Here is a 253,999-nt window from a genome sequence, read left to right as displayed (position 1 = left end):
GTTATGATGTGTGAAGCCTAGATAATTGTTGATCTAGAAGTAGGCCTACTAATTTTTGAGAATACATATGTTCACCCATAACAGACGCACTCTGTTAAATGAACCAAGCAAACAAATAAACCCTTGATGGGGTTTTAATGTTGAATGAAATGAAATTATAAAATGATGGTGCCATAATCAGTAAAGTGCCAATGTGACATAGAGACTAAGGGTAAAACTTTAAGTTCAATGCAACAATCCATGGAACTTTATGGATTTCCCTTGCTTAACAAATCAAACTTGACCTATATGGATTACAATTCATACTGGAAAAGCAAAAAAAAAAAGGTAGAAGAGAAAACAACTGATGTAGCTATGTCATCTTACCAAGCACTCCTGTCCCTGAGATACCAGCAAGTGTCCAGATTCCACAATTGTGAGGACAATTTCAGGTTTACCGTCATCTGCCTCAATCACCTAGTGAAAATAGTGGATAATATTAGATAGTGCAATGTTGTACAATATTAATTATCCTGGTCCACTCATTCAGAAGTTCTGGCTAGACATTTTTAGAAGGGTTTTTCTTTGAATTGGTGTGTGGATGTCATATGGCCCAACAATTAAGATCAATCTGGTAATTCATGAGCTTGAAATTATAAGGTTCTATCCAACCCTAAGCTTGTAAGAAAAAAAAAACATACCACCACTAGACACAGGCATGAAGTATCACACAGATCACTAATGTTTGGATACCTTAATTTTGATTAAAGAAATGAATAAAATGAAAAAAAACCCACACACTATCTACATTATCTACATTACTACAATAGCTACATTATCAGTATAAGTATCAGACTGAAGTACATTACGTGAAAATAGGGTTTTCAAGAAAACAGAGAAATTAATAGTATTCTGAAAATGCACATTTTTCTTAGTTTTTATAATGGTGGTTGTCCACTTTATGGTGATCACAAACTGGGGTGTAGCCTATAGTTTACCTACCGTTTCATTTTCCACTACATGTCTGTCTGGAACAAGTAGCTGATAATTTTAAGAATACCCTTGTCTTCCTTCTAGAAATTTGCATCAGTAGCTTTCCTCAAATCCCCCTTCAGAAGTTGGCTCCCTCACTCACCAGAAGCAGAGCTTACAAATTCCCAAAGCACATACTGACAGATACAAAAGGTCCGCTATTCATTTTCTTGCAGGCCTGATGAATGCAGAGCTCCAGGATCCTTTGTTGCTACTATTGATAGATGTTTATCCCTTTCATATTACTTTGGCTACTGTTGGATTTTGTAAATAGCTGCAGATGGAAATCTGGTTTTGTTCCTTTAAGTGACCTGTGAGTATTAAGCTTGAAGTTGAAATCAGTACGATTGTTTTGATTACATTAATGTTGGACTTTGTAAACACTTGAATTTTTAAACTGCCGTGAGTACTAAAAAATTATTTGAAGTAGGGCTGGGAATCATCAGAGAGTGATGGCAATATTTGCACATTTGCTTGGTAATTGTTAGCTCTGTAATGAAATTGGCCTAAAGCATATTTAGGTGTAAAAGCTCATACAAACATCCTATTATTCTACAAGAAACATCTACAATGTCTTGCCAATGCAACAGCTCCACATTTTGTTTTCTTGAGCCTTCGATCTCCCATTCTTGGATTTAGGCTGCATTTTTTGCGTTAATAAATATGGTTCAACTGTTAAGAAGATAATGGAAAGCTGATATGTGACATGCATATGAAGTTATATTTGATGTTGCATATGAAGGGTTCTGCTCACTTCATGTACTGGAATAGCTGCATCCTAAAACTTTTCACTTCTACTTATCACTCAACCCTAGCTAGGAAATAATTTGGAGTACACACAGAAATATAAAGGTGCGACCTAGAACTGAAACTGGTTCTTCAGAGTGATGCCTTCTTAGAAGAACCAATTCTGGTTCCACAAAGAAGAGAGAGAGAACCATCTCTGCACCATTTCTTACACACCTGCATTGTTTTTGTTTATCTGCCCTTGTATAGGCTCATTTGCAATTGCACAACATAGCCTATACTGTACTGTGGAGACGTTTGGTTATTTTCCACATTTATGCCATCACCCACATATGCCATCCAATAACTAAGAATTAAGAACCTTTTAATATCCCAATATGGTTCTTTGGGATATTAAAAGGTTCTTGAAAGGTTCTATATGGAACCACAAATGATTCTTCTATGGCATCACTCCAAAGAACGTTTTTATGTTCCAGCTGTCACCTTTATTTTTCTGTTTAGGCCTAATGTGTTATAAACACAGCTTTCTTTTTTATTTGATAGGATTAAAATACCACAAATGTGATTACTTTTACAGTAAACTAACTGAACATTTATTTATATATCAATAGATACCACTGTCAAATTTGTGTTGTTGTTTTTTATTCCATGAAGAGCCAGTTACATGTTATCTTAGAACATTTGGTCTATTCTATCCAACTGTATCAATAACATTCAACTTAGGATCTTGGTTGGAAAGATGACATAACTTTGAGCGGGGGAGATTGATTTCTGGACTGGGATACAACCAGTGTGTAAACAGTAATGCTGTAGCGGACTCTATGGACATTATTCACCATAATCTGTGATATGGACATTATTCACCATAATCTGTGGTTTGGGGTATGTTTAACACATGCAGTTATATTGTGTGCTTTTCAGGGTTAGGGAGACACGGTCCCTTTAAGGTCTGGGTTTACTGAGCAACGTCATCTCGACGTAGGGCTGTTGTGTTTTGGGCAGTGCCATGTAAATGAGTTAGTTCAACAAGTTCGAAATAAATTACTCACGAGTTGGTGTAACAGTTAGTCAACGAGAGAAGTTGTCCGTCTCTACATCCCTGCTACTTCTACAATGCTATGATTAATACTCATGCAATGATAGCAGCTATAGCTGTGTTGCCCAACTCAAGGTTAGCTACATTATGACTCAGGGCAAGGAACTAACTTTCACCAGCCAAATGTCAAACTTACGGAGCCCCTAAAGTCCCGAAAGGAGACAATAACTTGTGATAATAAGATAATTAACTTGTGCGCACAAGATAAAAAAAAAAAAAAAACACTTCTTGGGACTTCAGGGGCTCCGTACAAACTTACCAAGCACAGCTAACTGTCTGAGAGACTTCGTGAGTCCCCTGGGCTAATGTAACGCCAGGGGGAGTTAAACTAATATGAGCTAGCAAAATTAACCTCAGCAAGACCAGTTCAACTTACCTTCCACGGTTTTCCCCCTCCCTCTAAGGAGCCTGGAGCGAAACGTCCAAACCGTTTCAACTTCCACGTTAGACTGGTATCCATTTTCAGCAACCTGGTTATTTATCGATATCGTTTTGGTATACCAACATGGAGTATTGACACCAACGCCTTGGCCGATGTTCGCGTCTAGAGTAGACGAACGTGCCTGACGAATCTGCGCGAGAGGAGTGCGCGCTGGTATGTCATACAGTAAATATCTTAGCAACCATGGCAATCATTAGGTTACATACTCATACTCCACGCATGCTAACGCAAGAGTGTTGTGGATTTGGAGAAACGCTTTTATTCTGGAAAAAATATTCTCATTAAGGCAGGCAGAACCCAAACGTGGATTCAACAATGGCGCTTCAGAGCTTTCTTCTATAGACTACTTGAAAATAGAAGAGACACACTTGGAAATAGAAGGGCTAACTAGGTTCTTTGACTTTTTGGCTCTAGGTGGAACCCTTTTTGAAGAATAGACCCTCTCAGATTCATCTAGAACCCTTACTAAATTGTTCAATTTAGAACTCACAGTGGTTGATATTGGAGCCCTTGAAGGGTTCAGCAAAGAACCCTCACGTTCTTGAGGTTCTATCAAGAACCATCCCTCAGGGTTCATTACAGAACCCCAGGGGTCAGTTCTGCACAGAAGACTTGTTTCTGGAGTTCCACTTGGAACCTTTCAGGGAGATTTCAGCAAGGTTCTTTTCATATTCTCAAAGTTCCTCTTAGAACTGTTCCAGGGGTTCTACATATCCTTCTACATCCTATTTTTTTTTACGGGTTCCTCTTTGAACCTATATATTGGGTCCTATCAAGTTTTTACATAATCTATGAAGCAATTACCAATAATACAGTCAAAAACAATTTTATTGAGACATCTGTTTTATTATCAACTCTGAGCAATAAGAAAGAAGGTGGGGAGATTCTCTGAAGATGAGCCAACTGGATCAGATATGCAAATTCCCATCCACAATGACAGTAAACATCTGGTTTCATTTGTACTCCAGCTGTGAGTCTCATCCATATCCAACCGCTGGTAGAGATTTTTGCCTGTAGCATGACAGTGTTTGCTTCCTCAGCTCAGATCAAATCAAATCAAGACTGTGCACAATTTCTCCTGCCGGTTGGAGACATAATGCTTTGGGAGGAATGTAGATTATGTGGCTTGGAGAAACATTTGCATTTACACTTGGCCAACTTGCGGACACAATGAGTCTCAAACCACGTCCCAATGCATGCGTGCATTTACACCCAGATTTTTATGTGGATAAATGTAATTGGATTGCTGTCCGATCAGGACGCATTTTAATGCCAAGTGTACATGGAATCCAACTGTTCAGAGGCTTGGCACATCAGATTATCTTCATCAGGGAAGTTTATATCCTTCAGTGGCAAAGAGAGAAAAAGATAGTTAGTGGCTGCAGACGGTGGTCTCCTTAGCACACCAGGTAAAGTTTTAACTAAGCTCCTAACAGTATAAAGAAATAAAAAGAGGCTTAATGTGCATACTAAAAGAATGTGCACATTATGCTGCATAGTGACAGCAGACTAGACTCAAATCCTGGCATAGCTCATTTCTACCAAAAATGAATTAACTGCAGCAAAATTCCTATAAACCTGATTCATATTTGGATAGTCCAGCTAAACCCGACGCAAGTCCATCTACCTGACAAAGTATGAATTTGTGACTCGTGGGGGGCCATGCCCAGCTGCCAAATATGGTTGCTCTCAGACTTACAGTTTCTGAGCGCAAGACACTTTTAGCAGAAAGAAAGAAAGACAGAAAGAAAGAGAGAAAGAAAGAAAGAAAGAAAGAATTCCAGTAAATACTCTTCTGTCTAACAAAGAACCCTCGAGGAACCGTTTCAATAAAAAAGGATGCTTCAGAGTTAAATGGTTCTAGATCCTTACCCCTTCGCGATGAACCCTGATTTCTTAATTAACCTGAACAAACAGTTGTTTTGTGGCTTTGTTAGTTAAACCAACTAACCAGCAAGCTTATTTAGTGAAGTAACAAATGTTAACATGCTAATCGCCACGACTAGCTACTTGCTATGTAACATTAGCTACTCGACAAATCAGACGTGTTAACATCAGTACAAGAAGGATGGTTAGCTGATGCTCTGGTTAGCTAACTAACAAGCTGACATCTAAACACAAAATCAATGTTTTAGTGAAGACATGATTAATAGCACTGAAAAGCAGACAGTCAACAGCACAGAAATTAATATTCGACACTGTTGAGAGACAGCTGAGACGTAAGTTTAAAAATGCAAGCATCAGTTCTCAGCCACTGTGGCCCAAGAGCTGAGGACCTCCAATATGGCCTCCGCCAGCGGACGTGTTGCATCACCTGAAAGCCCTCTGTGTCACTGGATATGAATTAATTTGAACAATGTGACACAAAAGAAGGGGAAGGCAGACACCACAAAAAGACTCCCCATTCAGAAAAATCACATTTTCTGTCGCTTCCTACTGAAATATATTCCTATTCCTTATGTATTCAGACATCTTTGGCTTGTCCTTTGTCACATATGTTGTTGTTATTGTTAAGATGCATGACCATTAAAATCCACTCGTCATAAATCACTAAAATGCTAGCTGATGCATATTTTGACGTAAGCATAAAGTTTATTCCGTGTCAATTGTCATGCCGTATGCAACTCTTTTGCATTTCCAAATCTGATTGCACAAAGGAGACACAGACTCACAGAATTCTGTTATTGAATGTAATGGATTGCTAACCTTAGCTTGTTACGTTTTGTTTTGTCCTTTTGACATTACAACTATGCTATGTAATTCCTGGCTGCATGTTGTGTGAACTAAGTCATTTTTTATGGTCATGCAGTAATCTGAGCACAGAAACAGATATGTCACTAACAACTTGTATTTTGTTATAGGTTTCATTGAAACTCAGAAGAAGTGATCGCAGACTGAGTCAGATGATGGAAAGTCAGATAGCAATGGCAATGGTAAGAGCCTAGTCTTGCATCTGGGTTGCTAACCCACTCCATTTCTATCTATCCAGTGTCTCTTTTCACACACACAACTAATATAGTATAATATAATATCAACAACAGATGTGTTTTTATTTTGTGTTCAACGTGGCAGGTGACATGGACACTGAACTTTCACACTAACTGGGGATTAATAATTGGATTAATGGGGATTACAACATAGGCCTTCAGACATTCTGAGTTTATCTAATTGGTTTTGAAAAGGTTTTGTAAACCTAAGGATTGTAGTATTTCCTCAACCCATAGAGGAGCATGGAATCCTTCAGTTGAAGTTAACACATGAAAATCACCAGAATTGGAGTTAACATCAGCAAAAACTAGAGCATGAGTTGTAACTCCCACATCTGTTCCCACATCTGTTCAGAAAGTACACAATTACATCACAATTTCAGGCAGAGATGATGAACCACTAGGGAGCAACAATCTGTGATTTTCTACAAAAATATGAAATAAATTACTTAGGATTTTTAATTGATTGTGTTTGACTGTGGCATGGACAAAGACATTGATTTTCATCTGAAAAGATGGTTTCAGTGTGTACTGTGAAATTGTTGATTTAAAGTTTGTCTGTGTACCTATGGGGAACAGCTAACTGGCTAGCATTGCTACCACTCTCACTTTATGCTTGTTAGCAAATTATTTCTCACCATTTTCCAATATTTTGAAAGCAAAGCAAAACTATGTCAAATTAATTGCACAAATTGGTTACTTGGCTTTGGTTGACCTACAGCCTAAAAGTACATGGTTTGGATGTTAATTTCTGAGTGGGGGAAGAGTGTCTTGCAGGCGTGTTTTTCCCACTCACCCCTACTTCTCCTTGTATCTATGATATTTCTCCAAGCTAGTGTAGCCAGGTTAAATAATGGCCATTAGATCAAGCTAGAAAATATAGAATTTATTAGTGATTAATTAATAGATACCAACACAATCCATGACACCTACGTTAGACAAAAATATTTTTATTGAAGGAAAAGACATCAAACGTAAAATATAATAGGCAAATAGACAGCAGCAGACAGAGTAGTTACTGGTTGATGAAAAGGAGTCTAAGCAAATCAGATTAACTCTAGAACGCTGTCAACCAATGAGAATGATCAGACGTCCCTTGCTGACCCCTGACATCTCGTTCCCGCACTCCACCATTTCTTTTGAGCTCTCGCTCGAACGCAGCAAGAATACTTCGCCTGTCGGTAAGAAAAATATTATCTTAAACAAAGTTGATTAACTTAATGTGCTTGATACTGATTTATGGTTTAATATAACCTAGAGCACGACCCGAATCGAGGCTGAATTGAGCTCCGAGATCCAGTGGTGAGTTCATAAGCTAGCTAAATGGAAAAAAAAAGTCCGCTAGCCAAAATGCTAATGCTCATGCAAATTTCCATATGCCTATGCTAACATTGCTAGCGGGTGATAAATAAGAAGAAACGTGGCTCATAGAGCATTGCTATACATGCAGATCATATGGGAATTGAATAGAGCTCAACCCAATCGCTCAGTGTGACTGTGTATTAGCCACTATTTTGTGTTGTTTTGTGAGGCTGATTGTTAAAGCTAATTTTAGCATTTTCACATGCTTTGCATGCATTATAGGCTAATTAGGGCCTGAGCACCAACTTCGGTGCGAAGCCCTATTGTATTTCGTGGAAGTATTATTATTATTTTGTGATTTTATAGACGAACAAGAAAAGATCTTCCATATGTCTGTAATGAAACGGATATATACTTTCTTTTATACTTTTTGCATGTATGTAGCCTATGTTGGATATTAATTACTATTTCCTCCCTATAGCCTACTTTTCCTCCCTATAGCCTATGCTTAAGCAACCTCATTAAGCAGATCATCTGATTATAATATAATATTTTAAATACTAGTCATAGTGTTGTAACTGCATAACTGCAGCACTTCGCTTCATGTTTGGTAGGCGTAGTCCGACTCCTACCTTTTTGAAATTTCGGTTCCTAGGAGAGAACGGGAGAGTAGTCCGTTGTGTCTGTCCGTCTCTGTTCATTTCAATTCATTTTCAATGAGAGCTGTCCGTTGTCCGGGCAGCGCAACCCAGTTGAACGGATTCATCACCGCAAATCAGAGGCGTTTTTTTTAAAATAGCGTTTACGTTCCAAAACAACCCAACGGACAGAAATCTGTTCGTTAGTATTTCTGTCCGTTTTTTGACGGATCAGTGTGGCCGGAGTTCGCTCTGTAGGTAAGTTTGAATCCTCGGTTTTGAGATAGGCTACAAATAAAGACTCACCCCCTGATTTACTAAGGCCGGCGCAAACCAGGTAAATTTAAAAATAAATTTTATGTCTGGCCTAAATTAAAACATGCTTTCACTGGGCGGCAAATAGTGTGATTAAATAAGCTGTTTTTCCTTTAGTAAATCAGGTGCAAGGAGCTATTATAATAATTAGAATAAACCCATCCTTCATTTTTGCGCTCTCTGTCTGGGGGCTTTAAATCACGATGTTGCGATGTAGAGGGCTCAGTGGTCGATGACTGTTGGCCATCGGCGATAGACGATGCCATCGTCCATCGGACCAACCCTACGCTGAACTGAAAAAAACATACCTGGTGACTCTTTTAATTTGGTGTGTACACACATTTATTATTTTAGTTTGTTATTTTGGCCAATTACAGTGATACTATTGGAGTACTTACCTGCTTTAATTTCCAATACAATGCATTTTTTTCTATACAATTTGTGTTGTCTCTTTCATTACTGCTGTTCATCCTTTGGCTCCTGTCATCCCTAGCCCTTCTGATACTTGTCCATCTATGCTATTAGCTCTAATATCTACATATACCAACATATATGCTACACTAGTCTTCTGATTAAATTTCTTCAAGATAGTCTTTCTTTGAAGATCACTCGTAAAATTAGCACTGGCAAATTTCCTATTATGTTTTGGCTTCCTTGTTTGCTAAGGAACTAGACTTGGAGACTATCACTTAGCCAGACATGTAGCCATATGCCACATTGTGTCAGAATCCAGTACGGAAGAATTAAGCTCCTTGCTGAGACAGTATTGGAATTCTTTAGAGAAAATCTGCATAGCTAAATTTTAAACTCCTCCCAGCCATTGTGAATGACTGATCAACCCACATAGGAAGGTAATGATGTTGCTGAAATTACTGCTGAGATTTTAGTGAAACTGTAGTTCACTTTTCCCACAAAGGGTGAGGTGAATTCAGCAAAGTGGGACGTCATATAAAATGGGTTTTTGCATACTGTATATTTGTCTGGCAGCCTAAGTAAAAATCAACATTACTGTTACTGACCAATAGCAGTAAAACTAGGTTATATGATCAAAATCACATGACATCTTTGGTGTGACTGAAGGGGGTCGAGCAAACTTCAGAAAGAAAGCTGACCCTCCAAAGTGCAAAGTAAGATGTGACATAACTGTTTTCTGTTTTTATGTTAAGGCTATAAAACTGTCATGTAGCCATGTGTATAACTATAACATAAAAACATAACTGCCATGTGTCAAATTGTGTCATAAAAGTGCATAAAGTGGTGCATCAAAAAATAAATAAATAAAAAGGTTGTTGATATTATGTTTGATTTTTGTAATTCAATCTTTTTTAGATTGTCCCACTCAAATCTAGCTAGATAAAGTGGGACAGCATGTTAAAGTGAGACAGGAGCTAGGTTAGTCTAACTTAGCTAACAAAGGGGTTGTTGTTACATACTATTTTGGTCAGGCTGAAATATAAAATAAAATAAAATATATTGACCTTGGACATAATCAGAAATAATGAGGTGATATTAAGGTGAAATCGTTATTGAAATTAAATGTAATAAAATGGTGTTGAAGTGAAATGGGATGCTATTGAAGTGCAATCCTATTGAAAGTTAAATGAGATGTCACTGTAGTGAAATTGAATGAGATGTTGTACCTAATGTGTTCCTTCACCTAACTAACAAAAGTGAGTTGTAGTTGTTTTTATTAAATAGGCAATATTTATCAATTTGATATAGTTAATAGAGAAAAATAAAAGTGCGTTAAATTGTAATTGAGGTAGCTACTTGGTAATAATTATGGTGTCCACTTTATCTAACCTGCTGTCCCTCTTTACCAAAACACTGAAAGAAATCTGGCTTTGGGCACTGCACACAATTGGGTGTGTCATGCCTGCTGTGAATACGATAACATCATGGATCTTCTTATTTGGTTAGGAGGAAACATCTTGAGGAATTCAGAAATGCATCATATGTTGGGCTAGTACAGTAGAGGCTGATAGATGTCACAGATGTCAGAATTATGCAGTGTCCCACCTTCGCTGAATTCACCCTGCTAAATGTTTGATCACTTTTGAGTAGATGATGGAACGTTTGTCTTTTGTCTATACTATTGCATCATATTACATTATCATGCATTTATATTTAAAGTTATTTGATGATCAAATGTAACTATGATATGAAATTACAAGACAATAAAAACAATAGATTTGCATGCAGAGGGTTCACACACTTTCCTTTTCCACTGCATGACGAGTCCCAAATTCATCCATGATCTTCAAGTTTATATGCTCTAAATACATTTTGAGTGGCCAAAATATTTTTGAATATACTTGCATGTTACAACATACTTGTATGTTGCCAACAGCACATGGGAAGAAAATGTATTTCCTACAAATATATTTCTGGACAGTATTTAGCCTACGTATATTTTGAAACATGTCTCAAAACCTATATGTATATAAAAATGTGTTCTATATGGGTGATGTCTGTCTTCTAGCTCTAGCCTGTATCTCATAATTACACCATGCTTCATGTTTAATAATGCTATCGTGATAACACTTTATTTAAATATTTTATTCAAAGGACCAAAAATATCAAAGAAGCTGGGGATTCATGTATTTTTTTTTTTCACGCCATTTGAGAAGTAGCTAACTTACACTGTCCAGTAATTCTACATGGAAGCCTGTTTGATAGATTAATGGGAAAGCCACCTGACAAAATATATTGCAGTGCCTATTTTCCAGTGCGCAAATTACGCACTGGATCAGACTGACCGTCGGTTAGGCTAATAGGCTGCTTTATTTTTCCAAGAGGAGCCCAGAGCCAGGCTTGAACAATAGGCTAGTATTGCCTACCTGTAGCCTTAACTTAAAAGGACAGGGGAGTGTTTTAAGAATGGGAAGAGCATACCCCTTTAACCAAGGTGGGCTGAGCTTATTTGCAGTTCTCGCTCCTATGGCAACCCAATAGATCAGCATCATGAATATTCACAATTCACCAAAACGCACCCGGACTATGGATCAGTGATGTCAGCGATCCTTGGAATGCTATACTGTATTTTGCATGATTGTGTCGCCTTGTTTGTTACTGACAGCTGGCAAGACATCTGGTGAAAAGAGCATCCTTCGCCGTGCATGACCTTTCCCTCGTCTCCATATCACCGTCCGTCGGCACGTCCCTCACATGTCATGCTAAGGTGACTTTCAAGCAGTTTTTTCCACTTTTGCGCACAATGTCGGAACGGCACAAAGATGTACATCGGGGACGCAGTGGCCAACCGGACCGCCCAGGCTGTGCGTGAGGACATATGCAAACTGTCAGGTAGCCTAATTATGAAGAGGAGTATCTATCATCTATTTCAATAAACCACCACGCCACGGCGGTCCATGTCATGTGTATCAGGCTTTCAGGGTTTCAGATTAGCTCCAGACTGATCGCTCTCACAAACAGATAGGGAGCGCGGAGCTGGTGGCAATAACCGTTACAATACAGCCTAACAATCTGGATTCATTGAATTTTTTCCACTGTGTCTCAATGTCATAATGGACAGGTTGCACTCCTCCATGCGTAAAAGGCTCTACAGTTTGCCACAGCACATTGGACAGAAAGCATCTATAATGGGCGAAGGAGAAGACGGAGACAAGGACACCCGGAGGAAGAGTATTAGGATGAAGCCTCTACCGTCACCGTCGCCGACCTCTGGGGGAAGCTGCAAAGGCATCGGGGAGACCAAAAGTGGGGAGTCGGTAATCATGGAGACCGACATCGGGAGACCGATGAAGACCAGCTCAAATGGAGATTGTCGGAGATTTCGAGGCAGTCTCTCGTCCATCACAAGTCGGCATGTGCACGACTCGGACTCAGCGGAGGAGAGGCGCCTCATCACCGAGGGGGATGTCACCCCGAGCGAGGAGAGTCCCCCCGGAGCCATCGGTGATGGGCCGCCGGATCAAGGTGCGCAAGGAGCCAGCGGTGGCGGTGGTACCCAAAATGGTTCCCCAGATCAGCAATCAGGGTTTATAAAGTTGGATGGCATTGATCAAATTCTGCCGGACGACGAGAGATTATATCAGGCTGGGTTCATACACAGACAGTTTGGAGCAATGCTTCAACCGGGGGTCAACAAGTTCTCCCTGAGGATGTTTGGAAGTGAAAAGGCGGTTGAAAGGGAACAAGAGCGGGTTAAATCCGCTGGATTTTGGATAATTCACCCATACAGTGATTTCAGGTAAATTTAGACACTTTACACATGCGCTCCAAACAAACAAGCGTTTGGAATGAAGCGTCACCTCACTATCCACAGACGTTCACACAGGCCTAGGTGTTTTTATTATTTTTATTTTTATTTATTTATTTTAAAAAAAAATTTTGTGCTTTCACCATCACATGAACAGCCTATTGACTGTTTTATGTAGCTCTACAGCACTTTCACCATCCATCAGCTTATGCTTTAACATTAAAAAATACAATTTTGCAGAGCCTATAGCTTAATTGTAAAATCAATTAGCTGTACAAGTTTTAGAATATGCCTTACAACACTTTTACTAATCAGCCTATAACTTCATATCAAAAGACGGAATTTTGCAGAGCCTATAGCATAATTGTAAAAGCAATTAGATTCACTAGTTTTAGAATATGCCCATATTACTCACTGGCCTGTAACACACTGTGTTGTATGATGGAACAGCCCATATAGATAACACTAGGTTTGCTAATTATCTGGTTAACTTGGGCAAATTACATCGAAATACATACATAATTGAACCACTTTGGTGGTTTCTATCTTCTCCTTTTCATTTGAGAAAAATAGTGCTCTAGGGACGTCATTTATCATTGATCAATACTAGTGATGAGGCCTTCCTTGCATTAGCTTTTGAGGCCTGCATATTGATTTTCTTATTCTTTTCTGGTTTCATGCATGACATTTTGAATTGGAACAGCATTAAGACATTTTAAGACATGATACCTCGCTAGACTACATTGTGAGTTATGAGGCTACATTAACAGTTAAAGTTCTGAAGCAATTTTGACACGATGACCACATTTTATGTCTGCACTCTGCAGTGTTTTCTCTCTGTACTCCAGTGACAAACTGCATCCGCAAAACTGAATATTGCAAGTCCATTAGCACTCTTCTGTTGTCCTGCAGGTTCCTTTCTATTGTTATTAATTAAGTAGTGCCCTTGAGTGTGTCATTGGCCATATGCATCTGATTCACAGCCACAGAGGTGGCTCTGAGCTGCTAAGCAAGATGGGGTGTAAAGGCCTCCATCCTGCCTTTAGGATGTTAGAATGGCTTTGATGCAGTGCTTTGAGACAATAGGTGAAATTAAGTCTAACTGAAATGTATACTTACATGAGTAGCCTACTGTACAGAACTTTTCATTCTCAAAAATTGTGTAAGAAAAGTGACAGTGAGCTGTTTGCATTTCTTCCTATTTCCAGCCAAATACAGTAATCCTGTGGGGCTTGAAATATTATTATCATTATTTTTTATATTCTTATTAGATGATTTACATGATGCATCGGATATTGCACAATAACTATGCTAAGTGTGTTAAACATTTTAATAAGCATAATGCATACAGTAATTATTTTCATCATAAAGATATCTGATTGATATACATTAATGATCAAGGGAGGCACAAATGCTTTTGATCGATTGTTTTAAGGAACAGGAGTGCTCCAACTGCTCACAGAAGTTGCTCACTTCAACCTTGCCAGTCAAAGAAAATGTGAAAATTGAACTGTAGAATTCACTCGACCACTCCCTGGGTCCTTGTCTAATTCACACAATGAATTAGAGAATAATTAGGGCTATTATTATAAGTAGATAATGAACCTTACCTTTTTTAATTGAGGACATTTTCCTCTAGTTTAATAATTCAGGCAAAACCATTGCACTACAAGCTGTTTCAGCCATGGCATTTAGTTCAGCACTGAAATTGCTACTATCTTGTCCTTTAAATCATGTGGAGTCGTTGTTGTAAAATGATATAAAGCAGGATCCTCATTGTTACACAGATTTCTTCCTGTCCTTGACATCGAATGTTGTCTATCCTATCTGGCTTTTTATTGGCTGTCCTGGTGCAATGACATTATATAGAAACTATCACCTGCCACACAAGTGTGTTTTACTATAGCCTCAAGAACAAGGTGTCTGGCTTTGAGAGACAAATGAGTCCGGCACAGCGCTGGCAGCCGAGAGGCCCCGGGGTGTGAGTGGAGAAGGCTCAGCAAGAATCCTCCTTGAATAGAAAACAGACAAATTTATCTGTTTGTTTATCCAGTGGTCGAGTGAAGGGACAAATATACTGTGGTGCTTAACATCGCAGGATGTTTTATGTTGAGTTTTGTATTTTAGATTTGGTATTTCGGAGAGTCGCTATGTCACTTAGTTTAAGATGTCATGAAAGGTAATTACTTTCTTAATTTGAGTGTGTGAGTGTGTGTGTGTGTGTGCATGTGTGGATGCCTGATGATAAAGTGTGCATGTGTGTGTAGGAGAGAGATAGCAAGAGATAGTGAGAGAGTGCAAGAGAGACAGAGAGAGAGAGAGAGATGTTCATGTGAGAAGAGCAAGGATATCTGTGCAACAAAGATAGGTTTTCCTGTGGATAAATGGAAAATGATCTCTTATAACATCACATTTCACCCAGGCTCATGGGTCTGGGACCTAGATATCCCCTTGCACAACTGACTAAATTAACAAAGACTGACCTTACTTTTGATTCAGCTACTGCTGGACTGCAGGTGATCCAGTCTGTTATCTTTTATCTTTTATCATATCAGTGGCACACAAATGTCACACAGAAGACAACTGCATCCCCTTCTCTTGATCAGCATCATTTATTTAGTCTGCCTGGTCTGCATTTGCCTCCTAGATTTTGTGTAATGAAGTATTCGTCCTCTGTTCTCCATGAGGAAGCGAGACATGCACTGATTAGACATGCTATGTTTGAATTCTGTTCAGTACATACATAACCCTAACAGTATGACAGTGTAACAACAGTGCTGTATAGTGTATACTGCAACAAGCAACATGAAATAATCTCAATGCTACATGGCAATTTCAACATTCAAACCATACTGAAGCCCAGAGGCTGGTGCATGTCAAGCGTTGCGTTCTGTGATTGGTTAATTCAGCACTGAAAGTAGTTTATTTACTCTGCTCATTTCTGATTAGTATTTTGCCAATCAAAACCCGGAAAACAGCACAACCCTGTAATAAATGCCCTGGCGCTTCCAGCAAACTGGTGTTGGAGAAAGAAATTGCCTAATAAGCAAGTATGCTGAAACAGTTTACTGATCAGCCAATACTATTTGCCAGTACTCCACATAATTTGGGCAGGTCATCACGAGGAAGTGAGACGTGCATATATTAGACGGTCTGCCATTTCTGTTATGCTCCTCCCAACCGGTTGTATTCCATCTGACCCCTCTGCTCTCTTACTCATCATGTTAAATGTCATAAGGGAGGGCAGTTTGGGGGTTGGGGGACAATGTCCTGTAACCGAAAGGTCAGAGATTTGGCAACAGCCGTTCCTTTCGAAGCATCTTGGAGCAGGATGCTGAACCTCTATCTGCTCCTGTGGCCCTGCTCCTCAATGCACTCCTCGGACCCATCTGGTGAAATGCATACATGTATGACTGCCTAAGTGCTATATACTAAAAAAGTGAGTCCACTGAGTGTAAGATGGAGACAGAGTGCTCTAAAATCCCTTTAAAAAAAATGGGAATCAGGCTAGCCGCCCACTTGTTCTGGGTCTGAGGGAGGATATTACTGTATATTGCCATAATTAAACGTTTTGGTGATCTGAGAGCGATTCGCTTGTTGTACAAGCACTCGACTCGATGATTACATAATCACTCAACTCTACAATTAAAACCACTTTAGATCCTGAGTCACAGCTGAAAGATGTGGCACTCAGTCAGGACAGTCAAGTTTGAGTCTGTGCCTCGGCTTACACTGTATGGGAAATTACTCTCGTGCAGTTTCTCTGTGTCCAAGACCATGGCAATATAGTCATGGAATGCAGAAGACAAGACACACACACACTCATGCATGTATAAACACACACATTCAAGCATAGGGGTCCTGTTATTTCACTACCAGACTGACGAGGTCGACAGCCATGATATAATTTCATCAAAAAAATAAAAGCAATTTCAAACAGTATTTGAAAATCACCGCTGTGAATGTGAGATTGAGAAAAATAAACTTCATGTCACTGCATGTTGTCATGGGATACAGCCAGTATTTTGAAAGGAGAATCACGATACTGGGAGACGTTCCTTCAAAATCTGGATCGGAAACAGGACAAGATGGCTGTAATTAAAGTACACAAGGAGATGAGGGGGACCTTTTAATGGGCACGAGGAAGAGAAGGGTCTCTGTGACTAAAAGTTTTATTCCCATGTCTGCATCAAAGCCTTGGCACTATAAGCTCAAATTAGAGTGTCACAAGGAGTCACACAGTCATCGCTGCGGCGGAATTCAGCAATATCTCCTCTTGTCAAGTATTGTATAACGCTAAGAAGCAGGGGAGGAGCAATATCTTCCAAGGGAAAAGAAGGATTAAAAATGGCATCATAATCCAATCTACAGCCTCATTTCCAGATCCAAAGCTGAACGGCCTCCTTCGCTTCTGAACAAGCATCTTCCAGCGGAGAGATGTGGTCAGTTCGCTGGCCGGCCAGAGGGTGATGGGCCGGTGACCGAGATACCCCCCATTTGAAAACGGTGACACCTATTCTTACAAAATGACTGATTTGTGATCATATTTTGACCAAGGGTGACGATAAATCCACCATCCACTGACGATTGAATGATTACATGCCAGCTGCTGAGATTACTGGCTCTCAAAACTGCCCCTTTAAAAAAAATTATGACAAAAAATGATTATTATTACAGTATTTTGCTTCATGATATGGTGTTATCTCTTCACTAGATGCTTCTGTTGGATCTCTGCTCTAAATACCTGGCTTACTCATCTCTATTGTGAAAATGTGACTTCATTGTTTGTCAATCATCAACAGTTGAATGCCTGTTGATGTCGTTGTAATTCCTTGGTCGCAGATAGCCGTCGATAAAAGTCATGGCTTACTTAATGCCCCTTTAAAGGATAACAGAAAATTCTTTGATTGACAAAACGATAACCATCTCACAGACTGGTTCCTTTATATTTGAGAAATATTGAATGATGAAATTCACAGGATTTTTTTTTTTTTTTTTTTTTTTTTTCCCCGAAATGGATAGAGCCCTTTGAATGGAATGCATCAGCGGATAGATTGTGCAGAGTTCTAGACAAATGATGTGGGGTGATATTAGCATGCAGTCCTCTGATCATCAAGTGCCTTTTAATTATCTTGTGATTCGGTGCCCAAAGGACACATCTGTTGGAAAGTCCTCTGCATTTCCCTGGAGAGGTAGAAAGGAAGATGTCACGCATTAGAACTTTTGTTGTAGTGAAGGCTCTATTAAGCTGCCCGTTTCCCTTCAGAACAGCGCTACCAACACTATCAGAAGGAGAGGTCGGCTGTCCTGCAGTTTCTGTCAATCAGTCCAATCCCTCTGCAACAGTCAGCCGAATCCTTCCACCCTCTCTGCAAACTCCACTTTTTCACCAGCCTTTTATTCCTCCTGCACATCCAGTGCCGTTTCCCCAAAGACACTTACCTTGGCAGTGGGAAAAAATGAATCTTCTGAAAAGACATCTTACAATTTCATTTCGCTGTGTTACCTTTGCAGAGGAATACATTAAAGGAAAGTAGAGCAGATTTTGTCAGAGTGCACATTAAGGCTGTGATATAGTTTAAGGGAAAAGTAACACTCTTACGCAAATATGCACAAAATGTTGACTCCTGAATGCATTTATGGAACCTATTAATTTAGCTGGCTTCATTACTATGTTGCTGTACTCATTCTGTCGCTTAAGTGCATCATAGATTATGTTAAATTCTCTAGTAGTACAAATTGAAAAACCTTTTTTTTGGGTAGCTTGTCATTAAATTAGCCATGTTGACTTTTGCATATTTGTCTCCAGCGTCAAAAGACTGTAAGTGGTAATAAAAAGTGTATTATGCCTAATAAGAATAAAGAGAGAATGGTAGCAATGCCAGCCAGTTAGCTGTTCCCTACAAGTGCCTGGATTGCCTGTGTGCATCTACACATTTTAGGGAAAATGTGAGGGGAAACAACAATTCTTGCTGTATTGTTGTCCCCATGTGCAAGTTACATTGATATACTGTAAGCTTCATTAAGCGTTAGTGACATGAATATCATCCAGTGTGTAAACAGTTTTATTTTCTCACAGACACAGATAACAGCTACAGGCTTCTGTTGAAGATACTCTTGCTTTACTATACTTGGGGTGTGCATGCGCTCGTGTGTGTCTCTGTGTGTGTGTGCTTGTGAGAGTGCGGGGTCAGATTAAATGACAGCGTTCTCTATTTCAGTCAGGCTGATTACGGTTGATTTGCGGCTGCGTTTTGCTATTGATTTGTTTGGGTCTTGTGGGGCCTCTCGCTTGCCATTGGTGGATTTATTGAAAAACGAGATGGGGAAGCATAGGCGGCCGCAGCGATGGTGGTTCCCCCTTTGGTGGGAGGTGGCAGAAGTCATAGTCAGTGATAAATACACAAAGATGAAGGCGAGGTGCTGGACTGGGCAAGCTTCAGTAGAAAAGAGTAAAGCCTGGTCGGTCGGAGCTCCATTCCTACACTGTTTATTGACAGTTTTTCGGTTCAGTGAGTCTTGCTGACAAATGTAAACCTACCTAAAGGAGACCCATACTGGATCAAAATGTTTTCAATAAAAGGTGCATGAGCGTGTCTTCTCATCGTGCAGTGCATCTGCATAGGATGGTGGGGGAAAAAAATTGGAGGTATGACACTACATGGGATGAATGACACTCGATTCCTTTTGGTCTCTATTAAATAAGTCCTCCTTTAATTTAGTGAGGGTAAAACACGGGGATTACAGGCGGTTCTGGCTGGGCCTGAAAGTGGGGTAATCAAAATAGGCTGCTGTGCTCATCCACGAATATTAGGAGCCAAGAGATTATTACAGCACAATTTATTTAATGGAGGGAGCCCAGGGAGGATATGGGTGGCCGGTGGGGGGAAGGTTGCCTGTCATCGTGGCAGAGTGATTGAAATGTACCGCGTGACCTCGGCACACTTATGTGGGAGTGTGAAACCGGGACACGTGATCACACCCCTACGAGAATGGACACTCTTTTTTTTTTCTTTTTTTTTTTTTTTTGCATGTCCGTCTTTTTTTCCCCCCTCTCGATATGTCATTTAATTCAGCTGTACGTATTAGGCAGAGAGCCGAGTTTAACCTTGGCAAAGTGATGGTAATCTCAGGGTGAGATTATATTGATTGATTGGACATCATATACATTTTGAAAATGGGGACGGCTACAGGAACCATTTCCTGTTAAGTGCTGCATGTCACCCAGCTGGTATTTTTGATGTATTTTTGTCACCTGACAAATGCAGTGTTGTGTGTCCTTCCCGCTCCACCGTCCTCTGCACTGCAACATCAATTTATAATCTCTCCAGGTGGATACACAACCCCAGTTGGCCCAGATCCATTCTCAAGTTTTTCTCTTTTAACACTTTACAGCATCAAATGTATTTTTCTTGCCGCTAGACATCTGTGATTATTGTCCTGCTGACCAGTGGTAAATATGTCAGCTTCACTTATCTCAACGTTTCAGAGGGGGGTGATATATGAATATCCTGACCCTGATCCCTTATTGACAGGTTAAAGAAAGATTTTAAGCCTTGTGACACTTTAGATATGAACTGTGCAAAAGGGGATGCTATTCAGTATTAGGAAGGTGGTTCTCTGTGTAGGTAAACACTAAATTTGACAGTAGTAGATTGTAACGCCTCTTTTCCTGACCTGTGGCACAGAGAGAAATGTCCCCTCTTCCTCACACAGGACAGGATGAATGGCTGATTGTAAATCTCGCATTACACTTTAGTTCTCGTTTTAATGTGGCATTTGACTTGTAGTGCTAGTCAGTACTTGTCAACGAAGCAATCACCATCATCACAGGTTCTACAGGTGGAATCTAGCAATAACACCTGAGAGGGCATTCACAGTAAGGAATGCCCACTCCGGTACCATTGCTTTCATGCAGCAGTTACCAACACATGTGTAGTGACTGAAAAGTTTTCTTCAATGTACTGTACATACAAAAGAATAGAAAAAAAAATTGGAGAAAACAAGAACGATCACTAGCAAGCTCCCTGGTTGCCACAAAAGATGACATGGCAACCAAGAAAGCACAGAGAGGTGCACTTTATGGGAATTGTCAGCAGGGTTGGAACAAGTCTTTGACCAAAATGACTGCTTGGTTGAAACCTCCCCGTTGTATAGTTTGCTACTGCTTGTCTCTGACTGCTGTCTTCCGTTCTGGCACTCTATTCACAGGCAGACCGAGGTTAAAAAGTGTTTGCAACTGCTTTTCATGGTTTGTTTTAACCTACTTAGGTGCCAGATGGCTGGGGTTTGCTAATTAGAACAATACAACGAGCGCCCGGAAGCTCAGACAATCACATTGAAAGTCAACTCAGTGTAGCTCTCTCTGTTTGACCTGGCACTATCTTCGCTGTTCTGATATATTAAACCTCATCCATTTGCACTCCATGCAGGTTAAAATAAACACTTAGGATTAATTGCAAACAGTATTTTGACCCTGGTTTGTTCTTCAACTGGAGAAAAGTGCAATGCATTAGTGAGAGTTTGCTTGGTGTTGCTTGCAACTTTCCTAAGAAAAATTCAAATGTGTATGTTTTTTATGCATTATTAGTACAGTACATTAACCAAATCATGCCTTCCTTTGTAATACCTCTGCATGCACACTGTAGCCCCAACCCACTCAGTCCTCCCCACACAGCTTCTGCTGTATCTAGTACATACACACTGACCTCTTCGGCCCTGCCTGTGCCCCAGGTGCATTCTCACACCCCTCCTCTCACTGAAATTGGATTTCTTTTGTCCTCTCAGCCTGGATAGGAAATGGTCAAGATGTGAAACTGGTGTTGAAATGTTAATACAGGGGGTGGACAAAATAATGGAAAATGACATGAAAAAGGACTTTAACTGTGAAGTAAGTAGATCACAATTACAAAGGCAGCTACACAGACATATAAGTCATATTAAGTTGAATGCCAATTTGCAGTATGTGTCAGCTTTAAAAGAGCTCTGACAATCATCAATTTAGATTTTGAAGTTTTTGAAGCAATATAATGTTCCAAATAGTTGGTGCCTGAATTGCAGGTGCTTCAGTCTCAAAAACTGATGACCCCTGTGATATTATGTGATATCATGTTATCACATGTGAGGGCATTATGATCACAGGTCAACTACATGTGCTGGTATGTGACCCCATGAAAATTATGTGTAAGCACATGCTGCAATGCAATCATATAAGCAAAAAAAAAGTGAAAAAATGAAAACATCATACTCAGTAGTTTCAAAATGATTACAGTATCATGACACTGTATCTGACTGTAATAACCTATAGAAATCTAAATTATAATTTGAAAAGAAACACTTCCAGTTCCATCCTGGTGGCTCAGCTGGACAAGCCATGTGTAACGTCTAACAGCTGAAAATTGCTCTCGGGAATGGAGGCACAGTGCAGCAGTAATTCAGCAAGCATATAGTAAAAAGTGAGAGTTCTACTTTATCTTTATGTCATCTTTATGTCAATCCAACTAATGATTATTTGGACAGAATGCTCATAATTCACCTTTGCTTGTTATAATTCCATTAGTAATATCACTCTCACCTGCCATCTCTGCAAAAACAGACATGGCGGGAGGATGGTATCGGGTTAGAAGAGCTCTCCTCTGTTTACTCTGTCAGAATGTATAGAACGCTAAACCCTTTGGAAACAGCGGGGCTTCCACTTAGAGAGGACCGGGGTCCAGCACACAGAATAAAGAACTCTGTGTTCGTGGCTGCCTTGATTCACAGGGAATACTTCCCTGGATCAATGTGTTTGGCCTGGCCCCACCACACGCTGGGTGTCTAGAAGACTCAGACAAATGGCCGGATTATGAGACATGCAGTGGTGGGAGACGGATTGTTCCCTCTCCTCTGCTCTGGGGGAGTCCCTATTTATCTTCACCATCTCCAAAGACGATTGCGTGGTCCTCTTTTCCCCACCGGTATTGGCCGTACTCGTAAATGTCTACTGTGTGTTTGATTGTGAAGTGAACAGGGGGACAGCGGCAAGGGCAATGTGTTTAAATCACACGCCTGACACTGTTTAGCATGTACAATCGAGAAATTACAGAACTAACAAATAAACAAGATAAATCCTGCCCTATTTGGTTTAACAGTCAGATAAGCCTCCGCTTTTGCTTACTCACGCACCCCAGCAAAAACCAGATAAACTCTGCATCTCCTCCCCGATTTGATTTCATTTCATGCTTAAAATGTCTTCTTAGTGAGGGTTTTCCATCAACGCCGGCTTTTAAGCAGTATTAATTTTGGTTTTATTTTCCCCTACTTTTTATTTTTCCCTCGTGCCTTTTTTGGCAAGAGGATGGCGGTGCCGAAAAAATGCTAAGTTACTTTTTCGAGTAATGCAGCTCAGAAATACAGTATGGAAAGGAAAGAGGTTTACGGCTTCCTTATCCAGAAGACCACGCTGAGATGGATTTGTCCTTGCATGCTCCCTCTCTTGGTCTCTTTCCTCCCTTTAGCCTTTCTGTCCTAGTAATTTGTTGTGCACGGTCTCATTTTCTCTCACTGTATCCACTTTTTCTCGCCCCCCTCCTTTTTTTTTTGTTTTCTTTTCTCGCCCTTTCTCTCCCTCTCGCCCTCTGACCCCGGATCAACATTTTGGAGACGGATAGAAAAGCCTTTCATTCTGGCTGCTCCATTTGCTGATTACATCACCTGGTTGGTGAAGATAATGGCCTGTGCCGGTGCAGAGCACGGAGCGAGGGGACGAGGTGACAGTGTACAGTGTGACTAGGGCCCGCTATTACAGACAAAACGTTATCAATCTCTCTCTCTCTCTCTGTCTGTCTCTCTCTCTCTCTCTCTCTCTCTCTCTCCTGTCCAACAAGGGCAGGGGGGCAGGAGGAGGGGGAAGGCTTGCAGTCGGGGGGCACTGGCCAGTGTTTCCTCCACCACACTCTGTGGCTGGCTGACAGCGGACCCCTTGACATGACACCAAAGACCTTGTAGGAGATAACAAGGCATCATGATAAAAACAGAGATGCAATTAGTGCCACAATGACAGTCCAGAAAGCTGGAGTGCAGATACTGACGCATGTTAGTAGGATAAGTGCAAGCTGATGGGGAGCGGCTGGAGAGCTGCCTGCCCTGTCGCTGTGTGCTCTCTCTCTGGCAACCTCCGCCACTCACTCACCCCTCTGTTTTTTTTGTGTTTTTTTTAGTTAGTTGCTGACTGCAGAGTATCCTTGTGGAGTCTTCTATTCCCCCCGAGCAGATAGCTTGCAGGTTGTGCTCTGTGAAACTGTGAAGGACTCTGCGGGGCTACAGAGACAAGGACAGGGACACTCTGCCTCGCCGCTAGTGGCGCCAGGCAGTGCCTCTCCAGAAACAACCGAAAAAAAGAAAAGAAATCCCACTGATATGACAAGGGGATGGGAAACACTCTGCTCCTTCAGAGCATTCTCCACGGCAGACTGCCTGATTACCTCTGGTCAGTCTGCAAAGTGGTTTTGGTGATTTCATTATTTAGTCAGAGTGCTTAAGTGCACACTTCTAAGATAATCTAACGTCAGAGCGAGTTTAGGCCAGGCTTATTGCAATGAGTGGCTGTGGTGGTTTGGGAATGTTTGGGACTGACACAATGGCAGTCCAGAGATTAGCCATAAAGGTTGCCTAAGTATTGACGTTTACAAATTCCAAGCATTCATTAGATTTTAAATATTTGTTTTCCATTTTTACGTGGTCCTTTCTAACTGTTCAAGAAGAACCATCATAAAAGCAATACACTGTCTTTTTAAAAGGAGTGTCTGTCTCACTGTCTTTTTGTAAATATACTCTCTGATCAGTTGAGAAGATTGGTAGCAGCCTCACGTCTGTGTGTTCAGTGTTTTAGTTCTGTACGATCCAAAGCAAGTGGTGTTTATAAAGTGGATGGCACAACTTATCTCTAAGCACCATAGTGCACTAAATACTGAACTGCTACAACTGCTACAAGTGTTTTGGTTGCATTGCATTAAGTTTATCAAGGAGTGCATTTGCTAAAGAGCCAGTGCATTCCTTTAAGCGGTCGAAGCTGTTTTCTACTGCAGCAGATGTGACATTGTCTTTCGCATTGTCTTTCGTTTGCCTCTGTTGAATAACAGTCCTAGACAGGGCTTTTGGGGTGAATGAAAAATCACACCCTGTGCCCTCACCTTGATGTCCTACCTTAGGCCTACTTGTAATCTTATTTATGGTTCTTTTAGCAATGTTAGGTAAGGTTGACTCTTTTCAGTAGATTTTCTCTTTCCTCCCCACTGTGTATTTAGTAAATCCATCTGTTTTCCCTTAGCCTAAGGTTGGGGAGATTTGCTTTTCTCTCCGATGAAATCTTCTTAGCTTAGGTTTGATAAAACAGCGTGCCTCACCTAAATATAGCCACCTGCGACTGCGCAGCCCCAGTGTCAGTGATGTGCTCGCAGTGTGCCTGCTGGCTGTGCTTAGCAAAGACAGCGCCGTTATGACAGTTCATTGGAGCGGGTGACAACAAAAATAGGATTAACCCTTTTAACCTGATTTTTTTTTCTCCCAGACACTTCAATCTCGCTGTGTTTGCCAACTGGCTTGTTTAAGACCGGTGGGCTATTTTTACACGAGTTGTACAGTTCTTTTATGTTATAGATCTTGTTCTCCTGTTCAGTATAACAGTCTTTATCTTAAATTGCCTCTCTTTGGCTAAGTGTGGTTTATGGAAAATTAAGGGACGTTTGTTTGCTCATGTAAGAGACTTACATGCTTCATTCTCACTCATCCACCCTCTTGTCAAAAATGGCCGTGGGCTTAATGGATTCCCCCATCTGTGTACACCAACACATAAGCATAAACATAGCCACACACACATATGCACATACACAAACACACACACACACACACGCACACACACATTCAATACATGCATATAGAGATAGAGCAGATATACACACCCACATGCATACATGCATGCATGCTGTGCACAGCTGCTTGTGCACAGCATGCACACGGTACACACACACACGCACATGCAAACAGTGACTATGCAACGTTCTTTGTCCCACATGAGGGGAAGAACATGCAGTGGTCAAACTGAAATGGGGAGTTTGCGCAGCTAATATTTAACATGACATGAGGCAGAATTCTCAGGCAGATGGCAAATCCGCACTTCTGAACAAAACCAAATCTTCAGAGAGAAAATGGGAGAAAAAAAAACCACGCACAAAACAAGCAAATGAATTATTCAAAAGGGGAGCCGCTTTTTATATGCATAAGCAGATAAACTTCAATCATTCAATCAGCGCAAATCACATTTACAGTGCACACAGTGCTGCTGGTGCTCTCAGAGAAGTGTAGATTGGGAGCACCCACTGTTCTTGTGCTGTTCCCATTCAGTCAGTGCCACGCAGGATGAAGGGAGGCGCTGTTCAATGCTGTCTGCCACTTGTACCTGACATGACAGACGACCTACCTACATGCCATGCCGTCACTCTCCCAGCATGGTAGCCAACAGGTAGAAATAGCTCCCTGCCAGGGAAACACAGGCACACAAGCACACATACACGTTGTCCTGCAGCCCCATTTAGCCTACGCCTCCTCAATCTAAATGTGCTCTTAAAGGGTTAACATGTTTTTTGAGTGGCACCAGTGTGTGTCCATCTGAAGCCGTTGGCGGTAATGGAGGCTCAGAATGATGGAACACTTGGCTGGCTCTCACAATGGCCTTCAGGTAGCCGGCTAGAAGGGTGGGGAGCATGAGAGAGGCTTATCATGTAGTCAGACGCACTCTGAGGGTGAGAACATGTTTCCGCCGTCCCCGGTCACCCCACCGGAGAACAGAGTGGGCTGCGGCTCTGTCCCTCCAGACAGGAGAATGTCAGGACTCCCTTCATCAGCACAGTGAGCTCTGCTTCATAACAAGTTAGGTGTGAGCTTTTGCGAGTGTGGTCACTCCCGCTCTCTTTCGCACCATCTGTCTGCCTCTCTGGACCTCATTTATAGAAGTTTCTTACACCCGTCCTGCAAAGCGACCACCCTGCCAGCCATTCCTCTCTCTTCGTCTCCATTTTATTTTTCTTTGTCTGCTTTCCTGTAGTCTGTCTTTGCTTCCTTCTCCTGCGGACTGACCCGATCTTCCCCAGTGCTCTCATCACTATGATTGGTGTCCTTTGTTTTCTGAAAGCACTTTGTGATGTACCTATTTGTTAAAAATGTTCCGTAAATAAATCTGACTTGACTTGAGATCCACATCCAAGCCAAAAGTTTGATTTATATAAAAAAAGTCATGGCAAAATCAGCAGTTTAAATTTATTTTCTCTAATTTCCTCCATCTTTTATAGAACTAGACTTAATTTCTATAATCATCCAAGGTACAGCTGCAATAGACACGATTTTCACTTATTTTTAGGCTGGGCTATAGGCACAGCACTATACATTGGCCTAGGGTTTAACATATTGCCAGTTTAACATTTTGAAGAGTACATGCCTGGAGGCATGGTCAGAAGGGCCCAGCCATTACTAGGGTCAACTAGTCTTGTTTATCATAGTATTTGTAACAATTGGGCAATAAAACATAGGATAAAATCAAAGAACATTTCTACAAATGAGGCCCCATCTCTCTTTCTCTCTCCTCCTACACCAGAGAATATCACTGCTGTATCACCACTGCAAGGACACTGCATTTTGTTTTCGTCAAGACAAATAGCAGATCCATCTATAAGTGTGCGATTTGGGATGCACACAGAGATATGGGATTGTTTTATGCCTTTGCAATGTCCTCCTAGCATCCCACACTCGCTCAAGTGTATTTATAGAACAATGTTCTTCTATGTCAGGGTCCCAGTGCATAATAAAACACAGTAAATGGATCCCTGCTATGCTTAGGTGGGCTGACCTCCATTTGGAGGCAACCGCAAGAGTGAAAAGGAGAAGTCATGTACATGTACACATGCAAGCATGCACACACACACACACACACACACACACACACACACACACGCACGCATAAACCCACACAGTATACACACGCACGCGTGCGTGCATGCACTCACACACACACAAACAGTATGTCAAGGGATTCATAGGGGCCTCTTTGAAATTCTGCATACTGAGCGTCTTGTTTGTCCCACTATATTTTAGTGGGTCAATCAAAACAATCTTTCTATCTTGATGAGACTATGCGTCCTGATTATCTTTTTGTATTGGAGCGCATGCCATGCATTGCCCTTGATATTTGGAAAGAAGTGTTTGCACAATGAACGTTAAACGTACAGCAGCTGCTGTTGATCTTACCAATCCCCACGCTCCTATAACAAGTGAAGCTTGCTCAAACAGGTGCCAGCAGTAGCTGTGCTCTGCCAGAGTGAGGTGCAGAGGTGTTTAACAGCATCCTGTCTTGATGTGCCTTCTGCTAGGATGTGCAGGAGCTCTCCTCTGCCTCATGTTCTCTTTTCTGTTCTCTTTCACTCTCTCCCCTCACTCTGTCTTTCAAACAGCATCATCTAACTGCTGGCTGGGTCTTTTCTGCAAGGTATATATTTTTTTCCTTGTACACCAGACGTCTTTGTCAGGCTCCCAGCACTCTTGTCTTGTTTTTTCTGCTGCAGAAAGATATCCTGTGTTTTCAACTTGCATTCATATTACATTTAGTTGTACATGTTTTGTATTCATCTCGCCGTGCACACACTTGCTTACTAGCTAGCAGAAAAAAAAAAACACCAGGATGAAATGCATTATAAGTGTTGTTTGTGTCTAAAGGTAACCACCAGCATGGCTACTGCAGCAATTCATAAATAGGTGCATATTCTTATTTGTTTGGGGTGGCACAAGCCAGAATATGGAATGCTGCTTTTTGCATAACATTGACTTAGTGCTGAAAAGACCTATTATGTAGGGCTGGGTCCTCAGTGATGGCAATAGCAAAACAAAGGCAAAGATTTGCAGGTGTTACAGAAACTGAAAGACAGACATAGGCTAATCTTAGTTCATTGTGGTTGGACCCCATTATGGGCCATGAGCGCACCTCCATCCTGTTAGTATGCTATGTATTTAAATGCACAGGCTATCTGGCATTCGTAATGCTGGGGAATGTGGGATTGCGAGGAACAAATGTCATTACCTGTGCTTGTGTTACTTCCTTTGAAGTTTTTCTTGTCCTTGTGGGCTTTTAGTCTTAACATGAGCAAACACAGTGGCAGCAATGTCTTTCCAAATATAACTCCACTTGACAAGAAGCTGAAACAGTGGATACCCTTTTACTTTGAAGAATTCCAATTACTGTCACTGTTTCCTCAGTGTGTGTGTGTGTGCATGTGTGTGTGCATGTGTGTCAATGTGTGCAAGAGAGAAGAAACTGAGAGATGTGTGTCTCTGTGTATGTATAGATGTATGCATGTGTGTGTGTGTGTGTGTGTGTGTGTGTGTGTGTGTGTGTATGTGTGTGTGTGTGAGAAGTGCTTGTAAACCCTAATCCTGTCACACTGCAGCTTGAGTGTCTGCTAGATAGCAGGCTGTGTAATTTCCCAGCAACATTTTTCATTCAAAGGAATGTAAACTGTCCACAGACAGTTATGTGTTCTCAGAGGCAATGAAGACCTCTCGACACCTCTGTAAACAGTAAAACAGAATAGTCATGCTGTAATACAGAAATCAACTGAAAAGACAACAAAATTGTCTCATTTTGAGACATTTAATCACAATTTCTGCTGTGACCAACACATACATTATGTAAGGGATAATGCCCGACGAGGTGTCCATTATCAGGAATTAATGGACGACGGGGAGGCCAGAACCATCCGACGCGCAGCGGAGTCCATTAATTCCTGATTATGGACACCTCGCTTATACCATGGTCACTTGCCAAAGAAAAAAGAAAATAAGACCATTAATTTATATTTTCATGCGTTTTGTAATCAAAATCTAAAGTTTTTCACAAGCCATAACTCAGTGTCCCTGGTAACACCTGAGGGTTTGACTAATACCTGGAATAATCATTACCATCCCATAAGGTTCTTATGCAATGGAAACGTTGTTCACTACTCCAGTAAATAGGACACACCTTAGATACGACTTGGCAACGGGAGATATTTCTAGTCCGCTCAGCTCATAGAACCCTTAGAACCCTTTCTGGCTCAGCTATGATTATGCTAACGTTATGCTAGCAAGATTCAAAGTCAGTAACATTGCGTACGGTTGACAAACAGCAAATATAATTTTACAGTATGTTTAACAACAAGACTAGCTAGCTATCCAGCCATGTCATTGTCCCCAAATCAATATCAAGATTTTCACGAACAAATGAGATAGGCCATGTGTTACTGTCGGCCGCAGCCTGAAGTAGCGAGTTGAATAGCGAATGGGATGTGAGATGATCGCTTACCGTATGTGATGCAAAGTATCAGTCAGTTCAGAGGGGCAGTGTACTTCTTGCAGCTTGTGTGTTACAGTCGCCGTCCTGTGGCGTTCAGAGGATAAGGCACTATGCTATGGCTACTCTACGCTATGGCCAGTGATTACGGTAGCACCACTGGGAAGATATAGTGGCACAAGCCCTTATTTTTAATCTGTACTTTTTTGCTTCATAAAGCCATTAAATGCTTTTTTTTTTTTTTTGGAAAAAAAACAATTTAGAAGTACATTTGACTTGACCTGACTGGGACCAGAGTTCAACATCCGCAAGTTGGTCCATTGTAAACCCATGGGTTGTTTACTTCCGCACTCTGTGACACAACCATGTAATCAATAGACCTTGGCTGCAACAAGGAAGTGAAAGAGCAGCAATCAGTTTCTGTAGTCCACCTAGCTTGCAGTAAAAATGGATCTTCTGTCATGGCTATGTCTGTAGTATCCTTTCTTTCTTTTTTCTTATGGCCCTGCTCTTGAAATTGGTTTTGTTTGGAGACAGATGTTTATGGTGGGGCTAAAGTTGGGCGACTAAATCATCCGCGCTTACTGGACCAATCCACAATGCAAAAACCTGCCTCATGATCCAATCCATGGAGCACCCAGGATATATCATCCTTAACACAAAAGAACCAATCTGGATTCAATTACCAAGCCAGCAGAGAGTGCAATTTATATCCAAACTCTCTGGCTTGGAAGATGGACGAGGTCATGGTACACTTTGTAATTAACAGTTAACCCTCATTGACCTTTTGAATGGGAGCCTAGGTACCACAAGCAGGAGTTGTGATTTACAGTACAAACGCAAATAGCTTTCACATCAAGCTGCCTGCTGCCGGGGCGGGGAGGTTACATATATGTAGGTCATTACTCCATCATTACATCCTGTATACAGGCCTGCTGCCTGCACACATGCACAGCACACACAAGAGTCTCAAAGGTTAAAACAGGCTAGCGTGTCTGGGTAGTGTGTCTGGGTGGCTGGTAGTGGCTGTACATTGAAATCTTGGAAAAAGTCAAAAAACATTCCAAGGCATCATACTATAAAGCAAGGAATCTCTGTCTGCATGTGTGTCCTTATATATATCTTGAGAACTGTTCGTCCGATCTACTTCACACTTGGCGGGTGTATTGCTGGGGACCCAAGGACGTGCAGTGTCGAGTGTGAAGTTGTTTGGATGAGCGGTTCTCAAGAAAGCTGCAAGCAGCAATACCGGAGGCCAAGCAATCGGCCCGTTCCGAACAGGTATGTTTTGAATGGGCACTGCACTAGTTTCTATCAGTGAGGCCCCATCTCGCTCTCTCACTCTCTCCATGTCCCCGCACCCTGCAGCAAATAACTTCTGCGTTGATGCCACCATGAAGGACTTTGCCTTTTATGTCCAGAAAGAAAAACAGAATACAAATCCATAAATCCCAGTTAGGGATGCACACACAGATATAGGATTTGTATCCACACAGTGTGTGTGTGTGTGTGTGTGTGTGTGTGTGTGTGTGTGTGTGTATGTGTGTGTTGGGGCAGGGTGGGGAGTGTTTGGTGGCGGTGTGATAGCTGGTTATCAATAGTGTTGGGAAGGTAACTTTTATAAGATGAGATGAAACTTTATTGATTCCTGTTGGGAAGTTAGGTAAAAGAGTAATGAAACAATAATGCGTTAAAATATTTGTAAATGTCGGGATGTGGGGTTCTATAAATGTATGCTCGTGCTCAATATCAATATAAGTATGTATAAACATAATAAATAATTAAATAACCTAACATTTAAAGCTATCAGTATGTATACCATATGAAATAGTGGAACCATTATGAAAATACCACTGATACAGGCAGAATATAACAATGAGGGAGATATGAAGTGAGATATGAAGATGTGAATTTACAACAATGTACAGTACATCATGTGCAAATGTGCACTGTATTACTCTCTACTCTCTATATTACTCTGCGATTACTATAAAACTTACTTTTGAATTACTTTGCCTCTAAAATCAATAAAATGTAAACTTACAGTAGGACTTTTCTAATCCAAATGCCTCAGAATTGAGGTTATTTTGAACCAAAAACATGTTAAAATAACTGAAAAACCGTGAGAAAAACACCAAGGCAGCTCATTTTCAAAAATCCCAAAACTGGCTAACTGTAGCCCACTGGCTCAGCATACATGAGCAGTGAATGGATGTGTATGTGTGCAAATGTAGCCATTTTTATAGTCACACTCTTTACTGTATACTTGCTGAACTACTGCTGCACTTTGGCTTCATCCCAAGAGGAATTGTTCGGAAAAGTTTTGCTTTTTATCATAACTAATTGGTAGAGTTTTGGGTTCCAATGTACTAATTTGGTTCCACTGTGTAACATCAATAAAGAATCAATCAACAAAGAATTGTCTGCAGTATTGTATTAATGGGGGATCAGACAAATACAAAAAGCTTCAGTATCTCTGTGGCATCTACTGCAAAACAATATTATGTAAGACTGTGGGGCCCTTCACCATTGTATGCCCTCCTAAAGACATGTAATTACTGTCTAACCCACACAGACAAGCAGAAAACACACAGGCACATACACACATGGGCACACAAACGTGTAAATACATACACAGCATAGGGGATACATACAACGCAAACAGATACATACAGTATACTGTATGATTAGAGTACACATTAACATTAACATTAGACCTATGGTTATTTTGACCCATGAGCCTGTGTGTGTGTGTGTGTGTGTGTGTGTGTGTGTGTGTGTGTGTGTGTGTGTGTGTGTGTGTGTGCGCGCGCGCGCATGTGTACATGCGTGTGTTCATTGTGTAGTGTTTACTGTTTATTTTTTTCATTATGCCGGTTTGAATTTAACCAACCCTGTATGATCTGTAAATTATGTTTATGTTCATTTTATCACAATTAAAATGACCTTTCCTGCCTCAAACATGTTATTGAGTAATCCAGCAAGTAATCACATTTTTTTCGTATGTATCTGATTTCTGTGGGGATTTGAATAATTGTAACCAATTGCAAAATAAATGTTAACTGCAGTATGCTTTAGAGAAGGTGGATTGTACAGTATGGGGCACAGTTTATCTGTAAAGCCTGGGGAAAATGGCAACTCCCTTTCTTTAAGAATATGTTTTTTATACATATGATAATATGAGATGTATACATAGATGTGTCTTCTTAGTCCATGTGGGCCGGGTGCTTAGAGTGCATGATACTGAAATAAAAAAAAGTATTATGTACACAAAATTACTGTGAAAGTAGTTGATGAAAATCTCCCTAATACATAATGTCCTTACAACAGTGTAACAACACCATTTTAATTAATCCATTTGCATGGTGTGTTACACCGTTTAAGTACATTATGTGTTAAGGAGATTTTCATCATGTACCTACACAGTAATATTGTGTACTTGCAATTTCTTTTCCATAGGTTAATGCACAGGTTAATACACTGGAATAAGGCCCTTGTAAAGTAAAGTGTTACCAAATTATTCAACAATATCTGTTATTCCCTAACCATAATAGGCAAGGTGTGAAAAGCACCGGTACTTAGTAAACTGTTGTAGGGGGAATAATGTCTGACTACCTATAGACACTGCAGTTAGTTAGCTGGAGAAGTGTATTATGCTGTGACCATAGCCTTCTCTCCTCCACCCATCTCTCCCTCTCTCTCTTTCTCACTCTCTCTCTCCCCACAAGGTTCTACTGGGACTTGACCATGCTGCTGCTGATGGTGGGCAACCTGATCATCATCCCCGTGGGCATCACGTTCTTCAAGGACGAGCACACGCCCCCCTGGATCGTGTTCAACGTGGTCTCCGACACTTTCTTCCTCATGGACCTGGTCCTCAACTTCAGGACGGGCATCGTCAAGGAGGACAACACGGAGATCATCCTGGACCCGCAGCAGATCAAGATCAAGTATCTGCGCAGCTGGTTCGTGGTGGACTTCATCTCCTCCATACCCGTGGACTACATCTTCCTCATCGTGGAGACGCGCATCGACTCGGACTTCTACAAGACGGCGCGCGCTCTGCGGATCGTCCGCTTCACCAAGATCCTCAGCCTGCTGCGACTCCTGCGCCTCTCCCGGCTCATCCGCTACATCCACCAATGGGAAGAGGTAGGGGAGTGTGTGTGTGTGTTTACGTCTGTGTGTGAGAGAGAAACTGAGAACATATGAGTGCTGTGAACTTGTGCATGTGTCGTATGCGACCCAGTGTTATGCATGATGCAGTATGATGCGTGCTGTTTTCTGCGCCGGCCTTTGCAAACCGAATTTCATGGACGACAATAAACGGTATCACATTATATCACAGAAAGAGAAATCACATTGATTGACAATCATGAGAGTGTGCTGTAAGTGTGATGAAGCAAGTCAAACAAATAGGGCTTCACTTCCTAAAGCCAATTATAGTCCACATGGTATTTCCATCCTGGGGAGCTACTGTGAGTATGTTTGCAGAGCTCCGTACCTTCCCCTTTCCCCTGAGGGAGGAAATATGGATGGATGCCGCCTCTGATTATATCCACCCTTGAAGGAGAAGTGAAGAGGCTCTTCGCTGTACCCGAGCCACCAATAAGCTGATGAAGCTGGGATGTTGATTAGCATTTCTCTGTGTGTGCCCATCTAGCTAGCGGTGGGGCCACAGAGCCTAGAGAGGCATTGTTGCAATACAAGCATGATTATAATTGCGGTAATAATTAGAAATGTTCCCGTTGCCCTCGCTGGGTGGATCTTGTTGTTGAGTTTCAGAGGTAAAAGGTGCAGAGTGAAGCATCAGAGTGTCAGCGTGGAGCCAACAAGAAGACGCTCAGCCAGAGGATTAGATTGGTGGTTTAGATTAGTTATTCGTCGATTTACACAAGGTAACTGTGTAATTGGTAGTATGCAGAAATGTATGGCCAGGACAAGATCTTTTTCAAACGATGGTATCAATTTATTTGTGTTGGCTGGTCACAAAAAAAAGAATAATAATGTATTTAAATATGTATTAGAGAGAGCCCTCCCTCCAATTCAAACAGGCCTATCAGGTCAGTAATGACAACCAAAGCTCTTGCCTTAGTCATCGTTTGGCCTGACCACAAGTTTCTCCATACCTCCACTCACCCCAACCTATAACAGCAGTGGTATTGATAAGTGTTTGTGGAGTCAAAATGCAGATCAAATGTGAGGTGCAGAGTGTGGGCAAAAACAAAACCCTATATCAGAGGAAAAGTACAGGGGGAAAGTGCAGAAAGAACAATGAACTCGGAGCCAGCGCCTGAGAGAGCAACAGCAGCTGAAGGTGAGACAGAGCCGCCGGTAATACGGGCAAAAACGTTTACTATGAGCTCCTCAACTCAAGAACTCTCTGAACCAGACTTTATTGATGAAATGAGAGAATTGATGTAGCGCTCTAAAAAGACTGAGGCATTGCTTTTTGAACAGATCAAACAGATCAGAGATAACATGTAGCAGAAGACTAGACAGGACGGGTTATCAGAGGAACTTTCTATTCAACATTTTCCTCACCCTGCACCTACTGGCTCCCAAAGGCCACCCACTGGACCTCCCACATTTTTGCCTTCGGTTATCCAACTCAGAGACTCCATCCCACCACTTCCATTACTTATTATACAGTAGGTTGCAGTGAGTGGTAGTATGGAGAAGTGTGTGGTCAGGACAATGAGCAGGACAGGAGCTTTGTCAAACCAAGGTAGCAATTTATACACATTGTCAATAACAAGATAAAACAGGTAACACATTCCCTGCTCATTTCATACCTACTTTTTACAGAATATAGCTTAATAAAACTATACTGTGACATTCCCATTCTATTATTCATCCGTCTTAAAGGCCCAACCTACTCACACCTCCAGACAAAGGACACACTGACAGAAAACAGGTTACATTTTTGAGAATAACCTTGGATTAATTGGCACAATTATTAAAAATTATTATTATTTGTACATCACCATTGTCCTATTCTTTATTTGTTGAGAAAGTAAATTAACACTCTAAATAATTTCCATTCATTTGCAAACAAACTGTATGAGCAATCAGAATAAATTCAAAACATGACTAATGTTTCATGTTAGATGAAGGCTACATTACAAAGTGCTATTTTTTTTCCACATATCCTCCCTAAAAACACACATAGCCCCCTGGATGCATGCATTTCATCAGAGAGGTTGGACTGCAGGTTTGGGCATGGTGGAGCAGTTTATGGTTTATTGCCTTGGTCGAGAGCACTTTGACAGAATCTATGGGCATGGTTATGATAAAGATGTAATACCAGCAACCCTGCAATACACCCTGTTGTTGGTGTCAAGGATCAAAGAAACAGCTTTCAGTTACTAGTCAGCTTCTCTTCCTCTAGGCCAAGAAGCCATTTAAAAGATGAGTTTTACACTTACAGATGTAGCCAACACATACATCCTACTTGTTTGCTACACACACTACAAGCAGCAGTATGCTACATCTGCACTGCTTCATCCTTAAGAGGAATTAATTGGAACATTTTAAGTCCCATGACACATTGAACAGTAACTGGTCATCTCAGAGTTGAGATTTGTGTTACAGTGTTTTTGATAGTGGCAGGACAGATGCATGCTGGGTCAGTTGCTATTCTTGGTCTGGATATACGTATTCTATTTAAATGGGAAATTCAGTTGGACATAAAAATATCTTTTCCAAAACTAGAAACAAGACTAAGCTGTGCTGTCAATGGGCTGAAGACCAGAGCTGCTCCATGGTATTGAATGGGAAACTTTATGAACTGTTACAATTCCAAATGAGCTTCATTTCATACTAGCGTCAATACTACTGAAGTAAAAAAGTATTCCCAAGTACCCGTATCCTCAGCAAAACACCCAGAACAAAATCAGCGTGTCAAAAAAAATCAGTCTCTGGTTCGATGTCAATCTAGCAGCTCCAGGCGCTGTCTCTCTTGATGCCATCATTGATTAGAGTCCTGGGGCCTCATTAATGAAGGTTTGTGCGCACAATTTTTGTGCTTATGACCAAATCCAAGCAAAGTTGAATTGATCATACGATTGAATGGAGAACATTTTCATAAATTAGGTCCTTGGCTATGCAGTGCCGTGCTTTGGCTTTATTTTTAAAAATGTAGACCCGATTGTTCAAGGTCATAGGATCGATACATGTGAATTCTCTTTTAGTGTGGACTTTCTCCCTAATTTTACACTGGATTGACATTATAGCCATGAGAATACTGATTAACGACGCTGTATTAATCTCTGCCAGTGTGTTTTCACGGTGTTGTCAAAATGCAAAGCCGCTCAGTTATGTGGTGGGTGTGTTCACCTCAGTCCTTGACATTACATGGACAATTGGAGAGGTTTGAATAGCCGGCTGATTGCCAATCACACCGCAGCGTCCCTGGACCCGCCCAGGGGCATTCTGAAAAGTTGCTGCTTTTCAAATATTGAGATCCAGCGACAGACGGGCGGAGACAACCCTGGCACTCTGGGTAAAACAGTGTATATGAGTGTGGTGACATTAATCATGCAGGGCCTCTGTGATGCCATTTCAGAGAGAGGAAAAGTTCAAATGAATCACTGGAGGAAAATCCCCGTGCCACCCTCTGCCTCGACGCGTGCCTGCTGCTGTACTTCTGAGCCCGGAATGAAGGCAGGGATTCACTCAGCTCAGGCCCACCTTCATTTGAATAGAGGGGAAACACTGGCAATGAGATCGCACTGGTCTGCCCAGTGCAATGTGGCAGAAAAGGAAGGAAGAATGGAAGGGAGGGAGGGAGAAAGAAAGAAAGAATAATGTGAGGTATGGCCAAATCTGGGCATGAATGTTTTCAGACTGACCTAGCTTCACTAGACACCACAAGCCAAAGAAACTCTGAATCTTTTTACGTGCACATCTATAGTAAACGTGAATCAACAATCAACAACGGATTAAAGGTTACTGTACCTGCCTTATGTTCAGCATCTGGACTGAGCTAATCATTAGTTCATTAGATTGTTTTATCTGCCAGAGTTTAATCCACGGAAAATAACAATGACGTCACCTGCTGAAATATCCTATAGCCATGTGCTGTTGTAATTAACGTAATATGAATAACGATGAAACGTCATGATATATGAAATATCTGACAAATTCTGATGAATTAAGTATATTTGAAATGGTAGAATGAGATATGAAGAAAGACTGAATTTATTTGTTTAGGATTTATTTTTTGCATTTAATTTGTTTATTATGATTTTTCTATCCAATTCATTTCTGTGTGTTCTATTCATTGATTTAAAACATTTCCATTATTGAGACACATTTCTGTCAGTGTCTCTTTGCGGCACACCCACACTTGCCTGATTAATGAATAGCACTTCAGAGTGGCTGAAGAGGAATTCCTCTCGGTCTCCTCTATCCAAACAGGTCACCTGACTGTGACTATACCTGCTCACCATCACTTCCATTAATCCTAGAGTAGCACACTATTTCAGAGAGAGAGAAAGAAAGACAGTGGCAACCGCCGCATCTAAAAACCAGAGAGACAATACAAAAAAGGAGAGGGGACATTACAGTCATGGAGCCAGCTGCCATTTGCATGTTTTATGTGTGCCTGTGTGGGTGGTGTGTGTGTGTGTGTGTGTGTGTGTGTGTGTGTGTGTGTGTGTGTGTGTGTGAGGCATGCTGATGAACGCTGGTTAGGCAGACAGAGTGAAAGGCCAGCTCTGCCTCAGCGCCAGAGCGCTCCAGATGCAACCTCACAGAAATGTCATCTGTCACCGCAGAATAACTTGTCGCCGAGATCTCACCACCTGAGTGACTTTCTGACTTTTCCCATCGACAGCTACACTTCAGACCATGTGTATATATCGCTCATCGCCATTTGAATATTTTGGTAACACTTTACTTTATGCTGGCCTTATTCCAGTGTATTCACCTGCATATTAACCTGTGGAGGAGAATTGTAACTAGACAATAATGCTGTGGTATACTGAATGAAAATCTCCTTAATTGATAATACTTACTAAGGTGTAACAAAACAATATACATGCACAATTGCACACTGTACCTATATTGTGTTATGCTCTTTAAATGCATTATGTCTAAGGGAGATTTTCATGAAGTACTACCACAGTATTATTGTGTCCTTATATTACCTTTCCATAGTTAATACACTGGAATAAATTGCACTGCAAAGTGTTACTATTTTCCCCCAAATTTCACTGAATTGAGAGAGAATATGCCTGTGATGCACTGCGCTGTGTTATGTCTAGCACTTGTAGCTCCATTGAATTGCATTGTATTGCTTGCTTCTCCAAACGTAGTCCCACAGTGAGATGTATTTCCCTGACATGGCGGGAGCTGCAGGCCTGTGATGTCCTGAGCAGTTAAAGGGGCACAAAACAAAGCTGATTTATCTTGCTCATAAACTCACACCAAGCAGTAAATAGTCTTGCACACATTCATTTGGTTTGAGAGTTATTGAGAGTTTGATTTTGTCCTCAGAGTGATGTCATGCAAAGGACACTTCTTCCGGGAACTGGTGAATACAGTTACTCGATGACAGGGAAAGAAATATTAACATATACTGCATGGTTTAAAGCTTCATGAAGAAATACTGTTGGGAAACAAAAACAATTAGAAAGTTTTTTTTATGTTCTTAGTGCAGTGAATAAAGCTTTTTAGGAATTCAAGTCAAAACAAAGGAATATAACAAAATGCTGTATCTATCAAAATAGAACTCAAATGCATTATAGGTGAAATGCCTCTTTAAGTTGAAGTTACCTGCTCTCCCCTCTCAAGTGCAGTAGAAACGAAATGCTTTTCTCTGAGGCCACTGAAGTGACACTGTCAGCAGTACAGACCTGGCTATTACTCACCCTAATTGCCTAGATTATAATCAAACATGCACACATACACACACACACGCACACACATCCTAAAACCTAATACTAATCCTTATGTGTATTGCAATCCCATTTGTGTGCTTATCCATCATGTTGTTTGTGTGTGCGTGTTTGTGTGTGAGTGCACCTGTTGTTTGCATTTTGCTTTGTTTATGTGAGCTATAATTGCATGCCTTCCGGAGCAGACTGTGCTGGGAGGCGATGGTGGCAGCCTAAAGGTTAGAGATGTGGGCATGTGACCAGAAGGTTGTTGAAGTGTCCTTGAGAAAGATGCTTAACCTCCAGCTGCTCCAGTGGGGCTTCCCAGAGGCCACAATGCAGTAGTTGTACTGAGAAACTCCCAGACTGTGTGAGTGTGTGCAGCTGTGTTAGTGTGAAAAAAGGGGCCAAAGCGGGGCCTTTTGTGTTTCTGAATCATCAACTATCTGTGAACTAGGGTTCCATCTAGGGTTCACTGATATGGATTTTTCAAGGCCGATGCTGATGCCAATATACAGTATATAGATGATGTCTCTAAATTTGACTATTTTCATGCCCCCAAAAATTCCCAAAATGACAAGGCTTCAGTGTTTCCCCCACATAATGTAATTCTTGCCAGGGTGGAAAAGCCTTTGAAACACCATTGAGACCATGTGACACTGAAATCTTTGAAACCCAGACTAATGAAATTATTTTAGCAACCCCTTACGGCAGGCTGAGGCAGGTTTCATTGCAAATTTTACAGACTGCCACCTCTGAAATTGTTGAGTAAAATCATGTCCTCATCTCCATCATATCAGCAGGGAATGACACTGACAGGCTGATATCTGTATAACTGTAATACATACAGTACATGGTGGCTATCATAAGCATTATACCTACACAGATATTTCCTGATCAAATGTGCTGAGTAGTTCTAGCGTTGTCACCAAAGCTGTGACAAAAATGATTTGTCAATAACCCCTTTTATATGTTGGACTAGATAAAAATGATACTGTATGTCGCACAGTTGTTGATGACTCAGCCTGCACTCTGGGGTGTAACATTTTCACTGCTGTGTTAGCAAGCGTGAGGTTTGTTTACAAAATAAACCTATAAAAGGTTTTACCAGTTTGTCAACACCACAGCGTAGCATGCTTACAATCTGAAATAAAGCAAAACAAAAAGCAAACCAAAGCACAAAATGCTCCCAGTAAGTATTTCATCAAGTATGGTGATATCTGCTTAACTGCAATCATATTTTATCACTGCTTCTTTCTTTGCTAATTATCTTTGCCTCCTGAAAAACAACAATCCCGTCATCTGCTACTTGGCTAACCGATGCAATGCTCCTCTCCCACCGTCCAACTCACGAATCCCCCGCCTGTATCTCCTTTTTGTCAGAGCTACTTGTCATGAATGAGCTCTGATTGCTTCCATTTCCTCTCATAAGTAACGCTCCGGACTTAAGGGGCGTTGTTACGACCACCATGTTGTCAGAACGCTGTTTACAAACAAGGAGGTTGCGCTGAGGTGGCGTCTATATGGCGCTAACACTGTCTTGCATAATGCCGTTGAACACGGTGTGCAGATATCCATCACACACACGGGGGAGACTGCTGCTGTGTGCGTCTCCCCTGTCCCCCCTCCTGTTGTCACATTTCATCGGGATAAAAATAAGAGCGTGACCGGATATTCTCCTCATTGGAGTTGTCTCCTGTTGACAAACCAGTGACTTGGATGAGATTAGTCAGCCTGTTATTAAATCAGATTCGAAGCAATGCACTAATGACTAAGCTCCGAGGGCTCCCGCTCGTCGTACTCGATGCCTGCAACATCTCCGACCTAGTAAACGTTGCTTTTAGACTGGAGGGAGATGCATTTTTGGAGACAGGCACTGAGGCCTTTACTGAGGGGGGTTTAAAAGGCAAAGCAGCAAGATATTCATGGGAAGATGACTCAACCGTAGCTGTGTAGTAGAGTGATTTCAAGTGGTTATGGAGCCATACCACCTGTGTTTATTTATTGCAAGGTGGCAGGGAGTCTATCTCTATTAATATTGGCATCTGGGATTGTTAAGATTTATGGCTGAGGCTGCCTGAATGGCCGTGTGCTGCATAGTTAGGGAGAAACAATCCGATATGTCAGTAAAACCCTCAGGTGCTTTGATAGAAGTCAGCCACGTGGGGCCAGAAACGGAGAGCGGCGCCTTTCATTTTCGCCCAGTAAATCTGCACAAAATATATAAATAAGGTAAATCAACTAATCAGACCCCCACTCACTGACCCATTACCTTGGCCAAGGACTGCTCTTTCAGAGATAAGAAAGGCAGGAAGAATAGATTTAATGGGCTATTATGGAGTGCACAATGAGGCTTGCCAGTAACAGTGACAGGTCCTCAACGCTCTGAATGTGCCTTGTGTGATATGAATATCCACAGTGGGCTCGCTTAAAAAAACTATTACACAGAAATGTGTAATCCTGCACAAACCCAATGGCACGTCTCAATAGGGAGCAGAGCGGGAGCGGGGGTTTTGTGATCCGGGCCCTCCAGGCCTGTTTAGACAGATGATGGAAGGGTGTTCCCTGCGGTCCACTCCCAACCCTACTTCTCATTCTCCACATGTGCTTCGTCCACCATGACAGTGTGCATGAGCGTGACATTTTGGTCAAGGTATTTATAGTGAGAAATCTAACCCCCTGCACACAGTCTGCTCCCACAATCTGCCATCATGACGGATGATTGGAAAAAAAAAAAAACACTGACGGGTGTCGTGGAATGATGTGATTGATAAACTTTATTTGGGAAATTTTCAAAAACCGGAAGGCGCAGGATGTGACAATTAGCACAATATATGCAATTAAGACAATACAGAGAAATGAAAAATGAGTACTCTGAGATTTCCACAAGAAAAAGAAACAAAAAAACCCCTACCATAATCCACAGGTCAAAAATCTGTTGTTAGAAAATTATGTTTTTTCACAATATTTTGCACCTGTAAAATAACGTGTGTCAGATACATATTTTCATGAAAATAGACAGTTTTTTATATTTTTGATAGAGCAATTAAATCCAGTTCACGGTGTTTACATGTGATAGCATTTTCATTACAATAATGCAGTGGTAATGCAACCAACAACTGTGCAATAACAAAACAAAAGTAGCCAATTTGTTGCTTGACATAAAAAAAAAAAACTAAAAACAACAACTACCAGAAATATTACTAGAAATGTAGCTTTCAATGTTTAAAATGTATCAATAAATAAATAGTGCAAAAACAAATTCAAGTAAATCAAACAACTACATCACAAAGTGCATAACAGTGAAAGGATGAACTCAAACCCAAAAACAGAGGGGTTGGGGTTGGGGGTGGATGGGGTGTGTTGAGGTTCAGTCACCAAATTGGCATCAGCAAATCAGCAAAACAATATGAGTGAAGGATTTTTTATTTTTTTTTAGAATTGTTGCTGACGCCATCATGCCAAACATTCATCATCATTAGTGGTGCGGGCAGCAAACACCAGATGCCTCGGTATAGCGCTACATTGACTGTGTCTGGGCAGCTACCATCAGCACCCTGGGACATATGCAGATATTCTCTCACCTGGATCACGCTCTTCTCACTCCATCTGTTTGAGATGACTCGGCAGCTGCCTGCATCCACTTTCTGCCTGTCTGGACCTGATGGCTTCCCGGTACACTCACATGTCTCACAAGGATACAGATTAGTTCATGACTTTTGCATGTGACCCTGTTTTTGACTCACGCCTGCCATTTTTTTAGCGTTTGTTAACATTATTAGCTTTCATTTTTTCATTTTTCACATTAGTTTTATTGTCTGTAGTAGTAGTATTAGTATTATTGTTATTAGTATTAGTAATAGTAATATTAGTTGCAGCAGCAGCAGCAGCAGTAGTAGGCTAGTAGTAGTAGTAGTAGTAGTAGTAGCAGTATTGGTATTATCATTAGTAATAGTAGTAGTAGTAATAGTAGCAATAGTAGCAGTAGTAGTCGTAGTAATAGTAACAGTAACAGTAGCAGTAGCACTAGTAGTAGTAGTAGTAGTAATACTTGCAGTACTGGTAGCAATAGTAATAATAGTAGCAGTAGTAGTATTATAGTAGTATTATTAGTAGTAGTAGTATTCCATATCCATTCATCTATTTTTAATCAGCCACTTCCTTTGATCATTGCCTCGTAACACTGAGTGTGGCTAAGTGGCTTTGAGCTGCTCACATCATTACTGTGCATAGAAAACATTCATGTGATTGCTGATTCATTAGTTGCCGCTATGAAACCATTAGATTGACAGGCCACTTACTGTAGGTTACTTGATCTGACCCATGTTTTTGATGAGAAAAAAAGCAAGTAGACCCCAGCGCAGGCCTCTCACATGGAGCCCTGATGAGGTTAGTATGAGTAACAGTAAGCCTTTAAGATACCGTTGTGTTGTGTCTCTGTGCCCTCATCAATCAAAGCTCTCTTGTTTACGCTGATGTTAATACAGCCAAGCTTATTGTGTGTCCCTATCAATTAAAAGAAAGAGGCCAGCAATCCATCATCCTTAATGTAATACGCCGCGTTCTGTAATGCTGTGTGCGTGTGTGTGTGCGCATGTATGTTCGGTGTGCGTACGCATGCATGCGCATTTCTGTTTGATAGTGTGAAATATGTGTGCTTGTACATGTTGTACATGTTTGTTTGTTGCTTTACACTGAGCTTAGATGTCCTGCTGCATTTGGGCATTTCCAAATGTACAAGGAGCGACAGAGGGAGCGAGAGAAGAGCAGAGAGAGAGAGGGAGAGACCTCAATCCTTTGCTTCAAAATAATGATCCTCTAACAACCTTCTAAGAGAGCCGATCTTGGGAACAATTATTCGTAATTGAAAAGTCTGTTCTTGCTTGGCAGGGGTTTATTTGAATTGACTGTGGGCTGTGGGAGGAGATAAGAGGGGGATCACCTTCCTCCACTGACACAGAGTACAGTAGAGTATTTTAAAGCTTTTGGGGCACAAACTGGACATTTGTATGGTATTACTTGTGCCTGGTCTCATGGGCTTTATTCCCTGCACAAGTATACTGTAACTTTTAGAGGTCTTTTGAGGGCACATAGAACTTCAGTAAGCATATTAATTTCACCCACACCAACTACAACAGTGTTTCACCCACACATGGCTTCATCATGTATTATATGTTACTGTTCAAATTATGAGCCATTCAGGCATGTGCAGTGCCACAGGATATTGTATGGTCAGTCAGAATCAGAAGCAATTTAATCAAAAAAGTGCAATGAATGTTCAGGAATTTATCTTGGAGGAGAGATTTATTGACATTGTGGAGAGTTTCATAGTATATATTGACACATATATGGTACAAGGAAGACACACACAGCACAAAGGGACAGTGTAAGACACACTGAAGATAGTAGACCAAGCATATCATTTAACATACAGTATTGTTTCAAACTGAGCTAGTGCTGTCCACCATTTTTGGATGGGATGGGAAGTAACATCTATTCAAAATCAAAATAAATGATGGTAGTTTTTATAATGATAAGGATAATCGGTAATCTTTATCCTTTGTTGACACATACATGCTTTTACAAATATATATAGTGAATATATAGTAATTTGGAAAAAAAAACCTCATTAACATATACTTTAGCCAACTCCCCTTAACTTAAATATTCTGCTTGAATAATGTAGCAATATGCAGAAAGAGTTACATAGCTTCATTCAAAGTTTTAATTTGACAAAATATTCAGCTTTCTCCCGCAGATAGCCTGAGGGAAAATGTAATATTGGCATGTTAATTACGTGAGGATCTCAAATAACTAGTTTGAAAATGATAATTAATTCAAATTTTAAACGAGACACTGTAGGCTTGAGCGTTGTATGTTTTATATCTCTATCAATTCTTAATGTGCTAGAAATTGCTCTATTTGAATATATTACTTAGCAAGGTTTTATAGATTGATACGCAGCCTCTGTTTCATAAAGCTTCCCCTCCCCTGCCTGGAAATATGATTTCACAAATGAAAAATATATCTGGCTCAGTGTGGGAGACAGTAAGGGGTACCTCATGTTTTATTCATTAGCCACAGAGTGATTTTAACACTCTTTAATGTTATAGAATGCCATTACGGTTCCAGCTGGAAATTCAACATCACACAACATTGCATATTAGATAACATAACTTATGCATTAGTGCGCTTGAGAAGAAGAACAGGCTTCTTAAAAACAAATAATGCCTCACATTTGGAGTGCAGCTGTGAACAGAGGTGAAGAAAATTAGTGGATTTGGTGGATTGAGTGAGAAAGGTGCAGCAGGGCGAATGATTCAGCTTAGGTGATGTAAAAGCGCCCAAGCCCAAGGCTAAACGCTTTGAACAAGAGCCCAGAGAAAGAGGGAAAGGGACAGAGTGGGAGAGAGACACCTAGAATATGAGTGTGTGTGCGTGTGCGTGTGTGTGTGTGTGTGAGAGAGAGAGGGAGAGAGAGAGAGAAAGTGAGTTGGGATGTCTCCAGCCACTCAAGAGCCTGGCTCTGCTCCTTACCCAAGCACATTGTCGTGGGCATACCTCTGGCTTCATGCTAGCCTGTTGACGGAACTAAACTGATGTGACTTGATGGTGCAGCAGCACCCACACTGTCCCAGGCAAACAAGACGCTGGTCCCTGCCAGCCTCTTCTGTCTTTACACACACACACACACGTTTGCATGCATTCAGATGGAAACAACAAACCGAAAGATAAACAAGCCCAGTGCTTTCAGAACAAGTGCTAAGCTCAAACCGGGGTCAGGAAGTTACTGAATGATGGTGATGTGCGTGGCTCCCTCCTCGTCTTCCTCCTCCTCCTCCTCCTCCTGCTCTTCTTGCTGAACAACAAAGTGGAGATGGAATATCCCTCTCAGTCATAAGCCCTTAAACAGCACTGAGTGGATTTTAATAAGGAGAAGAGCAGTTAACAGTGCATACCATGGCCTTCAATGGGATTAAGAGGCTTTGAATGGTTGAGGCCATTAAAATCTACACCAGCCCAGACGTCCTGGAGCGCCTTATGAGTATATTTATCATTAGGATTAACAAACCCAGCCTGTGAACACTCTCACCGCAGGAGCACGGCCACCTCTACCCTTGTACCATTATTGCAGCTGGCTAAGTGGCTGATAAGAGTGATTCAGTGGCTGGGGAGGCAAAGCTCTGGTCCCAGGCTGCCGGCCCTGTGACCGTCCCCAGTGGACCGTTCCTGGAACAGCAGCATCTGCATCCACCAGCCCATCTCTGCGTTACGTAACAAGCGGTGGTTTTTCCAGGCGAGGCCCCTATAGGAGGCTGAGTGCATTGTGGTCTAGAAGCTGCAGGTCCAATACCACAAATCCACTGCACAACGTCTCCCTTGAGGTTGCGCAATTTCAGGGATTTGACCATCAGCATGTTGAGCATGATCTCGCCCTAACCCCAATTCCTGCTTCTTTCTTCTTCTTCTACCCTTCAGATCTTCCACATGACCTATGACCTGGCCAGCGCCATGGTGAGGATAGTCAACCTGATCGGCATGATGCTGCTGCTGTGCCACTGGGACGGCTGCCTGCAGTTCCTGGTGCCCATGCTGCAGGACTTCCCCGCCGACTGCTGGGTGTCCAAAAACAAGATGGTGGTAAGTGCTTCCCCTGCACCCAGCCTCCCTGCCTGTCTGTCTGAATCAGATTAGGCCCTGTCTTATCTCATCCATCAGCTTCTGTAATTACTGTACTAAAACCCTCAGCATCCTGGGAAAGATTGCCGTGCGTATCTGTCATTTCAAAGCCCAAATCGAATATTTTTTTATCTGCCTCATTCGCCCACATTTATTCAATTTGCTGAATTCTTTTTGTCCGTTCATGTGGAGCTCTCTAGCTCTGTCCATACTGTGAAAGGAGAGAGACACTGAGGCTTTGCATGAAATAATGATTTTCCCAGGAGGACGGACAGCCCTTATCCAATACTGGTCGAATATTGACAATTTTCCAGTGAGCACTCATGCTGCGCTTTAATTTTGCTGTATTGTTAGCGCAGCTGCTATAGTGAGGAGCTGGAGGAGAGTCTCTGTCAAGGCCTGACTCATAATGACCGCCTTCTCCTCTGAGTTGAATTGAGTTCTCTCTTTTGGTTACACAACGGACTGTGTGACACCTGAGGTGTGACCCTGTATCAGCCACAATCCATGGCCTCACGGTAACCTAGCATGTTACAAATAAGCGCGATTCTTGGGAAAGCTGATTTATTATCAGGATTTGTCGTGGGGCTCGCTGTAGCTTGCTGCCTTCAAGCGTGATTCATCTGACATTTTGTAATGCTCCTCTCCTGACTAAAACAGATAAAATTAAATTCTATTTAGACTTTAGAGACAGCAGCTAAGGGTAGTGGTTCCCTAGCTGATGGCTTATATGTGTCAAAATAAGTGTCAATAGGGCAACGCTTGGGCTTTTGTGTGGTGGGTAACTCATTACATTAAGCCATTTAGTATCTAGGTAATAACATGCAATAAAATTGGGAAATATTATTGCAGTTTTTCAAGTAACTTTTTCAAGTCACGCTGCAAAGTTACTTCAAATATCTACCAGAATTTTATATACCCATACCAAATTTGTACTAACCAAAGAATGATCGCAGCTATTCTTCATCACCATTGCCTTTTTCCTTGCAGAAATATATACAAACCTTATTATCTTAATTGAAATTTAATACATAATTTAATACATAATACTAAAACTACTCTTTGGAAGTAATTTCTTCAATTCAAATCACAAAGGGAAGGTTTTTCTTAACAGCAAGATGACACTTTAGGAACACCAAACAAACAGTTTTTAAAGTTGTGACATTTAAGCAAGCTAATTTTGCCAGAACAGATGTTGTATGAGTACACTCACATTGCTCAAGGTATGATACATTTTGTTCATCATGCCTCAGTGCCCCTCTAACATGCTCACTGGTTTCATAGAATATACCTCTCTTATATTTATATGTACAATTTAATTTTACAAGGACAGATATTGCAAACCACTGCCAATGCGATGTATCACAGTTTAGCAAGGAAAGGTATAAGGAGATAGGTCTGCCCCCAGATATCCCACCAACTGGAGCGATAGACCACGAGATGGATATTAGCCCCCCAAGTGGAAAGAGGTGCAAAATATAATAAGGCATGCAAGGGCTTCATCAGCCCCAGGGCCAAATGGAGTCTCCTACCAGTTATATAAAAGCACCAGATGTGTTGAGATTCTTGTCGAAACTCATTAAGTTAGCAGGGAAGAAACAGTTTATTCCTAGATCATGGCGTTGAGTGTGAGGGAGTTTCAATCCCAAAGAGAAAGATTTGGCAAATACCAGTCAATTTCGGCAATTTGCCTAGTTAATGTAGAAGGGAAGATTTTCTTTAGTGTAGTGGCGGAGAGGCTGTCAAGATACCTAGAAAGCAATAGCTTAATTGACACAGCAGTACAAAAAGCTGGAATATTTAGAGCATACAAGCATGAGTTGGCACCAAATTCAATCAGCCAAATAGGAGAAGAGAGATCTCCATGTCGTACTTTTGGACCTTGCTAATGCTGTTGGCTCTGTCACACATAACTTATTGTGGAAGGCTTTTGATTTTTCCAATAATTAAAATCTAGTCAGGGCACATTTTCAAGATATTCAGAGTTGCTTCACAACAGCAGAGTTTACTACAGCATGGCAGGATCTGGAGATAGGCATCTTGGCAGGGTGCACAATTTCCCCTCTAGCTTTCAACATGGCAATGGAGGTTATTATTATGGCATCAAAATGGGTGGTAGGTGGGGAAAGACTGCAGGGAGGGCTGAGCCTCCCACCCACCAGGGCATATGTGGATGATACGATTACAACAGCACCTTGTACCAAAAGGTTGCTGAACAAATTAAAACATAACCTAAACTGAGCTGGATAAATTAAGATGAGTAAGACTAGGAGCATCTCAATTGTTAAGGGGAAAGTGGCAAACAAAAGGTTCTACATAGATGAGGAAGCAATTTCAACAGTTTTAGAGAAGCCTATCAAAAGCCTACAATAGGAAGGTGGCATGATGCGACCCTAAGGAGACAAGGCAGGAGCTGGCATTGAGGGCATAGAGATGTCAGGACTACCAGGCAGGTTAAAGCTGTGGAGCCTAAAGTTTGGTGTGTCCCCTCGACTAATATGGCCCTTGACAGTATATGAGCTACCTATTTCAGAGTTAGAGCAGTTAGAGAAGCTAACTAGCTCATACGTTGGGAAATGGCTCAGGCGTAGGGATACTGTAGGGGAGGTGCAGTGAGGGTGGGTAGGACTAGGCTTAGGGCGACCTTTATGGGGTGAGGCAACTCAGGGAAAAGAAAGATAGTTGTAGCAACGCAATGCATATGCACTGATGCAGTAAGTGTGATCACGGCATTAGACATATCTTGTCAGGATTCAAGTTAGTCTGTCCCAAAGATGATACACCAGGCGAGGAGTGGGGTTGGAAGCCTAGACAACGCCCAGTGGAGGTTGGATGCTGAGGGTTCACTTTAAGGTTACTAGCTGAATTAGGCATTTGTGGGCGGAGCTTAAAGCAGACAGTGAAAAAAATGTCTGAAGCAGCAATGGCAGCCATTCAGTAGATCTGGCAAAGAAGGAATCACACTAACTGGGGGTACTCTTGAGTTTTGTAAGATTTGAACCATTTGTTTGATTGAAGCATGCTTGCTGGTGCCTTATGTTAGTGATGTGTTTATTGGTATATTGATTTCTTTGGAGGATGATGTGAAAAAGGGGCATTTTGGGCATCATGGCGCAGCATGTTAGCTGCCATATTGTTTTATTGTTAGGTAGCATGGTTGCTGGTATATTGATTCTTCAGAATGATGATATGTCAGCTTATTAGCTTTTGGTTGTCTGTAGCATGTTAGCTGCCATATTGTTTGCAGGTAGCATGGTTGCTCTGGCTGTTTGGTAGTAGCATGGTTGCTGGTATATTTATTCTTTAGAGTGTTGATATGTTGGCTTGCTGATACACTTTGGTTTCTGAACTGCTGAGTGTCCAGGAACCACCAGCGGCCGCAGGTGGTTCCTGGACATCAGAAATCACTGTTGAGCGTTCTGGAGGTGTCAACCCTGTAACATTTAAGTGGCTAGTGAATGGTGCTGCCTGTCTGATGGTCCTGTAGGTTTATGACTGCATAGCCTGATGTCCAGATAGTCCCCATTTGTGGGTTAGTTCATCATTCTTTTGACATCTGATTTGCTTCTGCATGAATGCCCACTTTGGATTATGGCACAAGTCAAAATCCTGTATTGGTAAATGCAATCTTTGGTGATACCATAAAAAACCTGAAAACTCTGTCTATACCTCAAATGTTTTAATACCAATCTCAGTGCCACTAGTAGGCTATATGGACTCATTTGCCAAACCTTGCCACAAGATGATAGATGATAGAAGATACAGTAGATGCAGGTTTGACTAGATTATATTTAGGCACCTCTTCTCACATTGTTACAGCAGAGTTTGTTTTCCTGACTTAGACAGCGGTTGCACTGGCTGTAATCTCACAAGTCAGATTTTAATATTACTGTATTATAATCCTGAATCGACTCTGGGGTACCAAGAATGCATTGGCTGCATCTTCTGCTTGCTGCACCCGAATAGCAGCCCAGTGCATCTAGTGCCGCATAGACCATGAGAAAACTACCATGTGAGGAAGAACTCACATACTGTAGTTGGTTTAAAATCCCATGTGAGGGATGCGGCCTCTCATTAACATCAAAATGGGGTTTGTTTTGTTTCACTCCATAAACACTGGCTAATTAATTGCATTACTTAGAAGAATGATCCTCAATGTCACACAATAACAAATATATCTTTCTGAATTAATTCAAGCCTTGGGGGCAGTGTGTCTCAGTGATGGACAGCTCCTCATGTTGGCCGGCTCCTACTGCCAGGTAGACAAAGAGGTTGTTAGTATTGATACACTCAGCCATGGTTGGTTTGGTCCTGATTAGGATCATTAGAGGACACTCTTGTCTTCCTTTACAGTAGCTGTCCCATTATCTTGCTGGGTCATCGCTCCTTACCTTTTTAGGAGGCACTAATAACATTGCTATCTCTCAGGTTTTCCTGCTGTGGAAATGAGTTTGAAAGCAATTTGGACATGTCACCCCCAGGAGAGAGTTGATATTGATTTGCCATGAACTACCAACGGGATCTAAAGGAAAAGGGCAATTTATCTACAAACGAGAAAACTCACAGAGAAATCACATTTTTCTAAATAGCTGACCTACTTTCTGCCTCGCAAGCCTCTAGTGTCTCACGCTCCATCCGCCCATTCTCAGGACTCTGTTTTAGGCTCCTGCCCAAATGTCTGCTTGCTCCAAATGTTTGCATATTGAAAAGTGTGTGTTACTCTGCCAGTTGCTCTGCCCGAAGTGAGACAATCTGAAGAGGACATCTGCCATTGGTTTTCTCTCAAGTGATTGTGTGTGTGTGTGTGTGTGTGCGTGCATGTATGTGTGTGTATTGTCCGAGTGCTCATTGACCTTTAATGTGCCACCAACACCCCTATCATGCTTGTGAGAGAGAGTGACAGATAGAGAGAGAGAGAGAAAGTGCCCCCATGTAACCGAGTCACCCCCTTCGGTCACTCTAACTCGCCCCCATCTCTCCTCTCTCTTCCCTCGTCCAGAATGACACATGGGGACAGCAGTACTCCTACGCCCTTTTCAAAGCTATGAGCCATATGCTGTGTATCGGGTATGGCATGTACCCACCGGTGGGCATGACGGACGTGTGGCTGACCATCCTCAGCATGATTGTGGGCGCTACGTGCTACGCCATGTTTGTGGGCCACGCCACCGCGCTAATCCAGTCTCTAGACTCCTCGCGACGGCAGTACCAGGAGAAGGTGAGTCAAGCTGACTAGTTGCTGACGGCTGTATATCTGGATTTACTTAGAGGAGAGGACAATAGTGGTAGGATAGGATACATGTACCCCTTGTATCATTTGTTTAGCTGCAAAGTTTAAAAGCTTCATCCTTATGTTTATCCCAAAATCAATCAAAGTCATTATCTACACATCAGTTGAAATTTGTATGACCACCAAACACAGCAAGTTAGCCATCACGGTTTAGTCATCCCATTTTAGCTTTCTCCTAAACTAAAGTTAACAGAGTCTGTTTGATTACAGTTCCAAAAAAAAGTTCTCTAAATAACCGCTGCAATATAATCCAAATGTTATGTGGCCAAACAATTGCACTGTGAGGCTAGAATGCCTGACAGACATTTTGGACTACCTCGTTACCTCATTATGTAGCATTATTCTAGGTAGATGAAACTAGAGGTAACTTCTTCTTGTGTAGTTTTGCAACCAAAACCAGGAGATGGGCTAATCGTGTTCACAACTGTCCAGCTAATAGAAGGGGATTGCATGCTAGCATAGATGGCACTATCCTCCAACACACGCTGAGTTTCAAGCCCTGAAAATGAGGGCAGATTGAGGCAGGTGTCCACCTCCTCTCACCTCCTGCATACTGAAATCCTGTGCTTGGCTGGGTTGTGCCCGGGCTGCTTTGCTGTGGGACCGTGCGTATGGGGACTGGAGCCGCAGCCTCCCCAGTTCAGGGAAAGGAAAGCCCTGGCAGCTGGCTGTAAAGGCCAAGCCCTGCTCCACAGTGCCTGGCCCTCAGTGGGCCCAGCGTGGGCAATAATGAGCCGAGCTGCTAGGCTGCCACATGGCCCACCGTCTGTACTGAGGGGGAGATAGGAGAGGAGGACCTCCAGGGAAGGGAGGCAGAGGCTCGGGAGACCCCGCCCGGGGGAGGTGGGGGGTGGGGGAGGTGGGGGGTGGGGGGGTGGGGGGGTGGGGGGCGACATACATAGAGGCAGAAGAGCAGATAAGCAAACAGCCAGAGTGTGAATTGTTACATAATGGGTGTGTGTTCTGCCTGTGTGTGTCTCTATGTGTCTGTGTCGGTACCACTTCATAAAGAGGAAGGGTGCACCGGAAAAATTAAGGTACACTTCACAATCCTGGGAGGGGGGTAACAGGGGGGTTAGACATCCACCAGATGTAGCCATTCTCAACAGCAAAAAAGTGAAAAATAATGAAAAAAGAAAACAGGACACCGTGCAAGTGGGTACATGACTAATGCTGCTGATCTGAGTAGCTGTTTAATGAGAGGGGAGCAGACCAACTCCCGGCTGAGTCTCGTCTGCTGCCCTGCTTTAAGAGACGCAGCGCTGCCAAGTAGGCTGAACAGCTGGCCTGCCTCAGCACCCGTCAGCATGCGGTACCGCAGCCATTTGCTGCCATCCCCGGGATCACCCCCCTAAGGCGCCTTAAGAATCCCCCAGCCAGCCAGAAAGGCTCCCCTGTTCTCCCCCAGCCTCCCTCAGTGCCTGCCTGAGGAAAGGTTATTACTGCAGATTGCAATTAATTTTTAAGAGTGCGGATTCTCTCATTTATCTTTCCGCATGCCTGAGTGATAAGACGCTCTCTGGGTGCATTGTCACTGCCGTGCTCATCTGGCTGTGGGAGCAAGATAGTAGTCATTTCCACCATACCACCCACTCCTCCCCTCCTCTATTGCTCTTATCAAGGTTAGTTCCCCTCAAAGACACAGACCTTTTGTCGTTAGCCCTCGCGTCAGTATTGTGTGACAGTGGGATCTGCCTCCTGGAGATTTCGCTCTGCTTTTCCGTGTTAGTCTAATACCATAATCCACACACACACACACACACACACACACACACAAGAAGTGGACAATCCATTGGTCAATCCCTGGAGCTTTGGGAAGGCAGGTGGCTGTTTTCAGCTGGCCAGTGGGCCGTCATGAAGGGGACAGCTGTTCCTATCTCCAGGGACCCAGCCTGGGGAGAAATCAGCTGACTGAGCCACCACGGCCGCTGCAGCCAATGGCCGACCTGCCAAGTCATCACACAGACCCGTCTGTCCTGCAGGGGCTAGGATTGGGGGATGAGAGTGATTCTATGATGTCTCATTAGAGAGAGTATGGTGTGATACTTTTCTATCTTAAAGAGTCGCATGTCTTTGAGGAAGCAGGCTAAGATGTGATGGATGGGCTGTACTATGCAGGCTTAATGTCAATAGACACTTGTTCAATGTGAGGAGTGTAAAATGACAGAAATGTGGTAAATTTAGGCTACCCTCCTGACTGCAAATAACAGGCTTTTTAAAAGGCTTTCTGCTGGCCTGTCAGTACGTTGTTATAATACTTTGTTCTCAAATCCAGAGTGGGACGGTAACTGGGTGGTAGTAAGGGAACCAAATCCTTAGACTACGGGTGTTCCGATCACACACCATGTCCTGTATCTCTCAATGCCGTGTGCTGAGAAAAATTAATGGTGCATTTAGGCTCTCAGCAGTAAAACATGATGTGGTGTTTCAGAGCACCAACAAGTGCTTTGAAAAATCAAATCAGAATACTTTTCAGGACTTAAAATCGGAGATGCTTTTCCTTCTTAGGTGTCTATATTATATTATATTATAGTTATGAACCAACATTGAACTCACAAACTCTCAGTCTCAGGGTGGGTACTTAAACCACATAAGGTTAGGGTTAGGGATACAGAAATGCACAAAATGGTAACTGTAATCCATTACAGTTAAAAAAAACAAAAAAAACAACAACATGTTACTCAGATAACAAATACTGTTGAAAAATGGGTCACTACTTGCTGAGTTATTAAAATAACATGCAAACAAATGGCATTTGAATTGTGACATTATACACACTAATATAATTTCACACATCTTGAAATAATGTTTGCAGATGATAATAATAACGCCATTCAGTTTCGAGCCTATAAATCAGCATGTATTGTTTAACTCCACAGTTCTTTGATTTGACAAACTAACTGAAAATAATCCTATTACTTTACTGATTGGGAGCATTCCGGTTGATTAAATGATAATTCTAGGCAGGTAATCTGTGCTGGATTAATTGTTGAAAGTAACCTACCCAGCACTGTGCACAGTTTATTTGCACATACAAATGATACAAACAATATGCTATAAATGATATACATATGTGTTAAAATTAAAAACGAGAGAAGAAATACAATCATCAGATGAATCAAAGAAACCCAAAGGAATATACAGCAGCTGAGTTGGGCAATATAAACCAAACTTCAAAACTCAACACATGGGAGAGTGGTGCTAAAAAACATGAAATGCATCAATTACATGGAAGAGAGAGAAAATAAGTAGTGGCATTGTTTGCTGCTTTTTAGGTCATACAATTCACTTGAGGCTTTTTTGATGAGATAAACAAGAAACAAAATGGAAAGATGTAACTAAATTCATGGGAAAGATTAATACCCATGGAAGAATTACTATATGAAAGTGCTAGACTGCAATAACCTTGGCACACCTCATTGTGAACCATTCAAGCAAAATCATATCTTTAGCCTTGTGTGAAGTTGTGACATTCACATTTTTCTCTAAATAAGACAACATACATTATTCAGATGGTATAACTGAACTCCTTGAAATGATGAATCAAAAAATGTCATTTTATGGAAACAATGTCTTTTGGTTTTTGTTTTGTTTTTAATTGTAGGTCCACTATAATAGCCTTTTGGATACACGAAAGTCTTGATTTATTCAGCAATTATTTATTCAGCATGTTTGATGCTTTGGAGAGCTGCAGTGTAGTTTTAAATAACTTTTAATGCATCAACACTCGTTAATGTGTTTACCCATAGCTCTGCCACAAACAGTAGCACTCAACTTGGTTGCACTGCCTTTGTTGGTTTCAAAACATCACCGCAGTGTTTGGGGACACTCTCTTTTAATACTTAATTTGCCATGCTGACTCAACACAAGCATAGCTGATGTTGCTGATTACAGACCGTGAAATATGAAGAATTAGACAATTTGGCCCGTTAGCAAATGCTGGAGATGCCACTAGTCTTTCTTAATGGCTGTTGGCAATCTGAAATGGCTTTTTGTAGTTTGCAGTTTGGAGTTTTTGGGTTTAGAAGTGGCAGCCAAATATGCCCGTGTTGATGTTCCAGAGATGCTGTCAGCAAGACAACAAAACTCTAACTCGATGTTTCATTTGCATACAGCACCAGTCTGTGAAGTAGCATGCCCAGTTACTTGTTTAACTGCATGCAGCCTCTATCCAGACCCACAAATCGCTCAGTTTTCTTTTCACAATCATTCTTGTTGCACAGTAATCACAAAAATCAAACGTGGTTAACAAGTGTGAAATTGTGAGACAGAGAAACAAGTGAGACATTAGTGAAAATGAATATTGGCAATCAAAAACAAAGCTGTATGGAAGTGGATGCAGGCTACCAGCTGTACTGTACTGTGTGTATCTACTGTATATGCGGTTGCATTATGTTTGACATGGGCCGGCCAGTAAGTAAACACCCAGTGGGGACAACACAAACTCTACAGACAGACCAGGGGTTCTCAGTTCAGCTAGTTAGTGAAAGGACAGAGGAGCAAAAGCAGATCAGATCGGTGCTGAGCCAAGCAGCAACACGCCACATTTATCTGCCTATTTAACCGCTCCATGCTGGTTTTGATGTGACACAGGCCCTGGCATCCATTCGCTGTAAATGAGCTGTAAAAGGTAGAGCCTGAGCTCTCATACACAGGGCTGCATGGGAGAGATGAGAGGCCATCTGTCCCATTGGCATGCCGACTGTGTGAAGGTGACGTCCAGGTGACAGTCGAATTTAGACGGGAAACAGTCAGTCATACCCCTCCGGGGGATGAAGACGGAGGGAACCGGTCTATGAAGAAAGCTCAGAACTGTGCCGACGGAGAAGAGGAAAGGGGAAAAAAACCAAAAAAAAACGTTTGCTCTGCTCTCAAAGACGGCGAAAATTACCATCAGAAAGCCTGGGTATAATCTGTTCTGAATAGAGAATTCTATTACAATGTGGCGCCATGTGATAAATGCCTGGGCTGTCAGAAGCTAGCAAGCAGACTTAAATGAGCTCTTAAATAGGAATCAGGCAGGCTGTTAACTGTTACACAAAGTAAAGATCCCGGCAATCACGCTAAATACCAGGGTTTGAACTGTGGCACCCACTGAGATGAAAGATAGCTTTAGATTCATTTTCACTCCACTAAAAACATATGCCCGTTGCCAGTCTTGTGCTCAGTTTAAACAGAGCCAGTGGAAGCAGAATAATAATGGCTTTGCACTCTTTTCTATCTGTTTTTCTGCCTGTAGCTATTAATTCTACTTCAAAAACATAAGTAATACTACAAAACAGAGTAAGAGTCAGTATCTCAGTTTCGTGGCACTGTGAATTTCTAGATTTGTGTCAGGCGTGTGATGCTCGTATCCCTGAAGGGGTCACGCTCTGCATCCCTCTCTCACTAACACTCCCTCACTGCAGAGGGACTCCGGTGCTTGAGATTGTGTCTGGGCCCTAGAGGCGGAGGGGAACTAGTTAATGAGTGATAATGATTTTTCAAGAAGTGCTACCTATTGGGTTATTGTTATTTTATCTCTGTACTTTAACTTCTAGTTGGGTCATTTTTGTTCTGAGTAGTGAGTACAATAAGATCTGGGATTTACAGTCAGATTTCCATAATTGATAATTAATAATAAGGAACCATTCTTAAACTTTGGAAGAATTTCTTTACAAGGGCCATGATTAAATGGGTAATCCATCAATGTAACATGCATTTATCAATGCACTTCATCCCCCATAATTTATCAGAATCATAGTTTACTATAAATCTCTAAACATGAGCAAAAAAGGAACCATTCTAAAGCCTTGGAAGAAATGATTTATAAGAACCATAATAACCAAAATTGGTAATCTATTAATGGAACATGCACAAAGTTTTAATGATTTCCATTTGAAAAGTGTCTTAGTACTGGAGCTATTTTTTCGTAATCTGCTCTTTTTCTTTTACTTCCATAATTTTTAATACCAGTGCTCTAACTGATATAGCAGGAGTAAAATACTTTCTGATACTAATCTGCTGGGGTCACAGCTCCCTGCACTGAACCCCCTGTATTACGGTGCAGGCGGCTCTGCTACACTACAGTATGAGAGCCTGTGAGCTGGAAAAGGGTTAGGCATCTGCCAATTTCCCCCAAGGATTCCTCCTTCTCGTCTCAGGCATGTTGAGGCCCATTATCACACAAAGAGAATTACATCTCTCCAGATTGGGGGCACAGGCTGGCTGCACATGTGACTGTGCATATGCCTGCCAGCCCAGCTCTCTGTAAGCCTCTGCTTATCTATTAGCATGGCCCTCTGCAGTGGAAATATATACATAGAGACAAGGACAGGGACAGCAAACAAAAGAGATAATCTCATAGAATTGTAGGTGACTTGTGATCCATTTTGTCTGAGCGGCCAGGTGGAAGCTCTCTGATCCACTGGAGAATTTTCGCTCTTCAGTTTTCTCAGCAGCCTATATTACTTTTCAAGCTGGGATAATTGAGGGATATCTATAATTCTGTTTGTTAAAATGGACGTTTGCTGAATAAAGTAAAGCATGAGAGCTCAGACTTACTCTGAGTTAAAATGAGGATAGCCCAACTGTCTTGACCACAAATGCTTCCCACTCTAAGAACGTGGATGTGGCATCATCCATGTAATTTGCTCTACCACACATTTTCTCACAGTCACTGATCTTTAAATGAGCTAAATGCCAAAATGGCGTTCACATGAATTTCCCCTCTTCACATATCTGCATTGCATTTTTGCAGCCCAGAGCCAAAGCATGGCTCTTAACTGGGCTCCATACCATAATCCCTGAATCAATTTGAGGAAACCGTTGTTCAGTAACAAGGCATACACACCACTGCACATATAGGACGCGGAAGCCAGGGGGCGGGGAGATGATCACAATGGCAATATGGCCACACCAACACCAGTTTTATGATGTGTGCTTGTTTTTTTCCTTGCTCTCTCCTCCTGAATGTTCCAGCAGGTAGTTGGTGATGAAAGCAGGGATGCCCAGGAGGGACTTATATATAAGTAGCGTGTTGTGACATGCCGGCCCCAAATGGCTTTAGAGGGAAATGGCAGCGGGGGTGCTGCTGCCCCTCCCCACTAAATCTCTAATTAACACTTGGCAATTAAACATGGCTCTTTGGGGTATAGTTAATGGGAGGCCCAAAGCTGATTATTCGTGGGTGAACAGGCTCCAGAGACCTTTTGTTCCCCCACTTGAATCCCCCAATCAAAACCTTCAGAATTAAATAGTCATCAGAGGGCGACTATGTTTGCACTCGATAGAGCGGTCCCTTTCTCTTTAAGACAGAGGGAGAGAGAATAACGCCACTGTCAAGAGAAAAACCACGCAACAGGCAGTTTTGGTGTTTAAATTTTTCTCATTTTAAGTGACTGTTTACCCAGTCGTCTATGTGTTGATTAACTTCTGTGACCCCTTGGGTTCTCACAACCTGTTAAAGCCCCTTGTATGAATTTAAGAAAACATGGGCTTCAGTGAGGATATAGGCATTCCTTTCTTCAATCCTGAAAAACACACTTTTTTGCAGATATGTGGTTTTCCTCCGACAGTAGCAATAACTTAGGGTGGCGCCGGGGTGAGGGTAAGTCAAGAGTTCCCAATACAATCAAGCCAAGGACACAGCTGTCGACAAGTTGAGGAGCTTAAGGCTGATTCTGCCGTACAGTGAGAGCCGTTCTCATTAGTCGGGGCCTGACTGATGGCGTTAATCTGAACCCTGTTAAATTCCCCTTTCCTCCCTCTCTGCCACACAACTTTTACTGCTGAGTCAAGGCTGTTGACGTGCCCCTAAGGTGCTCCTTGAAATACTCACTGTTTGATTGTACATTTTACACTCAGTGTGCAACCACAGTATGAAATAACATCATGGAAAAGAATATGATGCTATGTCACACAGTATATGAGTGACACTTACACTGTGAGGAGGACTTGGTTGACAGAATATCAACATACTAAGGAAGCAATTTTATGGAGTTTTTATGGAATTTTTAGGGAGTCATTTTATCCTGTTGGATAGGCTATCTCACTGTGACACTGCTTACTACAGTATAGAGTGTCAACGCACTTTAGACAAATGAACTAAATTATTTCAGCAGTGGATTGAGAGGTACTACTTTTTAATTAACTAGTCCTTTGGGTCATTCCCAAGAGTGTTGGAGTGCTTGGAATTTATAAGCACTCAAATGTTTAGTACTCTTCAGTATGGAAGAAGTTATTTCAGAGTTGTATGATGTAATGAAGAACTGGAGCCTGCACGTTTTACTCTATTTCCAGGCAGTATCCATTTATTAAGAAGGAATTAAATGAAAGTGATGTTGTTATGAACCTGCATTACGCTTGATATTGGGATGTATGTGCTTTTATGTTGTTCTACTTAAAAGGTAGAAAATAAGTGGCGGGGTGAGTGGTTAGAGAGACTGTTCCATCTCCTCAACAGCCAGTGTGTCTGTCAACATTAATGTATCTTGCTCTCTCATTGTAAGGTGCTCTCAAAAAAGTAAAAAAAAAAAGAAGATAAATGTAAGTATGTAAAATAGATAACTGCAGTGGATTGGAACGTATTTCACAAGCTATTCCCAAGCCTAGTCCCTCCCTAGTCACTCTCAAGCCAAACTGAAAATGTATTCACTGTATAGCTTTTCCAGACTTAAAGTGAAACCATGAAAAAAAGCCTGATGCTGTGTCACAGGGCTACAGTGGCCCTGCTACGGTGCGCAGGACTTACCCTCGGCTGGTGGAATGTGGAGACACTAAGACATGCAGGAGTCATTTTAGGAGAACCATTTATCCTGCTTCACAGGCTGCCTCACTGTGACACAATGCTTACTACAGTATACAGACTGCTGCCAGCGAGCGCCGCTGACAGTCCTGAATTCAATGGTATTCAGACCGACCGCTCCTGTGACAAAGGAGTGAATGTTCCCAATTGAAATTTCACACAAGACTGAAGTCGTCCCCTAACACATACAGACCAATCAGAACCAAAAAAGCGGAAAATACCCTATAATGTGGTTTGTTAATTTCTATGTTGCCCATTTGTGCACTCTGTGAATGGTTGTGTACTGTGGGTGCAAATATTCAAGGCTTCAATTAGCCTGGTATGTAACCCAAACCTTTTGCCCATGGAAAGCAATGTTGGAGAGAAGGAGAGACAGAAGAGTGGAGAAAAATAAATATTTAGAAAGTATAATTAAGTGGCTGACATCTCTTTTGGGAAATGAATTATTCATGTTTTATTTGGCAAAAATTTGCATCCGCTCCGAGAGCGAGAGAGTCGCGCGAGAGCGGAGGGAATTGGGGGAAAAATTAAAACGCGTGATAAAAGAGAAGGAGAGACGGAGAGAAAAGAAGGTAAAGGACGAATGGGAAACAGAGACAGACCACAGAATGGCCATATGGAGAAAAATCAAAAGTGAGAAGAGAGAGGGAGAGGATTTGTGAAATAAAATGGCATTAAGCGCTGTAGATGCGGTTCTGTCTAGCTTAGTGGGGAGAGCATGCCAAGATTGGGGGCTCAAACTAGGGCTACCCATAAAAAAAATGCCCTCATGGTGCTGTAATGGGCTTTGGATAAAAGTGTCCACCAAATGTTATGTTAAATCCAAGTGTGGAGAGAGTTGACTGATAGGACCAGTGGATCCAGCTCTTTAAATTGTAAAAGCACTTCAACAAACCTTTAAGGATTCTTCAGATTGCAACCTTAGGGGAACTCCAGAAGACTCCTTGAAGAACCTCTTCCTAAAAAAAAAAAACCCCTGACGGTAATCTCATTAATCTTTTCGTATGGGGGTTCTTCAAGGCACTCTTACAGATATTTTCTTTTATTGTGAAATCCCACGGTGCTTATTGGCTGCTCTTGGATCTCAGAAGAGCCACCTGCAGCCCGAACCCGCTAGTTTCTCAAGTGCAGCGAGAGAGGCCGGTGCTGCTCCGTGATAGAGGCATGATTACCTCCTTAATGCTGACTATGATTTGATTTAGCCAAGTAGCGTAGAAGCAGGAGAGCAGGGATCTTCCTGGTGGCAGTGTGATGGGGGGCTGTGCAGCTATAAGATAATTTCCTGTCACAGGGGGTGTTATCAGCCCATCACAGCGTCAGCAGAGCGCCCTCCCCCCGCGGTCTGTCTCTTCCCATCCCCGTCAGCTCCTCCTCCTGGGCTCAGCACTGATTAGTAAATGAGAAACGCTTTTGAGTGAAGCACTGGGCTGTGTGCTACAGTAGTATTCATCACAATGTAACAGCAATAGGACATTATCTCCTGTTTGTTCACTTGACTAATGCCCTTTCATGCCAGGAGAATCAAATTGTAATGCGCCACAAAGCCGAGGATAAATGGATGTATTCGACGATGACAGTTTTTTTTTTTTTATGAATGTGAAAAAAAAAGGTTCAGAGACATTCTGAAGGAGATGCAAATCCTTGTCTTTGAAACAGAGCGCCATGCTGTGGCATGTCTAATGCAGGAGACGTAAAGACATTAGAAGAGATGGGGAATGTGGGTTACACCTGTCATCTTCACCCTGGCATCACACACACAGACGAGCCATGCTCGCCGTATGACTCATCACACTCGCCAGCCAATGGGACTGCAGCTGGAGACGGCTGGGACTGTTTTCTGGAGTTCTCCGTCTCTTGGAGGAGAAGAACAATAGCTCTTCTCTGTGGAAGGATTCGGGTTCATCATCAGATCAGTAAATGCTCAATTTCATGCCAGGGGATTTCGTCTTGACAAGATCAAACCCTTGGCCCATGGCAGGACTCATAATTCTCCCCACAAGTGCACAGGGACTGGATATCTAAGAGTTTTCCCTCTCTCTTATACTTCCTTGAGCAATTATTTATTTTTGCACTGCACTTACAGAGCATCAATACATGTAATTTGTCAAATATTTCATTTGGCATCCCTGACAGCTTAACTGAATAATTTTGTTCAAAAGTTATCAAATAAACAGTTTCTTAAAAGTTTCACTTAAAAGTGAATGTAGCTGGGACAGACCTGCATGCAATAGTAAAGTGGAACAGAGAGCTTTCCACCGTGTGATGTACTGAATCCTGAAGCCAAGATCACACTTAATCTGTAAACTACTGTATACAAGGATATGGCTCAAACATGTTGAGGTGAAGCTGATGTGATAGACATGGTTAACGATTACAGAATTACAACATATAGTTTTTTCGTTGCACATTTGATTCACTGAGGAAATGTTTTCATCGCGATAAATCCAGAATTAGAAAGAAAAACGAGGAAAAACATTTGTTTTTAATGCATTTGTATAAAGCCAACGTATTAAATTGACCATTACATCATTTGAAAAATAGCAGGAGACCACAGTGGATCTCGTGATCAGAAAAATTATCTACACTAGTTTTCAATGTATCAATACAAATGAATCTTGTCTTTGCATTGTACCAGAGTTCTTGTGCTCAGTGCCTTATTTTTGTTTTTTGGCAAATCATTATAATTGAGTTGGTCTGCCCTTAAACTCAAGTACTTTGTAGGTGTGTGTGTGTGTGTGTGTGTGTGTGTGTTACGTCTTTGCTCTTGTAAAAATGTCAAATGTATACACACATTTGAGGACCAATCAATATTTGTGCATGCGTGCACGCATATGTTTGCCCACTCTTGCCTGTGTGCCTGTAATCACACAATGGAACGGCGCATTAAAAAGCAGCATCAGGAGCCGGGCCGGGGCATGCGACAGTTTGTAGGTGAGCGGTCACAGTCGAGGGAGCTGCATCATCGACATGCACAGACTGACACACTGACTCCAGACTGTTCCCTCTGCCTGTGAAGGAAGGCAAACAGGGTTGGACTCAGAGGGCTGCGCTCAAACACAGATGGACGGACAGCCGTTTAAATTTGCAGAAGAGGAGTGGAGGAGAGAAGAGAGAACACTGTAGACCTGCATTATCTCTCATAGAAGGGTGTGTCTTATTATGAGAGGGTGAAAGAGAGGGATTAAAGGAGGATTACAAACACAGCAGGGTGTGTGTTTGCATGTGTGTGTATATAGATGGGTTAGTGCACGGGTGGAAGAGAGAGAGAGAGGGAGAGAGTTGTTGCTCTTCCATGAGCAGCCGTTATTTGATTACCTCGCTGCCCCCCACCACCTCCACTAGCTTGGCGTGCGTCAGCAGCGACGGTCGCTCACGTTGAGTGACCTGCTCCAAGTGGTCTGGCCCTGCGATGTGGCTTGTATTTCTGCTCAGGCGCTGCTGTGGGCACCTCATCACAGGGGCCTGGTCCTTGGGGAGCTAGTCAGTTCCAAGTCTCATTAGCGCCGTCTCCCCGCAGGTAACAGGTACAGAGGACCAGGGGGAGGCAGATATTTAGGACCTGACCACAACATCGTTTCTACCTCTGATACTGATACCGATAACTGGGGAATGAAACAACTGATGCCCAATATATTTGTTGATAATTCCTTATTTTTATGGTATAATTGTTACTCAACATTGTTCATCATTTGAATCCCTCTCTAGAACAACTTATTGGCCAGAATCGAGATACATTTTGGGATTTTGGTTTTAGAACTCTTTCTCCTTCCAGGTTTAGCGTAAAGTATTGTTAAAATCTTATATTTTATAATGCTGTTTAAAATATTATACTAATAACTCTATATGTTCAGTTGTCAGTGTCCAGTGAAAACCTTGTATCTCCAAAATGTCAACTTTAGAGGAACTAAATGAAACGGCCTTGATTTTAGCTTGATGATGACGCATTTTTGAGTTTAAGCAAATGGTTTCTTAATCCCAAGAGGTCAGAGAATTTTCTCAACCCGTAGAGGAGCCATGTAATCCTTCCACTGAAATGAAAACATGAAAATGTGAAAATCACCAACATTGGAGTTGTTGTTAATAGTTATTCAAATACCCTTAAGCCAGTCTGCTAAAACCTTGTTTTTTTTGTTCTCATCTTATGGTGGAACAAATGTAGATGTATCTGTGAAAGGTCAATATCAGCTGGTAATAGTCCTGTGTGCTTAGTGGTTAGAGCATGTCATTGACCCTGCCAGCGTTAGTGCTTTGATTCCCACTTGGACCACCAGTGTTAAAAAATGCATGTACTCGTGACTGTAAGGCACTTGGGATGAAAGTGTCCACCACATACCAAATGCTATGTTGCTGCAACAGTGTATCTGTCAGATCCTTGGGTCTACTGCTCCTAATATCTGTCTGTCTCCCTAATATGCGTTTCTTTCCAACTCCGCTCACATCTCCTGATTTTCAGGAATCCTGACAGCTTTTCTGCTTTCAAAAAGACAAACGGACTTGCATGAGACAGCTGTCCTTATTTTCTGTACTATATTTCAAAAAGATTGGCCTTTTGATGATCTCCTCTAAGATTAGTGGTGACTAGGGTAGTAGAGTCAGATAACGAGGAGGGAGACATCTGAGGTCAGCCGTGTCGTGGAATAGTCTGTCGGCAGCGCAGCAGTGGCGATCAAAGACTACCTCCGGCTTTGTGTTATGAATGGTTAATTTCTTTTCAGTAAGGATGTAGTGTGTTGAATGTTCAAACGATCAGAGGCTGTTTACGTGTTAGTATTCCTGAGGCACTATCAGTGTGCTTTGATCTGCCTCTCGGGTTCCTATAGAATCAAGGCAGGGCCATCGTATTGTGTTCGCACACACACACGGCCACCCACACACACACACACACACACACACACACACACACACACAGTAGTAGTAGAAAGTGTTTGAGGAACCTTTTGTTAATGATTTTAACTGTGCGCTTACAGTATATACACAAATAAGACTTTTTGGTGGGGGTGGCAGTGAAATGATGGATGTTTAGAACAGATATTTGTATGTTTGAAACCGCTATTGTGTAATGAATTGTGCATTTTTTTTAAATATATATTTTCATGAAGTTTTTGGTTTGTGTTCAGTACAAATAGTCCAAAATTCTCCACCCAAAATTCATTCATTTTTACCCAGCACAAAAAAAATAAAAAAATAAATATATCTCACATTCCTGAACATTTCCATTTTATTTTTGTTGGTTTTACAAGTAGGCAAGATCATTTTACTTCAGTTTTATTTTTTACAGTCTAGTCTTAGTCTGGTTTTTATTTTTATTTCAGTTTACAGCACAGGTTTTTTTTACACCCTTCATCTTAGTTTTAGTTTTAGTGTACAATAATAACCTTGGATCACAGACACATTCATACACGAACACACACACACACACACACACACACACACACACACACACACGCACACACCATCAGCATCTCTTGCACTTTTTATTCACTTTTTTTTTTCTTTCATCTATGGTTGCCTTGTTTTCCCTGCTGTCTGTTTCTCTCCTCGCTCTCATCGCCTGTTTACAGGCAGTGGTTTTGAAAGCATGCTCAGAATTTGTGATCACATCACACCTTTCCCAGAAGAGTCTCTCATTAAGACTTTTCTGCAATCGATTTTCTCTCTCTCTCTGTCTCTCTTTGTGTCTCTCTCTTTTGCCCATTTTGTTCTTTCTATCCACCTTACCTTCCAAATACACACTCACTTCAAGATACTGTTGAATCCTACAGCCATTTATCCTCATGTAGTTGATTTATTATTAGATATACTGTATGTGGATTCAGGGGGCGGTGCAGTGACTCAGTTCTCAGCACTTTCACCTCACAGCAAGAAGGTCCTGGTCCTGCTCCTCCTGTAGAGTTTACATGTTCTCCTGGGTATGGAAAATGAATGAATATGGACTCAAAGTATTACAGTGCTATGAATGAATATTAATAATGAATTGTCACCACCTGTAGTGTGTGGCAGTACTCATCACACCTGTAATTAGCCCCACTACGACACACACATGCACACACACTGACACCAGTGGCTACTGAAATAGCCTAGTCTACAAAATAACATTAAACTTGTACCATAAGCAGGCTAAAGCAAATCATTAAAAATATTTAGTAATAATTTGACCCAGGTCTGCTGGCCATTGAGAGCAGCTAGTGTTTTTTGGTGCTACGGTAGGAATAAAAGGATCTTTTGGTGAACAGTGGGGTGCCACATTTACTTTCTTTAACACTTCTCAACATGAAGCACTGCAGATAGATGCATTCAAGTAAAGCCTATTGCCAGAGTTCACACTCCTGTTGTTTTCCCAATCCTTTTTTTGAAAGCCAGTAATACAGAATACAAATACAAATTATATAAATTTGCTTGTAAAATAGAGTCAGAATATTTTGTTGGATTGCGTTCTGCAATGTGGAAAATAATACTATGAACTGAAGCCCTCCACTGCTATGTGGGGTTTCTATTCATAGTATTCCCATAGTAGTGTCACATGCATTTCCTACCAATATGGTGCTTTACCATATACACAGCTCATTGGCTGTTTTTTCATTTGATCATAATCATGTTCATGTATAATCTGTTAATTTATTACATTCACCTGTTATTTTCCTACCAAGCCGGCCATGTTGTTATGTAACAGAATACTATGGATAGACAGTGTTTGTTAGTTTTGTTAGCTTTAGAGATTCATTTCACAGCAGCAAACGCTTATAAGGTCAAGTGAAACTGAATAGAAAGGAACTATGCTTTTGTTTACCCATGGAGGTGTTTGTGGCTTTATCTACATGTACAGTATATACTGTATGTATACCATACATCCCCCACTCATATCCTCATCTTTTTAGATAATCATGAAGCAAATGTAAAATCATTTTGCATTCTTGGACTGTGTCTCTAACGAATAAGCTATGCTGCCGCCATGTTTTGTTATTCTGGTGTGATGTTAGCCATGTTGACTTCTACATACTTGGCTGTCTGCACTTTCTGCAGCCGGTAAATGATCAGGCAAAGGGTTAGGGTTGCAAAGGTACAAGAACAAAGAGAGACTATAACAGGCACAGACAGAGACTGGAAGAGGGCTAGCCTGTTGGTTGTGCCCTGCAAGTACCTGGATGGCCTGTATGTATCTGTCTCCATTTCCTTGTGTGTCTGACCTCTGTGCCAGCTGTTCCCTGTGGCTGTGTATCTGTGCTACAGTACTATGGCCTTCGAGTGACCTTATTGTTGTGTGTGTCTGTGTCCCCGCAGTACAAACAGGTGGAGCAGTACATGTCCTTCCACAAGCTGCCGGCGGATATGAGGCAGAGAATCCACGACTACTACGAGCACCGCTACCAGGGCAAGATGTTCGACGAGGAGAGCATCCTGGGAGAGCTGAACGAGCCGCTCCGAGAGGTGGGATGAGTGTGTGTGTCTGTGTTTGTGGCTGTGGTCCATTCAAAAGCCTGTCTACTGTTTGACATTCAGTTCAGGTCAATTCGATTCAACTTCCCACCTTCCACAGTGAAATGAAACATACAAAAACAACAAAAACCTTTTCTTGCAGCTCAGAAAATACAAAACATAGTTGTACGGTGTCATGTATTGAGTAATCAGATTTGAGAAGTCAAGTATTGCAGTATTACCAGCAGTAGCATAAGTGTCAGATGCAAGTAATTCAAGTCAGACATGATCATACTGTTTATCTGGCTGCTACAGCTGCCAGAGAGGTGCTTATAGCACATGGTGGTAATTCATCCATACAACCACTGATGTATAATGGCAGATTGCTTTATGGTCACTCAAGGTATTTCTATCCTTATTCCTGACACTGCTGATGTTGTTTTTGCCAGTGAAGAGCAGAGAGAAGTGCTTCTCCTTGAGATAGGTTTACCCTTTATCCTTCTCCGATAAACTCATGTATCAGCCTTGAGCTGCACATATCACAGGTCTTGGGTTTGACAAATTCATTGTTAGAGGCTTACAAATTGCAGGCTTATCCAAAAAAGGGTCCCCAAAACTAGCAAGGTTTCTTCAGTCTCTGCAGTTACAGGTAGCTAGGAGATATCACTTCTATTCAATTCAAAGGTGTTTCATTGGTAAATAATACAAAAGTACTTATTGCCAAAGCAAAAACAAGAAATACAAACCAGAACAATGTGACATTAGCAACAACAATTTAAATCAGTCAAATCAATGAATTAATATTGGGACAAACAATCTGCACACCCAACATTTTTTTCCACTGTTAATATGCCTCTTGTCTGACATTGAGACAGGTTAATAAGTGTTTTTCAATCTCTCTGATTTACTGCTGTGTTCTATCTTTCTCTGTGTGCATGTACATAGGAAATCATCAACTTTAACTGTCGAAAGCTGGTGGCTTCCATGCCTCTGTTTGCCAACGCGGACCCCAACTTTGTAACCTCCATGCTCACCAAGCTGAGGTTCGAGGTGTTCCAGCCTGGGGACTACATCATCAGGGAGGGCACCATCGGCAAGAAGATGTACTTCATCCAGCATGGGGTGGTCAGCGTACTCACCAAAGGCAATAAGGAGACCAAGCTCTCGGACGGCTCCTACTTCGGAGGTGAGGCGAGCTGGTGCTGCACCAGAAACACAAACTCAAAGGTCACAGTGACACACATTTTTCTGTGTAGCTTAAACCTTTTCAGTTTTAATATTCATAATGGTGGCCTGGAAAAGCACAACGGCAGAAATTAGCCTCTTAAGAGGTCAGCCTGGGTTTGCATTTCGATTCGCGAGGCAACAGCAATTGGATGCACACATAATGTCATTCTGGCTCAGTTATTAGCTCGTTGTGAGCTTGCAGCGGTGTGTCATATGGTGCTCATCACCTCGCTTATAATTCAGCTTTATGGTTTATGCAGGATTGCGTACTTTTCCCTTAACTAACATCATGAGCTGAGTCTTAAATGTAGGGCAAACCCAAATTAAGTAAGCTGCACTTGATATATTACAAGTTAAATGTGCATGCAAAGGTCGAGGAGGCTAGAAAGCTTTGGACTAACATACTGTATGAATGTTGAAAACTTTCGTTATAACCTTAACGTGTTATGCACTTACTCGTGTTATGGTCTTAATCAGGGTCAGATAGTGTGAAGTCCTCTCATGGTCCCAGAGAGCGTGTGACACATGTAGGAGACAATGCCATACTGCCCTCACCAAATACCAATTAATTTGCCCAGTGACAGCGTATCATTTAGACTACACTGTTTAAGTAATGAGAAATGGTGGCAAAGCATTTAACAGCACATGACCTGCCTGTGGAAGTTTAATTACGCCTTGCCTACTCAAGTCCATCTCCATGCCCTCTCTCCGGGGGTTCCAGGGAAATAATGGAAAGATGGCAGGCAATCTATCTCCAACCATGCCAAAACTAATCAACATTTCAGACAACATGGCCCCAGCTTTCTCCAACACATCTTCCCATAACTTCCCTCCTTCTGTCCCTCATCGGCGAGGCATGATTTGGATTCAGCGAGTGGTTAAATGTGCTTATAAGCTTCTTTCTAGCATATGCATATTGGTTATGGAACAATCTCCCTAACTGCTACGGCATTCTGCCACCCAAATGACACTGAACTGAAGTTACTCTGGATGAGAGCGTCACCCAAATGCCTAAAATGTAAATGCATGGTGGCGGCCATTCTGCTTGGCTTTTTTTATTTTTTTATTTAAATATTAATTTGGACTTAAACACGAGTGGTATAACCCAAAGTGTAGCTCCAAATGCACCAGTTTTGGAACTGAAACTGGTTTGCTCGCTTTAATCTTAAGCCTTGGATCTGTAATTATTTTCCCCACCAATGCATTATAGGCGCAAGGCTTTGCGCTTTTGACTCCATTATCCTGCAACTATTCCTGGCAGTGCCACTCCTCTGGGGGTGTGGGGGTTGTGGGGGGGATGGGGTGGGTTAGTGAGGCAAACTTAAGCCTTGAGCCATGGGGAGTTTGTTACCAAACACGAGTTAGCCATTCATGAAATTAATTGGTACAGGATCAGCACATGGAGGATGTGGCACTCCTTGAGCAGGCATGTGGATCTCAGTGTGTCTCTCACTATCAGCAAGCAGGAAGTCAACCGCAATGAGTAGCTCATCGAAATATTATGTGCAGGGACACACAGACCTGCTTCACATGGATTGCAGTTTTCTATGTGTGTGTGTGTGTGTGAGAGGGTGTGCGTGTGAGCATGTGAATGGTGAGCAGAAGAGGACGTTGCAGAGGTCCACTTGTTGGAGAGCTTTCTTTTGTGTCACACACGCTCGTGTCAGCAGGTTCTGGGAGTTTACAGTACAGCGAATGACGTGCGTATGCTCATCAACATCTCTGCAAACTCGTGTACCGTAACTCATTCATTCGCAGACAGCCTGAATTATTCACACGAGTATACACTCAGCAGTCTGCTCCAGTTTGTTAGCTGTTGGATCAGCTCGAGCCCGAGAGCCTGAAGTCTAAAGTGGACGCGACGTGTCCTGGACGGGAGCGCCGGCTGGGCACACAGCGATCCGGTGGAGATGGGAAATGTAATGTGACTGCAGCGCTAACACCAAGGGACACGTGGCTTGCTGCCAAGCCTGCTCTCTGGACTCTCTTCTGGGCTCAGAACGAACATGTCTCCCCCCCTCCCTCCCGCCCGCCTCCACATCCCGAGCCCTCTCCTTATAGTTCTGTATTGAGCCACTTATATGAACAGCATCTCCGCTGCCCTCTCAGTGCCCAGATTGAGCAGGTTATTGTGTTGTTATAGTTCACCCTTTGTTGCCTGCAGTAATTGATGTGTGGCCAGTGCAGACTGCTGCTCTTTCTTGGTTAAAGTAAGATGGCTCACTTTGCCTCTGAGTGAGCAGCTTGTAGCCGCTAGAAAGTGTGGAAAAAAGAAAGGGTGACAGAGTCAGAGAGAGGGAGAAGAGGTGGGGTGAGGAGAGGAGTAAATTGACTGTGCATTTTGAAACCTCCTGTGTCATCCTTTTGGCTCTGACTCTGACTAGTTCTCTGTGAATGGGGTTCTCTTAATCCTTAGTCTTTTGAAGTCCCGGGTTAGGGAACTGATACCCTTCCTTCCCTCTCTCTCTCTCTCTTTCACTCTTTCTGCCTTTCTCCCTCTCTGAGCTCAGACTGTCTGTGCTGTAGAGCTGCCAAATGGCCACCCTGACTGAGTGAGTCAGTGAGAGGGGTTGGCAGCAGCGATGGCCCAGGTAATCCTCTCGGTCCTTAACCCAGTTAACACCTCAGCACCACTCCTTCTGGAGCAGCAGCACCCCAAGACCAAGGCTTTCCAACAGTTGACCAATTGCTTGAATAGGGAATACGATACGATACGATACGATACGATACGATACGATACGAAACAGTATGATGCAATACGGTACGATACGATGCAATGCGGTGCAATGCGGTACGTATGATACGATATGGTACAATACGATGTGATACACTACAATGTGATGTGATGCGATGCAATACCATACATTATTACCATACTACCATGCTTCCCATACTAAAGACCAAGGCACTGCAGCAGTTGACTGACTGGATAATGGATATGATGTGATGGTATATGATATGACATAATACAATATTATATGATACAATAGGATACAAAGTATGCTATAATATTAATAGGAGAGGATGGGATATGGTATGATACAATACAATATGATATGATATAATGCGATACAACACAATTAAATATTTGTCCATAATTTATCAGTTACTGGGCAACCCAATACTGAAGAAAAATACTTTAAAGGCTTCAGTACAAGCATCTTGAGCAAAAGAACGCTTTCTTACTATAGCCAATGTTGTCATAACACTGCCATACCAGAGAGGGTGAGAGACTCACACATCTTTGTGATTTTTTGGGTACCAAATTTGTGCATGTTGTCCCTATATCAGGCAACTATAAATCTGTTTAACGGGATGAAAGTCAATACATCTCCCACATAATTCTAACCCATTCTGGAGAGCCGTCATCACTGGAGACACGTGTGACATTTTGTAATGCTAAGCGTCAAATTGATAAAATCTCATTTCCCAAGTTCCCTCGTTTATGTAAGCCAGAATTACTCATAGAACATTGGAGATGTTGCCAGCAGTGATGAGTATCTCTGTTTTGTTTGTATTTTTGTTTGTTTGTTGTAATTTTGTAAAGTGAGGCATGCTTTTGTTTCAGGCTTATTACACCATATATGAGTTGACGTCATTTGTGGGTTTCAGAGAAGCGCCTGCTCATGCACACAAACACCTTCTGGTCCTTCATCGTGACTAAAGTGTCGAGGGTTTTTTTTCTCATTGGTCTGTTTTTCCTCCCACCAACATCCACACCGCCCAGCCCTGATTCAGGGGGAGAAAGAGAGACGATGAGATGTGACGCCGGCCATGGTGCCGAGCAACACCAGACATTCCCGGACCTGTCTGTGAATGCTAGCCAAACGGAGGGGTGTTTGCGCAGCTATGCTAATGCTGTGAGGGAGTGAGCACGGCGTGTCACGGGGAATCAGGCAACCCGTTGCCGATGCTTCAAAGGTTAGAGAGTGTCCTGTGCCCGGGCTGGGGGCGGTGTCTGGGAGGGAGATGGGAGCTGACAGCAGAGCTCAGAGTCCAGGTGAGCTTCACCAGACCGGGCTGCAGGACACAGATACTGCATCATGGAGGAAGCAGCCCTGCTCACACTCATTAATTCACACGCACGCACACTGGTGAGCAGGCAGCACGTACACAAGCAGCCAGACAGGAAGGCAGGCAGACATGCACGCCTGCACACACACAGGCAGGTACATGCACACATACATTTAAAGCTATTTGAAAGCACATGCAAAGGCCAGTATTTGCATGCATGGGGACTCATTGCACATGCGGCAACACACAGACTGGGCTGGGCACATATACACAGGCAGGCACACCCATACGCACATATGCACATATTTCTCTCTCTCTCTCTCTCTCTCTCTCTCTCTCTCTCTCTCTCTCTCTCTCTCTCTCTCTCTCCCTCTCTCTCACATACACAGAAACCCGACATATTTCACGACGTACAAACACACATACATAGTGCATGCAAGACACATACAGTACAGGCATACGGAGACAATTACGCACAGAAGGTGTCTCTCGCTCACTCTTTCTCTCTCTCTGACACACACACACAGTGACATATTGCTCAGCATGCAGCCTCCTCTCCACTCTGAGAGCTGGTGCTGGGACTCTGGGGAACCGTCTTTCCAGTAAGAGCCTCAGGACACGTGGGCCGCGGTATCTAAAGGAAGACCAGTCATGTGTGTCCAAGGTCATCACAGCACACAACATCCTAGTCCTCCTTTCCCAGAGCAACATCCAACTTTAATTGGCCTCATCCAAATTTGATGACCATATTGTCATTTAAGTGTGTGCATAAAATGAAACACAGCACGGCTAGGGCAAAGTAACATCTTCCACTTCAACAATTCAATCAATTTTCCGTCTGTAAATCGTGGCACCTTTGTATCCATATGAATAATTTGCCAAACAGAGTTGTGGGAGGAGTTATCACTTTTGGGAAATATAAAAAGAAAAAGAAAGGATAGAATAAATACATCCTTTGTTTTGCCCTACTCTCTACTCCTGTCTTCCATCAGATACAGATACACCACTAATCTTTAGAGGTGGAAAGTAACTAGTTACAACTACTCTAGTTACTGTTCATCAATAGATTCTCAGAGTAGCACTGTCTTTCAGGCAATTATGTTCTTTTAGTTCTACTTGACTATTTTACTAGTTCTACTCGAGTGAGTGCTATGGGTTTTTTTTTCCATTTACAGCCATCAGTCATCCTGGACTTTACCTCCCATAATCAGCTCTATAGTTTTGTTGATATGAGCTAAAAAAGATTGTCAAATGTTGGGCTGATTATGAGTCATCACGTTATTAGCAAGGACCACACTAAAATGGGTAATCGTAGAAGCAGCTGTCACTTTGAGGGGAAAACACACGCCCCTTACAGAATGCAGGCAGAGCTCCACCAACTAAGCCTGTTCTGTGATTTCATGCAGGATTTGGGGAGCATTGCGATGAGTCACAAGAGATGTGAGTAAGCAGTGGGATTAGAGCATTCATAAATACATTTAATGTAACTCATGAACTCTCAGCAAAAGGAGTCTGTAGTTGAGAGGCACATGAAGTGCAGAAGGTCACTGACTTTGGATACAGTATTCTAACTGTTAGATTACTGAAGGTAAAATGTAAATATGTTAGATTCTAACACAAAAAAAAAATATATATATATATTCACACTTTTGAAACAAATAACAAAATCCAACACTGTCATTGTCATTATATGGGGATTCCTATAGATCATGTGTCCATTTCTTTTCAGCAGAAAATACAGTAATTAACTGGAATAATTAAAAATAGAAAAGTCTGTCATACACCCACTATTGGCAGTGTTAAAATAACCAGCGTTTCGACAGCATATTTACCATGGCTATCAATTTAACATTTCCTCCTATTCAGGGCAGCGTTGAGCTGTCAGGCTTCAGGGCAACCGCCTCTATTTAGCCCCTCAGCACTCCGAGGTGTCTGCTAATCTCTTATTGTTTAGCTCTGAGCGAGCCGAACCGGATCGTCTGCACCAGGGTTTTATTTCTGCACCTGTAGTTCAGATGGCACCACTAAGTGTCTGGGCTTCACTTGCTTGCTGTAAAGACAGTTAGACGAGGCCAGAAGGCTCACTGCGGCTCAGCGCCTCATCTTGGCAGCGCTGGCTTCATCCAGAAAGCCACGGGACAAGAGGATTTAATACAGAGCCACGATGCTCCTCTCCAGAGGGGATTACTGGAGCACGGCCGCCAGAAATGGACCCCCAGCACGGCTACAGCCAGGGCTGCCCCCGCTAGCACACACTTACAGTACACACACACACTGCATATACACACATGCTGTAGGCATACACACACACACACAGACATGCACACATTGTAGACAAAAACACATCCACACGGCACATGCAGCCATAGTTTACACACACACTCACTCACACACACACACACACACACACACACACAAACTTGTACTCTTAAACTTCATATACATGCAGCTGCCTTGCTCACTCGGCCATTGCAGTCCACTCATGCATGCTCTCGCTCTTTCACTCACACAAACACACACACAAGAAGAAGCACACGCTACACATACTGAATGTTCTTATACTTTCTATACATACAGATCCCTCGCTCACTCTTCCTCCACTTCCTTCAGTCCACTTCTGCATTCTTCCTCTCTATCTCTTTCCCTCTCTCTCTTTTCCAAACACACACAAGCACATATTCTGAAAGTTCATACACACTAGCCTAGTGAGCTAAAGCTCCCATCCAGCTGTACCTGGAAGTTGACGGTCTAGAAACCTGAGACAGCGCTGAACACATGAACGGAATGCGCTCAACCATTGACTGTTTAATTGGTTGCCAGATATGGCACTCAAATCAGGGTAGGCAGTGCCATTAAACCTACAATAAGCCATATGATATCAGACCTTATAACCAATCCTGGAACTAATGTGTGCTATGTGGAGAGACATAATGATATAAACCAATATCCACACACGCGGGCCAGCTGTGTTGCTGTTTTCACCTCTTTTCTTAAGCTTATTGTCAAATTCTGGTCCAGAACGAAGCTCCTCCCGGCCCATTCAGTAGAAAAAAATTATCATAATGGCGAGAATTGCTCAAGTGAGTTAGTAAACTGGTTAAACTAGTAAACTTACTACCTTCCTCTTCACTTGTCATTGTGGGACATGTAACCTTCAGCGCGAGAAAGTTCTGGCAAAGTGAGACTGGTAACCGGCGACACTTTTCTGTAGGTACGTTTAGCTTAGCTATGTAACCTTTATGCATGGTGCTTTACTAGACTTGTCCTTAGGGGCCTCCTTTGCTGTGCTTTATTTATAAATGTGTTGCAGTTTGGTACACCCTCTAGTTGTCAGAAAATCACTTATTGTAGCATTCAGTTGAGCGCTCATAATTTGTACATGTACATGTTGTGACATGCAAAGCTAAATGTTAACGGACATCGTTTGGACCAAGCACTGGACGCAGCTGTAAGCGAGCTTGGTCTTGTTCTGAAAGCAGAGCAGGTCGCCTGTCACTTTTAAAAATATTTTTTACATGTTATAAAGTGCCTTTTTATTTTCAAGTTCTGTCAATATCATCTTTTTCAAATTGAATCAGCTGTAACATTCACATACGTTGACATTTTCTCTCTCTCGACAATGACAAGACAAATCAGAAGGAAAATGCTCCAATCACAACAACACCCGCCTCCTCAATAGTGACGCTATCGCTGTCGGCAACATCAAAGAAAGTCCCCAGACTCTTTGGGTCAAACAGTCAAAGTGTCTCGTTAGGACCAGGCAACATATAGGCTACATAGCCTCACTCAATCACTCACCCACATTATCTACAGTATATACAGAACACTGACATACAGTACACGCATACAAAGACATACACGAGCAGGCACGGCTGCACATGTTGTTTTCAATTAAGGCAGACATGGCTCGATGCTAGGAGGCTCTTGCTGCGTGTCTGGCTGCAGGAGAGAGAAATACACACACACACCAACATTTTATAGACCCAAAATATGTGAAAGGGTAAAACAGAGGCTGAGGAGGAGGGAGAGAGAGACGGTTATGGTGGAGAGTGAAATTAGGCGTGAGATTCCCAGCGATAGGGTGGATGAAGGATTCTTAGAAAATGTGAATTGATGTAGGCCAGGGGGAAAAGCAAGAAAGTGTATTCTGTGGGAGAATTGAGAGCATGTGTGTGGATGAGCTGGAAATGGGTTTCTGAGAAAGAGCGAGTGTGATAGTGAACACAGGAAGGGAGGGTGGAAGATGAGATGAAAGCTAAAGAGAGAGAAGACAATTGGGAATGCAAGTGCAAGTGAAGCACATGGCACAAAAACAACACATAGAAAGTCAAATCAACACACACACACACAAACACATATTTATAATATATGTATATGTACGTTCTATCTTTCTTCCCCTCACATGAATAAAACAAGTACACATGCACGCATGCATGTGTACTTGCTTTATTACACACACACACAAACACATATTCACCTTATCTTACTCCCTTACTCTCATGAATAAAACACATGCACACGCTTGCATGTGCACACATGCATGCACAGATGCACATATGCAATGCAGTGCACGCACACACACACACACACACACACACACACCCACCCACACACACAGATGCGTCTGACGTGAATAACGAATGCACACATCTACATACACACACCACTCGCGCGCGCACACACACACACACACACTGCCTCTATCTGTGCCAGAGCTCTACAGCAGTGCAGCTTGTTAAATGGAGCATTATTTTCCTGAGCAGGCATGGCAGATGAGGGCTGGCAGACCTCTAAGCTTTGAAAATGGCATTAAGTGCTCCAGCGATGGATTACAGAAAAGTTGTAGTTTTTAATGCTAAAAAGGAAAAAAAATACATCCCTGGAGTTCACACTTTTGTTAGAAAGTTTCCATTCTGTTTTACTTTAAGTGCCGGCTGAGATATTTTCTGAGGGAAATAAAATGCCATGTAATCCTGTGCTGTAGGTCAGGTTGACTGAAAGAAGTGATTTGCCAGGTGGTTACAGTCAATGGTGAAACAAAAGCCCTTAATATTTGTTACACTGTAAGTAAGTCCAGAAACCAGACGCTAGGAGGCAATTTAATTTCAGTGACTAGAGAGACATCGGCTGATCCTGACCACAGTAGCCTTGTCCTCATTTTTCAGTGCCTAAAACTTGGCTGCAGCTGAACTTTTGGGTGGCATCAGCAGTGATTCATGTGGGAGTGTTTCTGCAGTATATTTCACACTGATTGCTGCACCACCATTGGCGCTACTACTAGCAATCTGTCTTCTACAATGGTGTTTTTTTTTTTTACTTTTACTTGTCCTTTTTGTTTTACTCTGCACACAAGTTCTGTTACACCTGCTTTATACCTGCTATACTGTTTTACATTTATACAGGTACACATACATTCATGCCTGGGAGCTGCTCAGTGAAACCACTGTCTTCTACCATTGGCCAATGGTCATTGAGCAGCTCCATTGGAGCAGGTGGGGGTTAAATGCCTTGCTCATGGCACCTCAACTGAGGGTGTGAGGCCTGATAGCATTTTTTGACCCTGAGTCAAGTCACTTTTTATGGTGGTTGTTATCTGACAACAGAAACTGAAGAATATGCTAATCCCAATGGTATAAACGTCCTACAGCTCATTGAAACTCAAAATGATGTGTCAGTGATAGAAAGTGGGCTTCTTTCTGGGTTGGAACTCCACTAGGCTACATTTCTGTCTGTTAACTGCTGTGTGTTTGTTGCAGAGATCTGTTTGCTGACGCGGGGCAGAAGGACAGCCAGTGTCCGAGCCGACACCTACTGCCGTCTGTACTCGCTGTCTGTGGACAACTTCAATGAGGTGCTGGAGGAGTATCCCATGATGAGGAGGGCCTTCGAGACAGTGGCCTTGGACAGGCTGGACCGCATCGGTAAGAAAGCAACCCACATGTCATATTGCTAAAATGATATGATAGGCTGGACTGCATTGGTAAGAAATAAATCCCTAAAACTCTCATTAACAAAGTAAAATCTCGATCTTGGATAGGCTGGACCGCATTGCTGAGAAAAGAATCTAAGTAATGACTTATGATAATAAACTGTAAATACTTCTTATTCATATTTCATCACATTAAAAAAAATATGCTTTGAAAGCAAAGTGAACCAACAGTAAACCTAGAAGGAGATTCTTTGTACTGTAAGCATGATGGCACGGCTTCAAAGAGTGCTTCAGTTCAGTGTTTCAGTGTTTCATGCTTCTGTTCCAAGGATTAGCTTTCAATGGTTTTCCTTTTAGCAAAATGATTTAATTATCACTAAAGCTATATTATAAACCTTTTTTTTTTATTTCAAAGGTTCAAATTTCCTTTCTAAAGCTACACAGAGCAGCATTAAAGCTACTAAGATGTCATATTATTAAAAACTTCAGATGTGTCACATGTGTCACATTCACTCAGATTATACCTATGTCTATTCACCTTGCTGTACTGATGCTCTATATACCAATTCAGGTGTGTAACTGCTGCTGCACACACATCTCAGACAAGCCTCCAGGCAGATTCCAGGCCGAGTATTGAACCATAAACATGAATGAAGTCGGCGCACTCCAAGGCTCCCGCTGCAGTCAGTATATCACACCAAGCGAGATGACATAAATTGGCTGTAATGGGAGCCTTAAAGTGTGCAGACTTAACTTTATTGATGTACACCAACTCACCAAGGTACATTTTTAGTATTCGTAAATGAACCTGGCGATTAACCTGACTCTGACCGGCCCCCCGCAACACATCTGACCAAGCGGGCACATCAAACGAGTAGATTTCACCAGTGGGCATCCACAGAGAACAGCTCGCTATCTCTGCTTTTCTCTCCACTGTTATTTACTTATGGGCTTGTATGTCCACCGTTGGACACTGACACAGAAAACAAACACATCTAAAACCAGAGCCAGTTCTCATAGGCAAAACTTTGTGGCAGTAAAAATAAATCCTTTCCACACTGATAGTCAATGACTCAATTTATTTTCATAGTTATCAAGGAACAGCATGTCAGCCAACAGATAAGTGTTGCTTTGTCCCTGACTAACGTGTCCCTTATAAGTACGCAGATAGAGCACTGGATTTGAAAGCCCTGCGTGACTTCACTTGCACATACAATTGATATTCTCTCCATATCCATCACTGTTCCCAGGCTCAGCCCGGGCAAATGAAAAATTCACAAATAGAGGCACGCCTGTATCATCACTCAGCCATCTCTGCATGCTCTGTTTTATCCTCAGCTATGTTTAGAATGGAAGATAGAGAAATGGCTTCGGGGGGTCTCTTTGTAGAAAATGGCTGCTTTGAAACGATGCGGTGGGCTGATAGTGATGTTTCCATGAGATGGTCTCCTACCTACGTCCTCTCCCCTGGGCCCGATGCCGCCAGCCGGCTCTGTGTGCATGTGCGCCCGTAAAAGGACAACGCTCACCTTTCCTCCGCCTTCCTTGCTAATATAGTCGCTCACAAAGTGCTGATCCACTAATTAATTACTGTCTTAATGAACTTTGTGCAATCTGATCGGAGATGTGCAGGCAATAAAGGGTCAGGTGGCGACAGGGTCAGACCGGATTTAGAGACGGCACCTTGCAGCACCGCCTCTTCTAATCGCCCACCACTCATATCAGAAAATGGAGAGATTGATCTGGGCCTAATTGCATTTACAGTAACTATAAGATTTCACAGCCTTTTGTTAGCAGCAAATTGGAAAGTGGCAGTCATGTGAATTAACCCTGTCACTGCTAGTGCGACCATTCAATAATGATAGATGGAACTTGGGGTCAGAGTTGCGTACATTTCTCTGTGAGGTGGGGTCAGCAGTTACTAAGCCTGTCATAGTGACGCAATTCCAACCTTGTCTCTTCGACCTTGTGCGGGGTTCTGCAGTGACATTTCTCCAGGGAGTAGCCTACTGTACATGCATTCCTAGATTGAAAAATGAAGGAGCAAAGGAAAAACAATTGGCAGGATTTGTGAAAATAACTGAAAGTCCTTACAAATTGCACAACTGCTTTTTTTGTGGCATGAGTTATTTTTTAGTAGCATATCCTACTAAAATTACACACTGTACAGTAGAACCCTATTGTGTGAGGCTGACCCTTGACCTTTAAAGTACTCCCTTCTGAGGTCTAGCTAGCCAAAAACAGGAGAGAATATATAGCTGACACCAAAGAGATAGACGTAAGCTTGGCCCCTTACCTCAATGCAGCTCACATCCCTTGTCTGTAGCAAAGCTCTGGACCTTGCGGTACAATGTTTGTTTTGTGTTTCCTGTCCCTGTTACCTAGGGCTTCACAGTAAGAGCTAGTCAAACACACACACACACACACACACACACACACCGCCTACAGCTTAGGCTATCATGCCTTCTGAGCTTCTGTCCCTTGGCAGTTAATCTCCCACCTCTCATGCTTTGTCTCTCTCTCTTCTCTGCTCTCAGTTTTTTGTCTCACCCCCTCTGTTCTCTCTCTCTCACGCTTTTTTTTCCCTCTTAGTCCTCTCTCTTTTAATTTCTTGCAATCTCTCTCCCTCCTTCCTCCCTCAGTCCCTCCTGTGATTTTCAGCTACATATTTAATTTTTTTCTCCTCCTTTTCAAGCTATTCTTGTGCTAGCTCGTATTGGAGAGTGGGGTATAGAAAGTGCTGACCTTGTGAGAAAGGAATCAAAGGGGTGTCTGGGTGTCACCTGATCACAGTTACTCCCACTGTCTTTAATATTCAACATGCAGCCTCGGGGCTAACTCTCGTTGTACAATGTGGCGGTTATTCATTGTACCAAAAAGTCATGATCAGAACGGGGCTAACTGTCTGCAAGATAAATGTTCATTCTCCCCTCTCTCTTTCTCTCCCATCTCACTTTGTATGTGTGTCTGTTTTTGTATGTGTGTGTGTGTATGTATGTATGTATGTTTCTATGCTTATGTCTGTGTGCCTATGTGTGTGTATGCCTGCATGTCTGTCTGTTTTGTTTGTGTGTGTGTGTGTGTGTGTGTGTGTGTGTGTGTGTGTGTCTGTGTATGCAGGCAAGAAGAACTCCATCCTGCAGCACAAGGTACAACATGACCTGAGTTCCGGTGTGCTCAACTACCAAGAGAACGAGATCATCCAGCAGATCGTGCAGCACGACAGGGACATGGCCCACTGCGCCCACCTCATGCAGAACGCCCCGCCCCAGGCGCCTCCCTCGCCCACCCCTGTCATCTGGGCCCCCCTCATCCAGGCCCCTCTCCAGGCAGCGGCCGCCACCACCTCAGTAGCCATCGCACTGACACACCACCCCCACCTGCCCCCGACACTCTTCAGACCTCCGGTCTCTGTCCTGGGGTCACTGAAGGACCCGCCCAGCCGACTAAAGAAGTTCCACACATTTGTCCCGTCCTCCACAGCGCCTGGCTCTGCTGGGGACTCTCCCTCTAGTACACCCTCTAAACTGCGCACTGGGGTGGACATGCCATTGCTGGCCTCCTTCCGGGCGCAGCACATGACCTCAGGGTCAGGGTCAACCAGCGGAGGCCAACGTGGACCCAGTGGGGCTGGGGCTTCTGCTGGGGCTGGGGCTAGGGCTGGGGCTGGGGCTGGGGCTGGTTCTGGGTCTAGTGGAGCAGGGGCCTCCGCCTTCCCTTTTGGACCATACTCTTCCTCTGGTTCCCCCTCATCTAGTACGGCCCAGCTGCACCCACAACCACAGCATCAGCAGCCCTTCCGCTCCAGCACACCTCCTCTCTCAAACCTTTTCCATCAGGGAGCTACAGGTGGAAGCACAGGGTCAGGAATAAGTGGAGGGACAGGTGGGGCCTGTGGTGGTGCTACAGGGTGGTCTTCAGGTGGAGCAGTTGGAGGTTCTGTCGAAGGGGCCAGTGGTGGAGACACTGTTTGGGCTGACGACTTTATAGCTGGAGCGACAGGAGGGGCTCCCGGGGGGCCCTTTGGAAAGGGAGGGGCTATTGGTGGATCAATGGGAGGGGCTTCTTGCAAATCAATGGGAGGGTCCTCTGGGGGGATGATGGGAGGGGCTTCTAGCGTATCAATGGGAGGGGCAACTTGTGGGTCGATAAGTGCTATTTGTGGGTCAATGGGAGGTGCAACCAGGGGATCAATGGGAGGGGCCTCTGGTGAATCAGTGGTAGGGGCTACTGGAGGATCGTTAGGAAGGGCTTCTGGTGGATCAGTGGGAGGGGCTTCTGGTGGATCAGTAGGAGGGTCTTCTGGTGGATCAGTGGGAGGGGCTTCTGGTGGATCAACAACTAGCCATATAGGGGGAGCTTCTGGTGGTCCAATGGGAGGGGTGATTGGAGGACATCCTTGTGGAACAGCAGGAGGTGCTATAGGGAGCCATAGAGGAGGGCCTACAGCTTGTCATGTAGGAGTGGCTTCTGGTGGAATGACAGCTGGAGTTATGGGTTCCTCTGGTTGTCAGAGTAATATAAGCCCTATATCTACTGGCTCATCCAGCCCTATGCCCGGTCAGCTTCTCCATAGCCAGCCGCCCCCCAAGCCTCCTCAGGTGGGTTCTCTACAGCAGTTTGCTGGGGGAGGCAGGACTTCTAGTGGCTTGAACCTCTTCCACTCCCCTCCACATGGCTCCCCATCCTCGAGTAGAGGTCAGCACAGCCAACAGCCTGCTGAGGGCTCCCCGTCTTCCCTGGGCCACTTCAACCTGGCAGGCCTACAGTCTGGCTTCCTGCCTCAGCAGCTGTCCCTGGAGAGGTCTGCCCTGGCCTCCCTGGCCCAGTATGGCTCAGCAAACGCCTCCCCCTGCCTCACCCCACTGGCGCCTAGTCCCACCATCCAAAGCCCCGTGGCAGGCAGGACTTTCCACTATAGTGACCCCTCCAGTGCGGCGGGATCCCACAGCTCTCTGCTCATGCCTCAGTCTCCTCTCTCTTCGCAGCTTCCCAGCCAGCCGCACACAGTAGGAAGAGATTCTCCATTGGGCCGCTTCTCTGAGGACCTAAAACTATTGTCCAGCTCCCACCCATCTCTGCCCCAGGAGGTGGCCCAGGCCTTAGGCCACCCGACACCTCGCTCCTCTGTGGAGACTGGATATTACCCCTCGCCCTTCTCCTCACCCATCCTTGCGCCCAAACCCTGTAGCTCAGTGCCAGGGCACATGACTCCTCCGATCCAGATGTCTCCGGGGCACCTTCACCAGACTCAGTCCCCTGTGGCCTCCCCGGCCTTGCCTCTGCGGAGGGGCTCCGGTGCCTACTCATCGGAGCTAGAAGCTCAAACTGTCCGCTCCAAACTCCCCTCCAATTTGTGAGGTTTGATCACACCCTCCTGTGCTCCTCCAGACTGAGGCACAGACAATTTCCCTGTGTGGCGTTGTTTTCTTTCCGTCTTCAGCCTTCACTGTGTTCCACTTACCTGTCATTTTACCAAGATCTTAAATTTACTGTGATTCAAAAGAGAAACACTTAACCGGGTAACTCGGAGCTCTAGAATACTGTATATTTGTTTTATGCTTTGTCCTCTTTGCTCTTTTTTATTCATACAACTGTATATAGATAGAGATATATTTAAATGATATGTTAATCAAGGGACTAGGAGGGTGTGAAATGATATCCATTTAAAGGACAGTCATTTTCTTTATTTCTATAACTATGCCAAATTCATCTGATGAGGTTTGGGCAGACAGTTCAATGGACTACACAATAATACTTTTTCTGCAGGAACCTATGCACTAATACCTGCATGTATAAAGGCTTTTTGTGGGTTTCAAAAAAAGAATCTAAATTTTTAGCTAAACATGCTTCAATACAGGCAGACTCTTTTACCATCTCATACAGGATCACATATTGTTGATCCTTAAATGTATCTATTAGATTGTACTTATTTATCCTCTGTATAAACTTTGCAAAACCTTCTGGGAGATGGAGAAGAGATTTTAGGAAACCAAAAAGACTTTTCCTGTGGGGTAATCAATTCGCCTCCTCTTGGCCCGTCTATCCTTATTTTATACCACTGTATTGTAGTAATACTGTTTTTGAGGGGGAGGGGGTATTGTTGAGCGAGCTACCCTCCATCTCAATATTGAGGCATAACAGTGTGTTAGTGACTGGCTTTCTGCAGAGTCCTCAACCATGTCCTAACAAGCTCACTTTGTCTTCCAAGCTCATGCCGCTAACGTTTTTTGGATGTGAAGGATAATTGATCTGATGCGTGTTTTTTCCTGAGTGTGTGCAATTGTGAATGTGTGAGCGTTAGTGAGAGTGAGTGTGTGAATCACTGGAACAGTCTGATGCAACACTTTACTCAGACTGATCAAAAGGAGTTTTGCCTTTTCACAAAACATCTAGGACTTCCATGATCGCAGCTTGTGTGTGGCACTGTGTACCACTTGGACCCTTCAAATTCAAAGCTAGTAAAAAATATAATGGTCAGATCCTCAGAGTCCAATTATTTAGCAAATACATAAAAAACCGGACACAAGCTGAGATTTTAAACTTAATGGTATCCTCTGAAATACCTGATAACTGCTGGAAATGGAAATATGCCGCTCCATATTTAAGTTGTGCATTACTTCTTCTACTGTAGCTGCTATATGGTCAACACAGACATGTCCCATCACTGAATGCCAGTGCTGAGGTTGAGATGGTGAATGTATGTACATTTGTTGTTGTTAAAAGTGCAGTACTGTAGCTATTGTAGACGTGCCCTAGGGGGTTAGAGAGACTGTTCCATAAACAAAAAGGTCATAGGTTCAATATCTTCAACATCCAGTATGCCCATCAGCAGCCATGTGTCCTGCCAAAGTGTCCTTGAGCAAGACACAGAACCCCTACCCATTCACTTATTGTAAAGCACTCTGGATAAGCGAGTCAGCAGATTGCCTAAAATTACCCACACTTTACTGCAGGCAGTACATTACAACAGTGCAATACTGCTACAGTGTTGCTCTAACCCTGAATTGTTTGGAAACTGAAAATGGGAAGGTGCAGGGAATACTGTTACTATTAGATACACAAGTTTCCAGTTGTATCTCACAGCATTCAAAAAAGCATATTGGGTTGATATTGGAGAGATATTTACAATTCAAGGTCAAAGACGAGAAAAGGTTGGGCTCCAGATTTTAAAAGAAGAAAATATATATATGTGTTTTTTTATTCAAGATATGATAGTACTGTTAAGGAGGTTTATAGTGGTCAAAAAACCCGGCATAAATACACGGCAGAGGGAGGTATCGGTAAACTCCCAAAGGAGAGAAGCAGTGATGTGCTTCTGCACACGTTTGTCTGTAGCTCATCACCAAGAGAGACCCAGGTTCCACTCAGACAGCTGGGTCCCTACCTCAGTCACAGCACTCAGCCACAGCAGCCTAATTTAACAAGACATGCCTGTAACCCCTCGACCCTCACAGGCCATCATGGACTCACTGACAGAGGTGCACAGTGACCATGCTCTCCCCTCATTACGCTCCCGAGCAGTCCCTGTAACAAGGTATAACAATACACACACGTGATCACACACGGACACACACAGCTGCACGTATGCGCCCGCACACACGAACACACAGTGACTGCTCTTTTGATAAGACTAATCAATGATCCTATTTTTCATTCACTGTCTTTTATGTTGGTAAACATCCTTGATTTAAATTGGAGTAGGCAAAACTATGACCGATTGATTGGATTCTTCCCTTTTTCAAATCGTTCAGATCAGCCAGACTGGTTTATATTGACAGGTGGTTATTTCCCTATTAATAATTATAGATTTAACATAATGCACAAAACATGTTATGCAGACCTGGGTAAAAAAAACATTTATGTTTTTCTTTTCATCCTTTACATATACTGTCTGTATTTAGGATTTTATCTAAAGACTAAGTAGTCTAAAGTGCAAATAGTAGAATAAGTCAACACTCATGCATCACCATATTCATATGTAGCCTAAGAAAGAAGTGCAGTGAACAGGAGGGCAGACCTAAAAATAAGGATTAAGGGATAGGGTTTTTTTAGAGGGCAAAGAAGGAGAAAATTAAGAGCATGGCCAAATGAGATGGGTCTTCAGTATATAATGGTAGATGGGAGTGACTCAGTGGTCTGATATGAGTCCTATTCTAAAATGGTCTAAGACATTTGAGCTAGGTGAGTGGAGTTGATTAATCTTGTCAGACAGTAAAACAACCTCAGTTATGAACACGTTGAACATTTACATGTTAGACATTTGCAATAAAAGGTACAAAAAGTTCAAATTCCTGTATCACCAATATTGCATGAGACAATGCAACAGTCTCATTAAAGTATCAACATTCCCTTATTGTCCACTTAAAGGACTACACCGACTTTTTGGGAGTTCGGCCCATTGGTCAACTTACCCAATATCTGATGAGAGGATTGGTACCAAAATCATGTTTGTGTTTCTGGTTGATAGCTCTGTCCGGTGTGCATGTTACCATATACAGTATGTTAATCGTAGGCGCCTAGCAGTATCCAAAGTATGAAGATAGACCTTATATTAACAGCCATTTTTTAATGCAAATTTGGTATTGGTTTTCTACAGCCTGTAGATTTATAACATCTGAAAACAAAATCTCAGTCTTCATCAACAGTAAAGTCCATTACGAATCAAGAGCGCAAAAGTTATATTGTATCTGGGGTGTGACTTTTATCTTGACCCTCCCCGGAGCTACAAATATTTTTCCTTGAGCCTCCCTGAGTGACTGGGGGAAAATGCATGATCCTCCCTCCCACCATAAATAACCATATTTTATTATATTCACACCAAAGGTAGGTATTATTGGAGAAAATAAAAAGCAATGGCTGACCTTTTCCAACCATAGATATTGATTGTCAAATTATGAATTGATAAAATAAAATTAGACCTGATGACTTTTTAAATATTATTTTTTAGAAATACAATAGGCCCTGACGGTTCCCCCTCGCGGTGCGTTCACGTTCACTATGAACACACGCGCACCGCGTAGCCAACGTGCACTCTGGGTATGACAGCCACTGAGAATCAGAAACGCAATGAAAGATAAACGTGGAATTTGGAGGGGCAGGTGTCTTTCCTGTAGGGACAGTGAAGAATATGAGCCTGGACACGACGCAAACCCATATGGGTATTGTGGCTGTCCACCGGGAGCACATCTCCGTACTGCTGATGAGTCAGGCGTGAGGTCCAGTAAGGTTAAGGTAGGCGTGGGAGATACCAAGTTTAGTGAGTCCCGTCACCATACAGCGGTAAAACATGTATTTTGAAAAGAAAAAACGAATTTAAAATAAATACAAAATACAACCATTTACAGTTGTATGTCCCTCCACAGTGCTTAAAAAATTATTTGACGTGCCTCCCCCGTTTTGCACCACCCCCCCTCCTCTCATAAATCACGAACAGTCCCTTAGCATGCGCACCAGACAGAACTGTCTATTGGAGACGCAGAGATGATTTTGATGCCAGTCCTCTATATAGGGTGTGACATATTGGGTAAGGTGACCAACGGGTCAAACCTCCAAAAGGTTTGTGTTGTCCTTTCACAAAGAGACATATTTTACAAGCATACATATTTACATAGCATACCATACCTATACACATACTGTATGCTAAAACGAAGTATGCCCTTAATGTACTCAAAATGTATTTGAAAAATATGTCAATGAAAACACTTGTATTATAAGTTATACTACTTAGTACTTACTTAGTACTTGTGTTATAAGCTACAATGAAACATAAAATAAGCGATCACAGACAGAGGTGAGAGAAAGTTGGCTTCTTACTATTGCTGGCAATGGTGAGAACCAACCTATACCCAGCTAAGATGAAGAGGAAGTATGTCGGCTGTGTTTGGGAAAAGGGTCTAGTCTGCATATGTTTATACAACAGTCTGATGGCTAGATGTGTATGTTGCTCTGCTGTCACCTCAGCTCTTATGTCTGCAGTTCAGCAGCAGCTATCTCAAAGTGGAGGATGCTGCTATTTTTTCACCTTTATCAACACACTGACATGTTTTAACACCGCTCTCTCACGTCCTTGTCTCGCTCTCTCACCCTCTCTCTCATCCTCTCCCACCCCCTGTGCATTTGTTGTTGTAACACCTTGTCTTCATCTGCAGTAAGCAGCTATCTAAAAGGCTCTGAAATATTTATTTTGCAGCGCTGTGTGTTTGTGTGACACATGGAGCCTTGCGCCCTGTCAGGTCTGTGGTAGGAAGCCCGGGTCCCTTCAGACCACCATCCAGAGGGGGCGGAGGGTGGGAGGGTGAGAGCGCTGCGACAATATGATAGACAGTAAACACCAGGAAACATTTCACCTCTGGAATACTGATCGTTTGCACACGGTGTCGGTGTTTAAACCTTGGTCTTCCTGCACCTGTTAGCCTAGCAGCGCACCAATCAGATAGACTGCTGTGCCTCACACGTCAAGAAAAAGTCCTATACCCTTTTTCCTCGCAGTATGACCTTATTAAGTCGTGGAGTTGGAGAATAGTTTGGAGCCAGTCTCCGAGACAAAGGCGTAAATGTGAGGAGACGTTGATGTATTGAGGGAATGATGTAGTTGGACACACAGCTTGGGGGATGACAAGCAGACAGGCACCCCATGGGGTACTCAGGCTGACGAGGTACTTGTTTCTGGGGGACTTTGAAGGCATGTCGCCCCTGCCTTATGATTGTTCCTGAGTGCTGGCGAATGTTTGTCAGGGTGGTATTGATTGTGAGGATATGAGGAAAAGCTTTGAGCATTGCTATGTAGCTGGCAGCTGGTGTGTGTGTGTGTGTGTGTGTGTGTGTTTGTGCACCCAGCGCTGCGTGGTGGGGTCGATGGCTTGGGCTGGGCCGCTGTCGGAAGAGGGTGGGACAGGGAGGCACATGTCAGAGCTTACGAAGAGATAGACATTGGACAGGGATCGATTAGTTGGCCGAACTTGTGGTCTGGTCCATTATCACAGATAATAGGGGTGGTGGGGTGGTGTTGGGTGTGTGTATGTGTGTGTGTGTAGAGGAACGGGGTGCACAGTGTGTCAGTGGAATCCGTCACTATCACTAACAGAGCTGTCACAATCTGCATGAGTCCCTGTCCGTCTCATCTAGGCCCGCAACTTTGCAAATTCTCCAGCCTTGGACTTTTTATGCAGCAGAGTTTGCTGGGCGAAAACCTTGTAGGCTATCTCTAAAGTGTCAACCTTTAAGGAATTAAGAAAAGCAGCCTTAGTTTTTGATTGACGACCATGCATCTTTGAAATTATGTAATGGGTTTGGAAAGGGGTTTCATAAGCCCGAGGGTCATAAAATTTTCTCAACCCACAGAGCACCATGTAATCCTTCATTTCAAGTAAAGACATGAAAATCACCAAAATTGGAGTAACAAGATTTTCACCTGACAGCAATGTTTATTCTTCAAGGGGATTTGCTATTTCTATCCTCCCAGACTATTTGCTGCTGCTGCATCTGTAGCGTAGTGTAGTATAGAGACAGTTTTTTCGGGGACTCAGCTGGGAATTAGATAAGGAGGCTTTGAAACTTTGTGTCCTTTGAGAGAAGTGAATAAAGAAAACAACGGTGACTCACTCGCTCATGCGTGGAGCTATTTTCATTACGTTTCCCTATGTCATCCATCTAAACATGGGAAGAATACGCGGGCTGCTTCAGAGCAACAGAGAAAACGCAGCACATGAAGGGCAGTTGAAGGATCATGACTGCTGCCAGCGTTCTGTCCAAACGCTCTGAGCCAGTCTGTTCAGAAATCAGTTCAGAGGACCACTGTGGGGGGGAAAAGTGTCTGATTTTTCTGTGTTTTTATCCTCCAAGCTGATGTATTGTAGTTTCATCTTGGGCTTCTGTTCATCCCTGTACACAGTAGTATGAGTTGGTTGCTGTATTTTACCTGTCATCTGAATCTAATCTAGTTCAGGGCTAACTGGAACTGTTCCAGGATGTCATTGCGGTGTTTTGGTGAAAAAAGAGAGTTAATATAAATTCAGAATGTCGGACAGAAGTTATTCCTCTCCTCCTCTGCCTGGGGCCATACCTGGCTCTGGCCCTGCTATTGGCTCAATGCTAGCTAGAGCTGTAGGGAACCAGCCAATGGGATTGTGTGTTGCTGCAGTGCACAGTGCAAACCCCCCCATCACAGAGCCTTGGAGGAGCTCCACCTGGCATCTCTGTGCCATTTCCTATTCATGGTTGTCTCTGTAACACAACACACTCAGATTCTGTTTGGTGCGCTTCCAATTTCGCTGCCTAATCTTAGCCTCCCTCTTCCCTTTGTGCTGTCCTACTCGCCCATGAATATGGGTTGGTGAATCAGCGGTGCACACTGTAATGAAATCATCTGCGGTGATTGAGGATTAGATGTAGCGGCGGCGGAATCAAACCTGTAATTTCTCGGAGACTGGGGGAGTAAAGGCGTGTGTTTACCGAGACCCTCATTATTCATTCATACCCGCAAATTCATCCTTAACCTTCAACAAACAGTGTTTCTCTGGTACACAGGCAGCAGAATCAGGTGTACATATGACAGTGTACCTCAGAAGGATGGGATATAATATGGAAATTGCTATATGTGGTTAAAGCTACTGTTTATCGTAGCGTCTAATGCAACTGACCTATTTTACTGCTGTTCCAGTGAGATGGAATGTGACAATAATGTTGTTTTAAACACAAAGTGGGCTGCTGGGCAATGTGTGAGCATAACCTGGATATGACCTAATTTAGAGATACCATGTGGGGTGCATATACATGCAATTAAAGACCATATCACCTATAGATCCACAAGGGCCTTCAGGGTACTACCATGGTACAGCTAACTGGCTAGCATTGCTAGCATTCTCTTGTTGTAGCTGTTACAAAGTGATAAAGTTATTAATTCTTACCATTTTACAGCTTGTTGATAGTTGAGACAGCTTAATATGTAACATTTTACTTGGTTAGACAGACTAACAAATATACAAAATAGAATAGATTTGGTTCACAATCTAAAATATATGGTCCATATGTCTCTCTACTGGAAAGGTGAGGGGGGGTCGGAATGTCCTGTGTTGAAGCCAAATGCAAGATCGCTCTTCACTGGCGTAGTGTGGGGGAAATAGAAAGGGCATATACTATATCTGGAGAGATGAGGGTTTCCATAAAAACCCTGCCTCTCTAAGCTTTCTTTCATTTGGTGAAGTATGTACTATAACGTCACTTAATCTGATCTTAGGAACATGTGTCAACAAGGTACTTACTTATACAGATTTATATATTTCCATAGGACCTATTTATATTTCTGTATTTATTTTAGACTCTCTTAATAAGTGATGTCATCACCATAACGGATAATGATAAGCAATGTTCACCAAATTGTGTGTATGTACAGAATTCATAACATGTCTATGATTTTTAAAGAAAACATGTCATTTGCATTGTATAACCTCTCTACTTTGGTAAGGCGCAGGAGCGGGACATTTTCTTTACACACTACAGACCATGACTTTCTACCTGAAGGCTCTACCTTTCTGCTTTGTGAAGGCAGTGACGGGGTCCCACAGCTCTTACGAGGACACACGACCTTTTGGGGGAGGACAGTATTTTGACCGCTTTGCTATCGATCAATGGATATCAATCTATTTTTTCTGCATTTAAAACAGGAACCACGGGGAAAAAAGCAATAAGGGAACTGTACAGGTATGGTGTGACTGGCTGTGTGTCTACGGGATGTTGTGCTGACCCGCGCAGCCGGCACTTGCAGTAGCCGCGGTTTTGCTTTTCCGCGGCTCAGAGTTCAGGTGGCAGCGAAAGGAGCGAAGCAAAAACTGGATTGTCGATAAGCACACATACTGGATACTATTAAAAAAAAAAAAAGGTATAGAATAAAATATAAGGAACACTTGCCTGGAGTGTTATTTCCTCTGTGTTGTTTATATCACACATACAAGCCTGTTCAGGATTACACTTCACACATACGCTTAGACATAGTACAGGTCAATATGCACACCTCCTTAGGACATGCTGTCATGTTTTCTCTCTTTTTCTCTCTCTCACAGATTTTTGATGTATTCAGTTGTTGCTGGCGTGAGTTTGTGCTTGCATGTGTAGGAGTGTGTGTGTGTGTGTGTGTGTGTGCAGTGAGTTGGCGAGTTTGCGAGGTGTTTTTTATCCCCCTCCCCGTCTTGTTATGAGATGTGTCAATAAGGAACATCAAGAGTCTCTCTCTCGCGCGCGCGCACACACACACACACACACACACACGCAAAAGTGTGAGCAGTGAAGAGACAGGTGAAGCTCCTCAGAACGCTGGAAATGTTGGCAGACTGTAAAAAGGAGGACAGTCTGCGTCTGCCCCTGTGAGCACTCAGCCATCTGCTTCATTAGAATTCCCCCTTGAGGTAACCTTCCCTTCTCGGAGAGGGACTCATTGAAAGTGAAGGGCTTTGTTTTAGATTGTCTATTGTAATTACACAGTATTCTCCTCCTCTGACGCCTGCCTGCTGAGAGGAGAGGAAACTGGCTTACAGCTGCCAGCTCTGCATCTACACCGGTGAGCGAAAACACACACACACACACACACACACACTGGAGTCTGGTGTAAACGGTACATGGGTGCCGGTGACACGTGAGCCTCCCGTGTGCCAGTCTGTGCAGTTCTGTGCAGTGGGCCAGATCATCGAGGTCACGGTGACATCCCCCACGCCTCGTGGCTGCGCTGGCTGTCTCTCTCCTGCCATAGAGGGACGACCAGCGCTAATGCCTTCCTCTGCAGCATCTGGGATAATCTGCTCTAGGTCTCCTTGGGTCAAACTCAACAGTAATTAATCCTACCATTCCCCTGCAAGCCTCGGGGGTTAAAGGACCGTATATGCGTTTTTCCTCTTTCTCCGGATAACCCGTTTCAACTCACGCCGTCGCTGCTGGTGTTGGAGGAGGAGGGAGAAAACAGGCCTGGACTTTTACATAAATTAAAATGTTTTAATAGTGGCATTTGAGAGGGACATGGGGATTTGGGTGGATTTCAGTAGGCCAGAGGGATGAAACTCGAGTGTCCTGAAAGTCTAAGATCTGCACAGAGCAATACTGGGTCAAAAGTAGAGTCATTATATAAATTCAGATAAGTACATGGGGAAAAAAAATATGCCATCATGTGGTTTGAACATCATCTCTTTTTGCTTTTTGCCCATCAGAGGAACCTGTTTTTTGTTTTTTTTTAAGGAAAATGCTTTTACTTTTTCCATATCTTCTCACACTCGACGCATGCAGGTCCGGCCCTACATTTTTTGGCAGCCCTGGGCCCAGAGCACTCAGGAACACACACAGTAACTACAGCACATCCGTATTAGTGCTTTTTTCCCCTCTAAAACCCTGCCGTCAAAGCCTTTTGACATCTGCCAGCTTGTTCGCAAATATTGTCGAAATGCCAACTTTGCAATGCTCCAGCTTTTGATGCGCATGGCTGAAAGTTTTCTTTCTGTGTCAGTGTGTGTGTGTGTGTGCACACGCACGTAGGTGCTTCTCTGTGTGTGTGTGTGCACGTGTTAGTGTGCCTCCTGGGATTAAGTTCATGAAAGCATACGCATGGCTAACATCAGAAAGATGGCCACAGGTTGCCAACCTGATGTCCCCTCTCTGCCTCTTGCTCTGCCAACCCCCCCCCCCCCCCGCCCCCCTTCCCCCTTCCAAGCCCCCATCCTCTACTCGCTTCTTCCCTCCCTTGCCGAAAAACTATGATGGTCAGAAATGGGCTGTGTCGTGCCCTACTTAGAGGTAGGGAAAAGTGCTGACCAAACGACTGAAGTATGTGTGGGTTAGTATTAAAAAAAAAGGCTGTTAGGGTGATAATATGAGATCTGGGAATGAGCTAATAGTTGCCATCATCAGGAAAATGAAGATGTCCTGTAATACAGTATGAGCCCTATGGTTAATGTGTACATCCCATTATTTTGTTTACATATCATAAACTCTACTTTGATGACACTTTACATTCATATATAGTGCTGAAATCGTGTACAACATGAGCACACTCCTTAACAGACTCGGGTGTCATACATACAAAATATGCTTTTTTCCCCCTAAAGCACGACAAAGAAAAAAATATACCATAATCAGAAGATCCACCTTTTCGGAACCTTTTCTGGTCATTTCCAGGTCATGGGGTCAGTGTTAGTCGGGACTGAGACAAAGGGGCTGTTAATGTTCAAGGTCTAAATTCATCAGAGGCTTCAGCGACCGTAGTGCCGTCTCATGGACCATTACAGAGGCGATGATGTGCAGCCTTGAGCCGCGACCCCGCTGAGATATGTCAACGCAGGAACCAGCAGCTCAGATCGTTACCCTGCCGTCTGCTAACAGCCCGTCCTAAATGTCCGTTTCCGAGCACAGCCAATCCTCCCTCCGTGCCAATCCTCAAAGGCTAGTTGAATTGCAGAGATTCATTCCGAAATGATATCCACCATTTGAAAAGTGTGACATCTACTTGATGAAAGTAAAACTTACTATTGTGTAGTTTTAAAGTTATCAGCTATCTTGAGCCCTTGCACATTTTAGAGCAAGTTTTTAAATTATTGAACAATTAATATCAGCTGGTGGTTTTCTTTCCACATGGACGCATTTCATTTTGGAATGAAACCCTTCAATCATATTTCACTAATTAGCATTTTATATATTTGAGTGGGTTATTCCTGTATATTTCAAGACACCTCTCTCTCTTGTAATAAGACTATAAAAAGAAACCTAGAGAAACTGATTTGAAGGAGAAGAAAATACCATTTTCTTATTTTTAGCATTTATAATCCTCCATGACTGGTGATCCCTGCAGTGTCTTCCTCCTCCTCCTCCCCTCAGTGAGCCTTGATGGGGAGAAGGATCTCCCATCTTCACATCCCTCTCCCCCATGGCTCTGGAGATGCCGCATCCCTCGCTTGCTTCTTCAAGGGTAAGTGTAAACAGCAGTGAGCAGAAGCCCCAGCCCCCCAGCCTGCTGCCTCTGTTCCCTGTTTATCATATTAGCCCGTGCCCTTGAGCATTTGCAGCCAGACTCATCCTTTGAACTATAAGGAGAGAAAGCGGACCCAAGCGGCCATACCATAAATCATGTGGGTTTAAATTTTGACAAACAGTAAATGGCCTCGTACTAAACCATCGCCAGGCTTCAGAACGGAGCATCTTGATTGGCTGTTTAGGTAGGCTTGTGTTTCTGGCACGACTCCCTTTCCAGCTTTGAGAGAGATCAGAGAAATACAGCATCTCTTTTTTTTTTCCTCTTTAAAGGGCCAATCCCTCCTCCCACTTTGACTTAGTCCTAGTCTACAAAGTTTGATAAGCCAAATAAATCCCTGATTGTATCTTTAACATCTCACAACTCAAACAAGAACTGAGGGTAAGTGGACCAATCTTACAATACACATTTTAAGTCTCTCCATCCTTATCTGTACACTCTGAAAGAGCAAAAACACTGTGTGCATTCATCACAATCACCCAGGCGACACGCTGCGTTCACAGAGAAATGGAACGCGACAGACTTGTGCGAGTCTAGAGACAGGGGTCAAACTCACAAGAGAGCTCAGAAAGCTTTGAAACACACATTGGTATGCCTCATTGTATGTATGCACGTCTATTATTTGTGTGTGTGTGTGTGTGTGTGTGTGTGTGTGTGTGTGTCAGCTTCATATGCTACAATAAAGATGGATTTCATGCTAGCGTGATATTTGCTATTGTTGCAACGTGACAATCTTCACTCTATGTACTCATTATAGCAATTATGTAATATATTATGGGGAAATATCAAATCAAGATTTCAGATATTAATGACAATATATTTTGTGACAAAATTGATATCTCCAGCTTCTTTACATTGGTCTTTTCTTAATTAATCATTATATTTCCTTCCTAAATTTTATTTCATATCATTGTGAGAGTCGGCCAGGAAGAGCTGGGGAGGCCAGAATCAAATTATCACCCACCATGTGCATCTAGAAAGGCTTAATTACACATGTGCAGGGCTGGCCGTTGTGCAGAATAATTAAGATTGTTTGAAGTGCCATTATTGACTCCCATAATTATAGTTTCGCAGAAGAGCCAGTCTGTTGAGCTGGATCTCTTTTGGAGGAGAGGAGAGGAGAGGAGAGGAGAGGTGAGGTGAGGTGAGGTGAGGAGAGGAGAGGAGAGGTGAGGAGAGGAGAGGAGAGGAGAGGAGAGGAGCCATTTTGGAGTCAGCCTGCCAATGCACCGAGTGTCACACTGGCCCTCTTGACCCCCATGCTTCATCTCAGCCGCAAATGAATATCTCAGCCATTGGGAGGAGGGAAAAAAAGCTGCCTATTTATGTGGCGGATTGCAGGCCCATACCAAATGTGATTGGGTATTGAAAGAGCGAACCTAAAGGCCCCATTAACTTAATCCTCTGAGGTCAGAGACATCCAATTAAGTCCTTACCATTTGTCTTGTAAACAAACAAACAAGCAAACGGGCATTCCTCAGCCAGCCATTTTCTACTCAGATGCATACTCTAAACTCATGAACGTAATGCTTCCCATCAACCAGGTAACAGATGGAAAGCGCGTGGCATCGGAGTCAAAGCCAGCGTCGCAATTATCCTCCTTCTGTCAAATGGCGTGTAACGTTATGTCATATAGTCCAGGAGGGCTGCTTACGCATGCCAGCGCTTAGTGAAGTCAGTCGGAATCAGTTGGAATTGGCCGTTGTCAGGACAAGTTGGTACAATGGAAGGCAGAAAGCAAGGGGCCTCACCACTGAACGATTTTTTTCTCTTTATTACAGTCGCACACAAATTCTCCAAAGCTGACCACCACTGGTGCGCTTAAGAGTCAGAAATAGATCTCACCATGAGGCTTAAAGGACTGTTAAACAATCAGCAGTGCCTGCACAAAGAGAGGAGTGCCGAGGGAGGAGAGGGGGATGGGGAAGGACTGACAGGCTCGTAGAAAGAAAGAGGTAGAGGAGGAGGAAGAATGAGAGGTGGGCTTAGAAGGGGGGGAAGGAGAGAGACCTTGGGTGAAATGAATTAAGTATAACACAATGGCTACAGGGTCTAAATGATAGAATACTTGTGTATGGATTGACATTCTTTATTGACCGGGCCCGGTCCTCTATTGGCTCCTGTTGCAAAGGGCACTTTGAAATGATTTTTTGTGCCATTGTGCCAATATGAGGAGTACAGAGTGAAAGAATAAAGAAATAATCACATACAGCTGAGGAGGCATGCAGTCCGTTCAGGTACTTGCAGAGCATAGCTAACTAACTTGTGGTGTCGTTCTTTCTTTATGCCTATTAGCGTTGCAAAGTTTTTACCATTCATACCAGTCTGTTGACAGCAGCAGAGAGATCTAAATACATAAAAGATGACACGGCTTATGCTGTGACAGATTAACAAAAAAACAAAATAGAAGTTTAGATATGGTTCATTCATTAAATACAGTGATTTGGATGGGAGTCTGTTGAGTATGTAAGAGCCTTCTATCAAGAGGGGGTTCACTGTGACTATGGGGCTTCACTTTACATGTATTGAAGGAAACAACAATGCTAATTTGTGTAAAGGGTGACTCACTTTCATTAGCAGTAGTGGATTCTTCTGAGCTGCCTTTGATGTTGCCACCTTAAGTGTTTCAAAGGAAAGCCTTTTTTATTTGCAAAATGTGCAAGATATATATATATATATATATATAAGTACATAATTATGTATGAGTGTGTGTATGAGTGTTTAACCACATAGCTCAGAGCAGTGGATTTAACAGACAGTTACAGTACAGTGCCAAGTTCCCCAGAGCAAAACAGAAAAAACAACAAGAGGGAGGAGTGGGGAAAATCGTATTGTTTGCGTGTGCGTGTGCGCATGCTTGCATGTGTGACTGTCTTTTTGTGTGTGTGTGTGTGTGTGTGTGTGTGTGTATTTGTGTGCCAGGGCACGAACACTGTATGTATGTCAGTATGTGCAAACGCCTGTGAGTGAGTGTGCGTGTGTGCGTGTGTGTGATAAGAGGGTGGAGGAGGGGGAGAACGAGAGAACCCAGAGCAGAGAGAGAGAGAGATACTGTAGGGAGGAGGAGTGACAGGAGGATGTGAGAGGGACTGTGAGAAGGATGTGGAGGGGAGAGGAAAAGACTGGCGAGGCAACGAGAGAGCGATGGAGTGTGTCTGTGTACAGGGTGAGTGTAGGTGTGTGTGTGTGTGTGTGTGTGTGTGTGTGTGTGTGTGTGTGTGTGTCAGAAGAGAGAGAAGGAGAGAGAGAGAGAGAGAGAGAAAGAGGCGGTGTTTTTGAACATCCAGTTCTGCTTCTCATCTAATCCTGGCACAGCCGTTGGGATTAAAGGAGGCAGTTAAACTCTGAATATTTCATGATTTTTATGAGTCAACTGCACAGAAATTTTGATCATTAACGCGCACCTTTCTCTTGTGACGATTTCTTGAAAGAGTGAGCGATGTTTGTTGTTTTTCTTATCGGCCTTTGGAACACCCGCGGTTGGTTCCTTGCCCGTTTCCTGTTCATTCGCTTCTTATTTATAGTCATTTCAAAGGAACAATTTCTTCTGAAATGCAGTAGACCCCAATGCATTATACTGTTTGAATGATGACTGCCTTGAATGAGATTATGGCTCATTGTCCATTCAGGAAATAAGCCTATGGTCAAAAAAAAATAAAAAAAAATTCAAGCCTGAACAGGAAATATAGAGCAGATGCTTTGCTTAATTTATTCCATGGAAGAGCTACAATCATAGTTCGGCGTGTCACATTTACATATATCAATGGCGCGGCTACCCTATATTGGGAGGAATAGTGCTTGCTTTGTGACATAGTGTGACTAACTGGCTGTATCCAATCAGGGTGTGGAGCAACCATGGTGAAATTTCTTAGGCCGCACGGAGGCAGTTGGCGAACAATTTCAATAATTCCCACATAAAACAGAACTCGCACTTCCCGAGATCCTGGGGAGGTGGAATCCACTTCCTAATCCCCCACCAACAGCTCAGCTGGCAAAATGAGAGAATTGGTTTTTCCTGGTTTTATCTTGGTCGGCAGTTAGTGGGCTCAGGCGCTCCATTAAAGGATCCTATGTTCTCTCTCTCTCTCTCTCTCTCTCTGGCTCCGCTACTGACACTTCTTCCTCCCTCCACCTTCCTCCAAAGCCCTAAATCACTCTGACTGTGGACAAGCATACAGTTAATAAAACTAACAGCCGGCAGGGAAGTGTGAGCAGTGTGTGTGTGTGTGTGTGTGTGTGTGTGTGTGTGTGTGTGTGTGTGTGTAGGTGTGTGTGTGCGTGAGTGTGTGTGTGTGTGTGTGTGTGTGTGTGTGTGCGTGTGTGTGTGTGTGTGTGTGTGTGTGTGTAGGTGTGTGTGTGCGTGAGTGTGTGTGTGTGTGTGTGTGTGTGTGTGTGCATGTGTCTGTGAGAGAGTGCCAGTGTAGGCGTGTACCTGTGTATCTGTATAAAAAGTCCCTAGGCAGGAAAAGCCCCATATCTGATACTGATAGCAGCTTGGAGTGATAAATCCATCCACAATATTTTCCACAGCCATCTTTAAACCTCTATAATGTCACTACAACCACATGAAAACATACGCCTATCACCTGCCTGGAGCAACAATAATAATAATAATTATTATTATTATAATAATGATAACAATAATAATGATCATAACAGATCACTTAACAAAGCTACCAAGTGCTGAAGACCCTATTTATCACCTACTGTATAGCACCATGATAATGAGGCGCCTAAGCCAAAGCTGTACTTAGGTATGGATGTTCTGTGCTGTGCCACGGGTGAGAGGCTGGGTCACACAGTTTGATATGCAGGTGCACAGAAGCGCAGGGTTTCCTGCGGCAGGCAGGCAGCTCTCTTGTCAGGGGTGTACCGAGGCATGACACGCAAGACACACACACCCACCCACACACACACACACACACACACGTCTTCCCTCTCGGCAGCCATCCGCCACAGGACAGCTGATAAAAATATCACAAGCCCTATCAGGCAATTAAACAGGGAGACGCAGTGGAGTGTGTGGGCTGCTTAATGGCATCGTCCTCCCCACAGAGGAGCCAGGGTGACTGGGCAGCAGGGGGGATACAGACCAGTGATGGAGTGGTAAATTAAAAGGTGGGTAAACCAGTTACATTGGTTTCAATGAACAGTTTTACTGTCACGTGTCCCAAAGGGTGTTCCAGAGGCCTTTCCACCCGCCGAGGAAACATTTCTGTGGAGAAAACTAGCAGAAACTATGAACTCAGGTCAGTGGTTGCCATAAAGTGAACATCCACCAGTATAAACAAACAAACCAAATCTTACATTCAAAATAAATCACTTGTTTTATCCTTTTGGAAAGATCATATCCTCATTTAATGAACATCAGTCTCTTATTTCTTCCTATAGGCCATAGCCCTACTTTGAATTTAGATCACAAAGATTTGTATCAGCTGGAAAAGGTGGATGAATGGGGCAGCAGAGTGGCTCTGTATTTAGAGAGACCATCTTTCAAGAACCAGGACCCTTGTATGTCAGCATGCATCTGCCCTGCTTAAAGAACATTTTTGCACCTTTTTTTTTTTTACACCTTCTTTTAACTATCATACCATACACCTAATTGACAATTTATGCCAAAAAAAATGACCAAAATTTTAGCTTCTTGTATTTACAGTGTATTCAAAATCCCATTACTTCTACTTCCTGAAAAATGGAAATTCTTGTTGTGGTGACTTGTGCCACAAGACGCCCTTTCCATTAAACAGAACTGCATTTCTCTCCCTAACCTATTGGTTTGCACTTGAATGATCTCTCCTCACGTTATGTTCTGCCCCAGTATCCTGTTTCAACTGGAAATATGTCACATTAAGGAAGCAAGATGCTCTCAAAATGCTGTTTCACTGTGACTTTAAGTGTTCTTGAGCAAAACACTGAATCACCATCAGCTCCAAGGGTACGGCTCTGTATCCGACCCCACACTCTGACCTCCCTCGACAGGGGCAAGCAAAAAGACAATTTATTGATCCTTATACGGATCAATTACGCATCACATTCTTATGATTATTATCAAACCTTACTTCACAATAGAAAAAAAACGTGGGTTTGTGCCATTCCCGGTGCATGCCAACATCTCAACACCTCTGTACGTCTGGTCAAGCAGAACGTTGTGGAGGTGATGGTGATGGATACACTCCATAATGGACATTCCTCAAACTGAAATGGACATTATCAGCTGGGTGATAGAGGTTGGTATCTGCCCCGTGTCTTGGCTCCTGCCATGTCTGCCACTCTCACCTCAGCAGGGTCCCTGTGATGGACTCCGTATCGCCTCACACAATCTCAGCCGGCCGATACAAGGTGGCGCCATCGTGGCCTTGGATAGTGACACAGCTGTTGTTTTGTTTGTGTGTCTGAGAGATAGAGATAGAGAGAAAGAGAAATAGAGAGAGAGAGTGAGAATTCCCCATGTTCCCCAGATCCAGGCTCCAGTTAATGGAGACAGATAGTACTTACTCCAGTGGAACAACAGCACTGATAGTCTGACACCTTGTTTAGCAGTCAAACAGAAATAAACATCCACCATAGGCCAGAAGCCCTTCTCAAAGGGCTTATTTCTTGGCTGGAGAAAGCTTCTTTTCAGCTCTATTTGATGTAAACATTACATAATCTCTGGAAAAGGGAAGCTATTTCCTTGTATATTAGCACATACATTTGTTACTATGAAAACTCTCACATTAGGAAACCTGTCACCCTTGTTTTTATGCCTGCAACATTGCTCCAGAGAATTGATATGCTTTTATTTTTACAAATACAGATAAAACCACAGTGACATATTGCAAGTGAATTCCTGTTTAAAAGATGTGAGGGTGAGGTGACTCTGCTCAGAGGCATTTTGGCAGTAATGGGCACTGATGGTGTCAGTGATTGCCAGGGATGATTAGGTGCAACACTATTAAACACTATTTTACTACATTGTGCCATTAACAGGTTTAAAAAACTACTCTCACCATACAACACCACCTGAGACAAGCAATAAAGCTCTACAGTATATGATACTTTTTCTGGCTTTTCTTTCTATATTACACTTACCTTTTTGTGTTTCCTTTTTCTTTGTTGTTATCTTTTTAACTTAATGCCATTTTGCCTCTGTGTTGCCTCTGTGTACTGTTGATGTTCATTACTGCGTTGTATAATGTCATGTTTTTGTGTTTCATGTGGACCCCAGGAAGTGTAGCTGGAACATGCAGCTAATGGGGATCCTTACAAACCAATAAACCAATAACAATAGAACATATTGGTCAAACAGACCATCGTACAACCAAGGAACCGTAATGGGAATCAAACCAACCTGCCTATCCAACCTGCTGACCTGCCACCCAATGTCCCTTCTGTCTCCACATGTGAGCATTTTCAGCAGCAAGGGTTGTGGAGGTACAGCCACACCAGGAGGACTGATGCTGGCAGAACCCTCCCTGCCATGGCTAATGTGGATTTGACTGAGAAAACCATGGAAACTGGAGGAGAGTGGATCCAGATGAAGAGTGGTAAATGGATGTAATAGCTCTATGTCTGGCTGTACTGCCCCTATACCCCACCCCCCCACCCCCCACCCCCTCTATCACCAGTGCCACTAACGCCCAGATGAAGGGCCGCTAAGTCAGCTCTGGTCCAGCCTGCTCCTGCTCCACGGCTCAGCCTCCCAGTGTGTGCATGCTGCAGACAAAGATAGGACTCTCAAAGGGCTGGCACAATGCTGGGCTCAAAGGCTCCCATTTCTGCTTGCTCCTCTCAGTCTCCCTCTATCACACTTTTTCTAATGAAAAAAAAAAAGAAAAAAACGGCCCACACATCAGTACATTCTGTAGCATTGACAAAATGACTTATTACTCCCCGCTGCACACTTCCCTCTCACTCTCCCTGGATTCATCAAGCTCCCAACCTACTCTCAAACCAGCTGGCACCTCCTGGCGCTTGTCTAGCCTGTCACCCTTCCTCTGCAGTGACCTTGAGACAGAGATGAAGGAGTGATGGTGCGCTCCCATAACAGCAGCAATACAGTTCCTTCCCCCCAAAAAAATACAGAGCAGCAAGATGGCTCTCACTTACAGTGACAGCTGGTTCTAAGGAGAGGGAAAAAACCCTATGCATATCCGCATCAATCAAAATAGGATTAGGGTGTCTCTCTCTGGTCCTTTTTATTTCCCATTAAGTTGAAGTTGGTGATGAAATACAGAGCTGTTACGTGGTAAGATGAAGCTGCCTGGTGTTGCAGAGCCATATTGCAGCTATCAGGTGAAAACCTTGTATCTTCAAAAAATAAAAATAAAAAACTTTCAGGAATTTAGAAAATCAATGATCTTTTCCACAGCCATGCATTATAAAAATTCTTTGAATGGGTCTAATGGGGTTGTGACACTTGATCAACCTATAAAAGACCACGTAAAAAGCCTTGAATCAAATGAAACCATGAAAATCACCTAAATTTGAGATGCAAGGTTTTGCTGCAACAGTGGTGCATTGCTACAGTGATGACAAAGGGGGACAGAGTCATTCTGACAGCAGGATGCGGAGATGAAGTGATGTGACAACGTGTGAAACAAAAGTGTCCGCTGTGATCAACCACCTTCACAGGCAACGATCCACCCCCTCCATGGAAACTGTTGTGACCGGTCATGTGACGCATCGGATGCCATTTTTCCATGTCCTGGTGGAATAGGGACGCAGACAAGAGATGATGCATGAATTTTTAATCAAATAAAGACAGTGAGAAGTGATAGGAGTGGAAGGCAATCGTCCTGGCCATGCTGAATTAATGAGGTGCCAGCTTCCTTCCGCATGCCAAGTTCCTGAATGACTCGGCTCATCAGCATTCACTTTACGGAGCCATCTTTACTGTCCGCCTCCATCCCTGGCCCAGGCTCAGTGCAGAGACCCAGGGCCCCAAACTCCTCCACCCCCTGCCCGGCTCAACGGTAGCCGCTCTTCGTCAGATCTGATCAGTTGAGGCTTATCCTCCCCATGACCTTGAGCTTACACAGGGGAGGGAGGCTGATATCGGTGGCTTTGATCAGGAAAGTTTGAGTTTGGTAGACATCCGGTAGACTTCCATGGTGCAGCTGAGGGTGAGGGCAGTAGGGTCCCAGTGCATGGCTGTTGGGCGACCCTGTCCAAGTCCTGTCCAGAACTCCCCTCTCTGACCACCTGAGCCTCTGCGTCCGGAGCCACTTCAGTGTCTGCTGGCACTGAAATCAGGTGACACAGAACCAATTCATTGCTTCACACCACTTCAAAACCTAGTTGGACTTGCCCTGTCAGATTGCACCTCTTTCTCTCACACTTCTAGCTCTTTTTTTTTAACACCCGTGGTGATGTCACCATGTACTCCAGCGACATACTTCTGCATCCTTTGAAAAAAAAAAATACCCCAGGAGGAGTTGGGCATTCCCATGGTAACCAGGTCCTGTGGTATAGGCAGGGATATCAGGCCAAGCCCGATGCCATTTGCATACAAATTGCCCAGCTGGTACCTTGTCGTTATGACAACGGCACACAGCTCCCAGAATTCATTTGGAAGTGAAACACAAAAGCCAAGCAGCCAGCAAGCAGAGAGTCATTGATAAAATTCCTTTTCTTTTACAATGAGGATATTTTGCTGACACTGTGTTCTCAGGAGAATCCATACCTGCAGGAAATACTGTAGCATGAAATTAGAGAGAATAGAGGAAGGATCATACACTCAGAAATTAAATAACTGGACATAATAATGATTTTGACATCTATATCGATTTGATAGTGCTATTGAATGCAGGTGTTGTCTTAAAATATTTTTTTTTTTTAAAAGAAAAAGATATATGTATAATATATATAAAATATAAAATATTTATGTTAACCAAAAATCTAAAAACATTTGACGAATTGTTGTCATGCTGTCACTGTAAAATGCTGTCAACTACTAATATCTAAAACATGAAAAATCATTGTTTTTTTCTGTACCTATTGACTTCTGTATGACCTTTGGCAGACTGTTAACTCTCTAAAGTGTGTCTGCCTTCTGTTTTGATTCACACCAAATGTTACCTGATGCTGCAAACCATAATGTAATTCGTTACAACGATCCATGCCCAATCCTCAGAGCCTGAGTGAGAAAGTGAACTCTGCTTACAACACAGTGTCCTCTACTGGCAGCATGTGGCAGGGAGTTTACACAAGCGCCTGTCTGGATAAACAGGTAATATTTAGCTCAAGGGTAACAGAGCTGATGCTTTTCCATAGTCATCCTGGCTCAGCTTACTGACCAGTTAAATTGCCCTGCTGCGGGCTCCACTAGCATTCTGTGAAGCGAGCATATCTGTTTATCCCAGTGATCCCCAGTGAGACTCCAGTTTAATCATTGGCCTTTGTGCTGCCACTGCAGGCTAATCAATGCCTCTCTCAATGGGAAACAAAGCAGCTCCTGGCTCCATGACAGGACCTGTACTGCTCTGGGACAGTGCTGATCTATGAACAAGGTGAACCCTCACTCTGTATACATTAAACTGAGCACCTCCCCTCAGTGTGTTAATGATGGGTCATTGACACTTGTGTGTTACAGATTGTCAGAGACAACCAGCACAAACCACTTCAGCCTGGATTGAAAGACCTGTATCAGCAACTACACAACAGGATGTGTGTGAGCATGGTGGTGTGAGTGTGTATATGTATGTGTGTCTTACATCCTCTTCCCCGGGGTGGGAGCAGAGGGAAGGTGACATCTCCTGCCCTCCCCAGCATATAAATGCAGCAGCCTGCTCACTGAAGTGCTGCAGGCTCGACAGTTTACTACATTTCTACCTCTGAACGTGCAACCTCTCCCAAGGTCACAACTTGCCAGCAGCTCAGATCTTCACCAAGGCGCAGCCCCACTCATCTGTCACCTACCATCCTATTCAACATGGCAACCCGATGGGGACTGTGCGGCGCGGGGAAGATCAGCCATGACTTCAGCGTGGCCATGAAGACTCTGCCTCCTGGAGATCACCAGGTACTCTATCCAAACAAACACACTGTATCTTTATTGTCACAGAGGATGTCTCCCTTGCGGTGAACACAGTTGCCAGGACTGCCACTGCTGAGGCTGACGGAGCAGGTACGCCACTGTGATGAATGTGTGTGTGTGCATTTCTCTCTTGCGCACAGATAGCAGCTGTCGCAGCGAGGAGCCTGGAGCGTGCACAGGAGTTTTCCAAGAGGCACGGTGTGCCCAGGGCTTACGGCAGCTACGAGGAGCTGGCCAGCGACCCAGAGATTGGTGGGTTAACAGCTAGGGAGGGCCGGCTGCACAGGCAGAGATAATGGCCTAATGGCGTTACTGTGTGAAGTTGAGCCTGGAGCATCTGTGTCCCTACAGACGTTGTGTACCTGGGAGTGCTGCACACTGAGCACTGGCGCGTGGGCCTGCTGTTCCTCAAAGCAGGGAAGAATGTGCTGTGTGAAAAACCCTTCGCCATGAACTCCAGGCAGGTGAGGGACCTCATCGACGCCTCCAGGAAAAGCAATGTCTTCCTGATGGAGGTAAGGAAGCTGTGGCTATTCCCTCCATTGCTGAAACATAACCAACAGTTTTAAAGTCATATGACATTGCAATTTTGGTCAACACTTTTAACCAAATCGCCTTACAGTGCCATGAGCGCACATTTTCAGTATTGAAAGTGTTGGAATCAAATCCCTAAACATGTCAGAACCATGGTCTTCTCATGGTACAGGTCTAGTTTGACAGGCACTTTTGCAGCAATGTTCATCCAGGAAGGGGAGAGTTAAACGAGTGTTCAGGTGCAACTCCAGTATAAGAGTTGTGTTTCCACTTGGTGAGTCTGCTCTGTCCCTGTCAGGCCATCTGGTCCCGCTGTTTCCCTGTGCACGCCGAGGTGCGCAGGCTGCTGGCGGAACAGGCGGTAGGGGAGGTGAAGTTGGTAAAGGCCTACTTCGGCTCCCCTCAGCTCCACATTCCCCGCTCGGTGAAGAAGGAGCTGGGCGGCGGCGCTCTGCTGGATATCGGAATGTACTGCCTGCAGTTTGTGCTGATGGTGTTCAACGGAGAGAGGCCAGAGTCCATCCAGGCCACAGGAGTTCTGCTCGACTCAGGTATAATTCAACACACAGGTCATGCAGCAGAAGTGGTGTGGGGTGTTATGTTAAGACTGGGTACAATGTGAAGATCAGATTAGTATCATTAACCACATATATGGTTAGCAGGCATTTGTTGTACAGCAGATTCATAATGATTAACTTGGTTTTATTTGTTTTGTTTTGTTTTTTCTGCTGATGTTTGTAGGAGTGGATGAGTCCATGGTGGTGGTGATGAAGTTCTCCAGGAACAGAATGGCCTTCTGTGCCTTTTCTATTGCTGTTCCACTGCCAAATGATGCCACCATCAGTGGCACTAAGGGTACCATCAGGGTATGCCATACAACAAATCCTCCACGGGGGCATTTCACATTAATTCAGAAATGATTAAGACATGTGAAGACTGAGTTGAGAGTTAATTAATTTCACAATTCATCAAATAAATTGAAGCATTCAGACAAAGATCCATATCAGTCCATTTTTAGTTTTCAGATGACTGATGTTTCCAAATTTCATTATCTCAACATTGTATGGTAGGTTGCATTACCATGCTCATTCATAACTACAGAGAGGTTGTGCGTTCAGAATGTAATATTCACACACAAATTTCTACTCTTATGGTTGGTTCTTCATTTGAAGGCTTCAATTAACACAAAAGCTAAATGTCTTTTCTGTCCTCCAGGTACTTGGCCCCATGCACTGCCCGACCACACTGGTGGTGAAGGAAAAGGAGACACAGTACCCTTTGCCTGAACCCTGCTTGCCTCTGAATTTCACCAACAGCACTGGGCTTCGTTTTGAGGCAGAGGAAGTGAGGCAATGCCTTCTTAAAGGTAGGTCATGATGAAAGGCAAGTGGTGTATTTCTCTTCAAAGAGATGAAATTGTTTCAACAGCCACAAGCGGCCTTTCAAAGGCTGACTTTGAATGAAAGACACTACAATACAGTGAAGCAACGGCATTGCTTTCCTTGAGCTTCACACAGTTTGTAGGTATAGTTATAGTTACACTAGTATCTATTCAGTCACACACTGATGTACTCTGCAAAGGGCTGGTAAGAAACCAGGGGAAATTGCTGTTATCAGTCCTTGGAATGTCCCCTAACTTGCATTTTTATTATTATTATTTTAACTTCAAATACCGATTTGCATAATATTTGTCTCCCTGAATAGCCATAATTTATACTTCATTATGAATAGAAAATGACAGACTTAGTCCATGTGTGCATAATTATAGTCAAATGAATAGTCATGGCTTTCAGTCACTTTGACTGACTGGCACTGGTGGCTTATGTAAGCCTCGTCAAGGAAAAAATAGATCACATACTAGATATTTAAACTGACCATACTGTTTAACTGTTCCTCCTCATCCACAGGACTCAAGGAGAGCCCGCGGATGCCTCTGGCAGACTCTGTCCTGCTGACAGAGATCATGGATGAAGCCAGGAAACAGGTGGGAGTCGTCTTCAACCAGGACAGCCAATGACATCATTCAAAAACCAAGCCATTTGACCTGATCTAAAACTACTCGGATTGAACGGAGAGAGCTGCATGAGGGCAGTCTTTGGATCTTTGGTATAAGCAGATCCGTCATGGCACCGTGTGACGTAGCCTGCGCCCATGAGGAGAAATCTAATGAGACAACTGTGACTTGGTTGGCACTGTGAGCTGCTACTGATCCACAGAATTAAAGATACAATCAGCAATATATTTGACCATCTAAATCTTGGGTGTATTCACCACTGTTCTACTGAGAGTTTGATTTGAATTTAAGCTTTTTGGAACTTGAACTCAAAACACAGGTTTACTCCAGTGTTTACAGACATTGTAAATGTAAACAGCCTCAAAATACAATAAATAACAAATACTGTCAGTTTCTGTATTAAAAGCACAGACAATGAATTTCAGAGTGAGAACACTGACACTCTTACACTCGGTAAATCACTATGTAAACAAAGCTAGCAACTGTGTTTCAGCATGGGCCACCATACTGCAATCAAGCACTGGGCTTTTAAAGACAAACCAGCTGTCACTGTGAGGTGTATGATTGATGAATCCAATAAAGGGCTGATTGTGAAAGCCATGTTACATTTCATGAGTTGGCAAATATCATCCAATGCATATCAAAAGAGACTTAGAATAGCACATTTGAATCAAAGTGTCCTGTCATGTCTGACCCTGGCAGAGGTCTACAAATAGATTCATGTTCTCTGTACAAAAATAGGTTGCACTGTCTGCTTTTCAAGGTTAGGACAGAGAAAGGCCTTTATGAGTCAGCAAAGAGAACGGCTCATTTAGTACACTTGTTCTCAACCTTTTTGGCTCATATGACCCTTAAAAAGTGAAGGATGTCTACTCGCTACCCTCTGCTGTAGCCCACACATGCAGAATGACGAAATTCGATGCAAAAAAAGATTATCTCAAATTTCTCCTTTCCTGTTTCGCCTGATTAATGATTGAATGAAGCCTAGAGGTTGCAGATATTTTTGCATCTTGCTGTCTTGTAGGTTTCCTAATCTCAACGTTGAGAACCAACTACTGCCCCAGCTATATAACAATGCAATAGTGACATACTACAGTTAGCAATATTTCTGTGACCCTGACCTCTGACCTCCCTGTGGAGGAGGTCATATGAAATGAGAATTTACCTACGGGGATCAATAAAGCATCACCAGGGATGTAGTGGAGGGTAAACACATCTCAATTACCCACCTTTTATTTGCAGAATACAGTTAAGCCACTTTTTTAGGCTGACATAAAACTTTATGCAGAAATTACATAGCATCTTGATAATAATTAGTATCAAACTGAGGTAAGGATGTTGAAGGAGTCTTTGAAAAAAATAAAAAACATCTGGAAGAGTAATTGGTGTTGTTTAAATTGGTGGTTGTTTGCCTTATAAATGATTACCCACCTTTTTATTTAGCACTGCATCATCTGAATATCACATTATCGTCATTATCATTATCGTCATTATCATCATCATCATCATCATGTTGTTTTGTGCAAAGTCACACAGTCAAAATTAATACTCTATCTCCACCTTCTGGCAGGAGATTGCCACAGTTAAAGTGAACACGTTACACGCCGTCACTGCTTGCTGTCCAATATGGCAACCAGGTGGGGAATCTGTAGTGCCGGAAAAATCAGTAATGATTTCACAGTGGCCCTGAAAACACTTCCTCCCGAAGACCATCAGGTAGGCTATCAGTATTTAGATGCGTAGAAACAAATACAGCCTGTAGCTCAAGTGCATTACTATTCCTCATCACTCAGCGGGTCTTCTAGCTGTGCAGCCTGTCCTCCATTCTGCTGTTCGCCATGCTGTCCGTCACTAATTAAATGATAAGGGGATAAGTGTTCTTACTTTCGCTACATCACCTCTAACGAGCTAAATCCCGCTACTTTCAATGGTAATTGGGCGTATGTTATTAGATATTATACAGCGCACTAGAATGATCACTTTGTGGTTTACTTTTACAAAAAAAAAACGTGAAGTAAATGGCCATTTCTTCCCTGGAAAACATTTAGGGCTTTTTTCTTTTCTTTTCTTTTCTTTTCTTTCTTTTTTTTTTTATTGCGGCAAGAATGTACAATAGCCTAATTATATCAACAGGAGAAGAACTGAACAGGAAGCTTAATACACTGCGTGCACAATTATTAGGCAAGTTGTATTCCTGAGGATTAATTTTATTTTTGAACAAATACAGTGCTCTCAGTCAATCCAAAATGTTAATAAACCTCAAACCTGAGTATTTAACAAAGGAAAAGTGAGTTTTGGCTTTCTCAGGAGAATATCTATGTGTGCACAATTATTAGGCAACTATTAGTGTGCAGAATTATTATGCAACTAAATGAAAAACTAAAAATTTCCCATCTCACTTGTTTATTCTCATTTATTAGAGTAAGAATAACAAATAAACAACTCGAAATTTACAAATAAACACTTCTGACATTTCAACAAATATTCAGTGACCAATATAGCCACCCTTCTTTTCAATAACTGTCATGAGCCTTCCATCCATGGAGTTTCTTGATCTGTTGATGATCAACTTTTCGTGCAGCAGCAACCACAGCCTCCCAAATGCTGTTCAAAGAGGTGTATTATCTTCCCTCACTGTAAATCTCACGTTTAAGAAGGGCCCACAAGTTCTCAATAGGGTTTAGGTCAGGTGAGGAAGGGGGCCATGTCATTATTCTGTCATCTTTAAGGCCTTTGCTGGCTAGCCACGCAGTGGAGTACTTGGATGCATGTGATGGAGCATTGTCCTGCATAAAAATCATGGCCTTCTTGAATGATGCAGATTTTTCAAAGGTTTTATGGATGGATGAAATGAGAGTGACTCTTGACGGACCAGATGGATGGGCCCGTGGCTGGATCACTAATGGGCACAGAGCTCCACTTCGAGTCAGACGGCAGCAAGGTGGAGGTGGGGTACTGGTATGGGCTGCTATTATTAAGGATGAGCTAGTTGGACCTTTTCGGGTTGAAGATGGACTTAAAATCAACTCCCAAACCTACTGACAGTTTTTAGAAGATACTTTCTTCAAGCAGTGGTACAGGAAAAAGTCTACATCATTCAAGAAGGCCATGATTTTTATGCAGGACAATGCTCCATCATATGCATCCAAGTACTCCACTGCGTGGCTAGCCAGCAAAGGCCTTAAAGATGACAGAATAATGACATGGCCCCCTTCCTCACCTGACCTAAACCCTATTGAGAACTTGTGGGCCCTTCTTAAACGTGGGATTTACAGTGAGGGAAGATAATACACCTCTTTGAACAGCATTTGGGAGGCTGTGGCTGCTGCTGCACGAACAGTTGATCATCAACAGATCAAGAAACTAACAGACTCCATGGATGGAAGGCTCATGACAGTTATTGAAAAGAAGGGTGGCTATATTGGTCACTGAATATTTGTTGAAATGTCAGAAGTGTTTATTTGTAAATTTCAAGTTGTTTATTTGTTATTCTTACTCTAATAAATGAGAATAAACAAGTGAGATGGGAAATTTTTAGTTTTTCATTTAGTTGCATAATAATTCTGCACACTAATAGTTGCCTAATAATTGTGCACACATAGATATTCTCCTGAGAAAGCCAAAACTCACTTTTCCTTTGTTAAATACTCAGGTTTGAGGTTTATTAACATTTTGGATTGACTGAGAGCACTGTATTTGTTCAAAAATAAAATTAATCCTCAGGAATACAACTTGCCTAATAATTGTGCACGCAGTGTATTCAGTAATTGCCTCACATTCTCCAACCTGAGTATATGATTGAATTTTGGTATAATTCACAATCACAATGTAGATATTAAATTATTTTGCAATGTTGGACTCGCTAAGTCACGTCTGTTCACCAAAAGCGGAGGAAGACACAGTTTTATAAACATTGTGTTAAGAGATAAATTACAAACCAGAATTATTGATTGGGCTATGCTTCAGAAAATGTGATAGTCTAGTGCTGAATCCATCCACTTAGGAAGACAATCTTTGTTCAATAGTCATAGTTTGGCCCGTAACCCAGGCATGGATAATAGACTGCAACAAATTAGATTGTAATGGGCCTTTTAGTGAGGTGGGAGAGGAGTGACTTGCTGCAATAAATAATCATTTGAAATTGTATTCACAGATTGTGGCTGTGGCAGCCCGCAAATTACAGGATGCACAAGAGTTTGCTAAAAAGCACAGCATTCCCCGAGCGTATGGCAGCTATGAGGAGCTGGCCAGAGACCCAGACATAGGTCAGTTTCAGTCAGACCTGGGTCAAATTCTGTTGGCTGATGATTCTTATCATTTGTTTTAATAACCTTTGGGCATCAGATGGGTGGGGATTACTGCATCAGAAGAGTTCAGTTGAAGTCAGATAAGCTGTCAAAGTGTACCAAAATGACTTTGAAATAGTTGAAAGTTTTGCCCCAACAACAACAACAACAACAAAAAAACAATAATATTGCTATAATATTCATAGAGGGACTTATAATGTGTCTGTGGTACTCAATATTGAGTTTATAGTGATCTTATTGTACTTGATGGTCTTTCTTCATGGTGACACTACATCATCCTATAATAATCCAATAGGATATTATATATAGTTTATAGTTTAGCGCTTATATTTGTATAGTATCCTTCAAAAATGTATTATAGGACAGTTCATTTTCATATGCCATTCAATATGCGGTTCTACTCCATCCATCTGGCACTTCAAACAGTTTAAAACAACAAGCAAGTATTGCAAATTCTGTTTGACCCAGGCCTGGTTTCAGTATTCCTTCATATGGGTATTTTACCATTTTGACAAATAGAATTATCTCATACGCTTCCTACAGTTTGTGTTCTCTCCTGTGTGCAGAGGTGGTGTATGTTGGAACGATCCACCCCTACCATCAGAGTGCGAGTTTGCTCTTTATGAACGCCAGGAAGAATGTGCTGTGTGAGAAGCCCCTGGCCATGAACTCCAGAGAGGTGAAGGAGATGGTGGCCGCCGCCAAGATGAACGACGTCTTTCTCATGGAGGTACAGTATGGCTGGAGTAAATGACCAATGACCAATGACCTCCTCCTCACTGCTGATAAAGGTGTCTGTTAAACCTCTTAGATCTTAGCACAGCCTTCGACACAGTTGACCATGACATTTTACTTAATCATCTGGAAAATTTGGTGGAGTTCACAAATAGTTTTGAATTGGTTTAAATCTTATTTAAATCAATCATTTAAATCCTTCTGTGTTGTGCTAGGTAACAGCTCATCTGAAATATGGTGTTCCACAAGGGTCAATCTTAGGCCCTCTATTATTCTCCATTTACATGTTTCTGCTGGGGGACATCATCCACAAACATAATATTCACTGTTATGCAGATGACACTCAAATATACATACCCATGTATCCAGGCGTTTCCAGCACTCTCAATTGCCGTTTAGATGTTAAATGCTGGATGTCACACAATTCTCAGTAAAAATAAGTCTGAAATTGTTCTATCTGGCCCTCCAAACTCCAACCAGTTACAAATCAATATTTGTAACTTGCCCAACAACAACCTCTTATGAGCCCAGAGCAGAGCCTCAGGTCCTCTGGCAGAGTCCTACTGGTTGTTCCAAGGACTCGGCCTGTAACAAAAGGTTGTTGTCAGAGCTCTATGTTCCCCCTTGGATTTTGGAAAAATAAAATAAGGCACCCAGCTATTACAGCTTTCGTGGCTTGACAAGATCACAAGTACAAATGAAGCCTCTGTGGTGTTTAATTTTGACCAATGTCATGTCTAACCCCAAAACATACCAATTTTGAGTCCTTGAATTTCACCAAACAAGACCGTGAAAGTCACTGAAAAGTCCTTGAATTCGATGTCCAAGTGTGTGTGCAAACCCTGTTTAAGAATTTAAGCTTTTTCTACTGATGCACTTAGTGTAGTAACTCAATACCTAAAATGTAAATGCAAATGTAACAAATGCTTTCTCTCACTCTTGCTCCAGGCCGTATGGACCAGATTCTTCCCGGCCAGTCTGGAGATCAAGCGGCTGCTGGCCCAGGAGGAGGTGGGCGAGGTGAAGATGGTGAGGACGGACTTTGGAGTGCCGCTAATGCACATACCGAGAGCAGTGGAGAAGGAGCTGGGTGGAGGGGCTCTGTTGATTATTGGCGTTTACTGCCTACAGTTCATAGGTATGGTGTACAATGGAGAGAAACCAGAGTCCATCCAAGCTACAGGAGTCTGCCTGGACACAGGTAATGAAAAAAGGGTCAACAGTTTTGAAGCTACTGGACTGTATGATGTGTCGTTTTACTGGTGTCACTTTAGTTTGCAATGTCTCATTCCAGGGTATTAACCTCTCTTAACTCTGTGGGAAAGTACTGCAGATACACAATAACACTATTGTACTTGATGAAATGTGATGGGCAGTAAGCAACAGGTTGTACTAAGACAATATGAATGTGTACACTATCTGTTGTAGTGTAACATGTTCTATTTCATATAGGCTTCGCCCTCGAGCTGTCGCTATTGGGTTTATCCCTCTCGCGCATGTGCAGCCTGAAGATTTTCTTTCCTGCCACTTACGCTACAGTGACTACACTCAGGTCCTCAACTATAGAATATACAGCGTCGGGACCTAAGCTCTGCTCCCAAAATTTCTTCAGCGATCAGGCAGTCAAGAAGAAGAAGAAGAAGAAGAAGAAGTCGTCGTCTCACTGCGCCGGAGGAGCTGTCCGCTTGTGTACCGCCTGCCAGACCGGCTGCATCCTGCCGTCGGACCTCCACCCCCCGCTGCGAGGCTCCTCCTGCCAATTCTGTGCTCGACTGCCTGTGGAGGAATTGCAGCGGCGGGCGGACGCCTTCACGGCGCTCCAGGTGGTGGGAAGCAGCAACGGCCGGGCTGACCGGGGTGCCGTGTCTCCGGACAACGAGCTGGACAAGATCCTCTACGGCAATGACTTCCCAAATATTCTGGAGGAAATCCTCCATGGCGAGCACGAGTCAGCCGGCTCGGCTCCCTCCATCTCGGGCTCTCCTCCTGATTCTCCCGTCTCCCCATCGGGAGACCTGGAGCCTGATCTTGAGGACACCTGTTTCCTGGCCCCGCAATTGCGGCTTTCCCCTTCCCCACCGCGGCAAGGAGCTCCGCGGTCCTCTCCTTCTCAATCCAATCTGCCAGCCACATGCCGGCCACCAAGGGACTTCTCTTGGACTTTTTTCCCTCTGGTTATTAATTATTATAATTTTTCCCAGTCGTATCACTTTGTTAGGTCTTTTTGCTTTTTCTTTTTTTTCAATCTTTATTGAAAAAACATTCAAATATACAAACAGTGCAGACATGTGCTCAGCATAGTAGTATACAAAAAAACAAGAACATGAATATAAATAAACAAATACAAGTAATAATAATAATTATTTACTCAAAAAAACAGAGTTGGGATAAATAAACTTCATTAATATAAAATTATGATTAAAAAAAATACAAAAAACATGTTATTCTTCTTTAAAGAGTTCACCGTACAGTTTGACAGTTTTATTACTTTTTGTAGTGTTTATAAGTTTGAGAGTCTTAATATATTCATTACATTCACACAAAAATCTAGTGAAATTGGGGGTAACCTTTGTTATTTTGCATTTATGGATGTGAAATTTACCATATAAAATCAATAAGTTTACAATGAATTCAATGTTATATTTATCCTGTTCAAAATGTGTAATGACATTTTTACACTCAATTTGAATATTATGATTAGTTTTACACAATATATAATCTTCTATTGAGTCCAAAAAGTAATTGAATACAATGGTAAAATAAATACATTAAGGATTCTGGGTCATCATTGCAAAAATTACGCTTGTTTTCAATATCTAAAAATGTGGAGAAATATAGATTTGTTGGATATATATATTGTGTAAAATTTTGATGTGTACTTCTTTAATCTTATTGGTAATACAGAATTTATATGGTAATGTTATGCCCCTGGTCTAAGGGAAACCAGGACACAACACGTTCAGAGCCCCCCTTCCCACTCCCAAGAATGGTCAGCCGCACCACAACCAAAGTACACAATGTAGTTTTTATTTTTAAGGCTTCAGAGCTGAGCAATGCCCAAAATAACAACCAAAATAATTCTAATTCCAAACCCTAAACTTCCCTAACAAAAGAAATAAAGTTTAAACAAAAGACAAGGCTTTAACCTAACTCCTAACCAAAAACAGGAGAAAAATTATTTACAAAAAGAAAGGGCTTCTCACTCCTACTAACTGCTACTTTAGTGCAGAATATTCGCAGTGCATAATAAATACAGATCTACAGGTTTACAAATTATCTAAACACATCTTACCAGAGATTTCTACATCTGAACCCACTAGGTTAGGTCTGCTCACAATACTACCAGCTACAGAAACACACAGCTCAAAGGTTCAGCAGGGCGGCCTCCATTGTTGGAAATAGGAGCGAGCAAGGGGGGGAAGGTTGGTATCAACTGGTTTAAATCATCCACGTTGGCCAATCAGCCAGCAGCAATCCCGTCCCCTAAACCAATCCAGGAGAACACCAACACCTGAATCTCATCACACACACACACTCTGAATGCACACACTGGAATGCACACATTGAGGAGGAGAGAAGAGAGCTGTTAACCCACACAAACAGCACAAATGATCAGAGTCATAACACTCTGCCAATCAGTACCTGTAAAAATGTTGTCCCAAAAAGCTTTCCCTCTAGGAGTAATTTTCCTTCTTTCATAGAATGTACTACATATATGTTTATTGTTGCATTTAGCATTCATAATGTCAATACCATTTATCATCAAAAGGGGTTCTATCCTCAGTGCTTATTGAAATTGAAGATGACTTTTCATTAGATGGGATAGACCATTAGGAATAGCTTTCATTACATAATTAAATTCCCTGCATGTTACAGGAAAGGATTTAACAAGAAGGAATGGTTCATAACTCAACAATAAACCGTTGGCATCAAGAGATCACTTACATAAATAATACCTCTATCAACCCAATTTTGCTTAAAGATTGATTTTTTTCCAGCAGTAATGTCTCCTTTAGTCCATATGATGGTTTTGTGTGGGGAAAAGTTATGTATGTAACTTAATTTAATAATAATAATAATTAATAATTTATAATCCACATTTAGAAGTGTAATTGGTCTCCAGTTTTGTATTGACAGAGAATCTTTGTTTGGTTTAGGTATCAGACTAATCAATCCTTGTTTCATTGTTGTTGTCATCTCCTTCTTATCAATACATTCTCTATACATTTCCATAAGTGGGGTTTCAGTAACATCCCAAAAGCACAAGTAAAATTCAGTAGCTAAACCATCAATCCCAGGAGATTTTCCAGTTTTCATATGTTTCAAGGCTTCCACAAATTCACAGTTTAAAATAGGTTTTTCACAATTAGTTTTAAACTGTTCTGAAATGGTAGGAATATATTCTTTAATGTTATTTAAGAATTCTTCACAGTATTCTGGTTGAAACTTAGACTTATATAATTCTTTGTAAAAAGATCCTACATGTTCTGCTATTTCTTTGGGATTAGTACTAATGCTGTTGTTTATTTTCAATGTCGAAATAGTGTTTCTTTTACAATTACGTTTTCCAATGCAAAAAAATAGCTGGTGTTTTTTTCACCATTTTCTAACCATCTCGCCCTGGATTGTATAAAGGCTCCTTTAGCAACATCAACATATAGTTTATCTATTTCAATCTGGAGTTGCATTAGTTTTAATTTCTCGTTTTCTGAAAGGTATTCTTTATTCAATAAAACCTTCATATTTTCCATAATTTCCTTTTCCCTTGCATTGCTAGCCTTTTTAATGTCCTTGCTACGTTTGATAGCTATTTCTCTAATCTTAAATTTGAAGTATTCCCACTTCTGAGTATTACTCATTTCGTTGTCTCTAAAAATATTTTTTAGAGTTTAACTGAATCCTGAAAGGTTTTGTCTTTAAGTAAGTTATTATTTAGCTTCCAATATTATTATTATTACTTTCTTTGGAACCAACTAAATGTACAGAAATCATCTTATGATCTGATAAAGGAGCATAACAATGTGAAACTTCAGATATATATTGCAGGCAAGAAGTAGAAGTTAACCATAAATCTATTCTAGATTGCTGTGTACACCTAGCATTACACCAAGTAAACTCTTTACAGCTTGGGTTAAAAAAACACTGCGCATCCGTTACTGACAACATCTCACTCAGATAAACTGTGGCTTTAAATTGTGAGTTTTGAGAGATTCTTCCCGGAATTCCATCTATCAAATCATTTGGAGCATCATTAAAGTCCCCTCCTATAATCAAATATGCATCTTTATATTTATCTTGTAAATCCTTTATCTTTGAATAAACCTGAGTGAACACAATTTTTGCCTGGGCTACCCCATTGTGACCATATACATTACAGATTATGAAAAGAGAGTTATCTAGTTTTACAAAAGCCATAATCCACCTGCCATCTTCAGAATTGAAATTTTCTAAAATATCTGCTGTAAATTTGTTAAAAAGAAGAGCAACACCTGCAGAGTGATGAGAGGCATGAGAAAAATTATGCTCGATCCCACTGACCTTTCCAAAATTTACTGTCAGTATCACAAGAATGAGTTTCTTGTAAAAAAAATAATGTTGGCATCAGTTTTCCTAATAAAGAGGAATATTGCTTTCCTTTTAGTACTGTCTCGAAATCCCCTAACATTAAGAGAAAAAAATTTCAACGAGTTGAACTTAAAATCAGTCATCTAAAATAATAAAAAGAGCACAGTGTCTGGAGAACTAAAACAAAATTAAGCTTTGAAATAGAATAGGCTTATGTAAATTCCTCAAGGAATATAAAGTAGTAGAACCTCTTAAGGTTTTGAGTACCAATACCAAAACATAACCTTTAACTGCAAACGGACTGTGTATTGACACATTCAACATCCTATTAACTAGTCTAATAAATTCCACGTAGACCAACCTGTTATCATTAGTCCATCTTTAAAGAAAATAGAACGTAAGGTAGGACCACAGAGACAACTGATACTTATACAGTGTCTTTGATTGTATCTGCGGCAACTCTTCTTCCGTGGATGAACACATCAGGACCGCACCATGTAGTTTTCTTCCCCTCCTTGCGTGCTTTGTCAACAAGTGGCCAAAGTTTTTTCCGACATTGTCTATCCAAGTATGTCAAATCCTCCGCGAGTCGAAGCTTCTTCTCCTTCATCACTGTGGCGCTCATTGAAGCCCTCCTTCCTTGCATCCTCTGCGGTGTCGTTGACAGCTTCGGGGAATTTGAACAGCTTTAGATTCCAACGCCGACTGTAGCGTTCCGCTTCTTCAATCTTCATATCTTGTTCAGAGATCCGCCGACGCACAGCATGCACCTCCTCATTAGTTATCTTCATCTGGTGATCTATCCCTTCGACATTTTCTTTAATAGTCATGATGTCCGCTGTGTTTTTATTTATTTTTTGTTCGAGGGAAGTAAATCTGCTCGTCAACTCCTGGATGGCTTTCAATATGTCCGCATTGGACACTGTCTCCTCTTGGCTGCTTGAACAGACTTTTTTGGGATTAGGACTCGACATGGGGGTTCCAGGCAAAGGTCTGCACAAAGGGAGCGTGCTTTCATCTTCAAAATCCATCAGAAGGTTCCCCCTCCTGTCCTTATCTCGTTTTCGCATGTTTGATATTCAGTAGGCAAGTTAGCTTGTAGCAGGCTGGTTAGCTAAACTTGGTTGCGGTTATCAAAATTTGTATTTCTTCCGAAAATAATAACTCTGTATTAGACTAGTACCTTTATTGTGCTTTTTTCACAAACGCCAGTCGTGACATCTCGTAGCCTTTATCTTTAGTTAAAACAACTGGTACCCCAAAACTTTTTCAGAGCTCAAAGCAGAACATGCGCACTGGCCGCCATCTTGCCGACCTTCAAGGCTACCTTTTTTGGTAAGCGGAAACCTTCGCCGTTGACGCCGTGAGACCAAGCCTATGCCCGCCTATCTGATTACTCACACCAGTGTACAGCGCAGATCACAGCGGCGCAGAACAACATCGCCCTGTTGTCCTCGGCTGTCTCCGCCATGGCCACCAAGTCAGGGGCTTTTTCCCCAGAGTTGGCCACGAACATTGGCAAAGCGATGACGGCTGACTCTCGCCACGGCGACAGCGGTGGCGTCGTCCAGGATCATGGCGTGGCAGACTATGGTGCAGCGGAACATCTGGCTGCACATGCCTCAGCTTCCCCCTCTCATCCGACGGGAGCTGCTGGATGGTCCCATTGCCCCCGATGGGCTGTTTGGACCACTCCTCTAAAGCGCCACAGCCCACCTACAGGAAGCGGCCGTGGAAGCGGAGAGGGTGAGGACACACAACCTCCTCCCCCATTGCAGTATCCTCCACCGGAGACCTCGACTCGGCAGACTCCGCGGCGCCCAGGCAAGTTCTGGCGGCCAGCGTGCACCTAGTCCGACCCGACTGCCCAGCCACCTCGCAAACAACAGCGTCAGTGGCAATGACAGGGCGCAGGGATCGTGTGTCTCAATGCAGCTGAACCAAGGAAACACAACGGCCCTTTTCAGGGCCACCCACTGTTTCCTAAAGAGCTTTTTCCTTTCAGCCAGTCTGCCAATGCTCTCACTGAGCTTCTTTTACACAGACACAAACTCCCCACACAAAACAGAGGCTCGCCGCCGCACACACAAAACGCAGTGCAGCGAGCTCAACCCGAGCGAGAGCGGGCGATTTTCAAAATACTCCTCTCCCTCGCTCATTGGACCGGCTCATTGGATCTACTGACGTCATCGTTGCCCCTCCTCAGGGACAAGCGGACGTGTGTGAGGACAGGTTTTCCCACACGGCGGCATCGGGCAGCTATGCGAGTGTGGGGGCGGGGCTTCAGATGCCGGCGGGCCATTCATTGGTCAATGCACAGATCGAGGCTCGCCGCCGCACACACAGCACAGTGCAGCAATGCTGCCCGGTCACTTCCTCACATTTTAACGAGTAATATATCCTCTACTAAAATGTGCTTCGCTGACCGTAAAGCATTACCAACCACCTCCCTCCCATTGGGGCGAGTTAGTGGTGGTATCTCAGCACGGCCTTTTTCAGACTCAGTCTTCGAGCACACAGAGCGGAACGCTGACACTGTAATACGTTCCCAGCTCCGCGGCCAACACCAGCCCTTTTCATTCCGCCCTCCCATGGGCTGTGACGTTCACAGCAGCGGAGAGGGCGACGAGCTGGCTGTATACCATGGCATCGGATGCTCCACAGACATGCGCGCGCCCGCTTACAGAGCACTGCTCAGCGTGGCAAAACCTGTTACCCATAAATACATGGATGTCAAGGTTGATTTCAAAGGGCTACACGTTCAAGTTCGCCAGTCCCCCCCATTTCTCAGTGTGGTGGAAACGACCATGTCATCGCAATCAGAAATAACAGCCCTGAGGAAGAACTAGCAGAGCTTCTCTCCCGTCCCTCCAGGAGAGGAGAACGAGGGGTTTTATTCCTACTATTTTCTCACACCAAAGAAAATAGGCGGGATGAGGCCGATTTTGGACCTGTCCCTGTTCAACAAATACATTATGAAGTGGCCTTTTCACATGTTGACAATCAGACATGTGTTGGAATGCGTGCGTCCCAGCGATTGGTTCACATCCATCGACCTGAGAGATGCATATTTCCACATGCCTGTCATTCCCAAACACAGGAAGTTTCTGCGCTTCTCCTTCCAGGGAATCCAATACCAGTACAACCGGTTACCATTCGGTTACTCTCTTGCTCCGCGCACCTTCTCCAAGTGTATGGAAACGGCGCTGGATCCATTACGCAGAAAAGGGATCAGGGTTTTGTTCTACCTAGACGACCTAATCCTTATGGCTCACTCCCAGGAGAAAGCTGCACTCCAGACAGTGGAAGTTGTACAGCATCTGCAAACACTGGGTTTCGCCATGAACTGGCAAAAGAGCTCTCCACTCCCCACCAGTCGTTAATTTACCGTCTCGACCCAATACGGCACAGAAGACGCATGCTGTCCATCCCTCCCTCACTGCAGTCAGACCTGGCATACTGGAAAACCCCCCGTGTTCTGTCGACAGGGGTTCCCCTCGGGAGACGTCACACATATCGGTGTACACAGACGCGTCTCTTTCCGGCTGGGGAGGGATGTGCGAGTCTCACGTTGTGGGGGGAAAATGGGAGAATCCTCCTTCCCTCCACATAAACTGTCTGGAACTGTCCACGGTGCTCAAAGTGCTAAAGCACTTTATTCCGATGCTGACGAACAGGCATGTCGTAGTGAGGACAGACAACATGACAGCGGCAGCATACATCAACCGTCAGGGCGGTGTGCGCTCAGCCCGGCTGCTGGAGATAGCCAGGAGCCTCTTGCTGTGGTGGTGTACATCCCGGGGGTACAGAACCACGCTGCGGACTTGATGTCTCTCGGCGGTCCCTCCCACAACGAGTGGAAACTGAGTCCCACACTAGTTCAGATGTTGTGGGAGAGGTTCGGGAAGGCGAAGGTGGATCTGTTTGCCTCATGAGAGAATGCGCAATGCGCACTGTGGTTCTCCATGAATGCACAAGACAATCCTCCACTGGGAGTGGCTGCCTTCTCTCACCGGCCCTGGCCCAGGGCTCTCCTTTATGCGTTTCCTCCAGTTCCCATGATTTCTCACCTCTTAGCGCGCGTTCAGGAGGAGAACCTAGCGGTTATTCTGGTGGCACCAGAACGCACGAGCACGTCTTGCTTCCCGATCATGGTGCAGCGCTTTTTAAAGGGAGTCAGACGACAGAAACCTGTCGTGCGCTCTCTTGCTCCGCAGTGGGATTTACCTCTGGTGTTGCGCGCTCTGGGGGGTCCCCCTTTCGAGCCGATAGCCCAAATCTCTCTCAAGATGCTATCCCTGGAAACAGCGCTCCTCCTAGACCTGAGGTCGGCTGAGTGACTTGTGCGCGCTGTCGGTCTTGCGGTCCTGCCTTTCTATTAGAGAGGATGGGAGCGCAGCGACTTTACAGCCAAATCCCTCATTCACACCTAAGGTCCTAACAAACTCCTTTCGGTCGAGAATTATTTCCCTCAAGGGGTTCTTCCCCCCGCCTCACAGAAATGAGGCAGAGGAAGCGTCTCACTGACTCTGCCCAGTGCGCGCTTTGTCTCAGTATGCTTTGCGCACAGCAAACAGCCAACAGACACAGCAGATGTTTGTTCATTACAGAGGGCATTCACAAGGCTCGGCTCTGTCAAAACAGCGTCTGTCGCACTGGCTGTGTGATGTCATCATGCAAGCCTACAGTGCGGCGGGAGCCGAGCCACCGCAGGTTGCCCGGGCGCACTCCACGAGAGCCTTGTCATCATCTACGGCCCTCCTCAGAGGGATGGAGGTGGCAGACATCTACGCAGCGGCATCTTGGGCTTCTCCGTGCCCTTTCATCCGTTTCTATCTGCGCAATGTTTCTGAGTCCTCCCTGACTCATTCAGTCTTAAACGTGCTAGACCGCAGATGACGCATTGTCAGATCTGGCGTTTTTACGTACATGCCAAACGGTGCGCCCCCAATCCAATCATCACGGATTAGTGGGCTGCATGAGGGATCATTACGATAAGTAATCAACGTCTCACATTCTGTAACGGCAGTGTTGTGTGGAGCAAGTGTTCTATCACTCGCCTTTTTTCCCAATAGTGACAGCTCTTAGAGGGCTACGCCTATACTCATAGAATCTGGAGTTATGGTAACATAACAAACGTTATCAAGCTAACATTAGTTATATTTCAATACTTATCCTTGGAGAGGTTCGGCACTGTACCAGTATTGGGTGCTGTTGGTGCCAGGCATTGCTTTTACTACCAGACAGCCACCCTAACCAACCTGCCACCCTGTCACCAGTGGTTTGAGAGAATAACCGAGAATGTCACAGGTCCACATGTCCATCAACAGCCACGTGTCCTGTCGAAGTGTCCTTCAGTAAGACAGTGAACCCCTACCTGCTCACTCGTAAGTCGCTGTGGATAAGAGTGTTAGGTAAATGCCTCAAATGCAAATGAGAGGTTCCTTTACTTCACCATAATCTGTGATTATAGACACAGGTATAGTAAAAAATGACAGTAGCTCTCACAGCAGCAGGGGAACTTAACAACATTGGTCACTAAGTTAGTCTGATCTACTAGCCACTTTGGCAGGTAACCAACTATCATTTGGAGTTTATTTAGTTTTTTTGTTTTGTTTCTAAAAATCAAGTTGGCTGCTAAAATACTAAAAATAACTGGTTAACACTGGTAACCTCTTCGACGTTTAAATTGATGTTGCCCTTGGTAGTACTTTAATTTGCAGCTTTTCTTGTTATAACAGCTTGGAGTTTACAAGTTTGAGCTTGTAAAGTTTTGCAACAGTTTGTGTGCCAGTTTTTAACCAAGGGAGTATTCCTGAAAAGATCTTTATAATTTTCAATGTCTGATTTTCTCCTTTTGCATGCCAACTAGCACAATAAAGATATACCTAATGAGAAACCTAATGTTGCCATGCATCCTCCTTCTTTATTCTTCGATAGTATACTACTATAGTATCTATTGTCCCAAAATTTAGGGCAGCAAAGAAAATGCAACAAATAAGATGCAAATGCATCTTATACAACAGTGGACAATGAACACACAACACAGTAATAATAATTGTTATAGCACTTTTCTTAACTAAATCACCAAGTGCATGAGAATTGTTTATTTCTCACTGTATTAACCATAGGTCTTGTATTTGTTTGTTATTACAGGAGTGGATGAGACCACGGTTGTCACTCTGAAGTTCTCCAGGAACAGAATGGCGGTGTTTTCTTGCTCTGTGGGTGTTGAGATGCCCAATGACGCCATTATTGTGGGCACTAAGGGCACCATCAAGGTAGGTCCCTGCAGGAGGGTTGCATAACCAACATAGCATAATCAAAATGTAATTGTCAGAAATGCAGCACCCATATGCACTGTGATCATTTGCATGTTCAATATATAGTATGTATGATGTAAGGTTCGTTAGTAAAGCAAATATATATGTATGTGAGTGAAGCTATTTAGGAAGAGAAGTTAGGTTAACGTGTGGCCTGTACTGTGGACAGTCTGGGTTCTGATGCAGTTATGGAAAGTCTTGTAAAGTTTGGGTGATGAATTCCCACGCCTTAAGAATTTTGGGAATCGCACAAAAGTCTAGAAAAGTATGGGAAAATATTATGACAGCACACTTTACGTGTAGGTGTAGACCCACCGTCATTTCACACATTGTGATATTTGTTGTTGTTCAGAATTATCTTGACCTGTAGAGCCATATGGCCTAGTTGAATCATAGCCCCCAGCCATAATAAGCATACAGCATAGGTACAGTGTAGGTGTCCTGTGATGTGTTGGTTTTTCTAGGTCCCTGCCCACATGTGGAGCCCCACATCATTAGTGGTGAATGGGAAGGAGACCCAGTACCCAATACCAGAACCCCATCTGCCCCTCAACTTCCTCAACAGCACAGGGATGCGCTACGAAGCTGAGGAGGTTCGACAGTGTCTGCTCAAAGGTACTGTGTGCAGTGTGAGACCTCAGAGAACCTGGGTTTGTTATATTGAGATGAAGTGTAGTCTAGCAGCAAATTAACACAGAAATGAATGAATGAATGAATGAATGAACACAATAATGCAAGGAAGCAGAACCAGCAACAGGCATCTAATCAGAGTGCTTTATGAATGAACATTAAAGCATATTGTCCTAGTGACTTGCAATACACAGTATTCAACAGTACACCTGAGAATTTACATGCATGCACAGATGCATATATTCTGTTTTCCTACAATGTGTTTCTGCCGTTCAGGGCTGAAGGAGAGCCCAGGTATGACCCATGCAGACTCTCTTCTCCTGGCTGAGCTGGAGGACGAGGCTCGCAGGCAGGTGGGGGTGGAGTACAGCCAGGACCAGCAGTGAATTCTACACATGCACACACATTCTCTTCTCTTTTTCAATAAAATTGGTTCATCCTGTGAGAAGGGGTTTCTTTTCTTTCAGCGTCCTAACTACCAACAAGTAGACAATGATGTTATTCTGTGAGGACAAGGACATCTAATTTCCTGAGATAGTATCAAGACTAAGCTTATCTTCTAACATCCTGCATAAGCCTTCAGTGTAGAGTTCTAGTGTAGTGGAAATATACTGTGCCTAACTATACTGTGCCTAACTGTTGAACATACAATTGGTTTGACTTGCCTGAACATTTCCCTGAATGATCTTCAGGCTTGTGAGAGTAGCTGCAGCTGCAGGATGGGCATACCAGAATTAAGGGAGTTAGGTATCCTGCCTTGAAACAATGTAATTAATATGTCAAAAAGGAGATGAGCCGAGGCTGCATAGGACAGTGATATGTCTCGGCTGCATCTAGAAAGCCATGAGAAAGATAAGAGAGTCACGTACCACTATTATGTTTTTAACTCTCGGCCCCCACCTTGAGAAACTACGTGCAGACAGATTCTATTGGTAGAAAAACCAGAATAGGCGAGATTATGTCAGGAATTTGAAAACAAAACTGAAACTGTATAAGAGTATTGTGTTTTGATCATGAGTTCAGTTCTTCTGCAGAACCACTCAGATCTTTGTTACTTTAATAAAGATCTTCAAAGGCTGATTCACGTGTCTGAGGATTTTTCTTCTGTCACTTTGGGGAATAACTATTCTACGACACTAGTGGTGATGTGTTTGGCTGACCTTGGATAACTCCAGTAGGGATGTTACTTTCTGGTCCAGGTACATGCCATTATATTTTTCACCTGCAAAGTTGATTATAAACCAAACTGTAGCCTCAGTGGAGACTTTATGCCTAATCCTACATGGAAACACTACAAACCAAGATTGTGATCATTCATTGAAGACATACATTTTCAGACATAGCAGCTGTACTTTTGCTAGAGTTCTTGGCTCATATGACACTAGTAGACCTTCACTAAAAAGTGAAGGTCTACTTGTGTCTCCTCTTATGCAGCCCACACATGCAGAATGGTGAAATTTGATGCAAAACAAGATGATCTCACATTTCTCACTTTCCTATTATGCTTGATTAATGATTGAAAGAAGCTTAGAGGTTGCAGAAACTTAAGATAGAAAAAATAAAAATATTTCTACCACCTAAAAACCATCTTACTGTCTTGTAGGTTTCCTAATCTCAACATTAAGAACTAAGCCACAGCTGTGATACATATAACAATTTAATAGTGATATCCAGTTTGCAATATTTCTGACACAATTTACCCCCTTACATCTATTTAACAACCACCATATTTTTTACACAATGTTTCATAGCTGTCCAACTGCTGGAGACAGCAAGGTGGTCTAAGAGTTAAAGAGATGGAGGGTAAATACATCTCAACTTCGTTTACCCACCTTTTATTTGCTGAATAGAGTTTAGCCACTTTTCTAGGCTGACATAAATCTTTATGCAGAAATGACATAGCAGCCAGATAGTAATTAGTATTACGTATCACACTGAGGTAAATTGTATGTCGAAAGAGTCTTTTGAGAAAAAAAGATGCTTTTCTTCAGAAAATTACAGAAAAAAATATGGGTTCACTCACAATGTGCATCTAAAAGTGGGAGTATTTGTTGTGTTCTTTCATCTTTCTATCTCATTTGATTTGAACTGCACTAGTTTACTTTTTAAGTATTTTATCTTTTGTATCTCTTGTCTGTACTTTTGCACTTTTTAATTGTAAATCTTTTACCTTTACTGTATTTTTATCACTCTGTAAAGCACTTTGAATTGCCCCAGTGTATGAAATGTGCTATACAAATAAATCTGCCTTGCCTTGCCTTGCCTTTTCTGAGAATTGTTTTTGTTTATTGGTGGCTCTTTGCATTATGGTGATCACTGACTGGAAGTCACAGTTTACCCATCTTTTTATTTATGACTACATCACTGAATATCACATTATTGCCATTATCGCCATCATCATCATCATCATCATGTTTTGTGCAACGTCACACAGTCAAAATTAATACTCTGTCTCCACCTTCTGGCAGGAGATTGCCACTGTTAAAGTGAACACGTTACACGCCGTCACTGCTTGCTGTCCAATATGGCAACCAGGTGGGGAATCTGTAGTGCCGGAAAAATCAGTAATGATTTCACAGTGGCCCTGAAAACACTTCCTCCCGAAGACCATCAGGTATCAGTATAAGTAGATGCGTAGAAACAAATACAGCCTGTAGCTCAAGTGCATTACTATTCCTCATCACTCAGCGGGTCTTCTAGCTGTGCGGCCTGTCCTCCATTGTGCTGTTCGCCATGCTGTCCGTCACTAATTAAATGATAAGGGGATAAGTGTTCATACTTTCGCTATAGCACCTCTAACGACCTAAATCCTGCCACTTTCAATGGTATTGGGCATCGCATTTTATTAGAGATTAAGATACAGCCAAGCGCACTAGAACGTCCACTTTGTGGTTTACTTTTACCGTAAAACGTGAAGTAAATGGGCATTTCAAAATTGTACTTCCCTAGACAATAATTATAGGCTATAGTCAGCACGTCTTTTTATTGCGGCAAGAATATACATAGCCTAAAATAATGGCACAATGTATCAGTGACATCTTTCTCAACTGAGCATAAGAAAATTTAAAAAACGATTAGAAAGGGAAAAAAGGGAGGGTGTGGTAGTTGGGTATGGCGGCGTCCTGCCACAGTGGAAAAAAAAACATCGGCTCAGCATCTCGTTATAATGATAAACTTTTCTTGTTACGAGGTCTTTTTCTCGTTATAACAAGATATTTTGACATTAAAATGACATCTTTTCTCGTTATTACGACATACCAACTTATCTCGTTATGACAAGCTACTTAATGAGATAGGTATGTCATTATAATGAGAAAAAGTTTCACGTGGAGGCATCACCATACATTTTAAAATTCTTCTTAGTGTAGGCCTACTTATCAAAATACCATGTAATGTGCTCAATAATAGCAGAATCTCGCCATGTCTCAACCCAAGCATGATAAATATAAACTTGATTATATTGTGTGAACGAGGCACTCATTTCTCCGGTGTCCACTGTTTTCTCAAGCTTTAACTTTTTCTCATTATAACAATATATGTACTGTTATAATGGCATACCAACTTATCTAGTTATAACGAGAAATTCGTAATAACAAGAAAAGATGTCAAACGTGAAAAGATCTTGTTATAACAAGAAACGTTTGTCATGAGATGCTGAGCAGATTTTTCCACTGTGGCATCAATATGCAGCCATAATTGAGGGACTAGATGTAACTGAAAAATGAAAAGAAAATGTACAAATTAAATTTTCTGTCAGTTTTGGACTTGCTAAGTCACTTCCCTTCACCAAATGCCGAGGAAGACACAGTTTTTTATATATTTTTTTAAACATTGTGTTAAGAGATAAATTACAAACCAGAATTATTGATTGGGCTATTGCTTCAGAAAATGTGATAGTCATAGTCTAGTGTTGAATCCATCCAGGAAGACAATCTTTGTTCAGTAGTCATACTTTGGCCTGTAACCCAGCCATGGATAATAGACTGCAGCAAATTAGATTGTAATGGGCCTTTTAGTGAGGTGGGAGAGGAGTGACTTGCTGCAATAAATAATCATTTGAAATTGTATTCACAGATTGTGGCTGTGGCAGCCCGCAAATTACAGGATGCACAAGTGTTTGCTAAAAAGCACAGCATTCCCCAAGCGTATGGCAGCTATGAGGAGCTGGCCAGAGACCCAGACATAGGTCAGTTTCAGTCAGACCTGGGTCAAATTCTATTGGCTGATAATTCTTTGTTGTTGTTTTAATAATCTTTGGGCATCAGATGGGTGGGGATTACTGCATCAGAAGAGTTCAGTTGAAGTCAGATAAATTGCCCCCCCCCCCCCCCCCAATATATATATATATATATAATAGTTTTTTTTTTTTTATAGTTTAGCAGTGATATATGATAGTAGCCTATCATTCTAAAATTTATTATAGGATTACTATAGTACATTTTCATGAGGGATATGCCACTCATTATGGCAAACCCAACCCATCTGGTACTTCAAACAGTTTAAAACAAACACAATTATTGCAAATTGTTTGACCCAGGCCTGGTTTCAGTATTCCTTCAAATGGGTATTTTACCATTAGATTCAATTTTGACAACTAGAATCATACACTTCCTACAGTTTGTATTCTCTCCTGTGTGCAGAGGTGGTGTATGTTGGAACGATCCACCCCTTCCATATGAGTGCAAGTTTGCTCTTTATGAACGCCAAGAAGAATGTGCTGTGTGAGAAGCCCCTGGCCATGAACTCCAGAGAGGTGAAGGCGATGGTGGCCGCTGCCAAGATGAACAACGTCTTTCTCATGGAGGTATGGATGGAGGAGAGGAAAAAAGTCCTTTCTACTTCCCAGCTTAGCTTCTATCGTCACATTTCTGCTTTTGTCATACATGATCTTTCAGGGATAGGTATTGAACCTCATTCTACTATTGGACTCTTTGTAAGTCACTCTGGGTAAGAGTGTCAGCTAAGTGACTAAAATCAAAATGTATTCAAAATGTAATCGGTAAAGTTTGAGGTTTACAAAGGTTTTTTTCAAGGCATTGACGGCATATTGCAGGGCTTCAATAGTCATTTGTACAGAATTAGCATAACAACACAGAACTGTATTGTCTGCATGAAGATGAAGATTACAATCAGTTATTACTGAGACAGTCTTATTACAAACGCTGAAGAGAAGTGGACCCAGTATGGAACCCTGAGGTACACCTTTGTCAATGCTTAGAAGCTCAGAGTAAAAGAAAGCCATCTTTACACATCTTTGGGACCTGTCAGACTGGGACTTGTCAAGGGGTACAGGAGTATTTGTTATTTCTGTTGCCTAGGTACCGATCCTTGTTACCACTGGTTACTTGTAATATTGGAGGTTTAACAAAGACAAAGATTTTCAAAGAATAAATACGGTCTTACATGTTTTGAAAATGAATGGATGTCCTTGAAAGTACTTGATTTTTTAAAATATATAAAAAATATAGCACCCAGCTATTATAGATTTCTTGACTTGACAAGATCATGAGTAAAAATGAGCCCTCTGTGATGTCTAATTTTGACCAATGTCATGTCTAACCCCAAAACATGCCAATTTTTAGTCCTTGAATTTCACCAAACAAGACCTAGAGAGTCACTGAAAAGTCCTTGAATTTGATGTGCAAGTGAGTGTGTTTAAGAATTAAAGATTATTCTATTGATGCACTTAGTGTTAGCCACTCTGCATAAGAACTAAATACCCAAAATCAGCTTAATACCTAAAATGTAAATGCAGATGCAACAAATGCTTTCTCGCACCCCTGCTCCAGGCCGTATGGACCAGATTCTTCCCGGCCAGTCTAGAGATCAAGCGGCTTCTGGCCCAGGAGGAGGTGGGCGAGGTGAAGATGGTGAGGGCGGACTTTGGAGTGCCGCAAATGCACATACCGAGAGCAGTGGAGAAGGAGTTGGGTGGAGGGGCTCTGTTGGATATTGGCGTTTACTGCCTGCAGTTCATATGCATGGTGTACAATGGAGAGAAACCAGAGTCCATCCAAGCCACTGGAGTCTGTCTGGACACAGGTAATGTGTCGGGCCGACAGTTCTTAAGCTACTGGACTGTATGTTGTATAGGTTTAGCCACGTGTCATGTTGAACCTGCTCACCCGAAAGTCGTGTGTCATGTGTGTGTTACTGTAGGAGTGGATGAAGCCATGGTTGTCACTCTGAAGTTCTCCAGGAACAGAATGGCAGTGTTTACTTGCTCTCTGGCTGTTGAGATGCCCAATGACGCCATTATTGTGGGCACCAAGGGCACCATCAAGGTAGGTGCATAACCAACATACCAAAATCAAAATGTAATTTTTGTCTGAAATGCAGCACCCATATGCATTGTGATCATTAGTTAGTGAAGCAAATATATATGTAAGTGAAGCTATATAGGAAGTGAAGTTAAGTGAAGGTTGCACAGAGTCTGGAAAAATGTTATGACTGTTTACTTTATATGTAGTTGTAGACCCCATCATTTCACATATTATATTTGTTGTTCAGAATTATCTTGAACTGTAGAGCCATATGGCCTAGTTGAGTCATATTCCACAACCATTATTAGCATACACTATAATGAACACTGACCAAAATCTTCAAATCCAGTCAAGAAATTGAGGCCAAGCATGGAATTCTGAAACGGTAACGGTGTAGGTGTCCTGTGATGTGTTGGTTTTTCTAGGTCCCTGCCCACATGTGGAGCCCCACATCATTAGTGGTGAATGGGAAGGAGACCCAGTACCCAGTACCAGAACCCCATCTGCCACTCAACTTCCTCAACAGCACAGGGATGCGCTACGAAGCTGAGGAGATTCGACAGTGTCTGCTCAAAGGTACTGTGTGCAGTGTGAGACCTCAGAGAACCTGGGTTTGTTATATCAAAACATATTGTGTTAGTGACTTGCAATACACTGTATTCAACAGAAGGTGGCATCAGTATGTGTGAAAGCGAAATGACAATTTATTTGCATGCACAGATGCAGATATTGTGTGTTCCTACAATGTGTTTCTGCTGTTCAGGGCTGAAGGAGAGCCCAGGTATGACCCATGCAGACTCTCTTCTCCTGGCTGAGCTGGAGGATGAGGCTCGCAGGCAGGTGGGGGTGGAGTACAGCCAGGACCAGCAGTAAATTCTACACATACAGACACATTCTCTTCCCTTGTTCAATAAAACTAGTTCATCCTGGGACAAGGGGTTTTCTTTTCTTTCCAAACTACTTCTTTTTTTCTTTTTCCTGTCCTAACTACCAACAAGTAGACATGTTGTTATTCTGTGAGGACAATAACCTGAGATACCATCAAGACTAAGCTTATCCTCTAACATGCTGTATCAGCCCTGACTGTACAGTTCTAGTTGTGATGCGTTTTGGCTGACCTTTGTTAACTCCAGTAGAGACATTACATTCTGGTCAAGGTACTTGTCATTTTATTTTTCACCTCAAGTTGATTATAGACTAAGATTGTGATCATTCATCAAAGACATTTATTTTCACAGCAACTGTAGTTTTGCCAAAGAGTGAAATCTACAGAATTTCCAACTTGAGTAATTTACTAAATGTGTATTAATACTACCCATAAACTTACAATTCGATTAATTCATGAATATTGTCAAAGAAGAGTCGCAAAATACAGTTAAGATAGGTGCTCATCTCTTTTATTGATGGAAATCCAGTCATGTAGGGCAGCTCAGTACACCAGCTAGACATTGTATTACCCTTTAAATTTTGTTAGCTCTTACACCCTAGCATCACAATCAAAAGCAAGTGGACAGTTACAGACGAAGACAGCTAGGTCACCAACGGATAGGAACGAGAGAGAGAGGGTGAAGGATGGGAGGAGGAAAAGCAGAGGGGTTCTACCCATCACCCACTGGGGTTGAGAGGGACAGGGCTTCATCCCTGTATCATGGGCCCTCCCAGGCCCCCTGAGAATACCCCTGAAAGTGCTCATTCATATTAATCAACTTTAGTGAACCACACACACATACAGTAGTTCTTAAGTGCCAACTTAGATATGATCCAAATACTAATAAATGTAAGGACTTTCTGACACTTCTCTCAACACAAAAACACTAACTGTAGTCCAAAGACCTCTAATGTGGACATCCAAAACTAACATTTAGTTAGACAAAATATAAGTAGTATTGGATGCCTGAAAACAAAATTTCACCATTCACAAAAGTCAAGTATAATACAGAATGTAACATTGTCTGTAGTAGATTAGGAGTGCACACTTACACACTTACAGATACACTTAAATACAGTGAAATACAGTGAAAGCTGGCATAAGAGAAGACACTTCATATACACATCACTACAGGACGACCTGGTTTGGGTGGAGTGATGGAGCTGAGGCTGAACTGCAATTAATGCCACTACTTTGTTCGTTTCATAGGCAGAGGAGTGTGTTTAGTAAACTTCTAAAATAAAAAGGTGCTCTCTTGAGGTTGGCCTCACCTACCGTCATTCCACCTAAACAAGAGCCAGTACACGCATGCACACAAGCCAGGTTGCACTCTTAGTCTGGTTTACCTTTAATAATACATGTGTTTGAGTGAATAAATACAGCAGTTTCTGGTCAGGGTGTACAAAACCAAGGCCCTAGAGACTGGTTTGGTTGAGAGAATCGATGTGAAAGGGATAGAGACGTGAAGTGGAATTGCATTGGACTAGCCACCACCACCAAGCAGCTCTTTTGGACATGAGGGCCATAATGTATTGTTTTTTTTGTTTTTTTTTGCGTTATTGCCTATTTGCCTAAACTGTTTGGGGGTTCAGTCTGTGAGCCCAGGTGGTGGGATGAGAAGGGCTGTGAGCGGGAGCGGGGGGTGAGGGGCTTGTGAAGGTTAGATGAAAGTGGAAGGAGAAAGCAGAGCAGCCCTGTTGGCTTGTTCAGGGCACCAGGACCACACGCATGGTGTTGGTGTAACCGGAGCCGGGGCGCCAGCCGGTCAAGACGATGACAACGTCTCCCTCCTTGAAGAAGCCTCGGGCCTTGCCTGGAAATTAAACACAAAACATGTAATTAATATTGTTCATTTCTTGCCCGTTAAGCCTAATGTCTCCATACACTGGATCAATGCACTACTGTCCACTCACTACCGTTCCGTCTACAGCTGCCACACAGTCTTGCACTGTATGTACTGTGCAAGGTCCTGTTGTCCTTGTACTGTGCATCAGTGTGTAATGTGAAACTTACTGTATTTCACCAAGTCATATTTCATATACTGCTTCACTTTTCAAAAGATATGGAATCACTTTAATCACCACCATATAAACTACAGGTTTGGAGGACAATCTGACTGGGACTAATCTGAGACGGGACTTCATCCCAGGTTTCTGGTAACTGGACACTCCTTGCTATCGGTTGCTTGTCGAGATTGTGATTTAAATGTAAAATTTTATAAATGTAACATAAAGATGACACGGATGTAAAGCCTCACCCATTTCCATGGCAAAGTTGACACGCAGGTCGACGTCCTCTGCCCACACGTCGTGGGCGGGCTTGGTGAAGAGGACGGGGAAGATGCCGCGGTACAAGTGGGCCTGGCGGGCTGTCTGGGCGTTACGGGTCACAGCAATGATGGGGGCGCGGGGCCTGTACCTGGAAATCAGGTGGGCGGACCTGCACATCCACACAAACACACACTTAGCACCAAAGAGAGAGTGACTCGTCCAATCAACATTTTGTTTGTTGATTTTGGAAACACTATTGATTAGAGCAATATGTTAACGTTCAAATAAATACTGAAGAGACATTCTGATTAGATAAATTGATCATTGATCATAAACAATACACACAGTGCCTAATTAGTCATTACAGATCTGAAGTTTAATTTTGACGCCCCAATATGAGCCCCAATAAAAGAAAAATTCTCATTCTGACAAGCAATTCAGCAACAAAATCTCTGTTAGGATTGCAACAAATTCTCAATCTAAAGTAGACACACAAAGCTCAATGAAAGATAAAAATAGCATGGAGAATGTCAAGCCTGAGGAATCAAGGTTGTCATGATTTGTGATAGGATCAACACAAATTAGACCCACCTCCACTGAGTTTTCCTAGGAAACTAACACCACCCATGTTCTAGCTTCCAACATACTATACTATAGTGTACTGAAGGTGGGCTGCCACTTGTCTCAAGACGTGGAGATGCTTATTATGACATACAAGCTCAGGAAGCAAGTTTAAATGCACACCCATATTCTGTTCTTGTTTGAAGTACTCAGGCATTAAATTTGCACTTTCTCAAATACGTTCTAATCCCCATTATAACAAACCTGAATAAAATAGCTGTTGATGCTATATCAAACCCGGATACTGAGGCATATATGCCTCTTATGCTGTTCAGTGGTGCTTTTCAGAGGTTCTTTCACCCAGAAGCTATTTAGTGAGCACATCTCTACAAGTCTGAGTCTGAGATTAAGTAAACGTAAACACCAACCCACACTCACTCTTGCAATTTGTTCCTATCTCCACCCACTGTATGTAACAGTGCATTTGACACATACATACATACACACATACATACATACAGACATACATAAAATCAAGGGAGGGATGATCTAAGATCATGTAGGTGCTCTTCTTCATCAAGGAAATGGTGGGATAGTCAGAGTTGTGCTGGACAGGCAGGTACACACGTGCTAACACCTTACCTTCTGGGCCCTGGGTCTTTTTCTCATCTTTCCCCCTCTTACCTGCCGGTCTTAGTGAGAACGATGATGGCGCTAGCGCAGCATTTAAAAGATGACTCCACGGCTCCAGCGGCTACAGCCTCAGAGGGGTCTCTGGTCAGCTTGGAGTGTCGCCTAAGCTCCTCAAACAGCTGCCTGTGGAAGGTGGCTGCCTCGGCCTCTCGCGCGATCTGAGCCCCGAGGAAGCATGAGGGAAGGGGGCGGGGGGGGGTTACTCAGTCACACACACCGCCACTACACACCGAGGCGCTCACACATCTGGGAGAGACTGGCAAACGCTTAGCTAGCCTCTTGGTTAAACAAGGTTTATTGAGAGAGGAAAAACCAGAGCTACGTTCAGTGGCTGGTGGCAAAAATGTGCCGAAAAGGTCTGTCAAATTGGGATTACAGGACAAAATATGCCCCATTATGAAATAAGGATGAAAAATGGAGACAGAATACAGCTTACTGCATACCAACAGTCACAATTCTTGTGTTGAGGTGCTAATTTGTAGATTTTTACACCAGGGTTTTAATGAATTTGCTGCACTATGGACAAAAGCCCCCTTAAATCAGTTCATCTTCAGTAAAAAAATAAAATAAAAATAACTAGCTTGACTTACTTGAGCTACTTTTATATCAGTGGCCTGCTGTTTTCTACCCATCAACCAGCAGTCTATTTAAGCGGTTTGCCATGCCCTCCCAGTTACTCGGTCGGTCAGTCCCTGTCTGGCCCTACTCTCCCCGTCTCACAGAATCCTCCAGTATCGAAACCTCTGTGCTCCTGAACCTGCCAGGGGCGGGGCGCCTGCCTACCTTCCAGAGCCAGTGAGCACAATGAACGCCGAGGCTAAGCTCTTAAAGGAGGCCTCGACGGCGCCAATAGCGATAGCCTCGGCGGGGTCGGTGGAGTGCGGTGTGGTGCGGCGCAGGTCCTCAAACACCTGCCGATGGAACATGGCTGCCTCGGCCTCACGGGCAATCTGGCACAGGTGAGGGCAAGGTGCATCAAGCAAAGGCAAACCCACACCAGGCACGCAAAGATGTAAAAAGAAGGAAAATTACAGAAAAGTAGGAGAAAGGACAAGAAAAGAGTAGCAGATGAGAAAGAGTGAGGGGCAATGGTAGAGGGACAGAAGAGAAAGAGAGTACAGAAAAGGACAGAAGGGAAAGGGAATAGAAAGGTTTTTAGTGTGCAGTTAGTGGGAAAACAAGACAACATACATGTTAAAACATATTCAAGAGGCATGACGTTATTACAACCACTTAACTGAGGTATGAAATGGAAAATTGTACAATAAAACCCATGCTAATCTGGAGTTAAGGCAACTGCATTGCTGCAATGACATTCTAAAACACTGTTCAAACTCTAAATTCAAACTAGATGGCTATAAAAAAAAAAAAGTTGGCTTGTTCTATGTAAACAAATGACTTAAGTTAATTGGGAGTTAAGACATGCCACACACTGCACACAAAAGCAAAGAGTGGACCAGATACAGTCAGGAGAGAAGATATAAGTCTTATTCTTTCATTTCAAAATACTGAAATCAAAGAGTAAAAGACTACGGAAAACAATGGAAGATGGAAGAAAAGGCACACGTGGCTTAGAGGCAGTGTTAGTCCATGTGAATGTGTTATACTGGTATACAAGTCATTTCTATAAGTTTCAGTTAAATCAAAGGCGTGGTTTACTTATGAGTGTGAAGGACCTGATGCAGCTTAAGCATGTGTGCAGCGAGCTCAAAGGCAGGTGTTACAGGACTGCTGAGTCACTCCTGCATCCACACAGGAGTGCATAAATAGAGAAGAGCCAAGAACAGTGGAGGTTAGCCACAAAAGGCCTGAGCAGTAGAGGAGAGGAAGGACAGCATTAGCTGCATTATCCATCCATGCAATTAATTCAACATCTGATTTTGATGCAAACATGCCTCTTGAGACGATGAATTATTATTTAACAGTCTTAGGCCTAAGAGAGCTGACCCTGACCGACACAAAAACATAAATGTAGGCCTGGCTATGATTGCCACATGTGCAAACTGAAAATGAGTGGATGGATGAATGGATAAATGAATACTACAACAGGGCTTCCAGTTGGCCTGACCCTCCTGCTGACACAATGTTCAACAGCTTAGGTGTGGCCAAGTGGAAATAAGAGGTTGCTTTGACAGGCTGTTGAATGAGGGGAGTGATCAGGAGCATAGAAAATCAGGAAAACAGAAAACACTAATCGGCCAGTAGTTGATAATGGGTTTTGTGTGTCAACCCCCCCCCCCCCAAAAAAAAAACAAAAAAACTGCCTACTGAAAACTGGCAATTCACATGCCTTGAATGTAATAAATTTCTCCCTTTTACAGATTTTGTATTTCTAAGTTTATAATTGTTATTGTTATTCTTATGATATGGTTATATGGGTATAACTCACCATGTGCTGTGTGCGTACTGCCTCCAGGGGATAGTCTCCCTTGGCGGTCTCTCCACTCAGCATGATGCAGTCGGCTCCATCCAGCACGGCGTTGGCTACATCGCTGCCCTCAGCACGGGTGGGCCTGGGCTTCTTGATCATGCTCTCCAACATCTGGACCGCGTTCATGTGAGGTTTTCAAAAGATAGCATCAATAATTGAACATATCAGCTACTTATACAAATTTGCTTAATGGAAAGTTGACTGAGCATGTACTTTTCCAGCATCGCCCTGCAAAACATTCATGCAGTTTCACACATTTACACCTGAGAGTTGCTCTTGCGAGTTGGTCACACTGCAAGACACATCTGGCCTCCCTCCCTGATAGGAGCCTAGGATTAAGGCGGGTCCATCCACAAAGTAGACGGCCCAATCATAGTTTCGGAGGCTGACCTTGGGGCAGCGATGTAAGCGAGACGCGACACAGCAGAAACATAAACGATGGCGGCAGAGGAGTATGGCAGTGTTGGCTGCATACAAGAAACTATATTTCAGAGTTTGTGTTTTAAATGCATTAAAACACAAACAAAGAACTACGCTGAAGGCTTTTCAGAGGAGACAGTTTTACTTTATGCCCCTGATTAAAATCGCTCTCAGGGAGAGGGAGGCCAGATGTGTCTTGCAGTGTTATCAACTCTTCGAGCAAGGCTAGTCTTCTGCCAGTCTGACTTAAACAGCTAACAGATATGTCTCTGGGGGGAAAATCTCTCAGAAATATGTTCTTTTGCCATTATCTGACCTGTGTGGCACATGTGATTGGCTTGCCGGCTCTGTTGCAGCGACCAATCATCATCTTCTGGGCCAGGAAGACCTTTTCTGTGGGGATCTCAATACCCAGGTCACCACGGGCAACCATGATGCCGTCGCTAGCCTCCATAATCTCGTCAAACCTGCACAAAAGATTGAGAATCAGAACCAGTCAGACAATAAATTATTATAGCATTGTACAAATGCCTATACACCATGATATAAATATCCAAATAAGATTCATTCATATATTGGAACTGATCCTAGATTGGGCCCCTACAGAATACACTACACAATCACAGACACACCCACACACACCTGCGTACACCCTCGTGGTTCTCGAGCTTGCTGATGATCTTAATATCCTTGCCCTTCTCTCCCAGCACGGCTCTGACAGCTTGTACGTCTTCGGCCTTACGGATGAAGGAGGCAAAGACCATGTCGACTCCCTGCGCCAGGCCAAACTGCAGGTCCTTGATGTCCTTGTCTGAAACAGCAGGCAGGTCCACAGCAGCACCGGGCAGGTTCACTCCCTTCTTACTGCCCAGAGTGCCACCGTTCTCAATCTCACACATCAAGAAATCAGAGCCTGGTGACACAAAAAATATTAAAGACCACAAGATTTTCATTAGGTATCAACATCATAAACTGAGTTATAATGGATTGTAAGGGATTTCAAGCAGCCAACCTATTTTTTTATAATTTGACAATCCTTTCACTCTTTGACCCTTAAATTCCATTCTGTTGGTTGCTTGTAATGTTGGTGATCTAGCTTAATCTTAGATTAATCTACTGTTTCAATCAATCTAAATTACTCTGGATGAGCACATCAGCCTGATACTTAAAGCATAAGGCTGGTGTTTTTTTAATGCATTGCTTACTATCAACAAATCCTATGAAAATAACAAAATCAACAATGATTTTGTTTTGCCAACAAATCTCGTCCATGTAGCCGGTGCCCAATGAAGCCATGTCCCAGCAGCCATTGAACTCCATTGTATTAAAAAAAACTTCCGGGTTGACGGCTAAAAACGGTACGTGGGAAGTAAAAATTATCATTCCCTCTAATACCGCAAATCATATCGCAATTGCAATATCAGTCAAAATAATCGCAATTAGATATTTTCTCAAAATCGTTCAGCCCTACTTTCACACTAAACTCTCATTTGGCTATTACCGATCTCTGTTCGGATTTTAGTCGTTGCTCACACTAGAGGAGTAAGTCAAGACTTGTAAAAATCATGTTTTAAATAACTGTTACAGTCCCGACTGGATGGGACGGCAAGAGAATATAACCCTCAACCCTCAAACACTACAAGATCATCTGTGCTCACTGACGGACAGCGCAAAACTAGTGCAGACTCGGCCCAATCTTGAAAATCCCTAATAATGACCAAATTGTGGCTAGAATTAGCCTAAAAGTCATGTATTGTGTCCCCATCCTAAAATGTAAATGCATTCAAGTTCAGATAGAATCAAAGGACTCTCAATCTGACATAAATCTGAAATCTGAAATCTTCATTTAGGGTGAGAGAAAACTTGAATGGGTTGGTTTCAGCCACTTCTCCACTCACCGATCTCCTTGACCTGCAGAGACATGAGCCCATCGTCAATGTAGATCTTGCTGCCAATTTCCACCACCTTGGCAATGTTCTTGTAGTCCAGCCAGAGGATCTCGTCACTACAGTTGTCCTGGTAGGCATCGTCCAGGGTAAGCTTGATCGTGTTGCCCTTCACCAGCTCCACCTCGGCTGTGCCGCTCTGTCACATCATTAACACACGTTAATGAGGTTCCATGTTCTTTTTGGCTCGTTCTCACAGAAATAAAGCTAGTAGCAGTTATCTTCCAGAAAGAGCTCTTTATTACCAACAATAAAGGTGTTAAATACAGAAAAGTTGAACACTAATAACAAGTGCCCTTCAATGTATCAATCAATTTTGTGCCCATCAATCAGTGTAACGTAACTGAATTATTATTTGTCATTTTCTACAAGTGAAAATAACCTTTGTACTAGTCACAATATTTCCAACATCCTAGATAAAGTTGTGAAAAGAGTGTGCATGTTTTATAAACATGGCCCAGGTCACCATGAGACTGGTTTGACGCATGTTGAGAGTAATGTTTACACTACAGTCTGTCAGCAGTGATGGGCCACCATGGCAGGAAAATCACCTCCACTGCTATTAAATGTGAAGTTGACAAAATCTTGTAATTTAGCAAAAGGAACCAAAACCAAAAATTACCCACAACCACTAATGCTGCAAAACAATTATAAAGAAAACAGTGGTTGAAAGTACGAGGGAGAGAAATGGTGTTGAACTTACTCCCTTGATCAGTCCGGTCCTGATCTCTGGGCCCTTGGTGTCCAGGGCGAGGCCCACAGGTCGGTAGTGGATGCTGCCAGGCTCAAAGCTCTCACAGGCCTCGCGCAGATTCTTAATGGTCTCTGCGTGATACTGTGGAATGGAGAAACATTGTTAGGCATTTCAAATTTAGCTGACTCTCTTATCCAGAGCAACTTATAAGGAGTGAGCAGGTGGGGGCTCAGTGTCGGACACTTCCACAGGACATATGATTGTTCATATGGATCGAACCTGTGACCTTTTAATTACAGTACAGTCTCTCTAAACCGTCTCTCCAGCCACTCTTCTGCTGCCACACATACGGGCATGAAAGAAAACCAGCCTGTCTGAAACACATCCGGTATAGGGGTTGAGGAGTCAAGAGGTGGCTTTTAATCAGCTGACAACACCTAAGGCCAGGGCAATTAGAAGATAAGGTGTGTCTGACAACTCATACGGTCATAAACGTGACTCGTTAACGTCACCACTGAGTCATGTTTTATCTGCCACTCTGGCCAACATGTTAAGGGTCACTGGGGAATTTGGGTGCACCATGCAGAATAATTGAGCCTTCAAGTTAAAATGCTGCAAGGACCTACAAGGGATTGTATTTTCAATATATGCATTTGGCTATAGAATTTTATCATAGATCTAACCAAGGGAGAAATACTGTATGTCAGCAGAGATATAGCTCTCTGGTTGACGCCCCAGAGCACAGATCACACCTTGTTCTTATGAGACAGTATAACCTAAACATGGACTCATCAAGATAACACTGGCAAAGAGTTCAATATGCTACCCATTGTTAAACCATACTCTGTTCACCTTATTTTAAAATACTTTAATTACATGTATCAGGGAAATTCAAGCCCATTGCAGATCATCTACTGAATATTAGAAACATTCATGTTAATAGTCTTACTAGTTATGTACATCTGTAATTTGGATAAATGCCCAAAGACACTCCTGACTGCAGATGAAAAATTGACTGACATGTGGCCTGTGTCTGCCAATGTAAACACCTGGTGCAAGTAGAGAGCGTTGAGTTAGAAGAGAACTATAATTAACAATAATGCTGCAACTTGCATTTATCCAAGTGGTACTATGAGTACTAGCTGTGGCAAAATAACTGTGGTGAGGGTGGTTAACTTAGCATTTGTTGCCCTAGGTCTTTCTGCCACTACGTTGTATTCTGGCTGTGCCTCTAAGTGTCTATTAGCAGCCTAGGAGGTGGAACTAGTTATACCGTCATGTCAGTGAAGTAGCCATCTTGGTATGACAAGTCTCTAGGCTAATAGACTGGTAGTGTAATGTTTGTGTCCTTGGAGACAGCTGTCGGCCACACATGGCTTATGCTGCCCATCTGGGGAACCAGAGCTTTTAGTAAGAACTTAAGTGGCAGGTAATCACATTGGCTGTCGTTCACTCTGTCACTAAGCTTCACTACACTGTACTCGCTGCACTATGACTCACAGGAAACCTGGATGGCCTCACTGTCTGCAGCAAAGGGTAAAACCTAATCTAGGATTTTTATCCAAGGTGCCAAAATACCTAAGCTGCAATGACTACATGTCTCACATAGTCCAGTAATTAGGCTAAAGGGTTTGACATGGAAGCATTTGAGAAACGTCTGAGGGAGTGGGGTTTACTTTCAGTGAGCGGAAATGTCGTTATATCAAGCTAGAAATAAATATATGGATGGCCTTCTAGCATCTTGTCAAGCTCCAGTATGCTGCACCATTTTGAGAGCAAGGGGTAGACAACTGCACAGTGAATTAGTGCAGGTGACTCTGTGTTTGTGTGTTTACATGTCAGGGTTCATTTTTTAAAGTCTACCTAAACAAAATGTAAACTGCACTAGTTCTCAATCATTCCATTCAAGATTAGTTATATGAACCTTTAAGAAATTTGAATTTCTGGATTTGAAAGAAAATCTACTTTCCACTTCCTGATTTGATTGAAAGTGGATTGACCTTGAACCTGGTATGTGTATGCACGCACACACACACGCACACGCACACCTCCAACCCAGCCAGTCTTGGCGCGCTGCCTGCAGAAGAGATCAAGGCAGGGCAGGAAGCTATAGATGAAGTATTTATAGTGCCCCAAGCCACCAAAGATCAGGTTTCTGTAGCTCTTCTCTGATTCTAGGTTGGGTCTAACCTTCGATCCTGCTGAGACAACTAGACCCACGCACCCTAGTTGTCATGCACCAGGTAAAGACAAAAAAATAAATAAAAAAAGTGAAACACACCCCCTAAAAGCTAAAAGCAGAATTCATTCTATTATCTTATTTCTATGAGTTCAGTCCTTGTGATTTGATCAAAAATGATTTATAAACACTCAAGTCTATTCAGAAACATCAAGTCCTCAAATGTGCCATGTGAAATCACAATCTACTGTACTTCATCTCGTAGAAATCTGTTATACTGACAGTATTGGGGAGAGATACTTTTGACACTAACTAGTTAGTTTACTTTGTTACTTGCCCTAAATAGTAACTTGTTTCTTTACTAAGTTTGTTTTTATTAAAAGTAACTCATTGGAGTACTTTCATGTTACCCACTAAAAAAAACATGCCTTTACAATATGTCTTCTGGTGGTGTCATCACTCTTATTGTATAGAACACATCTACTGTTCTCTAAAGAAAACATCAGCCTCTGAAAGGCAAGGTATCTTTCATATGATATACAGTAAACTAGTAAGATCACAGAGGTAGCCTTAATTGATCATGTCTGGTCTCAAAATAAACAGCAGATGGCACTCACAATACATTGGAAGCTGCTTTCAATTAATATCTTCAGTATGATAGTGAATGGCAAGATTACAGTTTACAATAATGTTCTTATCCTCGTCTTTGATCAGTTCAAAGTAATGTGCAGTTGTGAAGTTTATCGTTTTGTCCATTCTGAAAGCTAGTGCCAGCCGCAGCTACTGCATTGTCTGCTTATAATAACGTCATGTAGTGCAATACTTTCAGGGTTTTGTTTTTGTTTTTTGTACTTACTAAAAATGTAAACATTTGAAAGGAATAACAGTAACAAAATTCAAGTTTGATAAAGTACTGACTACATACACTGAAAAACTAATGTGATAAACTAGACAACACAAAAAATAGTCTGGGCACTCTAATGTTTTACACCCAACACTGCTGACAAAGAGCCTTAATCATACTGATGACAGGCTAAAAACAATAACACACTGGTTAAGATGGATTACCTGGGTCCCGTTTCTCATACGTGGATAACTGAGTTAGCTGGATAAATTTGTTGACAATTTGACATAAGCCTGGGATTTTCTGGACGTATGCTTAAATTGTTGTCTGATTTAGCACCAGAGCAACAGCCCTTAAGGTCAAACCTGCAAAATTGCAGGCTTAATCAGAGTTAGCTGGATTATGACCATGCTTTTTTAAGCTTACCCTATCCATGTACTCATTTCCAGACATGAAAATGCTCTCATGTTAAAAGCTTTGGGTTGCATTTCATAGTTAACATACAGTATGTTTTTAGATATGTTCTACATAGCCTTCAATGATTATCTGAGCCACGTAAAAAAAAAGTTGCTCTTTAGCCATGGTGCCATGCCAGCCAATCGTAGGATTGTGTTCCCTTTATTTCAAAATGGGAGCTCGCAATTATCCAAGATAAATACATTGATTTGCACATTTGAGGAACTGAGTTAGCCAGATGCGGATTAGCAAGGCAATATGATAAACCTAGCATCATATTAACCTGAATTAATTTAACTGTGTAAGAGGAATGGGGCCCAGGTGTTTTCTATTTCTGTGAAGTGACAAGTTATTCTGGACCCCGTGTCTTATTATGTAGTAATAATACCCAAGAGGGTGTTTTTTTACTGTGAACATTGGTGCGGTGAAGGGTATTATTTCTTCTACACAATGGTTACCAATACTGCCTGAAAAGTTTTCTTCCAAGTAGTGTACATGTACAATAATAAAAGACAGGAAAAAGCAAAAAAGATTGCAAGCTGGCTCCGTGCTTGCAACAAAGATCAGCATACCAACCAACACTGTTTTGTGATAAGGCACAGAGCCGTGTATGATGGGTATTATCAGCACGGTTTGGACGTGACTTTGAACAATCAGAAACTACTCACTGTGCAACGTACATTTACACATTAGGCAGAACTACGTGAGAAGACCCACCTCGTGTGAGCCATGGGAGAAGTTCAAGCGTGCAATGTTCATTCCAGACTTGATCATCTCCTTCAGCATATCCACAGAGCGGGAGGCTGGCCCTGTAGGCGAGGTTATCAAGGGGAAAGGATTAAACACATACCATACTTATTTTACATCACCAGGTACCTACCTACTAAGGCTGTGACTAGTAGCTATTGGTTTCAGAGAGACATTGTAACATTGCCAACAAGCTATTTCCCAGTTATCTCAAGTTCTTTATAGACTTTTATTCCTCCTGCTAAAGTGTCTGCTTAAGTTAATTGACTGTTCAAAACTGAAAAATGACCCGGTGTTTAATGAGAGCACTGCCTTGACACTACATCATGGAAGTCATGACTGTATGCGAGTAGGTTACACATACAAATCCCAGTGTTTAAGAGTGTGTCATGTGTGTCTCTCTGTATGTGTGCAGAACAACAATGTTGACCAACCAATGGTACAGATGATGCCAGTGTTGCGTGCGGTAGTGGGCTCGGAGTCGATGTCCAGCAGGCACATGTGTTCCAGGAAAGTGTCGGCCATGGCAGCATTGAGCTGTTGCGTCTGGATAAAGGCAGAGCCCATGTCTAGAGACTTTGGCTGAGGCATGGCGATCACTGGTGCAGCTGAAGAAGTCCTGCAGGTGGAGAACACACAGAGGTTCATGTTAAGGAAGCAGTGAAGGCAGGAAACTAGCAGTTTTCATCCATCAACTACTGTGAGTAATGGATTCCTCAATCGAGGAATTGAGGAAAACAAAATCTTAAAACAGCATTTGGCTGGTCGCTAGTGTTAATTTCCCACCCTGGATGTAGTCATGCATTCATGGTACTCAAGCATCCGCCCTACTGAAGTGTCCTTGTACCAGACACTGAATCCCGCTGTTTTGTAGCTGACCTTGCTGTGGAGGGAGGCAAGTGAAAAGAGAATTTCCTATGGGCATCAGGTACTGTATTACATCATGTTATGTTGGATGTTGATATTCTATTACAGTATGATAGGGACCAATGGCTCTCATTACTCAACTGTAACTATTTTAGATAGTGTTTATTAGACTAGAGTGATAGCCACCAAGGCTGAGCACAATAGAGTCTATCAATTTAAGATTAGACTTATCAAACCTCCTCACTGCAATACTGTGTGTAAATAATGAGTTACTATGACCTTCTTTGCACAAGTGTCTTTTCTTTAGTCACCATTTGGCTTTTAAACTAAGCATGTGCAATCGACAGTTTACAGAGTGAAGAATCTCAAAAAAAAAGAAAAAGAGAGAGAGAACGTGTGTGCTTCTAGCCTTTTCCAGCAGCTGCCAATTCTTCACAGTTCGGTAATAAAGACACGAATGTTGATCTAAAATGGTAAGCAACATGCTGAGACAAATCCTTTTGCATTGCACTGCATTCAGATACTGACAGTGGATAGCTTATCAAGCTGCTAGCACATTGTACATTCTGTTCTCCCCCTCCCCTCCCCTCTGAGTCACCCATGGCAACAGCACCATCACGAAGCTCACCTACGGGGCTAGCACTGCCGGGCTTTCATCACATCACTTTCACCACTTCTTTCTAGCCAGTAGCCACCCAAGAACACATAGATGCTCACCCTAGTTTAGTAGCACCAAGATACGATTACATCAAATCCGGTGCATTGGTAAATGTCTCAATACTGGCCAGTACAGAGGGAAGCGGACGTGCAGAGTAAAACGGTGCCTTGCCTGAGATACTTCCTTTTTTCCACTGTCTCTCTGTGACAGAATTACACTGTAAAACCTCGCTGCAACATGCCATCAGGGCATGTTAAAACAAACAGCCAGTGAGGAAAGTCTGTTTGAGCAGGGTGCAGCATCGCTACTCAATAGTGATGAGGAATGTCTGTGCTGATCCTTCTATTGGGGCTCTGGTTGCTGTGGTTACATAACTACAGCACATGTCAGACCGGGGCCGATAGGCTTGGCTGGGTCTGGGCCTTATGGTGGATCATGGGGAGATTAAAAATGGGTCCTCAATTTAATTCTGGAGAAACTGGAATTCAAAACTAGCAGGTACTGCATTATCAAAGCCTTCCTACCCCTGCAATGTAAAGATGGCACACTAAAATACTGTATGAGATAGGTTAGTGGCTTAAAGTAATAATCTGCAACGTTTTCATATAAAAAAATGTCAGTTTTGCTACTCTGTATTACCTATTGATACATCCAATGTTGATTCAACCTATATCCAGTTCATGAAAGCTATAGTTGCTGTTCCAAATCTAAAGACCAATGCGCAGGTACTACTCTTTCCTAAGAAAAATCCTCTGCCACACAAGGATTTACGTTGACACTTCCAAAAGCAGTGACAGTGGTTCTTTTGGAATAAATAGGAGAAGAACTCAGTAGTTAACATGAGCAGCAACAGCCACCATGGCTGAACAGACAAAGAAAAAAACAGTACCTACAGAAACTCAAACTTCATCAACAGAAATCCAAGATAAAAGAAATAGAATAATCGCTCAGAAGAAGGCCACCGTGCCACAGCTAGACTGAACATTGGCATTGCCTTTCCAAGATGAGATGGGATGATGAGGAGCGATGCAGATGTGGCTCATTTTCTTTTGGACTGGTGGGTTTCGCTATCATTCATTAACCGCAGGCCACATCATTATTATTATGATGGGTCAGTGGCGATATTGAGTGCAAAACACCCAAGCAATGACTTATAACTTCTGCTTATCACCAAAATCAAGAAAAAACACTTTGTAATGCAGTAAATTTAGCTCAATTAGCCTAAACAAAAGTCTGCAATGTCAGTTTTGGGTCATGTGGCTAAATATTTAAAACATGCATGTACCCAGCCAGAGAAAAGGTTAAAACTATTATTTAAGAGACCGCCCAAACAGGGAGGTAACCTATCTCTGCCACAAGGTTACAGTCAGTCCTCAAGCCAAGAGGGGAGATTAGGTTCACTCAGTCTAAATTATACATTGAAGTGCTCATGAACAGAATACTCTCACCAGTTGCTTGTTTGACAGAATAACAGGTTTCCAAATGGCTACCGGTGTTATTCAGGACAGTCCAATCTTCTGTGTTGTGGGGAACAGACGCCAGAAGTGCCCTTACTGACCATGACCAGGCAGTGCTGCTTAACACAGGGGATAATCTGCAATGTGCATCTTGACCGAGAGGCTAGAATAGTGTGTCTGCGATTTTTACTTCAGACTGTCAGACATCTTAATGCTAGTAGTTACAACAGAATTTAAGAACAACTTAACAGAAAAATAAACCTGAAAGATAAAAAGAATAATGAAACTAGGCTTAACGGAATATGAGTGCCACTTGCACAGTAGCTGTACCAACAAAATAAACATTTTTAAAAACCTCTGAAACTGTATTTAAGACTGTAAGACAAACTTTAACTGACCCAGGCCTTGAATTTGAGAAATTCCACTGAGACTTTCAAGGACCTGCAGACTTCCTGTATAAAGTACACATCCTCCTACTCAGCACCCTGCTCCATGGACTTCTAGTACAATACTGTCTCACCAGCAACTGCTGAAGCAACAAGCACAATACAGATGCATCCATTGTGGAAGTCCCTCATTTTATTGCATGCTCACTGCACTGTTGCAAGGAATTGTAAATTAATAATTTGTTCCATCTCATTCTCAGCAATTAAGAAAGTGCTAGTAGGAATGGTCTGGCAAGTAGTAATGTGAAAGAGTTTTGTGTAACTTACAATGTGCCTATTTAAGTCCCATCTACAACATTTGAGAAAGAATAGGCTACCATGGCAGTTGCAGCACTAGCGGAGGATACTTGCAGGATAGATGCAGTCTGGGGACTTTTTTGATAGCTACCACTGTAGATCTAGGACTAGGTAGGCCTAAATGCTACCACATACACCTTACCCACTGCAAACTGGCCTCATGCAATTCAAATGAACAAAGCATACACTATTTGTGATGTCCTAACAATGTGGATCTCTCGGAGAACAATCTTTCCAAAATGCTGCTGCTTTCGACAGCAACATTGGTGGACCGACTTCCTCTTACTCATTACATCCTGGGTACAAATGCATCATTCCAGGCAGCATCCCCAAAACAACCAATAGGCTCCTTCAGCAGTGGCAGCTGACTGATGATGTAACTCTCGTCAGAGAAGCAGACCAGTGCCAGGCCAGTGCTGTACGTGAGCACAGTCACATCCCACTCTACTGCACACAGCACACAAACTCGCTTACAACCACAAGAGGCTGGGGGCAGCCCCCCGCAATGGGCTCAACCATGTGGATGACGGCACAGGGAAGACTGCAGAGGGACTGGGGGACAAAATGGGTAGAAAAGAGTCGTCAATGCTGGCTGTTAATATTGAAAATTGGATTGGTTACCATCCTGATTATCAATTTTATTTCCTGTCAGTTATTTATTTAATGGGGCATTTTTTAAGAAATTGAATAGTTTCTAGAAAAAAAAGAAGAAAGAAACAAAGAAAGCAGGGTATGCCTCATTGACACTGCAGAATGTAGGCTATGGCCTACAAATCAAGTTGTATGTCAGAGAAAATGTTATTAGCCTAAATGTTAGTAGGTCTAATCAAGAGCCCGCTGCTATGAAATTGTGGTACATGGCTATCAATATCATTACTACACAATAGTTGTGCAGTGAGATTCAACATGTACAAAAAGTAAAAAAGCAAAATGAATAAAGGGTTTTACTAAAACTGATATTTTCTGCCAACCTTATCTGCTTATGCATCATCTCACCCCCCCTTCCCCTTTTCTACCTGCATCATAATTTCCCCCCAACTTTTCCAGTGAGGTATACTAAGGGAAGTGTCCATGTACTCTTTTTCTGTGTAATTGTTTCATCTTTTGCATCAAGCACGTTGTCAGGATTTTAGATGAGCATAGCCTACACCACCTGCTTTCTGATCACTTTTGCATACCTGTTATGGACAGGGATCAAATTTCACACACAAACAAGGCTGTGCCTTTATCAGTCACCACACATCACACTATGCCAACAACAGCTCTTTATATGGTACCTCAGATGAGAAGTTATTCATTGAGCTATCAGGAGGAATTTGACTAGCTTAGGAGACAAGTCCTGACTTGAAAAGCTTCCTTGAGCAGTTAATACTCCAAGCTGGTAATGAATGGCACGGGCACCCAACAGGTGCAGTAGTGTCCCAGGCCAGGGCCTGTCTGATCCAGCCCACTGGTTGTCATGAATAGATAAAATGACACCATTCACAGGGGTGGACACCAAGGCTGACCCCAGGACAGTCAGTGAGCAGCGGCCACAGGCCAACAGCAGCCATAGTAACCCTGACACAGATGCAAGGCTAACTTTAGAGCTGGCTGCTAATAATCCCCTCCAATCCCTTTCCAACAAAAGCACATCTCCCACTGTAACCACACACTGTTCACACACTCATCATTATCTCTCTGTCTTTCTAAAGACCTTTCTCCAAGGTCACCCATCAATATCTAATAAATGTGCCTGTGTAAGCATAGGCAGCCATGTTTTTGCAGCATATTGGTAGCATTAGCAGAGGCTGAATGACAGGACAGGGTGACATGACACTAGTAATATCCACCATGGCAGTGACGTAACACTAGGCTAATCCGAGCTGGGTGACAGAGCACGGCTACTCTCTATCACTCACTATGATCACCCAACCATGGCACCATTCGCCGGTTACGCTACGTACCCCCAGTAGATCTTCCTGTTCCTCCTGGGGACAAATAGGCACGTCGCTGCAACAGACCTCCACAGCAACCCCAGTGTGTTGGAGCCTCCAATGCCAGTGAGCAAAGCACTCCTTGCAACGGCAGCAGCAGCGGAAGCAGGACTGACAGGACAGCCTGCTGCAGTGAGCGTGCCTACGCGTGACTCCGTCAGGGGCTCAGGAGTAAATCGCTTCAGCGAGGATAAACGGCACCGATAGCCCCTGCTGTGACCAGGCAGCCGCCATACCCTGATACCACGGACATACATGAGACCTTCTGAGTGGCTGGTTGAGGCTTCCACCGGCGCACCAAAGCCATGTTACACCAATGTTATGCAGCACAGGTCATACAAGCCCCCAGGCTCATAAACAGAGCCTGGGCTAATAATATCGCACAGCATGCCGAGTGTGTTTGGAGAAATCCAATACTTGGAATGTACTATGGTATATTCAGTATGCAGGCCTATAAACTATAACAAACCGGTGATGTCATACCACCGCATGGGTTTAAGCTGTGTAATGTGTAACACTGACTGTGGTGCACATTCAATGCACTACAAAACAAAACATTTGCCATTTGGTGAAAACTTTTATCCAAAGCAGTGCACCTTATACCATCCCTAAGTGCCTAAGGATTTTTGGCAACAGTGTCCCCAATAGGGTTAATCCTTATCGCTGGCAGTGTCTGTGTCATGCTCTTGAGCTAGGCCACAGCAGTACCTAATCATTAGTCAGCAAACATGCAGTTGTGGTGGGGAGGGACTGCATGGGAGCAGCGCCAGCTGCAAAAGGCCTAGACTACTGCGCCAACATCCAGGACAGCTGCAGCCGACTCACCTTTACCACAACAGAAGGTCAAGGACACTTAGGTCCAGGACAGAAAATTGCATTTTACCATCCATCAACTGCAGTGGCTTGTGAAGCCCATAATTTACTTGCCAGTTTCAATATTTCACAAGAGAGATAGAGAGAAATTATCCTCAAAATAAGTCTGTTCCTCCCAAAGTGGCTAGCAGAGTAGACAAACCTACCAGCCATGGCCAAAATTTAACAGCACTGAGTAAGAGATGTGAGGTTCAGGGTTTCTAGTCACAAGATGAGCAAAGGCCCCTGCTTCCTGTATCTGACACTCTGGAATATTCCAACAAGAATGAGCGCTCATCATCTTGCTAACTTTGGAAACTATTGACTTACATGGGCTCATTGGGCTGGGACCCAGAAGGGGTCATGGGCCTGTCTGGTGGATCCCCTCATGAATATATATTTTAAATGAGCCTGGATCCAAGGTTGAGTCTAAATTTACTCGATTTTAGAGCTACTGGAGGCGAATAAAAATTAGCAATCATCCAATATAGTCTACTCTCAACCTACAGCCTAGCTCTGAGCACACAGATCATGCATAACGCTGTGTTGAGTCTATGACTCCAATAGAATTGCTAGTCACTCAACACAATGACCTGACTGGTCCTCTGGGAAAAGGCCTCCATTTTGTCCACACAGGGCCTTCAGCCAGGAAAGACTGTTATGCAACAAAGGCTGAGCAGCGTCTCCAGACTTGTAATTCAGACCTGAGAAGAACACAAAGTCTTTACGTCTGGCAGGCAAGCCACTTGACTGCATTAACCTTGATCAAGATCTTGAACTGCGTTATGCGATTCTTTCACACTGACAACATAGCATATGCATTCAGGCTATGCTTAGTCTAAAAACTCATAATTCTTATGCATATTAGGATAGGTGTATCTAATAAATGATATATGCAAACAATTTAAAATGCACTTTTGGACACAGCCTTGCCTAGGATGAGAGCAACAAGTCATCCTGAGTCTGCTGTTTTGGGAACAGGCTGTCAAGCAGGGCTTAGGTGCTGCACACCAAGGACTGCAAAGTACAGTCTGACAGATAGGGGGGAGCTAGTAGCCATAACTACAACCCAGACTCTCAGGAAGAGATCTGTCATCCTATCTTTGTCATTCTGTGTCAACAAGGCCAATCCTTTTACTGTGACTGTGTGGTCCCACTGCAGCAAGTCACTGCAGTAGAGATGATTAGGCAATGTACACGGTCCAAACAAGGTTAATTCCTAAACTAAATTTAGTAACTATGTTAAAATTGGATTTAAGAGTAGTCTAAGGAATTAATGTTACAACAGCATGTCACACACAGCACAGATTATGCAGTGAAGATGAAGACAAACATGATGATTTCATCTAGAGAATCTCATCCACATATGAAGGAATACAACATGGTACAACACTATTATGTCAATCCTGAGGTTTTAGCTCAGGTACATTTATGTCAGAGAAGTTAAATTCAGCGCAGCCGATGCGCCAGAGGTCACGTTCGCATCACTGCGTCACATTTTCCTGAACTAGAAACATCATAAAGATTGCCCAATGGGAGGCCGAGTTGAAGGCGCAGCCACACCCACAACAGGAGGCAGCAGGAAGCGATTCCTGACATAAACCACTTCGTGCATCACCCCTAGATTAGCTACAATGGATGTGTTTTTCATTACTATAAGGCTCCAACGTGTCTCAAACGAGTAACAAACAGTCTTGTCCAGTGCCAAGTGAGCTGCCCGAAGTCTATCCATCCGTTAAGAGCATTTCCATCAAGTTAGACATATTACGACGTGGTTGAAAACTTAGAAACAGCAAACTAGCATGGCCAGACTACGAAAGGCTTAGCTAACCGTATGCGACAAGGGGTATTACAACATTCTGATAAAAAAAAACCACCAAAAAAAAAGGTTTTGACGAGTGGTAACTAGCCAAAAGTGGCCAAGTGACATATTCCTGCGCTTACCAGACAGCAGGATGTACACCAGTAATGAAAGACAAAATATTTAGAAGGCAATAATGGTGAAAACTCAAGTGTCCCACAAGCTAAAAGGCCACTTGAAGCAATCGGTAAGCTACCAAGCTGCTGCTCCTGTTTCAGATACTCACCTTACCACGCTGAACTACTGCCGGGACTGATGTTCTGCCGTTACACTCAGCAGCTCAAGGTGATCTCCCTATCTCAGCGGAACTACTTTTCAGGGATGCTTCGAAATATCTATCCGAGAGAATATAGGTCAGTGGAAAAGATAACACGCTCTTGAGACTCGGATATGAATTGTAACTATCATGGACCGTTCAGTTTTATTTTTTTATTCACGTTTTAACCTAGTTAAAACCTGGAAATTAAAAAAATATAAAGCCAACGCGGAAGGTTACACAGATACAGGGTGGAGGTGCTTGGTGAAGTTGGGGACCAATCAGGGCACAGAAATGCATCTCTGGAGCATGGGGCCGACATGTGACTGTGGATGCGGTAGAGGAATTTCCTGAAAAACACGTTAGTTTGGTCGCTATTATCTTTCAACGCCTATTCATGTATTACAAATTTATATATTAAGATATGTAGAAATCTCAGTCATCGTCTTAGTGTATTGGCGTTCCATAAATTGTATAGATGGTCAAATTATCGGCTGCCGCAATGATTCATGGGAAGCATCACAAAATGTGATGCAATGAAAATCAGTTTCATAAATATCAAAATGTTGTCATCTTGCCAAAAAAAAAAAAAACCCTTTAAGAGCTGATGCAAAAATCTGTCAAATTCAGCAACACATTATCTAGTTTTTCCAGTTGTGCGGAAAATACATAAGTAACTCATCCTAAAATACACACTGTTTACTTGTACATGGATTTGTTTGAGTGATGTTAAATTGATGTCCAAACTTTCAAAATCTCTACCGGGGTTGGTACATAATATTTCCATGGCTGGTACGTCAGTGTTGGTGCAGACAACAGTCCCATCTAGCGTTCAAAGTTAATACAACAGTTTCGAGAATTTATTTTAAATGATGTCCACTGAATTAAGTTATACTGAGTATTTAAATCCAAGTGCGGGACGATTGAATAAAATTGCTATCATTGCACCAATGTGCATTGCATTAGCCTACATAAAATGTTTAGAACGACAACATCAATACAACTAATAATAATGGATATTAGGCTACATACTATTATTTACATACTATTTATATAAATAGTAATGTAAATAGTATATATACTATATATAAATATACATACTATTATTATTAGTATTATTATTAGTGTTATTGTTGTTCAATTTTCACAGAACTTTGAGGGCATCAGAAACTTTTGCTCCTGTTGGAAGTGTACTGTAGACTACTGAGTTGTTGTGCTTCCTCAATATGATTAATTCCATCACTATGCTAATCAGCTGTGGTATGGAAATAGCAGACAGAGACGAATCCTTCTGTACAAACACACAGAATATAGAAGTAATAGCATCTGCCTGTTTGACATTGTACAGTAGACAACTATGTTGTTATATGCTCCCCGGGATGGTTAATTCCCTTGTTGTGATAATCAGCTCTGCCAGGGAGATAAATCCTTGACACAGACACACATGCATGTCAGCCACAGTCGTAAGATCCAAAACTAACTGTTCAAACTCTTCAGAGAGATTAGACAACAAAACAATCTGGCAAAGATTCTCCTCAAAGTACTATGGAGCTTATTTAGCATTTAGCTCATTTGAGATTCTTTGTTGTTTTTCCTGGACTCCTTCTGTCTGCACAGGTCTGCTCATCACTGCGTCCCGGTCACCTCCCTCCCCGTGCCCCCTTAGTTCTCACCCGATCACTGTGGTGGTGTTGCTGCTGCTACCACTTCCCATGTTGCCGTCTCACTGGCCGCTGCCAGCCTCTGTCTGGATCCAGCGCACCGCTCCAGTACCCGGGGCCAATGGACACACCTGCCCAGGTGAGGGACGAGTCTGCCGTCCAGTCACCCCGTCCACTGGCCAAGCCCCTAGCTGTCAGTCAGCATTAATGTCTCCTAACTCCTGGGACACCCTGGGAATAACCTCAGATAAATCCCAGAGATGTACACTGAGCAGATAGGGCATGCTAATGCCACTTAACATGGAATGAAATGCTACTACTGTATGACTACAATTACTACTGCTATTAGTTCTTATTGTTATATGTGCATAGTACCTTTGCCATCAAAATCAAGAAGTGCTGTAAAATAAAAGGGACAAAAGAATCAAACAAACAGAAAATATAAACTCAGCTATAAGTAAGGGAAAGCTTGCACTGTTGGCTCCATTAAGGCCCACTCAGCAGAGCAGAAATAGCACAAGACTATGTACTGTTAACGTTATCATAATAATACAAGCAATCAGAAAAACACTGTAGGCTTGAAAGTCGACATAATAAACTGTCAGAGAGATGCTGCATGGCAGTCTGTTTGGCCATGATGTTCCATTTAAATGAGATCAAATGATCGGTGATCAATTTGTTCTTGTGTTACAGTCTTTCACTGGGCGTGCTTTCCTCATCGAACAAAACATTGACACTAATGGGAACCTTCCTCCCATTCAATGTCTGCAACAAATTTCCTTTTCCTCCTGTAGCAGTGTGAGAAAACATTTGAAGAGCTCCATTCCAAAATGAGATATCCGCGAATTGAAAATGCAACAGATGCTGACGTACAAAATGACTGAGAGTTGGCTGACAAAATTATACATCCATTATATCCAGATTATTTAACAATGAACTTAAAGTAATTATTCCTTTCCCCAAAATAGATTTAGATATAGCTATGATAGAATTTACACATTTGCTTTATGCTGACTGCATTACTGCAGCATTGCTGTTCCACCTCTGCAAAGAAATGTTCAGAAATGTCAAATTATCTTCTCCTATCAGCCATCAGAAGCTGCTGGAAATGGAACAAGGGAATGACTTGCTAAAAAGTAGTAGATTGTTGTGTTACAATTTGCCTATTCAGCTCTATCTAAAAAGAAGGCTGCACTGGCTGTTGCAGTACAAGTGAAGGATACTTGGATGATAGATGGAGGATGTTTTTTTATGGCTACCACTGTAATGAAGGCTTCACAAGGGTGGAAGTAACTAATTACATTTACTCACGTTACTGTAATTGAGTAGCTTTTTGTGTACAGTAATTTAACTTTTACTTAAGAATGTTTTTGCTGAAGTATTGTACTTCACTACATTATACATCACATCCACTACCGACGACACATTTTGTGGCTCTCCATAAGCACCAGAAACTTTTGTGATTTCCAAATTTTAAAAACTTTTAAACACAAAGCTGCACTCCTGCACGGAAAACATCACATCTAACAATGTTCTCTTTTCTAAAAAGCAATTCAATAACTTTTACTGTGAGTACATTTTAAATGAGCTACCTTGTACTTTTTTCACACCAGTAATTTCACCTCTACGTCAGTAAAACTTGAAAAAGCAAAGTAACTGTACTTCTACATGAGTGGGACATTCTAGTACTCTTTCCACCACTGAGTCTTCATTTGAACACACAGAACACCTATTTGCCTAAAAGCTAATGTACCATGCAGTATAACCACGGTTGATGAAACAACTATGGCATGCCATCAAAATGTCTCCCCCTCATTTGTATTCCGGCTGAAAAAAATCTTTATCAGGGTCACTGCACTTTAGCTGGCCTTTGTATCGCCTGCCAAATCACATCAGGGAAAAGTTAGGAGATCTTGCTTTTCTCTCCCTCCACTGGCAGACAGCAGCCACACACTGGACAGGCAGTTGTCCCAACACCTGTCCACTAATCTGCCCATTCTTTAGGTCAGCTCTATGCTGCGTAGTGATAATGAGGGTAAACACTGATTAGCACCAAGGCCCAACTGATGATGACTAATGTCTCACATGCACACACACACACACACACACACACACACACACACACACACACACACACACACACACACACAGCGTAACATAGGTATGTGATTCATATATTAATTGGTACTGTATGTATGTATGTATGTATACAGTATGTATGTAAGCATGTGTGCATTCAATTTGTAGGTAATTTTGTAGCTAAGACAAAAATCTTGTTTGTTGGTTTTTTTAGGGTTTTTTTTTTTTTTTTTTAGAAATTAATGGACATGAAAGCACTTAAGTATCAGCCAGTAGCCATCCATTTGCCTCTAAAGCATAATTGCACTTTAATAGACACTGACTGATGCAACCACACACACACACACACACACACACACACACACACACACACAAGCAAGTGCATACACACAGGCAGAGCCATTTTCCTCCATTTCTCTCTTATCCCTTCTCAGCAGCAGCGCAGTCAGCTGCAGGTCACATGACCGGCTGCCTGCTCCCACTGAGCATGCTCAGACCCCTCAGTGTTGTCAGGCAAAATATAAGGCAGCAGTAGGAGCAGAGATCTGCAATAGATAAACACACAGACACGCATAGACCAGCTGGCTTGCTCGCAGACACACACTAACAAGCGCTGAGAGACAGACGGTGTCAAAATGGGGGATTCTGGCTCGGGCATTTCTGATGGTTATTTTTAAAGGGCTTTATTTTTTTCATCTGTAATTTCAGTGGAAAGCAGCCACCGAGCGAGAGGCAGGTGTGCCCTTTAAGAGGGGAAGCAGCTGAGGCAAGGACAGCATCCTCCTCTCCATCCGCTGTGAAGGTAAGTGTGGATGGGGTGGGGTGGGGGGGTAAGGGGTAGGGTGGTAGAGGTGGTGGGGGGGGGGGGGGGGGTGCAGAGCAGGGGGGGAGGGGTAAATCCGCCTGTCTGCATCTGTGTGTGTGTGTGTGTGTTAAATAGTTATCAGAAGGAGGAGGAGGGGGATCCGTTCATCGGCGCCTCTATTGGTATGTGAGACGACAGAGGTAATGGGGGGGGGGGATGTAGGAGGTAGGGAGGCTGAGGACATGGCAGGGCCAGCAGGTAAATAGAGGAGCGGAGGTGGAGGATTGAGGCAAGGCAAGGCAAGTTTATTTATATAGCACATTTCAGCAACAAGGCAATTCAAAGTGCTAGGGGTAGAGGGGTTATGATGGGGGACTGGTGTTTAAGGGGCTGCAGTTTATACATGGAAGGAAAGAAGCCATGATGCATCCAGAGGCTGCATTTAAGATCCCTGCAAAAATGGGCAGACATTAATCATCAGGAATGCAACAACACGATGCTATGCACTGCAGTGGAAGTGATTTTTTTTTTTTTTTTTTCGATATGGACAAAATGGCTCAGATTCAGTGAGAGAGATGAGCCTGGTGCCTGAAGTTAGTGCAGCAAACAGACAGAAGGAGAAAGATGACAAAGGGAGAGGGAGAAAGCAAATAATGGGTATTCATTTAATTGACCTATATTTAGCACAGAAGCCTTCATGGGATGTATGTTTTTGTGAATCTCTTCACTCTGTGCCATGTTGCCGTCTAATCTTTGTTTGCACATACCTTAGGATCCAATGGCAATTGTTAAATATTACATTCTTCATTGTTTGATTTGACATGCAGTATGTAAGTGGACTTTGTATTTGGATGCACACGGTGTGAAATTGTGCTTCTACCACTTCATTTCTTGTTAAATGGATGCTGTACTCATTGTTTACATGTCTGTCACAAAATGTGCTGGGCCGCTATGAAATACAGAGTGTAGCTGCTGTGTCTGCTGTGATATCAGTGCTGTTGTTGTTGCTGCTTGTCGTTCCTCTTCTCATTTGTGTAACAGTAGCACTTTTGGTGTCATTTATGCCTGAATTCACCTCCATGTCAATGGGACATATAAAATTCAAGATATATACTGTATATTGTTTGTTTCCTCACGATGATGGCTGTATCTATTCCAGTATCGGGTACCATCATTTTATTATGTGTAATTCCTGAGAAATGCCTGAGCCTACTAAACATCCTGCGGTCCCAATTCCCTCTCCCTCCACTAACCCAGGAAATCGTTTGTGGCATTTCAAAGATTCCCTAGCATCCACTGACTAGGCTAATCCAAAATGGCAGTCTAACAACGCAGTCACATCAGTAGATGTGCTGTTTTTGCAGTGCATCTGTGTAGGTGTGCTAACCTTTGGTGCTTCTGATATAAATAGATGAAGTTCATGGAGAAACGTGGGGGGAAAAAAAATAAATGGAGACATCCTAGTTACTGAATGTACAGCACATAAAGCCTGTCTCCCACACACTCTCTCCACAGTGATTAATGCCACTGACAGAAGGCAGAGATGGCTGTTGCTAGGATACATGGCAAGGTGGAGTGCAGACGATTAAAAGAAAAGAGGAGGAGGGCACCATTTACAGAGCATGGCATCGCTGAAGACGGGCTCTTTTGTTTGATTTTCTTTTTCTTCCCTTACTGAGTTTTCATAAATATCTTAATTCCTGTTTTTCCAAGGTTCTGCAATACTGAAGAGTGCGTGCGAGAGAGAAAGAGAGAGAGAGAGAGAGAGAGCAAGCCAGTCAAAGCCCTCAAGTTTTCTGTTGTCCTTCCTTTCACCTGGAACTGAGCTGCGATGGATGGCAGTATTCAAAGGCCTAACCCTGTCTGAGCAAGCCCTATGAACAGAGGACCCCATGGTAAGACAGCTAGCATCCGATTGGTGTAATCACTGCATAGGACTGGACTGTGTCATCCATTCATGGTTATGTTTAAGGTCCCGAAAGTGGTGCATAAGAGTAGACTGTAGGCATGGGACAATATACTTATTTCACCATATGATTCGATACGTGATATGAGATTCATAATTCGATACAACCACGATACGATGTAATAAATAAAAGATCAATGATAGCAAAGTCTGACTGTGCAGAATTATGTTCATTTCTGAGCCGCAAATCTTTCTAGCAATGGCACTGTCTTGCTAGAATGTAAACAACAATTTAAAAATGTCATTACAAAGTGCAAATAATATAATTTGGATGGAGAGCTTGTGAAATTGTGATGGTCAAGCCGTCTCATTTGTGATTACTACAGCAGAATAAAATGGAGCTAATATCACAATTACATTTTCTGCCCCACCATACGTATTGTCACATTTTTGTATCGCGCTAAATTGAATTTTGATATATTGTCCCATCCCTAGTAGAATGAGACTTGGACTTAAATCCACCTCTGTCAGACTTGCTATAGGCATCTAAATATTACATCAGACTGCTCTATTGGAGAATTTGATAGCCATCTGAAGCTTAAATCATTTTTAAATAAGTTCATGGACCTGGGCCCTGGGGCATTGCTGTAAATAATTCTCTTACACACAAGACAAATGGTTATTTTGATTTAAAATAGACATTCATTTCAACTGGTCCTTTGTAATTGCCTATTGACTACTCTTTTGATGGTTGAATTCTGAGAGTATCCTGTCCTTTGGAAATAAATTATGCCCCTCTGCCTGTCCCTTTGAGACGCTATATTAAGCACTGTTTTAAAGCCATCGAACGGGAGGCTAAAGAGAGAGATAGGCAGAACGGATGTGAGATGAAAGGATGATAGAAAAGGTTGCAGCTTCTTTCCGCTCCACTATAATGGCCTTTTACAATGTGTGGGCCTGCAGGACATCAAAGGCCAGTGTTGGACGGACGAGGAGTCGGACGGGGAGAACGAGTCGGAGCAGTTCCTGTACGGCATTCAGGTACAGCAGAGGCTAAATATCTGTCCAGTCTAGTGTTGTCATGTCTTCAATAGTCACATCAGACCAGGTTATCATATTTCAAAACAATACCACAGCAAAAAAGAAAAAAGAACTAACCTAAAATAACATGAAATAACGATCAAAAGTTAATGCAATCATTTTACAAATAAGATTTGTTTTAGATTTTTTCCCATCAAATTGATAGTTCCTTAAGAACAGAAACAAAAAGTGTTTTCAGCAGGTATTTTGCTAACTCATAAGTTTCCATGTTCTGGTTTGTTAACAGCAAATACAGAACATCATAATTAAAATAATCTGAAGTAGGATTTTCTGTTAAAATGTAAGGCAAACGTAATCAGTGTGCAAATAAACAACTTTTAGCAAGGTTTTAAGCTCATGCTGTAATTTTTTTGCGAGCTGACAAAAATAACTATGTCATTAAACACTACAAAATGCAATGCCGGTTCTGGAAAAGCTCTAGTATAGTACAGTGTAGTATAGTGTCTCAAATCAAGTGTTTTGGTATTTTTTCAGCACCATCATTCCCTGCAACACTAAATCAGATGCAACTCTGTCAAATCCATCCCTCTGGCCGCCGTTTAACGTGTCATCTTATCACGTTAAGTCCAACGCCCCAGTTCCGTATGAGATCTTAATCTTTCAGTCATCCGTTTTCACGCTTATCTTCCAAGTCTTGTGATTGAGATGTAAATCCAGTCTGGGCCCTAAACCTCATTTCCATGCAGTCGGAGAACATGAAAGCACCGTACTGAAGATAAGGATGGAAGTGCAGGATCTGCTCTGAACGCTCACAGTTCAAGAGATGACAGGCTGATTTCATGTCTAGACACCGGGAGCATGTGTGACAGACTTAGGTCAAATAATGTTTGGAGGTACTTTTCATGGATGGTGGCAGATGGCTGGGTAACCACATAAAACAATATGAGATGTCAGAATGTCAGTGTCAGAAAGTAAACAATTTCAGAAAAGTATTCGAAAGTGAATTTAGTATGCTTTTCTGTAATTAACAACTTACCTACCACTGTCTAAAATCCTGATGAGGTAAAATCCACCTTTCTACCTTATACTGTATCTTTATTACACTTCAAACTGTGTAACTACCTGACACGATCGCAAACATAGCTTGTGCAGTTTAGGTCAGCGTTAGAAAAGTCAGCTTTTAAATTATATGCCCCTAATAAATGGAATGAATTACAACCTGTGCTGATGCTGGACTTCCTAATCCCTCTGCATGATTTGAAGACCCTCACTTGAAACGCTGATGTACATTGTAGTTGTACATATGTAGTTGTGACTGTTTATAGCGACTTCTGATTTATGTTGTGTGTGTCTGTATTGGCTGTCTTCTCTGTCCATGTAGAAACATTTTAAGCTGCCTGTTTTCTTTTATTGATTGTGCAAATGGCTGCTATGTGATATAGCAAAAAAACAACAACACTAAAATAACACTAGGAATTACTTGCAAATACTACTAGGCCCAGGTGTGTGAATGTGGATGTATGTCAGTTAACTGGCCTACAGACAAACAGACAATGTGGCATGAAGATACAGACATTCATTCAAGACAAGAAAACTATGTAGCGCTTGTCGGTGTTACAGGTAAAGCTGACATGAATCTTAATTCGATCTCATGCTCTTTCACTAGCGTCTCCCCTCCCTGGTCTATGGATAATTCAGTGTGTGTGTGTGTGTGTGTGTGACCTGTGTTGCTGCTGTGTTGACAGGGGAGCTGCGCCGCTGACCTGTACCGCCACCCTCAGCTGGACGCAGACATCGAGGCAGTGAAAGACATCTACACTGACAGCGCTGTCTCCGTCAGGTACAACACACACACACACACACACACATACACACACACATACACACTCACTAGGAACAAGTCATATTATCCTCAGTGTTTAAGGTTCAAAGAGATTTCACACTGATTTTAACCACACTTCACACTGTCTGGCAGAACAGCAAAAAATAGCACATTTATTTTCCACCCTCCTGTGATGATCAATTGATTTTGCAGACGGCACAATGGGGCGGTGTGTAACGCATCCCATTACCTGTGATAAATGAACTGTATCTGTTTGTCTTCCTCCGAACAGGGAGTATGGAACCATTGATGATGTGGACATCGATCTCCAAATTAATATAAGTTTCTTAGACGTGAGTTGACATTCTTTTTCTTCTGCAGTGCCTCCTCCGTCTCTGGCTATTAATATTCTAATGGTGACATTTTGCAACGTAACGCATCGTTTATAATTTATCACGGATTCATAATTTATTGATGTAATGTGAAATTGCCCCATTTAGGATGTTAACTCTGTATATGTGCGTGCGTGTCTGTGTGTGTGTCTGTGTGTGTGTGTGTGTGTGTGTGTGTGTGTGTGTGTGTGTGTGTGTGTGTGTGTGTGTTTGTCCCAGGAGGAGGTTGCGACAGCCTGGAAAGTGATCAGAACAGAGCCCATTATTCTGAGACTGCGCTTCTCTCTGTCTCAGTACCTCGATGGACCTGGTGAGTAAAGTTGTCGGTGTGGATGACTCTTTCCACACACAGCCTTTGAGTTTTTGTACCAGTCACTGAGTGTAGGAGGCATGAGTCTCCGCATGAGAACAGTACGTACTATACTGGTGTGTGTGTTCAACTTTTTTACAAGTACGATAGAGAGAGAAAGAAAGAGTCTGTGTGTGTGTGTTTGTGTGTGTATCTGTGCATTGTGTAATAATGTGAGTCACCTTTGCTCAGAGCCGTCAGTGGAGGTGTTCCAGCCCTCCAATAAAGAAGGCTTCAGTCTGGGCCTGCAACTTAAGAAGTGAGTATTGATCGACTGTATTCAGCTGCTGTGGTGTTTTGTAGTGAAACCGCACACAATAGATGCCATGCACCTATTTCACAATTTTGTCCACTGTTTACTATGACACATAAACATTTTTCCTATCCAAATGTGCAGCAGAACTAAATAAAAATCAGAAATTTCAAACAATTCGAGAATTTCAAGTTTTTTTTTGGACACTCAACATTCATTATTTTGTGAAAGACTGCCTTTCTGCTTTCTCCTGTTTGTGTTCCTGATCATATCCATAAAATATAGATGCACATATGTATATATTTTTATTTTTCACTTTTTTATCGTTAACCTGTTTTCTTTTTTTCTAACCCATGGGAATGGTTGACTGAGCCACTCACACAAAATAATGATGTGCACACACCTCATGACATACAGATACAGATAACAGCCATTCGCTGTCTGTCAGCTTCACTCACAGTTCTCCTTGTTTGATTTTGCGGTGCCGCTGCTCGGCAGGATCCTGAGCACCTTCACCTCGCAGCAGTGGAAGCACCTCAGTAATGAGTTCCTCAAGGCCCAGCAGGAGAAGAGGCACAGCTGGTTCAAAGCAGGGGGAACCATCAAGAAGTTCCGCGCTGGACTCAGCATCTTCTCCCCCATACCCAAGTAGGTCTCACTCTCACTCTCTCTGTTTCATAGCATTAAGAGTGACTTACAATGAGTCGAATAAGCTGAAAGTAATAATCTGCAACATTTTCTCACAAATAAATGTTCTTATTGCTACTTCGTATCATTGATTGATATAAAACAGTAGTGATTCAACCTATGGCCAGTTTAGTTAGCCTACATTTTCTGTTCTTAACATCTGGTGTCTGGTCGCGCTTTCCTGGGAAAAATCCTGATGCGTTGTATTTGCTACGGCAGCAGCAACAGCGGTTTGTTTGGAATATCTGGAAGGAGAACTGGGTAGTTAGCATGAGCAGTGATAGCCACCATGGCTGAACAGACAAAGAAAAGAGCGCCACCTACAGAAACAGAAAATCCAAGGAAAAAGACGTCACTACTGGACACACTGTTTGATTGACAAGTGATCTCTAGGAAGTGTAGTGCAGAAACACCACAGCAATGAGGACATAGCACCAAACAATTTGCCAAAATAAAATTAAAAAAACTGAATCTTGCTGATTGCCACTTTAAATTCTCCAGATTACAAGCAGCCGATAGAAAGCCATTGTGATCAGTTTACTACAGTTTCATCAGCTATCTGACGTCCAGATTAATTTAGTTAATTAGTTTCCTTGTAAGTTTTATTCCAAAACAAGATATCTGCCATCTGCTGAGATGACTCAGAGATGATTGGCATTGATGTAAAACTTAATTGGATTATAATGTAAGACTTTGATTACAAAATAGTAACAGTTATGTGATAATTTTTTTCTGCGAATGGATATATAGTGTTTTGAAGTGGAACCCTTCTGTTAATTGTTCTTTGTTGTATTTCTGTGCATTGGAGTGCTTTTATATAATTTGTATTGTCTGTATCACACATGTATTCATGATGAAGTATTTGAAATCATGAATGAGTGCCTTCTTGTGCGTGCCTTTGATTCAGGACTCAAGACTTACTCTTTTGAGTGCATAGATGCCCCATTCTCCAATGAGCACCTCTTACTATAATTCTGATGCCAAATCATCATTCTTCAAGTTCCTTATAGTGGAGTCTGCCACCTCTCCTACTAAGATGGGACTTGTGTTACTTTTTCTCTGATTTGAAACTGTCAGTCTCTTGTAGAAAGTATTTTTCTCTACAAGAAGGCGAATGTCAGCTGTCCATTACAGTAAATAAAATCCCAGCAAAATTGGAAAAACAAGATTCCTGAAGGATAGTGGTGAAATGTTACTTGTCTGGTCAACGCACCATGAGCTGTAAAGGCAGTGAAAATACTTTGTCTCTGTGAAGGTCTGGCTGTAAGAGGTGAACTGTAGTGAAGAAGATGAACAGGAGCGAGGAAGCTCTGAGACGGCACGGTGCAAGTTGACTAAAATTCTGAATTTGACATACTTTATAAAATCCCCAGGAGGGCAGTACTCTTTTCGCCCTCTAACTTGCTCAAGGATGCTTTGACAGTTATGGCTGCACAGGGATTGAACCCCGGCCCTCTGGTTGGGGGGGTCGACCTCAGTAACCACTCGGCTATCTTGATGTACTCATGACTTGACAGGAGTCTCATGTCAAGAGGGTACATAGGTAGCACACCAGGAGCAATGGTGGAACATGGGCTTTTGTATTTTAACAGTTACTGACATGAGCTACCAACTAGACAGGATGGTGTAGTCTGGGCTAGCATATGTGTATGTGTAGTGTCAGTGGGTAACACTATATGTCTATAGAGTGTGTTTTTGGATGTGTGCCACTATGAAATGACCAAGGTATAGATTGTGTGGCGCAGTCTTGCCTGTACAAGATTATGGCTGAGGAGAGCTTGCAGATGATTTGATGGATAATTAAGATTTGACTCACAGTGACAATACAATGATAAGCTGAACTTTGATCCTTTAACTGTTACAGTAATGCATGGTAGGTGTCAGGTTGGCTAAGGAGGCTGCCTAGTTGTAAGGTTGCAGGTTCCATTCCCGGTATCAATGCAATTTCTTGTATGTCATTGTGGTTGTATCTGTCCTTTGAAAAATAAACTATTTATAGTTTATTATTTGGGCTGCACAAATAACCATGCATAATAATATATTGATTGTGATTTTAGTTTTCACATTTAGTAGTTTTAGAATCTGGATATTAAAACATTTAATTTAATTTCCTTAAGAAAACCAGCTGTAGTTTCTCATAATCAAGACGTTGATAGATGAAGATGTAGATGTGAAAAGTGCAATAAAATACAGTATATGTCTTCACTGAATCTTCATGAATTGTGATTAGTGATCACATTTGGCAAAATAATTGGGATTATCTTCCTAACATATATTGCAGTTGTCGAGTATAACACTTTGGTTGGTTGGTTGGTTGGTTTGTTTTTTCTTTTTCTTGAATTGAAAGTTTGGATTCTGATTATTTATGTACTGAGTGAGTTTCATGACTGCAGGCCCTTGAAGCCTGTTCAAACTCTCCTCTGTATAATTTGAAAAACACATGGGCAATGAGAAAATAAATGTTTAATCCATGTTTTTTTTTTCATGTGATAGCAGCAATATGATGTCTGACTCCACTGTACAAACGCTGGATGAGGCGATGCACCCACAACATGCTGTGTGCTTTGCTCTTCACCAGGTCCCCCAGTTTCCCTCTGATCCAGGACACGGTGTTGAAGGGGAAGCTGAGCGTCCCCGAGCTGAGAGTGACCCGCCTGATGAACCGCTCCATCTCCTGCACCATGAAGAACCCTAAAGGAGAGCTGTTCAGCTATCCACCCAACAGCCAGGTCAGAGCAGCCCCGCACATGTCAGCACCACCCACACATCTACCACAGTTGGGGTCAATTACCTTTCAATTCATTTAGTTCAACATATAAAATGGAAAAAAAAATCCCATCTATTTTAGGAATATAATATCATAGAAATATTGTCAGGGCACTATGGCTCTGACTTTTGACTTATAATTAGTTGCTTGTAATGATGATTATCTAGGAATCAAAGCTTTTTCTACTGTTGCACTCATTGTAAGTCACCTTGGATAAGAGCTTCAGCTAAATAATAAGCCTAAAATATAAAGTGTAATGTATACAGAAAGTGCAGTTCATTTGCTAATGAGTGAACATAATAATTCTCGATTATTCATTAGTAGTTGGATAGTCCCATGCCAGTTTACTCTGTATTTGCATATTGAAAAAAATCCACTTAAATCCATTGAATTGAAAGTGAATGAACCCTGGGCTTATGCCTTCATAAATACACACACTCTCACAGACACACACACACACACACACACACATACACACACACACCTCTCCTGCCTGGTCCTGTTTCCCCACTAGATCGCAGCTCACATAGTTAAGCATAAATTAGCAATGTGATTACATTGTAACAGCATTTAGATGCATCAGCCGCCCCTTGACCGCTTGCATTTTTAATTTATGCCCCCAGCTGTGTGCTATTGGAATGGAAAGCACCATGTTGATTTTGAAGTTAGAAAACATCATGAAGCCATAATTACAGAACAGTCAGGGCTGTAATCAGGACAGAAAGCAGGAAAAACACGGGGAAACAGTACTGTCCCATTATAAATGATCAGCAGGAGTCTAACAATACAAAAAAAAATCACATACCTGAATATCACAGCAAGTATACCTTCAGAAAACATTCAACCACTGAGTTCAGACTATTACAGCACAAAATGCAGGAAAAGTCAAGGGGGTTGAATACTTTCTGAAGCCACTGCATATTTCTCCTTTCCTTCTCCTAACTGTTTTGTCTCCACTGCAATGTGCGCCTCTTCCCCTCCTCCCAGTCGCCCACCACCTGCACTGTTCCCACCTGAGCCTCTCCCTACCCTTTCCCTAACATGGCTGGTGCGCCGTTTCCCATAATGCTTTGTCTTCACTTGACCCATCAGACTGTGGCTGTCCCGGCGGCCAGGGCCCCAGCGCAGATTACCACGAGGCAGCTGATTGAATTGTTTTTCTCATCCCAGGCGGGCGGCCACTGCAAGAACATCCCTACCTTGGAGTATGGCTTCTTAGTGCAGGTAAGGCCTCAAGGGGATGCGGGTCCCCTAAACAAAGGCAGCTGTTGTTGCACCCCGTTCTCTGAGAGTGCAAAACCGTGATAGACGCTTCCGAATCAGTTACCCTCAGCAGAGCAGGAGGGGTTTGTAAATATCTGCCACAGATTCCTATCCATATTAGATCCAGGGATTTGGCATAAGCGGAAAACACAATAAATAAAATCTTCTAAACTCAAATCCGCAACAGTCGGCCTCATTAACAATCGAACCATGTAAGCTGCTTTTGAAACCTGTACAGAAAGGTCTGTACCAGTCGTGATGTTGACTTCAGCTGCCTATACTATCGCGGGGTAAGAGTGTCGTGACCATCCTGCTGCCTAACCATCCTTTATTCCTTTATGTGGCAGAGCTGGAGGAGGCAGTGATAGCCAGGGAAACCATTGTGCTTGTCTCCTAACAGATAATGAAATACTCGGAGCAGAGGATCCCCACGCTCAACGAGTACTGCGTGGTCTGTGACGAGCAGCACGTCTTTCAGAACGGATCTATGCTGAAGGTACCGGAGAAATGACAACAAATTGTATGAATCTATGAAGCATCTCATGCTGATTGGAAAAAAAAGTTGAAAACATCATCTATAGGACAGTCAACAAAATGCAATAGCGTGATCTAGTTGTTAAGATTTATCTTCTTATTGCTAATGCAGTCCTGTGTGTAGTTGTTTCTGTGTATCTAGCATACCTACGTGCTTGTGAGTGTATTCACATCCTTCTGTGTGTGTGTGTGTGTGTGTGTGTGTGTGTGTGTGTGCAGCCGGCTGTGTGCACCAGGGAGCTGTGTGTGTTCTCCTTCTACACTCTGGGTGTGATGTCCGGAGCTGCAGAGGAAGTGGCCACCGGAGCAGAGGTGACAGCAACACAATATACAGTATATGATGGATAGATGGAAAACTACTGTTCTGCACATGTCTCTCTGTGTCTCTTTCTCTCACTCTTCTGCTCATCTCTTTTAGTTATTAATTCATTTTTCTGGCTTGATTAAAATGGGATTCTATAATTCTGTTTTATTATGTTTGTTTTGGTTTGATTTTGTGTCCTTATATCAAGTCAGAAAAACAGCGGGGAAAGGGCTTCCATAAATGGCCGAGAATAAACAGAAGAGATTTGAGGCACCTTAGATGCAAAAGTTTAACATTTATTCCAGCTGAATAAGCACAAATAGACAAAAGTGCATAAAACAGCAAAAGACGAACACAGCATAGGATTGTATACTGATTTTGTTTCCTGCCATGATTCGATGAAATTACCTTTATTATTTATCATAATAACTTTAATTTGATTTCCCAAAAAGAGAAATTCCTTTGGTGCCTACACCTACATAAATAATTAAAAGTAACTCAAGCATCAGATGTTAAAACATTCAAGTCAGGAGGGAGGTGTGAAGCAATTTGTATACAGTTTACCTCAGTTGAGTAATAAAGTTTCTCTATCTTAAGAGAGTATATATAATGTATAGAAGTTTTTCTATCTTTCTTTCACTATTTCTGTCTCCTTAACTCATAATATGTCATATTATTAGGACACTTTGGCCCTGACCCATGCTCTTCACACTTATTACAGGATGCTTGCATTGTATCTGTTGCATTACTGTGAGTCAACAGCATCAGCTAAATGCCTAGGAGTGTAATATATTTCTCCCTCCCCAGGTGGTGGACCTGCTTGTGGCTATGTGTCGAGCTGCTCTCGAGTCTCCCCGCAAGAGCATCATCTTTGAGCCCTACCCGTCCGTTGTGGACCCCAATGACCCCAAGACTCTTGCCTTCAACCCAAAGGTCGCTATCTTCACTGCTAGAACCATCGTTACCAACTAAATCAATAAATTCAGCTAAGCTTTATTTCTACGGGTGTTTTTAGACATTTATTGTTTCCTCTCTCTTTGCACCCCTTGGGCGTTTGGCTCTGCCTGGCTCCATGATCTCAGAAGAAGAATTATGAGAGATTGCAGAAAGCACTGGACAGCGTCATGTCCATCCGAGAGATGACCCAGGTACAGGGAGAGGGCGGGGGGGGAGGAAGGGGTGGGCTACAGATAAAGTAGGATACCGTAGACCGCTTATCTGAGGAGCAAGTTGATGAATCGAAGTTGATGAATCTAAGGCTACAGTTATGCTTGTCATTTCAATGCAATGTTTGAAATCTGATTCTAAAGATTGGATTTAGTGTGATCACATTGCTGTGTGTCCACACTTGGCCTGACAGTGACTGTTATGCATCTCCTATGACTGTATTTATTGACTCCCACTCTGACGTTTGAGCTGTACTGCGGAGGAACTATTGATCAGTCCATTTGTTTGTTTTTACATTTGTTTATCTGACCATCATGCACAATATCTTAGACACCACATGATGCATCTCACCACTGCATTTCGGCATTTTCAAAATTACACTGATTGCCCTAAGGGGGTGCTACACCTAGACACCAGTGAGCAGTTTTGGTGAAATTTGGGAAGATGATGCAGTTACAGGTCAAATCAAGGTGATAGTTGTTACTGATTGGCTCAGAGGGGGGCAGCATCATTTGTGGGCAAGGACATGTTTGCTGTTGCCTTGCTGTGTCTGTGTTATTTTTCTTCACTCTCCCTCTCCATCTCTTTACATTGCTTGTATGCCCTTTGTGGCTGGATCGCATCCAGACTAAATAGAAGTCACAGAAGATCACAGATCACATTGCGAGCCTGACCACTTCCATATCTGGTTTTGGAAATAGCAGTGTGAGCAAAATCAGATTTTTGTGTGTCCAGGCCTGTCACTTAATGTGTCCTGGTGCGATCTGATGATAAAAGTCACATTGAATGAACGAGTGTAACTGTAGCCTAGTTATAGTTGCATTGATGATGAAAACCTACCTCACAGGTAATTGTGTGTTTGATGAGCAGTGATTCTGTGCTTTTGCTGTTGGTTGGAGTGATCAACACATGTCTGTTTGTTTTTGCAGGGCTCATATCTGGAGATCAAGAAACAGATGGACAAACTGGACCCTCTGGCCCACCCTCTGCTACAGTGGTGAGTAGAGAGGATTTGTTCTACCAATAAGTTTATTCTGTTTCCCATGTTGGATAGACTGTTTGACTTTGTTTGAGAATTCAAGAGAAAATAATATACAGTACTATCATCACTAGAGAACATATCACACATATCATATCACACGCCAATTGCAGTGTTGTTAATGTGATGGCAAGTTTTTCTCATTTCTCCCATTTTCTCATTGCAACTACTCTCTCTCTCCTTCCTCTTGTTCATCTCCCCTCTGTCTCTCTGCAGGATTATTTCCAGTAACAGGTCTCACATCGTCAAGCTGCCTCTCAGTAGGGTAGGGAACCAGAAAGAGACCTCCTCAGCTCTCCTTTATCAAATTTGCTGTTGAATGCTGCAGTGTGTAATTTGATGGTTCATGATCAGTTCCTCTCTCTGTGTCTCTCTCTCTCTCTCTGACTCTGTCTCTCTCTCTCTTGCTCTCACTCCATCCCTTACAATCTCACTATGATAGCAACTGAAATTCATGCACACCTCCCACCAATTCCTGCTGCTCAGCAGCCCGCCGGCCAAGGAGGCTCGCTTTCGCACTGCCAAGAAACTATACGGCAGCACCTTCGCCTTCCAGTGAGTCCACTTTCACCTTTCCATTAGCAGATGCTGCTTTCGTACAATCACAATTATATTTGATTTGATTTGTTTGACTACTTTAAAACTCATGAAGCATACGTTAAATAATTTAGGCTGTCACAGTGAAGTCAAGTGTGGTTCTTATCATGTTAAGAGGGTAGGACATGTAAATACATTCAGCATTAGCAATAATGTGAGAAATTACATTTATCATTTATCGTAAATAAAGCACATTCATCAAAATGCATGAAATCAGATGTAAAGAGGTAAAGAGGTAAAGATGTAATGCTGATCATACAGATCAGCACTACAGCAGTACAAACGTGTCCCAGTGTAACACCTGGTCATAATGTTGTAGATGGAGAGGCCCCTGTAGCAGATTTTTATGGTACCATAACAAACAACAGAACCGAGCAGTGGCCATTCTCTTGGACAGAGAACCCACCTTGCTGTGCCAGCGCATGGAGCCAGCAATATCTGTGACATAGAGATTTGTACTGTAGCAGATGGGGCTCTGCTGAATATTTTAGATACACACGGCCCATCTGGGCACTCGCAGGGTACAACTAACTCATGAGCAGTGCTTACAGTCTCTCTTTATGCTTGTTAGCACTACAAATTTATTAATTCTCAACAGACAACGCCAGATATGTAGTAGTCAACATGGCTGGCATCATTTTTTATTGACATAAATACAAAAATTGAAAAATACAAAACAATACATGTTTAGAATGAGTCCATTGACAATCGATGCAGTTTAGAAGGCAATGAGTGCCTAGCTCTGCAATCTCTGTGTGTTTTTATTTGAGACCATGAGAACAGGAGCTTCACACTGCTTCAAAGCTAGTCAAGCAAACTGGCTCAGTCCCTAAGGGAACTGATTTTAATTCAACTAGCACTCTCTTGAATATAGCTAAAAATAACAGCAATCATCATCACCGCTTTGACCGCTGTGTTTTATTTTAAGAAAATACGATAGGAGAGGCGGTCCAGTTTGATACCTCCACTGGGACTTGTATTCGTGTAACACATCCTGTACTAAAAGACAGCACTGATGTGGTGTCAGCTTTGATCTTCATCTTTGGACACTCAGGGAATCAGTTTTTTTGAATAATAAACGCTATATATTTAGAGGACTATGACGATGTAACAAAATGTCCCCAAATATATCCTGGTGTAAATAGATGAGTAACTCCTTTGTGGTTGGCACCGGACAGAGTTTGTTAGCTCAGATCTCCATTTCATGAGCGTGCAATTATCGGGTTCCATCTGTCTTCAAAGTAGTTGAAAGGAAAGCTAATATAATCTTTTTAATTAGATTTTTCCCCACTAAAAGTAATAACCTGCAGCATTTTCATAAAATTAAATGTCCTTTTGCTACTCTCTATAACACAGTAGTGATTCAACTTAAACCCAGTTTATGACATTTGCTGTTCTAAAAAGCAGGTGTCAGGTAGGTCTTTCCTGGGAAAAATGCTCCGGTGCACAGGGAGTAATGCGTTTTACCTTTCCGGCAGCAGCAACAGTTTGTTTGGGATAAATATTAGAAGAATACATCAACAGAAAATCCATAAAAACACCACAGCAATGATCGCTTTGCACAAAATATGTCACAAAAAATTTACCACTTCAAATAATATGTAAATATGTAGGATATATACAGTATATAGGCCATATTGGATATGAAGACTTGTTTGTAGAGCTATATTGTATTAGTAACACATGTTTGACCAAAATGGCAGATGGAACTTTGTACTGTAATTCCAAGGTCACATGTTGGCAAGACAAAATCCACCAGAGCGCTTTATTCCAGTAATGGACACCATGGATGGACTCACTAGACAGTGGCTGCACACTGGGATCCTGGCTGTTTATATTCACACAGCTCTTTGTCTGTATCTCTCCTCTCTATCTCTCCCTCTCTCTACACTTGCTCTAGTGGTTCCCATATAGAGAACTGGCACTCTGTTCTGAGAAATGGACTAGTCAATGCCTCTTATACCAAACTGCAGGTACGTAGCCCTGGCAGTTGGCTCTAATTTAAGACGCATCTCCTCTTGGACAGCGCTTGCTCTCGCACAGAGCAGGCTCGCTGTCCAGCTGATTCATTTTGGCAGTTAATGGATGCCAGCTTCCCTTTTTGTCAACTTTGCAATTGGCGTTTTTAACGGGCACGGCACATCGGGAGATTTTCCTGGCCAATGTCGGCTGCCTTCTGCTTCCTGTGCCGACAGCAGCGGACGGCACGTCTCTTCCTGTTGTGGGACAAAGGGAGGGGACTGTGGTGTCAGCTGTGGTGTCAGGAGGTCGCCTGTGTGCCCTGCTGGGGTTAACCACTTAGAGCACTGAGTAGGCTAGGTCTGTGGCCAAAGGATGCCAAAGGACAAGGCCCGTGGTAGTGAGTATGTTCATCCGCTCGGGTGAATAAGGGAGGTTCCCATGGAAGGTCAGTAACTGGCGTCACTCATTATCCATTCAGACCTGGGTCAAATAGTTGCTGCAAGTCATTTTCAGAGTTCACTTAAACCTGGTGGAAGTACCAGATAGGTAGAGTTTACCTCATAATATCAGGTCAGAAGCAGAAAAGTATACTCAAATGTCTCCCAAATGCATTCCTGTAATTTTCTAAACATTGCAGCACTCATTGCGTTGTCCTGTATGGCAAACCTCACCCAGATATTTGCAAATACTCTTTTGCTCAGGTCTGCATCCATTTGCATCTATTGCTCTGCATCTCTTTTTTTTTATTCTCTTGAGCTTGGTGTTGGAGATATGTGACCCAGGCCGGTAAAGAAACAAAATATATAAAAAGGAGGTGAAGGCCAGAGAGCATAGAGTTGTCTCATTTGCACAAACTATGGCTGGTAATGACTGCTTGGAGATACATCGGCGTGACTTGAGAATAGATTAAACGCAGTTATATTTGGAATCTCAAGGATCTTGGAAACTTTCAAGTCAGCCCTTTTGCTCCCTCTTGCCGGTGTGTTTCATTTATGCCTTTCTTTGTTCTCCAACTTTTGAACTCCCAATCTTTGATCTCGTCTCCATGCTCGTCTCCCTCCTCATTCTCCTCTCCGTCTCACCTTGAGCATTGACACCCCTTCCTCCATCGTTCTGTTTCTCAGGAGCGGGATGACTGAGTCTGCCTGCCTGGCCATCACACGAAATCTGTGTCTGTCTGTTTTCTCCTTTTGATTTCCTCCAGATGTACCATGTCCTGACCTCCATCTACCTCACCTTTTATTCCTCAAACTATGAAGCTGTTCTTTGTTCTCCATCCAATTTCTCCTCCTCTGCTTCCACTGTGGCATATGTGCACTTGTCCATCTTCGCTCTGTCATCCGTCTGTTTGTCCCTCATTACGGACATCCTCACGCGGAGGTGAACCGCGACGCTCATCTTTATTGTCAGTCGTCCTCCTATCACTCCTCATCTTCGAGTCATCATGTCTGGTCTCATTTATCATGTCAGCACTGAATCAATACCTGAACGTTATATGCACAAGATTCAACACAGAGCACCACTTCTCCTCTGGTCTTTATCAAATTGTAGGCAGAAAATATGTTGACATTTTGCAGGCTTGACAGTGAGTATTATAGGAGAGGCTTCAAATCATTGGAAGAGTCAAAGTATCTCTTTCTTTGGCACTTTGCCATCCGTCTTCTTTGGATTTCCGTGTGTGTGTGTGTGTGTGTGTGTGTGTGTGTGTGTGTGTGTGTGTGTGTGTGTGTACGTGTGTGCATGAGTGCGTGCATGTATTTATATTTGCTTTTTATGACCTGTGTCAAAAAGCAACAGTAAATACTTACCGTTTGTGTTAATCTGCTTGGAGCAACAGATTGATGGGGTTTAATTCAGGAAGTGTCAGGTAAACTGCCAATCACAGAAAAGTATATACTGACTCATAAATACTTTCCTGTGATTTTAATGCACTGACACCTAGTGTAGTAACCCATGTGGCAAACCCGACCCATGCGGTACTCCAAGCAGGTTAAAACAAACACTAAGGAATTATTTGCAAATACTATATGACCCAGGTCTGGTACTGTGTGTATGTGCGAGTGCGTCCATGTGTGTGTATGTGAGTTTGTCCTGTGCGACTCTTCAGTGACCCTTCCTTCCTTCCTGCTCTTTTTAACCCAAGCTGCATGGGGCAGCGTATGGAAAGGGCATCTATCTGAGCCCCATCTCCAGCATATCCTTTGGATACTCAGGTAGGAACGACGCCTTCCTCGCTAATCGCCCCTCTCTGGCCCCTCCCCCTGTCTTCCACCGTGTTGGTTGAGTCCGCTCTGTGTGTTTGAACATGGCCTGGATGTCATGCCGGAACGCTCCATTTCCATACGGGGGGGGGGGGGGGGGGGGGTTTCCATGCTGTCCTGTTGTGCTGCACTGTGTCGTGTGTCCATTTTGGGAGCTGGGCCTTGGGTCTTTCTCTGACCCTGTGTACTGCCTACCATACCATACTTTAAGATGTGACTGTATGTGGCTGTCATTGGATTTGTGTGTTACTCTATGTGCAGTTGGCTTTCTTTGTTTTCTTTTTTATTGGTGGGATGGGGGATAGACAAATATGATCAAATCTCAAACTGTGTGTGTGTGTGTGTCCAAATGTATAAATGTATGAGTCTTTTTTTTACTAAAGACATGAAGTGATTGTGACAAGATACCTGTACCTGGCCTGGGCCATGTTCACTTTCTCTTGTGTATTCCTTCTGAAACAGAGCTTTCAGAGTTTGGTTCTGAGGTCCTACTATGCCTGAGAAGCTCCAACTAGGGCTTGATGCTTATTTGAGCAGGTGGTTATCAGGGTGCTGAGGGAGGCCGCCCAGTAGCCAGGAAGTGCACCTAAACAAGGCACATAACCCCCATGCTTTCCCCCTTCTAAGGATGGCTATTGAAAACTTGAAATTTAGCTGCGATACAATACAACAGGCAGTTGCTTGCATTATGTCTGTGGTTTAATCTGTCCTTGTAAAACTAAACACACATAAGCATCTGAAGAGTTGAAATTAAACTGAAAAATAATGGTACTTTCTAAAGGGTAGAGGGTAACTTAAATCCTTTGTTGATAAAACATATCAGTCTTGAGAAAAGAAGATCCCACACACTGCTCTTGCTCAGCATCACAATTTATTGATCATACTAACGTTTCGGTCCCTCTGGACCTTCATCAAGAGTATTTTGTTCTTCAAATATATTTTTCAAAATACTCTTGACGAAGGTCCAGAGGGACCGAAACGTTAGTATGATCAATAAATTGTGATGCTGAGCAAGAGCAGTGTGCGGGATCTTCTTTTCTCAAGACTGAAGTGATACTTTCCAACGCACCTGCATCGGAGACAGTTGGATGTGCAAATATCTCCATGGAAAAAATTGCTAAAACATATAAACACTTTTACAGACTGAATCCTATTTTAGACATATAGCATGAAGAATTTGAGGTAATGATTTTATTTCACTTTCGTAATAGTTATATATAGCATTTTGGAATGATGCCCCTCATATACAGGTTAGCAGTGTGGGTAATGAGTGATTTCTCCACCGCTTGAGAAAGAGTTCTCACAGCTTGAGTGATCGGAGATAAGTCAGTTCTGACGTTCTTCTGCTCTGTTTGCTGCTTCTTGCAGGAATGGGGAAAGGACAGCACCGCATGCCCACCAAAGATGAACTGGTGCAGCGTTACAACCGCATGAACACCATTCCACAGGTAACGGAGCTGGATAGATTTCAGCTTTGCATGCACTGAATGTATAGAATAATAAGAAAAACCTTTGTCAAAAAATAGATTAGCTCCATGAATCCAGATGAAAGCTATGATCCCTCATAGATTTCCTCTATTAGATCCACTTTACACATGAGGAGGAGATGAAATGAAGGGGAGGAGGCAGGTTAAAGAGAGAATTTTAAGCCTTGGGACAGTTAGCATGGATTGTAAAAAGGCTCTAGCTCTGATCATTGCACTTTGTAATATTGGTTGCATGCAATGTTGGTGATCTAGGAAACTGAGCTTTTTTTACAGTTGGATTTGCTCTGGATAACAGCATCAGCTAAATCCAATCATGGTCTTCACTCTAGCAGCCTGATGGGGCTTGCTGTTGTCTCTTTTTTCAACAGAGCCGCCCGATACAGTCAAGGTTTCTTCAGAGTCGGAATCTGAACTGCATCGCTCTGTGTGAAGGTAATCACAAGCTGAAGTCCTGCTGTAGTTTGTGTTAAAGTTGACAGAATAGTGTGATGATAATAAATAATAATACAAAAATACACAGTTTTCACTAAATGCAAATCTCTCTGTACTCAAAGAGGGAAATCAATTGCAAATAAAGCTCAACAGGAGAAAAACACCAGTAAGGGGTGAATAAAACTAGTTAATATAAACAGTGTAATAGTAGTAATAATCATCATTATCATAGAGGAAAAGCAATTAAAAATCAAGAAAAACATAACAAGAGAAGTAAAGTACAGCAGTTAGGGATAACTGTGTTTAACCACTTAACAGAATAATAATCTGTAACAATATGTTTTATCTGTAGTAAAATATTCTTTAAAAGCAAATGAAGCTAAAGTCATATAATAACCACAGTTAACCACTTTGCACTCATGGTGTCACATCGCTTCTCTCTTTGAAACAGTGATCACATCCAAGGACTTGCAGAAACATGGCAACATCTGGGTGTGTCCAGTGTCCGACCACGTCTGCACTCGCTTCTTCTTTGTGTGAGTAATCCCAACTCTATGAACTCTTTGATGGATCCCACGGAATTAAAGGATAATTATCCCAAATTATTTTTTTTCCATAATTGTAGTCAGATGGGTCTACAACTTGAGAGTGGTTGGAAAAACTATGTGAAACTGGAATGCATGGTTTGTTTTTGTAGTAATGTAGCAAAAGTTTGCCAACACTAATGCTTATTAAGTGGGAGTCGTATTTTTTTTTTCCACATCATTCTCATTTTGCATGAATCAAAGAGTGGATTTAATACAAAGTTGACTTTTATACAATGGTTACAATGCCTGTGTACTGTCAGAAAAGTTTTCTTCTAAGTATGTATATACAGAAGAACATGAGAATAAAAAGAAAATACAAGAAAAAAAATAAGATTACTAAATTGCAGTCTGGTTACGACAAGAGTTGCCATAGCAACTAATAAATATGGAAATAATCGGGATGGTTAAAATGCATCTTTGATCACTCAGATTGTTTGGCTTAAACTACCCGCTGTATAAGTGAATGTAAGGTAATTTGATGAAGAATTATGCAACATACCGCGGTTGTCCCACATGACTCATCTTCATTTCACATTACCGGTGGCAAAATTTTGCTGCACCAAACTGTGCAGCCTTCCCCTCAGGCCAAAGAACCAACTGAATATGACATGAAAATAAAACCGGAATTATCCTTTCAATATAATGCTCAAAGATGTGTTTGTAGCTGAGCAGAAAAGGCATGGTGCCGACACCTGCTGCTGGTGTTAGGGGGGCCGAGTCCCACGGTGGGCCGCACATGCTCATTTCCATCCATCATGCAGTCGTAGCACTGCCATGAGCTTTGGACACAAGCATTCACCAGATGGCAAAGTCCATTACCATGTTCACTGCTTTCTTCTGAATTTTGGAATTAGATTTGAGACGGTCTGCACTCAAATCTGAATCACAGCTAAATTTAATTTTGTTCAAAAATTTCCTCTGGACAGCCGCAGTGCTGTGTGGACAGACGACTGTGTTTTTGTGCTCCGAAGAAAGGGTTGATGATGGTAATAATAAGGATAAGAATATTCACAGTGTCGTGCCTAACAACATCTCTCAGCTGTTCTAAAATCACTGTAAAGCACGACATCACATGGCTTGTTGCTTTTTTGTAACAGAGGTGACAACACCATTTTATTAAAAAATAAAGAATGCAAATGTTCAATGTTTTTAACCCATAATACCTTTTACCTGGACCAACTCTTTCAGTACGACATTCCACTGCTTCTATGCACCAAAATAGACTAGAGTGTTTTTGTTTTTTTTCTTAATCATTACTATGCCTTCTTCTTAAGATGAGATAAGATTATACAAAAGAAAATAAACTTTAATGGGCCATTAGCAGCAGCAAATAGTAGCAGGATGCAACAAAGAAAAATAGAAATAATGAGAATATATATGAGAGTATATCAGATATATATCTATATAAGGAATGAGTGGAAACCATATGTGAATCCATCTGTATGTGCAGGTATGAGGATGGCCAAGTGGGAGATGCCAACATCAACACCCAGGAGCCTAAGGTCCAGAAGGAGATCATGCGCGTGATCGGGACCCAGATCTACTCCAGCTAATGGAGGTTCATCAACAACGCTTGGAGCCACAGGTCTCTATGGTAGAGACAGACAGACAGGCAGGCAGGCAGACAGACAGACAGACAGACCGAACGTTTGGGCCAGCTGACCTCAGGCCTAACACTGCAGGCTGAGGGAGATTTTTTTGAGCACATTATCTCGAAGATCTTCTTGTTTTTTTCCCTCTTGTTTTCCTGTCTCTCCTCTTTGTTCGCTCCTCCGGTCCAAGGCCAAGAAGATTACGTGGTCTGGTCTGGTGACCTTCAGTTGATTAAAGTCCATCCGGTTTGCTCAGTTCGTGACATTTGTAATAGAGCTGTAAAACACTAGTGAAGGAAAGAGGAACTGGTCACACACATACACACACGCATACATTCAGTGATATACACATTTGGATAAACACATACACACCTGTATAAATAAAATATAAACACATAAAAACAAACAGGAATATGTGTGTTCATACTGTGCACATACACACAGGAATATCAGTAGATGTGCACACACATACACTCTTACACATGCACACACATGCTGGAAATAATATGCAGACACACACAACACACACACACACACACACACGCACCCTTTCAGACCCTGTTTTCTCATTTCCTCTGCAGCCTTGACAGGGCTTTCTCCATTCTCTTTTATCAGCTGCACTTTTATGGATCCGTTGGACTATTTATCTCTATTTATCATTTCTCTTTGTGAATATCTAGTAAAAAATGAATCATTCCAAATGATAATTAGATCCCTTTGTGGCTAATAAGTGATGGATTTACATGCATATAGAAGTTTGTTCTCTTATTGTGTTTGCAAAGGCATTATCTCAGTGATCCGTTTATTTAATATTCTTTGACTAATGACATGAATTAAGGTCTGTGATATGATTATCTGTGGGGCAAGCATTGCTCTCTCATTTTGTCCTGGTCCACTGGATGAGGCTCCCAGAATCCAATAAGTAAGGTGTAGCCTGAACTCAGTTTTGATAACATGATCACATGTTAGCGAAATTCATCCATCAACAGCATTGTGCTTTTTCATTACTGAAATGAGAATACTATTGTGAAGATGCACTGTGAAAACCTCACATCTCCTATATGTCAACCTGTCAGGCATTAAGAAAAACATCTTTAGTTTTTGGCTTGCCAGTGAAAATGTGTTTTGAAAATTAGTTTTGAAGGGGCTTCATAAGCCCAGCGGTCATAAAACTTCCTCTGCCCATAGAGGATATTTCAAGTAAAAACATGAAAGTCGCCAAATTGAAGCTGCAAGGTTTTCCCCCACAACAAGAACAACAGTGATATAGATATAGTGACATTAATTTATACATTTGTGAGTGAGCCCCCCCTCACTGAAATGAATACACAAATGAGAGGATGAGGGAGCATGCAAAGTGCAAATAGTAACACTCACACATCAAGTGAAGAGTTCCTTTCCAAAATGCCACACACCTCAAATTCAGCACTCATACTTACAATACAGAGGATTCAGTCAATAAACGTGCTGTCATTGCCTACGTTTGTTAAAAAAAAAAAAACCCACTAGGTTACCATAAACTGTTTTGTGCCATCATTTTGTTGAACTAGGTGTGACTTTTTCTTCAAGTGGTGGATATTTCATTTTGGAATGAATCTCTTCAGGTATCAACTACACCTCCTGTTGGATTCACAACTTACAATACCCTCTCTGCAGAATATCATGGACAGTTACCAAACTATTTACCCACATTATCCAGTCCAGGTGAGCTCACACCACCCCTCTACCCACTGGACACTGGATGTTATTGAAGTGCATTAATGTGCAACTCTATGGTTTCACCTTTGAGGAATGACAACCTTGTATAGTTAACCCAGTTTATCAGTTAGTTATGTACTGTATGTATGTACGTACGTGTGGGTTTGTATTTTCTCAACATTATACTAGACATTGCACTTATTCAACGTTTGCCTAAACTGGAGAAACGTACTGCCCTCGGACCTGTGGTAGACGGGCAGCGGAGGAGGGAGGGGAAAAAGGGATTTTTGGAGTCAGCGAGACCTGTACCGAATATCCATCATCTTATCTGTGTCCGTACAAGGACGGGCTTCCAGTATCTATTGGAACTGGAAATTCTCGAGTACAGAATGGACACTAAGGCACGGAAGGACGGCGAATTGTATATAAAGGACATTGGAGACATTGTTGAAATGTATTGCTCAGAGAGAGGTGCACATGTACAGTCGACTCGTGGAGAGATTGAAGGGGGAGGATGGGGTGGGGGATGGGGTGGGGGGTTGCAGGCCTTTGCTGATAGTTGATGCCTGTTGTGCCCAGAGGGTGAGCTGTGAATCTACTGAAGAATCTATTCTCTCTCATTCTCTTTCTCTCTGGTGTTGTTTTCAAGATGACGGCGATGACGATGATGGTGATTATGACGATGATGAAAGGCTATGATGAAAAAAAAAAGAATAAAGCCTGATTTTGCACAATTTTAGATACAGTCTCCTTTTCTTTGACGTCTGTGGGGGAAATTGTTTGACCATGGGAGTGTGGAATGTGGCTGAGATTCTGTGCTGGTTTTGGTCAGCAGGGGGCAGCATTACTCCATGCATTACACAGACTGACTGACAGTCCTCCATTCCAGTGGGGAGTGTAGTCTGAAGAGCAAACCGGGCCCAAGTTTTTCGGCATTCGTAACTCTGCATCACTTGTATAATCACTAGAATGGGTTAATGCAATAACATGTGAGCCATGATGTTTTCTGTACTTATGTAAATCAGGGTTTGTGCAACTTCAGTGTCTCTGAATAGGAGACGTAATTTACCTCTTCATTTCTTAGGGTTCATATGGTGACATAAACCAGCGATCTCAAATCAACACTCCTATTTATAGAACCATTATGTTTAGCCCCAGTTTCTGCATTTGAAATTAGATTGAAACATTCAACTTAAAAAATCAAATGTCTCTACAGTGTGTTATACATAAGTACATATAAATACGTGTTACACACACACAGCAAGAACAATAAATGTAACACTGATCCCCATAGGAAAATTCGCTTGTGGCTTTCTGCCCTTACAGGGAGGTCAGAGTCAGCCTCAGAACAGCGTTTCTGGAGCTGGCAGAGATTCAGAGTGTTGCTCAAGGGCACTTCAGCAGGACAGATACATGTGGATATGGGGACTTGAACCTGGGTGAAGGGCAGTCGGTCCCTCTATTCACTATGCCACACTGCTGCCTCAGAAGACACAAAGCAAGCAAAGAGGCTTAAGTACTATCAGTCAGCAGTCAGCATGACAGTAATAATATTGCTCCATAATAATATTGATCATAGACTTTGAAATTCTATACATCTTCTGTGATTTATAGTTCTGGTGGGTAAAGAACTAAGTAAAGGAAGAGCAGATCAATGAAGTGCACTATGTAGCTACAACACAGTGATCAGTGCTAGTTGAAATTGAATTTATCTGGAAAAGTCAATTTAGTCCAAGAATTTTAAATATAAAGTGCACATATTACAATATCATAAGTGAGATTTTTTTTAAAGAAAAAAAACCTGTATCTAACCCATGTCAATACATGTAAAATGAAAAATGTGCATTTTAAGAGAAGACAAACAAGAACAAAAAAATTAGGGTCCTGGAAGAGGTTATAGGGCATGAGGTTAAAGGTCAAAGACAATTACCAGCTGCTGCAGCTGATTCAGCTCTGGTGGAAGTGGTGCAGGACAGGCCCATGTACTGCATACTGTAATACCAGGCTTACCAAAGTTGCATCTCAGTTTTGCATTACAAATTCAACAAAGTTTAAATTGATTCCTTCAAACGTAGTCTCTCCTGGTTGAAGTATGGTAATACAAGCAGGGTGCACTCTCACCTCAGCCCAGTTCATTAGTACTTGTTGACCAGCCAGTCCTTCATTCCATCCTCTCTCTCTCTCTCTCTCTCTCTCTCTCTCCCTCTGACCACAGAAAGCCTCTCCTCTTTCAAACTAACTGAACACAGCTCATCACCACTCCACTGCAAAAAGTCTGATGGCTGTTTTGGCACAGGAGGCCCTGCATGTGTACGACAAGTGCTGGGTGTGTGGAGAGTGGGCATAATCACGGGGAAGCTGAAGCACTCATGGACCCATTGAAAGGCACTTTATGTGTGTATTTGTGGCTACGGTAATTGGGCCCCTCCCTTTCGCGCTGACCCATTTGACAGGGCCTGTGGCCGGGCCCTTGTACTGATATCTGCATGTGTGTGTGTAACTACCAGATGATGTGTATGGTTCACGTGTTACTATGATCTCCGAAACGCAGCCCTCATGTTGGACACGGTCCCCTGATTTGGCTTTGTCCCCCATTACCAAAGCCAGCTGGCTGGTGGCACACAACTGCACATGCATTCGCTCAGATACGATTGTCCTTCCCTTGTGTAATTCAACAATCCACCACCGAGGGGAGCTCTGGTGTTGTTCTACTCTGCCTCGTTTCTATACCTTTCTTTGCATACCCAACACACACACATGCCCGCACAGACACGAGTACACACACACAGGGCATGAGCACACACACGTGCGCGCAGACACACACACACAGGTAAACATACACACACACACATACACACACCGTGGTTGTTTGGTCAGATAAAGGAGTAGTGACGGGAGGGCAGAGGGTCACTGAGGGTGTCTGGCCCTCGGCGGAAGCGACTGCTCCCAGCCTCCTTCTCCCCTGCCTCTGTAATCAGCGTGACCGTTTGATTCCTGCACAAAAGGAGCAATTACGGGGAGTTGTTTAATCACCCACACTTTTATTGAGCTCGGGGTCTCTTAGCTTGCAGCTCCAGCCCCCGTCGTCGGCAGTGGCGGGCGACAGGAGTGACAGAGAAGGTCGGCGGTTTAACGGGGCGCGAAGGGGTCTCGTTCGAGTTAAGACTTCGCGCAGGCTACTCTGTATGCCGCCGAAGCCCGCGGGACAGGGACAAAGAGGTAGACAGGCCCAGAAGACAGGCCAGCCAGCCAGGCAGACAGATAGATAGACTTAGAGAGAGACAGAAACTAGAGGGCAGAGTTTGGGGGACACATCGGAATCAGAATCACTTTATTCGGCAAGTAGGATAAATGTGCAGGAGTTTGTCTTGGTAGCGCTGGCGCAGAGGTACATTGACAACTTACATAGTGACACGGAACATAATGAGACAAATGGCAAAGGGACAACAGGGCCTCGTCACGTGCAGTGCAAGACAGGGGGGGCAGTGCAGTACGTAACACTCCTCAAATGTACTTTCAGCCTTTAATTGTGATGTGTATTCAGGCAGCATGGCAGTCAGTGCAGCTGCACTGATTTATGGTGAATTTCCAGCAGCGCGTTGGACCGGTGTGTAGTGACGTCATTGTACTGAACAGGACGAAATGCTCGAAATACGTTAGGAACAAAAGGGTGGACGCGATTCCTGAAAACCCGAAGAGCGGCGTGGCATGCAAAGACTCGTGCCGACATTGCGAGCGCTGTGATGGAATAACAAGAAGAAGAACAAAAAAAACAGACAAGAAAAACAACAGAATTCGATTTTCCTACTTTACAGTCAGCCCAGAGCCCCAATAAGCCCAAACTCCCATTCAAAAAAGTACCAGCACTGTCAGTGTCAGTGCTTTTTATTGAATTTTCAGTCCGGGTGTTACTCTATATTTGTGTGCATGTGGAGTGCCTCCTCCCCCCCCTCCTCCTCCTCCTCCTCCTCCTCCTCCTCCTCGCTGGATTTGAATGATGGAGTACAAGTCCTTGTCTAGTCCCTCGGAGATGGCGAGGATGGCGGTGGTGAGGGGAGGAGAGGAGAGGAAGGAGATGGTGATGGTGGTGGTGATGGTGGTTCAGGGGGAGGGGGGCGGGGGGTCATGTTGCTTTAAAATGGCACAAACTGGGAGAGAGCAGCACCACTGTGTGTATCGACCCGACCCAGATGAGGGGGAGAGGGAGGAGGGGTGGAGAAATGGGGAGAAAGAGGATGAGAGAGGGAGAGGGAGAGATGGAGGGAGGGAGGGAGAGAGGGAGGGAGGGAGGTACACCAGCTCTGCTCATAAAGCCAACAGCTGTGTGGGTAATGTTTTGTGACACCGAGCCTCTCCGAGCCCTTCTGTTTCCCAGAGAGCTAGGAGACGCCATATTCCGTCGTCACAAATGGCTCTGTCATTCACCCCCTAAGTCTTAATTATCGCTCCCGGTTTTTTGGCCACGTTTTGCTCAGGCGTATGGATCCATCTGCACGCTGTATAATTCCACTCCGCAATTTACAAGTGGCATTTATTACAATGGCCTCCGCGGCGTCTCCTCTTTAACACCGGCAGCCCTCTCCAGAAAGACGAGGGGGAACAAAAGAGCGGTGCAATCTGGCAGCAACAGTGCCCACCCTCAGTTCCCTCACATCCCTCCCTTGTTTTTTTTTTTCTTCCTCTTCTTTTTTTTTTTGCTCTATCTGTCCCTCGCTCTCTCTACGGCTATCTCCCTCCACCCCCGTACTACTAATTTTTTCCGCTTCTATTTGCGTGTGTGTGTGTGTGTGTGTGTGTGTTTTCCCTTTGTTATTAATTTAATTTTTATGGGATTCAGAGTACTAGCAGAAACCGCCCCCTATCTGCCTCGAAGCAGAGGAAAAGGAAAGAGCTGATGTTGATTTTTTTTTTCTCCCCTCTCCTCCTCTCCTCCCCCCTTTCGTAATTCATTTTGGATTAATTCCCCTGTCTTCTGAGACAATCCTAATTCTTTATTATTTCCACTTCACAGGCTTGATGACATCCCCACATCCACATATCATATCCAGGGGAAACTTCACACCCAGCAGACGTTCTCGTTTTCTCTTTCTCCCCTTCACGTCTCTCTCTCTCTCTCTCTCGGTTCCTGTCTCTCTCTCTCTCTTACCACCCTCCCTTCATCCTCTCTCTCCTCTCCCTATGTTTTATCCTGTCTTTCTCTTTCATGCTTGCTTTCTCTCTCCCTGTCTCCCTTCTCTCTGTCTGTCCGTCTGTCTCTCTCTCACTCTCTCTCCCTCCCTCTCTCTGTCCATCTGTCTCTCTCTCTCTCTCTCCTTCTCTCTCTCCTCTCTCTCTCTCTTTCTCACCAGAGTGAAGCTACTTGTTAGTTTCTATCCAGCCGCCGGGCTCCTGTCTACAGAGACAGGCACCCAACAGAAGTCAGCTGCCTGTCACACACACACACACACACACACACACACACACACACACACACACACACACACTCCCACCCCATCTATCCGTATCACGGTGTGTATGTGTGTATGTGTGTGTGTGTGTGTGTGTGTGTGCGCACATGTGTGTCTGTGCATTCCCTCCCTATTCACATGGGAATAAAATGACATTGGCTATACATTGCCATTGAAGTGCCATTCAGAAAAAGTATATTCATTTGTCACTTGTCTTCTTCTCTTCATCTAGCGCTGCACAGAACTTCTCTTCTCACAACAGTCACTCGTCAATTCCTCTGTTATTAGAGACGCTCATTGACAGATGGACACTTGGGTTCGTCATATAGCTCTCTCTCTCTCTCACTCTGTCTTTTCTGCCTCTGTTTTTTTTCCTCGGCCTCTCTGTCTTTTCCTCTGCTTCCCTTTCTTTCTCTCTCTCCCAGTTTCTTTCCCTCTATCTCTCTGCCTCTTTGTCTGTCTGCATTTGTGTATTTCTCTCTCCTCCTTTCGTTCTTTCTACCTCTTCCTCCCCTCTGCATCTCTCTCTCTGCTTCTCTATTTGTTTTTCTCTACCTCTTTCTTTCTATGTATTTTTCTCTCTCCCCCCTTTCACTCTCTCTGTCTTTCTCCCTCTCTCTCTCTGCCTATCTTTCTATTTCACTCTGCAGCTCATTCCCTTTCATTCGTTCTTTTTCATCTCGCCTGCCTTTCTCAACAACTGCCATGCGCAATGATTTCTCCACCTCTCTCTCTTTCTCTCTATGTCATGTTCTCTCTCTCTGCTCTGTCATGCCTCTTTTATTTTTATTCAGCAGTCTCTGTGTTTTTTGTTTTTTTTTAGAGGGGTTTTTGTTCATGTGAAGTAGTTTCCCAAATCAGCCGGCTTCAGATTTTTTAGCGACTATTTTCACTTCTGCCACAGGCGTTCTCCTTTGTCCTCCACCCACCCACCCACACACACACACACACACACACACACACACACACACACACACACACACACACACACACACACACATACAATCTCCCATCTCCAATTCACCATTAAGTGGGCCCAGAATTTCCCCTGAGCTCTGGTTTGGTGGCAGCCGCCTCAGGAGTCCGGCTGTGCTAGATGTGTTGTCTGCTCCCTTACCATTCAATTACCCTCCTGTAATCTGACAGGCTCCTCATGGCCTGCACTGGGAGAACCACTGGTGTGTGTGTGTGTGTGTGTGTGTGTGTGTGTGTGTGTCTCTGTTTGTGTGCTTGTGTGTATCTGTGTGTATGTCTTTCTTTCTCTCCCCCTTTCTCTGTGTATATGTATGTATTTGTCCGTTTCTCCTCTCTCTCTCTCACTTACCATCTCTCTCTCTTTCTCATATATATATTTCAGTGTATTTGTGTATGTATCTCTGACGCTCTCATATCCATCTCTGCGAGAGTGTATCCCTGCATTTCAGATGTACGCAGGAGCAAGGACGTCTTTGCATTGTCTGCCGTCTGGCTTGTTTTCCTTTCAGTTTGTTCCTTATTACTTCTTTTTTGCAGAAAGTCTCCCTAGATCTCTGGCCTAAAGTGACTCGCCGTCCTGCTGTAACCACAGAAACACACACTGACAGAAGAAGATGAAGAAACCGTCTCGCCGCACACGGCAAAAAAACCCTACATTTTATTCTCTCATCCTCTCTTATTATTTGGCCCCGCAATCTCCCTCTCGTTCCTTATCGCTCTCTTTCCTCCACCGCGTTGTCTCTCTCTTTCTCAGGCCGTTTTATCATTGTACCCCAATCACTGTCCCTGTGTTTGCTCTTTTTATCTTCATCTACTCTCTCTCTCTCTCTCTCTCTCTCTCTCTCTCTCTCTCTCTCTCTCTCTCTCTCTGTCTGTGCATGGCAGGCTGGCTCTCTGTGTTGACCTGAGAAGGACTGACATTCAGAGGCCGGTCCCCTGCCTGCAGCACTGACATTTCTGCCAGACTTTGATGGCGCCTTTGAACAGAGATGTGTGGAGGGAAGAGCTGCCTGTCTCTCCGCCTTCCAGCAGCTCCAGCTCTGCCTCTCACACCGCTCAGAGTGAGATGTACTGTAGCGGGCTGCTCTCCCCGTCGCACATGCACGCATTATGCATATGCTCATACACACACACACACATGGATGCCGCATGTACATACGCACACATGTACACACAGACTAAGGCTCGTACACTTGGGCACGCGCACATATGCTTATAGAAAACGCATGCGCACACGTACCCACCCACACATACGCCTTTATCTACGCATCTAACACACACACACACACACACACACACACACATAATCATACACCTCCTGCTGGGATGCCTTCAAACCTACCCTCCCCCCCTCAATGGAGCTGGCACAAGGAGAGAGAAATGGGGTTGGGGGTTGTTGGAGGCGACCCGGCTATCTCTCCCACCTCTCCCCTATCTACCCAACCCCCCACCCCCTCCACCTCTCCACCTCCACCTCCTCCCCTGCTGTGGAACCTTCAAAGCCACCCATGTCACTCCAGTTCCCCTGTAGCTCCTCTCCTCCTCCTCCTCCTCCTCAACGCCTTCCAATCTTCTCTAACCTCTCCTCGATGCACCACACTCCCTTTGTTTCCCGCTTCTCACGAGGCGACAAAACACTGACGAAAAAGAAAAAAAAATTGAAATAGAGACAGAAAATTCACGGGGATAGCTTTTCTGACAATCAGTGCTGCATGATGTAAAAATGGCGCTTCGTTCCGTTATTGAGTGAATGCCAGTTCTGTGCCAAGCTGCCTGCTTTGGCAGGTTCTCCTCTCTCTGCTGTCACTGGGGGGAATGGGATTTTTCTGTTTCATGTGTTGGAGGTAGGGACCAAAGCATGTGGTGCACTGTGAGTCTAATTAAAATGACTTGGCTATTTTGCCATGCGATGGTGTCTCAGAGAGACGGTTGAGAATTGAAACACTTCATTCTGTTTCCCTCGGTTCCTCCTGTCCACGGACCACGTTTGGCTGAACTGAGCCTTGATGAGAGTGTGGATTTGGTGGGTGTGCATATGTGTGTGTGTGTGTGTGTGTGTGTGTGTGTGTGTGTCTCTGTGTGTGTGTGCACTGCAAAAAATGGCCATCTGAACAAGTCATTTAATTTGTATTCAGTCCTACAATCATAGATATTTTCACTTCCAATGCAGGAGTTTAAGAATGTCCCGAGCACAAAGTGAAGCAACTATGGAGCTTTTGTCAGGCAGTTTATCAGCAGAGACTGATCTGACTCATGTAGGGATTCTTCCTGGAAAGACGCATGGGACTGTCCCAGAGCCCCTGATGAAAGATACACTGCAAAAAAAAATGTCCAGCCTAACAAGTCATTTAATCTTGTGATCAGTCTTTAAATCTTATTTTTCATTGTGGAATAATCTAAGTTTCACTTGTGTGTGATGTAACCCAGTATCTGTTAAGGCTATCTTGAATCAAGTGACATTATCTTGAAACAAGTGGAGTGATCTGCCTTATTTGAAGATACTGTCACTTGTTTTGAGGCGTTCATGAACCAGTGACACTGCATAAGAAACAACCAAACTATCTCACCCTGCTGGCAGATACATTGAAAGAGATTAGTGTCAGCAGAGATTATATTTGAATTGCATACAATTGAATTTGCCATGCTCATATTGAACCGTTGATTTAAAAAAAATGGATTGGTTGAATGAATTAATTAAAAAAATGAATTTGGAATCTGAAGCTGAATATGAATTAAGAAAACTGAATTGGGAAAACTAAATTTGAAATTATAGTTAGAAGTTAAATTCAATAATAATCACATTCAATTGCAAGTCATCGAATTTGAAGTTGTGAATGCATTAAATTCGAAATTGTACTACTAATTCCGTAATAGTGCCTCATAATATTTAGACAGTGTTTGTTGCAACTTTGAAAAACATCTATGAAGGAAAAATAGCAAATATCTCATTACGTGATAAAAGCACTGGAAAACAATGCAGGAAATGAGCAAAAACTCTAATCCCTGAATATAAGAACAATTTGAGACATTTCTTGCAGTGGGACATGTATGTATGTGTGCATGTGTGTGTGTGTGTATGTGTGGGCATGTGTGTGTGTGTGTGTACTTCAGCTTGTAGAAAGAAAGAAAGTGACAGGCCCAGCCCCTTTAAACAGCCCTCTGGCCCTGTGGTGTGGCATGATTCCACCTCAGCCTTTCTTGCCAACTCCCCTCCCTCCCTCCCTCCTCTCTCTTCTCTCCTCCCTCCAAGCTTGGGGCCCCAGGGTGCCTACAGACCGCCTGTACTGGGCTATTGATTGGGAACAGGGCTGCAGCTCACCTGCTAATTGAAAGCCGATTGGGGCCCTGGGGCAGAGCTGTAAAACAGGCCCCACGTGGCATTAAAAGCTGAAGGCTGACGGGCCACTGTAAATCCAGAGCTGCTAATAGTGACGGTGTATATCCATCTGTGTGTGTGTGTGTGTGTGTGTGTGTGCGCGTGTTTGTGTGTGTGTGCATGTGTGTGTGTGTGCCTGCATGTGCGTGTTTGTACGTGTGTATGGGCACTTGTTTGTCTGTGTATGTGTGTGTGCGTGTGATTCGATGTGCATGTGTGCGGGTGTATATGCATGTGTTGTGTATGTACTTATTTGTGTGTGCAGGTGTATATGTGCATGTTTATGTGCATGTGTGTGTGTGTGCATGTGCACATGTTTGCTTGCATGCACACACTCTCTCTCACACTCTCTCTCTCTCTCTCTCTCTTTCTCTCTCACACACACACACACACACACACACAGTTCCTCCCTTGCAGGTGGTTCATGGTGACAGTCTGCTCTCCCTCAGCGGCAGGAGAACAGTCTCCTCTGTATTGGACACATCCTTCCTCTTTCCTCAATCCTCCTGACAACAGCAGCAACAGCCCTTCATCCCTCTCTCTCTCTCTCTCTCTCCCTCTCTCTCTGCCTTCCTCTAGCTTTCTCTTTTTCCTTTCTGTCTCCTCACAAGTTACACCTGTGATCCCTCGTCGAGACATCAGTTCCTGAGCCGAGCCACATTTTCTCTCTCCTCCCATTCGTTCTCATTTTTTTCCTTGTCTGTCTCCCCATCACCTGCCCTCTCATCTCTCCCTCTTGATCTATCTATCTATCTATCTATCTATCTATCTATCTATCTATCTATCATATTCCTCTCATTGTTATACATTGCACATATTTTGATGTGTAGCATTTTTATCATCTTTAAAAATTCTGCACCTTTTTCATAATGCCCAAATCTCATACTTTATGTTTCTGTTAATGCAGTTTTTGCACATTTTCATTCATACATTTTTTTTTTTTTTGCATTAGCCGATATCTTTGGTATGGTTTGCTGTGGTGGGAAGTGCTGTGCAGAAACTGCACTTCCCAGAGATCAGTTGTTAACAGTGTTTGCAGCACTGTGACGTCTTTCTCCTTGGATTTTCTGTTGATGTAGTTTGAATTTCTGCAGGTGGCACTCTTTTGTCTGTTCAGCCATGGTGGCCACTAAGCTGTTCTTCTTATTTATTCCAAACAAACTGCTGTTGCTGCTGCCAGAAAAAAAAATACTTTTTTTTTTTTTTAATAGGAAAGACCTGACACCCAGGTGTTAGAACAGCAAATGTAAAAGCTTTCATGAACTGAATATAGGTTGAATCACTAGTGTGTTATATCAGTTGATGATAGAGAGTAGCAAAATGGACATTAATCCTTAATCCTGAAAATATTGAGGATAATTACTTTATTTCCATTTCATTTTTTTTTTCCAAGTGTTGGAATTGTCGCATGAGTTTGTTTATATAAACCCCTGTTGCTATATTCTTATATTCTTCCTTGATGTATCCTATTACTACTTGATGTTGCAATATCCCAATTTACCCACAGAGCTCATTTGAGGTGCTACATATAGCATTTTTAAACCTCAATTTATCATTGTCATATTAATTGTGATACCTGTTATAATAATCAGGTTATCCGAAAGCTTTAGCTCCGTTTGAACTGGACAGTGACCCTCTTCCTCTTTTGTGCCATAAAGCAATCTCCCTTTGTGTTTTCTATCTATCTATCTATCTATCACTTTGTCCCTCCCTCTTACTGTCTTTTTCTCTTGTTTAATCTCACTCAGCTTTACATTCTCCCTCCCTCTCTCACTCTCACCATCTCTTTCTCTCTCTCTCTCTCTCTGTCTGTGTCTGTCTCTGTCTCTCTCTGTCTCTCTCTCTGAGCGGTGTGATTGAGTAGGGAGGGAGCTGGCCGTCCTGCAGCATGGCGCGTGGAAACAGAGGTTAATTGGATTGTAATTAGAGCGGAGGTGATTAATTGATAGCATCTGTAAATTTGGATGTTTCCATTGTAAATGTGACAAATGAGAGCGTGACAGGCCGGGGGAGGAAGGGCAGAGTGAGAGCGAGCGCGATAGAGAGAGAGAGGGAGAGGGGGAGAGAGAGCAAGACAAAAAAAACAAAAAAGAGATAGAGAGAGACAAAGACAGAGAGGGAGACAAAGGGAGGGTGGGAGGGAAATAGAGATGGAAAGAGTAAGAAAAAGACAGACAGGAGAGTGAGAGGAAAAGAAAGACAAAAAGGCATAGGATTGAGAAAGAAAGAATGGTTTATTTTGATTTATTGTGTTCTGTTAGAGTGTATCTATAAATATCGTACACATGTATAAACTTGGTTTTATATGTGTACATTTTACATTAATTCTTTTTAATATCCACAAGTGCAGTAAACTGGTCATGCTAATAAAGTCATTCTGACATTGAAAGAAGAGGGAGAGAGAGCAAGAGCGAATGAGAGCGGGAGGAGGGAGGAGAGAAAATGTATTTAACCTTTATTTAACCAGGTTAGTCCCATTGAGATTGAAAATCTCTTTTTCGAGGGAGATCCTCCCAAGAAAGCAACATCAAGACAAACATAAAATAGTTGCCGTGCAACAACATGCAACAATGTACAAGGTCAGAATACAGTCAAAGGAGTTACATGGAGCATTTTTAAACAGCAATATATAATTGTCAAATTAACTGTGATACCTTGACAATTAGTGACAATTAGTAGCCTGTATCTCACACCAGTCATAACATTAGTGCTATAGTGTTTCAGACCACATTTCCCATTAAACCTGTTGCTTCCTGACACAAAGAGGATAGTGCTGCTTGTCCCCCTCCCCCTCCCTGGTGTTGCTCTGTGTGTTTTTACTGTCTCTTTCATTTTACTGAAGAGGATACACATGTTGGAAGTGACTTTTCCAAAGACCTTTCACTCGTTCCACTTTCTGCCATTGCAAGAAACTTTAAAAGCTTTAGCTCCGTTTGCACCAGAAGAACTATGGCCCTCTACATGCCTTAAAGCAATAAAGCAGTTTTCCCGCCAAATCCTACCAGCGGCTCACAATGTAAAATGTAGAGGCTGTCAGTCTGCTCGGCGACGGTCTCGTTTGTTTAACAGTAATTATGCTAATGTCTCAGAATTAATGTGGTAATGATTTATTGATGTTAAAGTGCTACACATAGCACCTTTAACGAGGAGAGGAGAGGCAGAGCGCACATCATAGAGGAAGAGAAATGGGGGAGACAAAGAGACAAAGAGAGATTGTTTTGCACCGGGTCTCCCTAACACAGCTCAGGCACTTTCTTTTTCCCATTTCCTTATTGTCACTACTAATTGTACCTCCAGATCTCATGGCAAAATATTCCCGTCTTCATTTGTATTCTAATTTCACACTTGAAGTGGCTGAGGAGTGAGATATGAAATTCGGAGTGGATGTCGTGAAATGACTTGTCGGCCTCTCTCTCTCTCTCTCTAAAACTAGCTTGGCTGTTGTGATAGCACCAAACAGCAGTGAGTTGTTAGCTAATGTTAACGTTAGCTAATGCTACCAAAGCTGCCCCATTTATAGTTTTGCTAATGCTGACTGGTAAATGTTTAAATCAAACGATGTACGCCTAGATGCAATTTGAAGTAGGGTAGAATGTTTTTTCTTTCATATTGAGCTGTTGCAACTTACATGCAGTTACTGTTAGTTATGGGGTGTTTCAATTACAGTTATCTACCTTCTGTACTACAATACACTTCTGTTTACTCAATAGACCCCTGATGTCTACCACATGCACTGTACACACACACACAGACACACACACACACACTGTGTACTGGTTATTGCTGCTGACTGTGGTAGGGCATATGCTTTATGGGATTGTGTCCTTACTGAGTGTTGCTTTATGCTGTTGCGCCTTCAGTAAATAAATAATGATAAATAATAGATCGCGGAAAAATACTTTATTTATTCTTCCATACAGTTATCACACAAATGCCTCAACTCCCAGCTGAAGGAGCTTATGCCGATGGAACAAAGAAAATAGTATGTTTACCAGTAACTGTAAATAGACAAAAAAAGTGGGAGACAGAATTTTGACAAAGCAGATTCTGGCAATATAGAAAAAACACGTCTCTCACTATTTTTTGCCCATTTACAATTATTGGTAAACATACTATTTTTTCATTCCATCGGCATCGTTTCAGTGGGGAGCATGCCTCCAAAAGAGTTGAGTGGCATTTGTGTGATAAACATAGAGAAAGCGATTCACTTAACCACAATTCACTGACAGGACTAGTTTTTCATATATATTGTCTGCTTTGTTTGTGTTCCTTTATGTCTCTAGAAGCGTGATTTTGAGACTTGATTCGCCATATAATGCAGTGAAAATGCAATTCTCCAATCATCTCTACCGGAGCCCCGGAGCAACAGATGACACAGAATCGATGATTTTGGGGTTATATCATGGCCAGAAAGCTACACAACCCAAAGTTCAACATCACTTTAAAATGTATGTTCTTTTCAAAACAATGAAAAAATATGCCAGTAGAGTGGCATAACAACAAAGTTTTTCTGAAATCAAGAGAGATTATCATATATCAAGTGCACAAAGAAAACTCCTGAAACGTGAAACATTTGAGATAAATTAAGATTTGAAGACTGAATACAAAATGAAACCATTTGTTAAAACATTTATATTTTCCTCCTAACCCCTCCCATCTGCGTGCACTTTCTCCTGCCCTGCGCAGACATTTATTGTTCCCCCAGCCATGTTTGACTGTGCTTGCTGCTGCTTCCAGTGCGTCTCACACTGCTTAAAGAATGTGTTTAAGAGGCATCATCTGCAAGTGGAATGAGCCTTGTTTCATATTATTGTCACTGTTGAAGAAGTTCTTAAAACAAGTAAAGCTGCATAGGAGACAAGTCAAATTATCTTACCCTTGTTGCCAGATTCTTCACTTGTTTTAAGAAAAATGAGATAAAACTGAATACAATATTAAATCACCTCCTGACACCACAAACACACTTAATCTATAACGCATTTTTGTTGCTGCAAACTGTGTGCAGAGTTCCTGATGCAGATCCCGCAGCTCGAGTCATTTATAAAGGAGAGGAGAAAAAAGAGTAAGAGGGAGTCATAGTTAGCAACTGTAGTATAACCACATTAATTTTCATTATAACTTTGATTCACTTATAAAATGTTTTCATCAGGAAAACAGCACAGAGAGCTGGAAAAATGTATTGTAAAAAGTAACATTAATTTTAATTTACGCAGACATAATGAACACATAAGACGAATAAATCCAACACATGCATCACAACACAGCGCATCTCAGCTGAAATAAATTAACTCCCATTGGAAAGCAATGCATTTGATGCATTAAGTGTGATCAAGGGTTAAGACGAATACGCTATTCTTTGCAGTCTGGGAGGTTGGATCCCTCTTAACCCCTCCCACCACAGTGCTTTCCTTTACGCCCTGCGTGGGACCGTGACATTTACAGTTCCCCCAGCCATGTTTAACTGTTCTTGCTGTTTATATTACGTGCCGTTGTTTGTCCGTCTGCTGCTATGACTCATGCTATGTCTCATGCGGAGATGTCAGCTCGTATGGAACATGTGGAGCAGGTGTGAAAGATGTACTGTGTAAGGTAAGTGTGTGCAATGACTCAGCTGCAAGGGATGTCTGTGTTCATGCTGAGAGGCTTTTGAGGCTTTTAACCTTTTGAGAAAGTTCTTCGTATGTGAGATATGAGATACAATACCTTTTAAAAGGGGGAAATTCATTTTGAAAGGCCCGTACAGAAAATATTGTGCATCATACACAACAGTGCAACACATTCACAAGTTAACAACATTCACAGTTGGGCCCTGGGATCATATAAACCTGCACAAGCCATCAAATTAAAGCATCACCCGACCACAGAGAAATTAACAAGGCTGTTTTTTCCATCATCTGAGCACAGAAAAATTAATAAGGCTGTACTTTTTACAGTCAGGAGTTCTCCAATCTAATTTCTTGGGCAGGTGTCACAACTATGAAAACCTTTCACAGAGCGTACGGACGGCTCACGATTGCTCGTGTGGTTCGTTGCTCAACGGAACAAATTGTTCATTAACTGTGGGCCTAATGCTCTAACAAATGTTCCAGGAACATTGCTGCGGAGGTCCACACGAGGATGGAATTAAGCTAATCAAATAAGCCTCCAGTCAGGTCCTATCAGACAGCTCCAGACTGCAGCAAATGAGCCCACGTCGCAAAATTTACATTTCATTTTCCCCAGGGGACAGGCGGGGTCCCACCTCGCCCCCACTTTTCCCCCCAATCAGCATCTGGCTCCTGGAGGAAGAAGAGGGAAATGGGAAAAGCGGGATGCAGCGGTTCCTGGCCACGGCGTGAAGCCACTGAACCTCCCTCGCCGCTTCCTCGGCACGCTCTGGATGAATAACGGAGAGAAAATAGAGAAGAAGACAGCAGGGGAAATATTTGCTGTTGTGGCTGAAGCGCCACTCAGATCCCAAGAATGAGGGCCGGGCATATTTGCGCAGCTGCCCATCGTCTCCCAAGCACTGAGTGTGTGTGAGTGTGTGCCCGCGAGAGTCTATTTGTTTATCAAAGTCACTGTGCCTGCGCTCTGTAAGTTATTTGTGCCTGCGGTTGTGTGCTACTGTGTGTGCATGCGTGTGGGCATTACAGTGTGTGTGTGTGTGTGTGTGTGTGTGTGTGTGTGTGTGTGTGTATCCAGGGAGAGAGAGATCCATCTGTCATTCTTGGATAAAGATGCCAGAAACAAGGAAGAAGTAGAGCTTCTGCTCCAAGAGGGGCGAGGGAAGGAAGGGGAGCCAAACAGATGCCCCAGTAACTCCTATGTTGTCCCCTTGTCCCCTGCCTCCTTCCAGATGTTCACTAACTGGTCACCTTCTCTCTCCATGTGGAATGCTGGCCGACAGTCGCAGGGGGAAATGGATGCACCCCGTGCAAATCTGTTGTAATAGGGACTCTGAATGTCCCCCACTGTACCGATATAATTGGAAAGGCAGAAAACAAGACGGGAGATAACATTTGGTTTCTCATCTCAGGTATCTGAAACTGAATCAAAATCAAATGATATTTGATTATCATCCTGGATCGATTTTAAGATCCTCTTAACAGTCTGGCTCCTTCAAATATTAGGGAACTGTTGACCCCCGACAGAAATGCCAGGTCATTTAAATCCTTGGACCAAGAGCTTTTGATTGGCCCTCCAGTCCAAGCTTAACTCAAGAGGGTAGTGTGTGTGTGTGTGTGTGTGTGTGTGTGTGTGTGTGTGTGTGTGTGTGTGTTGGCTTCCGGGCTGTGGAACAGCCTCCCTCTGAGTGTGAGATCTGCAAACACAGTTAAGTGTATTAAACAATGTCGCAAAACTCATCTTTTGATATTAGCTTTCCATTGATGCTGTCTATCATGTCAGTGTCCTTTTTATTTCTGTTAAGCTTTGAGCTTCTTTTATATTGTTGCTGCTCCTCTGTTTGGTGAAACACTTTGTAACTCTGTTTATGAAAGACTTGCTGTACTTACTTGTCATATTTTGAATTGATTTTCCTGACTTACGTATGGATTCAAAATTCTTCCCATTATATAGTGGGATTTTGTGCTATTAAAATTCTGCTGGTATCGAGCTGAGCTGTGATCTCAGGTATCTGAAAGTGCATCAAAATCAAAAGTTTTTCATCATCATACAGCCTCTAATATACTGTACATCAAGGTATGCCAAATAATACATCAAAGGAATAACTTTTTTCATTATTTACACCGCAAAACATAATTGATACGTAAGTACCTCGTGGTAACAGTGAGTAAACCAGCATAGCATCAGATAACATCTACAGGCAAAGGTTTCTTTTAAAGGTGGATCAGTTTCTCACAGTGCCTTGGAGAAATTCTTCATAAACATGATTTTCACTTTGGCTTTGATGTCAGGTCATATTAATTATTTAAAATGCACTTAAATTGGCTTTTGGCTGTATGGCCATTTCAATAGCAACAGCACAGTGTTGAAAACAATATTGGCTTGATGTCCAAGTCTCACAGCTAAAATTTCTTTGCCATATCGCTCTGCTTCACACTGTACGCAGGTCCCTCTATAGTGGGGTTTCTCCAAGCTAATCTTGCTACTAAGCTTGACGAGAAAATTAGCATAGCAAATTAGCACTGACAAATTGCCCATTATCAAGTTTAAATATGTTAGCAGCATGGTGATAGGTTTGTGCTCCTTTGTTTGCGGAGGACCTCGGCATCGTGTCAATCACTGAACCAGCTGAATGCCACACCTTGTTTGCTGTAGAGCAAAATTAGGCCTCTGATCTCCGGTCCAGACCCTGCGCTCTGCTGCCACCGGCCGCTTCGCTCCCCCGACCCTGTAGCAGCCTGGCCATCACTCAACAGAGCCTCAGCTCCTCTCTCTCCTGGGCAATCATTTACCAACGGTGCATGGAGAAAGGTTCTAAATTATCTCTTACAAACAAAATTCACAATGTTTGGACCTATAAGAAAATTGGTATTTATCAAATGTCCGTAAGCACACCAGTAAGTAATCTGCCTTAATAAATACCATACTTTCTACTCCACCATCATGCTTGTGGACAGCCGCTCATTAACATAAAAATACGCCCCTAACTGACCATATGGTAACAAACATCCCTTTATATCATTGATGTCACCCTACACTGAACATGGCTCAGTCATAGAGAAGCAAAAAGAAGATTTTTGGTGCAGAAATTGAGGTTTTGGTAACTGTGGTTGAGGCAAACCAAAAAGCACTTTTGGAGACATCAGTGAACAGTTAACAATTAACAAACAAGAGAATAAATACAGCCAGAGAGTAGATGAACACTCCAATAATCTCTGCTTCATCTTTTACCAAAAAAATAATTTTAGCCTACAAGAGGGACACTGCTGCAACAGGTGGAGGGAGTGAGAGTAACTTGTGTGATATGGACCAGCCACTCTCGACCAATCATTTCCCTCCTGTTGGGTTGGTTAGAATCCATGGCTTTAATGGATAGCTCTGGTCTCTTGTAGTGATAAATAATCATCATTTGCATACATTTCTGTAAGCCTGCAGATCAAAACATAGCAAAGGCTACACTTCTCAATAAGCCATCCATCTGCAACAGCTCCTCACTGGAGGCGAAGGCCCACTGAGTTGTTTAGTACAATAAATGAGTCGTGCGTCCCACTCTGCCATTTAGCAACGACATTCAGCCACTCACATATGACTGTTGACACAGTTGAATTTGTTGAATGATGGTGCTTTTATTGCAATATGTCTGCAGTTGATAGCTCCAATGACGGGAAATCCAGCGATGGCGTGGAACTCCTTTTTCACTGCAGCCTGCAGTGTAGGGAAACTGTATGTATTGTGGAGTCAATGGAATTATGGTTCATAGGACTGCAGGCATTATGCAGCTCATGATGAGTTGAGAAATGCCAAACCAGTCCCCAATCTCTCACTGAAATGTGCCAGTGGCCACTATCCCCAGGGCAGAGAGGACTTGAATATGCACCGGGTCGGCATTAGTGCATTGGGCCTCTCTTCCAATGTGGGAGAAAGTTGGAGGCAGAAGTCCAATAAAATAGGCCTTGTAAAACAAATCTGAGTAGCCACTCATCGCTCTCAGTTAAAAAGTTGTGATCTCTCTTTTACACTCACCACAATCGATATTTTATTATTGCCTTTTATATGATTGAGCTTTAGTCCTAAATTGCCTACATCCTGCTTAAATGGTGCATAATATAGTTGGACTATATGCACTGTCTAAATTGTTTATGAATGGTATAATATATATTATTAATCTCAATTATTGTAGCCTAAACATTTTTTTGATTATTCCTTTGATTGTCTGTTCTATACACAGTGTTGATAAATGAAGGCCCAGGATCCCCAATCTTGGAATGACCTTCCTACCCCAGTCGGGACACCAAAGTCACTCTCTGTTGTCCCACATCAACTGAAAAAGTATCTCTTCAAGAAACACAATGCGTCCCCCTTTCCCCTACCTCTTCCTCTACTTGCACCTGATCTTGTTACTCTTGTAAAGAAATCTTTCTTTAAGTAGCACTTCATGTTATTCTAAGGACTTTGGAATATCTGTTACAGATTTTGTGTGGGCACTGTGGCTTTGACCCTCACACTCCCTAGTATTGGTTGCTTGTAATGTGGGCGATCTAGGAGATGAAGTTTATTTGACTGTTGCACTCATTGTAAGTCGCTCTGGATAAGGGCATCAGCTTAAAGCGTAAAATGTAAATGTAATGCCGCAACAGTTTGGCTTTGCTTTACCATTGAACACTCCCACGCTCGCTCGTGTGAAGATGAGCTGAGTAGCAGAGGAAAAGCAAACGAATGAAAAAGCTATTATTATGTTCCTCTCTCCAGTCTTTTTTCAAATATGATGGAGGAAAATGGATGGAGGAAAATAAGACATAGTTATTCTTGCTTCATACCTCTGATGTTTATAGTATTTGCAAATAATACACATCAGGGAAATTCAGAAACTTGTCCATCACAGAAATGTGCATTAAATTGACTTGCAAATAGTCAAAATTCTATTGTATTATTCTATGGTATTGTGTTATTCTAAAAATGTTAAAACCATGCCTGAAATTATTTACAAACACTATTTGAGCAAGTCCTTTGATGTCACCAATGGTCAGTGGCTACTGCCACTTACAAGGAGAAATTACATGACTGAATCTGATTTTTTCCACTACTCTCTCCACAGTGTGGGGGTAAAGCAGAAATATTAGTTCTACGAGCTTTCTGAATTTATTCTGAAATTTTGTTTCTATGAGAAGTAGTAGGTTTATTGTATCTAAGGAGCCACTGTACTCTGTGGATTTTCAGTGGACCATTTTCATCCATTTAATGAATGAAGACACTGGGAACAAAGGGTTCAATGCACTGTTGAGTGACTGCAGCCAGTGTTGGGAAAGCTACTTTGAAAGTATATTTTTACAAGCTAGCAGTTAAGTCACATAGAACTACAGCAAAGCTACCATCTGGAGAAATATAGTTCTGTTAACTTAAGTTATTCAGAAAAAGTACCTCAAACAACTCAATAAAATATGTTATCCTCATCTGCAATGTCGTCAAAGAAGGTTGAATCAAGACATGAGAGGCAATGATAAAACATACTAGGAATAAATATATAAATAACTATATAAATAAAAAAAATAAAAAATTCCCTTCTGTTATAGCCAAAATAGGTTGTATAGCTTAAGTGGTTAAGTACACCTCAAAATGCTGAAAACAAATAATCAACTAAAAATAAATACTATCCAAATATTAATTTAGATGAACTATTGCCAAGGTACTTCAAAATGTCATAAAACTACTAATTATGTGTAGTGAAACTAACTCCCCAACACTGGCTGTCATCTACAAAAGTTTGCCCTCTTACATTTTGAAGGATAAAATAGTATTATACATCACTGCAATTCACAAGGACTTTTGCTACTTCACCGTCAACAGACCATTAACAGTGATTAGCAGTGATCAGTGGTGCGTTCCATTACTCTGCATGCTGTCAAGGTAAAGGGCCCTTGCAAGTCATTCACACCTTGTTAGCCAAGCGGTGCTTGTTGTGTACAAATGTTAATGCTCACAACTCAGAGGCTGTTGATCTTGATTTGCAACCAACTTCAGTTAGGCAGAGAGGATAGTAGGATGTGTGCCAACAGGTTATAATGGACCCATCACAAAAAGCTTGGAACAAAAAATTATGACTCATTATTTACTTAGACGATTGTAGTGTTTGTGCTGAGGGCATCTGTGAGATATAAAGCTCAGAGAAAGATTTTTTATGCTGACGTGGTTCAGCTGATGTGGTTTGAAATGTGGCCTTGGTCAACAAAGGCTTCTCACTACCTTGTCAAGACGCAGGCTGGCATTTTACGTCACGTGCATTCTTACTATCGGTTGCTTGAAGGAGTTCTTTATGTCCACCTCTCCTGTTTGAATCACATCCACTCTATCATATCTTTGTTCTCTAGTCATTCAAATATGCAATTTTCTTGCATTTCCCTTGCCCTCCTTACTATTAGTTAGTTGCAATGTTGGTGATCCACGATTTGAAGCTGATTCTACTGTTGGACTCATTGTGAGTCACTATGGGTAAGAGTGTCAGCTACAATTACAATTACAATTTCCCATTTGGCAGACGCTTTTATCCAAAGCGACGTACACATGAGATTTTAATACAATACAAGCAAGGTTCTAGTCAGGAGAGAACAACGAGAGTAAGTGCCATAAAGCTAAGTTCTGGTCCAACAGGACATAGGTGCTACAAGCAGTGTTAGGCAAGTTACTGAAAATCAGTAATTAGTTACAGTTACTAGTTACTACTAAAAGTAATTAGTTGCTAGGGAAAGTAACTTTTGCATTACTTTTAAATGTCTGCTTCAATTCTCTTATTACACATAGCTATATTATTTTAGTGTTGCTGTGGCACAGTGTGGGACAAGACAACTGTCAAATTTTATCTATCATTGTACCCATTATCACTATGATGAAAAGTAAGTAGTGGAACAATAAAACACAATAGATATGTTTTGATAGGCGTATTTATTGTAGCGTCGACAGGCCTTCAAATCAAGCATTAGTACATCGTGGGCTAAGTTACTGCACCGGTAGCAGTGTTGCCAACTCTTTTCCAAGGAAAGTAGCTATTGGCTGCTCAGAAAGTCGCTAGAAGTCGCCAGATGATGTCAGATGTAGCCCGTTTTAATATAAGTGCTGACTCCGCCCACCCGGGCCAGTTTCGGTGTACGCCGGTAACAATTACAAGTGGACCCTGTCCTACAGTCGCTGCTGTCAGCAGAGGGAGGGAGCTACGCTGTGATCATCAGACCTCTCTGGATTAGACAAGCAAGTAGAGAAAACCAGCATCAGCCATACCAATTTATTGCCAAATGCTTTGGGATTCAACACATTAACATTGCTTCCTATGGTCAGGGTCAGAAAAAGTCGCCAGATTTGTCGCTAGTCGCTTTTGAGAAATAAAGTCGCCAGGGAGGTTGGTAGTCTTTTGATTCACTTGCACCACCGTAAAGTCGAATGATCATAAACCGGATAATCCAATAACGAGTAACGAGCCCATTTCAATTTCAGTAATTGTAATTGCGTTATTAATTTGAAAAAGTAATTAGTTACTTTACTAGTTACTGCCAAAAGTAGTAGAATAACAGTATTCCCAACACTGGCTACGAGGCAGTGCATAGAGGCAATCTGGATTCTGGATCATCTGCAGAGGTTTGAGCGTACATGCCGGGAGCCCTGCCAGTAAGGAGTTGCAGTAGTCAAGGCGTGATATTACAAGCGCCTATACTAGGAGTTGTGCCGCATGCTCAGACAGGTAGGGTCTGATCTTGTACAGGGCAAATCGGCATGACCGAGCAACAGAAGCCACATGCTCCTTAAAGGTTAGTTGGTCATCAATCATGACACCCTAGTTTCTGGCAGACTTTGCGGGAATGATCTGAGCTAAATGCCTAAAATGTAAATGTAAGACTACCACTGCTTGCTGTAGCTCACACCTCTACTCGACCCACATGCCTGTGACTGCTGTCACTCAACATGAGCGCCTTTGTCCCCTAGAGGACCAGGACTTCGGCCCTCGATGATGAGGTCACCATCCCCACGGTGAGGCTGTGCTCTGAGGGCAGCAGGATGCTGTGCAGATTGATGAGGCGTGAGTTGGAGAAGTCGGTCAAACAAATGCCTCTGGTTAAAAATACTATCCTTTGGCCAAATCAGGTACTTCTGAATTTGCTCAATCAGTGGCACGGCCGTCTGTCATCCTGACAGGCACAAGGCTCTTGGGTTGGAGAGGAGGCGTATCTTCATTTCCTAGAAGGGAGAGCGCTGAGTTTTAGTGATATCACTGGGAGCTTGAACTGGCTGCCAATTTTTTTGCATTGTCTGACAGACATGGAAAGAGTCCTGAAATATTTTGCTCAAGTAGAACTAATGTTAGTTAATCTTGAGTAAGAGGACCGGTCTCGAAAAATAATAGCTGTCTAAAAAGGTATAAACAGGATTAAGATTTGAGCATGTCTCAGTATTGTCTCCCCCAAAATGAAGTTCTTATTCATTTTGTGGTGGTCCGTGCAAATACCTAACCAACCCAAAGTTTGGGAATGGCCAATTTTTAAACATATACAAAATTTGTATTAGTTGTGATGGTTAGACTGATGAAGTCCAGAATGACTGTGACTGGATATGATGGACATCATTGTACTTAATACACCTCTATCTCAAAAAAATTAAATAAATGCAGAAATAAATACTTAGAAAGTAGAAACATTAGTACAGACTTTTACAAGAACTCCAAACAGTAGTGTTATTAAAAGAAGTCCTCTCAAGCACATTAACTTTAGTTTGATTAGTCACTTTCCACCTCTGTGATCTGTGATATTTGAGCCCAAATTATGCCACGGTCTATTTATCCAGATCCCAATTACTGGGTCCTGTATTGTCCTGTGCTGACACTGTGTACTTCTCATTTTTCTCAGATTGTTTTAGGCCATTTCTGCTTTATTACATTTTAGTTTAGTATGAAGAGTGACAGCAAAGATGGGAGGATGGAGAGGGGATGACATGTGACAAAGGTCAAGGGTCAGATTCAAGTGTTCCAGTGTTTGGTTTGTACCTCAGTCTGCTAAACTACCAGGCTGCCTCTCCCTCTTATTTTCATGTCAATACCAGGAAGTTTGTGAGAAAGAGGAGATAAGTGGCCAAAGACAAAACAGCTGATAACAGCACGCTGCAGCAATACTAATTGTGTGCATGGATACACTTTGGGCTTGCATCGTTAACTATGCGTGCTGGCATCTCAGTTCATTACACTTGTGGAAAGCATACATTCTCATGACATTTTGCACATAATCATTATGCAGCAGTTGTAAATATTTATACCTGAAAAAAACAGATATACCCCATTAGGCTATGCTGAACGTACACAGCAAGGGAGGAATGAGCCTTTGTGTCAATAATCTAATGATTCTGTGTTTCTGCATTGATATTCTGCTGTGTAAACGCTGATGACAATAGGAAAGCTTACAGATGAATGGGATTATGTCTTTTTGTGTATTGAAATAAGTATTATTGGATAGTAATGCAATTCTGACACGGATTACCAATTCCTCATTCCTGCTCTATTAGCTGTTATAATTTCCCTCCAAGCACAGTCTCCAGCCCACATTCAAAGTGATGGCTAGATGCACGCAAGGACACACTTTAGTCTTGCACATACACACACACACACACATACACACACACACAGCCAAACAAGCCTGTCAAATGCACAGTAGCAGAAGTCCCAGAGCACATACACAGTGTGTGGCTGGGCCCGCTCCACTCATCAATCACGTCTAATACCCTCCCTCATTTGTCCAGATGATATTTGTTTGGTTATTGCCTTTGCTATTATTGTTGCTGTACTTTGATACATTCCCCGACAGCTCGCATTTCCATTATAAGTCATCAATTAATACAGAGAAATGTAATTATTGTGACAAGGCGTCTAATGCGGGCCGTGGAGACGAGAAATGGATTGTGACAGGGTGTGCTTCAAGCTGTCACATGCAGTGGTATATCCTCCCCATCCCCTACTTACAACTGCACTCTTCACAAGCCCTGCCCTGTTCCAGCCCTGCATCCCTCCAGTCCGTCTTTCTGACCATCTGTCTGACTGTCTGCCCGCCTGTACGTGTGACTGAGTTCATGCCCAGCGGGGTCAAAGAAGAGGTGGACACACAAATGGCACACAGGGCTTCATTTGTGTCAAAGAGAATCTTGCAGCTTTTAGTTCGCTTTCAGTAACTATGTGTCATGGCCAGCCACCTTTTGTGTCAGTTAAAGTAATTACATTCATGAAACCCTGCAAAGACAACCAAGCAGATTTATATTTAGTGTTTCTTCTGCACAAAACCCCATATATATCCCCAGCCTGTCTATTTTCTTATGCAATAGTATTATATAATTTATTTATATTCATATTTTGTTTATATTTGCATTTTGTTTGTTCAGGTCTCAAACTGAATGAATTGACCAGCCAAATCGTGCCTTTGTACATACTGTGTACTTCTTTAGTGATGCTGGTTTGTGCACAATTTGATCTGATGTCCATGTTACTTACTAAGATGCTTGTCAATGGAGTTCATTGTTTATGTTCAAAAGTGTAGAAAATCAAACAGCATGTAAACCCAGGCGCATTAACAACTCTCTTTCATTGAATGTCTGGATTCGTAGGCTGCTGTCAAAGCGCCTCTGATCCAAATTTGAGTTGGCACCCCATATATTCCAGCAGAAGTGTGGTGTCTCGATAACGACGTGTGAATCCTGTTTTGTAAGGCTGTGTTATACAGTATGTAGGCAATTATATCCCCATATCAGGACAGCAGAGCTATGTGATGAAGAAATAACCTATGACATGACATAATATGCACACAGAAACCACAGACAAAAGGTAAGGAGATTTACAATACAAGTAAAAAAAAAAATCTTAATGTAAAACTGCTACACAGAAACACCTTTGTATTCATCACACTGAAATTAAATGAAAAAACATATATTTATCACTTTTAGTCTTTTGAACCTTGCCATCCTAAATGGAGATAGAATCCTCCAGTGATGAGTGTCTCCAGATAAACAATCAATAAACCATTATTAATAAATTAATCAAGACAATTTTCTACTAATTACACAATTTTCAAAAACAAAGACACTTTTATAAATGCAAAGCAGGTGCTTCTGACACACTCTATGCAGGCATGACCAATGAAATACTAAAATGTTAACTATGAAATAATAAAACTAAACTAAAATCAATTTGTTAATATATACACTCTATAAAAGTGTATGGCCATGTTGCCTTTAGAACAGCAGTCCTCCTTATAGTGCTGTCATACAAGTCCTGAATTGTGTGTGTTGGGATATTGGACCTTTCTTCAAGAAGATTGGAATCTACGATCTCTGGGTGTCAGAGCGAAGATCAACCAGTAAATCGAGAGCTTTGCTTTGTGGTCCGGCTCTCTCTTCATCGCTACAGTCTGATAAAACAGCCACATTACTGCAGTCTGCCCGGTGGTCAATCTCCCAATCCTTTTTTACCCTCTCTCATGAATAAGATAGATTCACCCTATGAATGAAATGGATGAAATTCTGGTGTCAGGTATGGACACTTCTCCACAGGAAGGGACAAATCAAAACTCAATGGCAAAACACAACACTGTTTCCTAAACAGCAGCTGGTGAGTGCTCCGTCCAGAGAAAGCTAGACTTACCATTGTTAGATCTTTTATCTCTCTTCCCTTTGGTATATTTAGTATAAAGCATCACAGACCGGCCAGGTTGGTAAATGCTGTGTGCAGTTTACTGACATTTCATAATTTCTAGGCATTGCAATTCACATTTTGTCAGTTACTTCTTGCTGCCATTAGAGCCACCAACATGCAAAGTTGTCTAGTGCAGCTTTTAAGTACTTTTTCATGTGGTGTTTCTGTTATTTTGTCTACTCCCTGTATAGTATATATACAGCAGATATAGTAAGATTAAACTAAAAGTAGCAAACCCTTTCTGAGAACTGGAACTAAATTGAAATGAAATGCAAATAATAAAAAAAAAACATATGGAAATCATAGAATTAGCATTATGCTGAGAGAGAGCACAGCCCAGTGTTTAGACAGAGCAGTGAACTGTGTCTAATATGATTACATGACATTCCCCACATTTCGCACCAGGCCCAGAGGCTTTTGTTTGCCCTGATGTTGACCTGCCTTCCCTCAAATGCCCCGGCCTTGACTCCTTTATGGCTCACTTGCCTTGTCCCATGCACTAATTCTCTGACTAAATTCACATCTCCCCCCTCCCACTCATGCATCATGCTGCATCTATCTCTTTTTATCCCTCTTGCTTAGCCCTGTCCTCTCTTGTTTCATCTTGCCTTATCCTGCCAATCTCATGTCCTTGTTATCCCTACCTCTTTCCATTCCCTCCCTCACTCTCTATCCGTCTCTCCCTCTTTTTGCTCCCTCCCTCCTCTCTGCTGTGGAGGTCAGGTATGATGCAAAGCCAGAGAGCCAGCCCGTGTTTAATTACATTAATAAAACGCCCTGTGAGGTAGAATGACCTCCTACCCCACAACCCTCTCTACCCCTCCCTCCTTCCCTCCTACTCCCCCCTCCCTCACCCTCCCCCCTTCCCTCCCTCCCTCCCTGTGTTGTTCTGCAGGCTCAGGTCTGCCGAGGCTCCCTGCAGGCCCAGTCCAATTGGTGCCAGGTTGCATTTCATGGCTGATTGCGAGGCATGTGTTTCTCCCACTCCGGCATCGGTTCCGCCCCCCAATCTCCAGTGGTTCCCGACATGCTCACTTCACTGGAGGTCATGTCAGAGACGTCTCCCTCCCTCCATGACCCGATGCAGGTGGAGGACGCGGAGGAACGCGCGCTGGCAAAACGAGACCCCTCTCCAAACAGTCGTAATGAGGGACATGCCCTTCCCGATGAGCTCCTCAGCGGTGTAAAACATCCCAATCGCCCTCCTCCTTTCCCCCTCATACACCCCTCCTCCCGCTCCGTCGATGAGAAAGGCCGCGCGCTTCCCATCTCCCTCCGCATCTCACAGATTCAATTTGGGAGGGGAAGTGAAATATTCATTTGGAGAGACGATTCTAGGCATGTGCCAGGTTTTGTTTCCCTCGGCATTTGTGGAGGCTCCCTTCTCCTTGCGTCATAAAGCTGAAATCGGAGGCACACAGAATACCCCCTGGGCCAGCAGACAATGGTCCTATGCACATAAATTATGGCAGAAGCAGGATGGCATATGACAAGCAGCAGTAACTTACTATTATTGCCTGCAACCGATGATGAGAATTCCCATGGTAGCCAACAGGTCGGAGCGATGTAATATGCATAGGATTCATGCAAATGGGAACGCCTCAAACGTGTGTCAGAAATATCGCTGCTATTGGGTCGAAACCTTGTATCTTCAAAAAGACAGCATCTCCAAAAGCGGCCTTATTTTCATACTGACAACCATGCATCCTTGGAATTTTATCATGGTTTATGAATGGGTTTTGTGGGCCCTGGGGTCACGAAGCTGCCACTGCCCATAAAGAACTGCGCAAACGTTCAGCTCAGGTAGAAACATGAAAATGACTGAACCCGGAGTTACAAGGATTTCCCGCGACAGCTGCAAAATAATCTTCTACAGCCACCTTCATGATTGCCATGCATAGTCAACAGCCTTGCCATAAAATGTGGCATCATCTCCTTCAAGAACATTACAGCTTAATGTAGACACATAACTTACATTTCCGCCACAATGGGGATTCATAACCTTGTGTGGAGTATTGTGCTCTTTTGGCTATTTATGTGCCAAATTGTTCTTCAGCGTATGTATGTTGATACTGTAGTGCCATCTTGGCGTGTTGTTACCAATATATTATGGACTAATGGCAAAACCACAGGGGCACTCTGGCACCCTAATGGCTTTGATGGTTGATGCTTTCAGTTAGACTGTGAGAGCAAAAAGTAGTTAAAAGCGCTATGTGCTGTGGGCATTGCTAGTCTTTTCAACGTCAGAGAGCTGTTTTTCTTCCCACAGCCATTTCTGTTCTCAACAACAGCATTCATCCAAAGAAAGGACACAAAATCTGTGTGAGCCGAGCAGGTTGCTCATGTTTATTTGATAAAAACCCATCCAATGATGAAATGAGATCATTTCATGTCCCTTTGGGTCTGCTTTTAAATCACTTTCTAAAACCTGTTTCACAGACAGACTTTTTATGAAATTTGTTTTTACCATTCTTATTCTTTTTGTAAATACTTGTTTTATTGTTCTGTAATCCTTTTTTAAAATCCATCCTTTTTTAAAATGTATGTTTTTACTGTTTATCCTATTGGCTTCTAATTACTTTTGTTTTATTGTCTGTAAACCAATTTGTAACTGTCTTTTTTGCTATACTAATGGTGTTTATTATTATAATTATTTAATATATTCTCTTCCTCAGATTGCTCTCCTCAACTCTACTTTACACTCTACACTGTCTCCTTTGTTATTTGTTTGGAGGGTTTACATTAAATTCCCCCACTAGCAATTAGTGTTCCTCTCCAAAACGAAGGCAGAGCAGTGGCACAACTGGCACACATGCCCCATCTCTTATCGCATGGTGAAGTACCCTTCAAACTCACATGGTTATTAATAACGTCATTACTAAACCATACAAAAAAAGCATTGATGCTAACTAGGTTAACACACTGATCACTTTGCCTCAAAACATCAGGTTGAACAAATGTACCTTTCCCCTCTCTTTCACTCTCTCTTTCTTCTCTCTTCCTCTCTCTCTCTCTCTCTCTTTCTTCCCCCAGTTTGAATGTAGGCACAAAGAGAGGGAGAGAGAGGAAAGTTAATTAGATAGAGGGCCAAGGAGGGGGGGCACCTGGTAATGGAAAGGAGCTGTATGGAAACAGATGGCCCAGAATTTATTAACTTGCAGGAGCGCTTCAAGGAAGCCACTGCGACCAGACATTAGGCCAGTCACTGTCTGGGTGGGGGCTAGCAAGCTGCTGGATACAGGTAGACGCTGTCAGAACCCAAAAATAGAAAGGAGATTTATCTCTGGATTGTTGCAAATGATCCATCAGAGGAGAACAATGGATGCAATACGGCTTGCTGGTTTTGCTCTGGTACCGAACGCCTTTGAAGTCCCTCAGTAAGAATGGGACCGGATAGCAGGATAACTGAAAGAGTTTTGGAGAAAATGGGGACAACTGATATGCAAACTATTATTTCTGAATTTATTTTGGAAGTTAGCATTCTCTAGTGAAGTCATTAGCATTTCCTCTACCTTTCAACAGCATTAGCTTCAGTATTGGGTGACACCACGTAGGATTAGTGAGTAGCGTGACAAATGGCTATTTCAATTTCAAGAAAAATATTGTAGTTTCCAATCAAAAAATAAGTTTTCACGTTTGTTATAACCACCTCTAATTATCAGATTGAAGTTGAATAATCAACAACCTGTATCCCGCCCCGTCCCTTTGTTTTTTGTTTTGGTCATAATTAGTTGTTGTCCTCTCAGCTGACGGTGGCAGACCCAAAGACTTAAAGGATAAGGCTGGTATTTTTTAATGCTTTGCTTACCGTCAACAAATCCTATGAAAACAGCTAAATCAGCAATGATTTTGTTTTGCCAACAAGTCTCGTCCATGTAGCCGGTGCCCAATGAAGCCATGTCCCAGCAGCCATAGAACTCCATTGTATTAAAAAAACGATTAAAAACACATCAAAGAGCCATGCTGTTGCTCTGGGCAGCATATTTCATCATCACTATGCACCAGGCCAGCCGACTTTTTCCTCAAACAACTTAATAAGCCGGCTGTAAACACGTTTGCGATCTCAGGAAAGTAGTTCTGTAGCACTGAAAATAGTCCCCGGCGTAATGAAGAATTTGTTCCCATTTGAATTTGATTTGGTAATAACTACAACAGCCTGACTTTTCGTGGTAACAGTTAGCGATTTTTAAAATTGAAGCTATGCCTTTGTGAGCTGTATTTCAAGGTTTTTAGCTTACAATTGGAGCCAATGACTTCCGGGTTGACAGCTAAAAACGGTATGTGGGAAGTCAGAAAATAACGGGAGTAGAGCAAACGCATTGTTGACTGTTATTTTCATAGGATTTGTTGACGTAAGCAATACATTAAAAAACACCAGCCTTATCCTTTAAGATACATATGATATATACATTTGATATGCTCTGAAATATGGGTGAAATAAGAAACAAAAAAACACAGGTTGAGCAAATAAAATAATAGTTTACTGACATATAAATTAATTGTATTGCAAACATTGCAGTCCAAAATCTTGATATTAATACACTGAAAGAAGAATACAGCTTGCAAATTTTAGCTAGCTAGTTAACTAGATTCACTGGCGGCTACAGCTAATTAACTACACTGTACTTGTACCCACTCAAGAAAAATGATAACTGTACCCAAATGTTATTTTTAACATGAGAAAAAATATTTCAGAGTTGCTAGCCACAAGTCTGAGGCCTAGGTCAGCCGATCAGTTCATGAAACATCAGTTTGAACTTTTGTACTCTGTGTCAGAGCAGTTAGACTCTATTTAATGTACAACCGTGAGTGCTTGGAGACACAAAATACATTCTTCGGAAGGCAAAACAAACATATTTTGTCCTTCTAGCACAATAAACAGCATTATATTGGATGGAAGCACACTACTGGGAATGGAACATTCTTAGAAAATAAGCAGGAAACAACAATATTATATTGAGCCCCTGAGGTGCTCAGACATCTTAAGAGAGGTGGGCTTCGATTCTGCCACATACTCAGGCTAGTGTGTGAATCATATAGAGTACACACGCACACACACACACACACACTCGCCCAGATGCTCACAGTGCTTACATCATACATTCCCCAGTGGGAAAATTGAAAAGGATTCAACACAGGCCCAGAACAAGGACTTTTACAGGTACAGATTGTGTCAAGAATGGTGTGTATGTGTGTGCGTGTGTGTGTGTGTGTGAGTGTGTGTGTGAGTGTGTATGTGTGCATGTAACCTTATTTAACTGATCACATTTCCAGGGGATGTTTACATCTTATCAAAAGACATTTAAATCCCATGTTTATCCTCTGATGCAGCACCACTGATTCACGGTAAATGTAGAACTTTGACTTTGGGAGTTGTCTCACATACATATGAGAAATACACCCATCTCTCCATTTTTGTTGCAGCCAAGCTCCAAAACATTCACATGCATTTGAAATTGCCTCTTTGGCTCACGGGTCTGCCTTTGACTTTCACAACGTTTCCTATTTCTGGACTACAAAACAAGAAAGGATCCTCCAAAAGTTTTAAGAGTTGTAAGAGTTCTGCTGTGTTGAGCCAAAGCTCTAAAGGCAGCGCTGCCGAAATCAAACAGCTTGCACAACACAGCGCTAAAAGCTAATGAAAAATAGATTTGGTGGAGAACAAGTTATTTTATTCCAGTCTCTCCAAAGCGGCGTGATGGAAAGCAACATGTGTGCTAGAACAGCTTGTGAACTAGTTGTGTGGGCTCTGTGAAGCCAGGCTGTTTGTGAGTCAACGGCGTGAGCTTCAAACGCCACACCGCTGATCCTGCCGGGCCTCCACCAAAGTAAAAATAGACTGCGATGACAACTGCGCACCGCCATGAAGAAGCCCATTAACATTGTGCGTTTCTGCTGCTGTGGGGCGCAGCTCCGGATCAGCTCACCTCAAGCTGTCAAGACGGCATACAGTAAATTACCCTCCTTGATCAAACAATGCCTACTGCAAAATATATAAGATAAACAAAAGCTAACATGACAAAATGCCTGGTCTTTGTAAACAGGGGCTAAAACAACTAACGAGGTTTGACTGGCTTGCAGCGCCAGACTGTGTGTTACATGCGCCTGATGGAAATAGAGTGCAAGCTGTTGGGGCAAGGCATGGCATCTAGCCTGACTGCAGCTGATTGCTGCGTAAGCTCCGCTGTCTCCCCTATACTGAGCTGCACAGCATGAGGGTCCACCATGTCCTCATCTGACTCACAGAAATATGCAGTGCATGTGGGCTCATGTGCAAGCGTTCATGTTTGGGCATGCACCCGTGTGTGAGAATTAAAGGGACGTGAAGTGATCTAGCGGCAGCCAGCGGGGGAGTGGGTGGGCAATTGTCTTGAAATGGCAATTATAGGTGGGGAGCTTTTGTCCCAGAACAGACTATGAGCTGGAAAGTGAGTTTTGAAAGCCAGAAATCTCAGCATATGGTGAAGTAATTGTTGAGTCATTGGTATTGATTAATAACCGTATCAACCCCCTGTAGATATATTATGGTCATTTTGTGTTATGAGGCAGCAAAAATCGTACTTAATGCCCCTTTAATACTGTATGTGCTTGTTTGCGTGTGTGTGTGCGTGTGTATGTGCATCTGTGCATGTGAGAGTTTTCCTGTGTGTGTGTTTGCGTTGTGTGCACTTTTTTAACACTTGCACAATTACTGACTAAGCATGATAGTGCATGAATAGCATTAGGATTACTTACCAACTGCTCACTGATGGTTTCATCATTGCTGTTGAAGCTACTTAACAGATGTGGGGAGCCTCGGAGAAGGCAGCGTCTCACCCATGCAACTGTACACCAGCATGGAACAGCAGCATTTTCAACTGGCAAATGCCCAAGGCTTTTAAACACCGGACTAGATTGAGACTACAAAGATAAAAACTATAGCATGTCTTTCCCATAGTCCCAAAGTTATTGAATATTGAATGCTGAATTGCCGTCTCAATGTGTTTCTCTGTTTGCTGAGCTAAGCTGTTTTCGCTAAGTTTACGTTTATACCTCACATGCACAGTAAGTTGTACGTTCTTAATTTATAAGTGTTTTATGTTTGTGTTTCATTTATTTCTTCACTCATTTCATCATTGAGCTAATAAATAAACTATTCTGAGAAATGTTTATTCTGCTGTACAGTATACATTGCATTGTCCCTTTGCATTGTGCAGTATGTGAAGTCTTGGTGTCCTTGTACCGTGTCTCAGTATGTGCTGTGAAACTCTGTAAGTTCAGTCAGGAACACTTTAGTCACAGATGAACCCATTAATTGCAACTAATGGTAATACAGTTATATTTGGCGGATATGGCCCTGCTCGAGCAGCTCCCTGCTTACCCGGCAAGCATGCTGAAGGTATAGCAGGGGCGCCATGCAAATCCCCCCATGGGAGTGGACAGAGCAGAGCCAGAGCAGCAATACTCAGTAGTGTTGACATTTAAGAGCCACCGTGGCTCGATTGCATAGACTATAACAGGTGGAGGCTGGGGAGGTGGAGGTAAAGCTTTACCAAGCAGCAGAGTGTGCAGCAGTTGTGAAGCAGGAATCAGTGTAGGAGGAGGCCATTTAAATAGACCGCCTTGTTATGAGAATGGAGTATGATTGGTGTGTGTGGTGATCAGCTGGTAGATGACTAGCAACGCGTGACGTCCGTGCCCTGCCTGAACTAACGCGATGCTTCATTTCAGTCAGGAACACTTTAGTCACAGATGAACCCATTAATTGCAACTAATGGTAATACAGTTATATTTGGCGGATATGGCCCTGCTCGAGCAGCTCCCTGCTTACCCGGCAAGCATGCTGAAGGTATAGCAGGGGCGCCATGCAAATCCCCCAAACAGAACCATATGGCAACATAACTGGTGCAGCCGATTCTTAGTAAGTTACCAGCTGATCAATAATGAAAGATCAATGTGTAGCAACAAGCTTGTTGCAGACCTCAAGCAGTGGCACCAGACGAGCCTACATGAAAGGATGCAAGCATGCATCCTGATAGGTCATTCTACTGTTATGTGCAATATCTATGTGTAGCAGCAAGCCTGCTGCAGACCTCAGAAATTCATTATCTGAAGAATAAGGATGCAAGCATGCATCCTGAAAGAGGCCATCCTACAGTTATGTGAAATATCTATGTGAGCAGCAAGCCTGCTGCAGACCTCAGCTATCACCTACTGCTTCTTGGGAGGGATGCAAGCATGCATCCCGTGTGAGGTCATACTACCTAAATCAGAGCAGTGAAACCCAGTCAACCACCTTATGCAGCATCTCTTATGTCATATGCAATTTATTGACGACAGCAATAGTATCAATTAGGCTATATGCACTCATGGCTTTGAGCTGAGACAATATCAAGAGTCCAGTCGAATATAAGGGAGAGATTCTTTAAGGAGCGCAAAAAATCCCCCAAAACAAAAAATTGCTTCTCACTAAAATGAGCTGCATTGAACTATTGCAGACCCATGTAAAGCAACAAGCAATTGTAGTACAAGCTTACAATCCCAGCTAAGCAGCAGCATGTCAGCATTATGCTTAAATACACAGCAACACTGAATCGAAAATGGAGCTCGCCCAGCCAGCCATAATGATGCATGCTTGCACCATAATAGGAGCAAATATTCAATGCAAATACTCAGCTTAGGTGAAGTGGAGCAATGGGAACTACAACTCCCAGCATCCTTATCGGCACCATGACGTCATTGTTTGCAATGAAATCCCATGGGAATGCCCTGGTCCACGGTGGGGTCTAATGGCCGCTGACGCTGGCAGGAAAAGACCGGTTTCCAGGCTTGAAGCGGACATTCACGACCGAGTGAGAGCTGGATATAATGACCGGCCGTCGGCTCGAAGTAATCAGAGTTCGGACTCTCGCTCCTTTGCGAGAGTCGCGGCAGTGTCGCGGCAGGATGAGTCGCGCAAACGCCATTCTTTCCTTGACAATGCCTTCTTGAAGCGGTATTACAAGACTGTATTTGCGAGATGGAAGCTCCGACAGTGGGTTTGGAAGCCGATGGTGCTGCCTCCTGAGATTCTTCATCTGACGAAAGTGAGACATCTTGAGCTCGAGAAATCAGCGCGACCAGCGGCAACTTGTAGCAGGTAGGAGCAGCAACATGACCAGTAACAGCAGCAGTAGCATAAAGCTTTACCAAGCAGCAGAGTGTGCAGCAGTTGTGAAGCAGGAATCAGTGTAGGAGGAGGCCATTTAAATAGACCGCCTTGTTATGAGAATGGAGTATGATTGGTGTGTGTGGTGATCAGCTGGTAGATGACTAGCAACGCGTGACGTCCGTGCCCTGCCTGAACTAACGCGATGCTTCATTTGTCAATGTCTCTACACCAATATCACGAAGACAAATTCTTGTACATTTCTTTGCAGCGAAAATCTCCTGCAGTTCTGAAAAACACTGCCAATTCTGAGAACATTCCCTTTTTACCATAAAAGCAGGAGGGCATGCACTTTATTGGCATTTTACTACGCTAATGTTTCGCTTCCTGACGATTACATTGTTTATTGTATGCATGATGATTATGAACAGATAACTGACACCAATTTCCATAATCTGAATGGTTTCCATGCTTTTAGGGGCCCTTAAATAGCTAGGTATCATAAACCTGTTGACTTGATATCCAAGGACACGACACTACATCTATCTCTAATTTTATAAACAAAAAAAAATAAACATCTGTCAAACCATGTTGCCTCAAATTGAAGCAGCAATTTCGTTCTGATGTTTTCAGACATTGCTGACATCGCCCTGATGTTGTTGTTGGTAATGATAAGTTCAGAGGGGTGTTTATTTTAAAGGCACTTTTGATTATAGCTTTGAAAAATCCTCTCTTTCCAAGCTGTTGAAATACCATCAACTTTTATGTTGCTGACAGACCTGGCTTTCTTGGCCAGGTCTCTCTTGAAGAGATTTTTAATCTTAAAGGGTTTCCTTTGTCAGATAAAGGTCTGGCTACAGGTGCCACTAGTCGTTAAGTTTGGAATTATACTGCTCTATTATCAGGTAGCCCAAGCCATGTGCATACTTGCTGAATATACTGTATATATACATAAGTGGAGTGGTCTTGTCTATTGTATTGCTGTCCCTTTGCACTGTATTTGAGCTCCTGTTGTCCTTGTATCGTGTGTACAATTTGTTGATATATCTGATATGTCTTGTACATTTATTGTACTCGGTGAATAAAGTGATTCTGTTTCTGATTCAGGTGAATAGAAGGGTCTCCATATGACACGTCTGCAGAGCAGAGCCAAGCAGCTGATAACACGCTGTTCATGGTTCAGATGAAGTTCTCAACAGCTGAAATGTCTTTGACAACCAGTGAACAATGAGGAGAGTGGTTATTTTCTACCCCGAATTGCTGGAAGCATGTCTTTAGTTTGCTAAATGATGGATATCTTGGCTTGGATTGAAAATCTTCATATAAGATATACCATATCTTACACAACAGCATACAGTTCATTACTAGCTACACAATGTGCAGGCCTATATTGTATGTAATTGGCAAGTCTTGTACAATTTCCTAACTGCATTATAAATGTCTTCATACAACTGTCTCTCTAGTTCTGTGTGTGTGTTTCAAGTTTGTGTGCATGCAAGCATTTTTGTATGTGTACGTGTGTGTGTGTGTGTGCCTGTGCGGGTGTATTTGCTGCTAAACTTTTTGAAACTTTTTAGAGATAAAATAACTGGGTCAACTCATCAAAGTAAGGCAGTGAAACAATACTAAAGTTCTGAGTGGCTTTGAAAATAGCTTTGATTCATTTTACATCAAAAGACATACTACAATGATGCAATAATTCCCTGACACATTATAGCAACTTCCATTAAAGCTATAAATCACTATCTCTATTTCAGAGAAAAATAGAAGAAAGTGCTTTTTGTTTAAATGTTATTATAAATGACAATAGTTTTAAAAAGTTGTACTAACTAGTATTATAGATAATGTACTCAAACAGCCTTAGGTACTTTTAATCCTTATCAAAGCAGCGTAGGTTGACAGAAAAGTGACTTCAGTTTTGCAGCAACAGCCTAAGGGAAGGGGAGTGGGAGAAGAGGGGGTGTGCCGCATGCACATACTGTACCAACACATACATGCATGTGCACGTGCACGTGCACATGCGGACACACACACACACACAGTACATACAGTATATTCACATCACTGATCTGCTCGGTGCTATTGCAGTTTCTTACTCGTTGGGCTCCACTGGAGCAATTTAAATGGGCACATCAGTGATCCTTGCAACTTTAACAACAACTTGCAACCACTCTCTAGTCACCATTTCACTTTTCTTTTCTTTTCTTTTTTACAAATCCTAGATTAAAAGCTCACTTCTCTAACCTCAAGGCTACAGCTGGCCCAGTTTAGTTTCAACAGTACTGTACAACAGTACTGATGCTGAGGGATGCCCATCAAGCTAATTTCAATGGAATTCCACTTCCACTGTGAAGCTGCAGAACCCACATATAGTGTGCCTGATTTGCAGTACGAAATGCAAAATGCTGCATTTACATACATGGTTAGCAATGGAAGTAAAACCTACCTGACTGCACCACATACTCAGGGGAGGCCTGCGTAGAGCATTCTGGGATTCATTAGCTGCCAGAAAGCAAATGACTCATGTTGGTTTCCATGACCTCTTATTTGTTTTTCTCTCATTTATTCACTCCCTTGCGTTACTAGCAAACGTAAACGTGCGGCAAGATGCCTGCTTATCATTCAACAGTATAGTCAACAACAGCACCAACGGGACGCCAGCCATGAAGGGAAATAGGACCTCATCAATGAGATGTAATCCAGCTTTTCAAAATGAAAATGAGCAAACCTTAACTCATCAAAAAACATTGTCTAGGCTGGACCAACAATCACCAATGCATTTTTCCCACAGTGCAGAAGCAAATGAATTGGGGAAGAAATGGAGTTTTAAGAGAAAATGATTGCTTCTGAGAGAGTGGTTCTCTATCTTGCGGTGCCTGTGTGGGGGGAACAGCGCGCCCCTCCCTGAGGCAGAGACTGCGTTTGAGGTTTGAGACTGCTCTGGTATTACCATATACACTCACAGATTCACAAAAATACTGTCACACCTCATACTAGCTGTGCCATGAATATCAATGGTTGCTCTCCTCTTGGACTCACTCTACAAAACAGACAGTGAAAAATGTTCATGCATGACTACATTCCACCTGGCCCACTCCATATATCCAGTTTAATGGGATAATGAACACACAGTATAAAGGAATTGTGCATGACACCAAGCTGTTATGCACAATGCATGACTTATGTCACTGATTTTGCTCCTTCAAGGGGCTATATTTTTGGTAGCTGTTTCAAATGGCATGTCTGTGACATTCCAACAAGTCACCTTGACTATGGTGTGAATAATTTTAGTAATAAAACCAGAAATTACACTTACACTTACTCAGAACTGGAAAACAGCGGTTGTACTGTGTGGAATATCCAGTCTAAATAAAGTTAAATTAAATGTTTTTTTGTATTAGCCTGGAAACTATTTTGCTGACACCTTTTTACCGTCTCCATGCCCCCTCCCCGTTCCAATTCTAGTGAGGTTAGTGAGGAAAAATACTAGCTCAAAAGCCAATGGGCAAGTAGAGTTTCCATCCAGAAATAATAAGAAAAAAAGTTGCGTGAAATGGGTCTTCAGGTGTACGAGATCCTGGAGGGACAGTTATTCTTCTGTGTTCTTCTTCTTGCAAGTTCACACACACACACTTCACAAACACAGCTGGGAACTATTCTGACTGCTCTTTTGTCTGAAAGGAGAGCAATCGGCGGCGGTGCCCTATGCAACCATCCAGGTGCTGAGCTTGGCACAGACAAGAAGAAGAACCCTGTCAACCTTTCTGATACGCTTGCCTGTGTTCGAACAAAGAGGATGCTTACACGCCGGCATAATTGAAGAGATCATGCAGTACCTGCATTTCCTCCTGCCAGGCAGTTTCCAAGTCTTCACAGCTGTGCAGACGAACTCTCCCGCAGAGAGATGACAAAAACAAGGAAACAAAAATCACAAAGCCAATAAGCGGCACTGAAGCTAAATTAGCTATGTCTTTATGGAAATGAATGGCCCTGATGGTATTGACAAGGGAGACCCGTTGTGTTTTTAAACCCCATTCGGTGCAAAAACTCTGCAGGATCTTTTCTTGTTTTTTTGTTTTTTTTTAAAGATGGTCTACAAAGACATGATTAAATAGAAAATAAATAAATAACAGTAACAAAGCCGATGCAGTGCCAGATGTTACTGTTAGTTGCTCTCAGAATATCCTTATCCCCAAAGAGCATTCACTCTGACAGACATGAGAGGTGAACACACACATACAGAGGCCTGCAAAACAGGCAGCACATCATCCATCAGTACTGACTGTCTGTTACCTAGTGACCTAAAAAGTTCAATGGGTGCAGCGTGATACTGACACTGCCGGGGTTAAAGGTTCAATTCCCACTGGGGCCACACTTCCTAGAAATGTATGCACTCATCATACTGTAAGACACTTTTACCCAATTGCATATATTGTGTGATTCTACTTGTGATAGCTAAGACTGTTTGCGGCATTCCATGTATAGAGTAAGTTTTATTAATCAAGCACTAAGTAACTCATTGGAAATGCATTTCAAAATGTCAAATTTGCATTGGTATCAGAGGAAAAAGAAACCCGTCAGTTCAATCACTGACTCGGAGGACTCGGAGATGCAGAGGAGTTTTTCTTTCCTTTTTCATCACAGAGATCGTATTGATCAGTGTGAATACAGCAACATTACATAAATAGTGCATATTTTTCCCTTGCATGCGGATAATAAGCAGCCTTGTCTGAATGCATTCCAATGCTGGAATCTTCTGGAAGGCTATTCTTCGGACAAAATCATTCTTAGCATTTTGTTTAACCTGCTCAGAGTAGCAGATGGGGAAGGAGAGCTGTTTCTGCATCAGGACAGCTCAGATTGTTAGGTAAACTGTAATCAACGAGAAGAATTGACTCAAATGCTTTGCCTCCTTGTATTGTTGTATGCGGCAAACCCTACCCATGAGGTACTCGAAATGTTAAATATTATTGCGACGCAGGTCTGTTCAATTAATTACAGACCAGCAAATCTCTCAACAGCAACAACTAATCACAAATTATTAATTACAACTTTTTACCAGCCAATTAATTCTGACCTAACAGAGGGTAAGCATGTGTCTGCTGAATGCATTTAAATAGTAAGCATGCACTTATTTGTTTTACTCTATTGATCCCTGAAGGGGAATTTTCTTTTCACTTGCCCCGTTCCACAGGGAGGTCAGAGGTCAGGGTCAATTACAGAACAGGAGCTGGTAGAGTTTCAGTGTCTCACTCAAGGACACTTAAAGGATAAATTTGTCTATTTTCAACCGGGGAATTATTTTACTATAGTTTTTGCTATCATGATGTGATTGTGTTCGAAATCTCATCTCTTATTTCACTGTAGAGCTTCACGTACCTCCATGTTGCAGGGAGTACTCCTCTCCAACAGGGCCAATGCAAACTCCAACACTCAAACCCAAAAAGCCATTAAACCACATCCTTTCAATGCAATAACATTCACACTGCAATGGCACCAGCCCACAACAATGCCTATATTGCAGTATTAGATATGTTATTTTACTTGTGTGAGATACTTTGCGAGTACTCTGAAGTTGCATTCCAGTCATATTGGAGTTTCTGTAAATGCAAACTTCCGACTGGGAAAAAACGCTCATGTCAACCTTCTAATGGTAATTACAAATGTGATATATGAGGATTTTTTTATGGGTTCTGATATCTCCCATCTGGTGTCACAAATTGCAGAAGGGTGTCAAGGAAAGTGGCGGGGAATGCACTGATGTCATGTTATATGTCATGTTACATTCACACTGATACAATCTATCATACTTATGAAAAGCAAGCGATATCTGCTGTAGTTTGTTTATGGTTGACGTTAAATTCATAAATACATATGATTTGGAATGTGAGCATTCCAACAGTGTGCAGCAGAAACTCAGCAGCCAGCAAAGTGAATAAGGAAGTGTGTGAACAAGGCTAAAACGTGTAACTGTAACTGCAGTGTGAGTGAGTTATTGTATTGAAAGGACGTGTTTCGGCTTTTTGGGTCTGACTGTTGGAGGCTGCGTTTGCCCTGTGGGTGTGTATTGGAGAGCAGTGCTTCCGGCAAACTGGAGATACATAAAGCTCAACAGTGAAGTACGTGACAAAATTTTGAACACAATCAATTGTCATGATGGCAGAAAATAGAGAAATAATGCCCAGTTTGAAAATAACCGGGGCTTGAACCTGGGCCTTCCAGCTGAAAAAAAAGCTCTCCGTTCCCACTATGCACTATGAACAGTTTCAACAATACACATGTCCAAATACAATATGTTACTAATAAATGATATGATCCACATAAATACTGTCATATCAAGCATAATCACTCACATCAGTATGAACTGGACTTCTCCTTGTGCTGATGTTATATTCACACCCACACTAATTAGACTTTTCTGTGTATAGAAGATAATGTGTGAGTAATGGCAGTAGTGGCAGCGCACACGCTCGCTCGCATGAATAAAACAAACTGAAGCGTTCCGTAGAGTGTGGCGCTGAATGCATCATTCCCTGAGTGAAGTAAAGGACAAAAAGGTTTGAAAATTGTGCACAGCAGATTGAGGGCGTGAAACATTTGTAGTGCAAACATGTACTGTTAAAATTGTAGCTCCAACAATCTATTTCACGGTCTCTGAGTGGCAGCGTCGATTCAGCACCACGGACAGCGTCAAAATGCAGCTCTGAATGCTAACGGTTTGAGCTGACATAACTTTGAAACATGGTGCCTCTCTCTCTCTCTATCTATCTATTTAAATATCTATCTATCTATCTATCTATCTTTCTATCTATCTATTCTCTGTCTCTGAGAGAGGGAGAGAGAGAGAGAGAGAGAGAGAGGAGAGAGGGAGAGAAGCACATTTGTTTTTTAAATAGTTCAATAGTGAAAATAAAAAGAAGGCTGGTTTCTACCATGCTGTTATCTTTTTAATTATTCACCCAAATATGCCTTTGATCCCGGCACCTGACCAAGCTTCCACTTTCCTTCCAAATAGTTCTTTTAAATGAAACCAGCCAAGGTTTCAAGCCACAGACAAACACACCAGATATCTCTCTACTAAGGTACCATTGACAGAAGAATAACACATTTACAGACCTGGATTTAGAGATTCTGCATGATGAACTTCAGATACTGACTTGTGAATATATGCTGTAGTGTTTTGAAGTACAGCTCTTCATGTATAACAAGGCAGGTGACTTCAACTGGAGGACGAGCTGACCCCGACCTCTGTTCTCCAGAGGTCATGAAAAGAGAATTTCCCTACAATCAATACAGTATCACATTATAGTAACATAAATAACTGTAAACTGAGTGTGTGTGTGTGTGTGTGTGTGTGTGTGTGTGTGTGTGTGCATGCTCTGGATTCTAGGGACCAGGATTAAAAGCCCCTGCTATAGAGAGCATTTCTACAGTAGTTTATTACACCAGTGGTTTTCATGCCTGGTCCTCGGGACCCAGAAGCCTACTGGTTTTCAATCAAGGACTGTTTTACACTTGGGACACCAGGTGAACACAATTAACTACTTGGTGGGAGAGAAAATCATCAGCATTCTGGATCCCAAGAACCAGGATTTAAAACCATTGCTTTACAGCATCAAAGCATTTGCTATGGTACAAGCCTAATTCAGCCTGATTCACTTACTGGTACTACATAGAACCCCCCCCCCCCCCCCCCCATACACACACACCCTGCAACAAAAATAACATTCATTGACATAGGCAGGAGTAGCAGCACGTTTGCCTTCTTTGTCCCGTTTAAATGTCCCAAGCTTTCCCCTCTACACAAATGTTTGGATTCTCACTCCGCCCTGTGGGGCCCTCGGCCGTTCTACTCTCCGATTGGCTGAAGCCGGGCTCATTATGCAAATTATGAAGTGGGCGGCGCCTAGTCCGAAGCCTACGAGCTGACGTCACGGGCAGAGTGGCAGCTGATGGAGGGGGTGGCGGAGGGGGGAGTGAAACAGATTGAGAACGGCTACAAGAATGGAAACACATAAAGCATAAGAAAAATAAATAAGGCTAATTCCAAACAAAGGGGGGTTAGGCTATAGAGGGGAAGAAGAAGAGGAGAGAGGAGAGTAGGGAGGGAGAAACGGACGAGGAGTGGGGAGAGAGGAAGATATAAGGGAGGGGGGGGACTGTGCACTGTGCAGTTGACTACAGAGAGAGAGAGGGAAAAGGAAAGAGAGAGAGAGAGAGAGAGAGAGAGAGAGAGAGAGAGAGAGAGAGAGCAGCCGCCGGCCCATTGAGGAAAGATGGCTACAGTCACTGCAAACGGAGTGCAGCAAGAGAATGGATTCAGCACCACGAACAGCGCCGGCAGGATGAACGGGCTTACCATCGGCCAGAACACCATTCCAATGAAGGACCACGACGCCATCAAGCTTTTCATCGGACAGATTCCCAGAAACCTGGAGGAAAAAGACCTGAAACCCCTGTTTGAGGAATTCGGGAAGATATACGAACTCACTGTACTGAAAGACAGGTTTACGGGAATGCATAAAGGTCGGTTTTTATGGTATCTTTACTTTGGTATTCCTTTCTAAAAAAAACAAAAAACAAAACATGCCTTATCACTGTTGGGGCAGAGAGTATGAAAAGTGTGTTAATTTGCAGATGTTTGGGACAGAGTGGGAGTCCCTTCGTGGCAGAGCGTTGCTGATTTTACACACACACACACACACACACACACACGCACGCACACATACAGACACACACACACACACACACACACACACACACACACACACACACACACACACACACATATAGACATGCACCCGCACAGCACACGTGGGAGTGGATGTGGGTTGCGAGTGCAGGGTTAATTGTCACCCTGTCCAGCCCATCCACGTGAATACTACTGCTGAAAATGCCTTTGTGTGTTTACATTGACTATCATGTGCTGAGCATCCCAGTTAAGGGGGCGGGACAGGCACGCACTCGATGTTCCATATTCCTGCAGCTGCAGAAATTTCTTCACAATAAAATACGCCTGTATTAGCTTTCTCCATCACAATGGAGTCCATTAACTGTAGACGGCCAAATAGAAATAAATGCTTTCAGGAGAGAGGAGAATGCAAACCGCTATCAGGCAATCACCAATGGTGATTAAGGTGGTGTTGGCATGCTGCTTTGACCTTTGAGAAGGCTAATATGTACTTTTCGGACGTCATTAGCTGTGGAAAATAACTATTTACATGACAGTACGTATTGTAGTGCTGCTCCGGAGGCGGGCTGCAGTCAGGAAGTACAAAGCAGGATAATAGTAGAGGCTGAGACCCAGCATGCAGCCTCTTTTCCATTCTGCTCTTTTCATCCCCGTCCCCTCATTGTCCAAAACGACCAGGATCAGTGTTCACTTAGCAATTAGCCAGACAGGCCACAGATGATCAGGGTCGATCACTTGTAATGATAGTTTAGCCAGTTTTAGAGGAAGCCAAAATGTCACTGTTGTATATTTGAGACTAGGTTTGAGGTAGTGCAACTGGATCTTTTAGCTCCAAAATGAAGTCAAAGTCGGGTTTAGATCCAGACAACTTTATTGTTATTATTACCATATAAGCAAAACCCTAGGCTGTCTTTCTTTCTTTGCATAATTTCTGTTACATTTTTTAACCTGTAATGCAGAATTAATTGCAGTAGAGTAAGTACTATTTTAATGTAATGACATAGTTTTGAAATGCAACTGCTTAGTTGTCATTGCATGTTTTACTATTGTTTAACAATCTGTCTTGTATTACACTATTAGTTTTATTCAAGTTACATAATTGTTAGAATATTATTATTATTATTATTATTATTATCGTAATCATTATTATTAATATTATTATTGTTATTATTATCATTATTATATTGCTGTTGTTGTAAGCTTTTTTATTTTTTACACATGAACTTCAATGGGATGAAATTTAAAATCAGGTCACAGTACCAGCAATAATTATCTCATCATAAGGCATGCAGATTGTATACTATATGCAAGTTAGTGCCTGTTTATTTCCTTATTATCAGCTAAAGTCAAGTACTGTATGGAATAATAATTACAATTACTATCATTGTGATATTGCTGATGGCTATTGGTATTATTTTTAGATAGTACATCAACATGCTTTAATTTTAAATTTAATTTTAAATCACACACACACACACACACACACACACACAAACTTCAGTGAGATGAAATCCAAAATCAGGTCACAGACCAAGCAAAATTCCTCTTCATAAGGCATGCAGATTGTGTAAGATATGTAAATGAGTGCCTACAGTTCATGATCTTATTATCAGCTAAAGTTGAGCACTCTTGTGGAAGAAATGAGTGTAGGCTCAGCGTTCCTATCCTCCCAGCTTCCCTGTGTGTGTGTGCGTGTGCGTGCGTGTGTGTGTGTGTGCGCACGTATGTGTGTGTGTGTGCGCACAGCCTGAAGGTCTCCATGCACCACCTGTTCCTCCAGCTATCAGTCACCGCTGCTCTACCTGCTCCCCCTCTCTGGCGTGTTTCTCTTTGGAGCCCGATGATCGATTAAAACAATATTTCTGATGTTCGTGTTGTTTACGCCTGTCCTCGACCATCCCTGAATGTCAACACTCTGGGGGCTGTTTGCCTCTGGAAGGATAATCCTGTTCCAAAGCCAGACTGTATGCCCATTCAAATCATCATCCGCCAAGGCCACTCTGATGTATGCATTATGCCCACTTCATCCCGCGTGACATTCAAAGTCACTTTGGGAGCGCAGGCGTGCACTTTTAATAAGATTTCACCAATGCATTATATGGATGAGTTTTTCTCATTGGCCACTCACCTGTGAAGTATACAAACCATGTTCATGTCCCTTGCCGCGTTGATGTGCAAGACCTGTAGACTGAAGCAAGAAAGTAGAAGACTAAGAAAATGAGATTAGTGTCGCTAACAAAAGGGAAGTGAGTATAGTGTATGTTCACCTGCGTAGTTCAAGGAGAGTGGTTTAAAACACTGTGATTGAACGAAGATTTTGAAACGAAAGAAAAGGAATACAACAAAGCTGAGAGCCTCTTTTGTAGGGGAATTGAAGGTAAAGCAAAGTACTAACTGTGAGAGTTCTTTGCAACAACAAACAATATAAATATTCAATCAATATTAAACAATATGAAACATCAATATGAATTTTGGTATTTGCAAAACACTGAGGTATGTTAAGTACAGTAGTCTTGCATATCATCAGTTAGACTTTATTTGGATTATCTATATGATCCTGCATGTTGAGGTAGTACAGACTAGACTAGTGCACAAACCATACTGTTACACATCTCCTTCCTCTATTACCTGTCTGTCTTTATTGTACTATATCTTGTATTATATTTTACTACGTTAGATGTGGATTAAAGCTTTAATTTGCCTTTGTGTTCTTCTGAAAAATAGTCCTTGATGCGACTTGTACTCGTTCGTTAACTAATACTTATAAGGTTGAGACATTCAACCATGAGAGTTGCACAGTGGTTGGAGGGCACGCCTTCAGCCTTCAGAGAGTTTGTGGTTTCATTTCCCAGTTGGATCATGGCTTAACATCATCAGGTTACCCTCGGTGTAAGGTCCTGCCAGTGAGTGCTCTGCCCAGCGTTCTGGGTTTACATGTAGGTAGAGATAATTAGAAACACCATTCAGTGTGTAGACACTTCAGCAATCGAAGGCACTTAACCCCCAACTGCTTTGCCACCCTGGGACGTACCTCCCGTTTCTTAAAGAGCATTTCTAAACCTCTGTAATGGTTTTCGGTTTGCTGGTGTTTCACTAATTCATCATATGTGTCTCAAAAAATTTACCAATGAGTGTTACAACTGTCTGTAAACACTAGCAATAGTAGTATAGTGGTTGTGAGTCTCACCACAATCTGGGGTTTTAGAACACTGTTTTTGTCCGTAGAGTATGCGTTGCAAAGTGCTTTGGAAACTAGTTTGTGTTCTGTTTGGTTCACAAAATTGCATAATACGTCCATGGATAGCGGCAAGCTATTTATGTCAAAGGCCCAGGAGGCGCCAAATGTTTTAACATTATCACAAATTCAATCAACCTTTTATCATAAACAGCAACACACACATTTTTCACAACAGAGAGGGAGAGGAGTGGAACAGGATATAATCAGCTTGGCTCCATGATCCCAAAAACAGAAAGTTCATAAAGATTCGGTGCAGTGCCATAAATTTAGCTGGACTAGTTCTTTGAAATCCTTGTTTTAGATTAGTCTGTGCTTTAAAAAGATTAGATCCGTTTTAGACAGATGACTCATATGCTTGTTGGCATCAGTTATTCAACCATGCCTAATGGATGATTTGCAGCACTACCTTTTTCACAGCCCTAGCCCTGTGACACAGAATTGCACCATAATTACAGATTTAAGGGCAGATCAAAATATGTCATATTTGCTCATGACTAATTCATGCGGATTGTAGTGCATCCGTTTGAACAGATGTTATGTGCGTTGTGAATTCTTACTTTGGGCTTTTACTGAATCTCTAGGGACTAGCGTGGATAACTTTGGGGAATTGTTTAGTTTATATTTTCCTGGGGAATTTTCTGCATTCCAGTGGGTGATTGTAGCTGTATGCTGATGCACGTTTAGGGGGATTTTATCCCATCTTTTTCTTTTAACAGATGGTTATACCCTGTCTTGTAGTTGTCAGACACTGCTGCCTTTAATGGTGGTTTGATAGTTTGTGTGTCGTCAGGGAGCCTTATACAGAGAGCGGGATGACTTGACACTATTGGCGGGCACGGTGCTCGTCAGTGTGTGGTGCAGCCAGGTCGTGCTGTTTAACATCCATCATTTCGCTGAGCACTACATTATCATAATACTTAGTGTCAGTGCGAGAACACATGCATTGTTCAGACATGCTGAATGTTGGTGGGGGGCAAATCTTTTGCTTGAGTAGCGTTATCTATCAATCCGTCTCCGGTGCTGAGAGGAGGGACTCTGAGCTGCACCACACAGCCAGGAGGAAGAGATACAAAGAGTTGTTAAATATCCTCATCCATTCTCCTCTCCTCGGTAGGTCCATGCAGTGTAATCGTCTATAAATAGCCTGCCAAATTGACATAAAAAACCCTCTTAGACATTGTAATGTCAAAAGAAAAGCACAATGTGACACTAATATCTAATTGCTAATGACTCAAGAGAATGGAACAGCAAATCCTTGAAACTGCCTTTTTCAATTCGTAGACTCCTTTGTTGTTTTCTGTGATATTCAATCCCATTGCTCTTTTTAAAATAGCTGTAGTAATGGCCACTAGGAGTTTGGGATCCTTGGCTGAGTTGGGTTTTATCTACAGTATGCATGTCACAGTGGGAGTGTTGGACAGTGATTGACAGTTTGTCTAAGTTGAGTGACAGGTGTAGGTTAAGTCTACAGATGACCTCTTTGATCATTAGAAAGAGACTGTGTGGGAGTCAGACAGCCAACTGCTTCTGGAACAGCCTGCTCCAAATGTGGATGGATGGATGGACAGAAAGATAGATAGGTAGATACGCACATACATGCATTGCCTACATACATATACCTACACACGTACATACATACTCGCATGACTCATAAAATCCTGAGGGAATATTGGGGGTAATATAGAAACACGGAGCTGTAGCTGGATTCTCACATTATATCTGTCTCAGTACCCATGAAAGGGTCAGGCTGTCACATTCAGTAGCATCCAGTTGTTTTCCATAATTTGTGCACCTAGACATGTGAACACTTGTAATCGTTTTTGGAAATTAATTTGCATTCTTTTCTCAGTTTAATGAACATTACTGGATCAGACGCGTGTGAGGAGACTGAAGGAGAGCAAATTGCTCATGAGTCATGAATTCATTGCTAATGAATTGAAATTTTATACAAATTTGCTCTGGAGTTTTTTTCAATTACAGGTACCTGATGCCTTAAAAAACACAATTTACTGTCATTTAGTTAATGCCTGGATGCATGCAGTAGTGAGCGCATTCTAATTTCCATTTTAAAACAAATTGTTAGAAGAAGAAGGGAAAAGTTCCTTATGCAATTACCCGAAACGTGTCCTGCAAACCTAAGACACATTTCACATTTACAGCTTTCTCTTTTGAGCCAGTTTTCCGGGCCTACGTTTTCATTTGCCATAAATATAATTTGTTGAACTTTTGTTCCTCTGTGAAATTATAGTGTGCTAAATTGTCTGTGATTACCAAAGGATTATTTTCACTCCACTTAACCTCCTCATCACGGGAAACCACCAGTCCTGCGTAGAACCTCCAGCAAACAGTTTGCTTCCCCCTAACTTCACCACTTTATCCTCTTCTTCATACCCATTAAAGACCTGCAACTTTTGAGATTTTTTTTTAGTCAGTTACATAGTTTTAAGCATATTTCTATTATGCAAGTTATTTCCTGAAAATAATAAGTATGTCTTTGGCATTCCATGATTGCACGTATTTCCAGGAGGATAATAATGCGAGAGATGCAACTTGATTAAATGGATTACTTGATTATGGATATAATCCTATGACTGTTAGTCAACTTAAAATATCTTTAGTTGACAGCCCTATCCCACTACCAGCTGGCACGTCCCGTTACCGCCCCTCAACCAATATCATTGTGCCTCTCCTCATGTTCACCAAGCTGAATGTTTGTCTGTTCCACATCTTGCTCCTCAATCACCGACTTCCCCTGGGCTCAAGGTGTCCCCTGAGCTAGCGCTGTATTGGATATGAAGCTTTCATAAAGTCCTGCCAATTCCCCACGGCCATGAGGGACTTATAGGGGCCTACCTGAGGCAGCCATGCGGGTGGCCTGAATATTAAAAGTTACACTGCAAAAAATGTCCATTTTAACAAGTCATTTAATCTGATCGTCAGTCTTTAAATATAATTTTTTTTTAGAGCGACTGAAAAAATCTGTCAGTGGGGTGAGATAACATCACTTGTTTCAAATGCAGTTTCAACTGTTTTGAGAGTTGAGGGAATATATCTTGAAATAAGGCAGATCACTCACATCTCATATCACTCACTTGATATCACTTGATTTAAGGAAATTCTTGAATCGAGTTAAGATGCTTCAGAAACAAGTGATATTATCTCAACTGACAGAGACACTGTGTCTAAAGACTTAACACAAGATGAAATGACTTGCTAAGATGGACATTTTTTGCAGTGTATCTTTCATCAAGGGTTCTGGGAGAGTCCCATGCTCCTTTCCAGGAAGGCCAGCAGTCAAATCAATCTCTACTGATAATAAACTTCGCCTGACAAAAGCAGCATAGTTGCATCACTTTGTGCCCTGATTTGTGGCCGGGACATTTTTAAACTCATACTAAATCGTGTGATGAAATCTTATCGAGACGTACAGTAACCTGCTGGGCGGCGTGTGAATGACTGGGTGAAAAATAAAAAGGGGCAGGGCCGTGGCAGCAGAGTGGCAGCGACCCTCTACCGCTCCCATAAGCCTTTGCTAGGACGCGTCCCCCAGGAGGGCCCCCGCTCATGTCCCGCAGTTTTGTAATGTCAGACAGGATGAAGAGTGTTTCCCCAGGCGCCCAAACTTTTTTCTGCTTTGCTGTGTGGCACGCTGTTTCATCAGTGTCGTTTAGGTGATTTTTCCTCTTGAGTAACTGCCTAGTTGTGGAGGTGGGTGAAGGTTGTCGTGAAAGGGAGCTCTCTTGGCCGGGCGCCAGAGTGCATTGCTCTGTTTCGGGGGGTGATGGGTGCTATGTGCTGTGTGCCGTGTGCTGTGTATCATGTGTGTGTGTGTGTGTGTGTTTGTGTGAGCGTGTCTCTTCTCCCATGGGACGCCTTGGCAGCAGGTGTGACATGTAGTAATGGGAAATTATGCTGCACAGTGCAAAAACTCTTCCGAACGGGGTCACCCACTGTCAACTCTGCCGAGCGCGTAACAGAGCAACCACTCACCCTTTAATGAAAGCTGTCACATTTTTGTTAGGGCCAGACTTATTGATGCATATTCATACTGTTTTGCTGGATTTTCCAACTTTGAGAAAAGTCTCCAGAGATGTGAGAGGTTACAGTTTGAGGGCTCATCACCAGAGGTTTTTAATTACTTGGCTGCTTCAAAAAATGCATACTGGTTGACTTTTTCCTGTGCTCGGTTCGATAATTATGAAAGTGATCATTCATCAAAAAGCGGTATGCAGATTTTGGAGTAATACTAAGGGTGTGCTCTTTAAACAAACACCCCACCTGGGGTGGCAGAGCATTTTCCATCACCGCCCCCTTCCTTTTCCTTCTGGAGCTCTCTGCATTAAAAAACTCAGACTCACTCCCCTCCAAAAGAGCTCTCGAATCCCACTTGATGAAAGTTACATTTTACTTTCTAATACCACACCTGCTATATATATATATCTTATATTTTCTTATAATATTTAATTTTGCTTTATCAAACTGAACTGGCAAAAGTGACAAAAGGAGATCTCTTACCAAAATCTTACAAGGCGTTGAAAGCCATGGCAAATTATCACCAGAGTCACAAACACTTTATCATGATAAATAGGAGAGGGGTTCAAAGATATAGTGAATCTGATCTGAAGGGAGGTTCTCCATGTCCAAGTCAATATAGTATTGTCATATTTTGTAGAAAGTTTTGCTCTTATTTCTCAACCAGTATGTTATTTTCTCCAAGGGTATAGAACTATTAACTTCAGAGAGCCACATTTCCAATTGTCAGCAGAGTATCTGACTTCCATTTTAATGTAATTCATTTTTTGGCAATAGCTTGTTTCAGTAAGCTTTATATGATAGCCATGCCTACGATTAGAATTACTTTAGTGAAATTTCCCAGTAGGCAAATCTCAGGATCCATTTGGAAAGTAACCTCATGGATTTTAGAAGTGGATGCTAGGAATGTTTCTTCTGCTGAGGCACATCTAAAGAAAAGTGGTGAGTTCCGTTTGTGCAATCTGAATGGGCTTACATATGGCTGATGGAGAAAGCTAAAGTGGGTCTTGTGTTAGTCTTTGATGTGCTTCTTTTTAATCTGCTATATGACTTGTCCCCTTGATCTTTACATTATACACTTTTACATTTCAGGCATTTAGCATAATGGGTGCTAGACTAGAGCATTCTGAAATTCCCAGATCATCAACATTACAAGGAACCAACAGTTTGCTTTGCTGAATACGGTTTTTTTTCCACGGCGCAGCCGAGGGCATAACGCGGCAAATTCAGGTCAGGCAGTCAGGCAGCCAATCACTCAGTAACGCTTAGTGAGATGTCGCTTCGTGGGGTGTCCTCTAGAGGGCGTCTCTGACTAAGAGATGGCCCCGAGTCTCTTGACAGAGTAAACAAATCTAGGCTATAACCAGGGGGTCAGTTTCGGAAGTGAATTTGACGACGTGACGCACACTCCGGTTCTGAAACAATAAATACAGAACAGTACCGGTGGTTGTACCTGTTTTAGGAGCTTAAGCTAAACTTTATGACCAAAGTTTTCCGACTGGGCGGTGTTTGGACCTTCGGGCCAATCACAATGCTTAAAAACGGAACACTCCACTCAAGCGGGATGCCGGGCGACTTTAAACAGACGCACAATCAAATGACAAGCACAGGCAGTTTACTCTGAGACGCGGAGCTGACAGGTTCCACCTTGAAGTGTTGTGAAAATGTCGAGACAGAAGAAACTAGACATTATTTCCTATTTCCAACCCGATGTGAGTGATAAAACAATGTGTTCAAGTGAATTTAACGTGTTTATAAAGTAACACCGTTATGAGCAAAGCTAGGCTACTGTATTCCTGCCGTTAATCCGTCAACAATTACTTACTTACTGTTTTACACCACTGTCGATCGAGCATCATTGAAGTGCCAATAATGACAGTAAAGCTCACCCTCGAGCGTAATATTGCGATTATACAGCGGTTACCAACAAAATAAAATATATAATCAAAATGTGTTCATATTGTGGGGCAATTCGCTCTCAAAATACAAAAACACTTTTTGCTAGTGTTATCGCCGTTTCTCTGGAAATACATGGGATCTTACTAATAGCTGGAAAACAATCAGTCACGTCAGTAGACTCCTATGTAATGAAACCTAGTTTACTACTCCAGCAAGTAGGCCGACCCTTAGTAACGACCTAGCTAGCAACAGAGACGATTTCTAGTCCCTGTTGAGTCAGCCAGCCAACTTGAGCTAACGTGATGCTTTCTAGAGATCGTGGGATTTCCCAAACTGAATAAATACCACACATATAAACACAAAACTGCCTTGCTAGCTCAATCTTGTTGTAACTAAGATATCTGCTTAAAAAATATTTTTTCCATGGACAGATTTAGCTACTACGTCCGCGAACTTTACATGTATTTTTAAGCTAGTAGCGCCGTGTCACCGACTCACCGGCACAGCTGATGGAGGATGCCAGAGCGTCAAGTAACATCAAGGCTGAACAGAGTTATATTCAAATATATTGTATAATAATATATGGCGGAGTAATATATTTTAGTGATGAGCAAGGCTAGGTGTGCTGTTATGCTGATTTGATCACGTTCTAAATGTCTAGTTGACCAATCAGATTGCTTGGTCGGAACTGTTGTATAATTGCTATTTTACCGCCATCTTAGTTGTTTTACAAAGTAAATATTTTAAATAAGCACTGTCTAAATTTTGCAAGGTTTATTTAAAATTAAAATTTAAGCCTTGTGTAAAATCAAGCTTTATTTTCCATTTTATTTTATAGCTGGCGGAAGCGTCTTGCTTTGGTTTGTCTGTTGGCTTGAATGGGTTGTGACTGACTGACGGCGGATCCTGACCACAGAGAACATTAGCTGTTGGTAGAAAGATTTATTTTGGCATGGAAACATGGAAATTGGACATGTGACCCAGAAGCGGTATCTTGCCTCTTGTTTACAAGCAGAGACCGGATTCCCGAATGGATGCATTAATATGAAACAGTGAACGGAACTTCTTTCAAAATGTAAAAGTTTCTAGCCTGATATTAGCGTTTGATGCAACTTTGCAAAACGCAATTGGTAGCTTCTCATTCACAGTGATGGATTAGCTTAACCAACTGAATTAGAAGTCTCTGTTGTTTTCTATGCCGTTTGGAATTGAATGGGAGTGAATGAGCCTGAGACTATGGAACAAATGATTTAAAGACATCTTTAATCGTGGTGCATGCATGTTAAAACTGCCACAATTAACATCAATGGGATGGAATATGAAAAGAAATGAGCAAAAATTCACATCACACTGGAATTGTCCTTTAAGACCATAAAGTACCCTTTGTTACTATAAACTTACTTTATAGTACCGCTATACAGAACCAATACACAATAAATATAGTGTTCCTTTAAAAGTGGGCATAAATTCTCTACCACATTATTATTATCATCATCATCATCATCATCATCATCATCATCATCATTAATATTGTTATTATTGGTGTGTGTGGTGAAGCTGTTGTCTGGTGAAGTAAGCCCATGTTTCTCCTGTCTCCCTGCTACTGTAGGATGTGCCTTTCTAACATACTGTGCCAGAGAGTCAGCACTGAAGGCCCAGAGCGCCCTCCATGAACAGAAGACTCTGCCAGGGGTAAGTGCCCCCGATCTGCCCTCTGTCATAGGCTAAAGCCCCCGGGCCCCCCGCCTGGCAGGGGAACCTGCATTAACATAGGAACCATATCTCACACACACACACACACATACACACACTTGGAGACATATACATTCAGAGACGCATGCAGGCACACATGCACACATACATGCATACAGACACACACACACAGAAACAGAATAACACACACATACTTTCTAGTCACTTTCTCTCACACTCTCTCTCATACACACATAGTCTCTCTCTCTCTCTCTCTCACTCACATACACACACGCACACACACACACACAGACATACTAAAAGAGTGTGAGCGGCCTATCTCACCTTGCAGTGTCTTATTACACTAATCACCCCGGCGGAGATATTTGATAAGCGCTCCTTCATAACAGCTCGTGCCGTCCTTCCCCTGTCCTCTCACAATATGGCTGCCGCAGACACTAATTGCCTTGAGGAATCCCACTCTCATTATCACATATAATCAAACAATAAGTATAAACAATCATTTTTACCATGTATATCACCATCTGGTGTTTTTGTTTTAATTCTCTCCCGTGTTTTTTTTCTTTTTTTCTTTTTTTCCCCTTTGTGTCTTCTATCGTTTGCCGGCGGCGGGCGGGTAACTTTTTCAATTAAAATAATGTCCTCTTCAAACGACGGAGGTAAAAACGTACCCGGTGGTTCACTATTAAGCCCACCCGGGAGGAGACCCTCAATCTGGGATGAACGTGAGTTTGTGGTGTCTATCTGGACTTAATGTGGGGGGGGGTCGACTCTCGCATCAGGGGAATTATCGGAGGTGTGATTGAATTACGCCCGTGGGCCCCAAAGGAGGAGAAGCCCCTTAGCCATGTCTCAAGATACCCTCCCTGGTTGGGGCTTCAATCAGAGCCTCGGGGTATCCATCTAAATCTCCAGGGAGGGAGAGAGTGATAGAGAGAGACAGAAAGAGAAAAGGAGGGGGGGGTGGGGGTTGGTGGGGGGGTTGAGACAGGGGGTGGGAGAAGGAGAAAGAAAAGAGATAGGGGAAAAGGAGGCTTAGTTAAGAGAGGTGGAGGGGGGAGGCAGAGGTGGTTGATGGAGCTGGGGGCTTTTTATTGTTCCTCAGCGTTGGGTTAATCAGTTGTTTGCACTGCAGTGGATATCCCAGGTACTTCGCTGAGTGTTAGGCACACCGGCGCGCCGCGGCGATACAGTCCCCGGGAGACAGGGGCTCCCCGCCTCGTTAACGCCCCCCACAGCTTCATAACGAGACGATTGTCATGATGGCCCTGTATAGGTGTTGCTGCCTTTATTGCCCTTCTGGAGGGACATTCCTGTTTGTCCTCCATCTAGAAAGGGGTTAATGGCATGTTCTATGGGGTTTGGGTAAACATTTCCCCTGAACAGCTCCCAGCGAGGGGTCAGTCCGCCAATCTCAGGCTGAGCACGTCCTGCATACAGAGGGCTAATAAAGATGTTCTCTCATTCTGCTTATGTGTGTGTGTGTGTCTGTGTGTTCGTGTGAGAGAGAAAGAGAGGGAGAGAGAGGGAGAGCGAGAGAGAGCTGGCACCTCTGGACAAGCCTCATTGTCGTTGTTGTCATGGCCTGATGGTTTGAGATGCTCCGTTGTATAATGCTGCCATTCCGGTGGCTTCTCCACAGAGCGTTGTGGGCATGATTGTGCAGTCTGGTTGCAGCAAACCGCCTCTGACTGTCAGGCAACCTAAATGCACCAACCTGAAAATGAAGAGTTTTGTTCCAATGAGATATATTTTTGAAATATGACTCCTTCTCTCACAAGATGATATATCAAACAAAACAAAAAAAACAAACTGTGGTACTTTTGTAGAAGATAGTACGTAATGTAAATAATGGAAACACCACTTAAAAAAGGACATTTGAAGTAAGTAGAAGACAATTACAAACACACAGGCAAGTCATATTAAATTGAATCCCAATTCGGAGTATGTGGCAGCTTTAAAAGAGATCTGACAATCACCAATTTATATGCAAGTTTTTAAAAAAAACATGGGACATGTAACAGAGTTCCAAAGAGGCCAAATAGTCAGTGCTTGAAGAAAAGGTGCATCAGATCACAAAAACTGTTAAATAATTTAACATTGCAAGGGGAAAATCATGGCAGCATATGCCAAACACAGGTAAACAGCACTGGCACAGAGGAACAGTGGTCCCAAGCGGAAGCTCACCGACAGACACGATAGATGGATATACAGACATGTAACAGGATAGTTGCTAAACACCACAAAACTACAGCCTCAAACATTATGACAGAATTGAATCAACACCTCTATAACACAATCTCAACAAAAACTGATGAATCGTGTTTCACCCTTTCTCCTACCCCCGAACAGGGTTACATTTGGAGAAAGCCAAGTGTTGCCCTCAAACCGCAATGTCTGCTGCAACATGGTGGTGGATCTGTAATGTATGGACAGCCGTCTCATGGGAGTCATTAGGTCAGATGGTTTGCATGGTCATATAACGGCCAAGCATCATGAGGCCATTTTACAAGACCATGTGCATCTTATGGTGCAAGCACTGTTCCCTCATGATGTTCCCCTATTCCAAGATGATAATGCCCCCACAGGCATTGCTAAACAAATGCAAGAGGGGTTTCATGGACACCAGGATAAAGTTAAATGCCTTCCATGGCCTCCCTAATCACCAGATTAAAACGTCATTGAACCTTTATGAGAAGCTCTAGAGCGCAGAGTATGAAGTAGATTTCCACCTCCTTTATCCCTCAAAGAGCTGGAGGCTTTCCTCCTTGAAGAAAGGTCCAATATCCCTCTACACAGTTCAGGACCTGGATGACAGCTTTCTAAGGAGGATGGATGAAGCTGTTCTGAAGGCGAAGGGTGGCCCTGCTCCTATATTCCTGAATACTCCTATATTCAGGTGTTTCTGTTATTTTGTCCATCTCCTGTAAGTCCTTGGTTCACAAAATGATGACACTTTCAGAAGGATAACACTAGTACATACTAAGTTACAGTTATTGAATGGTGAATTTCTCGGGGGAAACTTTTTTTTTTCTCCCCAAAATGGATATATAGCATTTTAGAAAAGAATCAATTCAAATGGAGCATCTCATGCTTTGAAAAATAAAACCATTCAAACCAAATAATCAAGGAGGTGGGGGAATGAACTGCACATGAACTGGATGAATTATTGTCGTGATGACTGGCCCTCAGCTGTGGTCTGGGCCAGAGCAACGTGGCCAAGGCCTGCTTTGAACTGATCTGAACTGATCTGCCACGAGGAGAATAGCCTTTATAGGGCAGAGAGGGGGGAATGATAAGAGCTTCCCAAGTCTTTGTCCTTTTTATAAAGTGGCAACATGTTTCCATTTTTGTTGTCTGTCTGTCGCAGGAGGGCTTGCTGGAGCTCGGCTCGGAGAGAACAAGAGAGACAGAGAGAGAGAGAGGGACAGACAGACTGACAGAATGAGAGTATTAAGAGAACTAACACAAGTGTGCACTGTGCAGTTGACTTCAGAGAGGAGGAAAAAGAGAACGAGGGAAAGAGAGAGCAAGATAGGAGGATGGAGAGACCACGAGTAAGACAGAGAGTATTGTAAAAACCCATAGTGCAATTTAGTGAAACTACTGTAACTCATGTCTAACCATGAAATCAATCTATATAGACGTCTTTGCCAGTTTCAAGTTACATTTGCTAGGTATTAACTTCTTGTAAGCATGAGTTCATGAGTTGTGACTGGATTTTATGAGTTTGTTGTGGGAGAGAGAGACAGACAGAGAGGAGGCAGGGACGGGGGTGTGTGTGTGTGTGTGTGTGCGTGTGTGCGTGTGTGTGTGTGTGTGCGCGCGCTCTCAGCAGGAAGCCTCGCCTCGCGCTGTCATCTCCAGATTGGCTGTGAATCTTAAATTTGCCACAATTCCGATTCCTTCATTGACTAAATCTCTTAATGCGTGTACCACATTTGAATTGCCATGAGGGAATCCTGCTCTGTCTGTTTTGGCTGAAGCGAGCTTTGTTTACATTGTTTGATTAATTGCATGTAAAGAGCATAATGAGCTCTTGATGTCCTGTGCATCAAATCCCACTGCTACAGTTTGTAGAGTAAATGTAATCGGAGATTCAGCCTCCTGCCCTTGGTGCGCTCATAGTGCTGTTGTGTTTACGTGCGCATTCAGCATATTCCCCAATGTAGGGCAGCGTGGTACTGTATTTGGACAGGTTAGGTCATGCCTGTGAATGATTTCTCCCTGGATCCGATTAATCCCCCGTACCTTTACACACAGACCTGTGCCAAATAGTAGTTTGTGAACAATGCTTAGCATTTCCTTTAACCTACATCAGGACAATTTGTGTGCAGTCAGGTAAGATGTTGATCACAGAAAGATGCTTTCCTTTGGTTGTCTAAACTTTCTGGTACTCACTGTATTGTCCTATTTGCAAGTGTCACCATTTGGCACAAAATACTGTTAATAGTGTTTGCAAATACTGTTTGTACCAAGTCTGCTTTATACTCAGGCACCAAAATGTTTTTTCCACTGTTTGCCAAATGGCCTCCCAACATGCTGCTATTGCAGCCTGGAATCTTCAAATGAATCCTGCTCTCTCCTTTCAGGGCCGTGCCGCTTTCTCCTCTCAGGCCAATTAGCTCTTGGTGTGCGCATGTAACAAGCATGCTAATTGGGCGCTACTGAAGCCCAAAAGCCAATTAAAGTTTTCTAGGAAAAAAAGATCCAGCTTCTCTTTGTCTCTCATTCACTTGTGCTCTCTTCCTCTTCCTACCCTCCCCCAGCTCTCTTCTCCAGCCTAATCCTTCTCTCTCCCACTCTCTTTTTCTGCTCCTCTCTCCCTGTTTCTCCTCCACACTCTCTCTTTGTCTCTCGCTCTCTCTGGAGTATGCCGAGTGTGTCTGTTGGGGTGGCGCCACAGCCTCATACTTGTCATTTCATCATACGCTGGGGTGTCTGTGGAGAGATCCACATTTCTTGGTTTCTGAGTGAGAGTACCATCAGCACCTGACCCCTTTATTGATAACGAGGCAGCCAAGCGCAACAGTGAAGAGAGGAGAGAAAAAAGTTACCAACCCTTACTTTCAGAAGCGTTTCTCCTCAAATTTGAAAGGGTAAGCTTGAAGGCTTCTACTTCCACTAAACTGAGTAGCAAAATGTCAGGGTTGCAGCTACTTTTTTTTTCATCTCTCGCAATTTGTTATTTTTTTTCTTCTTCTTCTGCGAGTGAAAGGCGCAGAAAATTGACTTCAGCATGTGTCACACAGAAATGGGTCAGGGGGAGATTGTGCAATATCAGTATTGGGTGTCACTAAGCACACTGCCATGGACCAGTGCATCCGGGCTCTTGACACTCTCTCCCTGCATCACACCACAGATGCTGCCACTGCAGACCTGCCATATGTCTTTGTCTGTGTCTCAGAGCATGCTGGGAAAAAGCAACCAGCAGAAGATACTTCCCCTCATCGTTTTTACTCTCCTCAAATCACACACACTTTACATATGCAGTGTTTGCATGCATACCCAAAAGAAAAAACAAATATTAGTAAGTGTAAATGCACTCAAAAAGCTGTTGGTATTTTTTACTCTTTGTTATACTAGGCCTGTGTTGACTGAAAAGTCAACACAGGCCTAGTATAATAAGGAAAAGCCCAAGGGAAGTTGTGGGGGAGTGGGGTGGTAGGGGGCGCAAGCGCACACCTGCGTACAGACGCACACAACCACACTGACTCACTCAAATACACACACTCACTGACACACACACATGTGCACACACATGCCTATAATCCCTTCTTTTATTCCGCTTTATCTCTAAAACGCGTTAATTGATATATTTAGTGGCGGGGGGCTCGTCGAGAGGATTCCAGGTGGGGGTTGTGTGTGTTCGGCGCTGCGTCACGGCGTCTTATCAGAGGACATACTGAGCCCCTCTCCAGCGGGTCCACTCCTGGACAGGCACGCCGCAGCTTAAACTAATTACTCAGGCCACACAGGGCCCTTACCCATTCTTTTAAGGGACAAATTGTGTTCTGTTGCCGGTCAATTTGTCCTCCGTGCCAGATTTGTCAACCTCCAGTGCCCACGAGCGGTTGCCGTTATGAAAAAAAAAAGAGGCCTGGGCACCGGACGTGAGACCTCTGCTAAGGCTCCCCTCGCTCTCCTCACCATCAATTACGTCTATATCATTTTCTTTCTGCTGCCCGCTTTAGAGAAGAAATTAAAAAGGGCCATTGTTTTTCTTATCCCCCTGGGATGAAAGCATTTACTACGCCGCTGCACCGTGCACGACCATCCTGCCGATTAGGGAGTGAATGGAATCACAATCGAGGGATGCACTCGGCATTGTCTCCTATTATGTGGCTGGTGGCCCTGAATATTGTGCAGAAATTAATTTCGTTCCATCTGATGGGATTTTCAACCTTGGAGAGTGCGAAATGTTAATCCTGTCAGGCGGGCAGGCGGGCATCATGGCGCGCCTGGCTTTTTTACTAGCGGCTCCAGAGAGGGCGCAAACATAGTTCATTTTGAGACTGCCCTTAACCAGCCCATAAAGATGGCAGGCCAGAGGCACCGGACAGATGAGAAGGAGAGATAGTGTTTTTTTAAAGGCCGCAGGGCAGGAGAGTTTTAGTGTACAGAGGACAGCGAAAACCAAACCCATTTGTCCTCTCGATCTCAAACACGTACAGCAATACAACAGACTGAAGTCCAAGTTGTTCATGTGAAAGAATAGGATCTCAGTTTAATGAAAGATAGATAGGTGGACAAAGCTGACAGAGAAAGCAATTGAAGAGTTTTCTAAAATGAAATATCCAAAATTTGAAAAAGTGAAGCCTACTCTAAAATTCAGCAGTCAGTGGCGGCAGGGTGGTAAAGAGATGAGACCATCCCATAGGTTCACAGGTTTATTTCAGGTGTGTACTGTCAAAATGTCTTTGAGCAAGAAACTGAACCTGTATCAACTACACAAAATGACTGATAGCACAAAATTTTAAAACAAATTATAAAATTTTTTATAGGATAGTAGATAATTTAAGTCCTCGATTGACAGAATGATAAAACTTTGGCAGACTGGGGACCTTCTACATTTTAGAAATATTGAATGATGAACCTCAGGTAATGATTTTGGAAATGATCTCTTGAAGCGAAGATGAGAGCTAGCCTCATTGGGTAGGTTTTTTGTTTTAATATGTGGTGAAAGCCTGTACGCTGAGCTCCAGCGCCTTCACACCCTTCCTCCACGTCGACACGCTCGCTATCTTTCCCTCGCTGACAGGTGCAGTCGGACTCCGCCGGTGCATGCTCTCCTGCGCTAATTTATCCGCTTCTTTAGCTGTAATGAGGCAGAACTGGTAAATGTGGGGACAGCATTGTTAACATTGCTGCTTCACTGGGATAGAGGAGAAGGCTTGACAAATAGTGGAGAAGGATGGAAATGAGGCCTGTGTGCTGTCATACCTCCGAGAATGATGGTGTTTGTCTGTTACTCTGTAGGCTGGATTCCTGTCTTAGTTAGGCTGCACGCTGGAATGTGACATTTCTTCAACCAATTAAGCATGAAAGTTCCCATCCACGTCACTTTACAAGATCAGGCTACTCGCAAAAAGCAGCTGGAAAGTTAAAAAAAAAAAAAAAAACCTTTGATGCTGGATTTTCAACTCAATCATCTAAAATGGTGTGGGATAGCCTAATTGGGGCCAAATCTGGTCCAGTTAAACCATATTCCACGCAATTTGAAAAGATCAGGGTCAACATCTTCCTTTATAGTTGTGTTCATAAGCTGTCCAAGAGAGCACAAATCTTAAAAGAGTTGTCTGTCAACTGTGCTTGAAGGCAACTTCGGTGGTTAATTGGCTCCAAAAAAATTCAATAGTGTCTGTCCAGCTTTAGTGAGTCTTTTTTTATCCTCCGTCTATCCAGGGAAGGTTTTTCTGTGCAAGCATGTTCTTTTCAAGCAAAGTCCTGCTTCACATTCACACAGCTCCATCCAGTCACACCTGGGAGCTGCCCAGTACAACCACAGTCTTCTGTTGGCCACTGAGCAGCTCCACTTGAGCAATTAGGGGTTAAGTACCTTGCTTAAGGACATTTTGAAGGTGAGGAGAGCGTCACATTGACTTCTCTGACTTATCTCTTAAGATAGTCTCCCACTCCCTTCCCACTCCGTCCCTCTCTCCCTTTTCTCTCCACCTCCTTTTCACTCTCAAAAAGTGTGTAATTTTCAACAGATCTGTCCATCTAGTTTGGGACCACACATCTTGTGTTACTTAAAGTGCAACATTTGTGTGTCAATCAAAACACACATTGACACCACGTTAACGTCTATTAACACGTGTTGTCCCTTAACAGACAGCTCTGTTGAGATCTCCTTCTTGAGTCTTTCCTCTTCTCCCTCTCCTGTACTTTTCCACTCTTTCCTTTTCCCTCTCTTTCCTTTCCTTTCCTTTTTCTTCCCTTGCTTTGCTTCCCGTTCCCTTAATTCCCCTCCAACCTAAAGTGCCGCTGCCCGACTCTCTGCCTCCCTGTCAGGTAAGTCAGTCGCCCATCATTGGAATTCACAGCACACAGTGGCAATCACTGAAGACATCAAGGCAATCTGCACGTATTTGTTCAAAGACAAAAAAAAGGGGAAAGAAAACATGATGTTGCTGAGTTCAGCAAATCACTATGGAACGGAGCAGCCAGAGTTATCAAACACAGCAGTTAATCACACATGGACAAGCGCAAACCTTGTGCTGATTCAAAAACGATCTACACACACAGTACACACGTACATGGCCGCGTTCATATATGCATGTATCCAGACACACACACGCGCACACACACATACACACACAAAAATACACACTGGGGTCCTTGGAGGCATCCCAGGGGACTACTGGAAAATATGTGACTGCACTTTGTGTGTGTGTGTGTGTGTGTATGTGTGTGTGTTTTATTTATATAAATAGTCCAGTTACCTATTTCCCAGTAGTCACGGACCCCTGGCTGTCCCTGGACCCCATTTTGAGAACCAGTGGTGTAGTGAAACGCGACTTACCTCCCTGAACTACTCCACTGAGAAGATTTGCGACCAGGGTTCTGCCTTTTGACATCTTGGGGGGGGGGGAGGGGGAGAGGAAGAGAGCAAGAGCACGAGCACGAGAGAGGGAGGAGGTAAACTGATGAGTCATCATGAGAGAGAGAGAGAGAGCAAGAGAGGAGATGCGTTCTTGCATAATTAACACCAGAGCATCACCAGGACAAACTCCTCCATCAGCGTGTCCAAAGGATTAACTACGCCACGCTCCTCTTATCTCCCCCCTTCCGTTTAAGAAAGAAAATGACCTTGCGCTTGTTTACATGCTGATTAAAGACAGGAGGGAGAGAAGGGGAGAGCGAGAAAGTCAAACTGTAATCAGGAGAGTTTGTTAACTAAAGTATTTTGGCGAAGCGTTCTCAACATATACTGTAGCAGCCGGGGCTGGAGCCACCTGGCAGACTGTGTCACGGCAGCGATGCAAAAACAACCACCCGATGTAGCAGCTAACGAGCAATGAGTGGGCCGGGACAAAAGAGTGTGCGCTTGTGTGTGTTTGTGTGTGAAGGAGGTGTGTGATAAAGAATGTAAGGTGTGTGGGTGGTTGCATTGGGAAGTTTGCCTGTTTTATTGCACTGGGAGGGCTACAGTTTCTGGGCTGTTGTAAGTCTCTGTGTACATTTGTGTGTGTGTGTGTGTGTGTGTGTGTATGTTCTTGTACTTCTATCCTTGTGAGAACCAGTTTGAGTTTTAGACCTGTGGAGAGAGGACATTTGTGCAATTTAACCTAATTTTGGCCAATCCTGGCTTCTTTCAAGGCTCTTGTTTGGTTGTTGGCAAATGTGTGTGTGTGTGTGTGTGTGTGTGTGATTATGGGTGTGTCTGTGTGTTGCTGGGATCTGTGCTGCTGCTGTGATGAGGAGTTGTTGGTGCTGGGAGTTATGGGAGCCTATTGCCCAGCTGTATTTACCTGAACTGTCGTCTCTCCAGGAGCCTGGCTGTCGCTGCACATCTACCTCAACCCGGTGAACCCAGTATCTCTGTCTACAGCCCCCATTATCTCTCTTTCTCTCTCTCTCTCTTTCTCTCTCTCTCCCTCTGTCTCTCTCTCTCTCTTTCTCTCTCTGACTCTCTATTTCCTTTTCATTGTTTTTCTTTCTTTCCCCATTTTCTCCGTCAATGTCTCGCTCGATAGCCTTGACACTCTGCAATCTCCATTCTTGCTTTGTTGTTATTTCATTATTTTCATTCTTTCTTTCTTTCTTTCTTTCTTTCTTTGCTTCTGTGCCATCATGTCTCCTCTCCTCTCAATTCTTCAATATACTGGTCCTTTATCCTGAGCCGCAGACTCAGAGACACAGACAATGACGGAAACTAATAGGAACAGAAAGGTACCGGGGTACAGAGAAGCAAATAAAGCAAGAGTAACATAGAAACAATTCAAACCTATATGTCGATACCTCCTCTCTACCTCTTCCTTCCTCTCTTCTGTTTTTTCTACTTCACTAAAAGGCCTACTGGGCATCTCTTGGGGACATTTTAAATAGGGGTTTTAGAAATGTAAAAACAGCATTATCACCTATCTACCTACCTGACCTACCTACTATGATGTGAACAAATATTGAATTTACATGCTTTTCCTTCTCTCACCTAATTACCATTTCTGGGGGTTGCCTACTATCGCCTTTAACAAATGAAAGTCAGTCAAACTTATGTTTTTGTCTTTTTTCCCTAATGTGCAGTGCCACACCCTTGGCATATTGTGGGCAATACATAGATATTCCTGGGTTCCTTGCCAGACTCAGCCAAAGCTTTTCGAATATGGATATTCCTTCAGGAAACACTTTACCCATGTATAGAGTCCGTAAATGTAATCAGCAAAGAATAGTAATGAATAGCTACTTTCCAAATTACTTCCCAAATTATAGTAATTATCAGTCAGTGCCTGATTATGTTTTGTGTGATCAATTATTTGTATTAATTTAAATTAAAAGATGTACAAACACTGCATGTTAAACAGAAAATTTGGCCATTACCACCCCTGGAGTTAATATTACCTGTACAAATGACATGTTCAGTCAGGCATCAAGATGTATATAATTGAGTAAATTATAACTCTAAAGGATAATGCAAAAGAAAATTGAAAAAGTAAATACATATTGTAGAAGTGGCATCGCCACCCCTGATCCAGCTCTCCTAGGACGACTACAACTGGGACTCACAGCAAAGTTATTATCTTGCTCGTAGCTGTATTTCAAAACTCTACAATTTGGGTTTTTGCTCCAAGTCTTCTAGCTGTACAGCATTCCAGACACGTTATATCTAAAAATGATAGTAGCCACTCTCGCTCGGACAGCTTGCGGGGTCTGCACCCTGGTAGGAACACATCTAAGGTGGAGCTATCATTTATCAGCAACACCTGTGGTAATATGGGGATATATGAAGAGTTTCATTCCAAAATGAGATATCCACCATTTGAAAACACTGACAACACCTCCAACAAAATGATGGCTGGTATTAAAGTTAAGTCCAAGTTAAGTCCATTGTGATTAACTTTCAGTTCAGAGTCATTTAAGACATATACTCACAAAACAGTTGTTTTTGTGGATAGAATCATCATTTTTGAAATATGAACTGATCAAATTTAGGAAGCACAGTTTTTCTAATATGGATATATCACATTTTGCAATGAAACCCTTCATATGTACCAATAATTTCAGATTCTAAGAGACAGCCATCCAAACGTCTGCCACCTTGGGGCATTCCCAGCACATATTTAAAAACGTCCCCAATCCATCTTGGCTACGGTACACAGGTTGCAATTGTTAGACTGCAGTACTTTCATTTTATGAAGTCTATGGGGAGTAAGGTATGTCTGATGAACATAGTTATAATGGATGTTTTGAAGGTTAGGAGTTGTGGAGGAATATCTATTG

At 42.6% G+C, this 253,999-nt stretch overlaps 6 protein-coding genes across 8 annotated transcripts; 5 read left to right on the top strand and 1 right to left on the bottom strand.

Annotated features, from left to right (window-relative positions):
* Window positions 1–11,830: 11,830 nt before the first annotated feature.
* hcn4 (hyperpolarization activated cyclic nucleotide-gated potassium channel 4) lies at window positions 11,831–85,689 on the top strand. The gene is made up of 9 exons (XM_071528829.1): window positions 11,831–11,844; window positions 12,074–12,751; window positions 33,839–34,262; window positions 47,471–47,632; window positions 52,671–52,889; window positions 69,025–69,171; window positions 70,105–70,345; window positions 80,157–80,321; window positions 83,450–85,689. The coding sequence occupies exons 1-9, from the start codon at window positions 11,831–11,833 to the stop codon at window positions 85,687–85,689; spliced, it is 4,290 nt and encodes a 1,429-aa protein (XP_071384930.1).
* A 22,557-nt stretch (window positions 85,690–108,246) lies between these two features.
* On the top strand, window positions 108,247–110,902 carry LOC139651937 (trans-1,2-dihydrobenzene-1,2-diol dehydrogenase-like). The gene is made up of 7 exons (XM_071528833.1): window positions 108,247–108,336; window positions 108,492–108,603; window positions 108,703–108,866; window positions 109,184–109,436; window positions 109,627–109,751; window positions 110,101–110,251; window positions 110,793–110,902. Exons 1-7 carry the CDS (start codon window positions 108,247–108,249, stop codon window positions 110,900–110,902), a joined length of 1,005 nt encoding a protein of 334 aa, XP_071384934.1.
* A 1,596-nt stretch (window positions 110,903–112,498) lies between these two features.
* Window positions 112,499–128,862, top strand: LOC139651936 (trans-1,2-dihydrobenzene-1,2-diol dehydrogenase-like). The gene is made up of 7 exons (XM_071528832.1): window positions 112,499–112,615; window positions 115,053–115,164; window positions 115,773–115,936; window positions 116,890–117,142; window positions 127,663–127,787; window positions 128,294–128,444; window positions 128,736–128,862. The coding sequence occupies exons 1-7, from the start codon at window positions 112,526–112,528 to the stop codon at window positions 128,843–128,845; spliced, it is 1,005 nt and encodes a 334-aa protein (XP_071384933.1). The 5' UTR covers window positions 112,499–112,525; the 3' UTR covers window positions 128,846–128,862.
* Window positions 128,863–130,956: 2,094 nt separating this feature from the next.
* Window positions 130,957–135,624, top strand: LOC139651935 (trans-1,2-dihydrobenzene-1,2-diol dehydrogenase-like). Of its 2 annotated transcripts, none has more exons than XM_071528830.1 (7): window positions 130,957–131,073; window positions 132,534–132,645; window positions 133,100–133,263; window positions 134,249–134,501; window positions 134,619–134,743; window positions 135,148–135,298; window positions 135,486–135,624. In XM_071528830.1, exons 1-7 carry the CDS (start codon window positions 130,984–130,986, stop codon window positions 135,593–135,595), a joined length of 1,005 nt encoding a protein of 334 aa, XP_071384931.1. In that variant the 5' UTR covers window positions 130,957–130,983; the 3' UTR covers window positions 135,596–135,624. The 2 variants fall into 2 exon arrangements, with proteins under 2 accessions (XP_071384931.1, XP_071384932.1); XM_071528831.1 differs by having other exon boundaries at window positions 134,619–134,747.
* A 473-nt stretch (window positions 135,625–136,097) lies between these two features.
* On the bottom strand, window positions 136,098–157,614 carry pkma (pyruvate kinase M1/2a). 2 transcript variants are annotated; one of them, XM_071528827.1, is made up of 11 exons: window positions 157,532–157,614; window positions 149,326–149,510; window positions 148,862–148,953; window positions 144,675–144,806; window positions 143,924–144,110; window positions 142,668–142,938; window positions 142,342–142,492; window positions 141,564–141,716; window positions 139,958–140,124; window positions 137,908–138,089; window positions 136,098–137,463 (listed from the first exon to the last, which is right to left on the bottom strand). In XM_071528827.1, the coding sequence occupies exons 2-11, from the start codon at window positions 149,480–149,482 to the stop codon at window positions 137,357–137,359; spliced, it is 1,599 nt and encodes a 532-aa protein (XP_071384928.1). In that variant the 5' UTR covers window positions 149,483–149,510; window positions 157,532–157,614; the 3' UTR covers window positions 136,098–137,356. The 2 variants fall into 2 exon arrangements, with proteins under 2 accessions (XP_071384928.1, XP_071384929.1); XM_071528828.1 differs by lacking the exon at window positions 139,958–140,124 and adding an exon at window positions 139,166–139,332.
* Window positions 154,089–184,509, top strand: LOC139651940 (protein mono-ADP-ribosyltransferase PARP6). The gene is made up of 23 exons (XM_071528834.1): window positions 154,089–154,170; window positions 159,179–159,361; window positions 164,920–165,053; window positions 166,799–166,893; window positions 167,168–167,228; window positions 167,487–167,577; window positions 167,809–167,875; window positions 168,368–168,517; window positions 171,135–171,285; window positions 172,494–172,547; window positions 172,987–173,082; window positions 173,340–173,432; window positions 174,232–174,357; window positions 174,507–174,572; window positions 175,521–175,588; window positions 175,847–175,895; window positions 176,073–176,185; window positions 178,128–178,200; window positions 180,333–180,402; window positions 181,819–181,898; window positions 182,306–182,369; window positions 182,821–182,905; window positions 184,407–184,509. The coding sequence occupies exons 1-23, from the start codon at window positions 154,089–154,091 to the stop codon at window positions 184,507–184,509; spliced, it is 2,154 nt and encodes a 717-aa protein (XP_071384935.1).
* Window positions 184,510–253,999: the final 69,490 nt, after the last annotated feature.

Source organism: Centroberyx affinis, unplaced genomic scaffold (genome assembly GCF_046629955.1).
Source record: "Centroberyx affinis isolate AG114_WGS23_722 - 3 ecotype Tasmania unplaced genomic scaffold, CSIRO-AGI_Caff_v1 ptg001734l_1, whole genome shotgun sequence".
Lineage (NCBI taxonomy): Eukaryota > Metazoa > Chordata > Actinopteri > Beryciformes > Berycidae > Centroberyx > Centroberyx affinis.
This window is presented reverse-complemented; position numbering and strand designations above follow the sequence as displayed.

Bases quoted from the DNA above. Each gene is read 5' to 3' on its own strand.
- hcn4 (XM_071528829.1), top strand. The intron at 69,172-70,104 runs GTGGGATGAGTG...GCATGTACATAG, and splicing joins TGAACGAGCCGCTCCGAGAG to GAAATCATCAACTTTAACTG. The intron at 80,322-83,449 runs GTAAGAAAGCAA...CTGTGTATGCAG, and splicing joins GGACAGGCTGGACCGCATCG to GCAAGAAGAACTCCATCCTG.
- LOC139651937 (XM_071528833.1), top strand. From the start codon at position 108,247: ATGGCAACCCGATGGGGACTGTGCGGCGCGGGGAAGATCAGCCATGAC. The intron at 108,604-108,702 runs GTGGGTTAACAG...GTGTCCCTACAG, and splicing joins GGCCAGCGACCCAGAGATTG to ACGTTGTGTACCTGGGAGTG. The intron at 110,252-110,792 runs GTAGGTCATGAT...CCTCATCCACAG, and splicing joins GAGGCAATGCCTTCTTAAAG to GACTCAAGGAGAGCCCGCGG.
- LOC139651936 (XM_071528832.1), top strand. From the start codon at position 112,526: ATGGCAACCAGGTGGGGAATCTGTAGTGCCGGAAAAATCAGTAATGAT. The intron at 112,616-115,052 runs GTAGGCTATCAG...TTGTATTCACAG, and splicing joins TTCCTCCCGAAGACCATCAG to ATTGTGGCTGTGGCAGCCCG. The intron at 117,143-127,662 runs GTAATGAAAAAA...TTGTTATTACAG, and splicing joins AGGAGTCTGCCTGGACACAG to GAGTGGATGAGACCACGGTT.
- LOC139651935 (XM_071528830.1), top strand. From the start codon at position 130,984: ATGGCAACCAGGTGGGGAATCTGTAGTGCCGGAAAAATCAGTAATGAT. The intron at 133,264-134,248 runs GTATGGATGGAG...CCCCTGCTCCAG, and splicing joins ACAACGTCTTTCTCATGGAG to GCCGTATGGACCAGATTCTT. The intron at 134,502-134,618 runs GTAATGTGTCGG...GTGTTACTGTAG, and splicing joins TGGAGTCTGTCTGGACACAG to GAGTGGATGAAGCCATGGTT.
- pkma (XM_071528827.1), bottom strand. From the start codon at position 149,482: ATGCCTCAGCCAAAGTCTCTAGACATGGGCTCTGCCTTTATCCAGACG. The intron at 141,717-142,341 runs GTCAGATAATGG...AACGCGGTCCAG, and splicing joins CAATCACATGTGCCACACAG to ATGTTGGAGAGCATGATCAA. The intron at 137,464-137,907 runs GTGAGGCTTTAC...TTTAATTTCCAG, and splicing joins CAACTTTGCCATGGAAATGG to GCAAGGCCCGAGGCTTCTTC.
- LOC139651940 (XM_071528834.1), top strand. From the start codon at position 154,089: ATGACACCATTCACAGGGGTGGACACCAAGGCTGACCCCAGGACAGTC. The intron at 172,548-172,986 runs GTAAGGCCTCAA...GTCTCCTAACAG, and splicing joins AGTATGGCTTCTTAGTGCAG to ATAATGAAATACTCGGAGCA. The intron at 174,573-175,520 runs GTACAGGGAGAG...TTGTTTTTGCAG, and splicing joins CCATCCGAGAGATGACCCAG to GGCTCATATCTGGAGATCAA.